Source organism: Neolamprologus multifasciatus, chromosome 16, assembly GCF_963576455.1.
Source record: "Neolamprologus multifasciatus chromosome 16, fNeoMul1.2, whole genome shotgun sequence".
Lineage (NCBI taxonomy): Eukaryota > Metazoa > Chordata > Actinopteri > Cichliformes > Cichlidae > Neolamprologus > Neolamprologus multifasciatus.
In genome coordinates, this window is record NC_140454.1 from 21,745,533 (window position 1) to 22,033,890 (window position 288,358).

A 288,358-nucleotide genomic window follows, 5' to 3' on the forward strand; every position below is an offset into this window, starting at 1 on the left:
TAGTATGTACATATGGCTCCTCACTGAGGCTCTTTCTTTATGGTTTTGCTTTTTAAAGGCAATATATCATATTTTATATATGAGTTTTTGAGACTGTGGATTTAAGCTGAAATAGCATTTTCAATCCCTCATGTAAACTAAGACCAAGTCTGGTAAGTCCGGAGCTCTGCAGAACTTCAGCAGGACTCTCCGCACCTTAAATGTAAAAGCGTTAGCTCTTTTCTCAAAAATGCCCTGGTTACACCATTAGAATCGTAGATAGCATTTATATTCTCAATTTCTTTTGGGGGTTGAAGTGCCTGGGATGGGATATCAACCTCCACTCACATCTTCCTTCAGGTGATCTCAATGGGTCACATAATGGGGTGAGGCAAGGTCTCACAATGGTGTCACCCAAAACCTCTGCTGATAATTACCCACGCCTTTTTTCACACCTTGGTGCAGATGTCGAGGCACATGATCAATAGTGGGTCAACAACCCTGTTAAGAAACAATTCACTAGGGGTTAAATATCTGGGACTCTCCACCATTTGTGTTGATGCATGCTCAATCATCCAGGTAAGGAAATCCCAGAAAGTTAATTCTGTTCTTCTGGATGTAGTGTTTTCAGTGGGAGAAAAGTTTTGCCACTCACCCAAGTGACTTCTTTAGTCTCAGAAGTCACAGACTGAAGAAGTTGCTGTAGCCCATCTGTTTCCAGGTCAAATGAGTTGTGCTTTTAGATATGCTCTTCTGCGTAGCTCGTTTGTATAAATGTTTTTTTTTGGTTACCTTTCTATCAGCTTGAAGCCATCTGGCCATTTCCCTCTGACATAACCAGGATTTTCACCCAGAGAACGCTTGCTCACTGGATATTTTCTCATTTCATCCCTGTAAACCCTGAAGATGGCTGTGCAGGAGACTCAGTACAGGAACAGGTGTACCTAATAAAGCGGTTGCTGAATGTATGAAGCATGAATTTACAGGACTATGCAGTAGTTTGCGCTATGTTCTTAGATTGTATAGATTTTCTGTTTGTTTTCCTATGCATATAATTTAATTAGTATTATTTTGCTTGTCTCCATTTCATCAGTTTTGATGACTCAGTCTTTAATGAGTGATGAAAAGTCTTTATTCATTCATCACAAAGTTGAAGTGCTTGACTGACAATTCATGTTCTGACAATTCATGTTCTGACAAATGTGAGAAAGGATTTGATTGTCTTTTGCAGAGGCGAGTCTGTGATATGAAAAATGCCTTAACCGTTTTCAGAACTGCATTAAGAGTGGTGAGAATTACTTCTCTGCTGTGACAACTGAGCCAAATCCATTAGGAAAAACTGGAGTCAAGATTAACATTAGTGACGTAATTTCCGTCAAATATGGCGGTCCGCTCAGTTGCCTTCTTTTAAAATGTGATCAGGCAGGACTGAAGACTCAAAAAGCCCAGAGACACCGACCACAAGGTCGCTCTGCATACAGCACTATTGACCGTTAACAGCGTTGCTTGTTTCACAGTAGCTGTTTTAATTTTCTTTCCAATTTCCGTTTTCCCTGCCAGCAAAGCTGTTCGGACTCAGTGGAACCATTAGCTAACAGCAAATAAGCTAACACAGTCCGTTCACAAAATTAGTTGACTGAATTCAGACGACTAAGTTTTTATGTTGTAGACAATGGGTTATTCTGATGTATTTAAAATATTTATTTACTTGCATTTTTTGATACAATGCTCTGTATTGTATACAGATATTATAATAAAGGATAGTCTTTTAAATAAAGACTTCTCTTGCTCAAGACCACTTAAAAAACTCATATAAATGAAATGTAAAGAAATGACAGGTGACTTGAGACTTTTGCAGTTATATAGTGAAACCAAACTGGGTACTAAAACTGGAAGTAGTCATGTGATGTGTAATGATGAGTGTACTAAAGCACTCACACACAGATCCCTTACAGCACAATATTTATTCAACAATATACATTAATTTCTCTCTACATTTCAGACTTATGTTCATTTTTTTTTATATTCATCTTGCTTCACCTTTGTACATTTATTTACAAGATTTAAAATAAGTCTTTCTCCATTTATATAACATCATTAGTACAGTGTAATCACATCATCCAGCAGCTTCCCTTGAAGCATTCATAATCGCTAATCTATTTAATACACCGACAGGCGTCTTTGAGCCACAGAGCAGCAAACTGACAGAAGGGCTCAACATGCACTCAGAGTCCAGGTGTCCATGGTCCTCTTAATTCACCCATGTAAGAGAGGTCGTTTGCTCTGTAGCACCGCGGCAGGGTGTATAAACAGAATCTGTGAATGGCGACACTGTTGAGGTCTTGCACCTTTAAAACTCATCTTAAATGCATGTGGCCCCTCCCACCCGACGAGGATCGGCCAAAGCCCGTCCACCAAAATAAAAAAATAAAAAGGAGAGGGTGGGGGAAATGTTGCATAGAATCAATTCTGATGTCAAGAACAGAAATTTTAGTGCTGCCATTTTTATTTTTTTTAATGTGGCTTTCTGATAATCTCCTGAGACCTTTCAGACCCCATTTTATATATATCTAGATATATATATTTTTGGTTTTAAAAAGAAAAAAATATAATAAATAGCTGTACCCTTTGTCTTTAACAAAAAAATAGCATTGTGTTGGATGTCACATCCAACACAATACTACTTTAAAAGAGACTAAAACCCTGCATTGAGTGTATTTGCACATAAATGGATGTCATTTCGATTACTATCTTGAGAGAGGTGGATGGATTAAAGTGCATTCTACTGTATGAAAACAAAGCCCACAGTTGTCACATGCAGGACAGGAAATGAACTTTATTGAAATAAAATATATTTTTTCCTTTATTGAAATTCAAATAGACTTAAGGATTTATAAGCTTATCTATGGCAGCTAAAATTTCCAGCCACAGTCAAACTTTAACGTTCATTTCCCACCCTGATCACATGCAAATAACACTGTGTACGCACACACTCCCACACACACACTCTCGGACATTTGTCACTCTGTGGCAGCGTGCAGCACCAAAGTGGCTGCTGGTACCCCTCAGGTGAGGGGGAGTCGTGTGAATGACAAGAACACGTTAACAGTTTAAAAACAAAAAAAAAACAACAACAGCCAAAAGGTGCCACTCGACTCACAGCAAAATACAGTAAATGGGAAAACACGGCTCGCCAAGAGCCACACAGCACGATGACAGCAGACAGGTGGACCAGGTGAGAGCGTGAACTGTAGCTACTCTCCTCTCTTCTTCATCCTCCACAGTCCAGTCCAGTTCAGTTCAGTTCAGGAGAAGGAGGAGGAAGAGGATGTGAGGCCAAAGAGCTGACTACTGAGGCTTTTTGGCCTGAAATGTGTAAGGCTAAAGCACACACAGGACTCACTCGGGACCAGGAGCAGCAGCTGTGAGGGTTTCAAGCACAGGAGCATGAGCGTGTGGGATTTTCACTGCACACCGAACTGACTTTTATAAATATATATATATATATATGCATATGTATATCTATTAATCATTCATTCTCTTTTTAAACAAGCACTTGAGCAAAACATGGAAATGCAGTACAACCGCTGACTACTACAGTACACAGACGCTTCATATACTGCTTTTATATGTGAACAGCTACACTAAGTGATGATTTTTTTTTTTTTTTTTTTAAATGGCAAATAAAGGTGAAGCTGCATCTAAGGGCACGTTGAACCATGTGTCTAGAGATCCCTTTTTTAAAAAAAAAATTATTTTAAAATAAGAACAGCAGACAGGAGAAAAAAAAAGAAGGCATTTTTAAATTTAAGACATCCAAAGGAGGGGAAACCGAAAGTCCTTAAGGAGAGGATGCGTATCGGCACATCTGGCAAAGACGAGGACAAAACTCGGGTTTGGCTCACCGGGCATTTCATGCCAAAGAAACAGCCGGCGCTTCGCAGGGCACTAAACATGCAGACAAGCACGCCGTGCTCAAATCCCTCAGCCCGGACAGGGGGTACTACAGAAGGCAAGCGAGCACTGCGCGCAGATGCAGCCGTTTCACAGCAGAGATCTAACTCCATGTATGTGATTCAAATTGCACTTCCAAAAAATAAAAAAAAATAAATAAAAATCAAAGCAGGGCATTTTAGGGACTTAAAATAATAACCCAAATGAGACTGATTGATATACGACAGGAAAAAAAAAAAGAAAAGCCTGACGGTTTTTGTTTTGCAGGTAAAAACTGCACATGATGGTACTCAACTGAAATGCAAGGCCAGGATATTCAGCCACACTTGTCACACGAACGCGCACAAATCTTTACAGTGTCGTCACAGCTGCAGTGTGAAACCATTTGCAATCCTCCCAATTGGTCATTAGTCTGATTTTGAACCATTCTGCATTCTGACTGGGAGACACGTGTCTGAGTGGCAGGTGAACACACAATGAGGTAGAACAAAATGTTTTATAAGCATCCAATCAGAGCACAAAAACAGGCGGTCAGCAGTGACTGGTATACACCTCCAGAGGGCAGCACTTCACCGGCTCAGACATGACGCCAACACACAAGCTTTAACACAGACCGACACGCGCACTAGCCAGTGCCCTTAGACGGAAGGATCCATTGAGCGGTTTGAACCGCAAATTTAACATACAGTCAGCAAAAGTGTGCACGGTTATTCAACAAGATTCAGATTCTAAACCAAACTGCAAGACAAAAGTCTTCCCGTAGCTGCACAGTATTTATTTCTCTAGATTTAACCATTTAAAATCTCGGGGAAGGACAAAGCCTCGCCACCCTTCCAATTTGGTTTTACAACAATCCTATTTGTTAGATTTTACAGATTAAATGAGAATTGTTTCTGTGACAAAATAAAGGTCATGGCCTTAACCCTAAAGAATCACTTGGGCCTGACAAACTACTGTCACACACACACACACACACAAAAAAGGAAACCCTTCTTTGGACTCTGATTTAAAACATTTAAAGATCTGTTATTCATAAAACTCTATGTCGAATTAAAACAAAAAACCCCAAAAAACAGCAATTAACGAGGAAGATAATCAGCAAGAACGATTGCACGTGAGCCCCGGGAATGAAGGAGAAGGAATGAAGAGACAGACCAACCGAATCCCCCACTCTTCTCCAAATGAGCGACGGTAAGTGTTATTGCTGATTCATTTTTGACTGATTCAGTCTGGAAAACGTAATAATCTGAAATGTCACGGATGACCTACAGCTAGCCTGAAATCCTTGCAGATCCCCTCTCGTCACAGCCTCCCTTTGAGGAGAGTTTCTATGTGGAATGCTCAGCTTGGCAGAGAGGAGGACGCAGTGACACGCTGGACTCTTACACTCGACCGTAGTTACAGCAGGAGCAGCCGGTCACGATTCACTACTTTTCACGTTGTTGTGCTGTCAGTGACTTCATCCACCCACGACGACAGCAGGTCTCAATTACAAATTTTAATGGATGTTTAACGGGGTGGAAACACAACTCTGGAGATCTCAAATGTGTTTCAATTTCTTACACACACACAGACAGACGCACAAGTAGAAAGACGTCATAGTCGAGCTGTAGAGAGTCGCGGAGAGAAACTGCATGAATCTGTGTGTGTTATGTAGGTATTCGTGCGTGTGAGTGTGCGCGCCATTCCCTGCACTGGACGTTAGACCTGTGATATGATCTGCATGTTGAAGCTGGGAGAGCGTGACTGCTTGGTAAGAGGTGCTCCAGGAGACAGCAGGGCCTGAGCCTCCTCCGGCCTGAGCAGGTGTTCCTCCTGCAAACTGATGGTGGAGTGCCGGTGAGAACCCCCAGCTAGAAGCCCTTCCCTCTCAGAGCCTCCTGCCTCCTCGTGTTCCTCGCCATCGCCTCCGTTCAGGTTGAAATTCGTGCAGTCAAAGGACTTGCTGGAGGAGGTGCTGCCAGTCCTCACTAGCATGGGGCCCGCGGGGAAGCTCAGGTGCTTCTTTATGGGGCTCAGCTGGATGGCGTCCAAGTTGATGCTCGCTGGAGGCGACTGCTGCCTCTGTTGATGCCTCCTCGTGGCGGCCTGAAGATCCGTAGACAACTCCGCCTGTTTGTCTGTCTCCCGCTCTTTCTCCCGCTCTCGCTCCTTGTCCCGAGACAGTCGCGCAGTAATGGCTTTCTTGATGCTGCTCGTGCTGCTGTTCAGGCTGCCACCCCTGGGCCCCACGCTGCCGCCAAGCTTGGTGCCGCTGGGCTGGCTGCTGTTCGACGCCCCAGAGGAGAAACCCTCGTCTGGGTCGTTGATATTGAAGGAGTCCTCCCCGCCGCTCATGCCATCGGCATCTGAATGTGACGATGAATGAACATAGACAGAAGAAAGCAAAACAAAAGCAAAGAGAAATGTGAGTAAAATCACAAAATGCTGAGCTGAGTATGACCTGACTGAGCAAAACCTTTACTCTCATTTTATAAAACCTTCCAAACACTTCATAACTGCAAAGTTTCATAATCTATAATCTTATGTGATCATAATCTATAATCACATGTCACAGAAGTTGCTGCTTTGGCTCGTTAACACAAAGCCGTGTCTTCTAATTCTTATTTACAGTGTTGTCAAATGGCTTGTAAAAATTTTAGCAGTAATAATGACTATGATTAGATGATTAGAAATACTCCAAAATAAATTAGCAGACTTAATTAGAGTCCCTTCTAAAAGTGCAACACTTTACGCTCGACAGACTGTGCTTCTTCATTATCTCAGTCATTAAGCACCAAACAGAGGTTCAGTTCAATAGACTGCATAATGACCCTAAGCTCTGATCCTCTGATGTAACACAGATTGACTGAAATCTGACCAGCTGTTTGTTTGGGCAAAGTGAGAGTTCAATACCCTGGCTCAAAGAGCTGAGTTTTTTTTAATCACAATATGCAATCATCAATAATCTATAGCCTAATAGGCACAATATTTGGATAAAGACCTAAAGATTAAATTTTTTTTAATCCATTTGTATCCTCACTTTGAAAGCTGAAAAGGAAAAAAGATGATAAAGTGTTAGAAAAAAAGCAAGTTATTGACATACAGGGTAAAGGCTGTTAAAAGAAGAGAGATGATCGGCTGTCTCTCTCTGTCATGCATCGTTGGGACAAGCAGACCCGGATGACAGGGAAACCACAGACAGCACCAGAAAAAGAAATGCAGAAAACTGAGAAGAAAAAGGTCTGGACTGACATGCACATAACATGAGGAGAAGACACATGCTCTCCTGCCCCATCCCTTGTCTCTCCTGCAGCTCTGGCCCAGCGGTCACGTGGTTGGCCGGCTGAGATGTGCCTGCCAATCTGTGGAAAGCGCTGATGCGAGTCCGTACACCTCGCCAGATCAATAGCCTTCCAGTTAGAGCTGACAGCCTGCGAGGCTAAATGAGCCAGTCTGCAAACCACCACAGGCCAACCCAGTCCCCCAAATGAAGAGTGGTATTGGTGATCTTTACCAACAAGGCTGCAGCCAGTGGTTTTTACATGTTTTAGCCTTTTGACTACACTTTGCTTATGTCTGCTCATGCAACAGATTTATATACTCGCTGCCGGTTCCCAGTCATTTCAATGCGCTGTGAAATTTAGCCAGAAATAACTGAAATAACATATTTTGTATTTCAGTTTTTAATGGGGAGCATTTTAAAAACTCTTCATGGTGCATTCAAGGTCAATCTGAGGAGCAGCATTTTAAAGTAAACCTGCAAAAAACATTGCTTCTGCAGAAATAGAAAATACACATAACCTGCAATATAGCTGAGAGGGTCAGTGTTAGCTTTGCAATTCAAAACAAAAATAAAGGGAGGAAGTGCTACTTAGCATACAAACTATCCATATTTTCCCTGTAAAGTTCAATGCTTTGTTTATGTTTAAAAGTTAAATCGTTGGTCACATTATTAATGAGGATGAACTTTGTGCTTTGCATAACAGAAATTTGGTGTTACAAGCTAAAACAGCACTTTTCAATCCGTAGGCGAATTTCATCTGCAGAAGTTAAACTCACTGCACATAAGCATCAGAGTTCGTATTATGTAAAATATAAACCAACATACAAAAGAAGTAAACTTTAACTATATAATGATCGTCACTAATGGAAGGTTTGTCCAGTAGAAGGCATTATGGGTAACTGTGTTTTTACATACCCGCAAGTTTGTTTATGGTAGGAAAACAGGTCCTTTTTCAAATATACACTGCTGTAGTCAAAATTCATCAGATTCCATACATAACAATAAATACACATAAGGAATTTCTTCCTAAGAGTCTTTGATGATCTTCAGCAGCTCATTCTCATATGTTCTGGTTACAATGCAGAACGTATGAGAAAGGATCGCTTTAGAACTAAAGAGGACAGACATTAAAGATTTCTAATAAAGACTGATATTTAAATTCATTTTCAGATTGTTTTTAAAACCACAAAGTTTCGAAATAAACTAAAGCTCCTGCATCAGTCGGGCTCTTTTAAAAATCTTACATCATCAGTTCAGAGTTTTTAAAACTGCTCCCACCTCAGATTTAGCAATATTAAAATAGCACATTTTATACTTTTACTTTGAAGTGACCCGAGCTGAATGAATAATTTCCTCTAAGGAACTCAAAACAAAAAAGAAAAATGGTTGCGGTGCAAAGAATATGCTATAAGAAGTTTAAACATGCAAAGGCACAAGCAACTTTCAATTTCAATGCAATGGAGAGGCAAACAAACAGGTTTCGACTTCCTGCAAGAGAATCGCAACTAACTGACTGCTTTTGAAATAATCCCATGTTTCTCTTTAATATGTGGCAGATTTCTATCTAACAAAATCATGATAAAGGATTCTTTCACAGCGGCGTTCAATGAAAACTCACTGGAAGAAGACGAGATGGCACTCAGACATACACTGACCACAAGCCAGGAAATGCGTCTGACGTTTCAAGATTTCAAAACGTTTATGAATGGAAATGGACACACATTTAAAGGATGCAAAATGGGCCTACAATCCCTGCTCGAATTAGTGGACTGACAGCATTCAATTTATAACTTCGCCTTTTTTTCTGATAAGCTAAAAGATCCGACGTTTCTTGTTTGAGCAGAAATCACTGAAGCTTGCTGTAGCGTGTGCATGCAGGGCTTGTTTTCACTCACTGAGCTGGGGAAAAGAAATGCAACATAACGGAACACAAACTTAGGACAGAGTAAAGCTGCTGGACTAATAAAAAATGAAAACACCACACACAAATCGGAGGTTCTCTTTCTGCAGGGAACGGTGGTAGCAGCAGATGGGTGCTGCTGGCCTCACAGACCCACAACTTAATGCTATCAAACACCTCAAGTGGTGAGTTCAGAAATAAGATGCCGGATACTCTGAGCCCGTTTTGTAAAACTGATGCATATTCCCTGTCAAAGCTGTAGAAAATATAAATCAATAAACCCAATTATCAAACAGGGAGAGTTTGGAAAGCGCAGAGTAGAAGGTCAAGCTGGACACTAAACATGCTCAGTGAGTGACAAGGGTGGCAGTTTAACGTTGAAGGCATGATGAGGGGAAGAAAGAGAGAACATGACATGACGACAGGCCCATGCAGAACGGCCACTAGCCAACCACACTTCCTTCAAACCCAGAATAGGCGACTCTTCCACTCTTAAATGAGGCAAAAACATAGCAAAGGTTTTGCATTAGACGGGTTGTTGGCTGAGGGTCTTATAAGACTGGATGAGTTAGTATACTCTGGGGAAGTGAAGAGGCAGCCACAATGGAAAGGGCAGAGTTAACCGCCTCAAGCCGAGAAGGGGTAGTAGGAGGAGGGTTGGGATGATACAGATCGAAGGGGGCACCTCCTCCTGAGACCCGCCCTGCTCTGAGCGTCCGCCCCCGTCCCCTACCCTCGAGAGTGATGGGGGGAATGATGCTGCTGCTGTGGTGGCTGTGTTGCCGCCCTCCTCTTTCCTCTTTAGCCGTGGGATCCCAGTGGGTGCGGTGGCGGTGTTGGTGCTGGGTGAGGCTAGGATTGACGATGAGGCTCAACTCTGCATCGGTTGAGTAGTCAAAACAATCTGGGAGTCAACAACACAGATGAGGAAATGTGTCGCTTTAGTAGCAGCAAGCTTCAATCAATTCGGGCCTCATCATAGCCAGAGCAGGCCTAACTACTGTCTCTAAATTCACGGGTAGATCACAAGATATGGAAAAAATAGGAACTACCCCATAAATACTTGGTAAAATGGAGACAGCAGAAACTACAAGGACCATGTCTCTCTTCATCTTAACCAGTGAAACAAAGCACGTAATAGACAGGACAAGCAAAAACAGTGAAAAGAAAACGAAAAAAAGAGCAATAAGGAGCAGTGAGTGGCACAAACACTGCAAACACAGACTATATGACCACAGTTGCATACAATAACTGACATGAAACACCATTTAGATGATGCTAATGGTGTAACTGAAGTACAGAGGAAACGGGTTTTCTTCTCACTGGAAAGGGGGGGGAAAAAAACACCAGAGAAGTCATTTTCTCACCAAATAGCTCCTTCTTGCGGGCTTTTATAGATCAGGGGAAAAAGTAATAACCTGTAAGATTACAGCTTAAATCATAACCATGCACTTGCTTAACTTTCTTCTTCAAACTATCCTCAAGTGCTACGGATAATTCATGAGGTTGATGAAAGGGCGAGGAAAGAAAAAAAAAGTAATCTACTCTGCGTCCAGATTTACTTCCTGCACTGCGGCCTGGCTCGCGGTCCTGTGTGCTGCAGCCAAGACGGCAGATTTTAAGTCTCACCCTCTCTCTTCCAGCGGTGGCGTCGTATAGAGGCGGTGGTGATGGCCGAGATTGATATACGGCTGATGGTGGGCGTCACCTCCACCTGCAGCACCTTGCGGCCCCGCGGTGCGTCTGGAGCGCTTTCCGGCAGCGAGTTTTTCATGGCGTTCCCCAGCTGAAGTCGACACATGCACAGGTACAGATCAATAAACAATTAAAGGAGCAAAGCCAGGAGGTATAACAAGATTTAAAGCCTGGTTATGGTTCGAATTTGAGGACAAACAGGTGATTTAAGAAGAAAAAAAAAAGGCAGATCAAAGCCATTATTTTACTTCATGGTTTTTATTTTGTCTTGGGATTTAATTATAGACAGGTGGGAGTTTACCGCTGTGCTGCAGGTCTTACCAGGAGAGGCTGGGAGTAAAGCTCCAGCTGGGCTCGGTACAGAATGTCCTCCAGAGCTTCTCGCCCCATCTCCCACTCTCCATTGTATCTGCAAATCACAACAAAAGACAGACACACACACACACACACACACACATACACATTCAACAATGTCATGCTGTGAGCCTATCTGAGTAAACTGGAATGTCTCACAAGGTGCCTTGACGTCTGAATCATATCCTCTAATCTATTATTAGTTATTTAGTAATGCCTGCAGCTGCAGCGAGGGCGTGGTGGATAACTTGGGCACGTATCTAAACAGAGGGATTACACTCTCAGTCTCGCTGTTGAAATGCGAGAAAATAGGCTGAATTTTTTTCCTTGCAGTGAAATTAAATATAAAGCATTTAGAAAAACAAACTTTATGTCACACATAAATGGTTTTCACAGTTACTAAATTGAATACTGGCACATTAATGGCTGCTAATTTGTGTAAAATTGTGTAAATGCAGGGATATAGAAACATATTATCAAATCCATCCATCTTCATCCGCTTTATCCGGGGCCGGGTCGAGGGGGCAGCAGCCTAAGCAAAGAGGCCCAGACCTCCCTCTCCCCAGCCACCTCCTCCAGCTCATCCGGGGGAACACCAAGGCGTTCCCAGGCCAGCCGAGAGATATAATCTCTCCAGCGTGTCCTGGGTCTGCCCCGGGGCCTCCTCCCGGTGGGACATGCCTGGAACACCTCACCCAGGAGGCGCCCAGGGGGCATCCTTACCAGATGCCCAAACCACCTCAACTGGCTCCTTTCGATGTGGAGCAGCAGCGGCTCTACTCTGAGCCCCTCCCGGATGGCCGAACTTCTCACCCTATCTCTAAGGGAGATGCCAGCCACCCTTCAGAGGAAGCTCATTTCCGCCGCTTGTATCCGCGATCTCGTCCTTTCGGTCACTACCCACAGCTCGTGGCCATAGGTGAGGGTAGGGACGTAGATCGACCGGTAAATTGAGAGCTTCGCTTTACACTCCGCTCCCTCTTCACCACGACGGACCGGCTGCAGCGTCTGCATTACTGCAGCTGCAGCCCCAATCCGTCTGTCGATCTCCGGCTCCCTTCTCCCATCACTCGCGAACAGGACCCCGAGATACTTGAACCTCCTCCACTTGGGCAGGACCTCATCCCCGACCCGGAGTGGGCACTCCACCCTTTTCCGGCTGAGAACCATGGCCTCAGATTTGGAGGTGCTGATCCTCATTCCCGCTGCTTCACACTCGGCTGCGAACCGCTCCAGTGCGAGCTGGAGGCCCTCACCCGATGAAGCCAACAGAACCACATCATCCGCAAAGATCAGAGATGAGATCCTGAGGCCACCAAAGGGGAAAGCCCTCCGCCACTTGGCTGCGCCTAGAAATCCTGTCCATAAAAATTATGAACAGAACCGGTGACAAAGGGCAGCCCTGGCGGAGCCCATCACCCACCGGGAACGAGTCCGACTTATTGCCGGCAATGCGAACCAAGCTCTTGCAACGGTTGTATAGGGATCGAATGGCCCGTAGCAATGGGCCAGACACCCCATACTCCCGCAACACCTCCCACAGGACACCCCGAGGGACACGGTCGAATGCCTTCTCCAAGTCCACAAAACACATGTAGACTGGTTGGGCAAACTCCCATGCACCCTCAAGTATCCTCGAGAGGATGAAGAGCTGGTCCAGTGTTCCCGCGACCAGGACGAAAACCGCATTGTTCCTCCTGCATCAGAGGTTCGAACTAGCGGATGAAACTCTCCTTTCCAGCACCCTGGCATAGACTTTCCCGGGGAGGCTGAGGAGTGTGATCCCCCTGTAGTTGGAACACACCCTCCGGTCCCCCTTCTTAAAGATGGGGACCACCACCCCGGTCTGCCAATCCACGGGTACTGCCCCTGATCTCCACGCAACATTGCAGAGGCGTGTCAGCCAGGACAGCCCTACAACGTCCAGAGCCTTCAGGAACTCGGGGCGGACCTCATCAACACCAGGGGCTCTGCCACCAAGGAGTTGTTTAACTGCCTCAGTGACCTCGCCCCCAGAAAATTGGCGGGTCATTCCCCTCATCCCCAGACTCTGCTTCCTCCTTGGAAGACGCGTCAGTGGGATTAAGGAGGTCCTCGAAGTATTCCTATTTATATATATATAAATTATCAAATTCAAACTGAAAATCAGCAAAGACTGATAAACGTGTATTTAACTTAGAACAGAAAATGTCCAATAAATACTGAATCTTATCTTTGCAGAGCAAGATACTGCAAGATACTACCTGGACTGATGACCATGAAAAAAAAGTACTATGGAAATAGTACTTTATTATTGTTTTTGCAATAATAAATTAGAATTGCAAAAACACCAGGAAGTGAATGGCTGAACTCTTTGATGTGGTCCTGCAAATGCAACAATCATGCAAGCAGGGACAAATGTTCTGGGCTTCCTTTTAGTCTTAAGATCAAAAGAAATGGGATGAATGGGCAGGTAAAACGGACTCTGTGATGTTCACGAGGCTGAAAATTGCTCTACAGTAGAATAAATTTCCAATCTGAACAACACAAGTGAATGCTGTTTCTGTTTGTGATTCTGATATCCCAGCGCATTTTGCTTCCTCTCTCGGGATTAGCGGCCATATTAACCTAAATCCCAGACTGTCCTCAGCTAGTGCCAAGTGTGAAGCTTGGATTCATGTTCATCTGGCCTTCACGTGAGTGAGCACTGAGGTGACCTATGGTAGGGATTACTAAAAAGGCTATTATTTTCTGTCATCTAAAATCACACTCACACACAGCCTTTTTTTTTTCTTTTTTTTTTGTGCATTGCCTGCTCCAACCTCCTGATTTCCGCTCTGTATCCTCACGGAGGTGATGAGGCAGAATGCATGCTCATCCTCTCCCAACCTCTCTGCTACACCACTACTGCAACAGTAGTGATTCCAGTCACCATCGTATCAGGATATCCATATCTGAGGACTTGCTGTCATCGAGGAGCTATAATCAGCTTTGCAATGACTGTCCTCATAGGGGATGAAATCACCTGCTTCCACAATGCACTGCTGATGTAATCGCTCTCTACAGTGGGTAGCTTCTGCCCTTGGTGGAGCACTAGCATATGCTGTGAGGAGAATTTCTGCAGCAGCTCATGGCAAACTAGAATCAAGAAGACCCTCATTAGCAATGTTCCAGTGGCAAAAACAACATTATGTTGTGTTGCCCACAACGAGCAGCTGGCTACAGCCACAATAAATACAGAATCTCTTTTCAGCTTCATTTACACCATTCGCTCTGGCCCGTGCAGCTTCAGACTGCTCTCAGAGCAGTAAGGTGGTTGCAGCTCAGGAGGTAGATCGGGTCAGCTACTAATCAGAAGTCGAGTGGTTTTTGTTGGAAAAGGTCATTTGGGAACAGACATATGGGTTTGTTTACTAGTCAGAGGGTTAGTAGTTTGATCCCAGACTCCTCCAGCATAAAGAAATGTCTTTGGGCAAGAAACTGGACCCCAAACTGGACCTGATGCATTGATCCTTCATGAAAGTCAACCAAAACCGATTCTGGCTGTAGCAGGTAGCTAAAAAGCTCTAAAGCCAGCTCAAGACTAAAAATAGAGCTGAAAATAAGTGATAATGTTCCTTTATAACAACAGCATGTGTATATTGCATATATAACAAGTGATGATGCATGAAACTTGTTTCTGCAGCCATGGAACTGCCAAAAAAACATAATATAATGAAATAAGCAAAAACCAAAACACTTTTCCTGCTTTAGAGACACGTACATGGCATGATACACTGCAGTCAGCATCTGCACCATGAACTCAGGGTCCAACAGCACTCGGTTGCAAGGTTCCCTCCAAAGCTTCTGCTGTTGCCGCGGGAAGCCGCATACACACAACCTGTGAATAGAGATTTTTACTGGTTAAACAACATCCCTTTAACCTCTGCGGAAAGCACACATCAGATAAGATGAGGCTAAATGGGAAGAACAACTAAAGGAAACATTAGACACTTCCTGAGGAAACACATCAAACACTGAGCGAGGGGAACAAAATCTTAACTTCTTGAGACTCATAGAAGGTTAGGCAAGGTCAGCCAGCAGGGCGCTCACGTCTTTACTGTGAGGCTAAACTGAAAGAGTGAGTGCTGTTCTCGTGCTCTGAAGTCTTCACAGTCACAGTTTGCCATCTGTCTAGACTAGACTGAGCTTGCTTCAGGCGTTGTCTGTCTGATCGGTCACAGTAGGCAGCGATTCATATCCTGAATCATCTACATGCTGCCGTGGAATAATCATCTGCGTCATATTGTAAATTCCACATTGATCCTTTCTCCTTAGGGCGTCTCAGTGTGTCCAAAATAGACAGATGGAGACAGGTATCCAGCAGTAAGGTTTTTGACTGGCCAAAAGCACAGTCAGTTCAACTCATTTCTAATAAAACTGCATTTATCAAATCCTCCTGCAAAGACGGCAGTCTGTACTGAGATATGGTTACACGGCCTATGAGGTGTTTTAATCCTAATTTCTGAAAAGCTGGTAATACAGAAAATGTGTCATTGCAGAGGCTGGTTATCACTTGGGTGGAGAAAATGCAAAACAAAAGAAGATACACGCGTTTTTGTTTTTCTTACCGTGAGCTCATCCTACAGACTGACTGATAGGAAGAAAGGGGCATGTAGACCACAGCAGAGTTGTAGCAGAGCATGAGGAAACACAGCACCTCAAACCTGCAACCAAAAAAAAAACCCACACTGTTAATGGAGTCTAATCAACTTAGTCAAAAAAAAAAGTTGGGAAAAAAGGAAATATCACTTTTAATCAATATCATACCTTTAAAGTATGACACTTTCACTGAGAACAATTATGCAGCGTGGTTCAAGCAATTTATCAACTCTATGAAGTGTTAAACAGTCTGCTTGCCTAAGCACTTTTGTGCATTGTCAGCCAGTGTGCCGCTTGTAGATGCATAGCCTTATATACTGCAGTAATCGCCCTTAAGCTTTCCACAGACGTCTTATCAATGATGCAGAATCAGTGACACTAAAGTTTTAAGTCATCTTGAACTCATAGTGGATAGCATACTTGTTGCTGCGGGTTCACCCAGTAAAGGGATTATTGTTAAAATATTTGGCAAACCTACGCAACTCAGAAGCTTTGACAGAGAGGGGCCAGGATTATACTAGCTTCTGGGCACAAGCATGGACAGTTGTGTACAAATAGTTTCTCCTGGAGGACACATGAGTAGATGGTCCATTTTAATGTAGAACAACATGGACACAAACAACTGTCAGACACAAAGCCTCGATTTACCCGGTGATGGCAAAATTTACAGGGGATCGGACCACCAACCTTTATAGGGGACCCGCTCTACCTCCTAAGCTACAGCGACCCCAAACAACAACACAGAAACTGTGAATTATTTAATACAAAAATTTCCATGACAATAACTCATCCGTGACCCTCTGTGTTGTGACTAAAGCTGTGATGGACTTGAGGCGACTGTTTGATAGTTGTTTAAAAAAAAAATAGAGAGAGAGAATAAAAAGTTGGTGGTACTCAAATGGAATCGATACAGAACTCTCCCTTTGTTATTATTAGCCTTCAGCTTCCATATAGCATACTTTATTTCCTTAAGTGCATATTGAGGGAGGACAATGAGGAGGCCCTTGAATCTAAGTGGCCTAACTGAGTCTGTGTGCAAGGTGGATGTAAATTGCTTGGTGCTAGATCATCAGTAGCACTGAGCTGGCACCTCTCGGGAGCTTTGAGCCTTCTTCTCATAAACACTATCTCACGCCCAACTCAACAAATGGATTTCCAGATAAGCTAAGAGGCTTGGTCCTGCTGAAAACCATTCAGTATATTTATGATGCTCTATGTTTATGGAAACCAGGGGGCCACCCTGCTCTGGAAAACACTAAAGATGATGAGTGTTATCTGTGCTTCCCCTAGATTATCTTCTATGGTGGTGTGACAAAATGTTAGCCCCCTTCCTTCCCCTGCCCAACCAAATTTACTCCAAGTGTGCATTGACAATTCAGTTAAGCTCAGAGTTCGCGATTCAACAATAAGAAAGAAACTGGCAAAACTGGATTCCATTTTTGCCAGTTTCTTGGCAAATGTCTGGCCATCTGTTCGGTTGTGCAGCAGGACAATGATCCAAAACGCATTAGCAAGTCCACCTCTATGGCTTAAGAAAAACAAAATGAAGACTTTGGAGTAGCCTAATCAAAGTCCTGACCTGAATCCGATTGAAATATTGTGGCATGACCTTAAAAAGGTAGTTTATATGAAAAATCAGGAAGGGGGCAAATACTTTTTCACACCACTGTATATGTCACGGGCATTTATGTATATCTGCTCATTCTATTGCTTCATTTCTATGCAAAGATCACCATAGCAGCATAAAGTATTTTAGAGCCAAAAAAGCTTTCAGACCTGCCAAGTCTGGCCAGAGGAGGCTGGGCGAGCATCAAGGCTTACGATCTGATCATCTTAAAAGGTTTTATAGATGGTGTACAATAAATAAAGTTTTTTTTTTTTTAATGAAAATAAATTAGTCAAAGTTTGATTCAGTATGGCGAGTTGCACCTTGAAAGACCTCTACCACTGCCACTACCCCAATTGAACAAACATAGATCTCAGTGTGTATAAACTACAGCTAAACATCTAATCTAAATCAGTACCTGTTCTGCGCAGTGAAGGTCTCTCTCTGAGGATGGAGGCCGCTGTACACCACTCTGATCAGGTCATGTTGACAGAGCGCTCCCTCTGTCAGTGCCATTGACCCCAGGCTAGAAGGCTATAAAGAAAAACAGTTCATTAAACATTTCCCAGCTGTGGTACCTTTATAGCATGACAGTAAATGATAAATGGCCCTTTTCTTTGTTTAAATGGAAAACTATAACGAGACTTTGCGAGGAAACGTGTTGAGAAAAATGGAAGAACCAGACTAGGTTTACATGTCACAATAACAAACTGTGGGGACTGTAGAGACAAAGTAATCCAGCTTGTTCATGGCCTGATGTTGTAATTTTTGTTGTTTTGTTTCATTCTCTTTATTTTTATTATACAAAAGAAAGTAAGTGTTCACAAAAATGACCAGAGTTAAATTTGTTCATGTATTAGTTCATACATATCATGACAGAGAGCATGACTACTGAACAGTCGGTAAAGCCAATGACTCCTTATTTGACCATTTCATTAAATACATACGTCTTATACTTAAATGGATCAAATCAACAAAACTCGTTAAAAAGAATTGTTTTTGAATTTTCTCTAGCTTAAAACTCTGAAGGGCACCAGAAATCCTGCAATATTGTAGGGAAAAAATTCTATAAACAGAGCACTTGTGCATTCATGATCTTGTCATCATACTGATCATAAGACAAGACAGCAGGATTTGCTGTGTAGTTTCGCTGACCAAAACCCAAAGCCTTCAACCTCAATTACACAACATGAATTAGCATGTCACGTGGCCTTAAGGATCGTTTTATATCCTCAGCAATGTGACTGCTATATGGTCTGACAATTTCAACTTCCTATTTTAATCCTTGCAGTGTTACAGATCGTTTCTGATATCTCTAGGTTACCATAAGCACCGAGGATAAACTGAATAATCAAGGTGTATTTCGCTGTCCAGCACTGTGTCATTCCAGAGACAAGCTAAGGTATTCAGGTTAACAAACAAAGTCATCTTAAATCTTCATGTTGAAATAAAAAGAGGAAGAGGTAACGACTGAGTGCGTGGCCTCTTTGGCTATGTCCAAGTGAGGATGTGTCACAAGGCCATTTTATTCTGATGGTGTGCAGACCAAAAGTCACCTCTAAATTGAATTGATATTCTGTCCTAGGTATCCTGTGTGACACTGAGCAGAGAAGGCGAGGCAGTGGCGCTGAGAAAAAACAAAAAGCGAGTGAGCGGAGTGTATGCTAATGCTGGAGGCCAAGGGATAAGGCCACGTGACGTGCAGAGCCGTACTACAGCTGAGGAAGCTTGTTGTGACTCACTCACACATACACACACACCCTCTCCTCCATCCTCCATGCTTTCTTCACTCTCTCAGCATGGAGGATAGAGCCTTTCAAGCTTATAATTACAGCAATAAATCGCCCTCAGCACATGCTACACACTCAAGTCTCATCAACACTCACACGCGCAACTCAGAGACAAGCACCTACTGAGGGCTGTCACTCTGTGCTATGAGCAGTAAAAAAGGCTCTAAAATCTGGCTATGAGCTGCCAGTAAACAGTCGGTATGTCCTTTAAAACCTCTTCGTAATGGAATTCCAGGTCAAAGCAACAGTCAATACTGTGTCTGTTGTAGCAGACAGGTCAGAGTTTGCACGAAGCCAGCGTGACCGTGACAGTGACTAAAAGAGACTCAAACACAAAATGAACGAAAGTTGAAATGCTCTCATTTTAAAATCAAAGAAATCGACAAGTGCATAGATTGTTAAATCTTTTCTTATTAGATTTTTGAAAGACACAGATCTGGCAGAGAGGGACTAACACATACAGACAGCTAATCCCTCAAGGTGATGTTAATGAAAAAAAAGACCTGCAGTGCTGGGATGTTGAGCTGCCACCTTCTAAATAGCCATTTAAGTCCTTCTGCGACTTGCAGAGCTGCAGTGAAGAAGAGAGGCTTACCTCATGATATATCGATGGTTTGGAGAGAGATGGAATAGTGAAGGAAAGGAGCTTGCTGTTGCCATCTTTGTCCACGATTTCCTGCAAACCGAAAGAAACAGAGAAGGTGTGTTACTGATGGAATGCAGGTTTGCATTTGACTATGAGGTGGGCCTGCTCTGTGGGACATCCACAACCTTTTTTTTTTTTTTTTTTTTTTTTTTTTTAAATCAGCTACAGAATTAGGTATATCAAATAAAATTTGAAAACCACTAAGAATAACCTTGTACACAGTTAGAAAAAGCTTGAGCTCTGTGGCATAGTGCAGTATCCTGCTGGAAGCAGCCATCAGAAGATGGGTACACTGTGGTCATAAAGAGATGGACAATGTCTGGAAAGCCAACAAGGTCCAAACTGTGCCAAAAATATCTTCCACTCTATTACACCAGCAGCAGCCTTAATACAAGACAGGTGGATCCCTGCTTTTTCAGAAATCAAGACTTATCAGACCTGGCAACATTTTTCCAGTCTTCTATTGTCCAGTTCTGGTGAATTGTGTGATCGCCATCTGTTTCAATGTTCAACATGTTGCATGTTCAGAGATGCTTCTCTGCATACCTTTCTTTTAATGAGTAGTTATTTGAGTTTGTGTTGCTTTCATGTCATTTTGAAGCAATCTACAATGCCGCTCACTGCATATGTCTGTGAAGGTTCTCAGTCATCCAAAGGAGCTTGGTCATCCAGGTCCAAGCTCCTTTGACCGCTTACTGCATAGTTTCTCTTCTTCTGAGCATGTAAACCCTAGAGATGGTTTACATGCTAGGGTTTACATGCTTACATCCCAGCTGTTTCTGCAATACTCAGACCAGCCGTATGACATCAAAAACGCCAAAAGTGTCACATTCAGAGTCACTTAAATCACATTGTTCCACATCCTGGAACAATGTGATTTAAGCAGGTCATCTTCATCATTTCTACATGCCCAAACGCTGCCATGTGATTGGCTGATTAGATATTTGTAAGCAACTGAACATGTGTACTTAAAGAAGAGGCTGATGAGTGTATATTAAGCTTGTAAATGTGATTTTTTTTTTTCCCTCTGTGGTGGTTAAGGTGCAAACATTTATCAGTACTGTTGTAGAACCGCCTATCACGCACGCGGTTAAGCCTGGTGTTCGTCTACTCTGCTGGTACACGCTATTGAGTGTGGCAGATTAAATGTCACTGCCAGAACCGGCGCCACTCAATTCCAATTTCACACTGCGATGGGTTACACAAAGATTAACACTTCCCTGAGAATGATGCCATTTCTACAAGTAATACCTGATTATCTGTGTTCCTGATATATATTAAAAAGAGGAAAAAATAAACATTTACAGATGTACATGAGAACATTTGTAAAAGTTTCTTATTTCCCAGATTTACCCTGAAATTCAATTATGAGCAGCTCAATAGGACTCAAGTGGCTATTACATGTGAGCATGACGGACACTGTTAACAGAATGAGTAAAGTTGAGACAACTTTTCTTGTTTCAGTTATATCTCTCTCCCCATCCCCCTTACACTAATCAAAGTGGTGAGCTTTTCTGTTTTTTCAGACAATCTTTCTTATCTGCACTTCTCCTTGAATTTGTTGTTGATTCATGTCTTGGTGTGCCCTTCACTGGGTAACAGTACATCTCTGAATATCTGCGGCGACTGCTGAAAGCAAGGCTGTTTATCAAGGAGAAGTCATCGCTGAAGACAGGCAAGATGTCAATGAGCATGAGCAGTATGTACCTGTGTGTGTGTGTGTGTGTGTGTGTGGACTGAGGGATGAATTATGCATGGATATACCCTTAGCTCTGCTGGCTGTCATGGAGCTCTTTCTATTGATATCTCAAGCTCTTAGCACATTTCCCCAGGGGTGTTTCCTGGTGATGCAATCTATCTGCGCTCGTCCCATTATCCAGGGTTTTCCCTGTAGGTCGTCTTTCAAGTCAACAGACGTTCAACCTTAACAATGTTTCACTTGTATTAGATCTAAACCACCTGTGATTTCCATTTAAAAAAAATGCACTTTCCCACATTCTTATCCATTTAAATGCATCTTAAGAATTGTAAAAGCTCAAAATATGTAATGCAACAACCTATATTCATCCATATAACCCTAAAGCAGTCTAGTCACACCTCACGAATTAACTTCTGCCAACGAGGTTATGGGTTAGGAGGATTACTTGAAACCTTAAGTCTGGATCAATCAACTTTTGACTACTGTGAGACAAAGTGTTGATGTTCTCACAACTACAAACTATTACAATCCAGATTCATGCATGGCGTGGTGGGGAAGCTTTGTAAGAGCAGTCGTCAAACTAGAACCAGGAGATACTCAAAACTGAGGGGGGAAAAAAAGCTCAGCAGCAAACAGAAGATACTGCTTATGTTTGCAGGGTAAGCAGTTGACAGATCATGTGAAGGGTTTAACAGTGTGAAACTGGACACTGCAGCCACCCTTGCTCCATATTTCAGAATGAGTCTGTCCCTGATTCTGAATTTTGACAGTCAAATCACATTTGGCCGTTCACTGTGAAGATTTGAATAGTCGTTGCTTGTTTGTTTTTTCTGTCGGGATACCACTTGGATTTGTTGAATTAATGATCCGGGGAGCATTTCAACATTTCGGTTTTTTAAAAAAGTCCTTTAAGGCTAAATTGTATTTAACTTTTAACAATTTGCAAATGAGCTTTACCAAATGAACCAAAACAAAAATATTAGCATTGCCTGCTAAAAAAAAAATAACTCAAATCTCTGTTCAAGTTACTTTACAGCTGATTGCAGGAACTCTACTGGTATGCACTGCAACACTTTATAGTGGACCTTGTTATCCACAAGGTCGCGTTTAAGGCTCAGCCAGTAACAAGACCATTGCTCTGCTACTGTCAGAGACTGTTTCAGAGCAGAGTCCCTGCACCTGACATCATACTTTATGAAGTAAATTCTCACAGTCAGTGTGTCTGTAACACCTCATGCTAAATTTTGCACATAATCCGTGTAAAGGGCATGCTCTATTGTCCAACACTAAGAAGCGAATGATACTTATTTGATAGGGTGTTTAAGTTCTTTTTTTTGTATAAGTTGGGTCATGCTACTGTAACCAGACCCAGAAAGGTGAACACCTACCAAGTTATAAATGCCCAGAAGCAGGGCCTCAATGCAGCCATTGCTCTGACGATCCCTGCTGGCAGTGATACGCAGATAAACCCACACCAGCTCGGGCAGGAACTGCAGGGTGAAGCGTCGCAAGCGGTCTTCGGAGCTCCGGTACAGCTCGAACAGCTGGTGGCACACAGGCTCCAAGAGCTGAATCACAGATGGAAACAAGAAAATGCAAATTAACAAATTAACACGAGGTCTGACACCTTACTGGAATTTACACCATGCTTGTTAGGCTCTCCCAATAAGGCAGTAAACAAAACTAAATATGGAAACTGAACTGTATTTTTCTGTATATAAAATGTTTAATCCATTTATATTTAACCCCAATATCATAAAAACCAATAAAAGCTGTCATTAATACCGTTAACACAAAACAAAAACAGTTTATAGAACATCTAAAATGGTCTTCTTTATTTTTGTTATAAGGGGGTGTATTTTTAAGCTGGTGGATGCTCATATTAAGCATAGCCAAAGTTTCATCAATGAGGTAGTTTCTTCCACTGGCTCCGTATAATGCTGATGAGAGACAGTATCCTTCTCCACCTGCTGTTCAAACCTTCTGTCTGCGAGGAACAGCCAGTAAGATAAAAGCTAGCTTCAAGGGAGGGTGGCTTTAAAGGAAGAGGAGCTAAAACAGCTCGTTTCAGAGAAAGAATGAACTGCTGGGATGCACCAATGCCTGGTATAAGATATAAAGACCTATGGAGTTAAAAATGAGCATAATAGGTCCACTTTAAGATAATTAAATTCATGGAAATGTATGTCTAAGTTAATATTAAAGAACAATAGGTTCAGGATGACTGCTATAAACTGCTATAAACTATTACCTCCCATTAGCCTCAGCAGCAGCCTTTTTAATAGCCTGCAGAAATGGACTCACACAGCTCTTGTTTCAAAACATGAACGAACGCCATTGTGAACGTAACACGACAGAATGGACAGATGGAGGGAGCGTCTTGCTTCCAGTTGATAGTGCGAGATGCAAGTAAGCAGAGGGGATAATTCACTACAACGAAAGCCTCGGCAGATGTAGTGTCAGGGGAGGCCAGCTGAGCCACAGCGTTTATACAGTCCAGGGGTCAGTGTGAGTGAATGCCCACACAGCACGACTGTGTAAGTGTGTTGTACATGGCTGACTGGGGAAAAAGGCGGCAAAGCACTAATGAACTTGGCAAGGCATTTGCCCTTCGTGTCCTCAGCTTGACAACAAAAAGCAACAGCAACAAAAAAAAACGTGCAAAATTCAAGCACACATTATACTCTCCCCTACTTTATCTCACACACACAGGCATGCATGCACTCCTCAATCACTTGTGTCATCATTAATGGGATTGTGCAGCCAGACTGACAGCACTAATGGAAGTTAGATCCCTAGTTGCTTGACACTCAAATTCGACCGTGAAATCGAGGTGAAAACGGGGCCAGAAAGAACTAGAGGCACCAAGTGTGTCATTAGAGCCAAATTAAAGTCCTCTTTCATTGAGTACCTCAGGCCTTTGCTTAGAAACTGTGTCATTAGGTCCCTTTAAAGTACAAAACACCGGTCTAGCTGTGCAGGTGCAAGAAACATCTGCTTAGTAAGAAAAAGATATTGAGGTGCTTGGGCACTGTGGTGACTGTCTTTTCCAGCCTTGGCTGCGGACACTTTAGTTTGTTAGGCAAAGCACTGCATGTGTGTGCATACAGGGAACACAGTGTACCGTCTTACAGGCAACGCAGACGGCACCGCCGTTGTGCCTTCCATCATACACAACAGCAGAGTCTGTTGTGGTGTGCATGTACGCCCTGCAGACACGGCTGTGTGTCAAGTTTTTTTGCTCAGTGCCAACAGAAACAACATCATGAGTCACAAGCAGCACATTTCCTTGAGCTAAAAACCATCCGTCTGCATGTGCGTGTCCTCCGTGTATTACCTCGTTGTTGGGGTCCTGGATGACTCTGTAGAGAGCTGGGACCAAGGACTTCTTTAGATGAAGGCTGCCGGCGTAGCTGGGGATGTGGGTTTCTGGTAAGGACTAAAGCAAGGAGACACAGAGGACTGTTGAGTGATGCAAACAACTTCTACGTCTAGCCACAAAACTAGAGAACAAGTAAAGATTGTGTGTAATTCTACATCCTGTATTCAATTGTTTCACAGCACACAGTGACTTAACTGTGTGTCAGCATGCTGTGACATGTAAGAAGTCCCTTGATTAAAAACGGAAGCATCAAAAAAAGACTTGAAAAGATTGACTTCCTCAGTCGATGAGCTTGACAATGTGGTAGGTGAAGTAAGAAAAGAAAACTTTTAGGAAAGCATAGCTTTTTGATAAAATAACTCTGAACCTAACAGATTGATGATGTCTGACATCCTCAGAACATCCTGGGGTGAAATCCTTCAAATGGTTAAGATCGTGTTTTGTAGATGACAGACGGCAGCTATAGCCTCTCAGCGTGAGAGTATGATCATTTTGAGGGCAGAACACAATGTGCCTGGTCTGCACCACCATGAGTCATACCATTCTATTCTCATCTTTCCTCCTTTCTCTAGTTTTCTGCTGTCTTTTTCCATTCCTCTTAATGTAATGCACAGTATTTCCTTCTTTTTAGCTTGTCATCACCTTTGCACTTTTCTGTTTTGCAAATGTGCTGAACAGACTTTTGCATCAGACTTATGATTGCTAAGGTGACAGAAACTTTGTGGCCGTGTCATAACGGTTTAATGCACTGTACAAACCACAGTGCTTAAAGGAACCCATTCCTTCTTCACAGAATGAGAAAGAAAAGTGACAAACACTTTTTAAAACTAGTCTGGAACACCAAGAGTGAAGCAACATTTATTATTAATTAATAAATTCACTACATCGAAAGCCTCGGCAGATGTTCAACTAACTACTTCAACTGGAACACTACAAATACCAACCCCCCCCCCCCCCCCCCCCCCCCCAAAAAAAATAAATAAATAAAGAAATAATTTGCATTGCCTATTAGCCAAACTGTCTTAACCCAAATTTTACTGAGTGGGGTCATTTGTGTATATTTTGCATGCCACTGTGATATTTTTAAAGCTATTTTTTTCATTACAAGAATATGAATGAAAAAAATAATGAGACGCTTGCTAGCCTGTTATTGTAGTCTTTAGCCTTTTAAGAAAAAGAAAAAAAATCAATTGTTGAGATAATATTAGCCTTTTGTCACTAATAGCTGACAATGCAGCTGAGCTTAAATCTATACTGGAAATGACAAGCAGCAGTGTGCAATACATTGAGAAACCGCAAACACAGAAAAACTATTGTTAGCGCTTCACAATTAATGAGTATGTGAAATTGTTTTCAGTATCTACTAGCATTTACAAGAACATGAGAACATGAGGCTGGAACAGCAACTCTTGCACTGTTCTTATATAAAAGCTAACTGATTACTGTAAGCTGAATAATCCCATAATTTATATGCATAAAAAAAAAAGGAAAATAAAAATGTATGTGAAAACATGATGAAGCAGATATAAGCAGCTACTTTGCTTGTGAGTTCAAAGAACAAACTATGCACAGTACATTTTGTGTAGTACAGAGAGGTTATGCTGATTAAACACAGCTGATGATAGGCCTGAGTTGACCTAAGCTAGCCACTGTTCTTGCTAGCATTCACTACATTTAATTAGAATTTACAAAGGACTGAAATGTTAACGAGATGACAGATGCACACAGTTTTTACTCTCAACACTCTTCGCCACAGCTGTTACACACACGGTACGCAGTTCCTCTCTCGAAAAAAAAGAGAGAGAAAAAAATAGCCTCCAGGAGTAGATTTCATAGTTATGACTCATGAATGAGAGTAGCACAATCGAGGGCCTTTACCTTGAATTCTGAGAGCCATTCTTCGACAACACTGCGTTCTGAGCCCAGCATCTTCCTCAGAGACACCCCCCCTTTGGCTGCCTGGTGGACAAATAGAGGCAGAGGAAGGTGGTGGGTACAGTAATGGGAAGGGAGAAAGGAAAACACATGAGGAGAATGAAGACAGCAATGTCAATTTTATTTACAAGGAACCTTTCATTACACATAACCTCAAGGTGCTTACTACAGAAGATAACAAAAAAATATGTAGTTTACAATGTCTTAAGGCAATAAACAACACAACAAAACTTCACAAAGATTTCAAATACAGAACAGGCAAATGTATGTACTCCACAGAAGTATGAAAATATCCAAGCTGTGACTAAGCCCAATAAAAACCAGGCTTAGTAAAAGCTGTGCTTGGTGCTTTTTGGGCTTCCTTATTAAACGTCCCATCTGTTTCTCGATAACAGCTAACATTTAGATTTAGATTTTTCAGTGATAATGAAGGTCAAAAACAAAAGCTCTTTCAGGCAACTCATGTCCGTATGTATTTAATAGGACATTTGTATTTTTCACTAGAAAATGAATGTCATTTTTTTCTGCGAGTGTTACCACATAACCAGCTTCTAACCAGGTTAAATCTTCAGTGTAACCTAAATCGGCCAGATAAAAAGAGAGCTACTTTAATGACACAGAACTCTTCATTTAAGCTCAACATAACTAACCAACTAGTTGTGTACTACACACTGGTTATTTCCTTTGGTGTCAGGTCAAAAGCTCTCTGGTGTGTGTGCCAACATTTGATTTTATATGCAGGAAAAACAAAAAACAAACTCTGTACAGTGCAAAGGCAGTACCCCAGAAACCATTTACCTTGGCCTGTGATTATAACCCAGCAACAGCAAAAAAAATCATTCTGAAAGACAACATTAAATCTCATGGGTTTTGAAATAAACAATCAAACATGAAACACAGTGATGCTAAGTGCACATCAGTTCCAGTTAACACAAGCGGCAACATATAAAATCAGCAGCATGCTGTTCTTATCCTCATCACAATGTTATGTAACAAGTCAGCTCAGAGCCAGTACCTGTCACTGCAAACATGAACCACCACAGGAATTCATTTGAGCTTTCACTCTACAATTCAAATCATAGATGACCGAGCTTATGCCTTCTTTTGTATATTTGTAACGTCACAGAGCAGAACGATATGGTGGTTAAAAATGGCGAGGGTTTTTAACATTTACAAACAGGACATTTTCTAGCTTGTAATTCATAAAGAGAAATGAGTAATGGGATAGCATCTTCGGCTTCAGCCACACAGTTATCCTTGGTTCTCTTCTCTATTTCCAGCAGCTAAAATTAACTTCAGCAAACTGTGCAAAGCCATTTCTCCTACAGAACTCACCCCATGGAAAATATATTCTCATTATTTATCCCGTGAAAAGATTTGCTATGAACGAGACGTGTGTCTCAGCAAGGGAGAGAAACTGTCTGTGTGCGCGCGTGTGTGCGTGCGTGCGCGCGCGTGCGTGTAGATTGGCTGAGTGAGAGGTGGTGAACAGTCACAGGCAGTGACAGTTTGGATACACACTGAAGGTGATGTTGCATGGACCCAGTGTGCCAAGCTGCCACAGTGACAGAAATAAACAATGCTTATGTAACAGCAGATGCACTCTGCAGCTTAAAATCAAGGCCATCCTCTCTCTTGATTTGACACCAATGCCCTTCACCAAAGACTACCAGATTAATTTACCATCACTAACCTTTAGGAAAGCTACTAAGGCTACGTTCACACTGCAGGTCTTAATGCTCAATTCCGATTTTTTTGATCAAATCCGATTTTTTGGTCTGCTTGTTCACACTACAAATAATCTGCAGATTATACAATACAAATAAAATGTTCACGTTTCTCCAACGCTGTCTCCCCACAGTTTCACTAACATCTACACGGGATGGCCAGGAAGCGTTCGCGATGTCTTATCGGGCACATCTCTGGCGCTGATAATTGGTGTCTGTCTTGTGTCAGTGACGTAAAAGACGAATTTAATGCGACATGACCATTGAAACAGTAGTCGCTTTCTAAAACATCAGATATGTATCAGATTCAGTACCACATACGAAAGTGACCCAGATCGGATTTGTGCCGTTCACACTGTCATAACATGATCGGATATGGGTCGCATAGGATCAAAAAAGTCTGATTTGATGCGCTTTCGCCTGCAGTGTGAACGTAGCCTAAGAAGAATTATTGCTTAACAAGAATGACAATTAGTCTGACTACTCTCACAACCCAAAGATACACTGTAACATTAAGTTAAAGATGCTGTGTTCTTTCATATCCACATCCACATCCACTTTAATGGCTCTTTAATTGTATTTTAGTAGAAAGACTTTTTTTTTTTTTTTTTAAACTAAAAACAAAATTCACATTGCTTATTAGGTCTTGTAAAACCTATTTACTGCCTGAGCTGTTGTCAGACTTTCTGCGAATATGACTTAACATTTAACATAACATCAGCTCGGTCCAGTGCTTTTTCTAGGAAAAACCTCTGAGTCTTCTTTAATGATCTTGTTACTTAAAGGACACTGAACCTTTCTAAAAACTCACTGACGTCTCCTTCCACCAACCTCTGGTGCTAGAGCGCTGTCTGTTTTGCCCTGGTGCCTTTTGAAAATGAACCCACATTTCTGTGGGAGTGAAAAACCGAAAGGTGCTCAGTGGAAATTGGCAAAATTTAAATGACGAGGAAAATCATGCTGGGAAGAATCTGTACTGCATCTGTGAATTATCTATTTCTCACAGCAGTCACTCCCAAAGCGACTTATGTCAGTGATTCTAGCTGTGGGGCCAGCAATTTTGCGGTGTTATGCCTCTTACTGGCACAAAAATGCAGATTCTATATTAAGCATTTGGGGGGGGGGGGGGGGGGGGGGGGTTTTACTTCACTCACGTACACTAAACAGTAAAATGATTTTCTCCCTTCCTAACAATATAGAGGTTTATTTATTTGTCAGGCATTCAGCATTTGCTTGGCTTTTCCCCAGTTAATTCGTGGTCAGTGAACTTGACCTCTGGAGTCTTTTACAGCATTTGAATCCAGATATCTTATACATTTCAGCCCATGCAATAGGTTTGTGCCTCAGTTTTGGTGAAGGTGTGGTTTCAGTATTTTTTATTTTTTTTGCTGTTGCTTACCACTAACTTGCTGATAGATACGTTTAAATGTGTCAAGTGGTCTAAATATGGTGACTTCTGGCCAACGTAAATATACCCAAAACACTAACACACTCCAACACAGTAACACATTAAGTGACACTATTGCCGTCTCCATTTATACACGTGTATGGTGCTGACCACACTCTCAATCGTTCGGTCTCCTGCTCCTGCCGTGTCACAAAAACGTGCCCCCACAGAATGCGACATGTGATAGCAGAGAGTGGCAAATAAACTCATTACAGCTGCATCTGGGTCAGTGTACTGAGATAACACTCTAAAATGTGCAAGTTAACAGAACTGAAAAAGTTCATAAAAAGAGAGATTATGCAGGCAGTTACGGCACACAGTACTCTTTAGATTCAACAGCTGCGTGTGGGCAAAATTGGAAATATGCATAAAAATGACTTTGTCAGACAACTAGATTTAGCATAAAAATGCTTTTATCTTGTAAGCCTGAAACATTGTAAGACTACATGTGCACAGTCCCACTGCTCACACTGACAGTAAGCCATACTGCTGTGAAACCCCTGTTTAATCTTATTCGTTAAACTTTAATCCTTACAGGCCAGAAAATGGGCACAAACTCTAAGGCCTGTTTGAATGTACATGCCTTTTTTTTTTTTTTTCTTAAATTTGGACCATTCTGCAAAGTTTAAATAAAATATAAGTAAAAGACAAAACTGTGTTCTTCCTGCCAACAGATACAGACACCAATAGCTGGATAAAATAAATCAAATGTGGAAAAGCTCTCACCTGCTCTTTTTTAAATCTACATTTTGATACCAAGCTCATCTTCATACTTTTACTTTCCTAATATAGTCACATTTTAATAGCCTCAAATGTGGCTTATTGCTGTGAAATAGAAAGAAAAACTGTTATATAGAACATATAGAACAGTGTGGACACTGATGAATCTCTAGGTCCTGAATTAGTTGTTGCTGGGTTGTTTTTTTTAAATACTTAAAATGTGAAGGTTCACAGAGGGTCTCAGGATCAATAGAGCTGCAGATGAGAACCACTGACACTAATCACAAGGTATAGGATGTTCCCCTTTAAAGTTTAGTAAATTAGGTACAAGGAACAACTTGTGCCAAAAGAAAATTTTCACAAGCTAATCAGGCAATTTAGAAACAAACTGCAAAGAGAGCACCAATTGATGGTTAAGTTTAACAAATGAAGAATGGGCAATTGATTTTCCCAAGGGCTCACATGTTTTGGAGGGTCGCACCAATTGGCTTATAAAGAAATAAAATGAAGACTTCACAGAATTGAGTATAGATTATTGGTGCAGTCTTCCACAGTAGTCTCAGTTTCTCACATGGCCCTTTGAGAAAAATTAAATAAGCGGGTCAGGTTAGATGCACAAGTGGATTTTCTATGGAATGACCTTGATAGCATTAATCAATGCTAAGAAAGCAAATGATCTGTAATCAGCTCTCCTTAATTCAAATGTTTTTATGCAATACTTAATTACTTCACTGCCTGTAACCTGTCTGTAACTTGTCCATAACCTGAGAGTTACAGATCATTCCCAATCATGTGACTTTTGTTGACAATAAACAATTTAAATAAAGTTTCGTCTGGCTACTTATTAATACAGATATCATTTGTTTGCACACCGGTCAAAGAGTTTCACAGCTTACAACATGTCTTCCTCCAACTGTACCTTTCAGTCTTTATTTTAAAAATGAACTGCAGACAGACGTGTAGAAGCAGAACATCCACATCCAGAGGCTAAACTTTAATGCACAAATCTCAGGGTGCTGCAGATAAGCTTGACAATGTTACAAAACAGGCTCAAAGGAGAAAGATATCTGATTTGCTGCAGGGCTGCAGGAGCTGAGCAGATGATGAGATGAACTGGTGGAATTTTGTGTGTGTGTCGCTTGTGTGTGAGCACACTTCTTAAAGCCGAGTCTGTGATTTGAAAGGCTCTCTTTTAGTCAGCTAGTTCGGCTCTTTATGAAAGGCTGACTCATTTGTTTCCTCCGGCTTGTCAAACCATCGCAGAGTCGCTGAGGCAAGCTTGTCAGTTACCATGGGAACAATAGTCAAGTCCTTTTCAGCCACTGGTAAAAATTCCCCAAACAATAACTCTTCATTTTTGCAAACATAATTTAGATTATATCGCTGTAAGTCAGAGGTTGGATACAACGCAACAAGATGTGTGCCAGCATTTGTTCTCCTTCGTATGTGTTTAGCACCGCAATGTTAAAATGGTTTTCAAAGAAAATAAGCAGAAAATGATCAAGAAACGAGCAATGAGCAAGACGGTCATGAATATCAACACTACAAACAATGTAAACAACATAATGCAGTATACATCTATGCCAAGGCTCGCAAAATTTCAAAATCTCTGGTAGCCCTTCGGGCAGGCATTCTTCGGTTTTTGGTAGCTCAAAATAAATTTAAGTAGCCCGAATAAAAAAGAAAGCTAATTTTTTATGTTTTGTTTCCATTACAATATTATACATTAAAGTATAATATTGTAATGGAAACAAAAATTAATCAAAAAAATTGTTAAAATACAAATCACAACAACTGTATAAAAATTACAATCATCAACTCAAATACTTGGTTCTAATTGAACAGAAATTTCTATGAACTTGTAAGAACTGTGTAGAACATGAATCAATCTGTGTCAGATCCTGAATCTGAAATTTCCACTGAAGTCACGGGTAAGAAGTAAGTGGAACCAAGATCTAGGCTATTTGCTTTTTGAAGTTTGCAAAGACTGCTAAATTTTGCCAATGGTAGTTCACTCTTTGCAATATAGCACGCTGTTCTAAACAGCGTTTTCAGGAGTTCTTGTTGTGCTTGGTTTATTTTTAGTATTTTTTTGCAATTGCTGTTTGTTCTGGGAAAGATACTGCAGACTGGGCAATAATGCATTTCTTGCATTTCTCATGGGTTCTGATGGGGTCTTTCTTAAAATTACTAGTTCCAGTAACAAAGGCGCTTGTCGACTCAGAAATCAAATCAAACTCACAACACACCTGGCAGAAAATCATGTTATTTAGCTCATCATATTCCAGCCACAGAAATTCTTTTGTCCATGAAACCAAAAACGCTGCGCTTTCTTTTTGCCTCATAGTCTGATTTGTCATAACTTTTCCGTTTTGTGGTAGGCTTTTCTTTGGCTGCCCCTTCTTCACCCTGACCTGTCTTATTTGGCTGAGCAGAACTAAAATACCAGCGTAAATCCTGCTGCTTTTACACACATACTTACATAACGGTCAGCGAACATTTGCGCACTCAACCAATCACATGTTTAAGCTTGCTGTGAGAGATTTCACTTGTCGCGTTTGAATAGTAAGCTAATGAGTGATAAGACGAAGTCAGAGGAATTGGTGCGCAATTAATCGTCACTCACCAGTCAGTGCTGCTGCTCTCTACACACCTTTCGCGCGATCGCAAAATGAAAGTGAAAGCAAAACACAAGCGCAAATTCAAATGCGATTTCAATATGTCACATATTGACAGTGGCTAATCGATGCCAATGACATAATTACTCAGCTACATTGGCGAAAGAATGCAAAAGCATAGACATATATTTTCCTTCCTATGATAGCCCGACGGGCAGGGCTGAGTTAGATTTTGGTAGCCCGACTGGAGAAATCCCTGCAAGCCCTGTATGCACTTACCTCAGTGTCCCAGAACTCAAATCTCCGCTGGGAGATGCAAATGGTTCTCCACAGTGTCACACATCTGTCACTCACTGAGGGTCACCTGCAACAACAAGAAAAGAAGAGACCCATCAATCACCATCACAGGAGAATCATCCTTAATACATTTAACTACAGTCGTACTGTTTAAAATTACTGTCGTCGATGATGGTGAACAGTGTCTATCCATAATTTTCCCAGCGATTTCATAAATGTGTTTGACCCATCTTTGCTGGCATTGGCTAGAGTTTAAAAAATGTAAACATTAGTGCTATCCTCATTAGAAACTGACATCCAAACAGACGATGCAGTGTAAGCAACATGCAAGTCAGTCAAGCAAGTAACTTGGGGTGACACAGAATAAATCAATGTAGGAATGGAAATTTCTGAAATGTTAGCAACATTTAAACAGCCCCATTTTTATCACTTGAATTTTTAGTTTAGTTGCTTTTGCTTAGAAACACCTGTGTATGGCTTTACAGATGTCACAATTCAATTCATCCATCCATTCGCTTCCGCTTATCCTTTCCAGGGTCGCGGGGAGTACTGGAGCCCATCCTAGCTGTCATAGGGCGAGAGGCAGGGTACACCCTGGACAGGTCGCCAGTCTGTCGCAGGGCTAACACATAGAAACACAGACAACCATTCGCACTCACATTCACTCACAGATTCACACCTATGGGCAATTTAGATTGACCAATTAACCTATCCCCACTAACTGCATGTCTTTGGACTGTGGGAGGAAGCCGGAATACCTGGAGAGAAGCCACGCAAACACGGGGAGAACATGCAAACTCCACACAGAAAGACCCCGGGCTTATGGTGGAATTGAACTCAGGACCTTCTTGCTGTGCAGCAACAATTCAATTCAATTTTATTTATATAGCGCCAAATCACAACAACAGTCGCCTCAAGGCGCTTTATATTGTAAGATGGACCCTACAATAATACATACAGAGAAAAACCCAACAATCAATATAACAGGAAAATATTCTGCAAATCACAAGCTCACAAGTCGAATACTCATATGCTCAATAATCTACCAGCCCAAATGATTATAAAACCTGGTACTAAAGGTTTGCAAAAATAAAATAACAGGGACAACCTTGCGGGGTTAATCTAATGGCCACTTGAGACTGGCTCCAAGAGAGAGACAATCCCCAAAGACTGTCATGTTAAGTTTAGAAAACTGAAAAGCATGTTTACAGCCTAGTACAAAGAGAGGCTTAGTCTCTATGGATAATAAACACCTTTACAACAACCTGACAGTGAGTGAATCTTTATTTTAAAACTCTTCTTGGATACTGGGGTCAGAGGCACGGCCACCTTGTCATAGGTGCACCCACAGAAGGAGCTGTAGCTATCTTTGTGCTGTTACAGCATTATGATCAAATTATATTACAAATAATAAGGCCTGCTGCCTTATATAAACTGTACAAGATGTTTTTGCTGAAGTTTTGAGGAGTTAAATCTTTGTATTTATTAATCTGCTGTCTAGCACTAATTAGGCTTTTGTTCAAAAAATGGTAACAGTTCCAAAATGGCCCACGGTGCTGACCAAAACACTAATGGCTTCAAAATACCTAATCCGTAACTACCTAGGGTCGCCTTGGTTACACCAGCCTTTATAATATCTATGGCAAAAAAAATAAGATGCAGTTAACAATTAATTTTAATTAACATGTCAATTGTTTTCCAGTGTATTGCCTGTTTGGTCTATGGCACGTCTGAAAACAAAAAAGCACATCCACGAGGAGTGACGTTAAACACCCATTTTGTCCAAAAAATGTCAGCAAACTAAGTCATCAACTTATCTTTTCTGCTCTAAAGATTGATGCTTTGTAGTAATTGCAAATAAACTCCAAAATGAGCAACAGCAAATGACTCAAGTGAGAACTATGCAGTCATGAAAATGGACAAAGCAGCTGACGATATGGAAAACAGGGGGGCAGTTGCTACAACAGTTCACTAAAAGACACACAGAAATTGTGAGAAACATTTCTACTATGGAGAGATGCATTACCAACAAGCAAAATCCTTTCTGTGTCATAATAGAAACCCGTGTGCATTTTTCTCTAGTACTTTTGAAGGTTATTTTGAGTCACGGCACAAGGAAATTTTCAAGCTCTTATTGTTGCATAGCAACAGTCAGCTGGCCAACTTGTTGTCCTCGCCTGCTAAAAATGCATCCTGAGGATCCACACCCATAACATTTCACTGCATTTGACAAAATAAATCATTGTTTAGTGACACGCAAAAAGGCCTCTGCAGATTCCTGAGAAGCAGAAAGAGCCACATCACCGAGCGACCCATTTGCTGTTAAGTATTTCGAACACAGCCTTGTGTTTATCTGACTGAGTCTTACATTAGCAATTCATCACTAAGAGCCAAGGCAGTCCCATCTGTCTGGGATGATGTGTGTACCCTCTCCACCTATTGTAAGCTCTAAAGAAGGTGTTTATTTTCCGTCACCAGATCGAGTATATTCATTCTGTATGACTCATCAAATCTGAGGGTAACAGCGGCTCCGGGTTGAGTGAATAGATCAAAGAGAGGGACAAGGACTGAATAATAGAATACAAACAAAATCTGTGACCTAAATAGATTACATGTACGAGGACAGAAACGTGTTATATAAAGATAAGGTTTGAAAGATTTTATCATTAGTTCTTTAGAAACAGAAGTTAGAATAGTTCCCATTAAATGTGATCACTGTGTCTTACTGACTCTATATTGTATAAAACGCAATATCTTCAACCCCAGGGTGGGTCTATAATAAATAGTTTTTTCATTAACATGAATGGACTTTATCAGGCCCTACCCAACACACAAGCTGCTCAGGAATATTTGAAGAACATGACATAATCCCAAGGCATTAATCTGGCCTCCAAACTTTAAAACTTTAAAACCAGCTGATTACAACAACACAAAATTAGCTGACACTTACTTGGGTGATTCCTCCCGTCTCCAACCATCTCATTCCCATATTTGCGTGTAAACTGTGCACTCCAGCCAGCCGTCACTGTTGGCTAAATATGTCATGCACCTAATGAGGTCTTGGCCAATGACAATAGGCAAACTTTCCTTGAAGGAATGCTCTTCCTCTATGCAAGACCTGCTCATTGTCCTGTGGCGGGGCTCACAAGGGATCAGTAGTGTGCCAACCCATCCTGTTTACAACACTTCCAATCTTGTGTCACAATTCCAGTGCTCAACACTCTGCTAAACAGTGCATACAGAGGGGGTCCTTAGGGACAAGTCAAGTGCTATACAAATACAGGCCATACAGCTAAAACAAAGCCAAATAACCAACCTATTAAACTACACTAAGTAATTTGTGCACTTAGTTCCAAGACAGACCAGTTAACACACAACACGCTCCACTGTAAATTTGCAATGAGGCAAATAAAAAGTTAACATTTTATTTGAACTTTTATTTGATCAAAAACTAAAAGCTCAGCTATTCAATGGAAAGTAAAAAAAAAGAAAAGAAGAAGTTAATTCAGGCATGGCTGACATTAAGTACTGGAGAGCAAAGCTGCCATGTGGAAATCTCCACTCTCATGTAACTAACAAACCCCCCAAACCCCAGTTTTAAGTTGTGCAGCCTTGTAATTCAACAACATACATTACCCCTATTACCCTAACTCAGAAGCTGCAAGGAGTCCTTCATCATTTTAGCATGTGGAAGGAGTCACAAGGGTTCACAGCAGTCGTCAGATTGCACAGTGCTACAGACACGAGGGCAGCTCCGAAAGGCTACACTAAGTTAAACGCTGATGCTTTGAAATTCACACTTATATGTGTTTTGGTAAAGATACCAAGTTAAGATTGATTGGGATGTAAAAAGTTTTGCAGTTTACTGTGTAATAGACTAGAGTACAGAATTTGTAGAAATGGTCTGAGGACTTTATTCTTTATATTTATAATAATCTTACTATAATGATCGTAGTGTGCATATGCATGTATATATGTCTGAATGCCTGTTCCTCAACTCCTAGACGTGTTAATCAGTCTGGTTTAAATAATTATTGTAGGGTCTTTAGCTTACAACATAAAGCACCTTGAGGAGACTATTGTTGTGATTTGGGACTATAAATACATATTTTTTCAATTGCTTTGAATTGGGTGAAACGTACTATATAAACTGCCTAGGGTACCAGGATAATCAGCATATAAACTAATTCCCCAAAGCTATATATAAAAACTCACATCCTTACAAATGATATACTTTAGATGACCTCAAAACAAATTGCAACATTACAACTACTTCATGTGTATGTTGTTGAAATTATGTGACATTTGTAAATACGTTTTTGCTAGCCATTTTTGTGATCTCACTATATACGCTGATATAATGAAGATAAAATGGTAACCTGGTGAAATAACATGCGTGTCCATATAACTAGCAAAAACCTGCTCTATTTAATAAAATTATTGCAAGAGTTTAGTCTCAACAGAAGAATATTTTATTAAAATCCTCACAGTATTAAGGTGAAAGAGTGATTTCATTCACATCACCTGTTACAACTTAGAAAGCAGAGTAGCCCAGTCATACAGACATACTCTGTGAAACCTGGGATCTCTCTGAGTCTAAGCACTGTGCCCATAGGCTAAGCTTTCAAATGAGAAAACCATCTTAAAATCTGTCAAGCTGGTAAAATCCAAAAACAACATAATCTTAAATGCTGGGTCAAGGCTGCTGTGTGTGCCATGAGCTGCCTCCTCTCCTGTACTGGCTGCATGGACGTACACGGCTAACAGATGCAACACTGAGATGTGTTCAACCCTAATGGACAAACACGTTTATGACATTAAGTAATGATATGTGTGCCATCTGTGTTTATCTTACTATCTTAATACGTAAACCCTTTAAACTTGAGTTTTACTGATGGGAAATATACTGTACAACCGATGATTGTGTCAGTAAAATAACAGGAGACACATGGGCGACAATACGTGACATGAAAAAAAAAACACACAACCTTAGGAACTTGACGCCTTATCAGCTGTGTGTACAATAGCCATCATTCACCACAGACAGATGAATCACACAGGTTTCCGTGACTGAGGGACTTATTAAACCAATGTCAACAAACGCAAGGTTAAAGCCACACAAGGTACAGAGAGCCACTCTTTGCACTCGGAGCAGGGGAGACAAGATCAGCACTCAAGAGCGTTACAGTTATTCTGCCCTGGTTATAATCAACAGCAGAAACAAACTATGCTTGTTTGTGTAAACAAAGATAAACTAATCAGCTTGGAGTTTTTGGCGACAATTTCAATTTTTTTCTAGCAAGTGATGGCAGCTTTGTTGTTTTTGCTGCTGAATGAATCCCTGCTGACGAGCGGTCATGAACAGACCCAATCAGACAGACTTTTTCAATAAGCATGCCGAGGAAAGAATTTTAAACTTTTTTGGAAATTTAAAAAAAATAAAATAAAATAATTCACAACCAAGTCAAGGTAGATGTGCTACAAATTTAGCTTTCACCACATGCAACAAACAAATGTTGGAAAGTGAGGGTTCAAAACAGACTTTAGAACCATCTGCAACAAAAAGGAGAAACAGAAATGTTTTCACAACAGATGCAAATGTTCGAGTAGCGATAGCCAGCAGGTTGAAAACTGGGTGCAGTACCTTTAAGTAGAACTTGCAAAGTCCTAACACTTTGACAAAAATGTAAGTCATGTTCTGCAGATACTGTGACAAGTGGTTTGTGGTCACACCGGTAGTTTCTTTCATCTACACCACCAGCATTTCAACTTAATATGAGCCAGCAGCTGCAATTAAAACTGATAAACACCCACAAAGTTCAGTAATTCAAATATTCAGTGTCCATTTTGAAAAGCGGATTTCAGTCACTATCCGGTCGTTAAGTGATGACGTGAATCCTACTTCCGGGCCTAAAGTAGTCTGCGTTTAATATGGCTTTTGTGTTGTTAACATGTTTAATGTTATGTATTTTCTTCTATTTAATGTCAAAAAGCTCCTAAAACAGTCAGTGATCACTGTTGACCTCCCTCGGCTTTTATTACCGCTAATCATTTATTTAAGCTCAGTTTTTAAAACCTTAGGATATAACTACAGCCCAACCCATGCAGCAGTCCATGAATGACTAACCTCGTATTGTGGATGGATTATCTCAGTTGTTCTCCTGGCTGAAGTTTGGTCCTTTTACAGCATTTTGCCATGCAATTACATTTGTTCCTGACCACCGAGAACACTCACGTTAACTTTTATCGAGTGGGAAAAAGGTTAGCTTGTTTACATTATGCTAACATAGCTGTGTCGCTAGCGGTCACGTAGCACATCATTATATACCAGCTAGCCAAACTTCAGTAACCCTACAAACATCACTGCGGTTTAGTTTTCTGTCTTCATTTATGTTGGAAGTGATAACAGAGCTGTACGTTTTAATTTGTTTCCAAAACCCCGCAGTCAGGACATGCTATATTGTATTTAGATAGAAGCTAGCGAGCTAACTTCCTGCTAATTTCTAACTCTGTTAAATGTCATAAATTCTGTTTTCATGGATGCCTGGATGTTAAACTCAATTATTACACCTGGTAGAGCAGAACACTGATCATTTTATTAAAGATGAAAGACTTTAGACAGTTTTTCAACTCTCTAATGCCATAGTGATCGTTTGATATATGGACCTGCAGCGGAGTTTAGGCCCAGACACGGCTAGTGACGTCAGACTTAACGACTGGATAACTTCATCAAGCAAAGCAGTGTTTCCCAACACCAACAGCCTTCCAAGTATTTTTGGTGAGTCATTAACATTTTGATTATGCCACCATCAACCTACAAGTGGGCAACTCCCCTTGCTCCAACTTTGGCAGCTATTTGGATTGCAGTTGGGTTTAAGCTGGCTCACTCCCACAATTATGGCAGACTTTGATATCAAGCAGCTGCTTCTCAGGATCTCATCTGAAAGTTAGACTTCAGCTATAGCTTGTTGAACTGCAGCTGGAGTTAATAGTCTTTATTCTGCTGTGGAGATCTGTGAGCCACAGGATCACGCTAGCCACAGCAGGTAGGGAACTCCTTTGGTACACTGAACCCATCAAGAGCGAAAGCAGAACAAAGATTATAATTCCCAGCTGTAGGCTAAGATGTTAGAGTCCATTTGGTGGACTCACTTAAGAGGCAGCTAATACTACTGCTCAATGATTTATCTGTCACAAAGAGAAGAAATTTCTAAATGGTATTAAATATAATAATAATTCGTTTTTAAAACGCCTTTGCTCATGCACATGCAAATGTATCTATGGGAAATATGGTAAAGGAGGTGAGCTCATGCTTACAGGCTGTTTGCCATTTTAATATTTGCACAGGTAAGTTATCAGGCAAGAGCAAATTGGGATTACTGTTTGCTTTCACTCTGTTGTAATCTAATCTAATCAAATTCTTGATACTCATGAAACGGTAGGTGTAATTGAGTTTTTTGCATTACCTACTTCACTTTATGACACTAAAACTTATTTCTCATGGCAAGGGTGCATTTCTTTTCGTCATATAAAAAAAAAAACACCTCTCCTCATCCTAGCGAAGTAAAACTTGATATGAAACATAATCAAAGTCAAGAACACGTGAACCAAAGCAATGTGAGAAATAGTGACACATCCCCCAAAAAATGGGGGACAAGAAAAAAATTCCCTAAACGGAGGCTGCACACATATGAGTATTTGTTTCAGCTTCTCTGCCCTAAATGAGCTGGGCCAGGTTTCAACAGTCCAACACTGGGGATGTTTCAAGGTCAGCTTAGCTCAGTCAGCCATGAATTATTGAACCTGAGCAAGCTGTCTCTCCCTGCACAGTTTGGCCTCCTTCTAACGCCATCCTTTTGCCCTAAAGTTTGCTCGCTATGACCATAACAAATGACATCATTACCAGCGACCGTTTAATGATCTCTGTTGTGTACATTTCCTTTGCTTTAAAAATCTGTTTAGCAAGAAAGTCAGAACCCAGAGTCAAATACAGTATGTTTCGACCATCAGTACAAACAGATATTCTCCAATCAACTCCAATTATACTCTAGTACCATTATATAGTTTTGTAAAGATAGTCTAGAGAGGCTTAATAGCTGGTTTAGACTAAACATTTACACACATCTCAGACAAAGCTGGTACAGGGAGTATTTTTTCCTCTGAGATAATTTTCCTTAAGATAGATGGACTGGATGGATACAATGATCTATAAGAACTGTTTTGCCTATTTTTAGGTCGTCAACGTACTACGTGTTTCAAGTTAGGCTATTTTTGTACTAATACTGTGCAAAGAGAATGATGAGTCACAACCTTGCCCATTAACATGCAGCAAAATTCAAATCACTGACGTTACCAGATGACTAAAATGTTCCTCATTGGTGCTCATTATTATCACAGACTTTATCCAGACATTTTCCCTTGGTAGGTGGATTAACTCTAATACCTGACTATGGTGGAGCAATCTGGTATAATCTCCCTGTGCCTATACCCACTGTAACTCCAGCCTGCCACTCACCTGCAGAGTAGGCTGTCCACTCAGGAATGGAATAAGTTTATTTATAGTTAAAAAAAAACAAAAAACAAAGCCCCTTTTCCCCAGTCTGCACAGAATGATAGCCACATACTGTTTGAAGAGAGAGAGGCAGACAGGTAAACACACGCCTCTGCGGGACACTAACTGACAAAAAGGACATTTTGGTGAGTAAAGGTCACTAACAAGCAGGCAACAATGACTAAAAGATCAATGTGCTCCTGTGCAAATCAATACCGCTACCCCTCGGACACGTGGACAGTCACAACTACCTACTTCTTTAACAGATGAAATATATATATAGCAGGCAGATATTAATAGAAAGAAAGAAAATACAGGTGTGAATAATAGGAGAGGTAGAGAAAGTGAAAAATTGGCTGCCATTTCTCCCTCATCCTCTCCCCTCATCTCTCATAGGCCAGGCAAAGGGGAACTGAGGCGTACGCACATCCTGGGCTAAAATTAGATCTGCTGCAGCTGCAGGGCCAGACGTGTTGGGATGGGCCTGTGCATCCAAGTCCACACACACACGCACGCACGCGTACACACACACACACACACACACACACGCGTACACACACACACACGCGTACACACACACACGCGTACACACACACACGCGTACACACACACACACACACGTACACACACGTACACACACACACACGTACACACACGTACACACACACACACGTACACACACACACGCGCGTACACACACACACACACGCGTACACACACACACACGCGTACACACACACACACACGCGTACACACACACACACACACGCGTACACACACACACACACACGCGTACACACACACACACGCACACACAGAGGTTCCACCAATTAGACAGGGTGAACCACAACACACAACAACACAGGTGACTGCCAACAGCATCCTGCCCCCATCCTGTGCTCATCAAACTGAGACACACAAATGCTTTCAATGCAAATGTTGTGTGTACACAAATCCAGACACAGGATAAACAGGTGCAGTCTGACAAGAGCAGGCTTCTCCATAGTGCCCGTTCAGTTTGGATTCTTTACAGTGAATAATCTACAGTGAGTTTGAGTGAACATCATTTTTACACAGCTATTGCCTCTTTTTAAGTAAATTCCACTATACTGTAGGGCCATTTCCTGTGAAGAAAGCGGAGTGGTACTGTTTATTTTATCATAAATAAAATATGTACCTTGAGGTGATATTCTTGAGATATTAGAAACTATTTTACTACACACAGAAACATGTATACAAGTGAGGAAATTACAGATATAGCAGAAACATCACCTGTTTAACAAAAATAAACAAATACTGATGGCCACCATTGCTATCCCACAGTGTCATAGTAGATGCACCTATAAATTTGAAAATCTTAGGTAATTTTCAGAAAAGTTGACCATGATCTTGACCTTGACTCCAAGGTCACTGATATTCAAACTTGTCCATGATTTTAGTACCTGCACCAAGGGCTGCACGATTAATCGTTGGAAAATCGCGATCTCGATTCATACTTATGTGCGATCTCATTTCCAAATGACGATTTAAAAAAAAAAAAAGGAAAAAAAAAAAAAAAAAAAAGACGACGACGATTGTACCGCATTTTGATCCGGGACGTAATCTGCATGAAAACGTAGAGCGCTCACTCTTCCTGCTCAACAAATGACAAGGGCGGAGCCTTATACCACGTGATACAGAAGCTGTGCCGTGTGATGCTAAAATTGGCAGGGAAAAAACAACGGAGAACACATCAGGGATGACAAGAAAGTGACAGGAGAAAATCCGTCCCGGTCCACCACCCAAACATCAATAACGGGAACCTTATACAGCGCTTCCCTATACACGTCGAACTTCCGCAGGCACAAAGAAATTACGGGGGCTATTACTTATCAACTGACCAAAGATATGGCTCCCATCAACACTGTGCAAAACGAGGGATTTAGAAAATGATCAACACCCTAGACAAACGCTACACAGTGCCGTCCCGCAACTATTTTCTATTGTTGCACTACCTGCTCTATACATGCAGTGTCGAGCAACTTTGGAGACGGAAATTCAAGCAGTACAACATTTTGCAGCAACCACAAAACGTGAGACATTTGTTGTTTTTATGTTTATTTATTGTTTTTATGTTCAGTCTCAACTGTTACGAAGTTGATGTGCAGTTAATAAGCGCAACAAATATTTATATTGGAAAAGAAAATTGTGAGAGAATCGTGATCTCAATTCTAAGCCAAAAAAAATCATGATTCTCATTTTATGCAAAATTGTGCAGCCCTATCTGCACCTATGGTATCAATTTGAAAGTCCTAAGTGACTTCCTTCTTCAGTTATCGAATTCACAAGATTTTCTCTAAATTTGACCTCTTACGTTGACCTTGACATCACTGAAATTTTTAGTAGATGCACCTAGGGTATCAGTTTTAAAAATCCACATCACCTTGTTCTTGAGTTATCGCATTCACAAATTCGGGTGTCTATGCTGTCTGCCCACCCACCCAGCCCACCTGCACTGGTGAGTTCCACTGTAACATCTAAGGAAAAGCATTCAGCACAAACCATCTTACTAGGCCCATGTTGGCATATAGCACATTGAAAAGAGTGTTGGGCCAAAGCTATGCAGCCTTGGTTATCATCTGCCCACAGATTACATTTTGCTCCATGCAACTTTGTCCTCATCCCTAAATGAAATTCAAGTTGACATGTCACTGTTTTGACACATTGCACATACAAGTGCAAAGGGTCCAAATGAGACTCCCAGGAAGTGATTTAAAAAAAAATGCAACCAAGTTCAGCCCATCTCTACCAAGAAGACTATCTTGAAGCCACTTCTAAATAAGCTCCACATCATATCTCCAAAAAAGATCTCAGATAAGGTTTGCAGGAAGCTCAAGTCCACCACTCACAGCTCGATCTTCACCACAACAGGATCCACAACACTGCAGACTGTCTTAATCTGTCAATCTCCCTCATGCATCTTCCCGTGATACTTGCGTCAGTACATCCAGGTCTTGTGAAAAAGACCCTAAAATAGTTGAGTTCCTCCACTTGAGGCCCACCCACTTCACACTCAGAAGCATACAGCTTCAATGCAAGCTATAGGTCATCATTCAATGATGTTAACAGAACCATATCATCTGCAAAAGAGAGTAGAGATCTTGATTGTACCAGGTCCTTGGGCTTTTGTGGGCTTTTGCCCAGTCAGTCTACATGTGTTTTATTGAACAGGAAAATGCATGTAAACCACATTCTGGGGTATCCTATTGGGAGGCATGGTCACATTACCAGTAATAACTCAGACATGTTCCTCAGCAGAGTTTGACTCCACCAGGGCTGCCTCTTTTAATATAATAATAATGGTTAAATGGCCAACCTATTATTATTTTTAACATTTAACTACAAAGAAGATCGATGTCTATTATCTATTAATGGATAGATATAACTTCAAAGCTACTTTGCAAAGCTGCTTAGGACTAGGCACCACTGTGCTCCAATGCATGAACACAAGCTACGTGTTAACATTACTCTGCACCACACAAATGCCTACTGTGCTGCATTACATTTACAAGTGTAAAACAGGAGCCAGGAGGTGGAGGAGAGTGCTTTTCTCAGTCACAAGTTCCCTGACATTTTAAATAAAGACACATGACCACTAATCCCACTACTGGCAGTGTTTTCACGGCGTGTGTGTGTGTTATACATTTAATGTCACTCTAGTGAAATAGAGGAAAGCGCTCTACTGCTGTTTAAGCCGCTCAGTCTTTTTAACAATGAGCAACTCTGAGCTTTCATGACATGCCAAGACCACTGGACTGCCCACAGGCTGAGACCGCAACCCGAGGATTTGGATCAGAGAACTTAGTCCCTGAACTTCCTTCCACCCCAGTCATACAGTATGATCGAGAACAATGTGGACCGCATTTTGGCTCCATTCATATCACTGCAGCAGACTCAAAGAAATTACATCAGCTGCGCATGGCACTGCTCTATGAAATCTGCAAGGGACTGTAGCCAAGTTAATAAGCATTAGCCTCAAAGATCTGGTCATTCTCTTGCTCAGTTACTTTAGGGCCTACACATCTTAAAACAATCAGAATAAGTAAACCAATTTTACTGCATTTCAGAGTTTCTCTAGATGTATATTTCATGGGCAAGGTTTATATAAACCCTCTAGAAAACATCACAAGCCTCCACATTCTTCCTTATCGTTTCCATCATATCACAACAACAAATAACTGCCAATAATTCAAAGGCTCCTGGAATCAAACAAGCTTTGGCATCTGCTCAACTTCAGACAGGCGCCGAGTCGTGACCGGCAAGCAAAGCAGGAGAGCGGAAAGCTGACCAAAGGGAAGGTAAAGCCCAGCAGAGAACAGGAACTTCTAAGAATATGATGGCCCAACATTAGTGGCCCTTGTCACCTCTCGGTCTCTACAACAGAGGAGGGGGAATTGGTCAATTCCGAAGCAGAAACGTTTGCAAGCTCCCCCTTCTTAAGGATTTGCTGATTTCTGCTTTACTGTTAACTGATGACTGCACCTGCAGTTTCTGCTTGCTGACAAAGTGTTATTTGTTTATGAGAAATGGAGCAACCAGACTAAACTGGAGATCACACTTAGTTGAATCAGTGCTAGAGCTAACACCACTAAGCCAGCTGTCTGCAGATGTAAGGATAATGCCTGATGTGAAGAAACAAACCCAGGGTGGTAAATTAGTGGGTGGAGGTTTCTGCTCTACTTGTGCTAAAACTTATTATTAAACTAGATGCCCCTCTATACGTAGTTAAATGTCTACCAATTTAAAGGTAGACATTATGGGCTCCAGAAAACCCCAACAGTTGATCAAATAATTAGGGATCCAAATATTCAACTGTTTGGATATTGTGTTTTTGTGTAAATATTATGTTTTCAACTTCTGGATTGGGTACATGACATCTCTCTCACCTCTCAGAAGGGATGATCACCTTCAGGTCACCTAACTGTTTCTAATTAGTGACTTTGTCATCATCTATTAGCGACCTGTCAAACCTATTTAGTAAAATCTTGCCACAAAAGTGCCTAGGAAAAAAATCTTTAGACAATATTGCTTTGCTACTCGCACTGCTATCCTGCTGGGTTCCCTCTCTCCACAGCTACAGCTGCACCCACATGGAGGCAGTGCATGTCATGTCATGAAAAAAGGTTAAGATGTATCCTATTGCTTCCAACTTTGACTCTCACTGATCATTCCATCCATCTTCTTCCACTTATCCAATTCAGGGTCATGGTAGAGCCTATCCCAGCTGTCACAGAGCAAGAAGCAGGCTACACCCTGGACAGCTCGCCAGTCTATTCAAGGGCTAACACGGAGACAAAACAACCCTTCACACTTGCAATCACACCTTTTGACAAGTCACAATCACCAATTAACCTAACATGCAGTCATATCTCTGGACTGTGGGAGGAAGCCGGAGTACTTTGAGAGAACCCACACAGGGAGAAGGAGAACATGCAAATTCACGTTAACTACTTTAATTCAGAGTCTAGCCATAACCTCACAGATGTGAAACCGAAATTCAAAAATTCCTCCACAATAATGAGATAGTTGCTGCAGGACAATGATATAACTGCAAAAAGACACAGGCACTGTGTCTTAACCTTGCTTTTATATATGACTATACCAAGACAACAACCAGTTGGCAACCAGTTGCGTCAAGTCCTCAATTGCAAAGAAACGTTGCAGATGAGTTATGCTCACTGGAGCAGACGGAGATCGACTGCAACGTGCAAGCAACCTGTCTGTTAAACCAGACAATTATAACATTTGCCAATCCATCTGTGAGTGATTGCAGTTAGTATGAGTTGGGCCAGGATTCTCTGTAGACAGGTTGCCTCCCACTAAGCGACCTTTGCAATTACCTTAAAAGCAATCGAGGTTGAAGGTGTTTCATGCTCAGTCTGTCAGAGATCAATTAGCTGCTGCAAGTACTTCGAATCGGTCACCAAATGTGCACAAGGAGGGGGTTGCGGTCTTATTTTAATTCTAGTGTGACTGAGCCATTAGCAACATTTCTACTTCTTCGGTTTGCCATTTAATGTCAATGTCAATTTTTAAAGTATGAAAAATACAACTTTCATTATGCACTAAAAGCCTTGTTTGTTTTCTCAATTTGCCATTAACAGTGTATAAGAGAGGTTTGAGCATGGTTGATAAATACCTGCCGGTAATTACCTATTTGCTGTGCCTGAGTATAGCGGCGGCTTAAAATTTAACTTGATCTAACGGCACAACTTTATCAACAGAGGTATGCAAACATAGCAGTCAGTGACAGAAATGCACTAAAGCAGGTGAAAGCTTGTGACACACTAGTATCAACCAGTCTTACTGTACAAAAGAACGAAGATAAAGCCTGTTATTGTCTCACATGGGAACAGACAACTTCCCTTGGGGGATAGTACAGTTAATCTTACACAATCAAAACATTCACACAGACTCGGCAAACAAAAAAGCAAATACTGCCAGCAAGCACCACCTAAATATAAACAGGGACGGCTTTAAATGTTTCTGCTTCAAGCACATGTAAACGTCTGTCACATCATATCAGACAGGTTTGACACAGGTGTTTAATAAAGAGCTGGTACAGTGATGTGTTCTCCTTTTGTATCATATTTGATGCAGTGTCCACAAGCACTGGTTATTAAATGTTCTGTGCAAACAGTATGTTTAACAGTTCCTATATATGTCAACTATATCTGTGTTTTAGAGGCTTTGGGTATTTTCCTCATACACTTTTGTACAACTGACAATTTAGAAGTGATGGCTGCTTTTTTAAGATGCAATTCATAAGTAAAACAACTACGGCCTCAATAACACAGGCTTAGAGACCAGTCTGTGAACCCCTAGGGAAAAATGTGTTCTCTGACTGAATCACATGTAATTTATGGCAGTCACTGGGTGAAATTGGTTGCAAAGGGGCATACAGTGTGGAGCCTAAAACATTTTTCTTAGTGACTCAGGGATGGGGGATACGTCACTGAATGGTCTCAATACCTGTGTGACTTAAGCATAAACAAGCATTAATGTGTCAGTAAGTCAATGAATGAATTGACAGAAAATGACTCAACAACCACCTTAATATGAAATTTATCATATTAGCAGATATTAGTGGCTATGATATTACACTGGATAGTAGGGCTGGGCGATATGGCCTAAAATTCATATCGCGATATAATTTGAAGCATGTGCGGTAACGATATATACTTTTCTTCTGTATAACGTATTTTCCACACTATAAAGCACACTTAAAATCCTTTAATTTTCTCAAAAATCGAGAGTGTGCCTAATGTATTAATTCTGGTTGTGCTTACTGACCTTGAACCGATTTTGGCGTGCAGAAATCTGTTAAAAAATGTTTTAGTACAACTTTGGTAAGCTGGATTGCTTGATGGATTGTCAGAGCATTACGGCTGCCGTAGTGAGGAGCTTCGCGGAGTAATCTGGGTCCAAAACTCCGTCCCCTTCAAGTCCCAAAGTCAAACGAACACTGAGAGTTAAAAACAGTCTAAATTCTTTCATCTTTAATAAAATCATCAGCGTTGCTGCTTTACCAGGTGTAACAATTAAGTTTAACATCCAGGCATCCATGAAAACAGAAGTTATTAAATTTAACGGAGTTAGAAGTTAACAGGAAGTTAGCTCGCTAGTTTCCACCTAAACATGACATACCATGTTCTGACTGAGAGATTTTTGAAACTAATTAAAACATACAGCTCTGCTACCACTTCCAAAATAATGAAGACAGAAAACTAAACAGCAGTGGCGTTTGTAGTGTTACTTAAGTTGGACTACCTGGTATATAATGTTGTGCTACGTGATTGCTAGCAACACAGCTATGTTAGCATAACATTAGCACAGTGATGAACGCCAACTTTTTTCCACTCGATAACGTGTTAACGTGAGGGATTCTGGTGGTCAGGGACAAATGCAATCGCATAGCAAGATGCTATACACGGGCAAAACTTCAGTCAGGAGAACAACTAAGATCATTCATCTGCAATACGAGGTTAGTTATTAATATACTGCAACATAGAGCAGCTGCGAGAGAATTCAACATTAAAGAATCAATGTTACGGAAGTGGAGGAAGCGCAGTTTTTGGCTTTCCCCATATTTCAAAAGTGCTTCATCTCTTTGCTATGACTCTCTGCATAATTAGCAGATGATAATTGTTGTAGCCACTGCGATGCTTTCGACCAAAACAGGCACAGCTTGATGACATCATCAACATGCGCTATCGCGATAGAGCGGTATAGTCAAAATCTCTATCGTTGGCCAAATTTATATCGTTTATATCGTATATCGTTTATATCGCCCACCCCTACTGGATAGCTCAGCATATTTAGATTTTTACATCAGACACCCTTCCTGATTTATGGCCTTTTCAAGTGATTCATATCTACTCCCACGACATAACCAGCGATCTTTTGCTTGTTAGGTGAGTGTGTAAACCCATACACAATGTATCCATTTAGATCAAATAAATAAAATGTATCTTTGGGTTTTGGATATTTGCTCACCTTCTGAATACACATTAAGATGTTCAAAACTACAGTTTGGCTTTCACGATACGACAAAAAGCTGTAATTATGCGACAATGTTTAACAGTGCAACGATATATGTTGGCTATATAAATGCTATTACTTTCTGCTTTATTTGTAACAAAAAAAAAAATACTATTTTGAACATTACAGCAACCATTAGGTTCATATAGATGAAAGTTTCTAACATATGTCAAGGAATGTTTTGCAGTGTTTTTAATCACATATTGTAAGATCTATTTAACACACATTTACAATATTCTCTTATATTTTAAACACTAAGTAAATAATCTGCAGGTAAAAAATATTGTTATAGCGATATATGCATTATGGTTAAATTCTGTGCTGATGCCAATGTTAACATTTTGTTAATTTTGTTGTTTCTGTGTAATTTATTTCCTCTTTTGTACAAAAGAAACAAAGAAGCCTTCATTAAGATTAACTGTAAAGTTAACATCAGTAACATTTAGGCATCACAAAACCGATGTGAAACACGTGGCCGTGATTATACATCAGTGGATCCCTACAAATACTGGTAGGAGTAGTTCAGCACAAACATCATGCTTCTCGGCCTCTCATGAACTCATGTTGGAGAGATTCACTGTACATCATGGAGACAGCCAACACACTGACAGAGCTCATACCTGGCAGCGCAGTGAATCAACCACCCCGCGGCTCTCTCTGCATGCCAACCACATATCCAGCTGACTCAAGACCGCACACAACATGATAAAACGGACTCTGTTGAAGACTTTAAAGTATGCGTAGAAACCAATTTAAATGTTAAATAATAGCCAACAAAAACAAAAAGGCTCTAATCTGAAATCCCCACATATTCAGAATCTACAGGGAGGAATTGTGAGGTTTCTTGTCTGCTTGTGGACTCATAGTGACAACAACAAACATGGTGATGCAGCTCTTCTCTGCTGGAAGGAAAGGAAGGGCAGGGGGCTGCCTGCCTGTGTGATCCTCTGGCGCTGTGGGTGAGTACAATGGAAAATAGTGCCCATTGCTAATCCATGGCAGGCTAATTACAGCTTTGATCCCCTAAGCGTGTGCATCACTGTTGGTGGGTGGGAAGGAGGCAACACACTACTGGGCTCAATACCGTTATGGCAAAACTTGTTTTGGCTCAAAGATGTCTCCATTTACTCACAAACGGTGCAGAGGTGGAACCAATGTGCTGTCAAATCTTATATACACTATATTAATACAAAGGTCATAAGAGTCCTTAAACCATCAGCCAATAGTTTTATGAGCATACAATCCTTCATCGAGCAAATCCACCAGCTTCACAATATGATCCAAAGTCACCGACAAGGTTACCATTTACTCCACTGAGCAGCACATGAAACCCAACTCCTGGAGACATGAGACACAGATTAAGTGGGTAACTGGAGTTTCTGTCTAAAATAGGCCGCAGCTCTGATGATAGCCTAGTCCCAAAACACATGGTGGTGGAAATACAGCAAGGGAGGAGGAGGACAGAGGAGGATGAAGGCTGAGGATGAGCAGCAGATAACTTGGAATTATCTAGAGCTTGAGCTCCACACCTTTGCTCATTATGCCATTAATGTAATGGTGGCTTATTAGCCTAGACCAATATCACTCCATGCAGTATCCTTTTAATTTACTGTTTGCTGTCTTGAGCCACAGCAAAATGTTAGTATGGAAGGAGGAATGTAAAAAGTAAGACACAAACATGCTTAGCTTTATGATCACTTTGAAAAACCTCCACCACCTCCGGTTCATAACCTGTGCTGTTTTAAAGGAGGTTTTTGTGGGTTTTCAAGTGGCTTGCATTAGTTATCCCACTATGAATCAGGATCCCCTTCCCCATCTCAATGATGGTCATTTGATGTGTATTAATAAAGCATATTTAAATGTTATTATTTAATGTCGGTGCAGTCACACTAATACTGCTCGGTTGACACTCAATTCCAAGGCACTTGGGTCAAAGCATACAAATAGACCTCAGCACCCAGTTTAGAAACTACTTATCTGGAGTGATACAAAGCTCAGTAAGTATTATTTTTGTTTGTTTGTTTTTCCTTTTCTTTTTTTTCTTTTTTTAAATCCAGCCTTACTTTAGTTTCAGTAATTTTTCCTCATGATCAGCTTATCAGTCATCTATTAAACAGCTTCAACAGCCCTAACCTCCATGAATGATGCTATAATCAATAAAGTTTGATTAACTTATTGACTGATTAATTGATTGAGCAGCAGAGGCATGCATTAGGTGAATTAGCACAGCATTGTTTAAGTTATTTGTTCATACTTAAGCCATTCCAGCATATAACTATAGGAATGCATCTATGACGGGACCTGAAATCACCTTGAAGCTACAGCAAGTTTAAGGTTATTATGGTATAAAAGCTTAAAACACACACATAAACAGACTGGCCATGCTAGCGTGTTTCTACACATGGGTTATTTATTCAGAAGCAACGAATCCGCCTAAAAAAAGTTATAAATGCAGTCGAGAGTTTTAAACCTGGGACTTCCTCTTGTTTGTTTTTTTTTTCCTTTGGTTTGTTTTTTATATCAATATCATAATAAAACCGTTTGTTAAAAAAATATGCTGCAACGTATTGTGCGATTCAACTACGTATAAATTTATGTTTGTATAAATTGCGGTGGATACGTGTAGTTGGTGGGGTAATGTCACAACACAATCACTGTTTAACCTTAAACACTGAGGACACCGTGCAGTCCTAACGGTCACGCAGCTATGTTAGCCAGGTAGTTAACTGCTAGCAAACGGTTGCTCCGACACTGCCACGAAGCCTGAACCTGTACGCCAACGTTAGCTACCTTAGCTCGGCTCAAATGCCGTTAGCACGCCTGTTACAGTCAGCAGCTGTTGGACATCCTCGTTTTTCCATCAGTCGTGACCAGGCCGGGGCTGCTGACTGCTGCCAGCCTGGCTCCAGCCCAGAGCAATCTGCTGTGTGGTCCTTTTCCTAAAAGACACCCCGCAGACGTTGAAGCCTCCTTGCCGCGGTTTTACATCCACATCAACACAACAACTGTGCTGTGATGTTCCAACTCAGCAGCAGCAGCAGCAGCCCCGGTCTGCGACTACCTGGAAAATCCTTCCTCTTGTAATAGTAAATTAAATACTCACTCAAACTGAAGCTGGTTATAGTGATGCTACACAGTGGCTCTTTTGGGGAACCAGGAACCGTGTTTGGTCAGAGCGGTCACCTAGGTCGTGTGTCTTCCCTTCTTCAAATGGTCCCTCGCTCCGCCAGCAGTACCTCCGTATGATCTCTCCACACTGCAATGATGGTGCTGAGGCACAGCGAGACACGATTGGCCAGGCTGAGCGGAACTCAGTGAGCTTTGGTAAGCAGAAATCTCCGGCGACCTGCAGGGGGAGTAGCAGTGGTGCGTTCAAGCCCGTTGGAAAAGTTACAATCAATAGTTTAACACGCTCATATTGCCACAGATAGCCGTTATTTATTTTTATTTTTTTATGTGTATGATTATCCCTTCAGAGTCTGAAACCCACCATAAGCCACTGAATCTGTTTAAGAAAGAAAAGATAAAAAGATTAAGATAAGACTTTAATATCCCGTTGTTACAGCAGTTAAAAAATTAAACCGAAAAAATATATGAGATGTGATATCTTAAATAGCTGAATGGTATGCAGCTCAGTAAAACAATACAGCATATATCTAGAGAAGGTAAGACTATTGTGAAATCAGAATAAATACAGCTTAATAAATGTAGTAAAACCAGCATAGCAAATACATAACTTAAACAAATATTCAGAGCTTTGCTGTTTAATTTTTAATGAAGAATAATTTAAATTACATTAAATTAACTTGAAATTGTTACAATTTAAACATAATGTTACCAGACAATGTATGAATAATAAAGGGACTTATTACAGCATATTTGCCTCTAACACAGATTTGCCTCTGTGCAACAGGGCAAGCATGACTGTTTTGTTCCACAGTATGAGGGTCTACCTACCCCTTGCTGCAACACTCAGTGGGTGAAAGGTGTTAGACAGGAAGCTGTTTCTAAAGAGTTTCTTTTTGCAGAGTTCAGTCAGGCTTCTGGTTGAACCTCGAGAGATTTTACAGACAGAGAAGCAGGATTATCATCCGTAGTGGTTCAGTGTTTAACGTGAGGCTCAAATCTCTCAGCACACAACTATCCCAGCATGACACAGCATGATACACACAACATCCAAAGAATGAACTAATGCCACTTTGTTGTGGAAAATGCAGTCATAGGCGTTCAAACGGGCAAAAATATTATTTGCTAAGGGAAAAAGTCAGGTTATTGCAAATTATGATCCAGTTAAGTGATACATTTATCTTTTTTCCAGCTTGTATGAGAAATTTATTTTCTCTCTGGTAAAAACAAAGAAACAAAGAAACAATAAAACAAAATTTAAAAAAAATCTATTGCAATGACAAATTCATATAGCACATTTAATTGTATGTAAAAATCAAAATGCTTAACATAGAAGCAAAAACATTTTACAGAGAGTTAAACACAGTTAAATTTAGGCCTGTGAGAAAAAACAAGGTTTTGATTAGACAGAGTTGTAACTGACCTCAGCACCACAGCTATGCCTGATTTAGACTTCCGCGGGAAATCTGCAACATAACTTACAATGTAACCTCGAAATGTCCTTTAACCCTTCGCAGCAACCTTCTAAATAACATGAGGTGCACCTCCCAAGACATGTAACCCTACGTTGGGGTCGATGCAGCCGACAACGAGTGAGTGGCGTGTGGAAGGTTGCAGCTGACAGGGGGTTTCGTCATAAGTTAGACTGTAAACTTTTCGCAGAAGTCAACCTTAACTGAAAACACCCTCACCGCATTTAGATCTAATTTTGTAACTGATGAACTAGGTTCTCTGTGAACCATATTCGTGTCTTGATTATTCCATATTTTTTCAGTGCTTTTTAAAAAATCTGCAGACAGTATATTTTCTTTAGTGGCAGATGTCGAAAATTTTTACATGTGTAGGCACGGTGGCACATACCTCTTCAGTGAAGTATGTAAACAAAAAAAGTACGTCAAAAAAAGAATATATATATATATATATATATATATATATATATATATATATATATATATATATATATATATATATATAACTATACTAAATGCGGTGAGGGTGTTTTCAGTTAAGGTTGACTTCTGCGAAAAGTTTACAGTCTAACTTATGACGAAACCCCCTGTCAGCTGCAACCTTCCACACGCCACTCACTCGTTGTCGGCTGCATCGACCCCAACGTAGGGTTACATGTCTTGGGAGGTGCACCTCATGTTATTTAGAAGGTTGCTGCGAAGGGTTAAAGGACATTTCGAGGTTACATTGTAAGTTATGATGCAGATTTCCCGCGGAAGTCTAAATCAGGCATAGTTTTGAAGTAGAAAATCTCACACCGTGCAAAGGTTTTGCAAGGTGCAAAACGTCCTACCCTAAGTAGATTTCTGCTGTCACAGAGTAATTCCAGCACAAATTTAAGTAGGTATGACGGTCTGCCACTTAACTTTGCCCATCACATTATGCTTGTAGCTCATAATTATAAAGCCAGGACGGTTTGGCACTTCATTTTACCCGTCAAAGTATGTTTCTAGCTCTTATTAACAAAGGTAGGATGATTTGGCACTTAATGTTAGCCGTTAAAGTATGTTTCTAGCTCTTATTAACAAAGGTAGGATGGTTCGCCAGTAAATTTTAGCTGTGAAAATATGCTTCTAGCTGAGATTAACAAAGGTAGGACGATTTACCACTAAATTTTAGCTGTTAGTATGCTTGTAGGTCACACTCACAAAGGTAAGATTGTTTGGCACTTAATTTTACCCGTCAGAGTATTTTTCTGGCTAATATTCACAAAAGTAGGACGGTTCGCTAATTAATTTCGTGTTGTGCGCATGCGCAGAAACAACGGGTAGGATGGTTTGTCAGGTAGGATGGATTCCCAGAACACCTCTCGTGCTTTCGCCATGACTTCATTTGTGGGTGTGGTCTGCTATTTTTCTTTGCTTTCGCTTTCCGTTCGTGCGTTGCGCAGTTTTTGTAAAAGGACAGAATCAGGAATTACATATATGGTATTGCTTGTTAAGCGGATCCTCGCTGGTTTCATATTACGTTGGGGAGTATTTGGTAAATCCCCTTCCTCGCGTTTTTAAGCGGTGCGTCATTTCTATACTTTTCCTTCTTCTGCTTTGCTACGTGTTTGTTGCAGGACTCTTTTCGGTAAGGTCTCTCTATAATTTAATAACTATCCATTAGCAATGGCTTATTATATTTTCACGACTTTTTGTGGATCTTAACATTGTGATTATTGTGACCCACAGGCCTCGACTATAATTCTTTTTTAAGGGCTCATCTCCTCTTAAAGTTTTACCAAAGTCCACATGGCTGTTCCGGATCAATTTCAGCTACTTGCTATAAATGAAATCGCGGAAGCTCTCAGCAGCAATGAACGCAGTAGGCTCTTCTATTTATGTGAAAGCTTGGACACGGACCACAGTGTGGCTTGTATGAAGGAGATGCTCAGATCAAAAGTGACGCAGCATCAAAACGCTCACCTGTTTCTGGCAGAGCTCATGTGGCGTTTGGGGCGTTTGGATATCCTAAGGAAGGTGTGTAAAGTCAACAGGGATGACTTGGAGAGGACCAGACAAATGGTCCCACGTTTTAGGTAAGACATCCTTTAAGATGAGCTGATGAATCGTAAAGATTTGAAGAATTTAAGTTAACAGTGTTTGTTCCACTTCCTGCAGAGTATTGATGACAGAACTAAGTGAGGAGCTGGACACTGAAGATTTGGACAGTATTAAATTCCTGTTAAGCTGCAAATTATCTCGTGAAAAGCTTGAGAAGACAAAGGTAAAAACAACAACAAAAACCCCTAAATGAATGAGACATGATTTTGTTTTCACTCATTTTCAAATTTATGTGGGTGGGAATTTATTACTAACAACATTAACATTGTAATTTTAATGTAATTTAAATTATTATTAACATGGTGCAGTCAATGATGGGACCCCCCCCCCCCCCCAAAAAAAAAGAAGTAATTAATTAATTTAAAAAAAACAAAATTTTAGACATTTTTGCCATTTCTTTTGTGTTACAGAGTTTTCTGGATATCATTGTTGAACTTGAAAAGCTGGATTCAGTCTCACCAGAAAGACTTGACGTCGTAGAGGACTGCTTGACAAACATTGGCAGGATCGATCTAGTCAAAAAACTGACCACTTACAAGAATTCAGGTTAGTCTGTGTTTCCCTTTTCGCTTTATATACTGAAGGGCTTAAAATAGCATCACCACGAGAAAGGTTTGTAACAGTTATGCAGTGAGAAATGGGAAACACTTCCCTACTAGTTACACAGAACTGGGTTAAGTTTTATGTTCCTCATCAGTATAGCATACCCGAAACTATCGATACTCACAATCACTCATAATTAATGCAAATATCTATTTCAGTATTTCAGAAACTGCTGATCTACTTGGATTTTCCCACGCCACCATCTCTAGGGTTTACAGAAAACGATACAAAAACAAGAACTTATCCAGTGGGCGAAAATGCCATGTTGATGTCAGAGGTCAGAGGACAAGGGTCAGACTGCTTCAAGCTGATAGGAAGGCAACAGTAACCCAAATAACTACTCGTTACAACCGAGGTACCCAGATGAGCTCTGAATGCGCAACATGTTGAAGCTTGAAGGAGATGGGCAACAGCAGCAGAACACCACACCAGGTTCACTTTCTGATGGTTCAGATGGTAGGGTCAAAATTTGGCTTAAATAATAAAAAAGCATGGATTTGGATCAATTGTGCTTTGCATTAATGGTTCGTGCTGTTGTTGTTGGTGGTGTAATGGTGTGGGAGATATTTTATTGGCACCACAGCCTTCCTGAGTATTGTTGCGGATCATGTCCATCCCTTTATGACCACAGTGTGCCCATCTTCTGATGGCTGCTTCCAACAGGATAACGCGCCACATGACAAAGCTCGCATCGTCTCATACTGGTTTCTTGAACACGACGATGAGTTCACTGCAATCAAATGGGCCCCACAGTCACCAGATCTCAGTCTGATAGAGCACCTCTGGGATGTGGTTGAACGGGAGATTTTCCACATTGATGTTTAGCAGCAAAGTGTGATGCTATCACGTTGTCATGGACCAAAATCTCTGAGGAATGTTTTTCCTTCACCTTGTTGAATCTATGCCAATGAGAAGAATGGAGGCAGTTCTGAAAGCAAAAAGGCATCGTATCCAGTATTAGCAAGATGTACCTAATGATGTGGCTGGTGAGTGTAGTAAGCAAAGAATAGGGAGTTTATTACATTTTCCATACTAAAAACTCAGTATTAAGGGTAAACACCTTTTTTTAGTTTGTGACGACCTGTTCTGAATGTAGCCTTCCTTTGGCCCTTGTTCACCTGGGACTGGCACCCTAGACTCAAAACTGGATAAACAGCTAAGAACATGAATGGATGGATGGACTTTTTATGTGACTGTGCTCTGTTATAATGTTCAACAACTTTGATGCAAAAGTTAAAAGATTATGATCATGAAAAAATGACATCCAAATGCATTTCAGTTTTATTTAACCCCTGCAACCACAACAGTAGGGTAGATTCAATTTTCAGTACTAATTTAATGCTGTTTATTTAATGTGTTGGCTTGTTTCAAATGTAATAGGACCATTTATCTTTAAACAGCGACAACAATAGAACAGCAAACACTGTTGAGACATTATGTATGTATATATGCCTGTCTTTTACAGCTGGGGCACCTGAACAGCAGCGAAATTTGTCTCTGCAGCAACCCCGTAGAATTTCTGTGAGTGAGACACTTTGCAGATGTTAGTTCACATTTCCCATAATGTTTTCTCCACTAAAACCATAAAAATATCTCCTCTTTCGTTTCCTCTACAGCATGTTACACAAGAGCGCCGCATTGGTAAGTCTAGCAAAATACCACAGATGTGTAGCCTAAGACTATATTTTTAATCAAAATACCTTTTCATCCCCATGAGACTGATATCTAGTCTCACAGGGGCTTTACAGCTGGAAACCCCCTGTTGGCCCTGGTGTTTACTTTCTTCTTCTGTTAACCATAACACTCTTTGTTTGCAGTAGGAGTGAGCCCACGATCAGGTGCTTGCCTGGAGCCAAGCTCCGAGGTGAGGATTCCCCTCCTTCTCTGAGTATTTTGATTATATTTTCAAGTGCTGAATGACTCAATTGCATTTATGACATTTCCCCACAATCTCATTTGAATTTCAGAGTCAGCCAGATTGCTATAAATTTAACACTAATCCCAGAGGACACTGTGTGATCATAGACTGCGTGGGTAATGATGGAGGTGAGACACAAAGCACTTTGTACTTTTCTACTTAAACAGAAGTACCAAAATCACAGTGTAGAAATACTTAATTAGAGGTATAGTCGTGTAATTATTATCCTGCTGGGGGAGAAAAATAAAAGGATGATGACCAGATGCTGTAGTAGGTTTTAAAGCTGATGCATCATTGTGTACGCTAGATAAACCTACAGTTATACGTTTATCTGGAGTTAGATGTATTATTGGGTAGTTTCCAAACAAGGGACCAGCCCCATCCTAGAAAAATTCTTAATGGGAGAAGAACAAGAAAACTATTGTGCTACTCAGATTTGTATTTCTTTGGGAATTTCTTTTACGTATGCAGCTTTTGTGAAAAGGGAAGCTCATTTTACTTATTTGTGGTTTATTAACAGTTGTCAAAATGTAGCTATTTTAGAAGGCAGAGGGAATTCAAAGGCTGTGAGCTTCTGAAAGAAAGAGCAGTGTGTTGTATTTTATAAGCTTAACGTGTGTGTTTTATTGTAGCAGTATAATTATAAAAAGTCTGTTATAACTACAGCTGAAACATAAATTTAGTGTAATTCAAAAACAAACAGTGTAGCACAGTAGCTCAAATTTAATTAAAAGTGCCTTACAGCTGCATATAACTGCGTAACAGGGGTAAAGGTACTGCTTGCATGTTGCAAGTTTTTGCTGTTAAAATGTGCATTTTAATCATTGTATTAAGATCATAAATGTTCACTTACCCTTTCAGTAGTTTTGGTTGCCACTGATCTGTGTTTTAAAAATGTAAAGCTACATTTGTCTTTTTAAATTATTGTCAAGGTGAATCTTAAATTCTCGTTTCATCTTTGCTCACTCCTTCAGAAAAATTGGAACAAACATTTAAGGCACTTCACTTCAGCGTGGATCTCCACCAGTATCTGAGTTCTGATGAGGTGTTTTCAGCTCTCGAAAGTATTCTCGATAATATGGAGAAACTCAGAAATGATAGCTTTGTGTGCTGCATCATTAGCCGTGGCACAGAAAGTCAACTTTTGGGCACAGATTTGACTGGCAATGGATTTTCTATCAACGAAGTCAGGCGTCTTTTCAATGCTAACAGATGCCCGTTGTTGGCGGGCAAGCCCAAACTTTTCTTCATCCAGAGATACAACGTATCTAAGTTGTCCCTGCGCCCCAGGGTGAACCCGGACGATGGGCACCTCGAGACAGATGGCTGTGATGGGGCTGTCACAGCAGCTATTCCTATGGATGCAGATGTGTTCTGGAGTCACTGCTGGACAGATGAGTGTCTGCTGGAAGAAGAGGAACATAGCTCTGTGTATGTGAAGGCTCTGACAAATGCTTTAAACAAAGCCCAAAACAGGTATAAACACTATTTAACTTTACCCCATCATCATAGAAGTTTTCTTATAAGTTTCTTATAAGCTAAACTGTTCTTTGTTTGTGCTCTTACAGGAAAATTAAGATTGATGATATTCAAATGGAGGTGAACAACGTCGTCTTTGAAAACAGCAGAAGTAATCCTCAAGCCAGCTACCACCTTGATGTAAAACACACCCTGAGGAGAGATCTGTACTTACAATAAAGAATTTATTTACTATTCATTTGCTAAACACCGTGAAGTATCTGGCACCAGTACTGGTGTTACAGATAGGCCTTAGAGTCACTGTGCCTCCTCAGCTGAATTGTGCTGATACCCTTATGTAACTATATGTTAAATTCAGTTAGTGTGGGGATGAAAAAGTTAAACAGCCACACTATTAATTAGTTAAGGCAGCTCAAACTCAAGTTAATTATTTGCTTAGCAGTAACTTAGTGCTTTTGCAGCACTGAGGAGGCCACCGACTTTGGAGCGGAGGCACCTGTTCAGGTCCTGCTTCCTTGTGATAAAAAAAATAGGACATTCATCAGCTTGCGCAGCTAAACTATACTTGTGGACTTCTTAATCTTTGAACGCAGGTGTCTCCATCCCAATGCCCCGGGTCCCCATAATCATGCACCTAGCCGTGAAGTCTGCCTTTACAAACATTTGTGAAAAAATGGGCCATTCTAAAGAGCTCACCAAGTGCAGTGCTGCAATATGATACCACTGCCAGTGAAAGTTCTTGGCTCCTAGATATTCAACAGTCATCTGTAAGTGGTACGATTGGAAATGAAATTTTTAGGGACCAAAGCAGCTAAGCCATGCAGCGGCAGATCGGCTAAAGTCGTAGAGTGCAGTCGGGCTGAGGTATATAGTGCGTTAGAGTCACTACCACGCTGTTGACTCATTAACTGCAGAGCTCATCGGGAATTAACGTCACAAACATAGCAGACATAGTTTGCTTTGAGTACACGATCAATTGCACATAAATGACAGCATGAAGGCTTCTCTGTCTTTTTATTTCTGTTTTTCACTTTGTTCTATTTCATTTTTTTTATGTACCAATGAGTCAAATGGCCCTCAATCAAGTTTGTTGCCCTTCCAGTTGTATACTACGGCTGACAGTGTCGGACACACAAGTATTGATGCAGCTCAGAACTTGGTCAAGAAGAACGTTTTTATTGCGTATATAGTGACACCTAATGGTCATATGTAGTCACGACATGTTATAGTTGGAGGTAAAAACTGAAAACTTTAAATGTGTATTTATTGTTATTATTAACTTTAATTTTCACACAGCGTGTTGGTGCATGTTCAATAATATATGTTGTGTTTCAACAGATTTATAATTTTAGCAGATAAATCAACTACAACAGTTCCCAACCTTAACTCCACAGGCAGCGACATTTTAAAACGTAAAGGTTTACCAAACAGGACACCCAGTTATCCGGACTGTGATGAAAGTTACAGTGCATTGGGGGAAAGCAAAAAAAAAGTAGGCTTAAATCTTAAAGATGACTTGCAATATTTATTTATACTCCACGCTGCACATTTGTAGCATTTTTTTTGTCTTGTTGAAAACAATCTGAACTAATTTGTACTTTAAATTATTATTTTTAAAATGTATGCAGAAACCTTGAAAACTTTGCTTAATGAAGGAAACACTATCATGCTTTTTTTAAGTACTTATATATATTTATGTATATGTAAATAGACATTCCCTCTAATTCATGTTATAATTTTGGAATTTAACCCACTACTGTAGTTTGTTTTTGTCACCATGTAAGTACATTACAGTTTTTTGTTTGTTTTAAAATATGTATCTATGTTAGTGTGCTGCAGTGCAATTGGAAGGATGCTAACATAGTTGATACAAAATTGAACATTTCATACAAAGATTTTTGTATGAATTGAAATGTTACATTTAACATCCATAAGCTATTTTTTGCCTTTAATAAAAGTTAGTTGTGTTGTATTTAATATTGCATCTGAAAAAATATGTTTGCATAGTCTATATGTGTTTTTTACTTTTATTTTTAACATTTTCTATCATATTATGACATGTTGTATTACAACAAGGTTAAAAGAAAAATTTAAATAATGATTGGTACAATGGTTAGATTTGAGCATCACTTGACGTTTTAGAAGTGCAACTCACCGAGGCCATGTAGTATTTTATTTCCCAAGAAAAGCAATGACATCACATGTTATGTAAATGTAAATGCCCATGCCTCCACTTTGAACAAAGAGTTTTGCAAATAAAATAGTCTACAAATCCAACCTTAAAGATCCCTCATAACGCTTTTTAAAAATTCTGCGCACAATTGCCATCAATGTGAAATTAACACGTAATTATTTCTCTTTGTGACATATGTTGACCTCTTTCTCACAGACACTGTGGTACTGTCCACTTTAGAAACCTGCTGGGAGCATCAAAGTTGGATCCACTGGTCTCAGTAGCGTTGACAGGCACTACTGCAAGAAAATCACAAACCATGTGCAGCTGCACCCTGCAGATTCTGTCTTCCAATATCAGTTATGCTACATGTAAAAAATGAAAGTATACATAAATGTAGTGAAATATGGCGTGGTTCTTTAAAGGCGAAGTACAGCAGTAGGAAGTGAAGCTCTGGAAGCAGGACTAGGTTTGGTGATGCTGACCTCTCCAGGCTTCCAGCCTTGAGTGCTGCCATATGAACTTTGTTTACTGGAATAGTATGAAAAACACTATGAAGCAATGATGAAATATTTTCTAGTTTAACAAACTATTTTTTTAAAAAATTAATTAAATATACTTTGAATGTCTATATGTGAATGTACAGAGGTATTTAAAGGTAAATGCACATATATGCACACAGGCACACAAAGAGAAAGACTACATACATAAATGTTGTAGTATAAATATAAAACACTGGAACACAGATTATTTAGTTAAGGCAGGTGTGTCTGTGAGTGTAATGGTGTCTGTGGCTGTGGTACAGGTATGTATAGGACAGGTGAATATATGTATATATGTATAACTGTATATCTTTGTTGTATGCATATGAATGTGCAGGCATGAATGCACCTGTATGCGTATAGGAGCCATTGGCTGGCCATTTAAAAATGAGAGGAATGTTGCTGTCATAAAAAAGGAAGGAGAGATAAAATCATATAAGGTTATACTTCTTCCTGCTTCCTTTAGAGCCTAAAATGTCAGTTGGTTATACACAGACGAATAATATACTGTGTGTTTTGTTTTATTAAATCTCCACATCTATCTATATGTTACCTTATAATGCTTTATATGCCTTATAATATAATGCTTCTATAGCTGAAAGCCCACTTGAACCGCCAGTGATTTATTTCAAGAATTCCACTCCAGCTTCCACTTTTAGCTCAGTGCATTTCTAAGTGTAACATTTACATTTCTTTCAGCAATTGAACTTTAATCTTTAAGCGCAGACACTTAAATCAAAACTTCAGGTCCCTTCAGCACGTGTTCCACCTCTTCACAAAGCTTCATCAAAATTAGCTGTTTTTTATGCATGAAAAGGAAAGACAACGTACGGAAATGAAACACTGTACAAAAGAAATCCAGTAAAGGACATAATGTGTGCCACGAAACCGCTGGGTGACAGCAGGAGGCAGGCGAGCACAAACTTGCACCGTGCAAGCGCACGAGTGGGGGCCTCGTGAACGCGCACGGTTGGGGCTGCTGTTGCTATGATGCAATGGCGACTGCGCCGTGGGAAGCGAGCGAGGAGTTGAATGAGTTCCCTCCACAGTTGAGGACAGGCAGCCGCCGACAGTGCCGAGGAGGGACAGACTAGAGGCTGGGAGACGCTGGCAAGGCCCTGTCCCAACACTCTACATGGAAACACGAATCCAGGTGTGTCTGCTAGCCCCGCAGCTAGCCGTGTCATGACGTTTGGAGACATTTCTCACACATCTGTGCGACGTAGCAGCCACACGGGAGAGGAGGCACCAACACCCTATTTGTTCTGAGCCTGAACCAAGTGAGGTGAGGAGGGGCTGTTGTTGTTTCATTGATAATCTTCTGGGCTTGGTCGCATTGTCCTCTCCTCACCGGGCACCAGTGGATCCGTTCGCCCTTCGTGCTGGACCACCATGGCTGAGAGGAGCTCCACCGGGCTGCTGACGATGATGTTAGAGCCCACGCCGGCTCTCGCTATGACCCTGCCTGCTGAGGTCCGGGAGAAGCTGGCGGAGCTGGAACTGGAGCTGTCGGAGGGTAAGTTGCCAACAACATGTACACAAACTAGCACAGCGAGTGGCCCGGAGCGCGCTTTACGCATTATCCACGCGTGTGACAGCAATCAGAACCACCGCCCTTTTTATCTGGGTTTTGTACTCGTGTTTGAAAATATGCCAGCATCACCAGAAAATACAATCCAAGGAATCTTGCATCAAACTGAACTTCTGCCTTAGTTTGGCTGGTGACTACTGCTCAGGGACGGGTCACATTAAACAGCGTTTTGTTTCCCTAATAATGAAGGCAGTGCCGAAGTTTTTAAATACCACACAGTTACGACTCCAAGTATTTGATCGGGTGGCTCTGTCCTAACAGATGCACCGACACACCCATGATACTGATATGTGAGAGCATAACACCAAAGGGTCTGAGGAAAGATTTGAAAAGGTGTAGAAAAAGTAAGTTACAGAGTCAGAGGCCTCACTTAACACCCTGACCCTAACAAGCTGGCCAATTTATTCAAATATGTGCCAATAAGTGTAATGAAGGGGAAAAGTAAGCATGTGGGTGATTTTGTTTTGTGGATATTGCTCCTTGTTCATTTGCTTGTTTGTTTTATTACTGTGCTTAAGTCGCACTTTGTAGGCGTGTCTTCTGTTTGACGCTATATTAGTTCTTAATTATAAACCCAAGCAAAGGAAAAGTTAGAACAAGCTAAAATCTCATTATTTGCTCAATTATTTTGGTTTTATGTTTTACTTTTAGGTGATTTTTTTTTAGGAATCTTTTTTGTTTTTTAATCTTTTAGACCAATCATGATGGTTTTCGTTCTTTGTTGGTTGCTTGCACATACTTATAAAAGTTAAGGTTTCTGCAGCACAGACTGTAACAGTTATAATAGTCTCCAATAAGATGGTAGTAATGTGTTTTTATTGGTGGTTATGTCCATAAAAATGTAATTTCACTACTAGTGAAGCGAGTTAAAGAAATTTTAAATGTTGCAGCTTGATATTTGTAAACAGCTCCTAAACTTCCTCATATTTGGTGATCATTACACAGAAGTATTGGCACGTAGCTCAGCACAGAGTAAATAAAGATGGGCTTATATTCATGTGCAGTGCTTTTGATGAAAAAGACTCTTGTTCTCACCAACAGTTTCCATTGTGTCCTGTTAATTCAATGAGACTCATTGTTGAACTCCACTTCTTTATTTCTCACGTGGCGAAATTAGCCGAGCTGCAGCAAAGTCTGACTAATTAATGACCTACTTCAAGTCTGATTAGATTTGGAATTTGACCCCAGGGTGGGACCTCTTTTCCCATCAACTCTAGAGAAGATGTTAACTCTACAAACTTGAAAAAAAAAAATAGCGTGAAGTAAAAGAAAACCCACTGATCAGAAAGTCAAATGTCAAAATCTGGACAAAGTCTTCTCTTCCTGTGTGTCGTGCAACAGCATCACGCCGGGTTCAGGAGTACACCCGAGGTGCATGCTTTGATAAGCACATTAACTGCGACCCAAACCCTCTAATGGGATAGACATGTTTTCAGGAGCAGCCACCAAACTAATCTATATCTGTCCAGTTTCCTCTTCCTGCTCGCCAAATGTCACATCCTGCCATGTTGAAGCTCTGATAGCTCTATCTCCTCTAGCTTCTCTTCCACTGATACACGCTGTTGTCTCTCCCGCTGCCCCCACCCGCTCGGTCTCACTTTCTCTCCTCACCTCTGTATTTTCTCTATTTTCTCTCACATCAAAGAAAAGGGAATGTCATTTATTTTCCCCTTCTCTCTGCATATCCCTGTGTGCTGCTGTGAACTTTTCACCTTGTGATGTTGCTCCTCAGTCACCTCCCCTCTTCCATCCTGGCCCAGGGCTCAGTAAATGACTCATTTTATGAGAAGTAGATGAGAACTTGAGAGTCGTACAGGTTTTCTATCCTGTTCATTGAGCTTTTCTCTCTGCGACTTCACATGAGGCACGTCTATGTCTGTTGGAGAGATGCATCTTGATGTTTTGTTTTGGTTTTTTTTTTTTACCATGCACGAGAGTGCCAACAGTTGTGTGTGTCTTTGTGAGGGAGAGGGAGCACTAGCATTGTATAATTCATGAAGCTGAATAGATGCGTCATGTATGTTTTCTTAAGCAGTTTGTCTGCAGCTAGCTGTTGGGATAGCATGAGATGATATTCCAGTGTCAGCAGCTTAGGCCTGCTGATGTGTGAAATAAACAATCTGTGCACTCTGATTGGGCTTATAATAAAAACTGTTTTCTCCAGAGATGCATTGTTTCTTGTATTTTCAAATCTTGTATTTGGATCACAGTGACTGTGTTCAGAAATGCTTGATTTCACTCTGCTGGTGTCCTCAGCCGATTTTGTTTTTCATGGAAAATGTCGCCTAAGTAACTCTTTCTCTGTCCCTTTAATATTGCGAATATGCAGCGTACTTCAGCGATGTTTCCTTATTCAAAAGGCCCATATATTTTAATAATTGGAAAATGCTCTGCAGTGCAGACTTGAGGCTTCTCCGCTGGAGCAGGATAAGTGAGCACACTGACTTACTTAAACTCTGAATAAAATGTGAAAGTGGTTTAAAGTCAGCAAAAGTGCGATTCTTAGCATTCCTCCATAAAATTTATGACTAAACCAGTGACATTCAAAGCTAAAAGCATCTCCAGCAATATAGCTACTGGTAGCCAGATCCATGCTGGTTGCTGCTATTTCTGCTCTTTCTCACATGTAGACCTCAGACAGATACACGGGAGTCACATCTGGATATTTTCCACAGTTGTTCTATCCCAAGTGTGGCAACAGCAGGAAATAGTCTGATCTTGACGTGTTTTTGAGGGAGCTTCCCAGTTAGAGTGCAGGGGAGGCACCATACACGGCGCCCTCACGCTTGCTGTCTATATAACAGAACGCTTACCCCCTCCTTTCTCATGTGGGCTCTTTTGCCTATCACAGAATTTGTTGCAGCGAGAGTTCAGCTAACGTGTTCTCTGATAAGTTCAGGCTTCGTTGCGTGTGTGAAAACGGCTCTACAGAGATAAGCGTGGTGTCATCAGACTTTCCAACTTTCATCCAACTTGCAGTACGAAGCTGATTGAGAAACTGTGTTTTGTTTTTGGCCTTCAGTCTTTATGTAGGCTGGCTTCGTGAGACACGTAGCTTTTTCAAAAGTGCTGCTTCTCCTCCCACCAAATTCTACACATCATTAAAACAGACCTGTGTTGTTTCTCCGCTGACCTGGATGCAGATCAGTGGCCAAGAGATGGGGCTGAAAGGAGGGCAAGAAGACGAATGATCCCCATTATCTCCTGCAGGGAGGAAAGAGGGAGAAAGACGTGTCTGCTGAGTAATTCATAGGCTCACTCCATCATTCCCTGCTTTTCTGCCCTCCTCCTCTCTTTGCTCTCTAAACCCTCTGATTACGAAGTCTTTTTTAGTCCAGTGCTTGCTGGTGTTTGCTGGGAAACTGCCAAACTCTTGGTTGGTCATTGTGCTTTCCTTGCCTGCTCCCTTTCAGTAAACATTTACAGACGTGCATGGCAAGTTTTGCTGGTAGTTTAAATGTCGTCTTGCTTCTTTTATAAGTGTTTAGACTCATTGAAACCTTTGTAGAAGTTTTGAGGTATTTGGAAGATCCAGCAGCACAAGTGTGGCTAATGCTTTCTGCAAACACAATTTAAAAAAAAGTCTGTTTATCACAGTTACGCAAGCCATGGTTTTCTTTTAATTTGTTCTACTTTTTACCTATATTGTAGTTTCAGTCGCTGTCCTGACCCAATTAGCCCTGAAGATCATTAATGATTAATGATTTATCCAGTCATTTAGATAAGAGGAAACTTTAGTCTCGCAGGTAAAGAGGTGATCAGGCACTACCCTGTCAAGTAGTAAAGAAGTAATGAGATGGTGACAATTAAGCTCACACTTGCCTGTCAACCTCTGGCACACGCAAAGGCTTGCTGGTGTAATGACGAGTCGTTTGCATCTAATCGCTGCTAATGGATAAAAACCTTTACTTTGTCACCATTCCCTCCCTCAAAATATACCTTAATGAAAGGCTGCCCAATTAATCAATTTCAATTTTGCCTCTCTACAGTCTCATTTTTACCTGACAATTCTGCCACTTGTGCTGCAGAGCGGGGATGCACTGCGTCAAAAACAAGCAGCAGTAAATTCTCCCTAAACAGTAATGGCAAGACCGCATTACAGCACTTGACAGAGTGGAAACGGCCAGAGAGGACAGAGACGAAACAAATGTGTCTGCGATGGAGAACAAAACGAGCCACAGAAAGTTGCTGTTGTGAGAGATTTTTCCAATTTCCCAGAGGATTGTAGCCGTCAAAAGCACACATTGTAACTACACTGAGATACACGTTCGAAGGAAACTAGCTGAGAGTTGGTCAGCTGGGACGGGCTCCAGCCTTCGTCTGCAACTCTCACTTGGATAAGTGGTTAAGGAAATGGACGGATGGATTACAGTTATGGCTTCTGGCATTTATGAAACGATAAAAATTATTTTCTGCATTTTTTTTTTTTTTTTTTTTTTTTGCAGCGGTTTCATCTTTCTCTAAACACCCCCTCAAACTATCTCCCCTACTGGCTGTGGTAGGTTTAATTTAGCTTGAGACAGGACGAGAAGTCCAGTAAGGAGCAAAATCGCAGTAACCGTGATCCCAATATGGAGCAAAATAATTGCGACGAGTATTTTTTTGTTGTTGCCATAATTGGGCAGCTCTACAGTAGCATACCATAAGGCGTCTGAATCGATTGTGGTCAAAAGCCTGGATACTTGGTGTGGAGAGTGAGTAGCTTTGGTGGCCAGCGCTTTTGTAAAACAGAACCTCTTTGGAAAGTATGAGTGTACAGGAAACCCCTGTGAGCTGGCTCTGAGGTTTTGTTAACGAAAGACCACTCACTGAGGGGTGAGCCCACTTAATTCTACTGAGTCACGGCTTACTGTGGTCACTTGTGGTCCTGCCGCCCGACTCATGAAGAAAGAAACATGGAGTTCAGCCTATTGTTGAGCAGAACCAAACATCAGATAAATATGGGATCACGCTATATGCTAAGAGCTTCGAGAACATGTAGGATTTGGGGCGATTAGAGGGCTTTGTACACGGTTCCCAGTTTGCTCTGTAATAGGATCCAAAGGAGAAAAATGTTGAGCTTCGGAGCAATCTAGCAGGTTGCGGTAGCTGCTCCAAAGTCCAGCTCGCGGATGGAGAGGCAGCTTTGCTTTAGCTGTGCCCCTGCCGTGGTGGAGCGTGGAATAAATATTTCACGGGTGTGCCTCAGAGCACAGCAGAGCTTTGGATTCTCCCGCTGCTCTTATGTACAGACCCCCCTGCTTATGCCAGTCTGTGTGCATGTTTGCTCTCGGTTTGTGTCTCTGAATGCTTTGTCGAGTTGGTCCTTTCCATTTATGGGATGCAAAACCGCATAGCTGTGTTTTTCATTTAAACCAGCAATGATGCACAGAAGCAGCTATTGTCATACCAGTCTGCTTTGTTCCTCTCTACTCTAGGTCCTTTTTTTTTTTTTTTTAAATACGTCTCAACATCCTGACTCTTGTCTTTTATGGGAGTTCTGAATATTTAATAGATGTAGTGTGTGAATGTAATATCTAAAATATGACCTTTTCCTCCACTTGTTTTTTCAGCTGTGGATGAGTGTACATTGTTACATTTTCAACAGCTCTGTAATCTTGGTGTCACTCTGTGTTAGAGTTACAGTGCTTTCAGTTTCTATAAGTGCAACTGATGTTTATTAATAACAGTCGGTACAATTTTAATACATGTTAATATTGTGACGTTTTACCATTTATTCTTTTAAATTCCCTGCTGTTTTGCATCTCCGTGGAAGGATTGTGACAGATTTTGTCTTAGATGGATTTTAAAGTTTGTTCTCAGATAACACACAAGTGCTTCTCTCTCTGTCTCTGAATGCATTCAGCAAATATCTCAGTGAGACATTTGATTCTGGTAATGGATTTAACCATAAAATGACACACACTTACTGGTGCTGTCTCAACAGTGTTTTATTGCTTGTGGTTGAAACTCATGGCAGAAAGTGCTGATTTTGGTCACGCTGTGAAACCCATCTTCTGTATGGCGCTCTCAACATACAGCAGCGTCCAATGCATGTTGTGATTAAGCTCAAATGACTGTAGACTTGTTTTAATTAAAATAAAACTAAATTGATAAGTGTTTTTTTTTTTGCAGTTTTATAGAAACGCTACGCTTAATCAGAGATTAAGTGCCCATCAGCAGCCGAAATGAGAAGCAAATGAGCCCATTTAGTTGTTGCAATGGCACATGGGCACAGTTAAGGCTCATGAAGGTTTAACTGTAGTGTGGCATGCATGTCTGCTTGCTATTGTTACAAAGAATTATGTAAGTGTACTTGTCATATTCAGCACTCTGGTATTATGAAGCAGTGACCTTCATTATGTCTGCAGTGCACTGGGGATTGTTTAACGTTTTGCATGCATAAGTTATGGGATGGACTAGCACCTATTTTAATCAAAAAATACTATTTTAAGTGTATTTGTAATCATATTTAATTGTATAGTTTTTTCTTTCCCTGTGACAGTGGCAATGAAAAGAATCGTCCTTTCTCCATTCATCCATTCATTTAGAAAGCTCGGATAGCTGACTGGAGGCATTACTAAGATGACTGATGAGCCTTGGTTCCACAAGGACTTTCTAGCATTTCTTGTGGGTATATATCAGATTACGAAGCCAAAAAAAGTTAATTAAAGAGCCAAATCATTGGACCTTTGCACTGGTCAAGGCTCATTAATTATTATAAAGTAGAGGCTGTGCTATACTTACATTGGTAAATGCTGGCAGCTCACCTGGCTGCTACTGCATGCGCTGCATACAGTATAATGTATGTTTCCCTGTGTTTTTATGTTAGCTTGAGTGTCCTGCTTTTGTGTTCTCTTGTATATTGCGTCTCTGTGCACTAAGATCATTGGGTTTTTTTTCTGTCTAATTCCACTACCTACATAGCTGTGTGCAATGGTGCCAGCTTCCAGCTATGACACCATCCTGCCTATAGCTTCCACTGAGCTCTGTAGTCGGCTTAGAAGCGCTGCTCACTGTTAAAATACGAAATAGATATAAAGGTGTGTTCTTTTTTTGCACCTTAAGTTCAGAATGGCTTCCTTTGTTTAATGTGTGGCAGATATTGTGTCTTTGGTGCTATCGGTGACTCAGTGTATGTGTCCTTGCTGCTGAAGAAATGGCATGTGCAATAGAAAGCATGGCAGTGCGGCAGGCACTGGTGCCAGGGAGATCTGCTGACCAAACAAGCCGCATGCCTTACTTCAAGGACACATTGCAATTTTCACGCTCTGTCCACTGGATTCTTCTGCCCCAAAAGGCTTTCGTTATGCCTCAATCAGCTTTCTGGTGTAAATTCTTTCCTGCCAGTTCACCTGTCTGTTTGTGGGTGTGCTTGATTCCTGCCAAAGGCACGGGCTTCACATTAGGGGTAGAAACCAGCTCAGGACAGAATGTGGGATAATCGCAGCGTGTTCTCATCGGGTGGCTTTTATCTCCCTTAATGCTGTAAATGAAACCTCCAAAAGATAATGAATTTTCCCTCCACAAGAACACAGTGTCCACAACACTTTTACTGCAGTGTTTTCAAAGTGCAAAGTGAATTGCTTGCAGAGTATTGAAGGGTGTGCAGGCGTGAGGTTAGTGAGCTGTGCCGAAAGCCTTCCCACTGTATAAAGTTATTCAGAGCCCAAGGTGAAATCATCAGTTCATCCACACAGCCTTTCATCACTCTTGCTGTTTTATTTGATCAGAATTCATCGTGCTTAATATTTGACTTCTGCATTTGCAGCTGAATATATTCACAACACGTTTCCAGACATCAGAGCTGTACTTACCCATGCACCCTTTCATGCATAGATGCATTGTGTAACATCGGCTGCTTCTGTTAAAATCTTCTGACACAGCGTCAACACCACTACATCTCATCCACTGAACTCATTAATGCCTAATAAGTAGAGTATTTCAGGTGATATTTTATTCACAGGATAATAAGGAGTGGAACTGTTTTGTGTGGAAGCACCTTTTTCTTTTGTGATTGTTTTAAGTCAGCCAGTGTTTAAAATTCCACGTTCAAGTAAAATGTGTGATGCTAATTCACTCCAGAGATGCGTCTGGTCAGCGCTGTCGGCACGTACCAGCTTCTTTTGAGTCTGTCTGGTCGGGAGCCTGCAGAGCTCAACCTACATAGCATGACGGCACCATGTGGCGTCTGCTGAACCCGGCCAGACGGCAATCAGACGTCAGTAACAGAAAAGAGGAAGGATGATAAGGACCGCATGTGCTGTTGAGAAAATGTCAAATTTGGATTCTGGGGCTGTTTGTTGCAGAGATTGATGCCCAATTAGATTGTGCTGATAATAGTTTGGGATGGATTACAAAAAAACCCCAACTTTGATGTTGGAATAAAAGCTAATGAGAGCTGTCTGAAAAGTCAAAAAACAAACTCTGATTTTTCTTTTCTCGCTGTTCAGTCAATGTCTAGACCCACTCAGGTGTGATACGCTGATCAAAGACAAACATGGCCCTTTGTAGCTGCATTGTGAGCCTTCCTGGTGAAAAACAAACATACAGAAAATGCCGGGAATGTGCTGTGACCTATCAACTTAACCATGAGGAGAGGGCTTAACAAATCCCCCAATCACTGCTGGAGGGCACAGCTGCATACAGCAAAAGAGAAGGCTAGCATAGCAGGTTGTCCCAGCCTTTTACAAGAACAAGGCTGGTTACCCCCTCGTCTTTTCCTAATTCCCTTAGGTGTCCCTGTGGAATATAAGAGGAAAGGAACAGACAAGAAACGAGCCAGCTTGTTTCTTTTTTATTGTTGGGGCTAAAGGCAAGCTTTTTTTTTTTTTTTTTTTAGGTGTAAAACTTAACTTGGCAGACTCGACTCACATACCAGAAAATGTGTTTTCAGCCTGTTCGCTCCGAACAGGCAGACAGTTTTAGGTGAGCTGTGCTTCTGTTTCTCTCCAGAGACTTCTCAGCACGTAACTTTAGCCAGAAAGAAAGCAGGGATGCAAAGCGAAGGCAAGTCAGGACTGCATTTAAAGCTCCTAAGGCATAACCGATAAAATATGGGGACTCCTTCTGCATTTGATAATTACCGACTAGTGTCTAAAAGCAAAAGGCTGTAAATCATCTCAATAAAATCCAAGTTATTAATTTTTTTATGAAACTTTCTTTTTTTTGGCTGAAAGTTGTAATTGCTGCATTTCATCACATGGTGTGTAATATCTGCTGCACAGACTCTTAAAAATAAAAACAAACAATACAATTACACTACGGCTGCTGTGGGACATGTTGTTTGAACTTAGAAGCCTGGTGCCGTTATCGAAGGTTTTATCCAACCATAGGATAAATAATTTAATGAGCACTTGTAGCGTTATAATGTCCACATTTTAATCTGTTGTTGTAGCATGTAAACAGGGACGGGTCTGAAGTTCATTCTTTTATGAGCAAGTGCATCCTTAGTTCACTTAAAGCACCTAAAGCAAATTTGGCATTGAAATAAAAGTTTCCCATCCAGTCAGACAGATTCTGTATTGTGACAGTGTGGGGGCACAGCTGAAGTGGCTGTCAAAATGTTAAAAATGTGAGGCAGATATTTGCCAAATGCTGATAACGCCTCTTCAGATAGGACAAGGAAAATCATGTGAGATTGTAATAAAAGCCCTGGGGCTACCCGAGTCTTTTGTAAAGGAAAACAAAGGCAAACTCAAGGTTTTCACAGGGCTTAGATGCTGTCAGCATCTTGGGGTTAAAATAATAGAAAATACATGTCAGTTTTTCTTTCTTTTTTTTCACATTTTAATTTTTTGTGCTTGTGGATAAATTCTGTTAATCTCACAAAGTAACATGTTTGAGATTTTCACAGTACTTTTTGTCCTGTCTCCCTCCACTCACCCTGAACTGCAGGAGGTTTCTTCCTGTTAAAAGGAGTTTTTCTTTGCCACTGTTGCCAAGTGGTTGCTCATAGGGGGATGTCTGATTGTTGGGGTTTTCTCTCTATTATTGTAGGATATTTACCTTGTAATTTAAAGCTCATTGAGGTGACTGTTGTTGTGATTTAGTAATATATGAATAAAATTGAACTGAAGATGTAAATATACATCAACGCAACCTTTGAACCATCAACCAAACAATTTGTTTTGAGACATGGACAGGTTTCTTCTGGGGTTGCCTGATTGTGTCTGACACCAGACAAGAACTTGCTTCTTCATGCTTTGGTGAATTGCAGGATCGGCCTTCTTAAGGACATATATGCATCTTTAATGTGAGTTTGGAGGCTGGAGCAAAGCCTGTGACTTCGTTGTCCTTCTGGAGCTGTACTGGGGATACACTAATGCCATTGGGAAGGGCGTTTCCATGGGGGTTTGTTTTTGGTTTGCCACATGTTTAACTGTGTCAACGTAATCTCTATATACCATTATTTTGTAACAGAATAGGTTTTTGTAAAAAAAAGAAAGAAGTAAAACCCCCCCAAAAACATCAAATTTGAACCTTAGAGAACCTCTAACAAGCTTACAAGTAGTTACAATAGTAACCCATCTACATTACAAGCGTTTAAGATCGACCATATTCCTCTTTCCATATGAACTGGTGACAGACACATGAGTCTGAACCAAAGGGAACATTTCTGGATTTATAAATCACAGGCCACTAAATACTCCCGTTCCCCACCCGCCCTTTGCTTTTTCTATTTCCTTTTTTTTAAATAAACCTTATATGCCTTTGAATTCCTGTTGTCTGTGGCTGCTGCTGCTGTGTGCATGATGAATGTTTTGGGCTTGGTATTGATATTTTTCTGGGCTCCTGCATGTGTCCAGGTTTTGAAGATTGGTGGAGCTTCACAGGTGGAATATTCCAGTGGAAGCTTTCCACAAGGTCCTTGCTGGAACACCTTTAGAAAAGATCTAGTGAACTCTAATAAACCCTATTTCACTGCCTGATAAAGGGTTGTGTGCCGAAACACACACACACACACAAGGTTAAACTTGACCATGCTGTGAGAATAAACTTTATTTGAAAAGCGAGTGCCTTGGAGTTCTTTGATGATTTAAGCTTGAAATATCAGTAGTTGTGAAATAGGCTACATTATTTATATGTTCTCTCTGTCTGCTAACGTTGTTGTTTACAGGATTTACTCCCTGCCAGAAAAAACTATGCATCATTTATCTCTTTTTGTTGTTGTTGACACTTACCTTATTGATGGTGTACAACTTGTTATACAAGTCGCCTGCTGTATGAGTTGAATGCACAGAGATATGTTAGATAGTGAGTGTCTATCACATAGCAATCGCACATTCATTAAATCGCTGATTGACAGCTCATTAAAGCCACCTCTTTGTGTATCTATGTGTGTGTCTGCATTTGTGCACACACAAAACATTCGATCTGATATGTCGCTCAAATACCTTTTTACATTGATTCGGCTTATCGTGCTCCACAAAAGCACTAGAAGGTGTTTAAAAAGGTAAGAGATTATCCAAGTTGTCTGACTGGTGCTGTAACGCTCTGCTCCCCACAAATAGACCTTTTTAAATCTGGTTTAACTTTCGGTTTTCAAACCTTATTGTCATCGCTTTGGTTATTTTGACCAGTAGAAATGAAAGCCGCAGCCACTAACATACAGCCTAAGTTATAAGAAGCTGAAAGGATAATGATTAGGTAATTACATAATAATAATAATAATAGTAATAACACTAATTGTGATTGTTGCGATGGGTTAAAAAGCAATAGGGACATCTTTCCTGCTGCTGAATTAACTGACACAACCATCTCCTGGAAGCCAAACACGTCTCAGAGAGAGTCCGAGACGATGAGAGTTTTAACTCCGCGTTTAAACCTCTAAATATCAGCTTCCTGTGTTAAACACACCTCAGCATTGAAATAACACAATAAAAGGTTGTTATAGTCAGGAACAAAAACCTCTCTCCTGCCTCTTGAAAACTTCTAAAGATGAGCCAGCAAACGGTTTCTTGATCAAAGGGAAGGTGCAGCATCTTACTAAGTCTATGTTTGGCATTGTATCAACTGGGCTTATCTATGTAGTAACTGTATGTCTTTGTAACTAAACATAACAGTAGTTTTCCTGTAAATTTGCTGGGCTTTTAAAGTTAAAAAAGTAAAATAAGTCCTAGCTGACTTATTTTATCAAAGGAGGTTGTGTGCAATCTCCATTCCTGAGTAATGATGTATGAATTTGGTCTCATTCTCTGCAAGTTCAAAGTCTAAACTAATCAGTGTGATACTTTCTCTGCCACTAACAGATGTTCTACTGATACTGCGCTCACAGTGGAGCGCGGGGTTGAGGTGTTTTACTCCGAAGAACCTTTCCAAGCTGATGAATACATTTAAATGAGCAGAACTCAGGAAACACTTTGTCCATACTGAGATCATATCAGTATAGGTGCCAATGTGCGGTGGTGTGGTGTCTGGCTGCTCTCATGAAATCAAACATTCGGTGTTTGGAGTTTTGGCGATTGCCGCCACGCCCTGGAAATATTGAATAACCTCTCCTCGGTGTTACGTGTGGAATCCCAGGCACTTTGGGGTGAACAATGGCACGGATACAACTTTAAGCTGACTCGTAATCTAATATAACACACACATATACACACACGTCATTACTCACAACATTCCTGACATAGAGGTCTCAGTCCTCAGCAGACTGTGGGTAATGCTCACGGCTGCCATCCTATAACAAGTTTGTGCGACTCGCCCCGCGATGACAGGTGAAGCTCAGTTGTTACATTTTGATTCTCATATGTCTGGTCACCATTAACGGCACTCCCTCTGCTTTGTCCGCTTTGACTGTTGGCCAAGAAACTAATTACACAACCCCATATAAGGCAACCCGATTCCCCTCTCTTTTACAGCTACAGTTTACTTGTCTATTATTGAAATTTTTTGCTGTGTGCTCTCAGATGCTGCACAGATGTCGTGCTTGCTAGACATTACACGTACTTACATCAGTACCTTTTACCCAATCAAGCTTTGTAACGAACATGTTGCTGCATTGCACAGTTTTTTTCTGTAGTTTTTTTTTTGTGTGCTTTAAAGCTGCTTAAATCCTTGTCTTAACTTCTCTAAGTCATAAGAATCAAACAGGTGTTGGATTAGCTATTTCACATCATTGGCTTTATTCTGTCTTCCATTAGCAAAGCGAATCTTAAGTCTCCGCTGCCAACAAGTGGCAGTATCTGCTGGCAGGCTCTGCTTGTATGTGAAGCCCCTGACGACACGCTTTGTCTGCAGCCTCCATTTGTGCGGTATGTGAGCGAGTAAGCCATATGACCTGAAAATCAGACAACTAACCCATGACAGAATTGCTGCTGCTGCTGCTTCCTTGTCCCCCCCTTGTTATCTAATTTGATAAGTCAAACTAAATTTGATTTTACTGCTGTGAGGCTGGGTCTATATTTAGCCAGCGGGACATTAAATCACACTACTCTTGCAACCAGGTGATTTTACTTGATGCAGAAAGACTATCTATAGTATTTATAGTCAATACGTGAACCTTTATTTAGTTTTCAGTATTTCTTTTAAAAAATTTGGTTTACTCTACTTAGTTTCCAGAGAGGGTCTTCTGGTTTCAACGTTTTGTTTCGGAACAAAGGGGGAATTTCTGGTGGTTATTACAGGGAAATTTTAAGAAGTTCAGAATAGGTATTACATTACAAACCCAGCATTTTCTTTGAAGGCAGCTGACTCAGTCATGTAGGCATCACTGTCTCTATAGTTTTACTTACATTTCACCAGTCTAGTTTTTATTTTTATCCCAGACTGGAAAACAACAACTTCTTCCAAACCTAGTTTTAGTTAACTCGAGACACATTTCTGCACAGCTGCCATCCAAACGGGGGGAATTTACACCACAAAGGTCTGCTTCAGTGGGAAGATGCCAACTATATCGCTGATGAATTATGCAGTTCCTGCTGGTTCTCAACTTGTGCACCTCCTCAAGTTATCCCTTTAACAGTTCTGCTTTTTTATTGTAAATATTTCAATGTGCTAGTTTTGCCCCTTTCTGTGTTGTGTACTGTAAGCAGTCATAGAAATTCAGTAATCGTCATACTGACCAAGCTACTGAAAATGTCTGAAAATGTGGAAGAAGTCACTGAGGGAAGATGATTTCTATTTAAAGGTGACCTTTAATTCCAGATATGCAGTTTGGTCTGGTTTTCTGACCATAAATCCACTCCATCCAAGTTGAATCTATAAAGAGAGTTGTATTTTCATGTCTGCGTTCAAACAGTCAACTGGAAAAAAAGAGAAGCGAGGAAAATCACAAGACCTGCATTTACATTTTCCCTATACAGAAAGGACCCAGTGAAAAAGTGCATTTGGTAGAGTATTGCATCTGAGCTGTAATATTAGTACTCTTAATAACAATGCATGCTCATACTAAACATGGCCAAAGTTTCAAATATTTAAGTCAGCATATATGAGGCACAAGTTCTAGCTTACAATTGCTCTAAACACTTGGTTTCTGACTTTTTTATAAAAAAAAACTTGTGGCTCTGTATGCTGTTAGTGAGGACGAACATCCTTAATATGTAGTCTGAGGCATTCGACTCCGGCTGTGACCACCGAAAATTCAGTTTACAATGGGCAGCCGATCAGAAGAAAGGAGAGAGTAAAGGGAGAGTAGCTGAAACTCCTTCTGTCAGGCTGTGGATGAACTGAGAGTCTGCACCAAGGCCCGTATAAGATAAATACGCATTATTTTGAACTGTCAGTCATACAAAGCTACTCTAATAGAGTCCAAGAATAAAAAATATACTTTTGGGCTACATAATGTAGCCCCATTAATCACTGCATGTACTGGTGCAGAAGTAAAAACATCATCAGTATTGGCTAGGTCTTTTTTTTTCTATTAAGCAAAGGATCTAAACTTTCAAAAAGAGAACTGGAGCATCTAAATCTACTCCATGGATCATCTCTTTGATCCTCTGTAAAGAATCGTGAAGTGTTCTCTACAGGCCCAGCAGGGTCCTCCTTAAGGCCTTGACCAACGACCTGTTGTCACTGATGCCGCATCAGGATGAGTGTTTTATCCCCTGCAGGTTACAGAAGATGAATGATAAAGGCTAACACAAAAATTCAGCTGAGCTACCATCAATCTGCAGTTTTCTGTGGGGTGAAAGGAACCGGCTGCAGGCTGGAGACCATGTGCTCTAGGATAGTCTGGCTTCACGGTCATACGGGACCCCTGCTCTGCTCTTTTTTCCCCCTCCTTATGTGTGTACAGATAAAAAAACACACAGGCACTCTTTCTCTTGTGTCATACAGTCTGTTGGTTGATTTAGGCGTGAGTCTGGCCCCCAGCTCACATGTGTATAAGTGCAAAAGCAGACCCTGTACTGGACGTCTTGTCTGGGTCTCTGTGGAACTGACCATTTATTCTGGTTCTTTGCCTATTTTTTTCTCTCATGTCAGGTCTGATGGAGAGCACTGGAGAGTGCTGTTCTCAGTGAAAAATGCTGTTACAAGACTTAGCCAGGAAAAGAGTTTGTTTTCGTCTTTGGAATTAGCTCCACTTGTTTTTGAAGTATCAACTCACAAGTTAAACCCCACCCATAGCAATCCAATACTGGTTCCACAAATAAGGAATATTTTGTCTGGTGTCACGGACTGGTATTTATTAATTGCATTTTTTGGGGATGTTTATTTTGAAACAATATGTTACAGAAGTTCAGGCATTCCTGTGGTGAGTTTGTGAATCTTTTGGCTTGATCCTGAAGATTGGCCAGTAATTCCAGAGGTTTGAATTGAACCTATTTACACACAACAGTTGGCACATGCGTGATAATCGTAAACGGTCTCTTTCTAAGAAGTATACACAAATATTTGTCTGTGTTTCTGTATGAAGCACCATGTAATGATTTTGGAGGGTCCCCAGTGAGGGAGAGGCTTCAGCATATTAGCAAATAGAGGCCGATTAACCTTCAGTGCTTTTAGTAGATGGTATCGGCTGGATAGTGTTACTGAGCAAAAGCCCCGTGAATGGTATCACTCCAGCTGACTCTCTGCTGTGCCTTATCTTTTGCATGTCCTGGATGAACGGCGAGCAGCCCAGCCTGCGCCTTTGAATTGTGGGCGTGTGAGGAATGTGTGGTCGGACAAAAAGGCATTGGAGGGCTTTGAGGCATTTTAGAACAACCATATTATTCAGTTATTTTTTTTATTTTTTTCATGCGGCCGTGAGAGGTTTAAGAGTACCTCGAGCAACTGGTGAAATAGACTCCAAGAAGTAGTCTGTTTGACAGACATGAACAAACAAGCCTCTTTGGTCGCTGCTATTCTGTTTGTTTATGTGATTTAATGCACATTATCCATCATGAATCACCGGGATTGTTTTCCTGCAAGATGTAAATTCTCAGCCTCTGAAGCTACACTTCAAGGCTCTGAGGAAACATGTTTGTCAGAGTGATTGTTTACATATGCTTCAGGAGATGTTGGGTTTCTTTGGGGCATATTGTAAGTCTGCTGTCAGTCTTTCCCTTTCTTCTCTCCCTCATGCATGCTTTAAAGAGCGCGAGGCTAACCTCGGCTCACCTCAGGCTGGAATCTTACCGTATTTTTCTTTTAGCCCTGGGTTTGTTTCCTTCTTTCTGCCTGTCAGATTCCTTGCTGAGAGGCTCACTAAAGGGTGTGACTGCTGAAAATAATGCCAAAGTTCCAGTAGAGAAGATATTGATTGAGGAGCCAGAGGATGGAGAAGCAAAGCGAAAGTCGGGATGAGGGAGTGGCTGATGGTGAGAGGGGAGACTAAAGAACTGATAGGTGGAAATAATGACCAGAAGAAAGATGAGCGTGTGAAGGCTGGAATGATAACAAAAGATATCTCCTGAACTTGGTGTGGGGAACGGGATGAAACGTGTAGAGAGATTTGTGATGTGTGTCCAGGAATAGATAAATTCAATTCACCTGTCCCGGGATTTTTCATACTATTTATGACAAAGTAGCCCTTTTAGTGATTTATTGATTTACAGCAATTGATCTTGAAAGGTAAGACTGTGAACATGTCTATAGATGTTCTCAAAATTTGTTAGGCCTTTTCCCAAATGATGCACACTGTTAAACACGGTCCATTTGGGTGCAGTTTACACTTTCGCCTTACGAGCAAAGGATCCCCGGTTCGATTCTGGGAGGAGACGCATTACTACTCGGATTGTGTCGGGAAGGGTGTCCGGAATAAACAAACTGTCAAATCAAAAAATGTGGTGCTACCCACTATGGCGAAACCTTGTGAATAAGTGATGTTTACTCTGTGAAATCCAAAATCTGATCAGCTTTTAAAGGAGCTCAGGAATCATTTTTAGGGGAGCCTCAGTCGGACATTTGTTCCTCTTCAGCAGTTCACTGAGATCACTGCTTATACCATGTAGAAGCATTTAAGTCAGGATTGACTGAAATCTGAGCGTCATTCTGTAACCTGCAATGATCCTACAGTCGTCCTACATTCTGCTCGTCTGAACCACATATCAACAACCAGCTAAATTAGCAGATATATTAATGCTGTTAATGTCATACCAGGGCTATCCTTATATGCAACATTGCATTAGAGTTCATTGATTTTAGAGCAGTGATTCCCAAATCGAGGGCCATGAGACCCTGATGAGCTGTGAAGCTGCAAAAAATAATTCAAGATAAACTTTTATTTTCAATTTTGTAAATCCGCTTAAAATTAGCTTGATTGCATATCTAATTCAGGGCTGTGGCTGGGCTGTAGGCTGTCCCAGCTGTGTTAGGGTGAGAGGCAGGGTGGGCAGGTGGCAAGTCTATCACAAAGCTAATACGGAGAGACAGACAATCATGCCTGCTAACATTTACATCTGTGGCCAATTTAGAATCACAGATGAATCTATTAAGCATGCTTTTGGACCTTTGTGCCCCGAGAAAACCCACACATGCACACGGAGAACATGCAAACTGCATACAGAATAATAAAAGTTATAAACACATTGGATCTTTGAAAGTTGAAAATCTTGCTGATATACAGAATAAAATGATAAAATGTTTTGTGGAAATCAAAATCATCCACCCTTAGAGGGCTGGATTCTGAATCACACCAAAAATTAAAGTGTTCAAGAGATTAAAAATTCTAGCTTGTCCTGAGCATTTTCTATGTTTCATACTGAATTCGACTACTAAAATCTCAGGAAAGAGATGAGCCAAACAACCTAAATGCAAAATCCTCAGAACATAAAACAATTCAGTGAAACCACAACTTTGTAGTTGAGGATGTACCGCAGTTTTTGTTGGACCACAGACGATTTTTAGATTTAAAAATGGGACGCAGTTACATGTTGGCTGCATTGCAGGATTAAAGTAGAGAGGATGGGAGGTGCTAAACTGGATGAATTATCCCAAAATAGATGCTCTTTTATCCGCACACAGTTTCCTATTTGTTCCCGGGAATTTGTATAAATCATGACATGCCAGTCTAAAATTATATGCCACTGTGTGACCAAACATTAAAGACAGAGGGTGTAGTGACTTTGGCTCCTGGCTTTCACAGTATCAATCACGTTTCTGGCATCTGTTGAATAAAAAAAAAAAAAAATAAACAACTCAACTTTAAACCAATGCCGCTTCTTTTTTTTCTCAAATAAGGAGGACGTGAATTAAATGAAAGACAAAGTTTTCCACATGCAGCACTAAGTTCTCACTGGTTTCTCCTGTGAGAAGATAACCCTGAATCCACTGCTTGTTATCACGCATCGTGCATTATGTATGACAGAGAAGTCTATGGGTTTCACCTGGCCTAGCCCTCAGGCTGAAGTATAGCAGCTGTGGGATAGTACTCTCCGTGGCTTGCTTTCAGTATTAGAGTGAGAAAGTAATGCTGAGAAGCTGGAATTCATCTAACTGTAAAATGATCAGACTGTAAAAAACAAACTGCACAGCTGAATAGCTGGGTTACCTCAGCCAGCAGGTGTTTGTGAGAGTTTGTTTGCACCTGGTCATAGAGGAAAGGATCATTTGACGATGACATCATTAAAAGGCTGTAACGTTAAACCTATTCTCTGCCCTTTTCGAGTATTAGCTCTGTAAAAAAGACAACAACAAAAAACAAAAGCATGTCTGCTTAGCTTGAATTCAGTCAGTGAGGAGACAGAGTGTACAGCGTTTTATATTTGAGGTCAATCAATAACAGAGGGATTGAGCCCAGTGTGGTAATTATATTGTAGTAATTAATCAGAGTTACACAAAAGATAGAGAAGAATAAAGGCTTGTGAAATTTTTCATGACTAAGCAAAGGCATTTAAAAAAATCCAGGTCACGGCACTGAAGGTAGATTTGAACAAGTAATAAAAAGTCTTCATTTTATTGGGCTAGCGCTATTAAAAGTAACAGGACTGTTTATTAGCTAGCTCTTTCTTTGGGATGTGATGGAAGGGTTAGTTTGACTGCTCAGTGTTTGACTTTTGTTATAAATGATTGTGTGTACAGTAGGGTGCTTGAGGGTGAGTTCTTTGAAATTTCTGCCTTTTAAATTTTTTGACATTTGCTCAATGCATCCGTGGAGACGCATCTGCCCCCGTGGTAGAAAATTGGGGTAAGAAATGTGCAGTTGCCACCAGATACACGCTGTAAAGCTGCAATCCTGCTGCGTCTCATTACATTGCTCTTGTTGGCTACTGAATTTAATGAGCCACCAGATCACAGGGGACTACTAAAACTCTGCACTTTCACTCTTATTCTCTGACCATTGGAGCAATTTGTGCTTCCTGCCTTCAGATAAGGTCTTCAAAAGTGGCTTTAACCCAACGCTGGGATTTGTGACTCAACTACCAAGCATCCCTATTCTTTTCTATCAAAAAAAGGCTGGTCTTCTTCCCCTGCTGACCTCAACCGTGTTGTGTGAGAGCTGCTTGCAGGTCATGCATGCGTGTACCAACATATATGGGTGCCTGCTCAGATGAATGTGAAAGTGGATGTGTCCTGCGGTTGCTGACTGGAATGTGTGATGCGTGTGCAAACAGAGCACAGTCACGGGTCAGCAAGTGCCTTACTCGGTCACACATTTCCTCCTTTCTCCCTCCCGCCACCCTGTTTCTCTCTACCTTTTGTGGAACTGGGCATCTTGCCTGGAGAGGGAGGTGGTGAGGTTAACAGCATCCTTCAAAGAATCACTGCACTCCCAGCCACATTATCCTTCAATGCGTATCGAGGCCCGGTAATTAGCTGATGAGTCAGTGTATGGATATTGCTTTTATAGCAGTGCTGAAATTGACTAGCCAAATAAAGATTGAAGTGGACCTATTATCCTCGTTTACACCTTCATACTTTTATTCTCAAAGTCTGCTAGTGTTGCTTTATAGTTTAGTGGTTTACAGATTCGCCTAACAAGCAAAAGATCCTCGGTTTGATCCCAGGGGGAGACTCTAATCCCTTTGGGATTGCGTCAGGAAGGGCATCTGGCATAAAGATTTGACAAATCAATCATGCAGAGCTACCTGCTGTGGCAACCACTTGTGAATAAGGGAGCAGCTGCTTCTTTTTCTCCTCTGCTAGAATAACTTTAACCCTGTAATGCCAAGTCTATCCTATTTGATGAGTTTTTCAGAGTTTTGAGGCATCACCATCATCAGTGTGATTTTTGTTTCCCACCAAAAACCTATATGTAATATTATAATAGTTTTTTAAGCAGTAAATTGCAAAAAAAAAGGATGCAGAAAATGTGGTGCAAATGGAAACTTAATATGCAAATTGATATTTATTTTATTTATTTTTTAAATTGTCAAAAGATTCAATAAATACACCAATCACCTCATGGCTTTGGCTTTACAGGGTTAAAATAATCCTGTTTTTAAAAATTATACACCAGCCTCAGTTCAGCCTCTGAAACAAAGTGTTGCAGCTCCTTTCCCATTAAGGCCAGCCTAACTTTTTTCTGATTGGCTGCCACTCACAAACAGGAGGTTCAAGTAGCAGATGGGTGGGGCCTCTATGCTCACAGCTAGAAACCATTTGTCTTTGATATCATAAAATCAGTAGAAAAAAATATCTGAAAGCAAGTATTTTGAGCTGGAGCTGTTTACTTAAAAGAATTACTCACACACACGAGGACTTCATTAATTGAAACCTTGGCTGGGTTTAATATGAGCATCCACTACTGTAGCAGCGTGCGTATATAAATATGACAGATCAAAATAAAAAAAGCATAATGGTTCGTATTTGAGGATGTTTTCACGTGTTCACATGTGAAGGCTTGAATTTTGACACTAACCAATGGTAATAAACTCAAAAATAAAGTGGTTATATCACTTAAACTTAGTGTGCAAGGTTTTATAACTAGCCATTTCACCTTTGTCTCTTCTATGCGTGCTCTTGTTTCCTGCGTATCTGTGCACTGGCAGCTGGCAAACACCAAAGAAAATGAGTTTAGGTGCATTTTTGTGTTTGCACAAAGATGTTTTTTTTAAATTTCCTGCTATATTGCAAGCAACTCATCTTTTCAGCGGTAATCACTTGTAAGAGCACAAGACCGCGGTTGTCAAATAGTGTTCAGTCAGCCAAAGTAACAGCCTTGAGGCCCAAACAAAACCAAACAAGTTTGATTTGCTAATTAAATTTCACCTCTCTGAAATGTTGGCTGTCTGTCGATGTGTGGGTGAGATGCATTATTAAACCTGCCATGCTCTGAAATTCGGCGGCTGTTTCGCTGGTACTGAAGAAGCGTTTGCTGCTAGTCCATTTTTCTTCGGATGCATTGGGGTTTTATTTGGATGGTCGGTAGTGCGGTACTAAATGTGGATGAGGGGTTTGCTGTGAGATGACCAGTGTAAACAGTGTTATCAGGAAGGCTGCAGGAGGAAGCGTCCATCAACAGCTGAGCGATCAAACCCCGTGCTTCGTCACGCTGGTATTTCCGATGGCTAGATCCTGTTCCTTTTGTCGGATATTAAAAAGGGTCGTGCACTGATGAGCATGTGTCTTTCTCCATGTGCACCTGTGTTTTTAATTACTTCTAAATCAATACTGAGAGCTATTTTCCAGTTACGGATTGCTTTTATTAAATGCAGCTCATCAAATCAAGCTCGACTTAATTTTCTGAATCAGTCTACCTCCAGACTTTACTGCACACTTGACGCTACCTTACTTTTGACCTCTTGAACCTGCCAGACAGTTTGGATTCAGATGTTCACTTTGTAGCCGGCTGTCTCTGTCCACATGCCGAGGTCATATGCAATGGTTTTTACCCTCAGTCAGGGGCCATAAGCTTCAAAAGAGCCTGTGCCCTGTGGCTGACCTTTAACACGTTGGTGCAGCCAATTATACTTAGGGGCTGGAAGCTGCTCTGGTAAGCTAAAGGCCATCATGGCCACTGATGAGCAGCTTTACAATGCCAACAAATTAACCAAAGGTCTTTGAGGTCACATCGGGCAGGCGGCCGGGCTTGACGACATCAGTTTGTGAAGCACGTGGTGTGTCAGTGTGTGCATGAGGCTGAAACTGAGAGAGAGAGAAACTTCTGGATTAATGTTATTGAATCCTGGTGGGAGAGATTAATAGAACAGCGGTTTCATTAGGATCAAGAGCATAAAGCTGAGTTACTGTATCCTCCGCTCGAGTGAGCGACAGCGATTGTATTATATGTAGTCTACTCTTATATGCCTCCTACAGTTTTTTCTTTTTGTTTTTTTTACATGAATCATATATCCTCGCCTAAAGAAAAGACAGTTTCCATTTTCTCACTTGTAGCTCGAGGAGGTTGAGAATTGGATGTTGGAAGATGAGACAAAACTACAAAATTCCCTTCAGGACACAATACAGAGCCTCATTCTTTGGTGCTCATATGAGAAAGATGTATATAAAAAAATAGAAATATGGAAGAATGAAAACACAAAAGAAGGAGAAAGAAAGGCAGGAGATGGAAATGAACAAAAGGAGAGAAACTGTCTTTTGTGCAAAGTTGTACATGGCAGATCTCCAGGCTGCTTTTACCCCGATGTCATGTAACACATCTCTGACCTCAGCTAGCATCTCATTCATACCGAATGGTATGGCAACCAGATGACTGATCTGCAAAACTATCCAGTGATGTAGTGCTTTTTTTGTGTGTGTGTGTGTGGAAACTTTCTCACCATACATGGTCACAGTGAATTATGTGTAGCCTGCAGATAATAAATTAAGGAGGAACAAAAACCTTTGAGTGCTTGTGTTTGTGTGTGTTTTATATCAGACACTTCCCTCCCCCAAAAGGTGGGGAAAAAAAGATTTCATTTGTCATCCTGAGGGAAGTCCAATGCACGGGGCCAGCTAAAACAGCACAGAGGCTCATGTGGAAATGTGGAGCTGCTGCCTTAAACTCTCCCCCCCAAAAGTACTTTTAGTGATGCTAAGTTGAAGACCAAATGGGCCAACAGCAAGTCTTTACTGCTTACTTGAGTCCATTTAGCAGCTCTAAAGTTCCCCACTCTCTCACCTTTACTTGGTCTCATTTAAACCACACACTAGAAAAAGTTTTGAAAAAATTAAAAGCACCAGATCGGTGGCAAAAATCGATATTTCGTAGATTGTGTCCGAGGTCTAAAATAAACGCTGCACTTGTGTTTTTTTCTGCACAGGTGTCTGATCAGATGTGTTTATTCTGAAACCCGAATGTCCGTTGGTGAACGCGTTGAAGCACCGTCTGTGTTTTGTGGTGTAAACAGGAGCATTGTCAGTGGCTGTTTCTTTGTTTGTGTGCATCTTGTGGGCTCTTGTAGTCAGCCATGTCTTTCTTTTGGCTGTGTTTGTAACAGAAGGAGTGTGTGTGTTGAGCTCATAGTGGTAGACTGGCCGTGACTTATGTCCCTGGTTTCCTTTTGGAAGTCTACGTAATGCTTACCTCAGTCTCTCTTGCTGTGTCTCCTGATAATGTGTTTTATCAAGTGCAGTGATGTTTTCATTTCCCATTTTTCTCTCATCATTTTATTTTCTTTACGTCTTTTACAGTTTTTTTTTGGTTTCCATACTAGAATCTCCTGTTTCTCGTCCTTGTGCTGCATTACACCCCAGACTCATTATTCCTGTCTTTGTCCACTCTCGTTGAGTAAGATTTTCCAAAAGCAAGTCCCTTTTTAAGCCTACGGCAGACAACTTGTCCATTTGTGCTTATAAGGAGATGATCCAATTAGCTTAGGCCACCTGAGAGAGATGTGTAGTTAATGTTTTATTGGAAAGGCCTTTCTCCTGACTCATCTCTGGAGTTTCATTTTTAGAGCCCATAGCAAATCTTCCTTACCCAAGTCGCCATTTGTATGGATCTCTGGAAAAATGTAGATTTTTTTTTTTTTTTATAGCGTTCAGTTGTGCTATAAAAATTTCTCTATATGAAATGTTGCTCATATAAAATGTTTAGTTCAACACATTAAATGGACTATTAAATGCAATCTACACGTGGTAGACCAAACACAGCACTACTGCTAGTGCACACTTGATATACTGGTTTTATTATTGGCCGATAAGTGCGTTTGCTTTTTACTGAACATGATGCAGAAAAGGTTCATGGCATAATTTTCAAATGATATCAACGATGTTGTCCACCTGCTATAGCATTAGCTGTGTGGGATGAATCGAAGATCTCTGAATGGAGAGATGGAGACGGCAGGTTATAACCACATGAGGGCACGTAATAATAGTTAACCTTATTCATATACAGTTATGGATGATTTAGCCTAACAGTCACATCATTTCCCTGATCATTTATGTCTTTTTAAAGCGCCTTTGGGAGGGAGGGGGTTGGGTGGGGATGTTAGAGATGTAGACGTGTGACTTACAACTTTTTGATTTTAGAGGTTTTGGATTCACGTGATTTGGGAGATGTTGGTGTTATTTATTTCCTTTTTTTGAGTGCACTGTCTTTAGTTTTAGGGTTTTTGGAACTTTATGATTGTACATCATTTATAGTTGATTGTGCGATAAAGACACAAAAGTTCTGTACTGTGCAAAAGTCTTGAGTCACTCCTCGTGTTTTAATATTTGATGTTTATGACCACCTTTATTCTTAAACTCGGCCTGAACTCTCTTAGGTATGCTTTGCTTTTACTTCTTTAAGTAGTCTTAAGAATAGTTCCACAGGCTTCCTGAAAGGCATTCAATGCTTTTCTCTGGATGTTTTCTTTGCTCTGTTTGATCTGATCTGCATGCCATGCTGACATATACAGAGTTTTCAGCTAATAGCTCTTTGGTAATCACCTTATTAGTGCAAAAATACAATTTTATGCCTCTAAAACTGTCATCTTTGTCGTATTTTGCAGATTTAACTAAAGAAATTGGGGAAAAAATTACCAGGCTGCTAGTAAACAGACTAGTAACTTGTTGTCTTGAGAAACACTGGTTCATCCCTTGATTTAGGTAACTACTTTACACTTGAATGATTCATGGGTCAGTGTTAAGCAACTTAACACACAAAGAAAACATTCCTGTGAAAAGGGGCAAGTACAAGGACAAGTCCAAAACAAACCCCAACTTTAAAAGACCTTCAGACCTAGAGACTGTTGCTCAAGACCACTGAAAAAATTACAAGAAAGTCAGGCTACTTGGAACCAAAATATAAAGAAATGAGTTTTTCACAGTGTTTGGGTATTCAACTACTCTTTTGCTGTTTTTATCCTTATTAACCAGCCTGCACAGTTGGAGTTTCAGATTGACAGATGAAATACTCAAACCTGTCAGCGAGGCTGTTAGACCGTGTCTTTAGTCAGAGAGCCCATGTTTCCATAAGTAATCCTTTCAGCACAATGGATCTGTGTTATCCATATCACTCATTAGACCTGGTCAGTGTGCAGGAGAAGAGATAATACCAGCTGAGTGCCAACAGTTCAGGTTTAATGGAGATCTGTGCGAGGTAAGCTGCAAGATATTTAGGTTAGGTCTGCATATCTCGAGAATCTGTAAGGATTAGGAATTAGGATTATCTATAGATATGTATGTGTTGAGGTATTTATTGAGGACGTGGCGTCGGTGCACAAGACTATATGTCTGCACAAATGCATACGTGTATTTGCATGAGCCTGCATGCATCTGTTTAAACAAATCTGTGTAAAAATAAAGTGATCTTTGTAGAGGGGCTTTTAAAGGAGCAAGCATTCAGCAGCAGATGGCTCTAAACTAACTCAGCTGGTCTCACTCTCAGAGCGGAGCTGTGAAGACTCCTAGACAAACAGAGCTTTTGCAGGTTCACAAAAACAAACACAACCCACTCTGATATCCCGAGTCAATGGATGGATGTTAGGTGAGGGGGTGGGCGTTGTAAAAATGGCTCACAGTACTCAAGTACTGTATAAAAAAGGGAAGTGGTTTGTGAGTCACACGTCTACATTAGGATCAGTGCAGGATGTGTTTTGGAAGAGAATCCGAGCTTGAAACAAAGGATTAAAACCTTGAGTGTGTGTGTTGTAGACATGGAGAAAGAATGGACCTGTGCGTTTTAACACAACCTCTCATTAGTGTGGAGGTCTGCGCAGATGTGACCAGTGGGGATGAACTGGGAGGATTACCCTCTTGCCTTAAAAAGCTTGGGTGACCTTGTGTTCACACAAATCTCAGACTTAAATATTTATGTTTTCTTTTAAAATTAAACTAAATTGGCTATTTTTTGCACTTTCTCCCACTCATCTTACATCTCATCCTCTTTAAGTGTTGCACACGGGATGCGCACATGAGTCTGTATAATTACCACTGCCTGTGTGTCTTTGCACTGCGTGTGTGGTCTTGCTGTCTCTGAGCCCCGAGTGTCACTGCTCCTCTTTATTGTTAATTTCATATGCTGGCTCTTTATTTCCCTGTTTTATTGAACTGCAGCCTGGTAAATAATGTGCAAACAGGCATGTCGGTTTAACCACTGTGTACATGTGCTTTAACACATTTGCTTACTTTTCCCACTGCGTGCAAGCGTGGCGTCATATGGAAAGACCTTTGTGAAGGCATTCATACTGTATTGTGTGTGTGTGTGTGGGAGGAAAAGAGAGACAGACAGAGATAGCCAGTGGGGCAGGTGTCAGGTGGACTGGCAGGTGGCAGCTGGAAAACTGGAGGATTTCCTCTTTAGTAACGGCTGATTAACTCCTACACCCTGCACCGTCAATTCACACAGACTATAGATTTCCAACCAGCTGCACAATTAACCTTGGGACTCCTTCTTTTTGCTTTTGGAAGTTAACAACTATGCTAAAATATTACAGGCCAAGTGCATTAAGATTGCATTTAAAATCAGGGTGTCAGCTTTGCTCACTGGGTTGAATGGGCGACCCATATGCCGCAAAGCTAATGCAGAGGCTTTCCTGTCGTCGCTCCAATGTCCTATCACAATAAAGGCTGAAAGCATTTATTTAAAAAATAATAATACTGAGGAAAAAAAAATATGAAGGTATAAAGACTCTGTTTAAAATTGGTTGAGTGATGTTGAGACAGAAATGTTGAAGATAAGCGAGCAAACGGTTATCTGTAAAGCTACAGTTAATTGTTCAGATGACTGTGACGTCTGTAAAATTTAAAGCTGGTATTTAAAATTGTCCTTGACGCAGAAAAACAAGTCAGAATATACATTTTTATTTTAGAGAATAGAGTGGAAGTTGATGGTAATGCTTCATCTCTAGCTGACTTCATGCGTCTGCTGTAATTGCTGTGTAGGCTTGGAAAGAAAGCGAGATAAACAAGGAAGAAAAGATCTTGAAAAAAAGCCCTACCCATTCCTGCGATTTCTCTGCATTTAGACATGGGGGTCATTTGTCAAGCAGCAGAGGCGAGGCTGACAGACAATAAAACTGTGAAGGAAAAAGAAGTAATCAGGGGTTTAAATAAGCTTTAAGAGAGAAACGAGGGGTGGAAAATGGCTTAGTTGTTTGTTTTCCATGTCAAACCTGTCAAAGGGGGATTGCCCCTGTTGGGAAAAGATGCCCACATCATTAAAGAACAGACGCATTCTCTACAACTTGCGCTCCATCTCTGTTGTGCCCTTCGCCTCCCTTTTTTACTAGCTAATTTTGATTGTCTGTCAAGCGTCAGCATGCAGGAGGTAGCAATTCAGGCACTAATGTGATGTTGTTTAGTTTCAGATTAGCTTCATCTCCTGGTGTGCACAAAAAGCTCCCTATCATTCTGTTCATCTTCCCTTTATCACTGCCTGTGTTTACCACATCACACATGCTTTCTCCCTTTCTTTTCTTCTCGCGTTGACCCCCAGTCAGTCAGGGTCACTTGACCTCCCGTCACCCCCACAGATTAGTTGCGTTTGTTCTTACACTCCATTAAACTTCCATGAACGCTTGAGAAGGCCAGGAAGTCAAGGGCCCAGCTGTGTTGTCTGTAGCCTCATCTTCAGATTGTCTTCGGCATTCTGCTTCAGGTTACAACTGCTTTTTGTTCTTAAAATCAGAACAGTGAGCCTAAATGTGGACACAATGGATAAAAAAATCGATGGAAAACTGCAACAGTGAGCCTGAGTCTTGTTGGTAAACTCACTTAATGCAGAAGCAAATTATGAGTGAGAGAGAAATCGGCAGAAAAAACAACACTGGAAAACAAAATCTTATCATTCTCCTGTATTTCTGGAGAACTCTCATAGATCGCGTTGCAGATATGATGCGTGTGTCAATAAAATTAAACGTAAAGTGCGTATCACTACAGTTTCAGACCCAGTGAGATCAGAAAACAGATGAAATTGACAGAGAGACGAACTCCGTGTTTTGCTTCTCCCTCTGTGTCCTCCGTTATTCTTATTGCTACTCTGAGATGTGACAGATCGTCAAACTCGCAGTGACATCTGACAGCGCAACACAACATTGCAGGTTTCCTCTTGCTACCTCTCACCACCTCTGTTTTTTTTCCTTTTTTTTTTTTTCTTCTTCTTTTCCTCTGAGAATTTACTATGCAGACAGACACACACTCTGGATCTGCTCTGCCAGCCTTGTGAAACAAGGGTCTGATTGGATGATGCCAGGCTGTCGTTCCTCTGCTCTCCTTAAATCAATCTTTCCAGCAGCTGCTCTCGCTCTAGCCTCCGTGCTCCTTTCCCTTGATGGCTTTTTATTTCTTTCTTTTCTGACCCGCCTGACCAGTTAAACAAGTTTGCTCGGGTGTTTGTAGCAGCACGCCGACCTTTCGCTTTCTCTCTATGCTTTACTGTACGTTACGGAGAAGGGTGATGGAGATTTGGTCATAAAATGTTGGTGCAAATTTACAAAACCAAACCTCCATGCAGCGAAGTGAACAGTGTATCTGTAAAAATATCACATCTGTATGAATCACTAGGTAGGAATGCAATAATCAGGTAAGGTTTCTTGCTGATTGTTGACAGATTTACAGATCCTTTAGACAAATTTACATTCCACTTCAAGCGCTCTAACATGCAGAGCATAAAAGGGAACTTGGACTATGATAAAAAGCATTCTTTAAAACCACAGTATAGAGTTCAGGATCTTGCCCAAGGACATGTTGACATGTTGAGTGTAGGGGCCAGACATTGAGCCTACCTGCTCTACCAGCTTGATCTTCAATTACCAGCTGGTGACCTTGTTTACCTTTTTTGCTTTTTTGGTGACTTTTTTCCTCTTTTGACGGTTTGAAGAAGTCACATGAGATCTGATTTGCCAAAAATTTAATTTGGGCCAGTTCCATAAAATCATGTGAAAAAGAAAGTAACCTCACTTTCAGCTTTCCATTGGGACCCAGATTCTGTGGCTGCAAAATGAGCCCAAGTCATCGTTCTTCCACCACCGTGCTTAACAGTTGGATGAGGTGTTTATGCTGTGTTTGGTTTTTACCAAATGCAGAACTGTGCATTATAGCCAACATCTCCACTTTGGTCTTGCCTGTTCAAAACACATTGTTCCAGAAAACATGTCCTTTGTTCAGACGCTACTTTGCAAACCGAAGTCATGCCACTATGTTGTGTTTTGGGAAAAAGGCCTTTTCCTCACAACCCTTTCAAACAAGCCACGCTTGTTCAGTCCATTTCTAATAGCACATCATGAACTTTTAGCATGCTTACTGGGGCCTGGAGAGTCTGAGATGAAGCTCTTGAGTTTTTTGACGTTTCTCTGAGCATTGCTCGGCACGACCTGGTGGCGAATTTGCTAAGACCATCCACTACTGTGTGGACTGCAACCATCTTGAAGTTTTCCACTTGTAAACTGTTTTTCTAACTATACAGTATATTGGACTTTTAAAATGGTTTGAAATTGCCTTGTAGCCCTTCCCAAATTCATGTGTGTCGCGTTTGCTTCTCTAATATCATTGTTGATGTTTTTCCACGTCGGCATTATGTTAACCACATCTGAATGCTCCAAATCTCAAGCTAGTGAATCTGTTTTTTGTGGCAGCAACACTTGCTGATAGTCAGATAATCAGGTGTACCTGATATGCAGCAGCTCACTGCTACTTACCCTCTTTTATTGTTTATATACAACTTAACACCTTTGTGGAGATGGGCTGACAGATGTAGTTAAAAGCAGCCCTGCGCAACCTGAAATTTGGCTTAAAGTCTGTTTAACTGAAGCCATTCATATCATAATCACTGCACTCCTGTTTCCCAACTACACATCCGCACACGCCTTCACATAGAAGGACCGTGTGACATCTTTAATGATCATTACTGACACTGATCTGTCAGTTCAAAACCGTTACTACAGACATTTATAACATTAAAGAAGAATCCTGAAAAGAAGTCAATCTGAGAATTTTGCAATTCACTCCAAAAAAGCCAGTCAGCAGCTGAAGTGGGAAACATATGACTCAATCATGTGTACACATACACAGTAGTTTTAAAACAGTTGCAGCTGTGTGGTGGCAAGCATATCTACTCACTAACATAGCAAACGTGTAGATAAGGGTCAGAGTTATTATAGATTTGAGTTTTGTAATTCAGTTTAGTTTCTGTTGTTTAAAAATGTCTTGTTTTAGTTCAGTTTTTAGTACTTTTAGTGTTAGTTTTAGTCTTCCAAGTATTATTCTATTTAGGGCATATCCCAGATATGAGAATTAACTAAATCAGTGTAGGTGGACTCACAGTCTTGTTGACATCCAAAGTCTCAATGAACATGTTCATCGAAGCCTCACCAGGCAAGTTGAGATAATACATTTGACCAAATTAACAAATACTATATTCACTCTGTATTTTTTTTATTTCATTTAAATTATCTTTTTTTCCAAAATGTTAATTTTTCCACACCTAGTTTTGGTTTTTGGTTAAGTTTGAGTCAACTGTAATCACCTGGGTAAGTTATTACTAGTTATTAGTTGTTGGTGACTGGTGTTTGGGCTTGCTGTATAATGAGAATAAGCATAGAAGTTCATTAGTGCTCTGCTGGGAGCAGCAAAGACTCGAACATGTCGGCAGTTTGTAATGAAGTCAAGTAGAAGTATAACTTAAGAGGGGGGAAAAGGCCTTTTTAAGCCTCTTTTGGAGAAAATCAGCAACATTATTTAACATTTTTTTACATATTTGACTGGTGAGTAGTGTTTTATATTGCACTCTCCTCATTTAATAACTGCCCAGATACCTGCTCGAGGATGTTGTTCAGATGGTTGCCCAGTGGGAAGATTTGTTTCTAGAAAGATTTTGCTGTGATGATTTCACACCAAACAAACCTTTAGTTGGAATTACCAAAAATTCGGGGTTATATACTTAACATGTAATCTGACGTATTTACTGTTGTGATGGATTCCTTTTTTCTCCGGTGTCAGTTATAAGGAGTAGATTAAGTGGAGGATGGATAAGTTATTTCAAGCCAAAAACAGAGCTCCATGTTGCCAAAGGCTATTGTGTAGGCGTGAATCAATAAAGAGTGGTAAATAGAGTTGGCTGACATGACACATGATGTAGCTGAGAGCCTACCACTTGTGATTTATTCCATTCCCCGATGAGTCATGAAACCGATCAGTTAATCGGCAAGGCTCAGGTGCCTAATCAGAAGAAATGTAATGGTTGGCACGTGAGTGTGCGCCTGTGCGCCTGCGGTAAATGACGTCTGTATATTAAGTATCTGGTATCAGCCCATCTGTTCATCTAGTGAATCAAACCACCTCCCATTTTCACTTAAAGCGCAGCCCCACAGTCTGCTGTTAAGTGTTTTCAAGTCCAGAAGGTTTGCACCGCGAGCTCCTTCCTGGTTACTTGCAAACACAGCAAGTGTTGTCCTTCCCTCCCAGAACCACATACTTTCCTCTCCACGCTGTGCTCGACACCAACAGGAAGGAAAAAAGGAAACAAAGAACCCACTTCCTGTACGTACAGCCAGCATTCTACACAATGGAGCAGGAAGCGCCTGGCAACTGTAAGGAGTGTGAAGGAAAGATAAAGTGCTCTCTCTATCCTATTGACTGCTCTTTCTTTGCCTGCTCCTCCTCTCGTTTCATTTTCCATCACTTCTTTTTATTTGCGCTTGGAGGCCATTAAACACATCCTATTTCTGTTTCATCCTATTACTATGATTCTCAAGCCAGCCTAGAACAAATCTACAGTTGTGCACTGTGGAGAACATTTGCAGACCAGTGTGCTGTTTTTTTTGTTAGTTTTTTGATAATTTAGTTTTCAGTGAAGGCTGAATACTTAAGAAATCCCTGCTACTTTCACCATGGTGACCTTTGCTTGAGACAGACTATGTTGGACAGCAGCGCGCCGTGGACTAGCGCTGCAGATGCTGGAAGCCTTTCTTTAAACAACCACAGCTGAGACACGTACTGGCTGCCAAACTCTAGAAAAATCAAAGAAAGAGGCATTAATGCAGATGGTCAACCAGCTGAATGCCAGAAAACACACTGAAGAATGAATGTTTTCAGTTTTTTCTCTATTTTGTTCTGTTATTTAACAGATCAAACATGGAGACAAACAAAAACAAATCCCCATCATGATTCATCATCTTTCTCTTTCCTTCAGCCGTCCACTCTGCATGATTGCAGCTCTCAGACTCTCCCTCGCCTTTGCTCTAGGGAGGCCGGTCTTTGCTCGGCTCGTAACTTCAAAGTCTGCGCCCCCTCCTGTTTTTCCTGTCGACCCTCTCTTCCTTTATTTGTATTCTCTCTCCCTTGTTTCCATTGTTCAATCAATATCTCCCCCTTTCCTGCTCCTTTTCTCTCCCTGTCTTCCTCCGTCTCTCACCACCTTATCTGTTTCTTGCTCCCTCCCTGCCTCCCTCTGTTTTTTTTTCTTCCTTTTCCTGACCCTCATCTCTCTTTGAGTGAATCCCACCAGTCCAGAGACATCAAAGGCACGTCTCCCCCTCTTTTACTCAGTCGGGCAGACAGGTTTCATGCCAAGGCCAGGTACCCTCAGGGGAGGATGCAGAACAGCGTGGAAACACACTGCACCATATCTAAGAGAGAGTGTGTGAAAAAGGTAAAGACCCATATAAGGATATATTTCATACTTGGTGGAATGTATGGAGTAATGGTAAAATGTGTATGAGTTATTGTTCGTCTACACCCCGAGACCAAAGAGAGAGCGTAAGAAGCTCTGCCCGAGCTCTAACAACAAGGCTATAATCTAGACCGACTAACCTTTCTTTTTCTCTGTTTCCATCTTCACAACTATTTTTAGAGGAGCTTCCTATTTTCCAGGAAATGCCATAAAAGCAGTAGTCAAAGTGCAAAATATGTACAAGTACTCAGAGAGTTGCCGTATGGCATCTGTTTTAATAGCTGCTGTGAACTCCATACCACATAATACCTCCATTCATTTAGGACTGTATAGCAGGCTTAACCAAGGACATGCCGCTATTATCAAATTTCCTGTTCTGCGACTCTCCTATCTGTCATCCTTCACTCATGTAAAAGCAAGGGACCATTTCAAAGTCAAAGTAGACTTCTCACAAAAGTGCTCTTTTGAAATAAAGCTTAAAATAAAGACCCGCCTGTAAACTGCTATCTGCATTCTCAGTTGCATACTGTTGCACTGAAGTTACTGCGCTGGCCCTTTTGTCTGTAGCGGGTTGGTTCACCGATGACTCATTCGGTGGTGAGGCCCCTGCTCGACACACACAAAGCACGCACACGCACAAATATGTATAGAGCCATTCTCACACATGCGCATCCAGAAAGGTGGGAGACCTGTACGCTCTTGTCCCTGTTCAGTCAGCGGTGACCTTCTGGATCGGGGTGGAAGGGACCCTCTGCAGATTAGTTAAGCATGGAGGGAGCCGTGCAGTTTCATTAGCATTGCAGATGCCTTTGAGTATAGGTCACGGGCCGGCATCGTGCTCACGGAGGTACAGTAAAGAGCAAGACATCTGTCACTCACCGTGCATCCCTCCCCTTCTCTCGTTCACAAACTCTCCCACCTCCTTAACTTCCATCTATCCACCCGGCCACCCTCTGCGCTGGCCCACATCTGTACTCTCAGCACTTCAGTTTCACATAAAGAGACACTGCTAGTTTCTAAGGGACGTGTTTAACTGCCTCTGCCGTCAGTAGCTACTCCTGTGTTCAAAGGTTTAACGCATTAGTGTTGATATCGATGTTTGGCTCATGCTCTCATTAGCAAAATGCAAGTATAAATAGCAAAGCACATCTAAATCAGCAATACAAGACTGAAAAACCTTTAATAGAATAGTGGCGCCTTTCCAATCCTGTGATATTTATTACTCCTGTTTTGTGTCAGATTGCAGGAATATGAAAGGAGTCAAATTATTTCATTGCATTTTTTTCTGTTTTTCTTTTTAACTAAATTTAAAAGGTTTTTTTTTTTTTTTTAAATTGAGCTTTATCTGCATAAACATTAATAAATGCAGACGCTTGTGCACCTTTTAACCTTTACCTGCAGCAGATTACCCATTCATTCATGCACTCAATCTTTCAAAATAGCAGAGATTATCATTTCAGCACAGCTGTAAACACGCTGATGATGGCTACTTCTTGTTAGGTCAAGAGCCCGCTGTTTTGTGTCCGAGTACCTCTTCGCTTGTGCTGCGGAGCTAAAGTGATTGTTTTTTTTTTTATAGCTTGGCCTTTGTTGAAGAGAGCTGATCACGCAGAGCTCAGCTTCATTAAGAGCTCACTCATTAGGAAACACGCAAGCGCTGTGATAGACGAGCGCAGGCTGAGTGCTGCCACTTCCCATGCAGTCACACATACACGCAACCGAATGCCAGGTTTCCTGACACAGCTCAGCCTTTCCGGCTTTATATGACGATATTGGGTGCTGTCTCCAAGTTGCTTGTACTTGGAGGCAATTTATCTCACACACTCATTACAGAACCCAGAGATGCCCCGGGCCATGGTGAAATTAGGCTGGTACAGTCAGGAATAGAGGTATAATGGGGTGTTATTCATGAGAGTTTTTACCCCTGAAAAATGATTCTCAGTTTTAAGTGATAAAACAGTTTTGATAGATCAACTCCATATCCAAGTGTAGCAAATAAGTAGCATCCTGGGACACACAAAAACCTTCCCAAAACAAAATTGAATCCACACATTTGGATGTCATGTGGAGTTTGTTTAATGACTTTCTAGGTGAAAGAGGACAGAAGAGGATGATCTGAAGAAAGTCTGAGAGGTGATGGCGTGGGAGCTGCGCATCCCTCTAGCACCCTCTGTTGGACGGATTAAACAAAAGCCCGTCGCTGTTAAAATGTGCTCTCGGGTTGGCACAGGAGCGCCACTGTATTCCCACTGCTACCCAATTGTGTGCAGATTCAGTTTGTCACAGCAAAATGGATGTGCCATGGTGATGTTGGTTTGATTGTCGCTTGGGGGCAGACAGTGTGAATATGTAAAAAGTGTGTGCTTAGAGAGTGCACACTGATGCACGTTTATGTCTGCCTGCATGTGCGGTAGTGGTTGTGGTTGCTGTGCCACTGACTAATGGACTCATTAGAACAGGAGCTCTGCACATGTGCTCCAGCTGGGCTCTCCTCAAGCTTCCTTTGCTCTCATTACCTCTTATTGTATATGTATGTGTGTGTGTGTGAGAGCAGTTGCAGACTGGTGACAAATTAAAGGAAAAATCTGAACCCTTGACCCCCCCAGAGTTAGGGATGCGGTGGCTTTGTTATGCTTTGGTCTGTATTTTGCAGGCAAGGTTTTGTTAACTTTCCGGGGACTAAATATCAATGCTGTGAGTGATCTCGCTTTGTTCTGTAATAAAACAATGTCCCCATCCACAGCATGTGTAGAGTCACTCAGTGGTTTAAAGGCTAGGAAGATGACATGAATGCCACGCTGTGACTCCTACAGATCACCGGACAATAACAGTAATTCTCAGACTCTGGTATTACGAATCTCAGAAGCTGAAAGAATGTTTCCCCCCTGCTTCTCAAACCTCTGAATTTCTAAAAATATAAAGGTTTCAAACTGAATGATGGCATCAGCAAACAGTGAGAGATCTTGAACTCTGTTGACTGTACTTGAGGTGCGTTCTTTTCATGTAATTTGTAAGCATGCAATGTGTGTGGTGGTGTTGGGGTTGACAGGTAGAGAGGGCGAGAGAATTCACTCATCAGAGATGCTAGAAACACTTGCAAACCTCCAAAAGGGATGGAGGATGGAGCCCAATATTACTAGATGGTGCAGTGAAGATTAATGAGGAAAGCAGGGAGAGAGAGTGTGTGGGAAGACACACAGCAAATGGCCTCAGGTCAGAGTTGAACCAAGGCCGCTGCATATGGGCACCTGCTCAACTTGTGAGCTAAACAGGTGCCTTTAGCCCAATATTATTGTTATGTGTAGTTAGGATGATGAGTGGTTAGGAAGTTGGCTTGAAAAGAAAATGAAAGCAAACTTCAACATAGCCTAAAGGCCCAACAACAACACAAACATGAACAGGAGCAGTCCACTCGACAAGGTTTTTATAGGAATGATGTGTCATTGTAGACCTCAGTCTGGTAGTCAGTGGGTGGAACCACTTTACCCTGAAAGGACCTACACAGATACATGTTGTGTGAATCGTAACTCTATCTACATTTGAACTATCAACAGTAAGAGGAGGTGTGAAACAGAGAGAGTGGTGGAAAATATTCTCACTCCGGGTGGCCTAAAGCTGTAGTGCACACAAATATAATTGGGCTATTCAACTTTTGAATTGTTGCTTCAGAAATGTAGTCACGCTACTCTTGATGCTGTACTCAACTTTGCAGGCTGTCGGTGTGTTTACTCCAATATGTGTTCTTCTCCTCCTGCAGCAGTAAATATCTTGTCTGAGGGCAACCAGATGTTCTAGCCGGTCCTGGTCTTGTTAACAGCAGCTGTGACAGTGTTGAGTCGTGGTGTTAAAAGGATTAAGTTTGGCCTTGAGAGCACTTTCACTGTCATGCTGAGCTGCTGGTAGGCAGCCGGAGGCAGTTCAGTTGTGTTGTGTTGTGGAGAGAGTAAAATTGCCAATTTGGTGCATTATAGATGAACAATCGCGTCCTTATACGGGCTGTAAAGTGAGTAAGGGAGCATATGGCAACAAAAGTTTTTTTAAGAGTGCTCTAGCTTGGTTTTCAATGGAAGACTTTTCCCAATTATATGTTCAGCATTGCTGCATAAGCTGCGGATGATGGGCACTGTTAACTTGACACAGACGGACATAAAAAATTAAGCAGGGTGAGAGAAAGGACAGAGGGAGAGGAAGTGAGTGTAAGGAGGAAGAAAAAGTTGTTTACTTGGTACCATATGACACAAGCTTTAATCCTTACTTTTAAAAACATGGAAAAATCCAGAAAAGTCTGAAAGGAAATTATTTTTCAGATTGATTTCTCATAATCGACTTAATTTTAAACACCCTTTTGCTTAATTTCTCTGTAGAGACATAACTGCAAAGTAAAATGTCAAAACAAACAAGGCGGTTTGTGAGCACAACATGAACAAAAAGACAAAGTCTGCAGAGCGTGAAGGAGGGGTTTTGATACTTTCTATATTTGTAGGTGTTGGAGCAGTGTGTTTGTGATATAGTGTGGACAGGAAATGGAAGGGGAGGAACAGATGGTGTTTGAGAAGGGGTGAGGCTTGGTCATCCTGTCCAGCGCCTGGGGTGATCATGCTGTTTGTGTATGTCAGACAGAAAGAGCAAATCTCTAAAAATCCTGTAGCTTACATATGACTAAAATAGTGATTTGACTCATCATTACATTTGCTTATTGAATAGTAGCAGTTGCTTGGGGTAGCTTGTAATTGTGAGGATCAGGATAGTGGAAAATCAAATTCCTTAACGCATGCATATACGCTGATCAGGCATAACATTATGACCAGTGACAGAGGAAGTGAATAACACTGATTATATCACCATCGCGACACCTGTTGATAGGGCTGTGCGATATGACCAAAATCTCATATCCCGATATAAGAATTCTATCGTCCCGATAACGATATAAATCACAAAAATGTAACATTTTCTGTAAATTCTGTGAATCTCGACTTGCAGGAAGTGTTTCCAGCTGCGCGTCATGTAGCTAGAGTCGAGTGTTATAACCGATGCATGAAACTATACATTTTTAGACATAAGTTGTAACGGCCGCCGTTTTCTTTGTGAGTATTTATTACATGGCGTGCTGCGGGGAAAAGCCTGTTCTAACGTTTGAGTCTAAGGTTTATTTTTTTAGCACCTGGCGGCTCTTTTTTACTTCTCATCCGTAAATAATCTGCTCTTTCACGTGATTCAGTTTATTTTGAAAAGTCTCAACAGGATCTTGAGCGTTATTGTGAAAGGTTTATGTGGAACATAAGCAAGCGGACACGCGATGCTGTTACCGTCGTTGTTGCTAACCACAACGCCATAGTGTGGTTATATAAAATATAAGAGAAAGCGAGAACTTTAAGAAATTTATATAGCCACTACAGTGACCATCAAAACGATGAAAAAATATTGCCGTAAAAAGTTTATTTTGCGACACCACAAAACAAACGATAGCGTAAAATGAAACTGAAACTTATATCGTCATTCAATATATATCATTATATTGAACAGCCCTACCTGTTGATGTTGGTGTGATATTGTAGGAAACAAGTGAACATGTTGTGCACAAGGTAAATGTGTTACAACAACATGCATTTGGAACAGGGTCATGCCAAGACTCGCTGATGCACATGAGGAGCAAAGGTTGACCCCTGTCAACAGATGAGCTACTGTAGCTCAAATTGCTGAAAAAGTTGATGCTGTTTGGCTGTTTGGTAGAATACAGAGTGAATCACACTTCTGCATCACGTGGATGGCCAGGTGTGTCAGGGGGAACACCTGACACCAGGATGCGTTAAGGCAGACCTTCCCAAAGTGTGGGGCCCATTGTGTGGCCCCCCGCAGAGCCATTGCAGGGGGGGCGCGGCATGAAAAGGGAAAAAACAAAACAACGCTTGGACACTGCTGGCATGGGGCGCCCACACAAACGCAAAGCAGGAGATGAAGCATCGCTGAATATGCTTCCAAACCAACTTTATTCTAAGCCAAAGACTAGAAAATATAGTGAAGCATATCTTCCTTTGGCTTCACCTGCACAAGTGCCGAGGTAGGTCTCCCCTGCAAAATTGGTTTTCCCTGCATTGGGAGCAAATCACGGACAAACAGGATCCCACATTCTTGATTTTTAGTTCACAAACACTTGTTGTAATGACTAACTACTCCTGACATTTTGGAGATGTTTGCTCTTTATACAGTAAAGTTACAGTGGGATACAAATAATATCAGGCTGATCCTGCCACGATTTGTTCCCTGGTTCAAATCACGGACAAACAGTATCCCACAGCTGTTTATGTTTTTAAACCCATTTTGCACAGAGAGGCATTTAAAAAAAAATAAAAATCTATTGATAGCAATGTTGAATATTATTACACAGGAAAAAAAACAACTACATGTAAAATAATTACACCGTGACGCCTCTGACTTTGTAAATGGAAGGACAGTAACTGCTTGTTTATATGTAAGTGTGTAAAACCTGAAGATAGAGACAAAATACTGTTAATCTGACTATCTGCCATTCTGCAATTCCTCTCATGTAAGCAATAACGTGCGCACGGCGTGACGTGAAAAAAAGCACATACCTTTGACGTTGCCTGACGAACTGTACGAATCTGTATTCCTCGTCCACACATAAACGCAAAAAATGAGTTTTAAAAAATCTCAGTTTTCGGTGATTCAAAATGCCGTTTACGTGTGGACGAAACAGCTGCGTTTTCAAAAGTGTGGACCTAGTGTAAAAGAGTTAGTAGTTTGTTTTCTTACTACCTGTAATTTATTGCAGATTACTTGTATTTGCTTAATTGTTTACTAAATGTTTGAGGTGTGAAATAAACCACAATTGAGCAAAATATGTGTGTGTGTGGTTGGAGGATGTGTTAGTGCGTGCGTGCGTGAGGGGGGGCGCGAACATTTTTCTGTAAAACAAAGGGGGGCCCAGCGAAAAAAGTTTGGGAACCACTGCGTTAAGGGAAGAAGGCAAGCCAGCAGAGGCAGCGTGATGCTTTGGGCATGTTCTGCTGGGAAACCTTGGATCCTGCCATCCACGTGTATGTTGCTTTGGCATGCACCAGCTAACTAAGCACTGTTGCAGATGATATACACCTTTTCTTTGAAATGGTATTCCCTGATGGCCCTGGCGTCTTTCAGCAGGATGATCCGCCCTGACACAAAAGAAAAAAGGTTCAGGAATGGTTTGAATGGCAATTTAGCATCTTTGGGATGTGTTAGACAAATAAGTGTGATCTATGGAGCCCCCACACCAAAATTCAAAGTACTTGTTGCTAACATCTTGGTGCAGCCACAACAGTACACCTTCGGGGGTCTGGCTGAGTCCATGTTTTGATGGTTCAGGACTCTTTTGGCAGCAGAAGGAAGGTCAACACAATATTAGACAATTTCTCATAATGATTGGTGTACAATGCATATTAGAAAAGAAGTGCAGAAACTTTATTTTTTCAGTCAAACAAAGTTAAACCAAACAGTGGAGTTGCTGTTATGAAAGTGCTCTAATATTTATAATTATAAATATTTGAGCACTTTCATCTTCACAGCTTCACTGTCAGAGTTATTACACCTGACATTATTACAGGCTACAGCTTGCTAGTTCATTAGGTCTTTGTTCTGCTACAAAAGCATCTTCCTTGTTCCCTGTATTTGCAGAATAGATTCACATTTATGTAAATTTGATGAACTGAAAAGAGGCATTTTATATATATGATGCCAAGAAAGTGCTTCTCTATATTTGCCTATTGAGTTCAGATATAACCTGTTTTTATCACCTCTGCAACGCTGGCTGCATGTGTTGTTTGCGAGTAGGCAGTGTTGTGCTGTTTATAGCTCACGGTGAATGGTGTTTCCATTTGTTTATTTACAGAATTATAACAGGATGCAAACAAAGAATAATAGCAACATTAGGGTTCGTGCTGTCAGCCAAAGCAAACAATTTAAAATCATCGCTCTGATCGCCGGAAAGTGGTTGTTTTTCTTTAGTATTTTTTGTTATTATGGATTCAACATATAATAGAGGAATCAGAGAAAAGGATCCACTAATAAATGAAGTGAAAATAATTTTTAGATGCTGCTCCGGTTATGAGATTAAAAATCAAACCAGGCCCACCCTTCCAGAAGAGGTGACCTCTGGATAACCGCGCTCCTTGCAAAACAGTGCTAACCACTGCGGCTGTATATTCATAATTATGTTTGGCTGTATTTGTTCCACATTATGTGTCCACCTGCTCGTTCTGTTGACCTGCATCGTTGCTGTGTTTATCCTCTCTCACCTGGACAGGCCTGCTGTGCTCTCTCTAAAGAGCTACAGATATATTTGGAAACATACCATTTCACATCTGTTGTGATGACAGGAAATAATGGGCCGATGGTATGTTTCTTTGTTGGACGGTAAACAGAGGCGCATACACAGTTTTGTGCAGCCACACACTGATGCTGGGCTTTCTACCAAGACCCTGTCATAAATCACAGGCGAGGAACAAAAGACCTTGCCGTGCGGCTTGTTAGACTTTGACCAGGGTTAGTTAGCTTTCGCCCTTACGTACCGGTGCACATCCAGCACTTCTGCAAACACCTTGCGCTGCGTCTCTGACACTGCAAAGTGTATCTGCGTGCACGCCGATTAATTGGATTGCCACGGTGCCCGTGTGTAGATGTTTTTTGTGCATTTGTGCAAACACGCCCAACGCTCTCCCACCCGGCAGTCCCTCGCTATCGCGAAAGTGTTTATGTATGTGTGTGTACATGCAAGGAGCTTAATGGCTAAGCTTGTGTCAAGCCTGTGAAACATGGGCATTCATATGGTAATAAGCAGGCAAAGAAGCACACAATAAATCTCATTTTATCCTATGAGAGGTGAGCCACAGAGCTGGGAGCTTAAGATGGGACACTATCAGACTCATATCTCAAACGCCAGTGATACAGGAGTTTCTCATCAAAGAGGCTGATGCTGCATTAATCTGCTTCTTCTAAAGAGGTGCGTAATACTATCAGAGAGAGGAAAAAGTTCTGTATTATAGTAGTAGTCTGCAACTGTGACTGTTTCTTAGGAACCCAAAACCTCTTGTGCAGAAATTCCAGTTCATTGCTTTTGAAAAACGGCTTGGGTTATTTAAAATGTGGGGCAGAGGGAATGCATGGTGCATGTGGGGCTGCAGGGTTTTCCCACTGGGAAACTTGACTTAGAGTTAGTGAAGACAGGTTGGTTCAGTCTCCAGTTAGTTAATTGCCACTATTTTTTGCTCTATTGTGCTCACCACAAGCAGCTCTGCTCTTTCCGTAATAACACCATCAAGTTGGATGTGTGGGCCGGATGACAGCAGCACACATGATTTCCTGCAGCATCGAGAGCCACCGCTGGCAGAGAGGATTTATAAGCATGTTACTGGAGAAGCGAGCCATCAGGGAGTGCAGAAAGGCTGGCACTTTGGAGCTAAACATGTGAAGTACAGGCTGTTAGTCCATCACAGTGGTGCTCGTTGACTGTGAAGACGTTCTTGTGTTTCAGGGCAAACGCTCTGTTTGGAGGCTCCCACACTGGTCACGCTTGTCACACAGATATCTCGCTCTACAAATCACACACTTCGAGTGGCGCGCATACTAAAACACAGGCAACATAAAAACACTTCCACAAAGAGACTGCATTTATTTATTTTAACACCCGAGCTCTGCAGAAACTGCATGATATATAATTACCATTGCTTTATTTTGACAGCTATAAAATTAAAGTTCCTTTGACTTGCTCTTGTCGGTGCTAAAACCTTTTAGCAGGCTTAAATTGAAAAGTAAATGTGAGCAGAAAATTGCAGTCTCAACAGGAATACACTGTAGACTTATTGATCACTTTCACCATCAGCACAGGTATTGTAGCAGCTTATTGAACTGTGTGTACAGTTGCGGTGGAAAGGACCGAAATAGACGCGTGTTTGCACATCGTGAAACTCTGGCTGAAAGCCAGAATAGCAGCACATCGCTCAGTTAGAGTGCAGCTCAGTCAAGCCTGCATGTCATGTGTCTTAATGGAGCTGAGATTAATATGTTTGGACTGCAGCCAGGGGATGCTTGCGAAGACCCTCACTGATACAAAGCAGTTCCTGACACTTTATGCTAACAGTACGAGCCTAAACCCCAAATCTTACTTTAAGTCTGAGACTAAATTGCAACTTTTAAAACGGCAAAAATGCCTCACTTCGTCATTCTGAAAATGTGCACACACACACTGAGGTGACCGGTTCACTCCGTCTTCCCCAGGGCTTCAGGCTTTTAATTTGACATAAACTAATCACCGCGCTGTGTCAGCTTTTACATTTTTGTGTGTTCGCATGTGTGCGCCGGCCTGACCCCTGCTCTGCTTTGGTATTCGCTCTGGAATTGACCTGCATCTGCTTCTTTGTGGGAGCTGGTGGAAGCGTTTTGCGTGTGTTCCTTTGATGCGTGCGCGTACAGTATCCGTGTTTATTTGTGACTGTTAATTATGCCCCCCCACCCCGCTGCCCTCCCTCTCTTGTCTGCTACCCCCAATCAGTGCACAGCTGCAGGGCCCCCCTGTGTAAGGCAGTGCTGCATCTAATGTCTTATTATTCACGCTGTCTGTCTGCTCACCAGCCGCACAGAGCCTGGGGGATGGAGGGGGATTTTAGGCTCTCAGTGTGTGTGCATGTGTGATGAGGGGGTTATGTATTAGCAAAGTGGTAATGGAGGGTTTGTTCGGTTTCCTAATTCGTTGGCACTACTTAATTAAAAGAGATACGACAGTGTGATTGAAGCTGTTGATGGATGGAAACCGAGAGACGCCCAGGCGGTTTAGGATCATGGTTATCTGCGTGCGTGTGCGCGCCTCTCTCAGCATGTGTGTCTAGTGAAAGGAAGAGGAAGTCATTACCTTTTAATCATGTCCTCTGTTATTCCTCCTTTTTCTTCTCTCTTCATCCTCCTTTCTGTCTTGAAACTCTCCCCAAATGCCCCCCTTTCCCGTTTTTCCAGCTGGCTCTCAGTTTCAAGCTCCTTGTCATCCTCAATCAACCCAGGTCTCTTTTCTGCAGCACTTATCCTTCTTCCTTCCAACCCTGACTGTCTTTAACCTTCCACAAGGATGCGTGCCACATGAATGATCTTACACTGTGCATTTGTGTCATTCAGCCTGTCTTGAGCTGTACAAAATAATAAATGTTCAATCGCATCTTCTTATTGCCTCAAGGTTGTTTTTTTTTTACTTCTTTTTTTGAAAGGTTTGACATTGGAGTGTGCAGCGGGAAGCCACATTGAGCATGCGAGTCAAAATAATTTGGTCTGTTATTGCTAAACTCTCGTCCAGTGTACAGTGCAATAAAAAAACTAGACTATACACAGTACTGTGCAAAAGTTGTGAGTCACCCATCATCTTTTTGTATTTTACTTCCAAGAAGCCAGACTTGCTTGCAATTGTTTTTTTTTTTTTTAAAGTAGTCTTGAGCAACGGTTCTCTGAGGGTTTTTCTGTGGACATTGGCTGCTTTTTCAGTCATTTTCAGTCCAGTTAATGCTGACCTATGAATCATTCATGTATAATAAAACATAAAGTCAAAGTAAAATTGATTTATATAGCACATTTAAAACAACAAATGTTGACCAAGGTGCTGTACAATTAAGATAATCAAAAGAAATAAAAGCAAACATGATAAAAGTTAAGAAAAAGAATGATAAAATTAGAAGATTTGAGTAAGAAGTAAGATAAATAAAAGTAATACAAACTCCGATCTCCTCTGTGCTTTAATCTGGACCTCGGGACAGCCAGGAGCAATTGATCCGCAGACCTCAGTGAGCTTGCAGGAGTGTACCAATTTAAAAGATCAGAAAAATAAAAGATCAAAAAATAAACAAGTACTAAAATCATAAGACACCTTTGTTCAAAATTAGTTATTTGCAGGTCGGACATCTGCCACCAAATTTAGGCACGTTGTTACAAAATCTCTCACTAAAGAAAGAATTTCAAAAATGTCAAAGATAACACGGTTTGGCAGGCATACGATAATATTTTTGCACAAATAAGGTGATTCCCAAAGAGCTACAGTGTTAGCTGAAATATCCGGTATATCTCAGCATGGTGTCTAGTATGTCCTTAAAAAGTTTGTTGAAACTGGACAAGTGGAGGACAAGAGCACAAGTGACAGGCCTAAAAACCGAACTACAGCCGACGAACAGTATCTGACAGTCTTGTCCTTAAGAAATAGGAAAAAATCCAACAAAGACCTGACAGATGCATCTGGCCCTTCAGTTGATCCCACCTACTGTTCTCCTCAACATCATTGAAGCAGTGTGGGATCATCTTGACAGGGAACTGAACAAAAGGCAGCCAACATCTAAAGAAGAGCTTTGGAAGTCCAACAGAAAGCGGTGCAAGAACAACCCTGGTCACCTCAACAAACCGGAGGCAGCACTTTGTGTCCCGTGTATCACAAACAGCCTCTAACTTTAGGTATAGCTTCATATTTATACAGATTCTACTAACCTAATCAGGGCTTTTCCCTAAATTAGAGGGATTATGGAGCGCAATTATGCATGTATCTGCAGTTTGTACTAAAGGCAATGACTATTCCTAGATGATTAATAATGTCTCTTAATCTTTTCTTCTCTTAAAATTTATCAAAAACTCCATTAACACAGCAGCGTGAATGTAAGTTACGTTCATTCGTGAGTGATCTGCCTACAAAAATTATTTCTCAACCACCTTTTGTCAAATAGGTGGTAAAATCCAGTCGACTAAATATATTATCATAAATACAAAAATTGCCATTAAATAGTTACTGTTTTCCTCAACAACAACTGAAATTACTAATTTGTGACCAAATTGTTCCTCAATCAACTTTCATAGTCAAATCAATCAATTAATTGACAATTTTTACATGTATAAATTCATAATAGTTTCATTAGGTTGAATTGCCTGTGATCATATTGTAGATGACCAACCTAAAATCTATGCAAAAAAACAGGTGAGATGATGTACTGTCTTTTATTGTGCAAGCGTGCGTGTGTGTGTGTGTGTGTGTGTGTTTACTAATCCAGGTTCATTAGTGTGTATTCTCTCAAGCAATAATGTGCTTAATTATATTCAGGTATTCATTTAAACTCGCTGCCATAGGGCGAATTGGTAACTAAATCCTACAACGAAGTACTAATGTGCGCACACAGAAGGCTGATAAGCCCGGTGGGACTGCTGTCTCCCCAAAAAAAAGAACTTTAGAATAAAACAGAATAAAAAGGGGACAGCTTTTTCCTCTGAATCAAAGGTAAACCTAATCCTACCCCAGCATAGCTTCTGTTTCCCTCGAAAAATAAGGCAGAATTGTCCAGGAAGCAATGTTTTTGGAAATTGCAGTCAAATTTCTACAAATGGAGACGGGGTGGTTGTGTATTTAAAGGCAGGCGTGATCTGGCTGTCCATGTGGATGCGTGTGGTTACATCCACCCTCTAACACTGCTCAGAAATCTAAGGCTATGGTTTCCTTCAGAGGCAGATAACCATTTTTGTGTACTGTAACGTGACCTGTATGGACGTGTTGTAACAGGCCAGCAAACCTTCGTTATAGTTGTACAGTGTGTGAGAGGCTGGTATGTGGGAAGGTGGGGGGCAGGGGTCTGCTTTTGACACCCTAATCCTGCAGCCTAACGTGGCTTTGTAGAGACCTTAGCTGGGAGGAGAAACAAGGGATGGAGGGAGAGAGAGCAAGAGGGGAAAAAAAAGGAGGGGTGTATCAGGGGCAGTGGAATGAAGAGGGGGTGTTGGGAGAGATGGGTTTTGAGAGAGGGCGAGAGGGAGGGGAGCGATATGAAGGCAGGATGAGGGTGATGGGGTTTGTTCATTCCTCCTGCTCTCACTATGAAAGGAAACAAAGGATGCTGAAGGGCCTGACTTATGACAGCAGGACTCTTTAAGAGTTTGCCTGGTAGCCCGTTTTAGCTGGTTAGCCTTGACTGCCTGAAATCTGCCGCTGGCCTCTTCTTCTGCTGCCCCTCCATCTCTCCATCTGTGCTGAAGACATCTCCTCGCTTCTCTGCATCTGGCTTCTGCATGTGAGTGAATCAGCCTCTCTTTCTGTGTGTGTGTGTGTGGTTTAGTTTAATACGGGTTGGCTGTGGTCTCTGTACACTTTATCCTTTTTATTTTACTTTTTCTCCTTGCTGCTTGCTTAGTGTTTTTGTCTTCTAGACGTCCTATTAAGCTAGACATGTGGTCGAGCCTGTGGCGCGCTGCTCTGTCTCCATATATCTGTCTTTCTCATCCTCGTTTTGTGTCTGTGCTCTGTTTTCTCAGCAATGACGGGAATGTTTTCTAAAAAAAAAAGAAAAAAACAGGAGACGATACTCATTTCAGCTCAGCTGATGACAGGAATAATGCCCCAAACAGGTCACTTTGGCTCCTCAAATGATCGGCTGCAAATATGCAGTGAGAAAGTGACGAGATTTAAACGTCTGTTTAGGGTAAAGCTTAATCCACGCGTGTAAAACTGACAGTTGTTTGCCAGAGAGCTAATGCTAAGTGACAGCTGGCCACATCTGCTTTTTGCTGGAATCATCACACGAGCCTAGAGAGCAAATGCCATCCTGCCTAAATATTTAGCTGTGGATTTCTGCGGCTGAAGGGCAGACGGCTTGATTGCTGGCTTGGCAGCTGCGTTGGCACATTGAGGGTCAGACTGGCACAGGAACTGACATTACGGATGGGTGGGGCCACCTACTTGGCTGGCGGTCACTTCAGAGAGGGTGGGAGGGTGGTGCAGACGCACAAGGGGTTTAATTATTCGACTGCTGGTTGGGGGGAAAATGGACACATTTGTACAGCATTAATCACCACAGCATATGTTTATCGATATGGTTAATAAAGCTTCCCCATGTTACATTTACTCAAATGGAAGACTTTTTCTTTTTGCCTTTTCTGGTATAATAAAATGAATATATTTGATTCATCAGTCAAAGCAAGCTATAGATAAAAGGCATTTTATCAAGAGGTTATGATGGACCTCTCAAATATTAGATGCTTTTTAAAACCAAATTTTTAAAATTGACCTTTAAACCAGGCTGAAATGTTGTATTTGTTTTTTCTTTTTTTTTATTGTTTCATTTTAATATGTGCTTATAAATGAAGTCAACGCACATTTTTCTAATGTTTTATGAATCAAACTATTAGCTGATTCATTAAGAACGGTATTAGGAAGCTAACTGAGGTAAGAAAAAACTCAAAACATCTCAATCTGAGAACCACAAACAACAGAATCAGACTCTATGTAGGTCGAGACATGTTATCATGTGCTTCTTTCCCTGGTAGACTCATAGCAAAGCAAGCACACAGTCTGCCATCTCCCCCCCCCCCCCCCCCACCACCACCACACACACACACACACACACACTCAGCGCTGCTCTCTTTCCTACTTAGTTTGTTTGTTCGAGGTTTTGCACATGAAAGTGATACCAAAGGACAGAGTTGAGAGCCTGAGTTGACACCTTGGATCTAAAAGAAAAGAAAAAGGATGGGTTTGGCCTTACAGATGTACCGTTACTCTTCACATTAAAGTAAATCAAAGTTTAATTATATATATCCCTGATTTGCTGGTGCTGGCTTGTAGTGGAATGTGCTGCGTTTCAGTATCTCTCCCACCTGATTGAAGAGCTCCATCTGGGGAGATGCAGGGCAATTCTCTAATGGGCCTCATTGGAGAAATGTCTCCAGTCAGTAGCTATCAGTCAATTATGCTCAATAGCCATCAGTCAATTATAGTCCATAACACATAGCAGAGAACAGCAGGCTCTTTCTCTGTCACTGTTCAGCATGTCACAAGATTGGCCATCTATCCTTTTTTTTTACTCCCCCCAAATTGGATTCAGGCCTGGGTGAGAGGAATGTTGACCGTAATAGCATCGGGTAATGTGCCAGGAAAAACAAAGCTTATGGCCTGAGATGAATGACATTTTGTCACTTCAGATGGATGAAAGTTAGCTTCACAAGACTAGCATTTATACTTTGAAAAAAAAGAAAAAGAAAAAATGGGGCAGAGATATCACTCTGTTGTTTTTATTTTTCTCCTCTGGGAAGCTGGAGACGTAATTTGAAATGAGAGAGTGTCTAGAGATAACAACATGACAGGGATGGTTAGTATGTGTGGACGGCGACCCCTCAGCGGTTGAGATAAAGGTGAAGAGGTGATGGTGGAGGGGTGAAGTGGGGAAAAAGAGAAGGTTTTCCAGCTGAGCCCCCTGTCTTTCTCATCCCTTCCTCTTATGTTTTATTTATTTATTTATTTATTTTTGGACACTGTCAAGTTCAGTTTTTGTCTCACCTCCCTGGTGCATTTTTGGAGTTGTAGTCTTTTCTTCACTGCTCAGTACACAGCACTGTTGTAAGTGCAGAAGGTCAAAGGGAGTGTTTGCCCTTTTGCTCTAAATATACTGCAAGTTACTGTGAATCCATTTTGGCTGTGCAGTGTAGCATAGATGTTACGTTACCCTCTGTTCATCTTTCCATCTGTCTCCGCCCCTCCACCTTACTATCCTCGCCCTCCTTTGTTATTCCCCAGGCAGCAGGCCACATATTGACCCTTGACCCCTCCCGTTTTCCTCTTATGGAGGCAGTCAAAGATCAGACAGAAAGGGGAAATGAAGTGTCTGTCTGAACGATGCACATATGTGCAAACATATGCAAACTCACACACACATACACACTTAGATTGGACATATTGTAATGCCTTGGTGCCTCAGTCTTTGTTTTGCTTTTTAGATTCGATTTAGGAGGTCACTGTCGCTCACTCAATACCTCCATATGTAATGACTATGCTGTTTGTTCCCAGATCAAAAGATTAGCTTCACTGAGACATAACTTGATGGATCGGGGTGTGCTAGGGCCTGCTTGGCCACGGAGGCTGAGAATTTGGAGCTGAGAATAGCCGTCCATTGTGTGCTTGTCAAGCTGGTTGGCTGCTGTGGTGTGCAAACTCCGACAGGCTGGCACACACGCAGACACGTACTGATGCACGCGCAGCACACAAACACACACAAACTGAGAACTTATCACCAGAAAGAGTCAGTGTCAGGTCAGCCGACTCGGCCCGTGGACAGCGCTGTATTGTTGCTGGCCTCTGTCTGTCCTGCACATTCAACACTGCAGGCATTCTGCGGTTACTGGTGACTCAGGACCAGCGCGCTGCGCGGCAACCAGCAGGACTGACAACACCTGCCCTCACACTGTCGCACTGTTGTGTTTAAGAGGTTTAAAGACCAACAAGCAAAGCGAGCCACACAAAGACTTTGTTAGAATAACCGCAACATTACTAAATACATTTCTAAAGTAGATGCACAGAAATGGGATGCACTGTGTGACCAGGCTGAAGTTAAACAATATTGACCTTTTCTGAGACTGTATTAAAGAGTCAAGATCCATGAATATTCCCTAAGGTAGAATCACACGAGAGGATGTTTAATCAAGTTTTTTTTTTACTCAGATAGCTTTATGGTGGACTACATCCTTTACACTTGACATCCAACCTCATGACCCCAACTGAGAGCCTATAGAAATGGATTTAAAGAGCACAGTGTGATATCTATTCAAGTGCCAAAACCCAGTGGAAGCTGATATGGAAATCTTCCTTTGACTTTTATGTTCATTACTAAAGGGTTAAAAGAAGAATATGTTGCACCAAGTGTCTGCTTGGCTGTACAAACAGCCTGGATGTCTGTCAGGCACATTTTCCCCAAAGCACCTCCTCTCTTACAGTTTTGTTGCCAGTTCTGTTTGTTTACATCCATCTTCAGAGGTGTTGGAGCTTGTTATAGAGGCTACATGGAAGCATAACTGTGCACTGATGGTTTGTGTTAGAAGAGAGAAGCTGTCAGTCAGTCAGCCCTCTCTGATTGAATCAATGCGCCTTTTGTCAACAAAAGTCTCCACCCCGTCAGCCTCCTCCTGGCCCACAGCAGTGCCTGTTATACAGAAACACAATGACATTTTACAACCACAGAACCACCCATGAGCCAGAAACACTCCGAACTCAGCGACCTACTTTGCTGTCTTTTGAACAGACCTCATGTGGACACTGATGCCTTGCAACATTTTTGGCCTTTTGGTGACACTGTCATTTAGTGGTGGGTTCATTTTTTCTAAGCTTTTAAGTCACCCTGAAAAGATGCTGTATGTGATTTGCAGCAAAAAAAGGCTGAAAAGACGTGGCTGGTAAAGAAATGTTTCAGATGGTCTGACCTTGGCAGAGCCCTGATCTGAAAATCATTCATTCAGTGTGGGATTACAAGTAGAGGGAGAAAACACTGAGATGGCCTAAATTAAAAGGACAGTAGCAAGTTTTTCATGCTTGCAAAGAAAAACCCATCAGTCACATTTAAAAATGTTGGAGAAGAGGTAGCCTCATCAAAGATTTTACTTTGATTCATGTTTTTGTGCTTTCATCACTTTGTGTGAAATTAATAGAAATAGGAAAACATATTCATGGCATTATACTTTTATTGCTTGTAACATTGCACAGTTGTATACGACGCATTAAGTAATAGCGTATACTGTACATTATTACTTAATGTAATACCTCGACCTTCTCTCTGTCTGTCTGCCTCCTTCTAACCTCATTTGCCTCTTTCTTCATTTATTATATTTAACTTCCAGGCATGGAAAAGCTTACGCATTGATACTCTTTTCAAATGTGACTACTAAATGACGCGCAGCCTCCGATCCTATTTAACATACCATGTGGAGACTGACTGAGGCGGGCTCGCGTAGTGCTGACAGCAGCATTTTTGACTTTTTGGGAAAATAATGAGGGGGGAAAAATTCCAGATGCACGAGTCAAATTATTTTTTAAATACCACTTCTTCAGCTGACACCACCATTGAGCTATTCAAAGGCAATTCTGCACATGAGCACTTATCAGCTGTTTTTTTTCTTTCTTTTTTAACTCTAGTGCACATGAACAATTAGGAGAGGGCTGGTCATTTGCAAACCCAACCTGCTTCTGGTGCTCTGTGGTGCCAGTGTAACCAGCCCAGCTGAGCTAATGACTCATCTCTCCCTCTCTTTTGCTCTCCCTCTCTCTGTTCCTCTGTCTCTGTCTGTACAGGGGACATCACTCAGAAGGGCTATGAGAAGAAAAGAGGCAAGCTGTTGGCACCGTACATCCCACAGATACAAGGTAAGGTACACAGGCCTGTGAGAAATTCTCTCTATTAGCATAGCAGTTAGCCCGGTGTCCCTACAGCAGCAAACAGAACAAGGAATGGGATTTTAAAAGTTAACAATACAGAGTACAGGATGAGCTTTACTTTTAGGATAAACCACTTTATAGTGGTGAGACGAGCAAAACAAATAATTTTAATGAGTGGATTATCACAATCTAGACTTTACTCAGATGGTTAGGGGGTTCCTGTGATCTCTGGTGGTCATGTGACCCTTGGCTCTGTTAGCCCTCTGTCATACTGATTTAAAAACAAGAGGAGGAAGACACAATGAAGAGTATCTGAATGTATTTTTCGATGCTGTTCCAGTAATGCAAATGCAGAGCTCTGCATTGTGTGATGATGCGTTGTTGTTTAGTCAGTGGCTGTTTTCTTAATTTCTTTATTTATTTTAGCCAGCTTGTGCATATTTGTGCTCACCAACCTGTGTCGGGTAGTAGGTGTTTGGAGAAGAGAGGCGGTGTGAAGTTCATCCGTGGTATTTGACTGGGCTGGGAGCTTCTTCTACTTTTTTGCATCCAGCGTGCTTCTTGCCCCTGATTATGCAGTCGTTTCTGTTCCTTCTGGCCGTCGAGGTGGTTTGCGGTGAATCCCAAAAAGGAGCTGCTGTCTGTATGCTTCATGCTTCTCCTCTATCTATCTAGGGTCCAAAGGAGTTTTTGGTTTGGCCTGATCCCTCGACACCAAGCCTAAGTGGAAACCAGTCTGGTGTGGGCTCCTCGCACAAGGGTTTCCACTGAAGTTAGTAGGGCTGTGTGTTGTCTTTGTGTCTTTCATGCTGTAGTTCATTTAGTCTTTTTTTTTTTTTTAAATAAGAGAAGTTATAGATACAGAGTAGAAATCAGATTGCTTATGAGTCAGTGATATTCTTTATATACAACAAATGCACCTATTGGGATGAATAGATGTGTTGTTATTTAGTACTGCTTCATTGAATCAGTGGTTAAGCCTTAGTAGCTGCACTGTTAAAGTGGTTAAGTAGACTATGTGTTTCTGCTGACCTCCATATACAATTTCATAAGCAGTTTTACTGCTTTATATTTCTCTGTTGTCATCACTTGTTCATATTTCACTGTTTGGGCTGCAAACTAACGCTGTCAGTGCTCGCTCCTCTGTGCAATAAAACTGGATAGCTTTCTTGTCTGTGTGTAAAAGAAGGTTTATTAGCATCAAATTAAGTTTCTAGAGAGAGCAGCCTTGAGTTAATTTCTTTTTTTCATTTTCAGTTTATGAATACAGCCATTCACTAAAGCACATTTGAGCCTTGGAAGCGATACACACGTGTCATCAACCACCATGCCGTAAGTAAGCGTCGGCATCAGACAGGTGGTAAAAATTCATCAGGGCCCACTGTGGACCAATAATGACATCTGCTGTGATGGAGCACGCCTCTTATTGGCTCAGTGTGGCGTGTGTCTGTAGTGTGTTCTGCCCAGCAACCGGGTCTGGTGTCCTGGCTTGTTTTATAGACCTGCTTCTTCTGGGAGGTGGGGGAAAGGCCGTCGTGTGACTGAGCTATCAGAGCGGCTATATGAGGGACCAGCATATATTAATGTGTGCGTGTATCCATGCTTAGTGTGGCTTTATGAGTCAGACACCATGCGATGCATGTCTTTAAATGTCCTCAGGCTTTATTTTGTCTGTGTAATGTTTGAAACTCATGTTGTTTTGTAGGTTTAGTTAGAGCGTGTGAATGTGGCTCAGCTTTGCAGCATGTCTGCTGTTGCTGTCTGAGAGTTGCTGACAGTGTGGAGCTCACTGATCCCCCACTAAGCTGCCGCTGAAAAGCCAGGACGGCCTGATAGCTGACTGGCTGGGTGTCTGATGGAGCAGCAAGCTAAATGCTGGTTCTAGCTGGCTGCATGTGGTGTGGCCTGTCCCCAACAACCTGTTTACTAAATGGTAGACTGACGAGGGAAGCCACTCTGCGTGGTTCATTGGATCAGGTTAAAAGAGACCACAGCACCAGAAAAGTGCCAAAACTGACGACAGTCTGGTACTCAAGGTTATTTTTTTTTGATAGAACTATTAATGTTGGGACTCATTTATCCATGTTTGGTTCTTCTTATGTCTCTCAGTTCAGTATTAAAGAACTGTTGAGTTCACTCTACCTGCTAGCCTTTTTAGCCTAAGCTACTTTTAAATGAACCTAAAATATATATTTGCATTGTATGATGTTATTTGAACCTTTGTTATTTTATTTTGAAATGATGAAAATGGTTAAACAGTTTCCATCGTCATGAGAGGAGGCTTGGTCTAACCAACTGTAACCAACTGGATTCAGATCCAGATGTGACTGGATGCATCTGTAGGCATAAAACGACGCTTAAATCAAACATATTAACATTAGTCTCCAGGTTGAATATAATAGCTTATTACAAACCTTGATATTTTCACATTTAAAAAACACAAGTTGTTGTACTATTATAATGCAGAGGAGTTGTCTTGCTGCTTTTTAATGATATGTCAGACCAGCCCTTGAGGTGGGGTGTGTAATTCCCTCAATGTTTATTTACATGAGTGTCCAGATTTTCAGTAAACTGTCTGTAAACATTATGATTATTAGCGTTGCTCCCAGCTTTTTCTGGTACTCTGTTCTTCTTGTTACCAAAAATAATAGGTGAATATGACATGTTTTGACATGTATGTTGTTAGGTAATCATGATTATAAAGTGGTTATCTGTCAAGAGGTGTATCTTGCTTCTAACTCTATGAGACCTGGGATAGGCTCCCCGACTTTGAACCAGATAGGTTGAAGGCGATAGATATGGATGGATGGATGACATGTCGGTGGATTGAATGAATGGATGGTACTTTTTGTTTTGTGCAGCTGTGCTGTCTGTAACCTTAGATTATTTGGCAGACATCTGATCCTAATTTATCTCATTCACAGAGACGGCTTGTTACTCACATAAAAACATTTGTGTATTTATTCAGTTCTGTATTTGCAGCTTTGATGGTTTAATGTGCAGTGTTCAGGTATCACAAACTGGATGTTTCTACTCAAATGCATTTCTAAAGTGAAAGTGAAAATTGGCAGGAATCAGTGGAAACATGGCACTAGTTTGAATTGTTTTGTTTCTGAATTTTCACCTTTTTTTGTCTTGTGATGGGGAAAATGTAGTTATAAACCCTTGCGTGTGGTGTTGATAGTAAAGTCTCTATCCCATTGTGCCTCCTGCTGTCCTTTAGTGCTGCTTAAAATAACATTTCAGTACAGTTACAGCGATGTTGCCTATGTATTTCTTTAATGTGCACATTTTATTATTGTTTCTGTGTGCACTTAAATTTTAAACAAGAAGAAAAATTACACAATTGGGGATTTTATGCAAATGGTTCCCTGGCAACATGTCCATTGCTCACCTCCCTGTCAAAAGGTTTGCTGGGTTCAAACTTTGGATTTGCTTTACATTTACATTTATCTCATTTGGACTCATTAAGTCCTCTGTACTCATCTGTTGTTTTTAAGTTTCCCGTATTTATTTTCCCTCTAACATGCTTCTAATACATCCCATTGAGAGCGTCAGAGGGAGAAGAGAAGCCAGTGGTAGGAAGATTACTAATGGAGTTTGTATTGTGACCTTCCTTCAGGCAGTAGTCATCGGTTTCCCCTCTGATGCTCACCACTACTTAGTTAATGAAGCTCAAATGAGGATTGCATAAGCCAAAGTGTGAATCACTGCCTGACAACCTCGTGCACAGTGAGGTTGCCTGGTTCGTGGGTTCGATAATTTTAGAACATTACAGTTAGAAGATGTTGTCTTTTTGACATTCATGGTGCTTAATCACCTCCTTTCTGTTACATCTGTGTAATTTGCATTTGCCTCCTTTGGAAAACTTGGAGGCAGCTGAGAAGCAGGGAGAGAAGTTGGTTTAATTAAAGTGAATACTTTCTCAATTCTAAACTACTGCACTCAAACAGAGCCGTCTAAGTAGGGATGACCATTAAGCTTGTGGAAACTTTATCTAGTCAAGCAGTGTTGTGTACCATTGGTCTATGTCCAAGACACATTTTGCATAGAGTTTGTTGGCACATGTCTCTGGCACATATTGGTACACTGTTAAAGAACATATATATTTTTTTGTTTCTGTTATAAACTATCTTCTCCCTGCCTTGTTTCTCTACAGGTGTAGATCCATCTCTGCAAATCGACAACAGGATCCAAGCCTCGTCCCAAGTTGCTCTTCAAGGTTCCAAATCCAACAAGTCTCGGGCTGCCAACACCCGGGATGAGCGCTTCAGATCTGGTAATCATGTTTCTGTACTGCCAAAAAGTTTTAAACGTCTTGTGTTTCTCTTTTATTCTGTAGCTAAGCCGAGTTAATGCGTTTCTTAGATCTGCACACAGAAGCCGTCCAAGCAGCTTTGGCAAAGTACAAAGAGAGGAAGATGCCCATGCCCTCCAAGAGACGATCTGTGCTAGTTCAGTCTTCTGTAGAGGCATGCACCCCGCCAGGTGAGACCCCTGCTCCTTTAAATCACCTGCATCCCAGTTGGTTCTGCGCGTTCTCACTGGGTTGTTTGTTTGATATGTTCCCATGAGCTGTCGAGTGTAGGATGCTGAAACTCCATTGTGTCCACTGATCAAAAATGATGATGTCAAGCATTTGCTGCTGGAAAGAAAATATGCGGTTTGCTGAATGTGTCCATTCTTCGCGACTATAAAAGACTCGGTTCTGACCGTTGTGTTCCCAGAGAGACCTTCCTACACGAGTGGCAGAATGAATGCATAACCAGATTTTGAGCATCATCTTGAAATGTCGACCTTTTGCCTGTTTGCATAACAGTTTGTATTGTGTGGGCAGTTCATTAGAATTTATGTGATTTCACAGCTTTCCAGCAGCTTCTTGTTTTCCCAAGAGTTTCAGGGCCAAAAGAGCCTTGTGCATGTGTTGTTGTCTTTCATTAAATAATCTGTAGAAGATTTTATAGAGGGCTTTTCAAACACTGCCGTGATTTTTATCAAGTGGGGGACCTTAAAGCTTCAAGTCTTGGATAAAATGAGAGGACACAGCGGTGGAGCAAGTAACCGGATTAAGAGCTCAGACACAGTGGTGTGAATAGAAGAAGGAGAGGGACATTTCATGGCTGTTTTGAGTTTCTCTGAGTGAACTATTGTACTTGAATTAGTCCCATACATGAGACTGATATATGTGTAATGTACATACAAGGTGATCTGATGATCTGCTGCTTTTGTAAAGATGACGGCAGCTATTGTTTCTACATTTTGTCTGGTTAGTCAGCAGAGAAGACAAGAACAGACAAGAAACATCAGATGAGCGTTATACCATGCAACACTGGCCGTCACCTGAACAGCTTCTGCACAGGCAGCCAAACACTTGTCAAACACTTACTTTAAGTATGAATGTGTGAGTGGATGTACAGACCAGTAGGTGCAGTATACGCAAAACTTTAGTAATGGCAATCAATCAGTCCGTTGGTTGTTTGTTCCACTGCTTTGCTTAAGTTGGAAAGACTACAACATAACATCATACCCCCCTCAAGAAGAATTGTAGTGACCCTGTAATAACTCTCACTTATCATCTAGTATCTGGATTAAATTTCAACGTGTCACGTTCTCTGGCTTCTGAACAAGAAACTGCCCAACAAAAGACATTCCCATCAGCCTGTGTTGTACAATATATCCAATAAATATCAGCATGTTGACATCATAATTGTGAACACGTTTGTACCCTGATGCTATCAACATTGAACTCAAAACCAACTGTGCACGAGTGCAACGCTTTGATTGCTAAGCTGGAATTATTGTACCTAGCCTTGTATGCTATGCTGTATCCTAGATCATAGCCTGATATGAGTGCAACAAGAAAGTCTTTTAATAAACAGGAAACAAGGCAGAAAGCAGTTGTCAGTTTGCTTACAATGCTAATGTGTCGCGTTAAAAAAGACACACAGGTGTACAAGGATAAATGCAACGAGTCTGATTAAACAGACTTTCCATCATGATCTTTCATTTGCCAATTAAAATTCATTTTCTATAGACATAAATCAGTGAAAATAAGCTCAGCCTTTTAACTGCTGAAGCTTCGTTAGTTTGCCTGTTTTTGTTCATTTGTACTTGAAGTCGATCTCAGCATATCTGCTACTCTCCCTGCTCACGGTTTGTCTCTTAAATATCTCTCCGGCTCAGTCTTCACTGCCTCTTCTGGTTTTTGACTACTTTGTGGTGAAAAATAGCACCCCTCTCCACCTTTTTTTTTGTATCCGTCCACCTCTCAATTTCTGCTTTGCATGTCTTCTTTAACCCTCTATTTCACTCTCCTGCAGGGTAACTGTGCCAAGGTTACCAAGATAGGGAGGCAGATTGGAGTGAGGAATAACAAACTGAATCATAAATGTGAGATAAACTGCACGAGTCCACCGGCTGTAGAGGCATTAAATTGGTTTGTTATAATCACACCTCCTTTAACCTTTTGCTAACAGCCTCTCCAAGACCAAGGAAAGTCGAAGCAGTACTTTCACAATGTCTCAATTTGTTGGACTTTACTTGAAACTGTGTACTGTGGGAGATTAGTGGGATTAATTACATGAAGGCTCATTAGCTTAGAGAACATCCATCAGGCACGTGCTGATCACACATGAAGTCATAGCCCCTTTTTTTCTAGACAGTTCTCTTTTTCTTTTTCTCCCCCTCTTCTCTCAGTGACTCGTTTTCCAGTTAATCAAAAGCACGATAAATTTTAGTGTAGCAGTTTTCTACGATTGCATGAGTTTTATTGTTTTCTTGGGGTTTAGTGAGTAGGTACGCTATTTTACATGGTCTGGGATGAATAATGGCAAAAGCTGGGAAGTTTCTTGGTGATTTTATAAACAGTTAGGACAATTTTTATCCAAAAAAGCATGATAGGGAACTGCACTTTCACTGAACTCTGTTCTCAGCAGAATTCATAATGCAAGACTAGTCTGCTGCTGGGTAACTTGGCAGATGAAGTGGAATATGTTCATTTTAAATGATCATTACATTACTTTGAAGCTGTTCCTGTTTGGACTATTTTTGAAAGACCAACTGCTCACAGTTGCCTCGAGGGAGAGAAAATAAAATCACCAGTGTCTGGTTTTGAGTTTGAGTCCAAGTGACATGAAAAAGGGAATTTATTATACTAACAGTTTGTTTGTATTGTGTGCAACTACCGTATGTAGTTATGTGTTACTGCAATTGTCTTGAGGTAGAAATTCAGCCTTAATTAATAGCTAGGCAATATGTAAGTGTGCTGACATGCTCAGAAGAAAGCTCCCATCTATTTTGTTTTTGATCATTCATATTTTTGATGACTGCAGCTCAGTATACCAGACACCTAATTTACTCTCCCTCCTTTTCATCATCATCTTCAAATATGCAACACTCAGTCTGTCCCTTGATACATGTGTTGCAGTTTTATACATATATATTGCACATGTAGTTGCAGTGTGGCTGCTTACAGGCAAATATTAAAAACATAGTAGTGAAGCCATGGGAGATTTAAAAACAAGCATCTCTCAGCCTAATTAACTTCCATCCCCATTAAAGTCATCCTACCCATCCCCTGGCTTATATATACTCTATCAGTATGTATAAGTAGAATAAAGTGTCATCTGCATATCATCTAAACCCTGCGCAAACCCTGTTCCAGGTTTTCCCATCTTGATTTTTTTTCCTGGTGACACTGTAGACAGCCCCATGTTCTTTGTCCTCTGTTATGACGCTGCCCTGTCTTGACCTGTCAAACACAGACACCTCCTCAGCGTCAGAAGACGAGGGCTCGCTGCGCCGACAGGGACGTCTGACCACCTCCACGCCCTACCAGGGCCACAGTCACCCAGCTGTTGAGCACTGGTTTAACCGTGTCATCCAGGGTTCGTCCACCTCATCCTCCGCGTCATCCACTTCATCCCACCCGGGAGGGAGATCCGTCACCACCACCAACACCACTGCCCACGCAGCCCTGAACGTCAATGCCGCAGCCACCGCTCTGGCAGACCTTATGGCACACACCCAGCTAGGTCAGTGACGCACGCACACAGTTTCAGATACTTTTAGCTGTTGCAGTGTTTAGTTGGTCAGTATTGCATTTCATGATTTATTTTGACCTCCTTCATTCCTTCATTCTAGATTGAGATGATGTGTTTAAGCCAAGCAAGAAAGCCATTATAAATGATTTTTCTGTTTCGATTGCATTTCAGTTCAGTTCAGTTCAAACAGGAATTTATAAATGGAGACCTGCCTTCTTAGCTGTCTGCGTTGAAATTCTTTGTTCTTTATGCAGATAGGTTTTATATATGTACATACAAACAATTTAGGGAGTCGAAGACTGAGTTTTATGCTTTTTCTATTATCCTCATTTTGTTAATTTCGGCAGAATATATGGTAGATACGATAACTGCTTCCCAGTCAGATTTGTCATCATATCAAAGGTGACATCTTAACCTGTATTATGTACCGCAGACTGTTTAATCGCAGATAGACAGCACTGTCCTACACATCGATTGCTTTCTGAGGCCTTATCTTCCTCTAGATACAAAAAAGCACTCGATGATGACAAGACAAAAGGGACCCAACGACTGAGTTTTAATTCCCGTCTTTCTAGTTAGCCATCCTCGTCTGCCATCTCACTGTCATTCGATCATGTGGAGAAGCTCTCAGCCACATATCTGTCAAAACCGCTTGTTCTATGTTGCCACGTGAGTGTCACAGGCTAGTTAATAAGATTTGGTGGATTTACCACCATTAGTCTCGCTGCAGCTGCAATGTAAGATGGTGTCTTGCTTACTTGTGTGCACGTTTGTATTTGTGCGTACGTGTGTGCTGGTAAGACGATATCCTATTAGGATGGAGCTGCCTGGTTTTATTTTTTTACTAGCTTGTTTCCCCTCAAGGCTGCTGTCATAAAGCAGCAGCAGCGACTTGTGCTGAATGAAGCTGTAAATAAATCTCCCATATTGCCTTGTTCCTCTGCCCCTCAGACACTGATTCTGTCATCCTCTTCAACAGGAGACACTAAAAAATACTATATGTAGTTGAAGGAACACCAGTTCTCAATGTGGAGTTTTTTAATTTAAATCTCTTTGAAAACCACTTCCATACATTTGCATAAGAAAAAAAATATGCACAAGTGCTCATCCCAAAAGTTGGAACCACTGACATCAGCTGTTATGAGCAGGGTTACTGCAATTGGCAGATGCTCCCCATAAATACTGTTTTCCATAATTTTCAGACCTTGGAAATTACCCAAAATTCTTTCTAGTAATGTGATCTGATAATTGGTTATGACACATGTCAAAAATATGGCTTGGCTCTGCAACAAGGTATCTGTTTTGGATCCAACTCCAATGTTAGACTGTAAACTCCAGTTCTCATGACACACTTAAAACAGAACAGCTCATCCTGTCACAGACGTTAATGGTAAATGGACCGCTTCCTATATACTCTTTCATTCACGCAAGCACCTTTTTCTATGTCTGAGTGCTTTCTATCTAACATTAAGAGAGCAACTTTGCTCTCTTAGTGTCTGGACATCAGTTGGTCTGTAACATAGTGTAAGACATCTTGGGTACAGACTTTTATGTGTGGTGTTGAGGGAAGGTGAAAGTTGATATACAGTCTCTGCTTCGGCTCAGAGAATACCAGGCAAATCATATTGTTTGCTAATCCATGACTTAGATCTTTATATAAGTTGCGAGCACCCACAGTTGGCCTTAAATTTGACCTTTTAACCCCCGACACCCCCACTCATCGCAGATAACCACTCAGCGCCCCCTGACGTGACGGGGCTGTCGGATCGCTCCTCGCATCACGCAGAGCGGCCCCATGTGGCCTCGGTGCGAGGTGTTTCCCGCGGCTTCAACCACCACACCAGCGTCATGGAGACCGCAGATGGTGAGTTTCCTGCCCACTCACACTCACACACACACATACACGCAAAGTCAACTTCTCCCCTGCTGTTTGTCCCTCTGTCTTCTCCTTAGTCAGTCTGCCAACGTGACTGGCAAAAGCTACTGACTGACCTGCTCATGTTGCCACGGTAACGGTGCACCTCTCCACCCCCCCACCCCACCCCACCCCTGAAAAATCCGTCACGTTCCTGCCGTAATGTTTGGTTCTGTTAACTAACAGAAACACTGAGACAGTAAAGATTTACACAGCATCATGCTCTCGCTTCTCTGCGGCAAACAAATATTTGAGTCATGACATAAAACAGATCATTAGGTGCTCGGTTTTGCGCTCAGTTTTTGCCATGTTGTTGGTGGATCTGTGCATAAAATAGCCTCCAAACATTATTCGTCATTCAAACTGTGCCTTTGCTTGTATGGCTTCAGTACTGCTACCAGCATGGGTCAGTGGGTGCTGCAGAGGATAGGTACATACAAATACAGTAAATACAGTATTAACAGGTCATGTTCCACCTCATTTTAAGGTAGGTTTAAAAAAAAAAAAGCACATTAATTACAGCCTGAGCTAAGAGGAAAAGAAGGGAGGTGGGTGAGGGAGTGTGGTTTTTATTCCATATAAAAACAAATTTGGTGTCCTAAAGAAGTTTTGGCTTTCTCTTATAGGAAAATTAGCAGAATTGGAGTAAAATGTAAGCAGGGTTTCATTTACCCAACCATAAAATATGTTTTGGTTTATCAAATTGCCGTAAGGGAGGACACACTCATTCCCTATAACTGCTGTGTGCTTACGCTTGTTATCACCCACCGTCTCCTTCAAACTTCTAACCCAACAAGTCCTTTTCCCTTTAGCATGACATCATTTAGCGGTCTATAAGAGGACCCATATATCTAAAAAGTTGTCAGTTCACCTTTAACTTGGCAGAGAGTCTCGCCGTTGGAAGAACCCTGAACACTTTCCTAAACCGCTGAGTTACAGGGAGAGGTTTTTCATAAATCCACTTACATATACATTTTCTAGTGTGATTCCATTTTAGGTGGCGTCCACAATAGTCTTTGAACTTTACAAAACTTTTTTTCCATTATCTTAACAGGTTATTGAGTTTAGAGTTGCGTTAGGGCTGGAGACGATCCAAGCTGTTATAGGGTGAAAGGCAGGGCACACCCCATATAGGTCGGTTTGTCACATGACTGGGCCTTTACTTTTAATGTGTGTTTAATATTGTGAAAGTATCCTTAGTTATGTAGGACCAGAACATGGACCACTCTAGAAACAATGCATATATTTCCCAGTCACCAATTTACATTTAAGGCATAATGGTTATATACCAGTATCTGTTTTCTTCATAATGTCAGGTGCTCTGTACTGCCTACATCATGTATTTTACTACTAAGAAACAGAGTGAATGACCTGAATGCCTATTTTCCAAACATCTCCATCATATATGACAGTGGTTTGTTTTTTTTTTTATATGAGTTGAGATTACTTGAGACCTATGAAAGAAAACCAGCATCTTGCTACAGATGACAATGAGGTTGACTGGTTCATTAAATCTGCTCCACTTTCTTTTTCTGAGTTCATCTTCATTCATTCAGTTTGTTAATAATCAGGCAGCCTGAAAACCGGAGGACACCTTGAGCAGAGAGCCTATAATCTCCCTGCCACCCGTGCTCTGGATTCTTAAATACTAAACAACCTAGCTGACACAAAAGCAGGAAGTAGTGGTTAAATCTATGGATCTAAACTGCAGGTTTTCCTATGCTGATTACTAAACATGGTGAAAGTGGTAAAACAACAGTGTGATTCCATTATAATCCCACTCTCACTTGCATGTGGCAGCTGTAGATTTCTCACACATTCACGCTCACGGCGGATTTAGACTTTTGCACGAATCTTTCTAGAGCCTATGGTGTGTGGTTTTTTTGTTGTTTTTTTAGATGCCAGCCAAAATGGAAACAAATAAAATGCTGGCACTCTTTTCCCTCCTTGGTCCCCACGCAAACATATTTGCCCTTCAGGTTTTTCCCACTTCTTCTTACATTCCCTCACACCAAGTCCAGTAGTTTGTGGAAACTCCTTCCAGCAATCTGCTGACATCTGTGAGTCCTTATAGTGAGGCAATGATTGTTATTCTCTCACTGATCAGACCAATCACATTAGTTGCGGGTTGCGTCAACACGATGCATAGTTACATCATCGGGGAGGTGCACCTCGGGTTACGGCGAAGGTTTTCAGAAGGGTTCTGTGGTGTTATGATTCGTTGCAGACATATAAATCCCCCATCATCCAGAAAGTTCACAGGAGCGCTTCATTGACATCCTGATGTGTCTCTCCTCTAGGATGTGAGTGGAGAGGTGAAGGATCCCTCACTGTAATTGATGGTATTTATAACTGCTCCTTCAGCTATATGGCAGCCTGCTGTATGTGCACTCTGCTGTATGTGCGTTTGTATTTGTGTGTCTTTGCATCTCTGCCTCTCACCTCCACTGTCAGGTTTACTGTGACACTTGTCCAAATCTTGTGTGTTATAAAAAAAATATGCACAGCTACAGTGAATTCAGTGATACAGTGTGCATGTGAGTGTGTTTGTGTTTGTATAGCTGAGTATGTTGCAAGTGCTCTACCGTTTATAGCATCTTCAGGCAACGTCTAACCTGAATGTCTTTAGAAAGTGAGTGCGTTTAAGCAGTGGTGTAACTCTTCGTTTGGCCTTGCGACTAATTACTATGTTGACATACTGTTTTCTTATCTCAAACTGAAAACAACTGTCAGTCTGTTTCTCACTTCAGTCTTTGACGGCTAGCCCGCAGCCACGCATTGACTTCTTTGATGGCAGCTGTCTAGGACTGCTGGCATTTTTTTTGACACATAGATGTGTGTAAAGAAAAAAACAAGTCACACAGTAGCTTTGGCTCCATCTGTACTTGGATACCGACACTGTGTGTGTTGGTGTTTTATGCACAAATTTTGCCAATACAAATTCAGTATTTTCGCGCTGTTTTCAGCTTACAAATTTCTTACAGAATTTTGTGCAGTACTGTGAAAAGTAAACCATTGCAACTTCCATAGGAATTAAAAGGGTAGGTAGCAGTTAATGTAATAACTCTATAAAAGCACAAGTTTTGGCAGTTTGCTGGTCTGGGGCATTCAGGTTTGTTAACATGGTGACAATGAACCAAGACAAGAAGCAGTGATCTTAAAGAAACAGCTCTTGCTGCCCATCAGTCTAGGAAGTGTTATACAGCATCCCAACACAAACACCTCAAACCATCTGTTAATGATCTGGGCTAATGAACCCGGGGACGTTGCAGTCATTAAGTTAGCCATGAACTCGTCTGTACATCAAGGTCATATCTGACCGATAAAGCTCTGCTGAAATTAGGTTATACAACAGGACTGTGTTACCAACCACAGCAGAAAACAGAATGGCTGAATCAGAGACAAGAACATACTCAAGGTGTTGCAATGACCCAGTCAAAGTCCAAACCTAAGCTGGCTGAAATGATGTTGCGAGACCTAAGAGAGCTGCGCATAAATGAATTGAGGCAAACCTCAATGAAATTAAAGAAATGTTATAAAGAAGAGCCAAAAATACCTTCAAAATGATGTGAGAGAATGATAAAGTCATACAGAAAATTATTACTTCAAGTTATTGCTGCTAAATGTGGTTCTACAAGCTGATGAGTCATGCTCCATACTTAGTTTTCACAGCACTGCACAGAGTCCTATGCAAACTTTCTTTTCCACATCGCTTTATCCTATCAAAAGACCAAGAGCAACAACAAGTTATTATTATGAACAGGTGTGTATTGTATCTGTAGCCTGATAAGGCTTATTTTTATCCCGCCGACCTCCGTTGTCATCCAGAAACGATGACAAATGCATCAAGTGAACCATGCTGTTGCAGTGGGTAACATGTTCCCTCATTATGAGTCACTGTGGGTTATTTTGAGCCAGTTTCACATACTGTACACCATCCTGCCTAAATCCATGAGATAGGAGATAGTCACTATAAACACACCTTTGCAAATATAAATGTTTGAATAGAAAATCCTAAAAGCTGCAGTGCCCAGCTGACACAGGAAATTTAATGTTTTTAAAAAACAGGACCGTGTTTTTATGATGCATTTTTATGTTTAAAGTGCTCAGCAAGACTGGGCCCCAGAGACAATTTTTGGCTGGGATTTGTTAACAATAGGAAAAATATGGACTAATACTAGCCCGATCCTATAACTCTGTTATTGTTTACTGTAAAGACGTGGTGTAACATTTTGTCCCACATTAAGGAAGAGCCAGAGATTACTACAGCAATTTATGGCTGTAAATGCATTCATTATAAGATCATGAACACATTAATTATCGTCATCATCAGACGGGTCCTGGTTGGTCCAGATATGAACGATCAAGCCTCATGATGAGGTGGGTGGGGGAGTTCAGAGCCAGGATGTTAGGGGCTGCTGTCTAATTGGTCCATCAGGTGCTGCACTGACCCCCGCATGGTCGATCCCTGGTACATCTGTCCCTGCATGAGGAGGCAGGGTCTGCCTGAGCTAGGCTTATTATAGTAAGATAAATCAGGCAAGCTGTGTGCAGCTGTGGCCTTTAGCTCCCGTGGCTGTCTGGGTTGTCGAACACAGCCGCCCCCCTTTTAAAGCTAACTGTATATTTATCGGGTAAAAATAATGTCTGATGATGTTTATAGACTGAACCTCACCTCAAACATGAGTCTAACGGCACAACGCAAGTTTCATTCGGAGTTTGTCTTGTTTTCTCTCCTTTTATGATCTGGCTCAGTTTTTATATTAAAAAACGATTTAAAGGTTAATTTTAAAGTGTAACATGCATGTCAGACGATTTATCTGTGTTCTGATTTAAGTCGGGGTTAGGTGATTTTAGCCTCTCACTGTCTATATTTTATAGCATGAAACAGGCACCTTTTGAGACACCTCATGAATCATTTTCTGCAGCGAGTACATCTTTGTTGCTAGGCAGCAGGCGAGGCAGCTCCTCGTTTCCTGATTTCCTTTTTTCTTAGCCTTTGAGGTCTCGCAGTGATTCCCGAGACTTCCTACTAAAACACTATGTCTTTAAGGTGACTGTACAGCGCAGGACCTCGTGCTCCACTGCTTTGTTGTCCTGCCACAGTGTGACTGACAGCTGGTTGTCCTCTGTGCCTCATTAGAAAAACACACTGACCTTGTCTCCTTTTCTTTCCTTATCTGTCCCTCCCTTATCCACCCCCGTCCTCCATCAATCTCTCAATCAATCTGTCTGCACATGCCCACGTCCCACCTGCGCCATCACAATTATCTCCACTTTTTCCCGTCTGTATTTCTCTACATGTTTTTTTTCTTGTCATGTTTATGTCTTCCCAACCTTTTTTTTTTGTCTTTTCATCTACATAAAACTCATTTTATAGGTGTTCCAGTCAACAGTCGCGTCTCCAACAAAATCCAGCAGCTGCTCAATACACTGAAGAGACCAAAGCGTCCACCGTTGCGCGAGTTCTTTGTTGACGACTTTGAGGAGCTTTTGGATGGTAAGCCCACCTGAATGTAATTACAGCGATTCTGCTGAATCAATAAATCTTCGTGAAGAGAAACTCTTTCACACTCCTACTCTTTCGAATGTGATGCTCACATTGCGTTGGTTTTCCAGCTCTAATAATAGTGATCTGTCTAATTCTTGTTGTGGCTGAGATAAGAATGTGACTGTGACCTTGCCAGGTCCCACAAGTAAACAACCAAGGCACGATTTTAGCTCAGTGGTGGTTATTTTGGCCCTGAAGACCACCAGGTGTTGAAAGGGAATTTTTCAGGGAAGTGCACACGGACTGGACCAGCCCTTCCTAACCATTTCCTTCATTCCAACCAAACCCATCGGTGGGTCTGGGTGGTACTCTGCCACTCTGAATAAACACTGAGTGAATGAAAATGCAGCAGGAATAGCAGTGCATCAGCAGGTAACTGTAAAGCTTCTCCTTGTGGTATGGCAAGCTTCAGTGTGAGCAGAAAAACACACTCAGAGGTAGGATCCAAACACTGATAAAGATGTTATATTTGGCAGAGATGTGGCTTACCTGCTTCTTTAAACAGGTCTGAACTCTACTGCTCAGAGAGTCTGAAGGTAAGAATAGAGATGAAGAGATGGAAGTCAAATCCAGAAGTCAATAGAGTACTTAAAGAAGGAGCGAGGCGAGACTGATTTCCAGTAAGCAGCAGCTTCGAGTTTCTCACAAGTAGGAATAATAGGCAGCTTAGACTCATGAGGACAGGACACAGCTCACTGTATATCCTCCAGCTTTTCCTTTTCCATCACACCTTCCTCATTGTCTTTTTTTTTCTCACACTCTTTTTTTCCTCCCCTGTACTCCTTACAAGTGTTGTTTAATTTACATATTTACCATTTCTTTGCAGACTAGCCGGTCTTCTTTATCAAGCAGCTCAGGAGCTTATATTACGTTCAATTCGAATCAAAGTCTTAAAGATGTCCAATTCATCTTCTTCATGTTTTCAGTCCAGCAGCCAGATCCCAACCAGCCAAAGCCAGAAGGCCAGCAGATGTGTCCCCTGGAAGGGGAGCCTCTCGGGGTGGTGACCAACTGGCCTCCCTCCTTGCCAGCAGCCCTACAAAGGTGGGGAACCACTCAGCCCAAGAGCCCCTGCCTGACAGCACTCGACAATGCTGGCAAGCCCGTCTACACACTCACCTATGGTAGGTGTTAGCCTGTGGATGTTGGCCCAGAAATGACAATTCAGATGGAAAAGAATAGCACCTCTTTTCATCCACTGTGTCTTTGAAAAACAGACATAATGTATTCTGCTTTTTAAATGTTGTTTTGCAGGTTAGATTAGTTAAATCAAAGGCACTCATTGCCAATGTGTGTTAACCTCTGCAGGTAAACTGTGGACCCGCAGTCAGAAACTGGCCTATACGCTTCTTAATAAGCTGAGCAGCAGAAATGAGCCTCTGCTCGTGCCTGGAGACAGAGTAAGTCATGATTGATATATTACAGTGTGTTCGGTGGCGATTAAATGTGTTACATATTTTGGCATTTCACTATTACAAATATTCAGCATGGAAATAATCACCAAATAAATTCAATGACGTGAGAAAATAAAATAAACCAAAACAAAACAGGGGGCTGAAAGTATTCCTACATTGGAACCTTTTGGGAAATATAGTTACTGCCTTTTCCTGCTAGATGAAAAAGTGACCAGCTCTCTGATTTGCGTTTACTTTTGTTGTTTTAGATCCACTTAAAAGCTTTAATATTCTATTTGAATTTGGAACATTAATATAGCAGAAAACTACTTTTTTTCCTATGAAATAATTAATGGAGTGCTTCCTTACTTCTTAGCAGAGAGGAAAGTCCCATTCCTCACATGTGTGTGTTAAGCCAAGTCTGTATCTGCATTATTACCTTGAAATCTTTGACTGGGAACGTAAAAGTGAAATGAGCGAGCCCAGTCTGACACAGTTCACTCCACTGACTCATAACTGTAAAGTTTAAAAACCGAATTTATGTGTAGACATTTAATTTCATCTCATTTTCAGGGTCTCTAAAGTTGTTTTGCAGCTCTCCTCTGCTCCTCTGCTTTCAGTTTCACCCTGAGCAGAGGAAAGCTGCAAAAACGGCTCGGCTTGGGTCTAGTTGACTTGCTTGGGTTAATCATTGTGGCTGGACTTTTTTTCTGGTCTAAAATAATCTAAAAAGATGGGGGAGGCTGGTTGAGATGCCTGTTTGTTTTGGTGCGAGATGGTGCATGTGTGATTTTTGTCTGATGCAAAAACAGCAGTTTCACGTTTAATGGGGGCTACAGCGAACAGAAAACAGACCCAAGCCAAGATAGAGTAACTGACTGTTGACTAGAACCAAGGATTTATTGAAAATATAAATATTATTGTTGTGAAGCTGGAGTTGTCAACTAACTCTCTGGTAGAAAGCAATGATTTCTTAAACTTTAAAGCCTTGCAGAAAGCAAGCGCTTTATTATTTGTATGACATGTTTAGTGTCACCGCCAGTCCACAATACTGTCTATTAAAACAGTAATGTTGGTGTATTGTAACCATGTCTTGAACACACCTGCAGGTTGCACTTGTTTTCCCCAACAATGATCCGGTGATGTTCATGGTGGCCTTCTACGGCTGTCTCCTGGCGGAGCTCGTACCTGTACCTATTGAAGTGCCGCTGACCAGAAAGGTAAAGCAATGAGGGTCTCCTGGGAATGTGTGAATTTTGATGTTTTACTGACCCCTACTGGACATCTGACCTCAAAGTGTTTACATGAGAGACGTACTTAAGTCAGATGCAGTTTTGATTCAGTGCTAATCTTCACTCTCTTTGACGTTCCTTATGCTAAATCACATCTTTGTAAATCTGATCTCTTAAATGTTTAAATGCGGAGTATTAGCTTATGATGTTTTGCGGTTCCCAGAGCATCCATCAGCTCAACCCGATCTAAATTTATCCATATTAGTTGCACAGCCTGAATATTAATGCCTGTTCGTGATTGCCCTTTATAAGCATGCTGTTGGCAGACGCTGTGCTGTAATTAATGAGATTTGAGTGAGGTGAAATGATGTGTTATTCTAGTCAAAATATTAGATCACAGGCCAACTGTTCTCAGGAGTCAGACGCTCATTTGCTCACTCTGTCAGCTCCTATCATTCCTCGTCCTCTCGTTGTGTCCCTCTCTTTATTCCTATTACCCTCCTCTTCTTTCTTTCCGTCTCTCCCCACCCATCTTGTGTCTCCCACCTTTTTTTTTTTTTTGCTTTTCTGAGCAGCGCACTTTGCACAGCACGAGTTTAGCTATAAGCTAATTTGCACAGCCAATCAAATAGCAGCGAGCGTGTGTCAGATCTCGGGTTTCATTCCTGCTACAGTCTGGCTTTGATGCACAGCAGTAGAGTTTTTAATAGTGACTGGCCGTCACTCCGCTTGCTCACCTGCTGCTGCTTTGATGCTGCTGTGATGCTCTGAGGTTTCTTCTTCTTCTTTGTTTTCTTCTTCTTCTTGTCATTGCCCTTGTTTTCACTCCATTAGCAATTCCCACATTCCCTCGGCGCATCCTTTCTCAAAGTTATTTTGAATTTTTCTGTTTTTAGTAGTTGATCGTTTTGACAGATACTCTCTTTGCTCCCCCAGGATGCGGGAAGTCAACAGATCGGCTTTCTGTTGGGCAGCTGCGGCGTCACGTTGGCACTGACCACTGACGCCTGTCAGAAAGGCCTGCCCAAAGCACAAACGGGGGAGGTTGCCACTTTCAAAGGTACGGCCTGTTTTGTTTTCATTGTGACTGTGTGTGCATAGTTTCATTTGGTTTGAGATGACTTCATGTCTCTGTCTCTGCAGGCTGGCCGCGGTTGCTGTGGTTTGTGACAGATGGAAAACATGTTGTGAAGCCTCCAAAAGACTGGCACCCTCCAATACGGGAAGCCAGTAACGACATTGCCTACATAGAAGTAAGTGGGGTTTAATCAAAGGATGTGACGCGATGGTTTTTACTGGATTTGTTTTTTACTTATTCAACTTATTAGGCAGTTTTTGTTTTTACCAGATCCTTTTTTGCTAATGAAACTGTTTTTTTCCCCTTTATGCTTCTTACATCTAGTATAAAACCAGCAAAGAAGGGAGCACCATGGGAATCACAGTGTCCCATTCAGCCATGCTGGCTCACTGTCATGCCCTCACGCAGGCCTGTGGCTACACTGAAGGTGAGGAGGAATCTTAATTTACTTTTTTGGTCATACTTTGTTTCTGCAATTTTTCCCTCCATCATTTATCACTTCTTCCGACATGGAGAAAGTTCAGTTGGTGCTGGCAGGAGAATTGCTCTGAGACCCTTTTAGGTGTAAATACAGTCTCATTTGATAAATGCAGCTGCTCAGTTGGTTGCGTTCCTTCCATCATACCTGGGTCAGGTCTGCTTAAAAAGAAAGAGAACATAAAGTAGCTCCTTTCTTCTAGTGTCCTACTTTTGTTCTGAGTAACTGCAAACAGCACCAGCAACCCCCAGAGACTCTCCGGATCTGTTTCTGTAACTTAATTTGGCTTACTCAAACCACTGCTGCTACAGTCAGAATTTACTCTTCATTACAGAAACTTATGTAACTGTGTTGTGCTCCTAACCTTGAAAAATCCTCCTTTTTTTATTTGTAGGTGAGACGATAACCAACGTCCTGGACTTCAAGAGAGAAGCAGGATTATGGCACGGTGTTCTCATTGTAAGTAGTCTCCAGACCTCTAGTAGAGCTAATGGGGCGGTTATATAATGAGAAATGGAGGAGATCTGAGCTCAGTTTGCAGATAAAAACTGAAACTTATCTAACCGGCTTCCCACTGAGGCCTTTATCAGTATGTAAATGCATTCAAACTAATGATGGGGGGAAAAAGCATCTTATCTAACCACTGAGGAGTTTCAAACCTGTGAAAAATAAAGCTGCTTCCATTGACACAGACATCCCAGCTTTGATTGACTGCTTTCAAACATGCCTGAGAATTCCCGGTGCCTTAGGTCATACGTGATTTGTTGTTACGTGTATAAACAGGCTTATTTTTGTACTCTTGGCAGATAAAATCATAACCTGCAGCGTGTTTACAGTGGCCTCATTTAGTTTTGATGCATTTCTGGCATATATTGGAGCTCATCTCAATGCTTACTGCTCTCCTGGCAGAGCGTCATGAATCGGATGCATGTGATCAGCATTCCCTACTCCCTGATGAAAGTCAACCCTCTGTCTTGGATAATGAAGGTTCACACATATAAAGGTAAGGGTCAGTCCATCTATTTAGGGTTAGTAAGGAATTTAGATCTTTTTTTGTTGCTGTTTAATTCGGAAAACGAGGACAGAGCACATTTTTCACAAGAAGCTACCTTAGGGAAGATACACTTGAGGTGTTTTATTGTTAAGAAGACCAGATTTTATTCCTGCTTGTTACTGTTTTGATTCTCAGTGCACGTTTGACACGAGTGGATGGATTAAAGAGATAATTTGTTGGACCTATTGATTTCTGGGGTTGTGTGCCCTGAATAAAATTGATCCACAGCTCTGCTCAATCATCTGTTGGCGACTGAGTCAGCTTGCGTCGCTCCTTGCTGGTTTTATGATCTTGTCAAACTGGACCACAGAGGTCATGATTGTGTCGGTCATTGTTTTTGTCTTTGTGTCCCCCGTGCAGCTCGGGTAGCAGTGGTGAAGTCGAGGGACATGCACTGGTCTCTGCTGGCCCAGAGAGACCAGAGAGACATCAGCCTGAGCTCACTGCGAATGCTTATCGTTGCTGACGGAGCTAACCCATGTGAGTCCATCTGCAGAGGCTCATTTAATAAAACAACACCCTGGAGTCCCAAGAAATTATTATTGATTTGCTTTGTTTGTCTGCCTGGTGCTCTGTGTGTGTGTGTGTGTGTGTGTGTGTGTGTGTGCACGTGTGTGTTACCCCAGGGTCGATATCCTCCTGCGATGCCTTCCTCAACGTGTTTCAGTCACGTGGGCTGCGACCTGAGGTGATCTGTCCATGTGCCAGCTCTTCAGAAGCAATGACTGTCGCCATCCGCAGGTGCGCTTCCATTACTGCACCTGACGAGAACAAAAGCAGCCTCTTTGCCTTTCTGTGCTGCTGTTATGTCACACCATGCTTGCAACATCAGCTGGTTCCTGCAGGGAGGAAGGGAGATTTGTTCTGTTGATCACAGCGCAGACTGTAGAGTCTCACAGCTTTCTGCTGATTGTGAAGCTCAGTTTTGGAGGAGGATTATGATGCCAGACGGATTGGGAGGGAAGAAAATGCTTCAAGTAGAAAAGCTGGCACTATTTTTAGTGAGAGAAATGCAAATTTAAATATATGCAAGAGTTAAGAAATGTAATGGAGCCACAGAGTCATTAAATTTCTCCAGAACCAGTTCATATCTTCTTTTTAAGTGTTAGTACTGCTGTCACTGTACTACACCAGTAGATGGCTCAGTCTGACTGCCGTAAGCAGAAAAGGAAGAATTTAAGTGATAGTATGGCTTAAGTAATAGCATGACTGTGTGTTCTGCAGACCTCCAGAAATGGGGGTTCCTCCTCCCGGGAAGGCGGTGCTGTCCATGGGTGGGCTGAGTCACGGGGTGATCCGTGTGGACACTGAGGAGAAACTCTCTGTTCTTACAGTGCAGGATGTGGGACAGGTCATGCCTGGAGGTACAGTATACCATGCACATTATTAACATTTTACTGATGTTAATGACTAAAATACTGATTCTGAAGAAGGTTGAGAAAAAGGAGATTTTCAAGAATTTTAAAAAAAAAAAGTGTACATACTGACACTGAAATATCTAACCATATAAAAGTGTTTGTAGCAAAATATTCACCTTAAAAGCCTCTTTTAAAACAACATTTTAAAGGCATCACCAATAAATCACTACATCCAACTTAAATGAAATTATTTACCAAATTTACCAATTACCAAATTTTACTGTTTGAACTTTTTGAAGTGTTTCATAGAAGTTTTTGAAAAGCTTAATGCAAACCGGGATCTTTGAATCGATTTAAATATTGACCTTATGACTCATTCTTCCTTGTGCCCATCCTTCTGTGTCCATTTTGCATTTCCAGCCTTGGTCTGTGTGGTGCGAGCCGAGGGAATACCTTATCTCTGTCAGACAGACGAGGTCGGAGAGATCTGCGTGAGCTCAGGCAGCACCGGTGTCGCTTACTACGGCCTCCCAGGCATGACCAAGAACATCTTTGAGGTTGGTGTTTCGTTATTTCTGTAAGTGGTCAGGTGTGACAAAGGATTCAGCGCTTTTCTCCTAATCTTATTATTCGTGAGTGTCACTTCATATGTGCAGTGTAATAGCACCACATTTCTAAAAATCTTCTTAATTGGTAGCACTAAAATTAAATGATGGCGCTATGATTTCCAAAGTCATCATCTGATTGGACTTCTATTAATTGAAGGCAGTATCTGTTTGTTTTGATATTTGGTTTTAATAGTGTTGTATCTTCTTGCAGACTGTCCCTGTAACACTGTCTGGGATCCCGATCAGTGGCCGACCTTTCACTAGAACCTCACTGCTGGGCTTTGTAGGGCCAGTAAGTTCCTCTTTAGATTTCCTTTTAACCTTCCTTTGATTTAATGTCAGTCTTACAGCTTTGTGATATCTCTGTCTTACACAGGTACATTTTAACTGTCCTTTCAGATCTCATAGCACTACCGTGACAGTTCTGGCAGCAAAAAAATAAAAATAATGATAATGGGTTTTTCTGCTTAATAGAACAGATATTAATATCTGTCAGAAATAATCAGCATGAAGCGCTACATGTGATATTGTCAGTTTTACCATCTTGTTGCCTCTACTCTGGTTTGTGATTTTCTAAATTACTCAGGAAGACTCTCAATGGTTTGTTAGTGGTTGTTAACAGCGAGTTTAGTAACAAATATGCAAATGTTTTACTAACTAAACTAACTACTTGCAACATTAGATTGCCCAGTTAAAGGGTCCATCCAGTCAATGCGCAAAGACCAGTCATCTCTGTAATTGTTGCAGGTATTTGTTCGTATTTTAATTTAATGTGCTCACAGAATTGAAGAAAACGGTCTCTGAGGCTATGGCATTTGATTTTAGTCTAAAATATTAATTTTTCTTTTAGGATATTTCACTAAACTCCCTGTTTCTGAATTGGATTATTCAGCAGTTTCAAAAGAAAGAAAGAAACGGGAGTCTCTTTATTTTGAAGGATTGCTTTTGTGTTTATAGACTTTCAAACCAGTGAAAGATGGAGCTGACCTGAGTTTATTTAATTTGTTAAAATCATGGAGATGATCATACCAGTGTAATTATCACTTGACAAATGGTGATGTTTTTTTAATTTCCGAGTTTAAAGCATAATTGTTTTCCCTTTGAGGACTTGACAGCTCCTGGATGAAGAGTTTGATGATAGTTTATAAGACGTCTGTAAACCTTTTGAGGCATTCAGATTTCTTTGCACCAGGAGCTCATGTGTTGTGTGGATCACCACATGAACTTTTGTGACTCTTTCCAGGACTGCCTTGTGTTTGTTGTGGGAAAGATGGATGGACTGATGGTCGTCAGTGGGCGGAGACATAACGCTGATGACGTAGTTGCCACAGCGCTGGCCGTGGAGCCCATGAAGTTTGTGTACAGGGGAAGGTAAAGGAGGAAGCGGCATGGAAATTATGAAACTTTGCACTTCTTGTTGAGCAGGACAGCCAGTTTGTGACGGTGTTGCTTTGCTCCCCAGGATCGCAGTGTTTTCTGTGTCTGTACTGCACGACGAGAGGATCGTCGTAGTGGCAGAACAGAGGCCAGACGCCTCAGAGGAAGACAGCTTCCAGTGGATGAGCCGTGTCCTCCAGGTCCTCAATATTTTTTGTTTTGATTTGGTATTTTTTGAATTTACATGTTTATAAAATAATAAATGAATCTCAAACTTTACCAAAAAAAACTATGTGTTTTCAGGCCATAGACAGCATCCATCAGGTTGGGGTGTACTGCCTGGCTCTGGTACCTGCTAACACGCTTCCTAAGGCTCCCCTCGGCGGCATCCATATATCTGAGACCAAGCAGCGCTTCCTGGAGGGTGCTTTACACCCCTGCAATGTCCTTATGTGCCCTCACACATGCGTCACTAACCTGCCCAAGCCGAGACAGAAACAGCCAGGTAGACCACAAGACACCTCAGACTCTGAGATCAAAAACACAACAATAATTATTCCAATATGTTTGCCATAAAATGATTTTTTGGTGCTAACTTCACTGAGATGTATGATGATGATGCTTTGGTTGTGCTGGACAGAGGTTGGTCCTGCTTCTATGATAGTGGGCAACTTGGTGGCAGGCAAGAGGATAGCACAAGCCTGCGGGAGAGACTTGGGACAGCTAGAGGACAATGACCAGGCACGTAAGGTAGATAGTCATCCTCATTTCATCCATGCCACACCTCTGCTCACACACTGCAGACACAGGTAAGGATCCATACCTGAGGGAGAAATCTGAGTCTAGATTTATGTGCTCTTCAGTTGGTTGGACAACCTCAGTCAGGAAATTGAACAGCACGGATGTTACAAAGACATGATATAAGGAACTTGGCCATTTGCCTGCCAAAACTTGTTCTGAATTACATCTTAAGTGGGCCTTATTTTTCTGGTCCAAGACTTATTTTTCTCGATGTTTTCAACACTACGTTTGTACAGTGAAGTACATGCAACTGAGAGATGGCCTTCCCTTCTGCAAAAAACACAGGCATCACATAACTCAGATTGTTTTCCCATCATGCTTTACACCTTTTTGCCTTTTAATCATCATCTGCACATGTGCCCCTTACATGTTTCTTATTCATGTGCAAAAACAGCCTTGTCCCATTATGCAACAATATTTAACACCATTTATTAAGTGAGACAAGATATTTCTGTGTGACACTTTGATATCTTTGTAGTTAATCTTGTGTTTTCTTCCTTTAGTTCCTCTACATTCAGGATGTGCTACAGTGGAGAGCTCAGGCCACTCCAGACCATCCTCTGTTTCTGGTTCTCAATGCTAAGGTAGTGTCTATACTGGGGTTTGACTTAAGAAAGGTAGTAACACTGATGTGTTATTACAGTAAATGTCCTTGAAATTCAGTTTAAAACCTTTTTACAAAAAAAGATTGTTGTCTCGGGGTTATCAGTTACCCTGATTCAATTTAATTAAGTGAGTCATGAGTAAAGATACTTCATTAAAGTGATGCAAAACTCCTACAACTCAAGTTTTCATAAGAGGAAAGAAAAAAGTTGTAATGCAACGGTGAACGTTAGCTTGTTAGACATTTGTGGACTGATAAATCTTGATGATGGTGAATTAAATAAAGAGAACGGTGCAGATAAATGTTACTCTTGTGCTTTCTCGTCAGGGCACAGTGTCCAGCTCAGCTTCCTGTCTGCAGCTGCACAAGCGAGCAGAGCGAGTGGCAGCAGCTCTGATGGGACGCCTGAACACTGGAGACCACGTAGCACTCGTCTATCCGCCAGGTAAAAAAAACATCCGCTGCCCTGTGCTTCTTGACCTTATAAAACATCCTCACTCCATTGGTTTTAAGAGAAAAAATATATATAAACAAACATTATGTGCAGGAATTGACCTGATTGCCACTTTCTACGGCTGCCTGTACGCTGGCTGTGTGCCGGTCACCGTCAGACCGCCACATCCACAGAACCTGGCCACCACTCTGCCTACTGTCAAAATGATCGTTGAGGTAACACAGAGGCTGTTTGGGGACACATCAAGTGCTTATGGCAGTCAATGTGGATTGTATGCATTAAAAAATACATTAAAGTCAGTGATCTTCAGATGTATTTGTGCTCTGTTAGCAACGCCTTACTGTCTAATAGAAAACTGTGAACAGCAACACAACATATGTAGTAAGATTCTACTATCTGTGGTAAAGGTCAGCAAGTCAGTGTGCATCCTGACAACCCAAGCAATAACGAAGCTGCTGAAATCCAAAGAAGCTGCTGCTGCTGTGGACATCAAGAGCTGGCCCACCGTGCTGGACACTGGTAATTTATGTACACACACTCAAACGCTTAATATCAATTTCTGCAGTGAACATTCTCCTAATTCGCTCGTTCTTCGTCCTACAGATGATCTCCCCAGGAAGAAGAGCCCCCAGATGTACAAGCCCCCAACCCCAGAGATGCTGGCCTACCTGGACTTCAGTGTGTCCACGACAGGCATCCTGGCAGGGGTCAAAGTATGTTGTAGGAACTGTCTGGTTCAGTAGATTCACATGTTGCCATCATATTGCCTCTTTTTGTTCCTGTTAATGCACACCCTGAAATGGAGGGGTAGGATGTTCAAAAGTTTCAGAGCTGGAACTGAGAACGCTTATGAAGTTCTAGGTGGGATCTTGGGACTACGAAGAGCTGTTGGTCCAGTGACCTAAGCAAATGACCTGAGACGACCACCATGTGAGAGTGATGGGGATAATCTGAGGCTAGCCCATTAAGGCACTCGTGAATAAGATTTTGCAATTAATCCTGTTGCAAACAAATATCCAGTGTATCATTATCAGAAAAGGTGGCAAATGCTTATCTTTAGAGATATATATCAGGAGACTAATTTCCCCCTTTAAAACCTCTTTTTCCAGGATGTTAGTACCTATCAGACATGTAACTAACAACAGCAATCTACTCAAGAGGAAATAAAAAGCACATTTGATCTTTTGAAGGGTATATAAAGAAAGTAAGGTTTGAAGTCCTTGATTTTAAGCACTTTGCTTGCATTCAGTGTCAGGTCGCAGGACATTTTAACATTAGCTGTACCTCTTGTTCACACTTAATTTGGAAAAACTGGATTCAGATACTTGCCTATAAATGAAATGAACTACAAAAAAACCCCTATGAAGTCCTATTTGACAGATTTGCAAGTCTAATTAAAAAGAGGGGCAGCACGGTGGCACGGTGGTTAGCACTGTTGCCGCACAGCAAGAAGGTCCTGAGTTCAATTCCACCATCAGGCCGGGGTCTTTCTGTGTGGAGTTTGCATGTTCTCCCCGTGTTTGCGTGGGTTCCCTCCTCCCACCGTCCAAAGACATGCAGCTTGTGGGCATAGGTTAATTGGATAGTCCAAATTGCCACTAGGTGTGAATGTGCGAGTGAATGACAGTGCGAATGGTTGTCTGTCCCTGTATGTTGGCCCTGCGACAGACTGGCGACCTGTCCAGGGTGTACCCCGCCTCTCGCCCTATGACAGCTGGGATAGGCTCCAGCGCCCCCCGCGACCCTGAAAAGGATAAGCGGAAGCGAATGGATGGATGGATTAAAAAGAGTAACAAACGGCATGTTCGACTGGGTGAACTTCAGCACATTCTGGAGTTATGATTGATTTTATAGGACAACAGTAAAGGCTTAAAAGGCTCTTAGTCTGCTGTGAAGTAATGAATCCCTGAATGTTACTGCAGCACCCAGTCTCTGTGCTTCATTCTTTTCTTTTTTTATGTCATATTGTCTCTTCTAGATGTCTCATGCTGCCACCAGTGCCTTGTGTCGCTCCATTAAGCTGCAGTGTGAGCTCTACCCATCCCGGCAGATCGCCATCTGTCTGGACCCGTACTGCGGCCTGGGCTTTGCTCTCTGGTGCCTGTGCAGGTAGGGGCTCTCAACAAACGACCACCAGTAACATTTGAAAATCTGGACACAGATTATTATCTTTTCTTTCTGTGGATTCCTGTTCACTCTCTCGCCTGCATCTTCTTGTTTCAGTGTGTACTCGGGCCATCAGTCGATCCTGGTTCCACCGCTGGAGTTGGAGAGCAACGCATCTCTGTGGCTTGCAGCCGTCAGCCAGTACAAAGTGCGCGTCACGTTCTGCTCGTACTCAGTCATGGAGATGTGCACCAAAGGACTGGGTTCACAGACAGAAGCACTGCGGGTCAGTTTGTCTCTTCAGCTGTTGAACAGTGTCACTGAGGGGAAACAACAAACCACAGCGTTTTTCTTGCACAAAATTGAAGTGATTCTCTTCAAATAGTCCTTTTCCCTGCGGTGCTGTTGCACCAGCACCATAATTATCAAGACAAAGTGAGGGTACTCAATGGTGAAGCACTTCACTGCTCCGTGTCTGCCTGTGATTACTGTCTGCAGCACTTAAGACTGGTCTGTCTGTGGTCTAATAGATGCCTAATAAAAATAATTATTAATATTAGAACACAGAAACTATTTTTCTCCTTTTTTCTGCAAAGCCCAAAATAATCTTTTCACTCTCAAGTTCGTAGGTTTTGCTGATGCTGATCTTCTTTTCCCCCATATCCAGCTGAGAAATGTGAACCTGTCCTGTGTGCGTACCTGCATGGTGGTAGCAGAGGAAAGGCCCCGCATAGCCCTCACTCAGTCCTTCTCGAAGATCTTCAAAGACCTGGGGCTTTCACCGAGAGCTGTGAGCACCACCTTCGGCTGCAGGGTGAACGTAGCGATCTGTTTGCAGGTAGGCCCACTGGACAAGGAACATTAGAAGCGAAAGGGGGAGGGCTGGGAAAAGTCCAGAATGAATGAATGTCAGTGTTTTTAGAGCCAAAGCAGGCCATGAATCTGGGCAAAGATTCAGCCAGATGTTAATGAAATTCTTGTGCGGTGTCGGTTTGACAGCACTTCATAAAAGCCTGAATGTTAGTGAAACTTGGAAAGTTTGTGAATGCTTGCATTAGCTGAGAAGAATAAAAGACAACAAGGAGCGTGCAAAGGGTTTATCGATGTATTTATTGATGTATCGATGTAAAGAAACTGAAAAGGTTAATTAGAATTCATCATAAATCCATCAAAAATTAAGATTCGATTAGAAAACTGCTACACAGTCCAGTTGTTTTGTGTCTCTGCAGACAGCTTTGTTTATTTTATCTCTAACCGATGGATTTCATTTCCTCGTTTATTTAACTGGCTGGTTATTTTTTCTAGCTCGTTATTTTTCCTGCAGTGCAGCTCTGTACACACAAGCCAAAACATTTTAATTGGAAAAAATGGGGCATTTAAAACTTTTTATTAAATTAAACTATTTTATTAGATAATTAGAGGGTGAAATACAAGGCCTTGATTTACCAGCTCACTGCATGTTAAGGAAGAGTTTAGAAAGTGCAATGGTTCATCTTACATTTAGTTCCAGTAAATAAAAACAGTGAAATAAGTCATGTTTTGACTTTGGCTTTTGTCAGTTTTTGGTCTTGTTCTTTTATTTTATAGTTTTATTGTTTTTTTCAGTCCCTGATGATTTATGTGTGTGTCTGAGTGTGTATGAGAGTTGTCCACGTATCTGAATACATACACATATATCTCTTTATTTATCTGTCCTGCCCTGTCCTGTCAGCCCAACAGGTTAGGGAAACTGGCTGAGCAGGTACTGTGTGATAAGAGTGGCTGTTTGCTCTGCTGCTTGGTCTGTCTGTTCCTGTGTGTTCACGTTTGTCATTTATTTTGCATGAAGTTTTGTCATGCTTAGCCACAGTTCACTATTTTTTTCAGCACTTAGCTCATTTTTTTCCTCTTCCCGATGAGCTTCAGCTTCTGTATTGCTACTTATTTCAGCCGAGTCCTGCTTCTATCAGCTGGCTCCTGATCGTTGCTCTACAGCAGGTTTAGATATACATGATCCACACATTATACAATGAGCTGGCTGCATGAACTCTGCTGCGACTCAGTAAATTAGGGTATAATCAGTAGAGTTTATGTCATACTTTCATACTTCAATCCACAATATTATACAAACTAACAGGGCATAATTGTTTGTGTGTCTTTTTATTCAGTTTTTAGGATATATAAATGTTTCTCAGCTTTTTGAACATATTTAAAATTTACCATATTTTGTTTTTATCTTGTTTTCAGTATATAGACTAATGAATTACTTATGTATGTTCTGAGGAACCTTTATGTTACTCACAGGTGGTCGTTCAGGTAGACGTGCTCTGCTTAGTAAATTGAATCCTGCTTTCTGTGTTTGGCTGTGACTCACAGACCTCAGTGCAGCGACTCATTGCTGGCTTGTGCTCTGGCTGTAGACTGGCAAAGCGAGTGATGGAAAACATAATTTGTTGTGACCAGTCTCACAGCAGTAATGATGACAAATCCCACACAAAGGGATCTATATCTGACAGCTGTAATCAGCACTTGAAAAATGAATCACTTAGAATTCAGCTGCACGGAAGTACTTTGATTTTTAATCAAAACAAATGATGTTTAGACTTTGTTGAGTCATTTTTTATAAGCATTATTATTTAGAATTTAAATAAATGTTCCAGGTTTTCCCACAGAGCAGGTGATGGAGGTATTTGTGTTTACATGGCCAAGGTTTTGCCTAACTATCGCAGTCTGGCTGGTTGGCTTCTGGCTGCCCCTTGCTTTGTCAGCAGTAGTTTCATAATCAGCTTCCAAACCCCACTCCACTTAAGCAACATGCAGCGTTAATGCCACAGCTGTAGCACGTACGTTATTGACTCATATCTGGATCTGCTTGTTTCTTTCTTTTTTTTCCCAGGGTACAGCTGGACCAGATCCCACCACAGTTTATGTGGACATGAGAGCACTACGACACGATAGGTGGGACCACTGTGACAGTCTGCATTCATATACATTTAAAACATGACCCGACTTTGAACTAATTAGTACTCAAAGTTTTTTTCTTTCCTTTATTTACGTGTCATATTTACAAAAACAGTTGATATGACGTTGCTCACTTTGTCTTTTCAGGGTTCGCCTGGTTGAGAGAGGGTCACCGCACAGCCTGCCACTGATGGAGTCTGGAAAGGTACGGCCTAATTTAAAACTAAGAACTGAAACACAGCAACATCATGTGTAACGCTGCTGCTTCCAGGGCTTTTTTTGTTAATTTGAGTCCTGGCTGTCTGCTGCTGTAGATCCTTCCTGGCGTAAAAGTCATCATTGCAAACACGGAGACTAAAGGACCCTTGGGAGACTCCCATCTAGGAGAGGTGAGTTGGTTTTTAAGAGAGCAGAGCAGTCAGTCAGTCTTCTGTGTGCTTAAAGGGAACCTGTTGTGCTTGTTTCCATCTCCAGATTTGGATTTGGATGATTCACAGTTTAAAATAATCCATATTTATCTTATACTAGACCTCGGTGAAGTCCCTCAGTCCATCCACTCTCCAAGGCAACCTCTAGACAATAAGAAAAACCACTTATTATTCAGTCCCCTTTAAAGCAGGTTACAGTCGCTTTCTGCAATAACCTAAAAACATCTTAGAGTTAAGGTGTTTTGTTTTTTTATTTTTAGCAGCAGAATTCATTCAGCACAGTAGAAGCAAATGTCTATTTACATATCAATGCGGCTTTTTAAAACATCTTGCTGAAATTTGTGTAAAAGCTACACAAAGTGACCTTTTAGGCTGGACAGCAGTTCAATGTTAATGTGATTAATTTACTTAGCTTTTGGTTTTTTTTGGAACAAGTTTGCAGGGGGTACTTTCAGCTTCTCCCTTATTTCAAGAGGTCACCACAACAAATAGATCTGTATGTTGATTTGGCACCGATTTTATACTTGATACCTTTTAATGGGATCAGCATGAGGAATACGCAGCTTGTGACTCATCATATTGGGTTTGTAGCGCCTCAGAACTTTGACCAGAAGAAAGAGCAAAGTGTGTGCTTCTGAATGTAACAGTCACCAATTGTAACTAATCTGTGTATCAGATCTGGGTGAGCAGTCCCCACAATGCCACAGGATACTACACAGTTTATGGGGAGGAGGCGCTGCATGCTGACCACTTCAACACCAAGCTGAGCTTCGGGGACACTCAGACAGTCTGGGCAAGGACCGGCTACCTGGGCTTCCTGCGGCGCACTGAGCTGACCGATGCCAGCGGAGGTGAGTGACCAATGCTTAGTCTAACTTAAAGTCTGCAATCTTTCCACGGAAAGCTAGTTTAAGTATTTTCTAGTATCAAAACGTAAACTGAACAGTCTGACTGTGGGTGTTTGTGTGTCTCAGAGCGTCATGACGCCCTCTATGTGGTGGGCTCTCTTGATGAGACTCTGGAGCTGAGGGGGATGAGGTATCACCCAATTGACATCGAGACCTCTGTTATCCGTTCTCACAAGAGCATAGCTGAATGGTGAGAAACCTACAACACCTTTAGTCGCTAGTTGTCAACGAAGAAATATGAATTCTACATGACTTCTCTGTATTTACTTTCATCCACCATCCTCCTCCTCCTCTCTCCAGTGCGGTGTTCACATGGACCAACCTGCTCGTGGTGGTTGTAGAACTGGAGGGATCTGAGCAGGAGGCCCTCGACCTGGTGGCCCTGGTCACCAATGTGGTCCTGGAAGAGCACTACCTCATCGTAGGGGTGGTGGTGGTGGTAGACCCCGGCGTCATCCCCATCAACTCCAGAGGGGAGAAACAACGCATGCACCTCAGAGATGGATTCCTGGCTGACCAGCTGGATCCGATATATGTGGCTTACAACATGTGAGGAGCTAATTGTGGCAGGGTTGACCCCCACTACCCTATGTGGCTTTATGACACTACAGGCGACAGCAGGACAAGCATCTACAGGGGCTTGTAGCAGTTGCAGGCTCGATCTCTGGATGGCTTCGGTTGTGCAAAAGCGATCTGCCCGCTTATTTTTTTTCTACTCGTGCAGGAAAAATGTGAAAGAAACATGGATGCAAAACTTGGACACAAACCTCAAGCCTGTTTCTCTCAATTTCTGGTCTCAGCAAATAACTTTTTAAAGGGCATTCTTGTGTTATTGAAGTGAGTTTTGTATGTATGACAAAACCTCATCTAAACCCAGGACACCTGAGAGCGGCAGAGCAGGTGGTTACGGTATGATACAGCGGTGTGCCATTGACATAATTTATTTTGTCAATTTCAAAAATGTTGAATGTTAATTGTGTTTGCCAAACACTTGTGCCATAGAACTGATGCCAGTACCCAAACCCTGACTCGAACGACCTCCGACACGTTTCATGTTCAGCCTCCTGCACCATTACTGGTCCGATGCTTTTCACGGGATTTGCCACTACGCCTGTAGGAGCAGCTGCACCCTGAAATGAACCCCAGATTTTTATTCTGCAGCTCAGTACAGATCAAGTTATCGCAACAACAAAGAAGCACACAGCAGCGGCATCCGAGGAGAAGGAGGAGCAGTTCGTGTTATTTTTTCGCTCATTTGTGCTTTAGTTTGTAGTGCCAGTAGCTTCCACATAATGCTGTGGTAACTCAGTCTCATCGTTTTCTAATTCTGAAATGTGTAACAGATTTTTGTAAACAAAAATGCAATATGAGTGATGTGAAAGATGAATGACTGCATACAGTAAGTGCCGATCAGTCGAAGAATAACGTGCTAAGCGATAAAAGCCTTAAGTATTTTTTTCAGACGTCTGTTCCAGTCCCAGCTGGAGTTTATCAGCTGTGGGATATGGAGGGGGGGAGGGGGGGGGGTAAATATGCAGATGGAGGTTAGAAATAGCAAATTTCGCTCTTATCGTACCCAAAGGTTTGCATCTTTTTGGCTAAGATAAATATACTTGATCCTAACATCAGCCATTACAAACACACACTCATTCATTCCATAAATATTTTAATGTGCGTCCCTGTCAGCTGTGTCGAGTGTGTGTTTTATAGCAAAAGACTGGAAGAAGTGGGTGTGGCTTTTGTTGCAGAATGTCAGACTCATTTTGAGTGACTGAAAGTTGTTGGGTTACATTTGTCATTAAGGCAAGTGTCTAATATGCTCATAACACCCTGATCTTCCATCGTATCACATCAACATTCTTGCTTCTTTTTTCTATGTGCACAACCCTTCAGAAACAGGCATCAGCCTGCTGTAAGTATGTACAGATTTTGTGTAAATTATTGATTGAAGGATTAGACAACAGGAAGCAGAACACAAAGACTAAATCTGGTATATATGTGAACTTCTCCCTTACAAACAGAAGGTTATTTGCAAAGGATTTTCATGTGGAAACACTGGAAGGAGATGTGAAAATCCTTGTAGACATTTTTATGGTATGAAACAACAGCAGGAATGGCCACTTCCAGGATGAGGTGAAGTAGACGCCAAGCACAAACAGTACACAGTGATGCTCTGGTGACGGCGGAGATGTCACAGCCTTTACAGCAAAACGTTGTTAACATATTGAAAGATGCATTTGTCTGATATATGGTTAGTTGTCATTATTTTCATAACATGATTTCATAATGAATAAAAGAAGTTCTTTTAACTTGAAGCCTTTCTCTTCATTGGTTACTGAACGTCTGATCAGTTGTTCATAAAAAGTAAACCTTACACAGCTTTTAGGAGTGATGTTAAACAGTGAAGCACTTGTTACTGTTTCTAACCGATCTGTCCAATACATAAAGGAACCTATTAGGCTTTTCCTTATTTTATCATAGTGTTACAGTGTTGGATAAAATAAATATGGCTAAGGTTTTCCACAGTGAGTGGCTTTTCTGTTATTGATCAGATCTTTGGTGCATGACTCTCTAGATGCATTTTTTATATCACATTGACATTTAAGGGTAAATATTGTTTCTAACCATCCACATGCATGTCCAGAGACATGACCAGACTTGGAAACACTTAAAGAGGGAGGACTCAAGTTTCAAGAATTTGGTCTGTTTAACAAATCAGATAATAAAGTCCCGATTACATGGGAGGAGAAATGATTAAATACATCATTTAAGGTCCTCTTCAGATCTTTCTGCTAGCAAAAATTTAAAAAAAAAAAGGAAAACAAAACAAAAATTCCCCAATTGCAATGTGGATTTAAGTTTAAAGATTTTAAGTTTTTCAGAAGACAAAACTGGATACAAGTAAAAATCAGTATGCAGTAGTTATACTGTCTCTCAGCAAATAGTCATAACTTTAAAACACCAAAACTGCATATTTGCATTTACATTACAAGCATACAGCGAGTATATTGATCCAAGGCAGGTTTTTAACAAACAGTAAGAAATTCACTGAGTGACTGTTTTGATCTCAGAGAGTAGTCAACTGTGTCAACAAGACTTACAAAGAACATCTGATATTTTCATTTTTATAACACAGAATATATCGATATCACCAATAAGCAGCTTTAAATGACAAGAATCCAAAATAAAGTAATTTAGTGCTTACAATTTTCTTCAGTGTGTTTACATATACATGCACACCATAACATAATAATAAGTACTGAGTATGAGAAGTGAGACAAATAAGTAAAATAAAAAAAGTTTTCTTTTTTCTTTGTGATGTTAAATAATATTTCAGTTTTACACTTTACATTACATTACTTTTAACATGTAGAAAACCAGTTACACTGACTAATGCCTTGTCTGTCTTGAGTCCTTAATTCACATATGCTTCTATTTTATTAAGGAGCTCAGATGCCTTGTTCAGTGCCAGCATTTCATTCTCTGATCTGAATCGTCCGTTCGGTATGTGGGGATATGGATGGCAGTTGGGATATTGAGTCCTTTTGTGATCCACCCCGAGTGTCTGCAGGTTTTTCACAATCTCAGGCAGATCTCTCAGTTGGAGGCTGTAGCGGGAAACTTGTGCAGCAGTGGCTGAAATTGAGCTGCTGTTGGGGTGTTGTCCATTTCTTTTATAGCATGCTGCTATGAGAGACTTTTCCACTGCTTGATGGACCTTAAACAGACACCACTCTGTGCTCCCTCCACCAGTGTCTTTGTGAGCTGCATTGAGATCGCAGCGAGCCTGTCTACACCAGCGCTTGGCCTCTTCTCTGTCTGGCCTTGGGACATTTTCATTGTGGGTCCAGAAGTTGTAGGAATGGAAACCTCTATAGCCTCTAGAGAACCTCTCTCGACTATTTCTGTGATACCTGGCCTCCTGATTCCACTGTTCATAGAAGCCTCTGAAATTTGTGTTTCTGCTTGAAAAGGTCGAGCCTGCAGCTTTGCCTTTGCTAAGCTCATCAATTTGATTCTGTAAATATTTGAATGCCTCATTGGCGAGAGACTGGCAATCCGGATTTTTGTCAGGGTGCCACCTGAGGTACAGTCTCTTGATGGCTTTGTGCCTCTCCTCCTCACGAAGCCTCCAGATCTCTGCTAGACGTTTATCAATTTCCCTTTTAGCTTCCTCAACAGATGCTGGTAAAGAATTTGTTGATGATTCAGAAGAATTTGGCACAGCTCCTGCCAGTGGTTCCAGCTCCATGCAAGTGTTTTTTTCTGGTTTTAGCGTCTTCTTCTGTGGTCCTGGCTCCATGCATTTCCTCCTTTCTGTTTTTACCTTCTTTTCTCGTTTAAACTGAAACAGATCAACACAGCTGACTTCAATGGGCTCATCTTCTTCTACTTCTACTTTGTATCTCCATGAATATCGTCCATTGTGACCAGGCAGTTCTTCAACAATAACTGCATAAATGTACTTGTCATCAATGCCGTAGCCAACATATTCCCCCTCTTCAAAGTTGTTGAGGACATTCATGTCCAAACAATCATGCCATTCTTCTGGGATCTCTGTCCCAGGGGCTGCTGGACTAAAAGAGGAACTTTCAGTTTCAGCACTGTCACGGATCTGATTTTTAGCCAAAGTTTTCCGAACATCTTGCAGATCATCACACATGAGGAGTTGTCCCAGCACTGGAAGGTGAACCAATGCAATTCTGTTTCCTAAAAGAGCATTAATCTCCTTTGTCAGTGTCATGATGACTTCATTTATTACCTTGAGAGCCATGTCATCATTGTGCTTTAAGTAAAAGGTGCACCCTTGTTGCCCTCGTTCCACAGATACATCTGTTTCTTCATCAGTTTTGGGAAGTGGCTGTTTATCGATCCAGAGAGCTGTTTCCAAAGTTTTGCAGCACAGAATTTGTATACTGCCAAAAGTCTGCTCACACATTTTAGAAGCATCTTCTTGTGTTATTTTGCCTTGAAAATGATCTCTAATAAGACAAATTAATCCATATTTAAAGGTTCCTGAGGAGAGATGTTTATCAAACCATCCACTAAATTCACAGCCAGTCCCAAGTTCACAAAGCTGCATCTTTGATTCCACAACTCTTTCCTCTGTGAACTCAGACAGCATCTTTGGCTGAAACTTCTGAGGCAGCAGTTGCAACAGCTGATGATGCATGTATTTGTCGTTGCCCAAATGACATTCACTGAGTTTCTCAAGCAGCAGGAACTTGTTCTCCAGCGCTTCTTCCAACCTTTTGGTCTCAAACACTGTGTCGTTGTAGCAGAGTGTGGATGATGGGTATAATTTACCATCTACTGCAGGAAGATACAGAGTCTCAACATTTTCAAGAAGCTTCTGGTTTCCCTGAGCACTGATTAACTTAAATAACTGCTCAACAGCTCGTTTCACAGTTCTCAGCTGGTTCAAATGTAGTTTTTGTTTATCACAGGAATCAGCGTAAACTGCTGCCAAAACATTACAATATTGCTCTGCAGTAGCTTTGTTCTTCACACCAATTTTCTGAAAGAACGGTGCATACATTGCATCTTCTGGAGTAATCTTGTACAGATATGGTCTGAAGTCCAGATCGTAGGAGAGCGACAGACACACGTCATCAGGCCTCATAAGTTTTGTGTCTTTTTCAACCAACACAACAGGAAGACCAGCCAGCTGGTTTCCTTCAAATCTGTTTGCTTGCAGGTAAGTGTACGAAATTCTGAACACTTTAGCTCGTGTTTTGATCAGCTGGTCAGTTTCACATGGTGACTGACAGATGTTTCTTATGTTACTGGCTACACAGTTTGGAGGTGGTTCTTCATGAGCTCCTGCGTTAATTAGCATTTGAAGACTTTGTGACATAATTGGCAGGTCTATAATTGGCATTGAGGTCCAAATCATATCTTGATGCTCTGGATTTTTGTTAATTAAAGAGCCTCTAATTTTCACCATAATTCCTTCAGCTGCAAATGGTTGGTGGTAGATGGACAGTTCTTTTCGAATATTAACTGGAAAAATGAATTTGATGTCAGCAATGCTTTCCAGCAACCTTTCATTGTTGTCTTTGGCATCATATGCTTTATTCAAGGCTTCCCTGAAAAGTAATGATGATTTTAGTTTCAGGTCTTCAATTTTTCCTTTTCCTTTTGCTTCTGATTCCAGCTGGTACGCAAAACTTTTTATCTCATCGTTTGACACAACATGCTTCATTCCAAGTTTTCTGACCAGCTGTTTTGCTTTTTTTGTTGTGTAGTCATTTCCTTCACAAAGCTCAGTCCAAAATTTGTCAGGTACAAATTTCTCCTGGGGCAACATTCGTTTGTACAGCTCCACACTTTCATCAAAGTAGTATGATGCAGGCTCCAGTCTACCTTGAGAACTGCGAATCAGTTTCACTGTCTTCAGTGAGGAGATGATAGTTTTCTTGTCCTCTGAAGAGTAATGTAGTGACAGCAACAGCTTGAGGCTGTGAAGAATCTGTGTCTCTTTGAGTTGGTGTACAGCAGGCAGAATGAACTTCATGAAATACTGCAAATCATCAAGGACCTGAATGTTGACTGTTTCTGACAGCATGTAGTTCTCGGAGTTGAACTTGAGAAAAATGTTGTTGCTGTTAGGTAGGTTGAGCAAATCTGGAAACATGACTGAATATTCGATGTTGAGAACATAAACCTTTTTAGGTCCGTCAATCCTCACTCGTTCACCATGTGTTGTTTCAAATATTGGTAAGGATTTGAGTTTCCTGACATACTCTTGATTGTCTTTGGACTTGGATAATCCCGATTGCAGGAACATCTGAAACTCCTTCATATCATCATTTGAAAGCTGGGAAAACTCTGGATGATTACTATTGTAGACTTGATCCAACACTGAGCTTTGATCATCTACATCGAGAAGCTCATGCTGTAGACATGAACGTACCTCTCGGTCCATCTCAAAAAAGAATACACGATCAAACCTCATAAAACCAAGTTTGAAGAGGATGCCTGATATGTCTTTGTGTTTTTCTGAGGCAAACACAACACTTGAAATGTGTTTCATTGTTTGCAGGAAGTGCTTGTCGTTCAACCTTGGACACAGAACAGGTAAAATGTAGCAGTCACTGAAGAGTTTCCTCACTTCACTTAGTGTCAGACTTTGTTCATCAACTCTATATGTTGATGATTTCATTTCACTTGTTATGAACCTCCAAAGTGATTTCAGCCACTTTATCATTTCGTCATTTGGGACATGAAGACCAGTGTGTGGATCAACTTCACAGTTCTTAAGAAGATGCTGAATTAATGGTTTCAGATATTTTTCCGAGCAGGTCAATGTCATTTTTTGGATGAGTTTTAAACTTTGAAGAAGTTTAATGTGGTCTTTGTTTGTTTGATAGTCTGCAAATTTGTTCTCGTAGTGAAAGAAGAGATCTTCATATTCTGATATCCACTTGAGTGGCTGGGAGTTGAAAACTGTCAATACTTTATCTTTTGTGAGAAGAAGCGGAAGCTGTTCGAGCAAACTGGCATTGTCCTGGGTGACCTTTTCTGAGGAGAAATCTTTTAAACAAAAACTCAAGAGCTCCGAACATCTTTTCTCATCTTTGATCAAAGTGGCACTTATGGGTAAAGGCAAATCCTCATCTGTTTGGGTTGGATCATTGAGAGGCTTTGCTCGTAGGAAAGTCTGCACAGTGGAGGGACTGACTGCTTTCACTTCAACCCCAGCAGATCTGAAACTTGTCCAAATCCTCTGCATGTTTGTGGAATAAGGAACCAGCTTCATTCCAAGATCTTCCAAAATGTTGTTCAGCTTGAAATTTCCTGAGGTTGTCAGATAAGGTGACTCAGTAGAGTCTGTTTCGCTGACATTACACCAGTCAAATGAGAATTCTTTAAGTTTTGTATCTGCAATTTTCAGTGTTGAGCTCTTCATCACGGGGATTACATCAAGGCCTTTTTCTTTCAGTGATCTGTATACTCCATGTATCATTTCATGCCAGTCTGGGCAAACATCCTTGGACACAGTTGGCCAAAAACACAAGTATTCTGTACTGAAACATGAGTCAACAAATGCAAGGGAGACTTTCTTGACTGCAATGCTGCACCTGATGTAATGCAGGAGATCTGCATAAAGTGGTGCAATGACGTTCTGTTTCAAGATCTCATTCCAGTCTGATTTCTTACTCTTCCCATCTTCTTTCCAAAGGCTTCTCCTGGCAGAATCAACCTCAAAGTTTCCATTGACATGTACTGGCAGTCCAGTTTTCCCTGGCAACGGAAGTGAACAAAAGGCTTCTCCTTTAAAATCCACGATGCTGGATCCTTTTGTGTTCACACGTGCAGCTAATGATGCTTGGGGAAGTTTGTCTGATAGTTTTAATTCACAGCTGTCTTTGAAGGAGCCAAATTGTTCTGCAACAATCCACTTACTTTGTCCTTTATCTGAGGTGGAAATCACAGTTTCATAGAAAGTCTTTTGTGTTGCTAATTTGTCTGATTGCAGTACATTTTGTAGATGTTTTACAAAAGCATCTTTCTCTTCCCGACTTTTCTGTGGCAGATTTTTTTCAACCTCAAAGATGGTTTTAAGTCCTCTTGAATCTTCACTGATTTCATGGACTTTGATTTTGCAGATGTTTTTCAGAAAGAGAATTAGTCCTTCAGGATCTTCAGACAGAGCAGAGCACAGTTCTTTCATGTCGTAGTCAGTGACTCCTTGCTGTGATATTTTGGAGGTTTTTGCATTTGTACCCATCTTCAGAGGTAATCTGAACATGGTGCCGTCTTTAAGAGAAAATTTGTCTGGAAGAAAGGATTTGTAGACATCTACGTACATTTCTTTGAAAGTGTCAGCTAGTTTATAGCCAATGCCATATCGTTGGTTATTTGAGTGATTTTCAATGTATTTTTGATTGGGGTCAGAAATGCAAAGTACTTCATCTCCTGTAAGGATCGAAGGGCAGTCAGTCAGATGGTAAACAGAGTTGAATCCAACTCCGTACTTCCCTATCTTCCCTGGGGTGCTGTGCTTTCCTCCCTCTCCCAGCTGTTGAATTCCCTTAATGTCAGCATCAGAAAACACTTTGTTGTTGAACACACAAAGTGCTGGACCCTGGAGATTGTTCCATTTCTTCCCAAATGTTTTTTCTTTTCCATGTTGTCTTTTGTCCCAGATGAAATGAATTTCTGTTGCTTCTGCATCATCAGCATTTTGAATGAGCTCTTTAAGGATATCCTTTTTTGATGGATAGGCTGAAATTATGTTTTTAATACGAACAGTCAGCTGTTCCTGCTGTTCAAAGTCAAAAGCAAATGGTGACATGTCATCAACTATGTGGTTTTCCAGAGAATGATGCCTTGTTGTTTTGATTCCAAGGTGGCGAGCCATAGCTCGTGGGATATTCTCGTGACACAATGTGACACCTGAAGTGAGTGGCATCCATGGGCTGTCATTGTAAAATAGCTCACTAGCAAACTGCAAAACTCCATGCTCATTGGGTATCAAACAGTCATCTGTGATTTTTACTCTGACCTCAAATATCCCTTTGTTTAAAATTGTGCAGACAACTGAGAGATCACTCTTTGGTAGGGGCTTGTTTCCATGTTGAGCTTGTAATTCCTGCAACACAGTTAGAAACTGAGTGATCGTGAATTGTTTTTCAACACCTATACATGTCCAGAGGTTCCTGAAACTTGTGAAGACAGCTGGAAGTACGTGGAGATAGGGCTTTGCTTCAAATTGCCCGTTCTCAGCTACACGATCAACATTCACAAATGTATCACCAATGAGGATGAATGGAAATGAACTCGCTTGTTGTGAAATGTAAGTGGCATTTCCAGAGTCACAGATCCACTGATCCAGACACTTATAGCACTCAAATGTTATTTTGTAAAGCATGGATCTGTCAATGGAGTGTGCTTGTTTGGTTCCTTCATGCAGCTGCTGGAGCACCACCTCTGGCTTCGGAGTGCTGTTCACGCCCAAGATCTTTAGGACTGGATCACTGTGGTGTATTTTCAAATTACTATTATCCAGCACTGGTTGTGTCATGTTAACGAGAAGGGAGCATTTGTCACTAAAAACATCAGTGGGCCTTTTAAGTGTTACATTTCCTTCCATTTTTGCATCAACAGGGGAATATGCTGGAAGAAATCCAGTTGTCCTCAGTGTTTTCCAGTGGTGAGACTCTATATCATAAATGTGATGCTTCATCAGTTCAAAAAGGCACTTCAAGTGGACAAATGCTTTCTTTTTGTCAATGCTCCAGGTTTTATTAATTGTGCCTGCTTTCTCTGTGATATCTTCCAATGGGAGATGGTCATTTGCCATACCGAGTTCCAACAAACGCTGAATCCTTTTTGGAGATCTGAAGTAATTTTCGGATCCATCAAGCAAGCGTCCCTCTTTTGGTTCAAAAAGACAGGCCACTTTCCCTGTAGGATTCACAAGTTTCCTGACATGTTGGAGCTGTCCACCCTTTGTGGGTATGCATGGATAGCAGAGCAGCAGATTGTCAATTTCTTTGATGTGAAGGTCAATAGCATGCAGCACAAGGGTATCTCTACTCTTTGACTCCATTGTAGTTAGGTTACTGAACACTGCTTCTCTGTAGAACTTCTCCCAGTTCCAGGTCCTGTTTTGTAAAACCTTTTCAAGGCCAGCCTGTTTGAAGCGATTTCTCAGCCACAGTGGAAGAGGAACAACATGGTTGGGTCCTTTTACATATTTCTGGCAAACTTGAACTGCAAGGTCACCAATCTTTTCATCATTTTCAATGCTCTCATGAAGAAAGATAACATTGTTCATTGAGAGCCATTGTTCTCCATCACTAAAGAGCTCTGGACCAACAGAGTCATCAACAATGGTTGAGTAAAGTGCATCCACTAAAGGCTTGAAAGTTTCAGTCACTTTCTCTCTATCAGGCCAAAAGGTGTGATAACAGTAACTCACCAGCTGCTTATTTTCTGACATTTTCTTTAGTGCCTTGAGTACAGTAACATATGCTGTCACTACTGGATCCTGAAGGAGAGCTTTGTTCCAGTCATTTTTCACTCCAGTTTCCCACAGACCTTTTCGGTTGCTTGTCACAGCAAATGTGCCATTTACATTGACAGGAAGACCTGTGTGAATGGGAAGAGGGAGGAAGCAAAAGGCCTGTCCAACAAGATCTGTTTGTAATGTGGTGAATTTTCCAGTTTCTGGATCATTTTGCAAGGGCACAGCAACCCCTCCAATGGGCAAAGAGAAACTGGCCTGCTTGTTTTTGTGAATGGCCATTTTAAAGGACTCATCTGTCCCAAAGCAGTTGTACAGGAGCCAGAGCTGAACTTCATTTTCATTAGACTGCTGACTGGATATTTGGATAATTCTGACTGTGCAAGATTCAATTAGTCCTTTGCATTTACCATCAAGTTTCATCAGTGATTTCTCAGCATGACGTTGCTTGGACACACTGGTGTCATCAGGAATTTCCATTGCACTCACAGTAGTTTTGGACACAGAGAAGATGGTCTCTATTTCATTTTCTCTTGGTGGAGTTGATCCATTGTGTGGGATATTTTGGAGGGATAATGTAATGATGTTCTTTAAAAAGAGCAGATGGGTTTGTGAATTCTTAGAAAAGAGATGTTGAAAATCAAGGATATTGGGTTTTTGATACACATTTGTGCTTATTTCTGATTTGACAGCTTCTTCACTTCGGAAAGGTAGTTTGATCAGAGTGCCTGGATATGGTTCAGGAGGACTTTTTCGGGCGAAATTACAGTCAAAAATGTTTTCATATGATCCAAACTGACCAGGAAAACAATGAAAGAGTTGTTGTTGAGAGAGATCCAGCTTGATTCCAGGATTTGATTTATGTTTGATATGCTTTGAGAGATGAGTAACATTTGGATCCAGTATGAGGAGAGTGTTGCCACTAAGGATGGAGGGGACATCTGTCACATGATACACAGTGTTGAATCCAAGTCCAAACTTTCCAATTTTTTCCACTTTGTTTTCCTTCGAGGCTGAGCCAACTCTGACAATATTTTTCCAATCCTCTGCTGTGAACTGCTCATTATTAAAAGCCCAAAGACAAGGTCCCTGACAAAGAGCCATGTCAGGGTCAATCAGGCTTTCGGGGGCATCTCTGTGTACTCTGAAATCCACCAAGAACTTGCAAACATCTGCCCCAGCATCCTCTGCATTCTGGATGAGCTCTTTGAAGATGTCACTGTCTTCATCGTACTCTTTAAGAATGTTTTTTATCCTCATTGTTATTGGTTCAGATTGTCCACACTGCTCTATTCCTATCTCCTCTGGATCAAGGATGTGGGTACTGAGAAAACGAATTTCCAGCCATTCAGCTGCTGCTTTTGGGATTTCCTCATGTATGACATAAATTTCCTCTTCTCTGCAGTTTAGTTCTTTTAGTCCATTTTTGCTTACATCACAGAAAAGAGCTGTTGATCGTGGTTTAAGGTTAAATCTTCCTCCCCCAGCAATGACTGGCACTGGAATGTCATCCTCAACTGTCTTCTTCTCTTTCCAGAGCCAGTTGAGAATTTCTATTGACACTTTGACCTCTGAGGAACTTGCAAATGGCGGTTGTCTTACTTCGATTGTTTCCTGGATGGAGTACAGAATGCCCAAAATGTCCTCATTTGAAAGTACTGTTCTCAGGCCAAACCTCTGGAACAATGTTCTGTATAACAAAAATTCACTTGGCACCTTCCCAATGTAAGAACTCAGATCTAGATTATTTGGGTATTCAAGAACCAGATCCTGGGGTGCAACAAACTGGTTGTGAGTCCATAGCCAGCATGTCTCATTGTCCATCATTGTAACAAATACAGAGACATTGTCTTGCATGTGTTTGTAAATGCTGTGCAGCTGTCTTTTGAAGTCTACATCTGTGTCAGGATTAACCATTTCCAGAGCTTTTGATTCCAAGACTGATAGATTCTCAATCACCTTTTCAGGTGGTGGTAGGTCTTTAAGACCAAGTCTGTTGCTAACTCTGTCACTGAGCTTCCCTGTTAGTGGCATTACATGTCCAACAATGTCCTTATACACAGAATGTCTTATTTCATTTGGGCAAAACAAACAATACTTCTGAGATTTATCACTGAAATTTTGGTCAGTTCCAGGTTGTTCACATGGGATCCATTTTAACATTTTGAGGCAATGAAGTTGTCTGTGAGAAAACTTTGACAGTAAATCATTACTTTCCACCATTTCCAACAGAACCTGAGCTCTTCCCAGAGCCTCAGTTTGTGAGTTCACACACAGTTTGTCAGTCAGGGTGGCAGCATGTAGCAAATGTTCAGGTGAGACATCCATCTCTTTATTCAGTAATCCGATTTCTGTTAAGCTTTGCAGCATCTGCAGTGAATGAGTGTATGAAGGCGGTGGAAAGAAGTCTGACTCAAAGATGACTTTAAAAGTCTGAATTCTTGGATCAAAAAAGTCAGATGCCTTTTTCAGCTGTCCATTCACCTCAATGAAGCTCAAGTCCTTACAGCTGCATTTCAGGGATTCGTTTTGTGAGAAAAGCACCTTACCATGCTGTAAGATCCAAGTCATTGTTTTGTTAGTGTTGACACTGCTGCAAGCGCCTTTCCTTATGCTGTCAACAAGAACATTGGCTGCTTCGGCGGTGTCCAAGAGATGAACTTTGAGCAGCTGTAACAGTCTGCGGTCAGTCTCAGTAGAACACTGGATTATGGAATCAGGCATGGGGAGCTCTGTTGGCACTGTTAGGCCTGAGATCAGAAGCACGGCTTGTTTCGATTGAGCTGCAACACTGAATCCTTTCATGGTTTGAAACAAAGGCAACTTCAAGAGAAAATCTTTCTCTGTTTTTGAGAGAGAATCCAGATAAGACAGATAGTCTTTCAGTTCTTCTCGTGCTGTGTGAGAGGCAGATGTGAGTTCTGTGATAAGATGCTGGAAATCTAAATTCATCAGGACCTTCAAAACACTCCTTGGAGATGGGCACAGCACGTACGAGTCAAGGTCTACATGTCTGAGCCACTCATTTCCTCTCACCACTGTGCCACCAACTTTGTTCACCAGCTGAGCTATTTGGTCTGGCAAATTCAGCTGTTTACTTTTCTGAAAGATCAGAGTTGTGTTCTGCTGTAGTTTTGCTACTGATACAGTCTGACTGCCAGACAGAGGACTAACTGGTATTAGAGGTATGTCAGTGAAAGGACTTAACTCATTAAAATGACTGTTGAGAAAGCTCCAGAATTCTTGAAACCAGTCTGAAGGTGGATGCTGACTGTTGTTGTTGTCCCATGTAACAAGGTTTTTCCCTTTCTGCTTCCAGTCTGGTGGCAAATATCGTCTTGCATATTCAGCCATCTGGGATACATCAATTTTGGTGACCTTGAAGAAATCTGAAGAGCAGATTAAAAAGATTTTTTCTTTTTTTAAAGTTACGAATAAATGTGTGTTCTAAAATGTGTAGCTGTGTACAAATGACTCTGCATTGTTTAAAATTACTTTCACTTACTTCTTCTGGCCAGTTCTTTCAGATGGGCACTGCAGGCTGGTGTCAGATCATGTGGGATGAAGAAGGGTTTACAGAATGGCAGCAAGACTCTATAAAAAGTGCAATAGATTCTGTCAATCAAACTGTTAGGAATTCATTCAGTATAGAAACATTCCTGAACCTTCCAAATATTCAGTTACAATCAATATGTGAATAACACATAAAAATGGCAACATTAGTCATAATAAATATAACATTTATTTTAAATATCGATACATGTATGGAAACCCTACCTTGGACATTCATGGCTGTCAATCAAAGCAGTGTCTTCCTCTTTGTATGTGAAAGATCTGAAAGAGCCATCACTGAGTGGAAGGAGGTGAAGACCCTCAAGTTCTTTGTATTGTTCATCACCTAAAATGTACTCCAAAAGACTGAGTTTGTCGTCTTTGGTGATGTTATCCACACCGGTCCTGTGGAGAATGGCCCTGAGGAATGTTGGTGTCACATGTTTTAGGGTAGTAGGGTTTGGGTAGGCCTCATTTATAGCCTTTGCAACACTAGCTGGTAAAGTGACAAGATTTTCTCCACATGACACTAAAGCCCTTTTAATGGCAGACAATATGTTGGTGCTTGTTGGGCCATTGCAGGGAAAAACAGCTTCTGATGGAGAGACAAACTGTCTTTCATCTTTAGCAATAGAGAGGATGGCCATGTTCTGTCTGAATAAGTGATGAAAAACATCCAGAGTGAGAGCATGCCATTTTTCTTTGTGTTGTATCTGAGTGAGATCTGGCCACAGATTGTACACAGAGGAAACAGGGAGGATAGATTTTTGGGCAAGTTTAATGGCATCTTGAATGATCTTGATGTATGCTTGTGGAAACACCTTCTTCATCAGCATTTCATTCCACAAAGCATGCTCATCATGTCTCTGGTCTTCCTCTTGCCATTTGATGTGTCTTCTATTGTCTGTGAGGCCGAAGCATGCATTGACATAAACTGGGAGTCCTGTCTTATTGGATTCATTGTTTGGAAGGGGGAGAAAGCAGCTCAGTCTGCTCTGGCTACAGTCTCTCTTCTCACCACAGGGGAATGCCAGGTCAACTTGAGGTAAAAAGCTCAACTTCTTTGTAAGCAAATCAAGATCTTCTGCAATGCCCTCTTTCATGGTGCATGTTGTCAGAAGCCACTTTGTCTCTTTTTGGTCTTCTGAACTCACAGTTATAACTTTGAACCTTGTTAGACCCTCAGTGACTGACTCCTCTTCTGGCTCCAAAACACCATCTGTGGGGACTGAGGATTTCACTTCAAGTCTGGTGTTAACAGCTCCATCTTCACTAATATGTAACAAGGACACAGAGGTGACATTTTTCAAGAAGAGGAGGCTCAAATCTGCATCTGCAATGAAGCTATCAAAAAGCTCAACCACTTTATCTGAGTCATACAGATTATCAGAAATTTCTGATGCTTCATTGCGTAAAGGAAATCTAAAAATTGTCCCACTGAAGTGCTGATCCTCCATGACAACTGTTGACCATTCTTGTCCGCATAAAAGCAAAATTATATCTCTAAATGGTTGAAACTGATCACGCATATTCAGCAGAACTTCTTGGTCTTCAGCATCATCCAAAGACCACCGAAACCCTCTACTTCTCTCTCCAAATATTTTTTCTTGGGGATCCATCATGCCAAGGTGGCCTGAACTGAATATACTTGGCACATCTGTGGACAAAGTAAAGATATGTTACTGCTAACTGTTTATCTTTTCAAAAATTACTACTCATATCTGTTATCTAACAACACATAGTTTCACCTGTTATGTGGTAAACAGAGTTGAAGCCGATTCCAAATCTTCCCACTCTGTTTGGGTCGTCACGCTTGACACTCCTTCCAGGTCTCTGAATTCCTTTCCAGTCTTCATCAGTGAATCCGGCATTGTTGTAGGCATAGAGAGCCGGACCTTCGTAAAAACATAACAAACTCAAAGCTTATGCTTTCAGCATTTATGTGTTAGTGACACATTCTCTGGAATCTCTATCCCAATGTGCAATGAATGAGATTTTTCCAGAAAGGAAATCAGAAGACAGGAGACACTTTCTCAGTTGCTATGCAAATGGATTTTCTATAGAACACTTTGAGTGTAACTGTAACTAGAGACAATATCAACAGTGACTATCCTAAATCTTCTCGCTTGATCTGCATATTATAATCAAGCTGAAAGCTCCATTGTCGAAAAATAAAGCCAGTTTTAAAAACTGCAGTGCTGTGAATGAACAGTTGAGGCTGCTCCAAAAGCAAAATGCTCAACAACCTTGTGCAAGTTTAAACTGTGTTAAGGGTTAGGGCTGCATGATCATACATATAAAACTATTTGGCTGTTTAATTAAGTGAGTACATTTGGTTTTCACTTGGTTTTTACACCCTCACTAGTCAACATTAATTATCATAGTAAATTACAGTGTCAGTAGCTTGTTAACAAGTAGTTTTTACTTTGCAAGGCTCTGCCTTTCAGACCAATATGGAATTAAGTGAGTGTGGGAATTTGGTAGGAAGCAAGAGCTATATTATTTAATGATGCTGTAAATGCACATTGGTTATTCATGTTTTATATGACCAATGCTTTTAAGTGAAGCACATTAACAGTGATAACGTTGGTCTCTGAAAGCACAAATATGCAAGAAAGCACAGAAAATATAGACTAAGAAAATGTAATCTGTCCTGTTATGCACCACCTGAGACATGAAAGAATATAAGCAACCTAAGACCCACTATTACTACTATTAAAAAGTTATACAATAGAAAATAAATAAATAAATAAAATGAGAACATTTTTTACTTGTTTTTCCAATCAGATGTTGTTGGAAGTGTAGTTTTTCCAGGGTCTCGGATAGCTTGAATTAACAATGATGGTGCAGCCAAAATTCAACAGCTTAGGATTCACAACTGTAGTCCCAGCATGTGACATCACATATTTTATGTCGTCTACAATTGGAATCCAGTTTTACAGGGCTTACTAAAAACAGCCACCTAGGAAATGTTTGATAATGTGGAAAAATATGGGGAAAAAACATCCACACACTATACTTTGGGAGAAATTACACACTGAAACAAGCAGAACCTGCTACTTTTAGCTGCTCCTTTAGTCACAAGGGATTGCCACAGTGAGTAGCTCCACTTTTCAATGTGACCCCCAAAGGAAGCAGAATGTTAAATAAAAACAAACCAAAAAATCCCCAGCAAACCTGGACAGACATTCTTAACTGGAGATGTATTGGCTCTATTTATTGCTTTTAATGTAAATAAATAATAGTTTTTGTGAAATATATTTCTGTTATTCAGTGAATACCTTGGTATGTCTCCAGTTCTTCAGTCCAAAGGCTTTCAGTTCCATAACTTCGCTCATCATGGATGAAAACCACTTCTGTGGCTCGAGCATCATCTGCATTTTGAATCAGCTCCTGTTGACAAATAAAAACAACCTTGAGCAGAAAATGGCAGTACAACGCTGCCACTGACACAGTTCTGCACAGAAAGCTGGTAAATCTTTCTCACATCAAGTATGTCTACAGAGGAAAAACAAAAAAGGGTCCGTTTCAGTCTAACTCAGACTCATATGATGTAGTCATTCTTGTTCTTTAGCATACAATGGCAAAAATGTTTTAAGCTTCAAAAATGGTCAATAATTGTGTAAATTTAACTCTGTGGTAAAACTGATAAATTGTACTGCATTATATTTTTAATATTTTGTCTGGCTTAGTGGTATAAACAGAGCACCTAATAAAATGCCAGCTCAGTATGGTCGAATGCAAAACAGCAAAAATTTGCATGTCCTTATAATTTGCAAGCAGCACAAATTCTGGGAGATTTCAGTGAATTACAACCATATTTTAGTTACACCTCCACCAACCAGTGAAGTTTACATCCATGTTTCCATTTTGCCAATTAAATGGAGCTTTTTCTAATCTGAGCTGATGGTCTAAGGACAGAGTCAGTACATATTATGATGCTCCTTGTTTTATATTTTGGATTTGTCACAATGTTATGTAGAAATAAATTACACTTTCAATCAATTTAGAAATAATTGTTGTTCTTGTTCTTCTGTGTGCACACAATTAATGTGTAGGTTTACTTTTAAATGTTTTTAATGGATGAAAGGTCCATACTGCAGGCAGGCGAGTTCAGCAGCTGGACTCTTCTACTATGAAAACATGCTATTGTACTAGATGCTGTACGCAGTTTAGGATGAACTTTCTGAAATATTCAAGGCCTGCCCTGCAAAAGAAATTACCTCATTGAGAACATTTTGCTCTAAAACCTTTCAGCATTGATGGTGCCTTTAGAGATATGCAAGCTGTGAATTCCATAGGCACTAATGCACCCCCATACCATCAGAGATGCATAGTGATGATAATATGCCATATGGGCCCTCTTCTATTCACTCTGGCAGATGATCCATCCATCCATCCATCTTCTTTTGCTTATCTGGGTCCAGACCTCTCTCTCTCCAGCCACCTCCTCCAGCTTGACCTGGGGGACACCAAGGCATTCCCAGGCCAGCCAAGAGATGTAATCTCTACAGCATGTCCTGGCCTGGGGCTTCCTCCCGGTGGGACATGCCCAGGACACCTCACCCATGAGGCGCCCAGGAGGCATCCTTGTCAAATGCCTGAACCACCTCAACTGGCTCCTTTTCGATGTGGAGGAGCAGCGGCTCTACTCTGAGCCCCTCCCGGATGGCTGAACCTCTCACCCTATCTCTTAGGAAGAGGCCAGCCACCCTTTGGAGGAAGCTCATTTCAGCTGCTTGTAGCCGCGATCTTGGATCACTACCCACAGCTCGTGACCATAGGTCAGGGTAGAGACGTAGATCAACCGGTAAATTGAGAGCTTGCTTTTACACTCAGCTTTCTCTTCACCATGACGGACTGGTACAGCATCCGCATCACTGCAGCCGCAGCACCAATCCGTCTGTCGATCTCCAGCTCCCTTCTCCCATTACTTGCGAACAAGACCCGGAGATACTTAAACTCCTCCACTTGGGGCAGGAACTCATCCCTATCCTGGAGTGGGCACTCTACCCTGTTCTGGCTGAGAACCATGACCTCAGATTTGGACGTGTTGATTCTCATTCCCACTGCTTCACACTTGCCTGCGAGCTGGAGGCCATCACTCAAAGAAGCCAACTGAACCACATCATCTGCAAAAAGCAGAGATGAGATTCTGAGACCACCCAAGTGAAAGCCTTACGCCACTTGGCTGGGCCTAGAACTTCGGTCCATAAAAATTATGAACAGAATCGGTGACAAAGGGCAGCCCTGGCAGAGCCCATCACCCTCCGGGAGCAACTCCAACTTATTGCCGGCTATGCGGAACAAGCTCTTGCAGCAGTTGTATACCCGTCTATGTTTGTAAAAAATAAATACAATTTTGATTTTTTTTCTGGACTACAGAATATGTTTTCACTTTTCTTCAATCCATTTTAAACAAGCTTTAGCTCTTAGAAGATTGTGGCCTTTCTGAATTGTATTGACATTTGGCTTTTTCTTTGCAAGCTACAGCTTTAACCCACATTTGTGGATGGCACTGTGACCTGTGTTCACAAACAGTGATTTGTGGAGTTAATGCAGTGGTTTCCATGAGAGAATCATGCCTGTTTTGCAGTGCTGCCTGAGGGCATGAAAATCCTGTGTGGCTGTGGTACTGACTTTTGACCTTATCTCTTGCACACAGAGATTTCTCCAGATTATCTGAATCTGATTATCTATATACAATAGATGATGAAATAATCCAAATCTGCACAATTTTGCATTGAGGAATATTATTCTGACACTATGTCTACAACTTGTAGACATATTCTTTTTTTTACAGATTGGTGAACCTCTGCCCCTTCACTTGTCTCTGTCCAATCACGTTACTGACTTTTTACCAGTTAACCTCATTAAATGTTGCCCCATCCCAACTTATTCAACCATGTTGATCTCACCAAATCCAAAATGAGACAATTTTTTTTCATGAAATAATAAAATGTCTCAGTTTAAATTTTTACTTTGTTTTCAGTTGTTCCATTGTGAATCATTTTTATGTTCGTGAGAACTGCAAAATGTAGTAAATCTCATAAACCCATTGCTTTCTATTGTCCTTTACATTTTATTATTGTTATTATTATTTGCACAGCATCCCATTATTATCTAAAGTAACTGTTGTGTGTTTTTGTTACAACATTACACCGACCTTCAAAATTTGTCCACCATCTGGATATCGCCGTAGAATATCTTTCAGACAGTCAATGAAGGGTGGTGCTGTGGCCCCGAAGGAAGTCCTAAACAAAATAATAGCATTAAACAGAAAGAAACTAGAGTCTGAAGGCAAATTAAAACCATGTTGGTCCTGCTGATGCAATGTTAGTGACTGGAAACTGACTAGTAGTTAGTAATGATATCAATAGAGAATCTGATCTTTAAGCAGAATCAAAAATGGCATTAGTACCCAAATCCTATTAATATAATGTCTACTCAAGATGTAGGAGAACAGTTACTGCCTCCTACTGTATACAGTATATTAAAAAGAAAGCAATTCACCAGACTTTCTTCTTTGCCTTTGGATTCACCATGCCAGAACAGGTTCCTGTAAGAAATTCAGAAAATTGTGACATGTGTTACAGCAGTGCAAACTTACTGTCACGCTTTTAGTTTTAAGGTTTTACATATCTGGATGTAATTAAAAAAAAACCACATGAACTAAGGGGCTTAATGGGTTTTAAAAATAGGTCAATAAAACCTCAGATGAACATCTAAACGTGAAATATCACACCGTGTCATTATTTATTTAACAAAAATGAAATCAATATGCAGAAGCAGTGCATAAAAAACTCAAATACACACACACTGCTTCTGCAGTACTTACTGAAGTAGGTAAGTTTGGCCATAAGGAACAGAGCAACATTTGTGGGAAGCCAAACGCAGCATTGTTGTAGAAAGTGGATTAGGATGAATTATTTCTGTTTCAAGTATTGCATGCTTTTGTTTGCTTATTCTTTTTAATGTGTGATGTAGACCACACCCATGTGGGAAAGGAGACTGTACTCCGCTAGATCAGATGACTGAGATATTTGTGTGATGATAGCAAAGGTTTAACATTAGTAATATTTAGAAACACATGCAAACCTTTTGCTTAGTTTACAAATTACGTTTATAGTGCTCTCTTTAAACCTCAGAAAATATAAATGTGAAACAAATCTTTGAACTATGAGTCATTCAAGGTTTTATTTCTTTTGTTCTGATCATTTTGCTGAGTAACAGTGTATTGCACAAGGAAACGATCAATAATTCAAGTGTTTAAGTAACTTAGCCTGAATCTAGATGATCTTATGATTTAGCTACTTCACCCACCTCTCAAACAGACTAAACAGCTACAGTACCAGGGCTGTGGTTGATGATGCACACTGAAATTGTGCTTGTGAGCTCTCTTTGTTCACTTTGTTGCTCCCAAAGCATTTGTACTTTGGAATTAAACAACAACAAAGCAGCAAATACAATTAAACACAGGTCTAAATAAGATCATCTGTATATAATTTGACAAAAATGTATAATTTTTTTTTAAACTTAGTAAATTAACAAATAAAGATTTTCTCTATTATGTGATCACAGTGTTTAAAATAGCAAAAACACTTTTTTGTTATTAATTAGCTAGTAGCCTACCTAAATACGCCAATAAAACAAATAAATACAATCACAGTACCTCAGTCATGCTAGTGCAGGGTCCTATCAGTGCCAGGGAAAGTAGTGATGCTGCATCAGTCTGCTGTATATAAAGGCTGCTGATGTCCAATCACAGCAACTAACGTCTTTTTTTCTCCTCCGAGTTCCGTCATCTCGTTAGAAACGAAACTGACTGAAACAGAAGCAGCAGCTCCAAGACTGAATTTCCTCTGATGTCCTGGAAGAAACGAAACTTTCGGAGGAAAGTTGCCCCGCATCCCGCATCATCCAGCTGCCTCCTAGCTAGATGATGATGATGCAGGAAATCAGAGGAAATGCGACTTACAGCCCTCAGCTGTTATTTCACTCTGTTCATCCTTTCTAAGAAATGTACTTGAAGACAGGTATATACAGTAAAATCCCCACATGAACAATCTTTGCATCCTCAAATGTACAATACAATAGTTGGTTGGCTGCAAAGTAAGCTAGTACACCTGCTTGTATGTTTTCATGTCTCTTATGGTGGCCTGTTTGACCCATAAAGGGCGTAATTGGATGAGTCAGTGCAATCATAATTGATATAAAATAGCAAAAAACTATTGATGAAAAAGGAAACATGACTTATTGTTTATTTAAAACAGTAATAAACCTGTAGGTTAGTAAGCAGGGGAGGCATGGTTAAAAAAGAGTGCCAGTCTCTCCAAAAACCAGCATAACTGTGTAAAAAATAAAGATTATGTCATGTTTCTCTGTCAGATGCTGTCATCATCTGTAGGACAGTGAAAACCCCTCCCCTGCTGCTGTGGGTTCAGATGGCACCATGCTGGATAACACAGTGATCAAGTAGAGCAGCAGTCTGCTCAGACTGTTGGTGTAGTTTTAGTCTTTCCTGACTCTGACCTTGATTCTGATGACATTCCAGTTGCTCCTAAACAGCAGAATAAAACAGACAGTTCTTACAAATGTCCATCCAGGTCCATGCCTTTAAACTTAAAGACTTATTTCTTTCATTTATTTATTTTTGAAAATCATGTCTGTACTTTAATGAGTTGAGTCACTGTAAGAAAAGCTAATATGAGAATGTCCTTTCAGCTCCTTGTACAACTTGATGACAGACTCTGGTTCAGATACCTTTTGGACATTTACTGCCACGTCATACTAGGTCAAGTACACTTGATCTCTCTCTCTCTCTCTCTCTCTCTCTCTCTCTCTCACACACACACACACACACACACACACACAGACAGTGTATTTCTTTAATATCATAATATCATCATTCCAGCTTTTGATTAGAACATTTCTGGGCCATTTGCGGTCCAGAGTCCTGGCGGTATACTCATCCTTCATCTGAAAATATAAGACAGATGGCAGGAAAGTCCCCCCCCCCCCCCCCCCCCAAAATAAATAAAAAAAAAAAAAAAAATCCCCATTCAGTTCACATTGAAAATGTATTGTTGGAAAGTGCCCAGTGGATTTTTGTTCATACAGTGAAGTTAGGAGTAAAATGCAGTCTTTCAGGTTAATTTAAGTGGTATAAGTATTGCATTAATTGTTTACAAATTCACAATATGCAAATAAAATCTTTAATCGAAAACCATCTCTACCATCAACTGTTAAAGGTGTTTCTGGGTCTCCATAATGCTCCAGATAACATTGGAGCATTATGGAGGCATCATTACAGTAAATTAACTGTATAAAAAGTGAACCATATGAGGACGATTCTGACATGAGTGATGAAACAATAAGTGTAAGGACACATGAAGTATATCAAACTATTCATCGGTTATCCGATAGTAAAGCTTGTGTTTGGATCACATTACTGCAGAACAATTAAAACATGCTAGTTTAAGGCTAGCTCCTCTTCTAGCACTCTGTTTCACTGGGTTTATAATTCATGGCATACTACCAGACTCAATGATGTGTATTTTTCTGAAGGACAAAGCTGGAAAGTGAGTTGTCTGGATAATTATGGTGCTAGAAAGAATCTTCTTTGATAGAGTTAGTGTGTCTTTTCCCTGGATAATCAGTTTGACTTCAAACCAAAGCACGGTACTGACATGTGTATGAAGGGGTCAAGTGGCTATCTTGTCATTCCAACCATGTGCAGTGGTACGGTACACAGTGAAACAAGACAATGTTCCTGCAAGACCATGGTGCTACATATGACATATAACAGACAATCAACACAGGACTGCATAATATGCTGTGCGCAAAATTGCAAAAAACAAAACAAAGACAACATCAGACAGAACAGAGCGATACAGACACAAGACAGTACAGGCACAACAGTGCAATAGAAATGTGCAAAAGACAGCATTGTGCAAAAAGTCACTTGGTGTATGAAGGTGTCTCTGTGTGTATGAGATTGTGCAGATAAGTGCTTGGTAGTGACGTGTATGAAGGTGTGTGTGTGTGTGTCAGTCCAGTCTCTGAGTGTTCAGGAGTCCAATGGCTTGGGGGAAGAAACTGTTTCGCAGTCTGGCAGTGAGGGCCAGTACCTCTTGCTAGAATGGCAGCAGGGAGAAGAGCGTGTGTGAGGGCATGTGTTGGGTCCTCCACAATGCTGGTGGCTTTGCGGCTGCAGCGGGTGCAATAAAAAGTCTGTGATGGAGGCAAGAGAGGCTCCAATGATCTTCTGAGCTGTTCTCACTATCTGTTGTGAGGTATCAGACAGGGTGGGATTTTGTCTCCAATTTTATTTAATTTATATGTTGATGATTTGCCCATATAGCTGAGAACCTGTAACACTGGATGTATGTTAGGTAAAACATTGATAACTCATCTTACATGTGCAGATGACCTGGTTGTTTTTAGTTGAAGTAGTGCTGGATTACAGCAGCGTCTTAATATCCGTACTGAATATGGTGTGCTATATGATATAAACTACAATACTATCTTGATATGTAGAACCAAGCAGGATAAACAGCTAAATTTCCCTGTGTTTAAACTGTCTGACGATACTCTTGAGGTTCATAAAAAGGTGAAATACCTCGATCACTTTATTACTGATTAAATGAATGATGATGACATATACAGACAATGCTGTAAGCTCTATGTGTTCTTCTGTTCAGTTCCAGTTAAAGTGGCTTTGTTTAAAAAGTATTGCACACCACTATATACTGCCCCCTTGTGGTCATCTTACAAGCAATGTAGCATGCAGAAGCTGCATGTTGCATATAATGATGCAATGAGAATCCTTGTAGGATACCTAGAACTCCTAAAAAAAATTAATGTTATGTCTTTTAGAGAACGACTGGATGGCTCTAGTAACAGTATAATTTTAGCACTCAGAAATCTGACAGTGAGTGGTTCCCGTTTTTCATCTAGTCGGAGGAAGCACTGGTTGAAGTGTTTGTGTTTTTATTGATTTCTTTTAAGTAATTGTGTATTTTATATATATAATTGTTTTATATCTTTATAACTTTTTATTAAGGCTTATAAAGTTTTGCAGCTTTTATGCAAAGACATGTTTGATATAATGACACTTGAAAACTATTGTTCATATGCTCTTTGTGATCACATTTGCTATTCTCTGCTCAGATCCCAATCCCTGACAGTGTGCCTGATGTAAAAGGAAATCTGTCAAAACATATGGACTTACTGCATGTCCTCTCAAACATAGAATTGGACCTCTGGGGGCGCAATCCTCACAATTTATACAAGATAAAAGAAGGGGTAAATCTTTGCTGTAACATTCAGTGAAATCAAATCATAAACACACACACTGTCATTATTTAGTAAGTACACTTTATTTCTCAAAAGTCTTGGGTACATGATTATTAAAAAGAGACAGTAAAATTCCAAAAGTAACTATAGAAGTATTATAAAGACTGGGAATCAGTTTACAAAGGTGTTTGAAATATGAGATTGCTGTTTCATCATTTCATTTTATAAGTAAAATTGAATAAAAATTGAAAAAGTTTCCATTAAAATCGTTTGTATTTTTATTTCCAGAACAAAACTACTACATTATAACCCCTCAAACGCCAAATACTGCATTAAATATTTTGTTTCATCTGAATGCTAAAAAAATCTTTGCAAAAAACAAACTTATTGGAAATTCATACGGTATTGTTTTGGTCCTCAGTATCATAAATCATTTAAATTTAACAATACATACTTGGGTCACAGTAGTAGAACTTGCTTAAAACATAGGAAAGTAAATATTTCTAAATGCATATAAAAACACTACTGAGTAAATAGCACTGACACAAATAAGAAACATTTTTTCTTTAATATTTTCTGTGATTATTACTCTGAAAAATTAGACAACTTGAAATTATTTTGGTTGTGATGCTAAATAATATTTCAGCTTTAGATTGTAGATATCATCCTTTTAACATGTCAAAACACAGTCACACTAATTGATAGTCCATCTGTCTTAAATCCTTAATTCACATATGCTTCTATTTTATTAAGGAGCTCAGATGCCTTGTTCAGTGCCAGCATTTCATTCTCTGATCTGAATCGTCCGTTCGGTATGTGGGGATATGGATGGCAGTTGGGATATTGAGTCCTTTTGTGATCCACCCCGAGTGTCTGCAGGTTTTTCACAATCTCAGGCAGATCTCTCAGTTGGAGGCTGTAGCGGGAAACTTGTGCAGCAGTGGCTGAAATTGAGCTGCTGTTGGGGTGTTGTCCATTTCTTTTATAGCATGCTGCTATGAGAGACTTTTCCACTGCTTGATGGACCTTAAACAGACACCACTCTGTGCTCCCTCCACCAGTGTCTTTGTGAGCTGCATTGAGATCGCAGCGAGCCTGTCTACACCAGCGCTTGGCCTCTTCTCTGTCTGGCCTTGGGACATTTTCATTGTGGGTCCAGAAGTTGTAGGAATGGAAACCTCTATAGCCTCTAGAGAACCTCTCTCGACTATTTCTGTGATACCTGGCCTCCTGATTCCACTGTTCATAGAAGCCTCTGAAATTTGTGTTTCTGCTTGAAAAGGTCGAGCCTGCAGCTTTGGGTTTGCTACGCTCATCAATTTGATTCTGTAAATATTTGAATGCCTCATTGGCGAGAGACTGGCAATCCGGATTTTTGTCAGGGTGCCACCTGAGGTACAGTCTCTTGATGGCTTTGTGCCTCTCCTCCGCAGGAAGCCTCCAGATCTCTGCCAAACATTTATCAATTTCCCTTTTAGCTTCCTCAACAGAGGCTGGTAAAGAATTTGTTGATGATTCAGAAGAATGTGGCACAGCTGTCAGTGGTTCCAGCTCCATGCAAGTGTTTTTTTCTGGTTTTAGCGTCTTCTTCTGTGGTCCTGGCTCCATGCATTTCCTCCTTTCTGTTTTTACCTTCTTTTCTCGTTTAAACTGAAACAGATCAACACAGCTGACTTCAATGGGCTCATCTTCTCCTACTTCTATTTTGTATCTCCATGAATATCGTCCATTGTGACCAGGCAGTTCTTCATCAATAACTGCATAAATGTACTTGTCATCAATGCTGTAGCCAACATATTCCCCCTCTTCAAAGTTGTTGAGGACATTCATGTCCAAACAATCATGCCATTCTTCTGGAACCTCTGTCCCAGGGGCTGCTGGACTAAAAGAGGAACTTTCAGTTTCAGCACTGTCACGGATCTGATTTTTAGCCAATGTTTTCCGAACATCTTGCAGATCATCACACATGAGGAGTTGTCCCAGCACTGGAAGGTGAACCGATGCAATTCTGTTTCCTAAAAGAACATTAATCTCTTTTGTCAATGTTGTAATGACTTCATTTATTACCTTGGGAGCCATGTCATCATTGTGCTTTAAGTAAAAGGTGCACCCTTGTTGCCCTCGTTCCACAGATACATCAGTTTCTTCATCAGTTTTGGGAAGTGGCTGTTTATTGAGCCAGAGTGTTGTTTTCAACATTTTGCAGCAGATAATCTGTATACTGCCAAATGTCTGCTCACATATGTTAGAAGCATCTTCTTGTGTTATTTTGCCTTGCAACTGCTCTCTAATAAGACAAATGAATCCATATTTAAAGGCTCCTGAGGAGAGATGTTTAGCAAACCATCCACTAAATTCACAGCCAGTCCCAAGTTCACAAAGCTGCATCTTTGATTCCACAACTCTTTCCTCTGTGAACTCAGACAGCATCTTTGGCTGAAACTTCTGAGGCAGCAGTTGCAACAGCTGATGATGCATGTATTTGTCGTTGCCCAAATGACATTCACTGAGTTTCTCAAGCAGCAGGAACTTGCTCTCCAGCGCTTCTTCCAACCTTTTGGTCTCAAACACTGTGTCGTTGTAGCAGAGTGTGGATGATGGGTATAATTTACCATCTACTGCAGGAAGATACAGAGTCTCAACATTTTCAAGAAGCTTCTGGTTTCCCTGAGTTCTGATTAACTTAAATAACTGCTCAACAGCTCGTTTCACAGTTCTCAGCTGGTTTGAATGTAGTTTTTGTTTATCACAGGAATCAGCGTAAACTGCTGCCAAAACATTACAATATTGCTCTGCAGTAGCTTTGTTCTTCACACCAATTTTCTGAAAGAACGGTGCATACATTGCATCTTCTGGAGTAATCTTGTACAGATATGGTCTGAAGTCCAGATCATAGGAGAGCGACAGACACACGTCATCAGGCCTCATAAGTTTTGTGTCTTTTTCAACCAACACAACAGGAAGACCAGCCAGCTGGTTTCCTTCAAATCTATTTGCTTGCAGGTAAGCGTATGAAATTCTGAACACTTTAGCTCGTGTTTTGATCAGCTGGTCAGTTTTACATGGTGACTGACAGATGTTTCTTATGTTACTGGTTACACAGTTTGGAGGTGGTTCTTCATGAGCTCCTGCATTTTTTATCATCTGCATAAGTTTCTGTGTTGTATAAACTGGTAGGTCTATAATTGGCATTGAGGTCCAAATCAAATCTTGATGCTCTGGATTTTTCTCAATCAAAGAGCCTCTAATTTTCACCATAGTTCCTTCAGCAGCAAATGGTTGGTGGTAGATGGACAGTTCTTTTCGAATCATAACTGGAAAAATGAATTTGATGTTGGCAATCCTCTCCAAAAAATGTTGCTCTTTAATTTTGATGTTGCATGCTTTATCCAAGGCTTCCCTGAAAAGTAATGATGATTTCAGTTTTAGGTCTTTGAGTCTTCTGTTAACTTTTGCTTCTGATTCCAGCTGGTACGCAAAATGTATTATCTCGTCCGCTGACACAACATGCTTCATTCCAAGTTCTCTGACCAACTCTTTTGCTTTTTCTGTTGTGTAGTCATCTCCTTCACACAGTTCAGTCCAAAATCTCTCAGGAACAAATTTCTCCTCGGGCAACATTCGTTTGTACAACTCCACACTTTCATCAAAGTAGTATGATGCAGGCTCCAGTCTACCTTGAGAACTGCGAATCAGTTTCACTGTCTTCAGTGAGGAGATGATAGTTTCCCTTTCCTTCAAAGAGTAACGTAGTGACAGCAACAGCTTGAGGCTGTGAAGAATCTGTGTCTCTGTGAGTTGGTGCACAACAGGTAGAATGAACTTCATGAAATACTCCAAATCATTCAGGACCTGAATGTTGAGTGTTTGTGTCAGTGTGTAGTTCTCAGAGTTGTGTTTCAGAAAAATGCTGCTGTTTGTAGGTAGGTTGAACAAATCTGGAAATATGACTCTATATTTGATGTTAAGGATGAAAACCTTCTTAGGTGCATCAATCCTCACTCGTTCACCATGTATTGTTTCAAATATTGGTAAGGATTTGAGTTTTCTCACATACTCTTGGCTGACTTTGGATTTGGATAATCCCGATTGCAGGAACATCTGAAACTCCTTCATATCATCATTTGAAAGGTGGGAAAACTCTGAGCGATTAATGTTGTAGACTTGATCCAACACTGAGCTTTCATCATCTACATCAAGAAGTTCATCTTGTAGACATGAATATATCCATCGATCCATCTCAGAGAAGAAAACATGATCAAACCTCATAAAACCAAGTTTGAAGAGGATGCCTGATATGTCTTTGTGTTTCTGTGAGGCAAACACAACACTTGACATGTGTTTCATTGTTTGCAGGAAGTGCTTGTTGTTCAACCTTGGACACACAACTGGTAAAATGTAGCAGTCACTGAAGAGTTTCCTCACATCACTTAGTGTCAGGCTTTGTTCATCAACTCTAGAGGTTGGTAGTTTAATTTCACTTGTTATGAACATCCAAAGTGATTTCAGCCACTCCAACATTGTTTCGTTTGGGACATGAAGACCACTGAGTGGATCAACATAGCAGTTCTCAAGAAGATGCTGAACAAATGGTTTCAAAGCTCTTGCTGCACATGGCAATGTTAACGTTTTGAGAAAGTTAAAAGTTTGTAGAAGACGAATGTGCTGAATGTTTGAGTGATAATCTGCAAATTTTTCCTCAAAGCCAAAGAAGAGATTTGCATATCTTGATATCAACTTGGGTGACTGGGAGTTGAAAACTGTCAATACTTTATCTCTTCTGAGAAGAAGTGGAAGCCCATCAAGTAAATTTGAATTGTCCTGGGTGACCTTTTGTGAGGAGAAATCTTTTAAACAAAAACTCAAGAGCTCTGAACATCTTGTTTCATCTTTGATCAAAGTAGCACTTATGGGTAAAGGCAAATCTTCATCTGTTTGGGTTGGATCATTGAGAGGCTTTGCTCGTAAGAAAGTCCGCACAGTGGAGGGACTGACCTCTTTCACTTCAACCCCAGCAGATCTGAAACTTGTCCAAATCCTCTGCATGTTTGTGGAATAAGGAACCAGCTTCATTCCAAGATCTTCCAAGATGGGCATCAGCTTGTAGTTTGTCAGGTTTGTCAGATAAGGGTCCTCAAGTGAGTCTGTTTCACTGACATTACACCAGTCAAAAGAGTATTCTTTAAGTTTTTTATCTGCAATTTTCCGTGTTGAGCTCTTCATCACGGGGATTACATCAAGGCCTTTTTCTTTCAGTGATCTGTATACTCCATGTATCATTTCATGCCAGTCTGGGCAAACATCCTTGGACACAGTTGGCCAAAAACACAAGTATTCTGTACTGAAACATGAGTCAACAAATGTAAGGGAGACTTTCTTAGCTGCAATGCTGCGCCTGATGTAATGCAGGAGATCTGCATAAAGTGGTGCAATGACGTTCTGTTTCAAAATCTCATTCCAGTCTGATTTCTTACTCTTCCCATCTTCTTTCCAAAGGCTTCTCCTGGCAGAATCAACCTCAAAGTTCCCATTTACATGTACTGGCAATCCAGTTTTCCCTGGCAAAGGAAGTGAACAAAAGGCTTCTCCTTTAAAATCCATAATGCTGGATCCCTTTGTGTTCACACGTGCAGCTAATGATGCTTGGGGAAGTTTGTCTGATAGTTTCAAGAGAAAATTGTATTTGAAGGAGCCAAATTGTTCTGCAACAATCCACTTACTTTGTCTTTTATCTGAGGTGGAAATCACAGTTTCATAGAAAATCTTGTGCGGTGTTGCTGTTTTGTCTGATTGCAGTGCATTTTGTAGATGTTTCACAAAAGCATCTTTTTCTTCCCAACTTTTCTGTAGCAGATTTTTTTCAACCTCAAAGATGGTTTTAAGTCCTCTTGAATCTTCACTGATTTCATGGACTTTGATTTTGCAGATGTTTTTCAGAAAGAGAATTAGTCCTTCAGGATCTTCAGACAGAGCAGAGCACAGTTCTTTCATGTCGTAGTCAGTGACTCCTTGCTGTGATATTTTGGAGGTTTTTGCATTTGTACCCATCTTCAGAGGTAATCTGAACATGGTGCCGTCTTTAAGAGAAAATTTGTCTGGAAGAAAGGATTTGTAGACATCTACGTACATTTCTTTGAAAGTGTCAGCTAGTTTATAGCCAATGCCATATCGTGGTTTATTTGAATGATTTTCAATGTATTTTTGATTGGGGTCAGAAATGCAAAGTACTTCATCTCCTGTAAGGATGGAAGGACAGTCAGTCAGATGGTAAACAGAGTTGAATCCAACTCCGTACTTCCCTATCTTCCCTGGGGTGTTGTGCTTTCCTCCCTCTCCCAGCTGTTGAATTCCCTTAATGTCAGCATCAGAAAACACTTTGTTGTTGAATACACAAAGTGCTGGACCCTGGAGATTGTTCCATTTCTTCCCAAATGTTTTTACGTTCCCATGTTGTCTTTTGTCCCAGATGAAGTGAATTTCTGTTGCTTCTGCATCATCAGCATTTTGAATGAGCTCTTTAAGGATATCCTTCTTTGATGGATAGGCTGAAATTATGTTTTTAATACGAACAGTCAGCTGTTCCTGCTGTTCAAAGTCAAAAGCAAATGGTGACATGTCATCAACTATGTGGTTTTCCAGAGAATGATGCCTTGTTGTTTTGATTCCAAGGTGGCGAGCCATAGCTCGTGGGATATTCTCGTGACACAATGTGACACCTGAAGTGAGTGGTATCCATGGGCTGTCATTGTAAAACAGCTCACTAGCAAACTGCAAAACTCCATGCTCATTGGGTATCAAACAGTCATCCGTGATTTTTACTTTGGCTTCAAATATCCCTTTGTTTAAAATTGTGAAGACAACTGAGAGATCACTCTTTGGTAGGGGCTTGTTTCCATGTTGAGCTTTTAATTCTTCCAACACAGTTAGCAACTGAATGTTTGTGAAACGTTTTGCAACACCTATACATGTCCAGAGGTTCCTGAAACTTGTGAAGGCAGCTGGAAGTACGTGGAGATAGGGCTTTGCTTCAAATTGCCCGTTCTCAGCTACACGATCAACATTCACAAATGTATCACCAATGAGGATGAATGGAAATGAATTTGCCCAGTGTGGCATGCAAGTGTTTCCAAAATGAGAGATCCACTGATCCAGAAACTTATAGCACTCAGATGCTATTTTGTAAAGCATGGATCTGTCACTAGAGTGGGCTTGTTTGCTTGTTTGGTGCAACTGCATAAGAACTATTTCTGGTTTTGGAGTGCTGTGAACTCCTAAAATCAGTAGAACTGGATCTGTGTTGTGTATGTTTAGATTAGGATGATCCAACACTGGTTGTGTCATGTTAACGAGAAGGGAGCATTTGTCACTAAAAACATCAGTGGGCCTTTTAAGTGTTACATTTCCTTCCATTTTTGCATCACCAGGGGAATATGCTGGAAGAAATGCAGTTGTCCTCAGTGTTTTCCAGTGGTGAGACTCTATATCATAAATGTGATTCTTCATCAGTTCAAAAAGGCACTTCAAGTGGACAAATGCTTTCTTTTTGTCAATGCTCCAGGTTTTATTAATTGTGCCTGCTTTCTCTGTGATATCTTCCAATGGGAGATGGTCATTTACCATACCGAGTTCCAACAAACGCTGAATCCTTTTTGGAGATCTGAAGTCATTTTCAGATCCATCAAGCAAGCGTCCCTCTTTTGGTTCAAAAAGACAGGCCACTTTCCCTGTAGGATTCACAAGTTTCCTGACATGTTGGAGCTGTCCACCCTTTGTGGGTATGCATGGATAGCAGAGCAGCAGATTGTCAATTTCTTTGATATGAAGGTCAATAGCATGCAGCACAAGGGTATCTCTACTCTTCGAGTCCATTGTAGTTAGGTTACTGAACACTGCTTCTCTGTAGAACTTCTCCCAGTTCCAGGTCCTGTTTTGTAAAACCTTTTCAAGGCCAGCCTGTTCAAAAGTATTTCTCAGCCAAAGTGGAAGAGGAACAACATGATTGGGTCCTTTGGCATATTTCTGGCAAACTTGAACTGCAAGGTCACCAATCTTTTCATCATTTCCAATGCTCTCATGAAGAAATATGGCAATGTCCATTGAGAACCATTGTTCTCCATCACTAAAGAGCTCTGGACCAAAAGAGTCATCAACAATGGTTGAGTAAAGTGCATCCACTAAAGGCTTGAAAGGTTCAGTCACTTGCTCCCTATCAGGCCAAAAGGTGTGATAACAGTAATTCACCAGCTGCTTATTTTCTGACATTTTCTTTAGTGCCTTGAGTACAGTAACATATGCTGTCACTACTGGATCCTGAAGGAGAGCTTTGTTCCAGTCATTTTTCACTCCAGTTTCCCAAAGACCTTTTCGGTTGCTTGTCACAGCAAATGTGCCATTTACATTGACAGGAAGACCTGTGTGAATGGGAAGAGGGAGGAAGCAAAAGGCCTGTCCAACAAGATCTGTTTGTAATGTGGTGAATTTTCCAGTTTCTGGATGATTTTGCAAGGGCACAGCAATCCCTCCAATGGGCAAAGAGAAACTGGCCTGCTTGTTTTTGTGAATGGCCATTTTAAAGGACTCGTCTGTCCCAAAGCAGTTGTACAGGAGCCAGAGCTGAACTTCATTTTCATTAGACTGCTGACTGGATATTTGGATAATTCTGACTGTGCAAGATTCAATTAGTCCTTTGCATTTACCATCATGTTTCATCAGTGATTTCTCAACATGATGTTGCTTGGACACACTGGTGTCATCAGGAATTTCCATTGCACTCACAGTAGTTTTGGACACAGAGAAGATGGTCTCTATTTCATTTTCTCTTGGTGGAGTTGATCCATTGTGTGGGATATTTTGGAGGGATAATGTAATGATGTTCTTTAAAAAGAGCAGATGGGTTTGTGAATTCTTAGAAAAGAGATGTTGAAAATCCAAGATATTGGGTTTTTGATACACATTTGTGCTTATTTCTGATTTGACAGCTTCTTCTTCACTTCGGAAAGGTAGTTTGATCAGAGTGCCTGGATAGGGTTCAGGAGGACTTTTTCGGGTGAAATTACAGTCAAAAATGTTTTCATATGATCCAAACTGACCAGGAAAACAATGAAAGAGTCGCTGTTGAGAGAGATCCAGCTTGATTCCAGGATTTGATTTATGTTTGATATGCTTTGTGAGATGAGTAACATTTGGATCAAGTATGAGAAGAGTGTTGCCACTAAGGATGGAGGGGATATCTGTCACATGATACACAGTGTTGAATCCAAGTCCAAACTTTCCAATTTTTTCCACTTTGTTTTCCTTCGAGGCTGAGCCAACTCTGACAATATTTTTCCAATCCTCTGCTGTGAACTGCTCATTATTAAAAGCCCAAAGACAAGGTCCCTGACAAAGAGCCATGTCAGGGTCAATCAGGCTTTCGGGGGCATCTCTGTGTACTCTGAAATCCACCAAGAACTTGCAAACATCTGCCCCAGCATCCTCTGCATTCTGGATGAGCTCTTTGAAGATGTCACTGTCTTCATCGTACTCTTTAAGAATGTTTTTTATCCTCATTGTTATTGGTTCAGATTGTCCACACTGCTCTATTCCTATCTCCTCTGGATCAAGGATGTGGGTACTGAGAAAACGAATTTCCAGCCATTCAGCTGCTGCTTTTGGGATTTCCTCATGTATGACATAAATTTCCTCTTCTCTGCAGTTTAGTTCTTTTAGTCCATTTTTGCTTACATCACAGAAAAGAGCTGTTGATCGTGGTTTAAGGGTAAATTTTCCTCCCCCAGCACTGACTGGCACTGGGATGTCATCCTGAACTGTCTTCTTCTCTTTCCAGAGCCAGTTGAGAATTTCTATTGACACTTTGACCTCTGAGGAACTTGCAATCGGCTGTTGTCTTGCTTCAACATTTTGCTGGATGGAGTACAGAATGCCCAAAATGTCCTCATTTGAAAGTACTGTTCTCAGGCCAAACCTCTGGATCAATGTTCTATACAGCAAAAATTCACTTGGCACCTTCCCAATGTAAGAACTCAGATCTAGATTATTTGGGTATTCAAGAACCAGATCCTGGGGTGCAACAAACTGGTTGTGAGTCCATAGCCAGCATGTCTCATTGTCCATCATTGTAACAAATACAGAGACATTGTCTTGCATGTGTTTGTAAATGCTGTGCAGCTGTCTTTTGAAGTCTACATCTGTGTCAGGATTAACCATTTGCAGAGCTTTTGATTTCAAGACTGACAGATTCTCAATCACCTTTTCAGGTGGTGGTAGGTCTTTAAGACCAAGTCTGTTGCTAACTCTGTCACTGAGCTTCCCTGTTAGTGGCATTACATGTCCAACAATGTCCTTATACACAGAATGTCTTATTTCATTTGGGCAAAACAAACAATACTTCTGAGATTTATCACTGAATTTTTGGTCACTTCCAAGTTGTTCACATGGGATCCATTTTAACATTTTGAGGCAATGAAGTTGTTTGTGAGAAAACTTTGACAGTAAATCATTACTTTCCACCATTTCCAGGAGAACCTGAGCTCTTCCCAGAGCCTTAGTTTGTGAGTTCACACACAGTTTGTCAGTCAGGGTGGCAGCATGTAGCAAATGTTCAGGTGAGACATCCATCTCTTTATTCAGTAATCCGATTTCTGTTAAGCTTTCCAGCATCTGCAGTGAATGAGTGTATGAAGGCGGTGGAAAGAAGTCTGACTCAAAGATGACTTTAAAAGTCTGAATTCTTGGATCAAAAAAGTCAGATGCCTTTTTCAGCTGTCCATTCACCTCAATGAAGCTCAAGTCCTTACAGCTGCATTTCAGGGATTCGTTTTGTGAGAAAAGCACCTTACCATGCTGTAAGATCCAAGTCATTGTTTTGTTAGTGTTGTCACTGCTGCAAGCGCCTTTCCTTATGCTGTCAACAAGAACATTGGCTGCTTCGGCGGTGTCCAAGAGATGAACTTTGAGCAGCTGTAACAGTCTGCGGTCAGTCTCAGTAGAACACTGGATTATGGAATCAGGCATGGGGAGCTCTGTTGGCACTGTTAGGCCTGAGATCAGAAGCACAGCTTGTTTCGATTGAGCTGCAACACTGAATCCTTTCATGGTTTGAAACAAAGGCAACTTCAAGAGAAAATCTTTCTCTGTTTTTGAGAGAGAATCCAGATAAGACAGATAGTCTTTCAGTTCTTCTCGTGCTGTGTGAGAGGCAGATGTGAGTTCTGTGATAAGATGCTGGAAATCTAAATTCATCAGGACCTTCAAAACACTCCTTGGAGATGGGCACAGCACGTACGAGTCAAGGTCTTCATGCCTGAGCCACTCATTTCCTCTCACCACTGTGCCCCCAACTTTGTTCACCAGCTGAGTTATTTGGTCTGGCAAATTCAGCTGTTTACTTTTCTGAAAGATCAGAGTTGTGTTCTGCTGTAATTTTGCTACTGATACAGTCTGACTGCCAGACAGAGGACTAACTGGTATTAGAGGTATGTCAGTGAAAGGACTTAACTCATTAAAATGACTGTTGAGAAACCTCCAGAATTCTTGAAACCAGTCTGAAGGTGGATGCTGACTGTTGTTGTTGTCCCATGTAACAAGGTTTTTCCCTGTCTGCTTCCAGTTTTGTGGCAAATACCTTCTTGTATATTCAGCTACACGGGATGCATCAACATTGATGATCTTGAAGAAATCTAAAGAACAGATCATAAAAATAAAGAGAGATTTTAAGAGCTGTGCTGTTTAAAAATGCGTGTATGGTAGGTACAAATGACTTTCAGGTCTCTGCATACTACTTTGACCTACTTCTTCTGGCCAGTTTTTTCAGATGGGCACTGCAGGCTGGAGTCAGATCATTTGGGATGAAGAGGTGCTTACAGAAGGGCAACAAGAGTCTGCACAAAAGATAATTTTGTTAATTCAATTTAACAAAAACAAAAGTAGTGATATCTGTTGATCAAACTGTTAGGAGTCGTGTAATGGAGGCGTGGTCTTTTGCTCCACTGCAGGGGAGGGATGGTGCAGCAAGCTCGAGGACTAGTGCCAAGTAGCCTGGCAGGGCAGCTGCATTCCAACTAGAAAAAGCTCCCCTTTTTCAGTGACCCTGGGACTGGGAACTGGAAAGTTTGCTGGCCGTTGTCAGAAATGTAAAAACGAAACTGTTCACTGTAAATTAAACTCTTCACAAGCACCCTGTGAATCAAACTTAAAGTAATGTCAGTACTTCCAAGTTTTAAACTCTACATGGTCGTTCTCTCTCCTGCATTCCATACTATTCATTGTTGATCTAGGAATGTCTGTTGCTGCCACGGACATCGCACATGCTTACATCATTGTCATGAGACACTCTCACAAACAAAATTACAGCGGTTTAGTAATGCAGTAATGCAGGGTGTTTACGGGAAAATTACATTTTTTGCAATAGTACTCCTTAAATTACTTACTACAGACTACAGTAATGCGTTACTTGTAACGTTTTACTGCGCATCTCTGCTCACGAGTCATGACTTGGGATTATAATTTCATTCAATATATGAATATTCTTTGAAATCTTATAAGCCCAGTGGATCTGTCCACCTTTTTTGGTGAACATAGTCGAACAGTAAATCAGGTCTTTTTGGATGTCTAATTACCAAAATTTCTGCTGCAATTAAAATGTCACACTATTCAGCTTATGTATAATTTATTTTGGTTTTATCAGACGTACCGATAAGTGCTAGTTTTGCCCTAAATGTAACAAAACAATGGAAAAACTTGCCACTCAAAATAATAAAAAAAATGACAACTTCAGTTATACTTTATGTAACATTTATTTTAAATATTGATAGATGTATGAAAATCCTACCTTGGAAATTCATGGCTGTCAATCAAAGCAGTGTCTTCCTCTTTGTATGTGAAAGATCTGAAAGAGCCATCACTGAGTGGAAGGAGGTGAAGACCCTCAAGTTCTTTGTATTGTTCATCACCTAAAATGTACTCCAAAAGACTGAGTTTGTCGTCTTTGGTGATGTTATCCACACCGGTCCTGTGGAGAATAGCCCTGAGGAATGCTGGAGTCACATGTTTTAGGGTAGTAGGGTTTGGGTAGACCTCATTTATGGCCCTTGCAACACTAGCTGGTAAAGTGACAAGATTTTCTCCACATGACACTAAAGCCCTTTTAATGGCAGACAATATGTTGGTGCTTGTTGGGCCATTGCAGGGGAAAACAGCTTCTGATGGAGAGACAAACTGTCTTTCATCTTTAGCAAGAGAGAGGATGGCCATGTTTTGTCTGAATAAGTGATGAAAAACATCCAGAGTGAGAGCATGCCATTTTTCTTTGTGTTGTATCTGAGTGAGATCTGGCCACAGATTGTACACAGAGGAAACAGGGAGGATAGATTTTTGGGCAAGTTTAATGGCATCTTGAATGATCTTGATGTATGCTTGTGGAAACACCTTCTTCATCAGCATTTCATTCCACAAAGCATGTTCATCGTGTCTCTGGTCTTCCTCTTGCCATTTGATGTGTCTTCTATTGTCTGTGAGGCCGAAGCATGCATTGACATAAACTGGGAGTCCTGTCTTATTGGATTCATTGTTTGGAAGGGGGAGAAAGCAGCTCAGTCTGCTCTGGCTACAGTCTCTCTTCTCACCACAGGGGAATGCCAGGTCAACTTGAGGTAAAAAGCTCAACTTCTTTGTAAGCAAATCAAGATCTTCTGCAACGCCCTCTTTCATGGTGCATGTTGTCAGAAGCCACTTTGTCTCTTTTTGGTCTTCTGAACTCACAGTTATAACTTTGAAGCTTGTTAGACCCTCAGTGACTGACTCCTCTTCTGGCTCCAAAACACCATCTGTGGGGACTGAGGATTTCACTTCAAGTCTGGTGTTAACAGCTCCATCTTCACTAATATGTAACAAGGACACGGAGGTGACATTTTTCAAGAAGAGGAGGCTCAAATCTGCATCTGCAATGAAGCTATCAAAAAGCTCAACCACTTTATCTGAGTCATACAGATTATCAGAAATGTCTGATGCTTCATTGCGTAAAGGAAATCTAAAAATTGTCCCATTGAAGTGCTGATCCTCCATGACAACTTTTGACCATCCATGTTCACACACATGTGAGACTATATCTCTAAATGGTTGAAACTGATCACGCATATTCAGCAGAACTTCTTGGTCTTCAGCATCATCCAAAGACCACCAAAACCCTCCATTTCTCTCTCCAAATACTTTTTCTTGGGGATCCATCATGCCAAGATGCCCTGAACTGAATATACTTGGAACATCTATGAACAAAGTAAAGATATGCTACTGTCAATTGTTTATTTAAAAAAAACATTACTCTTATCAAGTGCGATAACTATACGTAGTTTTACCTGTTATGTGGTAAACAGAGTTGAAACCGATTCCAAACCTCCCGACTTTGTTCGGGTCGTCACGCTTGACACTCCTTCCAGCCATCTGAATTCCTCCCCAGTCGTCCTCAGTGAATGCGGCATTGTTGTAGGCATAGAGAGCAGGACCTTCGTAAAAATAAAACATTCTCATGGCTTGGTGATAATACATAAAAAAAGAAAGACTGAAAAAAAGAGTGACACCCCCCCCCCCCCCCCCCATTTTTGTTCTTTTTAACATTTTTTCATGTAAAAGTAAAAGAAACGTTAGAAACATATGTTTTAGAGAAAAGGTTTTTTATTTATTGTTAATCAATAAATACCTTGATATTTTCCCAGTTCTTCAGTCCAAAGGCTTTCAGTCCCATAGCTTCGCTCATCATGGATGAAAACCACTTTTGTGGCTTGAGCATCATCTGCATTTTGAATCAGTTCCTGATTGACCAACAAAACCAACTATTAACAGAAGACAGCCAATGGAAGCTAGTAGGGCTGCAAAAATTCATCAAGTAATTTAATTCTAAAAAACATTCTCGACACAAATTCTTCTATGCTGTGTTTAACGCACGGCTCTGTAGCGCGCTCATTTGCCATACAACGTAAATGTTAGCTTTTCAAAAACACTGATAATAGCAGCAGTGATGTTGATGCTGGCACAGTTTAATGTGGAGCCAGAGTCTGTTTACACAGAGCAAAGAGTCAGAGCCATTATTGAGAACGGTGAGGTCAGGATAAGTGAAAGAAAACGCTTTTCTAGCATCCAAAACAGCAGGGCTGTTCCTGTAATTACCATTACAACCTTTACTGGAAAAAAAGCTCCTGGGAGTTTAGTCTGACACCAGACTGGTAAAATCATCAATTAATTTCATAAAAGCGATACCTTCAGCAAACAGGGGTGAGGCTAAAGGGGGAGATGGGGTGTACCTGACCTGAGGGTTTTTAAACTTACCTTTTAATAATGTCAGAAAATCTTCCAACAAGACAGAGTAAAGATACATTTTTATTCCTTAGTTTAGTTTGTGATTGAGATTTTTATATATCTTTTGCATTTAAGAAACTGTTTTCTTTAAAAGCTAAAATTTCAATATAGATTTTATTTTATTTTATTTATTTATGTAAATATTATTGTATGCAGTTAAACTTTAAAACATTGCAGTATGTAAAATGGAAACCAATGCACTGCTGGTTCTTTCTCTTTTGATTATTTATTGTTGCTCATTAATAAGACAAAAGTATTTCTTATCAATTACTCAAATAATCAGTTGAATAATCGATAGATTACTTGATCCCTAAAATAATTGATAGCCGCACCCCTACAAGCAATTTTGCCTTACTTTAGCAGGAAAAGGTGATGTGAACAATGGTTTTGTTCCAAGAAGTGTCCCATCTTTCCTGTGAACCAGCATACCAAACCCTGAAAGTGACTCGTTTAAATGGGATCTAGCCCTGCTTTAATTAGCCATTTAGGTTTCCTACTGTAACATCAAAATGTGTACAATGAAAAGATCCGTCTCAGTTTCTACTGTTAACATTTATTTGCTTCATCTATTTGCACATTGTTAATCAACTTTTTAATTATAATTCTTTGCTCGCCAACATAAAATGAAAAACAAAAATCTTTTAAGCTTTATGACATAATTATTATTTGTGTCAGTTTAACTCAGCGGAAATACTGAAAACTAAACAGTTGCGGTTTAAAGTTTACATACTCTCATTATGGTCGTGAATGCCATGGTAATTTGGGACTTTCCTGATTTCTTTGAACTGTTCTTTTTCCTCGGTGGAATGATTGTACAGCATATATTTTGAATTATTTAAAAAAAAAAGAATTGGATGCACAAGGTTGAATTTATTTTAGATTTTCTCTAATCCACAGAAGGCCAAAATATAATATATAATACAGTAACTTAAATCTTTTAAGTGCTACTGAAGGTTCTACAGTGTCTTTTACAATGCCAAGGCCTATTAAATTCTTATCATCATTATTAAATCATGACTGACTACAACTGAAAGTTTACAGGATTTACATTTATTTCTTACAGACCTTGGTCTGTAAGAAGACCCAAAGACCCATTTTTGCCTCGCCCTGGACTTAAAGGGTGCTAACCAAGAAAAAAGCACCTGCTCCAAAATTGGCACCTTCTGCTCAACTAAAATTTACAGCTTCCCACAAGGACAAGCCGAATACATTCAGGAGAAAAGTTTTATAGTCAGACGAAAACAAAGATTCTGGTATTTGGCCACAATGAAAAGCAGTGAAGCTGAGTCTTTCAAACCTAAGAACAGTGTGCCAGTTTGTCAAGCATGATGTCAATAGCATCATGCTTTGGGGCTGTTTTGCTGTGGTACTGGTACATTACACGAAGGGGATGGAATATTGAAAACTGATTACTTTAAAAATTCTTCAACTTTACATCCAATCAACAGTCAGACAGTTAAAATTTAAACACAATTGAGTGTTCTAACATGACAATGATCCTAAATGCACATCAAAACCGGTTTTGAGATGGATAAAGAAGGCTAACTTAATATATATCTTTGACCCTTGGTGGATTAGGGAAAATCCAAAATAAATCCAAACTTGTGCATACAATTCTTAGTTTTCAAAGAAAAATTTATCCTGACATTCATGCCCCTGTGTATGTAAACTTCTGAACACAACTGTATACTATTAGTGTTAAATTGTACTGTATTATATTTTCACATTTTCTTCCAACATTACAGCACACAAAAAAGGCAACTCAGTATGCAGAAGAACCCTAATGTACATGGTGCCTATGTGGTGCAAAACCTCAGAAAAAACAGAATTATAGTAATGCTTGCAGTCAGTTTGCAGTTTACATCCATGTGTCCAATAATCCACTAATTTGATCCCTATCCAAGTCAAGCGTCTAAGATAGAGAATATTGTTTGCGGTACAGATCTTGAAGCTCAAAAAACATGTGCTCACGTTTGACCTGTAAAGCTGATTCCACACACAAGTTTATAGCTATGATAGCCAAAAGAGTTTTAAATATATTTGTTACTACAAAGAAACTGCATCCAAGCAGCAAAAAAATCAAATAGTCACACAATACTCACAAGGTACACATCCAGGATTAGTGTTGCAGTATTGAACAATGGTCGGAATTTTTTTTTTTTTTTTAAATATTATGTTACTGTAAACCAGAAATTTGACCCTTTGGATATAAAATATCATCATTTCCTAAAACGTATCCATTTGTGTGAAATTTGGTCAAAATAAGTTTATGACTTCTTCACACTATGAAAGTTGGACAGAACCACGGTGACATTAGTCATTGAAGTCTGTTATGAGGCCACAATCAGTGTTTTTTTGCTGTCATTATCTTGTTATTTTTTGGAGACCGGGTGCACAATGGTGTATCTTACTATGAAAATAGTATTTTTTAATAACAAGGAGTTAGCCCGTTAGCACAGACTAGATAACCCTCATTTGTGACAGTTTAAATGATCACATAATGATTTATTTAAAAATTATTTACAAAATGGACTTAATGTTTTTTATCAGCATGGTACAAAATGAGTAACTGAGACAATTTAATCATTAGGAAAGCATTTACTGATCAGAGCCAAGGGACAGTTTTGAAACCGGATTTCTAAAGGACTGAAAATCCTTTTGCAACCCCATGAAGTACTTTAAGAAGTAACTGATGAAATGGGCTTTTGGCAAAACATTACACCAACCTTCAAAATCTGTCCACCATCTGGATATCGACGTAGAATATCTTTCAAGTAGTCAATGAAGGGCGGTGCCGTGGCCCCGAAAGAAGTCCTATAAAAAAGCAACAGTATCAGCAGAGAAATTAAAAAGCACCGAGTTTGAATTTAATTTAAACCAAAGTGAGTCCTCCTGATACACTGATTATAGGAAAGAGCTAATATTAAACAAGCTTGTGTATTTTACTTGTATTCTTAGCCATAAAGTTCTCAACTTTCAATCAGATAACAGCTTGTGATGAAATCAGAAGATACTTTATGGGACAATAAATTATTATTATAAGCAGTGTTGGGTAAGTTACTTTAAAATAGTAACTTAGTTACATTACTAGTTACTTCTATCAAAAGTAACTCAGTTACTTCAAGTTACTCGTTACTTTCAAAGCAACTAGTTACTAGGGAAAGTAACTTTGGTTTTACTCAGAATTCTCTTGTTAATGTGTTGCTTCCATAACTTTGCCAGTCTTCTAGCTTGCTTACTTGCCATAAGTGCACTGTGCCACCTACCAATAGAAAGGAAAAGATAATGTGCATATTTCCACGAGAGAATGCCATGATTCTAGCCTACGTCACAGTGTCATGTGCGCCTTTTACATCCAACACAACAACTGCAGTCGTGGTGCTTTGATTGTACTCAGAACTCGGAAATTCTGCCTTCTGAATAGGAAGATGTAGGTAACACCACACTGCAGATGAGCTGCATACAGAGCTGGACTGGGACAGAAAATTGGCCCGGGCATTTTGACTAGAGACTGGCCCGCCATTATAGGAAAAATCATAAAGCCTTTGAATGAAAACAAACGCTGTTGTGACAATGATGTTCACTGTTTTGATGGTATATATGCACCAATCTATCAATCGTTTGTTGTAAGATTCAGATAATTATTTTTTAAAAGCCAGACATTTTAAATGAGAATAAGAAAGAAAAGTATTTCCTTGTGCCCCCCTCTCCCTGTTAATGCCCTACCTGGCCCCCCTGGCAAACCTTTGCTAGACCCGCCCCTGCACAGTTACCAGCTGTCAGCTACTTAGAAAAGGATCCTGGGGTTATTTGTCTCTCAGAAACAGTTCATAACTTCCCTTCAACTCATTCATGTCACCTAAAAGGTAAACCTGTTTCTCCATCACCTGTTCAGCTCTGATGATTCAGTAAGGACATCTCCTGGTTTCATCTTCATGTTTCCGTCTCACCAGATAAACAAACCGATATTATGACCAGCAGCTTTTTTGCAGCTGTGGCTCCAGCAAACATCAGCTGATACTAGAAATTAATATTAAATAAATTCTAACAACGGCTGCTCAAGCTTAAACGTGCTGCTGTTGTTTAGCGCGACATCGGCTGGTTTCCTCTTTCTGGCGCAAAGTGGGCGATAAACAAACAAGAGAGCCGATCAGCTGATCATTGATCAGTTTTCATGAAGTAGAAACAGGAGAGGGAGGGGAATGAAAGAAGAAGAGGCAGCTGTGCAGCAAAGACACAGAATAACTCCAGCTTTGTGTCTTTTTCATTGTAGCTGAATTACGGGACAAACTGTTCCTTTTCACCTCAATAAGAAACGCGTAATATTTTCTCTGAATACCAGACGGGACGGTTGGCAACTCTAATAACTTATGAACAAAATAAAGTTCAACATCATTAACTTCATAGCACCCACCCAGCTGTATAGAAATTCCGTCATGCTAGCTAGTACGCAGTATGGAAAAAGTCAGAATAACGAAAATAAACTCCACCTAAACTTGGTTTATATCTGACCCAGATAGACTGCAGGTCATAACTTCTTACCTGAAGTTCAGTTCACACTTGGACCGGTGTTGTGCCAAAAAGTGATTGTCTGCCAAAAACTGATTTCCGGTATTTGCCAAAAACTGATTGCTTGTATTTAAACTGCTATAAGTAACTTGTTGGGCTATAATATATGAAACATATGTCAAATGCATCGCTTGTGGATGACATAAAGTCATCTTGAGCCACAAACAACATTCGTGTAACAAGGTAGAAGCCGCAATCAGTTTTTGGCAGCGACTTTTATATAACCTTTATTTATGCAGTTAAAAAAAATCTCATTAACATTAAAAATGTCTTTTGTAAGAGTAAGTTGGCCAAGAGGAGAAGAAATGGCAGCAAATATTACAATAGTTCTGTAAAAATATTTTAAGTGGGGATAAAGGACCGGATTGGTTATAATGTAAGTACAATAACACAGAGTTGTAAAGATACTTGAAAAACTGATATTTTTTTAAATTCTCTATATAACCCCTTTGTAAACCCTGTTCACCGAAGTCTATTTACGAACATACGTAAAGATATTACACAGAAAAAATACACAGAAACATTGGAAATCAGTTTTTGGCAGACAATCACTTTTTGGCACAACACCAGCGGCCGCCTCGGGTCTCTTTTCCTTCTGCGTCCCCTTTCTCTCATCCACCTGCTGCCTCCACCACTTGCTAATGTTACAGAATCTGTGAAAGCTCCGCGATAGCCACCACACGAAGTAACGACCCTATCTAAATCCCAGTAACGACTAACGCGTTCCTGATTTTGGCATAATAACTAGTTACCGTGCTCGTTACCACAATAATAACGTAATTACTGTAACGCGTTACTTAATAACGCGTTACACTGAAAAAAAGGCCCTGGCCATCTCTTGGATTTATGTAAGCATCTTGCATGTATTTAACACAATTGCCTCATGTTTTAAAGATAAATGTAACTGTATAGTGTAAAAACTACATGATATGCAGAAAGGGTGTATTAAATTGTTCATATCATGTTCAGGTGAAGTAAGTCAATAAGATAGCAACATTAAATCTCGTGAAACCACGCGTGATTTCATCTCGCGGGCTTTGGATCGTGGTTCAAAAAAGGCATCCATCTCAGTCAAGTCGAGCAGCCAACTCTACGTTTTTGGTATGTCTTGATTTTTTGAATTAATATTTACCATATTTCAGCCAAATGTAGTTAAACGTCTAGAGTGTCGCCATGTAACATGCTAAAAAAGAGCTGTTAGCTTATTTGCTGTTTTATCTGTTGTCAAAGAATTGGCGCTTTTTCATTTGAATTTGTCTTTGGCACAAGAGCCGTAATATCACATTAAACCTAATTATGAGGCACTCATAACATAATTTGGTTTTCTGTGTGAATAGATTTGCCAACTGACTCTTCAGTTACATTGTGTATGTACTGCACTGTGGTGTTAGTGAGATTTTGGACATTGAACAGCTTTAGCTAATATCATTAGCGGCATTATGCTAGCTTACATCCCTACCCCTCCTGCCCTCACCTGCTGTCCTTTTGTTTTTGGTTTTTTTTTGCTGCACATTGAGAGACGACCTCTATTCTGCATTTCACCAGGAGTCAGCTGATGGATTGTGGGTTCAAGGTGTTATGGTAAGAAAGTATATTCTATTTTCGCTTAAGGTTTCTGTAACTTAATTATAATAGGTTTTTTATAATTATTAGGTGCATGCATACTCAAATAGACCACCCTATTAATACAACTGAGAAATCCAAAATCTGCCATAGGTTTAACTTATACCTGTATGTATTGTCAGAAAGGTGATTACTGGACTCACATTAATGCACACTTGAACTAAAATGAGGTTGTAACTTGTGGGTTGTTGGGTTGCAAATCAGAAACAAACATCTTTGGATTTTTTTTAATCCCATAAGATCTGGAAACACAGTTTTTATTCAACAAAACATTACTGATTAACCAAGCACAGTGCCTGCTGTTATTTCAAAAATAATTTTATGTCATTTCAGATAAAATGCAGCATACCAGTGCATCCCAAACATGCCTTTACAGTCAAGGTTTCTGACGGAGCTGAGTTTCTCTCTGACAGTCTGCTGAAAGTGTTTGCAAAGTGATCGGGGGAACAGGGCACAAAGCTAAAGGATGTAGCTGCCATGATGACAGTAAGAACTTTAAAATTCTTTAACTACAAAGTGTATATGTATTGCATTAGGTCAGTAAAATAATTTTATGCTGCATCCATTGAAACAGTCAACTATTACCTGTGAGTACAGATTCCACTGAAAGGATGCCATAATTTGTCATGCATTTACTGAGAAAAATTTATCTTTTTTTAAAAATATATGTTCTAGAAACTATATATCCATAAAGTTGATGTCGAACAGGAATTTTTGATATTGCTTTGTAGATGCTGGTGTTGCATGTTGGCTGGTTTAAAAAGTCAAGAGTTTTTGTCTGGGATCATTTTCTTCTGTGCTACTGAAAAGTTCACAAATCTCTGTTTTCTTTGTTATAATACTTTAGGATGACATTAATGCTCAAAGGGAGTCCCTCATCAAAGTGCTCCGCGTCTGTGTGAAAGACAATTGCAACATCTTGGTGCAGGAGTTCATGGTGAGTGTTTTATGAGTAGATTGTGGCTTTGCAACATTTAAAAATGCATTTAGTTATCCATTTGATCCTCATTGGACTGGTTAGGACCAGTAGTCCTCTTTAATAATTTGAAGTTCACATCAGGCCTGGTAGCGAACTCGGCCGCCGGCCCTTGAGGCCCCACCCCCACCCCTGTATTAGGGGTCACATCAGTGTGAAAAAACTTTAAATTTGTCATTCTAGTGAACAAAGGAAAATCCCACCAATATTTACATTAGCTTTTGTTTGAAAAAAAAAAAAAAAGACCAACTGACCAACAGCTAACCAAATTGTGGGGCTGAAAGTCTAAATTCTAATATCTTCTGAGTGACATAACCTGGATTTCTGATGGGCTGGTGTCTTTCTAACAAAAACTAATGTAAAGCATTTGAAATTATTATGTTTTTCACTCTCTCTTAGAAACTCTGTTAGACCATGAAAGGCAGCATGGCAGGCCACTCTTTGGCTATAGCTATTTACTATGTTGCTTTCATTGGTTTAAATTACTCTAACATTAGAACTGGTAGATTCAAAAGAGATGAGTTTAAAAAGGAATCTTAAAAAAATGTTTTGTGTTTAACCAGGACTTGACTGAGGCCACTGCACAGATTGAGAAAACCACAATGAACATCTGTCTCCAGAGGATGCGCCAGGCAATGACTTTTCTGATGTTGGCATCATCATCGAGGGTATAGTAGTTCTTCAAGATCTGGATAACGTGACCTTTGCAGTAGCCATGCTTTTTGGACCTTTTTTATTCCTTCAATATGAGTTACCCATCACAGCTCTGCTACACTTTTGAGGTGATTCAAAGGGTGGTAATGGAGTTGGATGCAACTCAGCTCTCAAGAAAAGCTTACAACTAAGACAAAACTGCTCCTGCAAGGAAAGCTCACTGTTATGCATGCGAGGTGATCAGCTCTAGGTGAGAGGACATTTAAATCTCACACTTGTTCTGCTGCATTTTTGAAGCTCAATTCCAGGAACAGATCGCAGGGTTCATTGTTATATACTCTGCAACTGCCATGAGGACGAGCCGGTTTTTTTGTTGTTGTTTGTTTTTCCTTTTGCTCTGTACAAGTTCTCTGTTTGTCTGTTTGGCAGCATTTTTAAATTTCTCTTTGTATTTTTTCTTTCTTTTACTAGTGAAGAGATGTAGTGTAAACAGTTATACAGTCTAAATATCCCATATGGGTCGTGTGAAATGGTATTTTCATTTTCATTCAGTTGAAGTAAAGAAAGTTGAATATTTCTAAGTGTGCTGTTTTGAACCAAGATGTCACAGTATGATCAGTGCTGTAATTTTTGACAGTCACTGTATCAATGTTATTTTTGAGTCTCTTGAATAAAGTTTTTGACCTGCAATTGCTAATTTCTTTAGTTATTGGGGTAAAATGGGTAATGTTAATAGGAAGGTGTTTGCCAATTCAGTAACCTAATTTAATGTTAATGGAAACTAACATTACCTCAAATTGTTTAGTTATAATTGTTGTTTAACTGAATCTTGACGTCAGAGGCCTTAAATAGAATGTTTTGTATTGTCCTGTAACATTTTTCAAAAGAAACAGTCTAATTTCTTTGCTGTGATTGATTCCAGAGAACACGGAAGAACTGACATTATTTAACTGTTGATTTATATAGATTCAGTGGAGGAGTAATGTCAGTTTAATTCTTTACCTACTGTCAATGCAGTGAAATTGGATATTTTGTTTTGAAAGGTTACTGGTGGATGCCAGCAACCATCTTGGAAGAGAACAATACAATCTGTTATAAGGCCTCCATTTGAAAATTGTGTTTTTGATACTAGAATATAATAGCAAAATGTAATTTGAAGATAACATGTAGTATTTAAGTGACCAAGTAGTATTGGGTAAAAGTTATTGAATAGTGTTGGGATAAAGTGAAAAAATTGTGAAGGATTAAAATATTCCAAGAGCTCAAATTACTTCATCAAAACATGTTTAAGTCACATTTTATCAACACAAATTGCACAGGTTTATTGAACATGAATAAATTGTGTTAATTTAACTCAATTGTTTAAGTTGCTGCCAAAGCAAAACATCTGTGTGCAACAAATGTCCACCATTGAATTAAGTAAATCCAACAACATATTTTTTTCAGTGTAGTCCCAACACTGATTATAAGGTACTTGATGTATTTTGGATGATAAAACATTGAATACAAACTTTGCATTCAGTATGTAATTTTAGGGAACTGGTTACAAATTTTTGAACTCATTCATGGAGATGACTGAAGATGTGCACTCAAAGACTAATAAAAACATTTCATATAGTGATTCAAATAATTACACACTGAGCAGTAATTCAATTCAATAAATAATTTGACCTACAAGTAAAATGAGAAAATAACATTAGCGCCAAAAATCATATTAATATGTATCAGCACTTCCTACAGTACTATGGAGCCACATATTTTTTGCATACAGTACTTCCTACAGAAATACTGTTCTGTAGGAAGTGCATAAAAGTATTTCCTATTGTTTTATATACAGTAGGAAGAACTGTATACATAACATTAAAGTAAAATCAAAGCAACTCACCGAGCTTTATTCTTTGCTTTCAGACTCATTGTTCCAGGGTTGGTTCCTGTAAGAAATTCAGGGTATTTTGTGAGCAGAACAAAGTCATATAACATATCCTCCTGAGAACCAGCCTATTTGTTTATGTCCTCTGTAATAGACATTTGTTTTTTGGTCTATATCTTTTGACTTATTTGAGTTATCCCACTAAATCCTGATGTACTAAATAGAGGACATGCAATGCTATGCAAACTAAACTATGAAGAGCCACACTTTGTACATATTTGTACATCCTTTAAGGAGTACATTATACTAAGTAGGTAACTGCAATACCAATGATATTAAAAAATAAAATCATAGTACCTCGCTCATGAAAGTAAGTGGTCCCATCTGGTTCAGTTAAAGTAACGATCCTACATCAGTCTGCTTTATATAAAGGCTGCTGATGGCCAATCACAGCGTGGCACGTGGACTTCTGCTCAGGTTTTGTCCCAGTTTCGCCCTTATTCTGTTAGAAACGAAAACAAAAGAAACAAAAACAAAAACAGCCCCATTCTTCAAATGTTCTGAGTGAAACGAAACTTTCAGAGCATCTCGTGAAATTCATTCAGTGCTTCCCAGTGAGGACAGTTGTCCCGCCGCTCGCTAGATGATGCTGCAGCCCGTTTTCTGATAAAAACGGGCTGCAGCATCATCTCAAAGGAAAACGATAAAATGTAGACGACAGTGTTCCGCCGTTATTTAACTCTGGTTAATATGGTGTTTTTACAGCGTTCGCACGAAAAGTACTTACATTCAAGCACATTGCTTAGGAAGGATGAGAACGGTATGTGAAAAATGTTGTTTGTGTGCTGCTTGCGTCCTCAAATATCTTCCGCATTGTTTAAAACCAACCACGGCCTACAATAGTTGGTAGGCTGCTAAGTAAGCTAGTGCACATACTTGTTATATTCTCACAGGTCTTGTTGTCGCCTATTTGGCTGACAAGGAGCGCTAATGCGATCATAACCTATACAATATGCCCCAAAACCGATGAAGGATATGCGGCTTATATTTCACCTGAAACAGCGATAAAACAGATTGGTCAGTAAGCAGGGGGGCATCGATTAAACAGTGCGTTTCCCCCCACAAAAATTAACAATAATTATGTCATGTTTGTCTTTCAGATGCTCCCATCATCTGTAGGACAGTGAAAACCCCTCCCCTGCTGCTGTGGGCGTAGATGGCACCATGCTGGATAACACCGGTGATCAAGTGGAGCAGCAGTCTGGGCGCTGCTCAGACTGTGGGTGCAGTTTCAATCTTTCACATCCTGACTCTGAGCCTGATTCCGATGACACTCCAGCCGATCCTAAACAGCAGGATAAAACAGACAGTTCTTCCAAATGCCCATCCTGCCAGGCAGGCAGCAGCCCCCAGAATGGACGCCGGCCACACCGGCGCATCCGCCTGGACCCTCACAGCTGCAGCCTGTGCTCCAAAACCTTCATCTCTTCCGCTCACCTGACCCTTCACCTTGCTTCTCACAATAAGGAAAGGAAGTTCAAATGTAACACCTGTGGCAAGTTCTTCCATCAGTCCTCCCACCTAATGGCACACAAGATAATCCACAGCGGAGACAGGCCGTTTAAATGCCCAGATTGCGGTAAGACTTTTGGGCGCGCTTCACACCTGAAGACCCACCGTCGACTCCACACAGGCGAAAAACCTTTTAAATGCACTTACTGTGACAAGTCCTTCACCCAGAAGGCTGGGCTCCTGGCACACGTTCGTCTGCACACCGGGGAGAGACCATACAAGTGCGAGCAGTGTGGCGAGGGCTTTCGCTCTTTGTCACTGCTGCTCTCTCACAAGGCTCAAGAGGCTTCCGGACAGGCCAAGTCACTGTCTCCACCACCGCTCAGCCAGCCTCAGAAAACACAAACCAACAGCGAAGATCTGAAATGCGGCGTCTGCTGTCGCACTTTTGTCAGGTCATCTTATATCAGACTGCACATTCGCCTCAACAAAGGACAGCGACCTTATCACTGCAAAGTGTGCAACAAGACGTTTGTCAAACTGGAAACATTTGTGAACCACTGTGACAAACACCTGAGACAGAAAAAGGATAAAAATAAGGGGGCGGAAGACAAAGTTGTCAAACCTCCCCTGTTTGTTCCGCTCTCCAGGCCTTCTTCTCCCGAGTCCTTACCTGCTCAGCAGCTATCCCAGGAGGTCAACACACGCTCCAGAGCAAAAGCAAAGATTAAAACAGAGCCATAGCCAGAAGGAGAGCGTCAGCTGAGACAGAGATGGTGGCAGAAGTGTAATGTTGGTGTTTTAAAAGGTTAAATGTTTACAGGTGATGGTAAGAAAGGGACAAACACCAGATTGATAGTTGAAACAGTTCCAATTTTTATTTAATTTATATCAATGTGAGTTCACTAATTGTTATTTTAAGATGGTGATTTCCATTGTGAGCAGTTATCTTTAAGCACTATAATATTTTTATTGAGGTATCTTTTAGGCTAATGTTTGTAACATTTCAGAGGCGTACATTGTTCTTATCTTACAATGTTAAAATGAAAAAAAGGTCATATCTTAAACCATTGTAATTTATGGTTTTTGTTAATCTGTTCTTCTAAATGCATAAAAGCCTAGTGGCATGTATGTACAACCAATAAAAAATGTAAGTTAAATGCTTATTGTAAAACAATATGCCATTTGATGAAAAGTAACCTAGTGTGACTCAACCTTGTCTTTTTTTTGCACCTCAGTAAACAAAAAAAAATAACTGATGTTCCAGCTGTGCGACACAGCGCTGCTTTATGTAAAGTACTTTTGTCCTTCAATAAAAAGGAGCAGTAAATGTGCTCTTAGGGTAGTGTGATTGCAGCAATCAGGCTCATCACTATGATAGCAGGCATTCCTCTGGCACATTCATTGCAACATGTGAGCAACACACCAGTCCGCTTCAGCAGCAGTCTCACAGCCGAACAGTTTAATTTTATTAGACTGTTTTTCTATTTTAGATCTCCACCGGTGATGAGCGAATATGTGTCACCTCCACATGGGGAAACTCTTTGTTCCAGCCTAAGGACAGAGGGGAGGGGGAAACAGCACGTGAACAACTTTATGGGCAGGGTTAAGTTAGGAGATTGTGCAACAACAATGCAAAAGACAAACAAAAAACCTTTCCAAAGAACACTCATATAAAAAGTAATAAAGAAACCTTCCAATTCCTTATAATCAATACATATCTCAGATAAAGTGCATATAGTAAATGAAGATGTTTGCCTGGGAGTTGTCTGGATTGTCTGTGCTCCCTTTAATGGTCCAGTGCAGGGTAACGGTCATGTGGCGCCTCCAGACAGGATTTCTCTGGAGGACAATGGTTCCACTGATCGAGTCTCCTGCGCATACACTTACTGGCCTGTCTAGCATGAACAATGTCTGCTTCCAGTGTGTTGGCCTGTAGGGAAAAGGGACTAGTTAGTATGAAATCATATTTAACTAATTACGCATCAGATTTTTTGTGCTTTTCATGTTTTCACCCAGAGTTGGGGCCGGTGTTTAGCTCCACAGTTGCGCCTCCTGCCTCCAGGCTCTCGAAGCAAACAGTGAACCAGGCGGTGAATCCATGGAAAACTGCAGACTTCTCCACACAAAAATGAAACTCACCCTTCATTTCCTGAGAAACGAAACAGTCAAGCATTAGTAACAAAATCCAAGTTGGCTCATTTACAACCGTCTCATAAAAAAATTAAATAAAAAATGACCTCAAGGTCTCCCACTTGTAAAGTGTACATGTCGAGGGAGATGACATCACAAGGAGCAGCGAGGCAGTCACATGGTTCAATGATGTGGCTGAACTTGGGCTTGGTGAAGAACTCCTGCTGTGCCAAAGGCCTCCAGAAACACAAAAGTATTTAGCACAAGGGTAAAATGAATTATCAGTGTACTCGGAAATTATTCTAACCTTATATATTTCTAGCCAATATGTGATGAACTCTGATATATAAAAATGTTAAATGCAGGAGCATCTTAACCTCCAAGTGCATTGTATTTAGTCAGCTAAACAAAATATTATTGTATATACTGATGAAAAAAAAACAAGTCCCCAGATGAAAAGGATTCACGTTAGAGTTCAATTGCAACATTAAAGATAAGTCAGTTATCCCTATTTCTGTATTATATTTCTATATAAGTAAACCTTATTTACTTGTTACAGAAAGTTGTGGTAAAAAGCCTGGCTACTGGTAACTGGAATTTACATGCATAAAACTGATGATGCCAAATTTTGTGTTATTATTTCAAAATTACAACTTACAAGATAATAACCTGAAAATCTGACATATCACTTTTCAGTAATGGACACAAGCTTTCATAGTTTGGTCCTAATACTGCCAGGGTTTTGTTTTTTTTACACTAGTGGAACTGTAGCAATGGGAACACACATTAAAAGAGTGATCACTTACATTTTGGGGCTATTTATCACCAACCCATCAATATTCAATCAATAAAAGTAATTTCACTTTGTACTGGTGACAAACTACAGCAATTCCTACATTTAATTCATTGTGCAGCGGGACAGAACAAGAGCTGAAACTGACTCTTCATTTCTTGAGAAGTTTAAAGTTCTAGAGCTCTAAAGTGCAGCTGACATGGTAGAAACAGCAACACAGACAGCTCACTGAGCAGTAATACAGAAATATATTTATTGTACTGCTCTGTGTGCTTGTGATGATCAAATCACCAGAGTAGAGTTTTTGAAGAAATAATCTCATATTATTTGCAGCTCCAGTGCTGCATTTTGCTCTCATCGTTTTATAATCTTTACATATTGAGGTTAGATGCTCTTATATTGTTGATATTGTCCTTGATTGCACCATGTTGTCCACAGCTGATTTTGTGTGGAAGAAGAATGATGTGTAAAACACTTTTTGTGTGAACGTGCACAGAGCCTAAAGCATCATGAAGCCTGTTATCTCAGACTGGGGTTTTAGTTTCTATCAAGCCAGCTAAATCAAGAAAGCCTGGATGTGTTGAACTTGCTTTGCAGTATAAGTGTTTAAGGCAATGTATGAACTGGCACAAGGCTGTCTCCTCAGATATGAATCAGAGAGGATTCATTCAAAGCTGGCCATCTAGTGGTAAAACAGATTTTAACACAAGCACATAAAGTAAGAAATCAGCCATTACTGGACTTAATAAAAAACATTATATCTATCTATCTATCTATCTATACACACACACACACACACACACACACACACACACACACACACACACACACACACACACACACACACCTGTAAGTGACAGGACATTCCTCACTGTCAACTGTGAACTAATGGCTCTTACTGAAGAGGAGTGAAGTCGAGGCCGTATGGCCGCTCCCAGAAGGCCATTTTCTCGGCATAATAGCTGTCGGCCTGACATGGCACAAAGGTGAGGGCCGCAGAGGAGGGCCACATCGTGCCACCATCTCTAAGCCAGCGGTCCCTGGCCAGCAGAACTGACTCCACCATGAACTCAAACTAGAGCGTGGGGAAATGGCAAAAAAAGAAGAAGAAAGAAGCAATGTGGTATAGTAAAATCTGAACGTGGGTAAGAGCAGAAAAGGATGTCCCACAACAATGTATTTTTTCTTTTAAAGTAGCAGGACAGGAAGTGTTATAATTACCAGAAGGCAGTTACCCATCCACTCAGAAACCAGGACGTCCACCTGCTCAGGCAGCTCGATCTCCTCAGCCCGCCCCTGAAGCACCGTGACCACCTCATCATAGCCGTTTTGCTTCACCAGCTGTCTGGTGTACTCTGTCATTGAGCTCGCCTCCACAGCATACACCTACAACACAACAGATAATCTCCTTCTGTGCACTCTATACATCATGCTGTTTCCTCAATGCAGCAACACTCTTTGTCCAGCAGATGGAAGTAGAAGTACACCAAAATCACCTAACTGGTGATTTTGCTCCTCTAAGTAACCACATTTATGTGAAAGATTTTACTTTTGGACCCTTAGATTCTAATTTGTTTTTGTAATTTGGCAGGAAACTTAAACTTAACTCACAATATATGCAGATTTTTCCTCATTATTTAAAAATGAATGCAATCTCATTTCATTTCAATCTGATTTCATTTCTCCTTATAACACAAAATCCAAGATTCAACATTACCATTGAGGGGCGTGCCAACTGAGCGCAGAACAGACTGATGATGCCAGTCCCACAGCCGAGGTCCATTACCCTCTTGCTGCCGAGAGAAGCACTGTTGTTGAGAATAACCTGCCGGTATGCCTCAGTGCGGCTCTTGTCTGACAGCATCTCCAGGTGAAGCCTCTGTGTCGTGAAACATGACTAAATGAAACACAGTGCCTAAAAAATGTATGTACAGCAAACTGACAGGTAGCCACTGGCCGTTTATTAAATGCTCAAATGTTAGACATTTTTTAAAACTATAATAAAATACTGATCAAAGCAGTGATCAGTCGCATAACTGTGCCCCTGTTAAACCTAACTCTTTACAATGAAAAGGGGCTTCATGAAATAAAACGTTAATTTCTAAATGGCAATATGAAATAAAATCAGACATATTTAAACAAGAGTTTTTGATAATTAATCCACTGATAAATAAACGACTCCAAATGGGATCCAAATAAATTCCCAAAACACAGCAGGGTCTAGTTACATGCTCCCCCCCCCTTGTTTATCAGGGGTAATGCATTCAAGAAAAGGCTTACATGTGTATATTTGGAAATCAGGGTCTAAACAGCAATCTTTTATCTATTCTGAGCATGGTTTCCCAGCATCTCAGGAGTAAATATATCACTGGAAACTCTGAATCACGCATCACTGAGGACCATCATCTTAAACCAGCACAGCTACATTGCAGGGTAGTGTCGACAAAAGACGATGCTTACTTAAAGTCTTAGTCGTTGCATGCTGGTGATTACCTATAGTTACAATGTAAGACGCATGGCTGCTTAACGCGCTGGGAAACAGTTTATACTCGCATATTGTGATTCAAATCATCATTATCGTCAAGTTCATGATAATAATCTGGACATATGCAAAGCGATACACTTCATTAAAATTTCCAACCAGCGTTCCATAATTGCCAAAGTATTCTTCATCTTGCCACGGATCTTCTATTGAGGGGTCCTCCTCCTCCTCCCCTGCAGTATCCTGGCTCATGTAGCTGGCAGGGACATAACCTATGACCCCCTGCAGCTCTGCCCACCACCACTCTGAGGAGGGCTTGGCGTGCACGAGCAGTCTGTCCCCTCTGCTGAAACTAAGCTGTGAGACCAAAAAAAAGTCACGGTTATTGCTGATATCCCCACCTCCCATTTTAAGGCTAGGATCTCGGAGGTCTGCGGGTCTCTCTGACCTGATCGGTGCTACTTCCAGTGAAATCTGACCGGGCAACGTACTCCTCACAGGACGCCTCATCCTCATCCTCCTTCTCCGTCTGCATATTTTCTTTTGACACTTTCGCTGGTTGTTTTTCTCTAACAAACAAGCCAAACCATTTCACGTGCAGAGCAACTAAAAAAAAACTACAAAATCCCCCCACTGTGTGTTTAGAGTGAATCGAGCGGCGAAACTACTTTCAGCTACAGCGCGCACCGCAGACACTTCCTGTTTCGACGTAAGGTTGCGTTATCAAGCCTTCACGTGCTGTCGGAAGTTTCGAAACTGTAAGCTCATCTCAAACGAAATAACACGACATTTAACCCTATCAGAAAACGTTTACTGCATTGTGCACCAAATATTATTAAGCTTCATTATGAGATACGTTGGTCTTCATATTCGGTTTGTTTCACAGTTGCATTTTCGTCTTTCTTCTGGTGTCATATTCACTTCTATTTCCAAATGGCCTCTATGTTAATATCATGTTAAGTAACTGGCTGACTTCAAGCTTGTCTAAAGCGACCCTTCACTGAAAGTTTCCTGAAAGACCAAAGAACAGAATTTCACAATTTCATAATTTACCTTGACAAAAATGTTTGACTTAAAAGAAAATGACTTGAGGGTATAAAAAAAATGTATTTTTGATCTGCACGCTTTTCCTGTTGCCTCAAATTTAAACGTTAGGTTCTTGATTAAAAATAACCTTGAACCATTCATGCAAATACATTAAAAAGAAATTTGCAAGAAGATAAAACAGATTTAATATACTGCTGGACATCTCAAAGAATTTTAGATATCCTTCCATCCACTTTCTCAAAAACTTAGATCATAAAAGCTATAAAAAGGGCAAGAAGCATCCCAGACAAGTCACCAGTTTATCCATACCTCTATATCAGACTTTACAAATTTTTTTTGCCTTATTTATTCCTTTTTTGAATGAGAGTTTTTTTTTTAAAGCATTCTAGTGCACTTTCTGCAGAGATTCAAGCAAAATCATTGTTGTCTTGTGTGTCTGCAATGAAATATTAAGATATATTATACAGTTAAAAATAAAATAATGTAAAAACCAAAATATAACAAAAATATTTATTAACAAATTATACAAATTAATAACACACACGCACACACACAGAAATAATATATAAAAAAAAAAACATAAGTTTGAAGCTCAAACAGTTCACAACTTAAATTCCTAAAACACATCCACTGATTCCAGCGAGGAAGAAGGTACATTTTAAACATAGGCCACTTCAAACTAACCAGTTCATGTCAAGAATCCACAAAAGAAAAGCCATGGCATGAAGTTTGAGGTCTAGTTGAGTTTGTATGGGAATAACATGTTTCTCCCTTAACTCTGTAAATCGATAGACTTTGTAGTATTCAGTCCTCCTGAGTGTTTTAGTTTGATGTTCAACATGATGATCAAAAATGTAGAACTGTTTTCAGAAGCATATCACATTCTTGGTAAAAAAAAAAAAAAAAAAGTCTCAGCTGTCTTTTGTCTTTGCCTTGAGAAAGGGCTTATGGAGGACGTCAAAGAGTCGTCTTGCCTGTAAACACAAAATGTCAACATGTTAAGTCATCAAACTCTTCATCTATGCTGTGTATATTTATACTCAGCACATGTGTTTTCCTCACTTTTTGTGGTCCAAGGCCTGGGCAGACAACCAAATCTTCCTTAGAGGCACTGACGATTCCTTCTACAGACTGAAGAATACATCATGTCTGTTTATCGATTGGATCATATCCACTGACAACATGACTGAACTACAATTACACACTCGCAGTTGTTCATGAACCAATCCAGTTGCACATCTCCCTTTAGGCTTTGCAGACTCTTGTGGTATATATAGTGAGTCTTTAAAGAAATTTAATAAACATGATTAATTAATACTTGAAGTGAAAACTGAAAAATGAGGCACTCACAGAGAACGCAGACAGCAAAGTAATGGCATCAGTTTTGTTGATAGACTTCACAGTTGTCAGGCAATCTGTAACCTTGAAGTAAGCAGAGATCCAATCAGCAATTTCTGTGTTCATGGTGTTAAAGCTACTACAAGATTTTGGCAAATACTGTACATTCCCATGTTACTATATCTTCCACGACATTTCTATAATGTCTATTTCTTTTATTAAATGGGCACAAGTAGGCAAAAAGACAAAAAAAAAGCACCAAGAGCTCACATAGAAAACTGTGACTCTACACACACCTTTGACAGGTAGTCTTTTTCGACTTGCTCCTTCAGCATGTCAGCTGGCTTCTTTTCATACGACTTATACGTTTCCAGGTAGCGGCCTGCCTCTTCTGGACTGGCAGTTTAAAATGAAAATGACAGAAAACAACAAAACACGTTTAAAAAGACAAGAAGTGTTTGACTTTGTCTCTGAGCTATAGTTTTTAGATGTTGGAGCCAGAATCACACTGATTATTTATTTTATATATGTCTTGTAGCAAGCTGCTTACCTCCAAGCCAAGATGAGAGTGCAGTCAGCCATGATGCACATGCGAGCCAGCTCTTTCAACGCATGATGAGGATCTTTCTGTAGTTGAAGAGATGTTAGGGTTAAAACAAAATACAACAACAATTCATTCTTAAAAACTTCATGAAGTCACATTAGGGCTTTAGATGTGCTACAAATTGAGATGTAACATTTTTTAATTTTGACCCAAATCTGAGTCTTCTTACACAGTATCTATTATTTGGCAGCTCTGAGATCTTTATTTTCCTACACACAGTGCCAAAAATAGTCTCCAGCTGCACCTCTTCACACTTCATTTACACCACTGCTAGCGAAACTAATTCAGCTGAGGCAAGATACACTTCACAAATGAGTAGATCTGCATTGATCACTTACATTAAGCTGCTAAAGGAGACCTGTAATGTCCTGAAAAGATTGTTCTGTCTTGTTAAATATAAAACTTTTGGATGTTTACATTTTTGTCAGCAATTCATAAGGCCAGCTGACGTTACCGACCTGACAGCTGTTATCGTTAGATAATCCACAGTTTCATAGAGGTAATTTGTTTCCCTGTTTCTGCTGTTCACTCGCTTAAAAGCCTCCAATTTTGTTTCTAGTATTACCCAGATGTCCCAAAGCGGCAAAAATGACCCTGGAGACACGAACACTTGCAGAACTATCACAAATTTACTTTTGAGTTCTGTGCCAGATGTTTACACAGTATTTAACAAAGGTGAGTATAATCCTTTGAAACAGTGTTTAAATGATAAATGATGTATATTATATCACCTTATGGTACTTGCATTCTCCTGAGCTGACATTTAGAGTAGTGATTCTTATGAAAAGTAACACTCTTTGCTGGACTTTCTCAATTTTGGACCTGTGGGTTTTGTCTGATCTGCATGTCTGCCTCATGGTTCCACATAGAAAAGAACTGTCAGGGGAACTGAATAATCTTAACATGAAGCTCCACTATGATGGAAAAAACATAAAGAAAGATTGATTTCCACCTAAAAATCAGTGGAAGCACAGCTGCTGCAGCAGTAATCAGGAGGTACAAAATAAGCCATAGTGCCGCTCATCAGAGCTGCAATGGCTGTCCTCCTAAAATGATGCCACCAAGAGTGCACTGCTTGCACAATCCAGCTCTGAGAAACAGTTGGGTAAGTGCTTAAGACTTGGCACAGGGGTTATAAATGGAAATCAGAGTTTTTGTGACAGCTGTGAAGGACAATGCATAACATTAAGCTCAGTGGATGGCGTCCAAGAAAAAGAACTTGCTTGTTCTTCAGTACAAAACTGTAATATTAAACTTAGAGGAGAAAAAAAAGGACATGGGAAAAAAAAAAACCCACAACAAACCGATGAATATTGGGAGCACGTTCTTTGGGCAGTTGAGAACAATATAAATATGTTCAGTTCAAATGGGATCAAACATGTTTGATGAGGTGTGGATATATTGGTGCAAAAGGTGCTGGGGAGATGACCTTTATAGTTTGCACTATGAATGTCTGTGAATGTACCAAAATACTGTCTGACACAATGACTCCTAATCTCCAGAAGCCGGCAGAAGAGGGATATTCCAGCATAATAATGATCCAAGGCACACTGCCCACATCACAATAGAGTTTCTAAAGTAGATGGAAAAAACACTATGACCTGCCCTTTTCAGGTCAGGCCAAGTATGCTGCCTGACTTGAATCCAAACGAACACATTTGAACCAGTTTAAAGAGAAAGGATAGAGCAATACAAACCATCCACCTCATAAGAAAAAGAAAAAGTATACTCAATGAGGAGGAGGACTGAGTCTGTCGTGAAAAATAAAGATGGACAAAGTATTAAAGTATAAAAAGATCTAAACTGCAGTAGTTGCACTGATTCTGCTTTTATTATAGTCGATCTAAACAGGATCTAAAATGAGTTACTTTAAGATCAAATTCTGTTCAGCTTAGATGTAATCCAGTTACAAGAAAATGACACAATTTTAAAACCAAGTGATACTGCACAGGTGTGTACCCACGTCTGCTGTCTGTGTGCAAATCTTCTGAATGTAATACCATACAGCTGTGCAAAATGCAGTCATTATATTTCACAGATGTGTAGTGCACAACAAAAGAAAATGAAGCTTGAGCGTAAATTAATTTGCATCACCGCTGTTTTGATCCTGTCACAAGATGGCTTCTAGTTGCTTGGAGGAAGTGTAAAAGATTTAGATGAAAACAAAGAGAATAAGAAGATGGTATCAGTCTTGAAATCCTGTAGCAGGAAACTTTGTACAGCCTCCTCCTTTCCTGATATGTACAAACTGAAGCTATTCAGATATAGATTTGACAAGAGTAATGTTCAGCTTCTGAGGTACTGAATGATTAAAAAAGATGCAGGAACTGCATTTGAAATAGAAAAAAAGTGCCTTAATGCATTATTTATGTGACTACAGTTTCAAATCACTTTGACACATTTCTCACATCAGGAACACCATTCTCACCGCTCTTCTCAAATTAATGACACGCTTCCCCACCAACCTTAGCATTTCCCATTGCGTCTGTAGAAACTGCTGTTGTTTCTGCACATACACTCCTTTACATTCCTCTTTTAGAATCTGAACACTTAACATTAGGCTCACATTTTTGCAGTCAGTAAGGTTTTGATAAAAGTAGAACAATAAACACATTAAGACAATTGAGAAAAACTCTAAACTGGACTGTATATCATAAGCATGTGCTATTTTTACTTTATTAGAGGAAATGACACCTTAGAATAGCTGCTGCAGCCATTCAAAGATCTTAATTTGATTAGATTTGACAATGATTGACACAGAGCATCCCCTAATGGTTTGATAAATAGTAATAATCTCAAAGTTACCACAAATAAGTCAGGCCACTGAATGTTGAGAATACTTTAAATAATCAGTATCAAGGTTAATGCTAAAGAGCATCTTTACTTACCACGTCTACTTGAACCAGTAGCACTCGTAGCGTGAATGTGTGTCCAAGCTGTTTCAGACGGTCATGGATATAGTTTGGGTTGAGATTGTGATACCTCAGACTTTATGTCGAGTCAAAAAACAAACAAACAGAAAGAACATAAACCAACATCAAAGGAAAGCAAAATACACAAGAAAGCAAAGGAAAAAAGCATATTTTTTTCAACAAATATAAGCATAGAAACCTTTTTTTTTTTATAACAACATGATATTACACTAACAGAAAAAAAGTAAAACAAAAATGTTCCAGTGTGTGTGCAGTGACAACAACTTTTTCTTGCTCACATAAACAGAGTTTGTGAAGCACAAAAACCCACCTGAGGAAGAGAGCACAGGTTGTCTGTCCCAAGACATAATCTGGCACAACATCTCCAAACTCCCATGGGACACTCCTAACAAACTTCAGAATTGGGTTTCCTCTCTGTGGTGTTAGAAATAAGTTTTTTGTTTGTTTTTTTAAATATAAGTGTCTTTTCAACATTGACTGCAATATATGCTCATAATAGAGTTGACACACTCCTCATTAAAAGCATTAACCCCATGTTGTAAAGGATGAACTAAGAGAGATAGAAAGAGTTGAGTGTAGAAGGTAAATTGCTACACACTTACAGAACACAGTATCAGACAAGAAAGGTTACTTGACCTTGAGTGTATAATAACAGGGTGCTATAGCCAACAGGAAATATAGACTTCATTGTGTCAATTAAAGCTGACTTCAACATGAAAATAAAACATCCCTGGTAACAACTGTATGGTAGGGAGCAGTTTTCTCACAAGATTCCTGACTAGAGGTTAATGACCGTTGCCATGCGGAAGAACCCTGAGGAGAACAAATCAGGGGGCGACAAGTCTAAACCATCGCATCTCCCCATCAATAGCCAATCACAATTATTTCCTGTTTTCATGTGTCTAATATATACTTTGAATTATGAATTGTACTTCACTTCTCGGTGTGCAGACTACTTGACACTGAGGAGTCCACAGCTGTGCAAGCCAAATCTGGGACACTAATAGGAATGCATGAAAGGAGGCTACGGTTTTCTGTAAACCATACACCTGTTGGATCAAAGCAATATAGTCTTAATACATACCTGTCGAGGACTGACAATAATGCTGTTCCCAGATCCTACTGGTTTAGGACCGAAGCTGGTGCCCGGTTCTGACCTTTGGCCGCTTCCCTCTGTTTGACCGGTGGTAGCCTCCTGTGCCTCTTCACTCATTTTGACATGGGGCCCTTTAGCCAAGTCCTGCACTGTTTTACATTTTTCTGTGCTGGAGGACACTGTAGATGGCTCACTTTGCCTCACACAGGTAACTTCAGCATTATCGCTCCTGGGCAACTTGGAGGCAGCATCTCTACGTGAAGCAGCAGCCGCATTGCTTTTACTCTGGACGATGTATTCTGCGTAGGAGACCGCCTGGGTCACTGACTGAGCAGGCTTTGTGGTAGCTGAAGCTGAAGTGCTTTGTCCAACTTTGGAAGCGAGTTGAAACTGTGGCTTTGGCTGAAACGCAATCACAATGATCAATCAACAATCAACTCTCCGAGAACCGATAATTTAACTATGAATTAAATCATATAAAACCACCATTCACGAGTCTGGAAATCCACCTGACGAAAACCTTTTATAGATACGTTTTTATAGCTCATTTTTAAACGAATCTTACGTTAAAAAATTAAATTGTATGCTTGAAGACTCGTTTGCTAGCAAGCCTGCTACGTAACCGTGAACTTTTTTTTTTTTTTTTTAGCAAAATACAGACCGGTGTTCTTTCTTTAGTGAAAGCAGAATCGTCCAGGTTGATGTTAAATCTCTTCTTCATGTCTGTTGACAGCTGGAGAATTCTCAAGTAAAAACATTAAGTTGAACTTGCAAGAACTCCCTTTATGACACACAATGCAAGGTTGCAATGGCACTTCCGGGCCAATCCTATCAGAATAAAAGCACAAGCACATAGCCTTTTCAGTTCCTTCTGTCACAGGATAAAAACAAGCGTTATTACGCGATAATTATGCACTAAACTAGACTGCTGGCATGACATGCAAGTAAGTTAAAACACCTTTATCAACACGACCTTAATTTGTCTTGATATTTCCGAATAATTAGTGCACGTTCACACAGACCCGCAACTGATTTGAAGGTTTTTTAACATTACTTTTTAAGGACATTTTTAATGCGTGTCATTCCTCATTAGTGGGATTAGGCGTCCCACTTAATCATTCGTTCCTCATGTCAAAACATTGCCCCTAATTTTGTTTGGCTCTGATTTTCAAAGTGAATACATGTCAGAAACGTGTCTGTGATAAACCACCTATGCATCCCTGTTGAAATCCAAAGACGATTCAAAGAGAGAACGGTGGCTTAAATATACGTTTTAACAGTTTTTTTGCCCCTAAATTGAATGGATACAAGAGTCTATGAAGACTATTTATTAAAAATCTTAAAAATAAATCTAGCCTTCTATTCATACCAAATTCTGGAAAAATTATGAAAAACACTTCAGGCCGAAAATATTTCTAAACAAATATCAGCAGAAGTGCATCAAAACCAAAATCCAAGTTTGTTGAGTAAATAGCGTTCAAAAGAGTAGCTTAAACTACATGCCTAAACTATGTGTACAGTGGACTAAATTTCCACACCACCACTTATGTACACGATATGGCTATAGAGGGGTTTTTGCATTGTATGCTAAAGTAATTAATAAATAGGAAAACACCGAGAACATGTCAAGTTTTAATGCATTTGGCTGCGTTTGGAGTTGCCTAGGAGACAGTGACGCCGCCATTCAAACCCGCGGAGCATGGCATGTTGGGATACCTTCCCCATCATGGCGGGGCATCTAGTTGGCTAACGACTACGGTTAGCATATTCAGTGACTTCTTAGCTTCGGGCAATTTGCATTCATTTGGCATACTCTACGCGGGAAGCGCAGCCATCCAACATTAACCCAGTAAGTTTGCGTCACTGAAAGGGCTGTATGATGAACGAACGAACTAATCTGTTTTGTTGAAAGAAGTAGCAGCCAAGTGATTAGCAAACTAGCTAACGAGCATGCTATGGCTAGCGGTAATGTCCTCGCTGGAGAGCAAGCGGGCAATGAGCCGACATTGAGGCCGAGGTGTGCAGGCAGTATAGTTGTCTTTTACTGCTTTTGTGTTGCCTAGCTGGTAAGCGTTTAGGTTAAAGGGAATAATAGTTTGACAAACATCGGAATTATTGTTCTTTAAAAGTAAGCTAACGTTAACTAGCAGCAACCAGCTGCAGTCATCTGTGAATGAATGTTACCATTAGCCGCGCAGGCCCGACAGCGGCTTATCTAACGTGTTAACGAACTGTCGCAGTTTGAAACTTTGTGTCCCTTGCTTTCGCCATTCATTTAGCTTTTGGTCTGCGAGTACAGGAGGGTTGTATTTCGCAGTTAATCAAAACTGTAGTATAATCTATCTGTTGCTGAAAGGCCAGCTAAACTAGCTCAAGGTAACTGAATCCAAAAATAATGTGTTCTCTGGCGTTAGCCTTAGCTTTAATAGAGAAACGTAACGTCCACTAAACGTTAGCTATTTAACACCGTGTGCATCTTAGCGTAGTATCGTCTTTGTTTTCGTTGAAGTAACCAGTTCTGAATTTATCCTTAAGTGAAGCCTTTACGTCCCGAAAGTGGCGTTATTAATAATGTTTGTGAACATTGGTGCTTTTCGCAGGCTATGTATCCATGCTGGCAAGGAATACTGATGGCTTTGTTAAAGCTTTAGCGTTACAAAACCACTTCGTCCGTGAATAATGTGCAGAGTTTAATGGAAAGAAAAAACCGAATTAAAATCCTCAAATAAGCAATTGGGACCTGATTGTAAAAGATTTATAGAACCGTTTTTCAGATGTTACTTAAGATGTCCGTTGATCTTAGATTTTGGCTAACGAAGCATTATTGCTTAAAACTACGTGGCCAAGTTACACTGTTGAATACTTTTGAAATATGTTTACCTTCACAATTCAGATTCACCTTTGTTTGGTAGACAGCAAGGGTAAACTACCTGATTCTGGTTATTATGTGCTAAATGGGTTATGATATTGGCTTATAGTAGACATATTACTGGAAGTGCTAGAAAACCACTTTCTTCAGTAGCGGAATAAAAGAGCGATGTTTTGTTCTTTGGACATGTAAATATTAAAGGATACTCTAAAATATCAACATAGATAATTTATCAACATTTATCAACATAGATAAATCCGTGTTATCTATGTTGATTTTTCTGGTTGATATTTCATTGTTTATTTCCAGAGTAATCTTGAAGAGTGTTAATTGATATTTTTACAGAAATATGCCAGTTTTAATATGGAAGTTGCTGCTCAAGACAAGGGACTTAAGTGTTAATCGTTAGTCTTTTTAAAAATTAGAGAAATGTAGGAAGTTTGATGGTCTGCTGTTGTTTCACGGTAAAACTTGTGGTTAAATAGAGGCCAAGCTATTCTCTTTTTCTTTCAGAATATTGTCTGATTTTGATGTACTGGTTTATCCTTTTTCATAGATGAGCGACTTTAGTTTCATTTGTTTTGGTAAAATCAAAATCAGTATTTATCGCACCATGGCTATATTATTTGTGAGGGAGCATTAAGTTGGCTTGCCATTGGGACTGGTTAGAGTACACTGTGTCTGATTTTCTTTCTTTCTTTTGTTTTAGAAAAACAGAGCGGCTTTAATCACAGCCCTACTGATTACTTTGGGGCAGTTTTTGTACCTTTGGATAACTGCAGGGGCAAATAAAACACAAGTGTAGTAAAAAAAATTTTTCTTCAGACTCATGTTAGGCATTAAGAATATTTCTCCCACGACATTTAAAACCAATTAGATCGGGCTGTTTTTTTTTTATTAGATACGTGAATACCTATTAAATGGTATTTAGTCATCAACAGTGGTTGACTCATAACAACCAATGATTACTGTTTTGCTCCAAATCAGAGGAAATTTTTCATCCTTACATGTAGTTTCAGGAAATATTAGCAGTTTCAGTAGCGTTACCAAAATGTATGCTAAAGTATGGTGAATCTATACTTCTGTTGACATCCATTTGTTGCTCAAGTTAAATTACCTTTTTCTCTCCCTAGAGTTGAGAGAGGGAACAGCACACCAGTGACATTGAAAGAATCTTTTACAAGATCAGCACAACAGCATAATGGAGTGTGCAGTGGACATCCCCTCGGGTAAGCGATGCACAAGCCCCAAAGAGGTCCGAATCTGTTCAGATTTGACCCATTTTGTTGAAGTTTGTTTTTGCCCCACAGATTTCAGTGTTAAAGTGTCAGTCTGTGCCTCAGTAAATTTATGTGAAATGAATAAAATATAACTTATATTTATTGTTACCTCTAATTTATGTGAGATTTAAAATAAATTTACAAAAAAATATCAAGTTGCTTTTAATTTCTGTAAAGCTCCATGCTGAACTGGTCTCACTGCATGATTGAGGATGCCTTTTAGTCTTCTTTTTTTGGATGGATAAACCACAGTATTTGTGCTAGTTTCTCTCCTCTGGTCTTCGTTTCACCTTGTGTTTTTCTGTTTCACCATATGCTCCTCTCTTTGTGTAAAGCCCATTTCTTCCCTTTGCACATAGCAAGCCCATTGACATGAAGATAACTAAATGATTTATTAGTCTGTTTACAGTTAATTAGTTATTTTTCCCAACAAATAATGATCTGTTCAGAACGAGAGTGACTCACTGAAAACACTGCTTGTTATTAGGCATGGACACAAATACGATCATTATTGAATATTTGAATAGTGATTAAATTATTAAAATACAAAAAAAAAAATGTAATGGTTTACATGACTGTTTTGTCTGAAAATATTGTTCTTTTGCAATGCTGTGTAAGATGTAATGTCCTATTAGTGCCAGGTGGTGGTAGTATTGATCCGAGCTGTTTGCCTATCACTAATAAACAATAAGCAGGCATCTGATTGGTAAAAATGTGTTTACATTGTACAAACAGGAAAATGTAGAACCAAACGCCACTGCAGCTGCCAAAAAGTCGTCTTTTATCTTGGGTAAAATAATTACTAATAATTAGATCTAGTATTCTCTCAAACAGGTAAAGCTACTATCTAGGTATGCACTGTAATTTGATAGTTGTTTGGGTGGGCTGTGATCTCCAAAGAACAGTCAAGTAGTTGCCAGTGAAAACTAAATTGTGAATGAGATGTCAATCGTTGTATTCCAACTGTATGGGAAACACAACCTTAAAGCCTGTTGGGAATGATGTAGTTGTTTGGGCTCAGGTTTTGCTGCCTGCTGTTCTGTCAGTATCATTGATCAGCTGCTCATCCCATCTACTAGATGCTTGAAACTGGCTGAAGAAGGTTATTAAAACAGACTGAACATTCAGAGTATCTCATGCTTCATTATGTTTGACCAGCGCTCTTGAACACCATCTGGCATCCCCCAGAACCATATACAGAGTTGGTTACAGTTATCCCTCTCTCTAGATGGTTCTGGTTTCCTCTTGAACTGTTTTCACCCAGTGTTGAGTTTGACATTGAACAGGATATTCAAGATGCCAGCTCCGTGGACACAAAGTCCAGTTTGGAGCACAAATGGAGAACAAATGTTTTGTTACAAAAGTGTTCGAATTACACAGGTAATTGTTGAGTGAATTCACAGAGAGTGTGTGGCCATCACCCTTCCTACTGGGTGCTCTTGCCTTTAAAAAACAAATCAAAAAACAACTATACATGAAAAGTGGTAAATTACCCAACATGGTTCTCTGGGTATTGTCAGTAATTTATGTGTGCAGATGTCTTTTTTCTAGCAGAGCTGAATATTTGTCATTGTTCATAGAAATCCTTGTTCAAATGAATCCAGACAGAAAAGTGTGATGCTGGTTAGAGCAGGGTGATATGACCGAAAATATTTATCACGGTATACATTTGAAAATTAGCGATAACGATGTAACTGACAATATAATTGACACTAGACAAAATACTTTACAACTCCACAACTTTATTAGTGCAAAAAAAAAAAAATCAATGTATTTTCACTTAAACAAGCAGCTGTTTGTTATGTGGATTTAAGTTATATAAAAATTTAACAGTGCAAATGCAAATTCCTTGCTGACAGTTTAACCAAAAGGCATTTCCAGTGGAAATTGGCCGACATATCCTCAGCATAACTGTGTAGAATATCCACAAAACTTAAAAAGAGGTTATACACACACAATACGGTAATATTATGTTGACGCACAGTACGTATCACTCTGCGCTACCAAAAATAGTGCTTTGTTATGTATCTGATGGACAAAAGCTAAACCACTGAAGTTGCAGCATTTTTACAAACCAATTCTGGTTCCGTTTCATTCAACGATCCGCTTCTGCCCTTCTCATTCTCCATCGCCATGTGCGTATGAAAACAAAGGCACTGCTCATGCGCGTTTTACCCATATTCTATTGCAATATTTCATTTTCTTATCGTTGCCCGACATTATACCGGTATTACCGTGAACGGTATGATATGGCCCAGCCCTAATACTGGTGCTAACCAATATCTGTAAACTGTCTCATAACAGTTTGCACACAACATTACACTATAAACTAGATGAACCGTACAGAACTAAATGGTATCTGCTTGCTGTAGATTTTTCATTTTCTGTTTGTCAAAGACTTGTGTAATTTGAAATGTTGGATTCCCTGTGCAGGTGAGGGGGAGGCACCTGAGAAAGATGACATGAATGCCAAGGAAGAGCTTGAGCCTTCCCACAAGAAAAACAAGAAACACAGAAAACACAAGAGCAAGAAGAAGAAGAGGCGGAGGAAGGGCGAGAAGGAGAGTAGTTCAGAATCTGGTGCCGAGTCTGATGTTGAGCCTCCACCTCCACCGAGACCTGTCAGGACCACCAGAGCCAGGTTGGAAAAATTTAAAATTCTAAACTAAATATGAGACTTGATAAGTTGGCACAGTAAAAATTGTACATTACTTAATATTTAGGATTTTTTTTCTTGCATACAAAAGCAATTGGTTAACAAAAGTTTAATTTTCCAAAACAAAACAATCAGTTTTGTTTTTCAGAAGTGCTTAGATTTCTATAGATGACTCTTTGCCGTTACTGTACATGGACTGATTCATGCTTACTCTTGTGCCTTGAAGGCCTACATTTGAACGGGGAAAATCTTGTATTCAAACCATTGGAAATTATTTGCAATCTTAAATTTTAAGATGTGATTGTTCATTATGTAAGTCATTATTGTAGATAAATGTAATCTGACTAAAACAACACATAGATGTTGCATTTTTCTGTTTTCTTTTTAATGTAAGTAGAAATAAGTGAAATTGTAAACCACTAAAATAAGATAAAAGTTGAAGTTGTTTTAAAAAATGTCCTATATTAAATAGGAAGCTTTTCTAAGAAAAGTCACAAGGTGCCTTTTTTGTTGGGCACAGACTGCATGAATTATAAATATTTTTGATGGATCTGTTCTCTTTTGATGAGCAGTTTGAGAGGAATCACAACATTTAATAAGGTACCTCAACAACCAATGATCTGTGTCCTCTCTAAACCTTGGTGCAGAACAGACACGTGCACATTATCTGAATTTTCTAAAGGTCTATATCTACATGTTGTTATCTTTCTTTTGTTGGTACCATTCATTCAATTGAAATTGCATGAATATAACACTGTCTGCATCTCTTTTAAAACACTCATGACAAATCAATTTTGTCTAAATGAGCCCATGGTTGCAATTAGGCTGACCTCCACTTCAAAGCCAGTTAACAGATCTATACATCTGAGCATAAAAGTAGCAGATTTTGCCTTTGACTAAAGACTTAATGAATTCTGAATCAACCCAGTGTGCTATTTCAATAAATTTTCACTCTGTCTGTGGAACCTTTTTTGATAGATTAGCTGAATTTTTTGTTTCATTTGTGTTAATTTTTTTTAACAGATTAACAAGGAAAATCTCTTTAACTTAGTTTTTGTTGTATTTTTAGTGCCAGACTGGCAGCAGCTGCAGGAGTTGGAGACCAAGGAATCAAGGAAGAAAGCAAAAAGGATCCAATTACAGGTAGGAGAAAGTCAGACATGGCTATAATTGATGATTGCTTAAAAAGCAATGGTTTAATGTCAACTCTTTTTTTGTCTTCTTTTTATTTCTAAATTGTGATTTTCTTCAGATCGTGTTGATATAGAGGGAGAGACAAAATCCAAAAAACAAAAAAGGCATGCAGCTAAAAAGAAGAAAAAAAAGAGAAAGAAAGATGAAAAGCAGGAAAGGAAATCCCCATCTCGCTCCCCTTCTGAAAGCAGCTCTGCCTCAGGTTCAGACTCTGAAGGTGAAGGAGGCAAAGCATCTGGTGGTGGTAAATACTCTCCAGCTGTGGCATCTGACCTGAAAGAACCAGTATCCAGACTGGTTCCAAAAGGCAAACGAGGGGAGGAGAAACCCCTTCCCATCATTGAGCAGAAATCTGAATTGCTTGGGGTCAAAAAGGAAGAGACATCAGATATCGATGTGCCCACAACTGAGGCGCAGGACAGTAACATTAATGAATTGGAGGAGAAGCCTATGAGATCACCCTCTGTAGACCAGGAAGAGGCAGTCCAGATGGCAACAGTTAAAACAGAGTGCATTCAGGGAGATGGTACATTCAGCCATGCCCAGGAATTGCCTGACATAATCCCAAAACAGGAAGGTGCTGCTCAAAGAGATGACCCAGTACTGAAAGATCAGACAAATTCAATTCAAAGGGCCAAAGTCACAGAGGATGAATTGCGTAATTCTCCTTCACCTTCCAGAACCCTAGAAATAAAGAAGTCTGACTCAGGCCCAAGTCGGTCACCATCACGTAGTCCCAGCAGGCAGGAGTCTCAGACAACATCATTAGTGAAAGAACGGTCAAGAACCCATTCCAGGTCAACCTCAAAGGGAAAACGATCTGCAAGTCCTATAAAGCACGCCCGTTCTCGGTCCCGCTCCGAGACCCCTAAATCCCAGACGAAGTCACTGTCTCCCCCCCGCAAGTCTCCAAAAAGAGTAAGCCGTCGGTCCCGATCTACTTCTCACTCTGTCACCCCTAAAAAGAAAGTGTCAAAGTCTCCAAGGAAGTCCAGGTCTCCGAAACGGCGGAGGGGTTCCCTATCTGTTTCCCCAAAGCGTCGTCATCCTTCTCCGTCTCCAAAAAGAAAGATATCACGGTCCCCTAAACGTGACAGGCGGAGGTCACCATCTCTGTCTCGGTCTCCTAGGAGAAGTCGAAGGTCAAAGTCCCGTTCCCGTGGAGGCACGCGGCACTCCAGGACCCGCTCACCTCGCCGTGGGGGTGGAGTTGGCAGACGTTCGCTGTCACGTTCAATCACTAGACCCCGACGCTCCCACTCTAGATCCAGACGTCCCTTTGGCCGCTCCAGATCACGGTCACCAGCAAGACGTACTGGAGGGAGACGCTCCAGGAGTCGATCCTTGTCTCGGCGCAAGCGATCACCACTCCCCAGATCCCGTCGTTCAAGATCTCGGTCGGTTCGCAGGAGCAGACGAACTCGGTCACGTTCTATTGTAGTGCTTAAGCGCAGTCGTCGCTCCAGATCCAGGAGTCCCCGCAAACGAACAAAATCCAGGACCCCTCCCTCCAGACGGCGGTCTAAATCCCGATCTCCAGTCAGAAGGCGCTCTCGTTCCCCTGCTAAGAGAAACCGTTCACCACCACGGTCTAGTAGACGCTCTAGGTCTCGCTCATTGACTCGAAGACACCGGTTAAAGTCACATTCACCACCGCCTAGCAAAAGGAGGTCCAAAACTCCTAGAAAGAGTGGAAGAAGATCAAAGTCTAAATCTGAGTCTGCCGACTGCAGGTCTAGGTCTGAGTCAAGTGATGGGCTTTCTGACAGCTCATCTCCAGCCAGATCCACATCTCCTTCCCCAGTTAAACAGAAGAAGCCCCCCTTGCTTAAGGTTGCTGGGGAAAATGGAGGACTTGCAGCTACAGAAGGTGAGACCTTTTCCCTTCAAAATAGATATATAAGTGTCCCAATTCATATATTGCCCCTACTTATCATTAGATTCAAGTAATTCATTTAATTGATTGATTGGTTTAGTTTATGCAAATGTGCATATCTTCATATGATATGTCATTGACGTTGCAGGTGCTTGGAAGCCGGTACTCCCAGCAACATCTTCCAGCTCTGAAATTGGGAATTCTTCAGAAAAGTTGCCTGATGAGCTTGTTAATCAGACAAGTTCAGATTCTCCTCAAAAAGTGGGAGATGCTTCCAGGTCCAGGTCTGTTTCTCAAGAGCCTGCCACTGGCACGGATGGGTCAGATTGTTCGGAAGGCTCAGATGAGGAAGAGGAATCTCCAGTTAAAACGGGATCCAAAAGCCAGAGAAGCTCCTCACGTTCAGCATCTCCAGAAGTACAGAAAAAGCAGCTTTCCCCATCTCCCTCACCTGCGGAGCACCGAAAACTTTCTCGTTCAACTTCATCACCTCGGCGTTCAGCATCAAAGTCTACATCCAGAAGAAAACTGTCCAGGTTTGTTTTGTGGTATTACATGATACCAAAATAATAAAAGAGAGAAATCTCTCCCTGTGGCTTGTTCTGTAGTTGTTAAACTGTTGGACTGTGTACAGATATTAAATGTGAGTACAATGTACGGTTATCAGTCTTATCATTTACCTTCCCTTAGGTCCAAGTCTCCAGTGAAGAAAAGAGAATCTGTTTCTCCATCAGAGAGGAAGAAGCGGCGGTCCAAATCTCGGAGCCCTGCCCGTCGTCGGAGATCAAGGTCACGGTCTGCCACGCGACGCAAGCGCTCACCGTCCAAGTCACGAACCAAAACGCGCCGGTCCAAATCCCGTTCTCCAACCCGCAGGAGGCGATCTCGTTCACACTCACCAAATCCCAGAGGAAGGAGGAAGTCCACAGAAAGGAGTAAGCGCTCTAAGAGTCGCTCCACAGTCCGCAGAAAAAGGTCCAGATCAGGAGACAGAAGCAGGCGATCCAGATCTCGTTCACCGGATCGTAGACGCAGGTCAAGGTCGAGGGGTCGAGGGAGGCGCCCAGTATTTCGCAGTCGATCCTTTGACAGACGAGACAGGTGGAAGAGGGAACCTAGCCACTCTCCAGTTCTCATCCTCCGCAAACAACGTCGCTCAGGGTCCCGGACACGACGCAGCACCAGCAAGACTCCTCCACGGCTGACTGATCTGGGTAAGACATTTTGATGTTATATTTCTAAACATTTATGCAACATTTTTATAGGGGTGCAACAATACTCGTATCGATATTGAACCGTTCGATACAGTGCTTTTGGTACGCATATGTATCGAACAATACAAAATTTTTAAATTTATTTTATCAACTTTTCTTCTGACGGTGCTGTCTGTGTTGAGCGCTCAGTGGATCTGCGCTCGACAGTGCAGCCTAGGCAGAGTAGTCGAACGCAGATTCACTGAGCGCAGGGCAAGCTAGCAAGACAGAAGTTAAGCTCTCCTTGCAACATGGCAAATTGAACCTCCCCCACCCTCATTCAGATCTGGCGTTTGGAACTGTTTTGGTTTCCATGTGACGTATAAACCTGAAGGTAAGCGCGTTATGGACAAAAGTAAAACAGTATGTTGGCTGTGCCACGCAATACTCAATTACATTGCTGGGAACTAGTGCGTTAGCGCAGTTAGCTCGTTAACGTGTTGACCCCGTCCAGCCCCACACACGGGGCGATCCGCGGTAACTCGTTAACGGAGATTTGCCGCGTTATGGCGTTAACGACATTTTAACGAGATTAACGCTGACAGCACTAGTGGGAACAGAACGAATATGACTGCACATTTACGCCGACATCATCCTAGTGCAAAGACAAGTGGAAGCAGACAAAAACAAGCACACATGCTACAAACTTTACCCGAGTCATTTAGACAGCTGTTAGCACATGATTCTCCTTATGGGGACCTGATATGTTTAATATGCTGCTGAGAATATAGCCCAGAAGACGCATATAGTATAGCTTTTATTTTGGAAAGAGACATTTCTCTGTAATAAACTCTCTTTTCCAAAGATGAGTGATTTCTCGATCAGATTAATTTTTTTATTACTTTGTTGTTTCAGCAACATTAAATTTAAAAACTGTACTTTTGAGTTAAAATATATATTTATAATTTTAATAAATGATAAATTAAAAAAGCATGAACATTTTTTGTATCGAAAAAATATCGAACCGTGACACCAAAGTATCGAACCGAACCGAACCGTGAATTTTGTGTATCGTTGCACCCCTACATGTTTACATGATTTTTCTTTTTGTGCTCCACATATGCAAGAGGTTTTGTTTCTTAATTCCATTTTTTTTATCTAAGCTTCCTTTGCCCTAATGTGTTACCCCTCATTCTGTCAATCTTTTACCCTCCTTTCCTCAGATAAGGATCAGTTGCTCGAGATAGCCAAGGCTAATGCTGCTGCCATGTGTGCCAAGGCCGGGGTTCCAATTCCTGAGAGTCTTCGACCAAAAGCCATCCTTCAGCTCCCTCTGCCTACTCCATCTCCTTCCCCCATCTCCTTACCTTTACCTTTGCCCCTTCCAATGGGCATGGGAATGCCGAACATGCCGAATATGCCCAACATGGGTCCAATGGGGTTACCAAATATTCCGGGAATACCCAGCATGTCAAATATCACTATGAGTGCTGCTGTGGCAAGTATGACAGCAGCTACTATGACCGCTGCCTTGACCAACATGGGTGCCCTGGCGGCCATGCCTCCCCTTGCTCCACTTCCTACAATAACTAACAAGCCTCCCCCGTGCCTTGTCCCACCAACACCATCTCTTAACCTGGACCACATCGAGGAAGCCAAGAGGAAAGTCACTCAGCAGGCTAACATACATACCATCAAAGAGCTTACTGAGGTAAACGTGTGGTTTTGCTTCAGATTTTGATTGACGTTGCTGTTTTTCTGAAATCATGTGGAACAGAAAATATTGTAGTGCAGTGTTTTGTTTTGTTTTTGTTTTTATTTATTTATTTATTTATTTATTTATTTTTAAATCGTTCAAGGCTTTAGTACATTTATCTTTTTATTTGAGTAGGTTTATGTCTATTGAAAGAATAATGTGTTGGATATAGCCATCTAAAACAAATCACAGTAAGTGCAAATTGAAAGCAGTTAGAATATTAAATATTTGACATAGTGACATAATGTTTTTCAAGGTTCAGTTATATTGAGGTGAAGTTGTTTGTCACCATGCAAAGAACACAATGGAATTTCTTTCGCTTGTGCTTTCTACTTTTGAACCCCATAATATTTCTGTAATGGTTCATATATGTAAAGTATGGACCATTCTTTACCTGATGTTTTTTGTTTTGTTTTTTTTGTAGAAGTGTAAGATGATAGCAAATAGCAAGGAGGAGATGGCCACTGCTAAACCACATGTCTCCGATGATGAAAGCTAAACACCCCAACCCTCAAGGTAAAAGTCTGTCTTTATTTCATTTCTATATCAGTCTGTACCTTTGTCTTTATTAGGACTGCCACAAACGATTGTTTTGATAGTCGCCTAGTCACCGATTATTTTTGCGATTAGTCGACTGATCAGATCACGCATCTGTACAGCTTATTGCACCAGCATGCATCTGCTCTTATATAACTATCATTAGCTTACAGCTTTAAGTGTTTAAGGTATGTGCTAACTAAAAATAAAGACAAGATGATAGACGATTTATTACATTTTAATGAAGTTTGCAGATTGTTTCGGTGGAGTTTAATAAACTCAGCCATCTGCTCCTTGCTATCTAAAATATAACAGGACATCGGAGTATACTCTCGAGCATCTCACACTTTTGATTGTCTACGTAATCGTGACTAGTCGACTAATCGTGGCAGCCCTAGTCTCTATATTAATTTTATAAATTATACATTATTCTCCTGTAGGTTCCTCATTCTGCTATGTGCTGCAACACCTTTCAGCAGCTTAATCATCATCTTCATCAAATAAACTTTTTTTAATTAAATTTTTATATAATTGAATGACACAAAGTTATAGCCCATCAAATGCTACAAATGTGAAGTGTCCGTGTTGTACATTCAGAAAGGTGTAGCATTCATTATTTTCTAAGGAATGACTTGTAAACTCTTTGAAATTACAAACATTTTAAAAGCGATTATGAATAATGTGTCTGATTTTTATCTGACTCTTTGCTGTGATTAGTGTGGGCTGTTTGTTTGTCCATAATTGTGACAAAGTCAGGCCTCATTTACAAGTAATCACTTTAAAATCTTGGCAATTCCAAAGAGTTCACAAGTTCTTTGTTTTAACTACATTACTAAATCACTAAAGCCAACTGTGCAATTTCAGCTTTAAAAATTGCACATTTACTATTATAGCTGCTCATCTGACAGTTAAAAAAATGAATTTTACTTTTGTTCTTGTAAATGACACTATTTGTGTTTCCCATAGCAACGGAGACCTCTAAATATGTTATTTTTGTTCATGCAAATATTTAACACTAGGTCATACATTAGCCTGCATGCCTTTCCAGGCATGCAGCTTTTAGTCTATAGCTGGTGGACAACAACGTGTGCACTGCCAAAACGCCTTGAGTGCAGCGCTCCCCCTCTAATTTTAGTACTAATTTAGAACACAAGCACGTCAACATCAGTAGAGCTATTATAGTTTAAGCTCACAGGGTATACCGACCTGAGAACAGTTCATACCAAACCAAATAATTCAGAAAAAATAAATGCACATTACAGCCCTGTTTTTGTGCATAGATGGTGATTATTTAATCAGTTTTGTGATTTGTGTCGATTAATCAAACTAGACAAAATACCATACATTTATATTTTCCTCTGCCTTTGTCTCTATACAGCCTATACAGCCTCTTCCCTCGAAGGACTGAAGGAAAACATTTTTTTGTCTTTTCCCCCCCAAAAGGACTTTTCTCTCTGTTAGACAGATGACTTGGTTGAGTGGAGGAGCACTATAGTTGTCATACACAACATAGGAGTACTGGCCACTGCCCACTGCCCACTCTGCTCCCCGGTTTGTTGGAGTGAGATACAACCAGACTTCCACCTGTGATGCCACTGAGAAAACTGGGGACTCTGGGGCGTGCAACGGTTGGACGACTGTACTGTGTGTGTGCGCGTGTGTGTTTGTACATAGTGACTTACACCACCAACACCTCGGTGTTTCTGCTTATGCAAGCAGTCACTGTTGTAAAGACTGAAGAGGAAACAAACCAAACTAGTGGCGCAAGTGTTTTTGTAAACTGCCTCCAAGTTTCTCTACATTTGTTTTACCTTCATGCTTTCTTAAGAATTGTGTTCAGTGGAGACTGTTTCCTTGTTCTGCTGTATTTTTCCGTCGGTTATCTCTAGTCCCCGATTTTATAAATAAATAATGCATATTAAGGTAGAGATAGTAGATCCTCACGTGTTTTAATAAGCTTGGATCTCCAGGGTGAGAGAGTAACCACAGGTTCTTTTGAAGGAAAGAGTCATTTCAATATATAGGTTGCCAAAAAAAAAAAAGAGTGCTTGAATTGTGGCAATGAAAAAAGAATTTCATTTCACTAAACATGACTAATTCAGTTTGTACTGCCCTGGGTGTGAGTCTCTCTCCCCCCCCCCCCCACCCGTTTTTATAGCACCAAGCTGATCTTTGATTCTGTCCTGGTCTTTCATTTGGGCTTTGTTGGGATGTTTTGAACTTCGGAACATGTTTTGCTTCAAATTTTGAAAGGGGAGTTTATTTTTCCATCAGTATGGCAACAAGTGCCATTTGTCAGGCATGTCAAGCAGTGCAGATTGATGGGCTGTCTTAGAGGTACTTAAGACAAGTGGTGAATATCCTATATTTAGATCACAGGCAGAAACGGTTGAGAAGGTTTCCTGATGAGAAAAAAGAGGGGTGCATATTTATAGAGTTCATCAGTACAGGTTTATCAGGTTTTTAGTTTACACATTTAAATGTCAGTTGTTTGTGTTTTTGGGCCTTTTTTTTTAAAAGAGGCAGACATGGCATGTCAGTACCAAGAAAGGTATGGTTGTATTGTACTGAGCTGGGGTTAGCATGGTTAATACTGTAGAATGAGTTGACGATGCTCTGTTTTTGTGTATTTGACAATCAGGTTATTTCTCTCAATATGCTTGTTTTGAAGAAAGAACTGTAGCTGCTTGAAATGTACACGTCTTGTACTCAGGTGGCAAATACGAGTGAATTGATATCAAGAAAAGTGTATCGTGCAAACATGAAACGCCCAACAAACCCTTTTGATTTAATTTCATCACATTTAATATTTGCTTTCCATGTAAATGCTATTACATTATCCTGTATTATGTGGGCCAGGAAAACATGTTTCATAGAATTAATTTGTCCCTAACTGAAGAACAAAGACAAACTTGGTGCTCTTGGGAAAACTGACAGGGACGAGCTTCTTCTTCTTTTTTTTTTGCTGGTTTTACAAAAATCTTGCACTCATAATTCATTTGTTTTCATTAGAGGGAGGAATATTTCTGAATCCATCTGGCTTTGTCTTCCTCCCATGCCCAGGGCTGTTTAACTGTAGGACGGAATCTGAAAGTTTTAACAAGACTTATTCGGTTGACTTGATCCCTGAGGTAGCTATTTTAATGAAAGAAAAAAACAAGGTGATGCATTTTAGGATTTTTTTTTCCTTTTTTGGTCATTTGAATATTACATCGCTTGCTTTGTACATAAATGTGTTGATGATTATTAAAAACCTCAATGATATGTACTTCTGATCTCCTGTGCTTTGTTGACTTTAGTCATTTTTATGTGGATCTTAATTTCTGGAGAAATTTCCAGTGACATCATCATCATTACAAAACATTATTTTGAATATTACAAGAATTAGCTTAGCTTCCCATAGAGGGTGCGTGCATTTTCAGCTGCAAGCTGTGCTGTACATTGCAATAAATTTTTTTAAAAAAAGTCATCCACAGTTTAGTGTTTGTGTGATGAAATTTTCCGTTGTGATTTTAAAGGTGTGTGGCGATACACTGGCATGATGGGTGATTTGAAGTGGATTTAACACATCTTGTTCATACTAGTACTACTATTTGGCAAAGCGATGTGAACACTTGGATGCATAAGTAGATGACATTGTTTAAAGAAATAGATTTTGTGTTTTGTATTGCATGGTAAGAACCACCCTTAATGAATTAAATTCTCCAAACTCTGAAACAATGCACTGCTCAATATTCCATCAAATGTCTCTTGGTTCTGTCTAGTGGAGTCAAAGACTTCTCTCTAAATTTACCAGTTTGCGGGGGCGTTTTTAAATATATATTTTTTAAGGGAACAGCATGGTTTAAATGATCTCTACTGAATTTGTAGAGTCATATTAAATTGTGGTGGCGGTGTACTTGTGTGGGGGATGTTTTCTTGGTACCCTTTTTAGCCCTTTCGTATAAACTGAGCATAATTTAAACATCACAGAATCAGAATGTGTGTTACTGATAAAGTATCTGTACACATACAAGGAAGAGGGCTCCGGTTATTTCTTTGGTCTCAGTGTACTACATAATAAACAACAGCAACTAAGTGTTGTTGCTGACCATGTCCATCCCTCTGTGACCAGAGTGCACCCATTTTTGGTGGAAACATATTGAAAATAATAACACCTTCCTAAAATGTGGGCATGACACTTTTTAAAGAAAAATGCAATTACATTAAAGTGATAGTATTCAAGAGAAATTGCCAAGTTATATGAAAAGAAATATCAAATTTATATGGTGTGAAGCCGGTGCTGACACATCAGTGCTGTGTTGATGGCAGAAACCTCCATAACAGGCTACGCTACGTCCAGATGAACAGAATCAACTTTCTGGGATTTCCTTACCCTGATGATTGAGCATGGTTTAAGGCACTCCATAATATGCATACGTAGGATACGTAGCGATGGAGCTCAACTGTACAGTCTATACAAGTTATTGATTTGGAAGAGTGTTTGTTGGTGTGTGAGCAGTTTGTATTTTCTCTGTTTAAAATATAAGATAATGATAGATAGAGATAATGATAATGTTTGAACTGGGCTTGTGCTACTATATCCTCAATGCTTAGATAATTAAAATGCCCTTTCAGAAAATGATTTAGGGCAGAAAAAAGCAGTAATTATAAATCTCTCCTATAAGTGGTGCACTTTCTCTTTATTTCCACTGTACTTTCATAGTGGAAGTTTTGACACTTAAATCAAGAAACATGAAGTCTGTGAAATCACGCACTCTGTGATTTGCAACAAATGCCCTTAAAACACTAATGTGAATCCCTAAATATTGTGTAGGAACAGTAGTAACAGAAGTATGTTTGGGAAGTGACACTTGAAATATTATTTTTAGTATGCAAGCCTTTTGTGTTACTCAGAACGAGCTACGCAGGAGAGCCTTCATGGAGATAGTTTGAAAGCCTTTAATCTGTGGATTTTCTTGGTGAATTAAATAAAAAGCTTAACACTCCATAGTGAGAGTTTCTACCTAAGTCTTTATCTGCAACCTGGTCATGGATTAAAGGCTTTGGACTGACAGTGGATCGTTTTCATTTATTTCATCTTCAGTCTCTCACGAGTGAAGTGACTTTTTTATTTGTTGGTTTGCTGTCAAAAGTTATCCGATTTTTCTCTTTGAATTTTAAGCTTGATAACACATTTGTTTCTCGGCATTGCCTTAAAATCTCCCATTGAGATGGACATTCAAAGCCCTGTCGAATCAATACACGGGCCATTAAAAAATGGTGTCATATTGAAGGGAAAGCCTGAACCTTTGACCCTAGAGTGAGGAAATCCAGTGGCTCTGTTTTTGCTGTGGAGGGAATCTCTCTGGCATTTTTAGGTCCACTTGTCCTCTTGCACAGAATCAATACAAGTTGCTCTGAGTGACCTTTATTCTTTGTTCAAACATTTCGGTCTTATTTCTTCTTACTGCTGGACAGAAATGCATTGGGCTGAAATTTATGTGAACAAGCTCTGACCTCTACAGTCACCAGGTATCAAATCAAATCATCATTTCTGGATTGCTTGGACCTGTTATTGGAATTCTCTTTACCACCATCATCAAATCACCAAATGAGGAAAAATCCTTCGGAAGAATACTGTCACATCCCTCCATAACAATGACACAGACTTGTATAGACTGGAGGTTCTTTGGCAGTTTGTGATGACCTGACACCTTACAAAGACATGTTATGTTGCTTTTCCCTTTAATTTGTTACCTGCCTGCATTTCGTCATTTACAGTATGATGTAACACTTTGTAAGTATCTGCACACCCACGTGAACGACTTGTGCCTGTATGTCTGAAACCTTAATTGGGCAAGCTTACATAAAAAAGATATCGAGGAATATTGCGGGATTTTTCTAAACACAAATGAAAGACACAATGAAAATTCCATTAATCCTACATGTATTCATTCTCATTGCTAATTTAATTGAATTATTTTTAAGTTCTGTAACACTAGATTTGAAAAAATGACTGTATAGTCACTGACCCCTTTATTAGGTACACATTGATAGAGCTTGGTTTGATTTCCTTTTATGTTCAGAGCTGTCTCAGTTCTTCATAGCATAGATTCAACAAGGTGCTGGAAACATTCTCCAGAGTTTTTTCTCCACATTGACATAATACCATCACAGAGTTACTGTAGATTTGTCTACACATCCCTGATGAGAATCCCCTTTTCCACCATGTTCCAAAGGTGCTCTACTGGATTCAGAACTGGTGACTGTGGAGGCCACAGATAACTTACTGTCATGTTCAAGAAAACAGTTCTCGAACTGTTTGAGCTTTTGCACATGATACAATTTCCTGTTGATAGAAGCCATCAAATGGGTATGCTGTAGTCATAAAGGGACAGGCATGCCTTATACGTCAGGCAACATTACTCAGGTAAGCTGTGGAATTTAAACAATATTCAGTTGGTACTAAGTATCCCTAGATGTGCCAAGAAAAAATCCCCCTCATCATTACACCATCAAATTGGTGTCAATACAAGACATGACGGATCCGTCCTTTCATGTTGTTTGTGCTGAATTCTAACCCTACCATCCAAATGTTGCAGCAGAAACCGAGACTCGTCAGATGAGACAACGTCGATTTTGGTAAGTCTATGTGAATTGTGGCCTCAGGTTTCTGTTATTAGCTGACAGAATTCACATCCAGCGTGGTCTTCTGCTGCATGTCTGATTCAAGATTTGATGTATTGTTTGTTCAGAAGATGCTCTTCTGCATACTTTGATTGTAATAATTCTTTTTTGAGTTACTGTCATCTTTCTATGAGCTGCTCTCCTCTAACTTTTGGCGTGAAAAAGGTATTTACACTCAGAAAAGTGCTGCTTACTGGATATAAAACTGGATATTTTCTCTGTTTCAGAGTGTTCTCTGTAATCCAATATGTAGCAAAATCCCTGCAGATCATAAACACTTATACCAGCCTGTCTGGCAACAACCATGCCACATTCAAATTGACATTAATTACTTTTCTTCCTCATTCTGATGCTCAGTTTGAACTTTGGTATCTTTATGAGTTGCTACTTTGTGATTGGCTGATTAAGTATTTGCATTTATAAGCATATGCACTGGTGTTTCTAATAAAGTGGCACGTGTCTCAATTTTAAGGCAAAAATAACACGTAAAAAAAGTATTGCATTAAAAGAAGACGTGCACCCCACCCTGTTTCTGGTCCCCCGTTTTAGATTTTTGCATAGTTTTGAAAACAAAAAAAAAACAAAACAAAAAACCCCACAAGGACTACCTTACTTAGAAATGCAAAGGTAGTATTTCAATTCCACCTTTAGATTCCAATGTCATTTTCTTAATTACTATGTGTGGGCTGGGGTTTGTAATCTCAGTTAACTGCAATCTCCAAAAGAACAACTTTGTCTAAATAGTCTGGTCCAATTATAGTCATTTAATTTGTGGACTGTAATTACATTAATCAGTCAGTGTCTTCATGTGTGCTTGTTTACTAACACAACAGTCGCGTCTGCATGTATATGAATGTGGGTTGCATTCAGAGTAGCTAGTGAGTCATTGGATTTTGCAGATCAATGGCCGCCGGTCGATGGATGGCTGAGTGCTTTGCTACGACCACCCATTCCAAGCACCCTACCCATTTTGTTAGGCAGCCAGGAAAGGAGGTCGCATACACAAATTTCTACGCTCCAACCCTTGCTTTCAATTTTCAGAACACGCTTTTCTCCTACAATGCTGCTTCACACTGTAGCCATAGACACAAGCCGGTGCGCACAAACACACTGGATAAGCTGATGAATTCAGCCCGTGGTGAAGTTCTGGATAAGAGTGGAAGTTGTTTCACTATAGTGTGAGGCAGACTAACGAAGACAACAGAGACAGCCAAGACAAAAAGGAGAAAAGAGGATTTGAGAGAAATGAGAGGCTCGACGAGATAAAAGCTGACGAGAGCGAAGAGAAAAGAGGCGAAAAACTGAGAACAAAAGAGGAAAATATGATGCCTGTTCTTTTCTTTTTTCTGAGAGGGATTTGGAGTACTGTCTGCAGAAGCAAGTGAGCTGCGTCTGGAACTGTCCGGGTCCATGTACTGGTCAGACGAGTAAAACAAAGGCTGTGACTTTGACTGTACTTGTCGCTTCGTTGTACTGTCAAAACTGTGTGTGCACATTTTTGTTGAAATGTGTTTGCGACTGTCCTCAAAAGGACAGACTTCACCCAACACTGTACTAAAGAGCTCGGCAGCAACAATAAAAAATGAAAATGTACGCCTGCATGACTGAAGTCGCACGTGTTGCGTCCATGTGTGAATATTTCATGAGGGCACTGGAAAGGAGCAACTATTGATTTTAATTTATGGATGAGGTTTAAACTAATTCAATTATTCATGTGGAAAAATGCAATACCAAAATATCATTTTTCATTTTATCATCCTATATTCGCGTCAAATTAAAATATGCATATGCGTTAACATATTTTTATTTTTATTTTGAACTACTATAATTATTTAAAAGTTAGTGAAGCATTCAAGGTAATCATATTTATTCAGCAACTGTAGCTGGAAAACATTATTTTATATGCATGTGTGATTGTGTTTGCACGCCCACCTACACATGCTCATGTGTATTTACATTTAGACAATTGAGATGAGAAACAAGTGCTTGAGGTATTTTCAACATCTGAAATCCTCTCAGTTTAAGATGCACCGCGTCATTTGCAGCAGACTTACATGTTTAAGTTGGTTAACAAACCTCTTATTTGGAAGAAATCCTGTTGAAATACCTGTGAAAAGAAGGAATATTTAGGTATCAAGTCACACAGTTGCCCTAAAATGTCAAGTTCAAATCATGTACATGTAGTGTGTATGTTGGTTCAAAACTCCAGGACCAACAAACAGCAGCAACACTGTGAAAATGGAATTTAAAAGAGGACATATGCAAATTAGTTAAACCCCGTATTTCATTTTAAAAACATTGCAGCGACAACATATTAAATATTAAAACTGAGAAGTGTTGTCTTTTGGGGGAAAAAGCTATGCTCACTGAATTTTTATACACACAGCACAGTTGACAAAGGATACAAAACAGCTGCAAAAGAGTGTGAAAGTTGTGTAATGATGCAAAGTAGAAGGTAAGTAATGTGATTGACTAATTAAAAAGGTATCACAGAGTTTTTAAATGTGGTATCTAGTCATCAAATTTAATGAGTTTAGAAGAGATGCTGGCTACTGTCTATAACATTAGATGAATGCTACCTGAATGTAGCATGTTTCAGTAATGAGCACTGGGACAGCATAGTGTCATTTGTTCGTACGTATCTGTCTGGATGCATTGATGTAAGGTCCTGGTGATTCATCTCTATAGGAAGAGAGCATGGGGTTTGTATACATGAGACATCATAGAATCTGTGTGCTTTCAAGGCTGTGCTTTTCTGCGTTCAACAAACAAGGTTGCGTTGCGTGCATGTATGTGTGCATGTGTCCTCTTCGCCTCTCTGCCTGTGTGTGTGAGACAGCCGCAGGAATGTGTATATTAGTTCCAGCCCATTGCTTGAGAGTGAGAGCAGAGGCAGCACTGTGTGTACGTGTGTGTGTGCGCACACACGTTTTTTTTGTCACAGGAATGTGGTGATGATGATGTTGTCCACAAAAGATCAAGGTAGATCAAGGCTATGTGTGCTTATGTCTGTGAGCGTGTGTGTGTTTGCTGCAGGGAATGAAAGATTCTCTTGTGTCTACAGAGATTAACATTGCATGTGTTCAAGCATCAAAGGTGAGGCTCGGTGTGAAAGGGTCAGTGGGAACACATATATATTCATCTGTTGGTCAGACACTTAGGGTGTGCATGTGTGAATGTCATATCTACCAAAGGTTACAACCCAGTTACAAACCTCACTGTCAAGATGAGTGCGTTAGAGAGCCGTGGACGTTCCGGTCTATCGCCCATGCTGGGCGTCACAGTGAGAACATTAAGATAGTGATACAGGCACAAAACAATGTAAGGTCGAGCTACAAGGAGGCAGAGTGGAGCCGTTGTGTTTCATTTTCGCTTGTACTAAAGAAAGATCTAGTTCATCACTCATGCTTGACATGCACAACAAAAGCACCGAGGAATAGTGGTGCTGTTTTGTGTGCGAGTATGACTTTTCATCAGTAGAAACAGCCTCCACAGTAAACTTAAGAGTAGCTATTGGTGTTTTCTTATGTGTGTAGGTGTGCGTGTGTGTGTGTGTTTGTGTACTTTACCTGCATGTGTTTCCTTCCTAGAGAATTCACTGTTACATTTACACTGGAAACAGGCAGGTAATCTATTCAGTGTGACCATGTTTACTCATGCACGAAGAACATTCAGGGGGCTCAGATGTCTTATGCAGTAGCACTCACTGCAGCAAGCTTATCAAGGAGAACGAAGATGACCACATGTGTTGACAGGATGTATTATCGCCCACTTCTGAAGGCTGTTGAGGGTATTTTTATACTACAAGTCTATGGTTTGTCCTTCCAGATAAGGCTAGCACAGCTCTTCATCTGCAGTCTAAAAGAAGGAGAAGGATGCATGGATGCAAGGTTACTAAAATTAGAAAGGAGAGATTAAATTAAGGGAGACTAATCTCAGAGGCCTTTGGGTCATTATGCCCTTTGAAACCTTACCAAGTAGAGTGACCTGCTTTGGGGGCTACTGACTGTACTCACAATTACCTAAGGTGAAACATAAAAGCTGAAATTACTATTATTACAATATCTATCTATCTGCACTATTTTTTAACGAAATATATATATATGTATAGTTCCTTAAAAATAGTGCACAGTGTGTAAAAGAGTACTCTTCCCTGTGTGATTTTAAATATCCAGGTTTGACATTCTGCCCAACCACAGCTGGCAGATAAAATATGTATACTTGCCACAGGGCTGTGAAATACTCACATTAGTTGAGTGGTCCCCCTGACTTACCTAGAGATCAAAAGTCGAAACCTGGATAAAGTAATGTAATCCTCAATAATAAACGGAATCCTTTTGGCTTTGTTATTCCGTCATAGAAGTCTTCTTTTTTTATTACACTGATTGAATCCCCACCCAACAAATTTTTTAAGCATTCATTTAAAAAAAAAATGCCTTAGTACTGATCAGGTCAGCCACTAATCAGAAGGTCGGTGGTTTGATCCCAGGCTGCCTCCTGGCTGCATGACAAATATCCTTGGGCAAGATACTAACCCCATGTTTGCCTACTGGTGGTGGTCAGAGGGCCCGGTGGCGCCACTGTCCGGCAGCCTCGCCTGTCAGTGCGCCCCAGGCCAGCTGTGGCTACAATGTAGCTTGCCATCGCCAGTGTGTGAATGAATGGGTGGATGACTGAATGTAGTGTGAAGCGCTTTGGGGTCCTTAGGCACTAGAAAAGCGCTATACAAATGCAGGCCATTTACCATTTATTTGCTACATCATATCATCCTTTCATCCATCATTTCATTTAGTCACTTCACATTGAACAGCATTGTGTCGCATTGCATTGTCGCATGTCGTATTATTTTGTGTGTTTTGGTGAGACCTTGCTGGGTGAAATCGGTCACAATGTGGGTGTTGCACTGAATACCTCCTTGCGATTGCTACCGTCCCTAGTAGATTGCTGCAGTCATCCATAGTTTGCATGGAAGACACAGAATTTTGTCTCCAAACACTTGCTAACTGGTGGTGGTCAGAGGGCCCGGTGGCGCCACTGTCCGGCAGCCTCGCCTGTCAGTGCGCCCCAGGGCAGCTGTGGCTACAATGTAGCTTGCCATTGCCAGTGTGTGAATGGGTGGATGACTGAATGTAGTGTGAAGCGCTTTGGGGTCCTTAGGGACTAGAAAAGGGACTAACACCAAGTGGTAATGAAGCTTGAAAAAAATAAACTGGAAACAGAGACTGTATACCTATGTGGTGAAAGCTGTGCGATACTGCGATACTCAAAAGGTGGAGCTTTTATTTTGACGGGGAATCGCCTCCCTTCCGGTCTGAGTCACACTCTTCGCAGTTTCCGAACTACTTAGTGAGCAGTTGGCGATTGTTTGCAGACAAGTGGGCAGAAACGTATACTTCTTAGTAACCAATTTTACATAATATCTGCAGGGCAGCCATGTGCAGCTGGTCAGGCAATGCTCATTTTGCCAGGCAGTCTCTAGCCAATCTTAAGACCTAAGCCTAAAGACAAAGCAGGCAGAGCATCACTGAATCCTCCTGTAGGAATACATTTTACTGAAGGTATTTTGCTGTCATATACCACAAAAAACAATGATAATTATATTGACTAACTAATAAACTCTTACTCTGACCAATCATAATAGTTCTTTTTCTTACAAATAGTCTACATCAGCAGTCCCCAACGTTTTTTGCGCCACGGACCGGTTTATGCCCGACAATATTTTCATGGACCGGCCTTTAAGGTGTCGCGGATAAATACAACAAAATAAAACTAGTACCGGTACCGAAAAAAAGAAATTTTATTCATAACACACGTGAAAAGACCCAGGAAAACCGAAAAACAAAATAACGCTGAAAACCGATAAAAACCCTGAAAACTATACATTTCACACCTGAGCCTCAACTCTTGCGGCCCGGTACCAAACAACTCACGGACCGGTACCGGTCCGAGGCCCGGGGGTTGGGGACTGCTGGTCTACATCTATTTGAGTATGACTTTTTAAATTGTTTTCTTAATTGGTGATTGTAAATTGGCTGTAGGTGTGAGTGTGATAGGGTTAGTCTCCAGCTTATCCAACTGGATAAGTGGACGAAGATGGATGGATGGATGGATGGATTTAATAGGACCTGAATGACTCTTTGATTTGCAGGTAGAGAACTCACATCTCAATACCCCCTAACAATCCAAAACGCCACGTGGTTCTCGTTTGCTGTAATTTCTCAGATAGCACTTACTTTAACCATACATTTAGTCTAATAAAATGCATTATAAGAATATATCTGGTGGCAAAAGGATGTGAAACATTTTCCATCCCAAGTCAAATTTTTTCTTCAATGCCCCCCTCTCGCCATTTTTTTTCAAAGACATAACACTTTGAACATTTTATTCATGAAAAGTGTTAAATGCTGACTCACTTTCACCAACAACGACAAACGTTTTCACTCTGCTGCCGTCCCGGGACTTTTACCTTTGACTGTACTTGTACACATTTTTATACATGACAGCTCTTTTAAAGTTAACTCACTGTTCCCTGACATAGCAAAGCAGCCAAGAAATGTATGTTTTTGCCCGCTGCTGCATGCATTAATTATGGCTTCCATGCAAAATAAATTAGATCTGCAACTTCACTGAGTGGCCAAGGAGTTCAGAGCTCACATGGCTCAGCTTCCTGTTCCTCCTTAACTAAATGGAGTCTACCCAGTCTGAGGGGGGAAAAAATTGGCAATTTATGACATTACGCCCCTTATTTTTGTTGCTTTGGTAAGTGGATATTACATTCCTTATCTTTGGGGTGTTGCTAAGACATGGCTACCATTTAATTTGAAATGAATTACGTGGAATAAGCAGCTTTGTAATTGTATTCTGTTTTAATAAAGGAGAACAGCTATTATGTTAATTTTCATGGCCATTAAATCACGTTTTTACCATGCAACTGTTTCCTGCAACATTGTGCTGTATTACAGAGGACAGGAAGCGTGTCATTATTAGATGTGTCATTATTTTTGTCATTCTTCTGTTTTCCTGCAGGACATTTTTGACTTTGAGGATACAAGGGCTTGCCTGTTAGCCTGTCTCCTGTTGTCTCCTACTGTTTCCCATTTTTGAATGCTTGTATGACAACACTGACTTGTGTTTGTTTTTCCTAGATGAAAACTTTACTTTTTCACCCCAGTTTCTTTCATAGTCATTTGCCAGAAAACATTAATTAATATGCATCAGGGTTGAGGTTCCTGGAGTAGATGGGTTATTAAAATGTAATAGGATGTTTGGATCCAACGCTGTTATTTTTATTGGGTGAAAACTTGTAGGACAGTAGAGACTTATTGCTGATAGGACGTCACAGGAAACCTTTCTATATTTTATCATATTCATGTATTATATAGTAAAAAAAAACATAATTTACCCAAGTTATACATCTAAATATAATGCTACCTCTAATGTGGCAAATACAGGACTGCATTTTTTGACAGCAGAGTTTGCCCACAAGTAGAAATGTTTAGTCCCAGGCTTTTAATTTGGGAGCTCTTATCTGTATCTGTGAAAAGAGTACTTTTACTTTAGTGGTTGCTATCGACCTTCTTAGCCCCTAAAGTGTTGATCTTATTAGCCAGCTGACAAACAATCTATGCCAAATGGACTCAGACTTCAGATGGGTGCAGCACGTACAGTACCTGTGGGAAACCTTTTAAGTTTTGTTATTTTACTTTTATTTGCTGTGTCCTTTCCGTGTCCTTTTCTGCATCTCCTCTTTCTTTGAGGGCACTTGTGCCTTAGTGGATTTATACACGCTGAAGTATTTGCCATCCCCCTCTCTCTCTGTCTCTTGTATTTCACTCTCTCTGTCTCTCAGTCCATTAGTTCAGGTCAATTTAAAGAGGCTTAATTGGCATGAATTTGGGTGATGTATTATTGCTAAAATACATTATGTTGATTCATTCCTTTCTGCTTGCCTATTGTTTCTGCACTAACTCTCCTGTTCTTTCAGACTTAGAACTCCCACTTGCCCTTCTCTTCCACCAATATGATGGCCTTTAACTTCTTACTCACTTACATTACCTTGCATTGTTAGTTCAGTATATATATATATCGGTAATTCACATCCATTCCCTCCTAGATTGCCCTTTAAGCATATGCCAGTGCATTTGTCACCATAGCCTGTTTGCTTTTTGCTCTTTTTCGACTCTAACCTGCACCTCGACCATTGTCTACCCACTTCTTTTTGTTTGCATGCCTGGTTTGTTACAAAATAAAAGTTTTTTCTTTGTCCTCACCTTTTTTTTTTTTTTTTTTTTTTTTAGGTCTATTGACTCTAACAAGCTTGAGAACTAGACGTCATAATGAAACCTGACCACTGCATCAGTTATTCCTTCGATTCTTGAACCTCTTATTTTGCAGAAAACCCTTAATGGCCCTGATCAAGGGGTGACCGAGTGGTTGACCTTCCAGTGCATTGCTTTTGGCAAGCAGAGCTGGTGCTGCAGGATGAACCATGATAACAACCGAATCACAAAGGCATAACCACAAATGACATATATTTCAGAGCTAAAATATTCTATCTCAAATTCAGACCACAAGTATACTTTATTTTATGATTTCACTTTTGTGAGTCTACAAAAAGCTTGTGACAAAGAAGGTGCGACTTTATGATTTACTTTCATCTAATTTTTTTTTCCTTTTACGTTATGCCTGCACTTTAAGCACTGACTATAGCAGTGGGCTTTACTGAATCATCTATAAACAAATAAAACCCATCCATGACCCGCTTTTGTACTGAGATATTAAATGATATCAATCAATCATGCCAGCTTACTCTTGGTAAGACTAATCATTCCTCTCAAGACTGTTTTTCCTCGTTACGTTGTTCGAGCTATGTGACATAAATGGGCATATTGATACAAAGTGACATGAATATTTTCATGGAGTAATGTAGTCTTAGAAACTCAGCTTCTCTCTTCTGCTTTAGACTGAGAGGATTATCCAGCAGGGGCTTAGTTTTAGCCCCTCATAGGACTGGAGGAATATACAATAACAGTTGATTAATCTTTAAATTATAGCCATTTCAGCTCATTCGTTCTTTTATTTATTTATTTTTAAAATGATCTATTTCTGGGAGCAGGATGGCTTCTTTGCAGTTATCAGCCTGTTTAGGGATGTTTCTCACAAATTGAAACGCAGCCTCACGAGTCATAGTTCGCTTGGGTCTGTAGAGCTCAATTAAAGAAAATAAGGGAATGGAGAGAGTAAAAAAACTCAATTACATGGTGAAAATCCAACCTTACTGTAGTTTTGCAGATAAATTTGTACTCTATGTGCATTTCATGCAAACTTTGTTTTACCGTAATGCCTCATCATTTACCTAAGCAGCTGCTTTAGTGGCTAAAAGTGATGGAATATATTTTAAATGTTGAATCTTTGGAATTAGTATTTCAATAAACATGTTCTGCATTACTATGAAACCTGTTGAGCTCCACTTAGTGCATTTTCTTTTTAATTTTTTAATTTTCTTCGACTAAAAATATATGTACTTCAGGAGTACAGGCTACATGAATGAGCCTTTTACCTCCGCAATTCCACACAGAAAACTTACAAGAGTGCAGAAAGCGACTTTGCAAGCTTGTAGTACATGCACATACATATTGCATATTTTAAACCTGGTTACTTAGTATCCTTGTGCTCATTTGCATTTGTGTGTCTGCATGTGAGAGTACATTGTGTGATGTTTTCCCGAATATATATGTGCGTGTGTCACCCTCAGTGGGAGTACACACACACGCACACACACACACACACACACACACACACAACAGCAACATCAATCATTTTAATTCCTCTGTCTTGAAAGGCTCTGAAAAAACAAACAAACCTATTGTTCATCATCATTCTAGAAGAGCAGTTCTCTGTTTTGTGAAGATTTCTTTTTTTTTGTTGCATAATTTTAACAATGCGCAAACATAGATACGGAACCTTTATTGTTTCATTTTATGTAACATTGCCATGAAATGTGGCAGTGATTGAGATGATGGCAGGTACCAATCAGAGAAGCAGCACACTATTGTGAACGGCCTCGTTGAAGGGAAGTCTTTTTCTCAACGAGAATCAAAATTCTGACAGTAATTTTGTTGGAACACTGCTTAAGTAAACACAGCAGGAGGTGTGTTGCCGCTGCATAAATTCATACTGATGTGACAAATTGGATTTGATACACAGTTTTCTGCACAGGGAGTTTAAACAGAAGCTCATGCACAACCCCGACAACAGCTGACAGAGAGAAAGAGAGAATGATGTTTGAGTCTAGCAACAGGATTTCACCGACACTTCAGAAGTCTCTTTTGCCCAGCAGTGCCTGCAGGTCACACGATTGAACAGCTGCCGTATCAATTCAGTGGGCAGTGCAGTGGCTATTTGTGGCTCACCAGCACCTTCAGCAATAAATTACGTGACACAAGCACACAGCCGTGAACACATCCCTCTCACGCCACGCGCACTCCTCAATCCAGTGTTGTTGTTGGACGGAATGGAGCTTTACCTCATGCGCTCATGTGATTCACAAATATTTCGAAACAGAGAAGCTCCAGCCCCTGAGCAGTGAGACTTTCTTATTCCATTTGATGTGAAATGACAACAGGAACCCCCTTTAGGCTGCGATACGTGGACATCAATTTCAGGCATGGTGATTTTACAAATTCAGTACTTGCTATATGCTGAGATAAAAACAAAATGATTATCATAAGGTATAAATATCACAACAAATATATAAGTTGCAGGTGTAGCTATAATATGACATTTAACTTAAGAAGATGTACACATTAGAACTTTCAGTATTTTGGGTAAAAGGTTCATTATCATTGTTAATCATCAGTGTGATTTTTTTCCCCCTTAAAACCTGTGAACAAAAATTCAGACCACCAAACCAAACACCAGTCCAACAGTCAATTTAATCAGCAAATCAATCAGCAAATCAATCAATCAATCAACTGATTATTGCTTCCCAGTTTTGGAAAACCACTCAAGATAACCCAGTGTGAGAATTTGACCTGAAAGGGACACGACACATGATTATGACATTAAGGATGCTGAAATATTGCTGTTTTTCTAGAAAAATAAATCCATTAGTACTGCAGACTTCATGCTGGATTTATGTGCACCCTCGTGTTTGGGGTCAATCAATATTAAGTCCTCAGCTGTGTAAAATCCTCATCCCATAAAGTCTGTTCTCAGGAGACTCAAAAGTGCGAACTTAAGAGATTGATACAAAGTTTCCTCTCTGTAACATTGTATCATTTTCTCTGTCTGAATCGCTCTCACCCCTTCTAATTGCTTCTAACAGTTTTCACACTGTCAGCCTCGTCCATTACCTCTCCTCCTGTTTTCTCTTTTTCCCTCTTCTTCCCTTAGCTGCCACAGTTTCTCCTTTGTTTCCTAATCATCTTCATTCTCCTGCGTTGTCATCACGCCTCCCCTTTTTTCCTTTAATCCTTGTTTCTGTCTCATTCACCCCTACATTGCTTGCCCTTTCACCCCATGTCTTCATTTGAAATGTGACTGCCTTTACTTCCCACTCTCGTCCTCTCCTCCTACTTTGAGGCTGGGAGATATTTCAGTAATAATTGCCTCTGTGTGCAGTCTCAGAATGCCTCGAGAGTGCCAGCCATTGTTACGTGCATGCTCATGCAACTTGCAGGATTCCAGCACCGCTACCAAATAGGGCCGTGCTGCACGTAAAACTAGGTACTGGATAAATAAAGCATGAAAACACACACAAAAAAAGAAATGTGGAAATGATTAAAAAAAAGTCCACATTAATATGAAGTTTATCACATAAAGGCCTACCAGTTGGATCTTTTATTTTACTGGGGACAGCAGTTTCTGCATGGATTGCGAGTAATTAATGAGTGATTACTTTCTGTTTTGTTATCAGTAAGAGTACTCATAGGTGTCACTCAGTACAAAGTTGTGAATTCATTCTAGCAGCTAACAAAGAGAGCTAAGGAGGGTGAGTCTTCAGCCAATCTAAAGAAATGGTTAAGAGGCCATAACTTGAGCCAAGAGCAAATTAGACACCCTTTAGTCTAACTTTCATTACACACTTTTCTATAACAGTTACAACCAATTTAATGTTATCGTAACTTATGAGACATTTACAGTTATCGTAACTGCTGAACATTTAAAATGACCCAAAATCAAAGTTTTTAAATACCTATGACTTTTTTAGTGGATTGTTATGTGAGATCTATCAACATTCACTGGCTGTTCTGCTGGTTACGCCTGTGTAACTGCTTGTTAACATGTGTGCATGTTCAAGACGACCTGCTGAAGTTCAAACCGAGCATCAGAATGGGGAAGAAAGGTGATTTAAGTTCCTTGGAGCGCAGCATGGTTGTTGGTGCCAGACAGGCTGTTCTGAGTATTATAGAAACTGCTGATCTACTGGGATTTTCTCACACAACCATCTCTAGGGTTTACAGAGAATGGTCTGAAAAAGAGAAATTGTTCAGTGAGCGGCATTTCTTTGGATCAATATGCTCTGTCAATGACAGCGGTCATAGGAGAATGCCCGGACGGCTTCAAGATGACAGGAAGGTAAAAGGTAGGGTCAGAATTTGGTTCAGGTTGTTGGTGGTGTAATGGTGTGGAGGATGTTTTCTTAGCACACCTTGGGACCTGTTGTACGAACTGAGCATCATTTGAGTGTTTAAATTTTAAACACTCAAGCCTACTCGAGTATTGTTGCTTAGCAAGCTCAATAAACACCAGATCTCAAATCCAACAGAACACTTTTGGGATGTGGTGGAAGAAGAGATTTTCATGGATTTAATTTGATGGATGTGTGGACTACAAATCTGCAGCAACTGTGTGATACCATCGTGTCAATATGGACCAAAATCTCTGAGGAATGTACAGCAGCTCGTCTAATTTGAAGTCGAGCTGACCCATACTAGCAAAGTGTTTCTAATGAAGTGGCCGGTGAGTGGGTGAGTGCATGTATGAAATGACTGCTGCCATTTGTTGCCTTTTCTTATGGGATGTATGTTTGTGGATATCTTCTTTCTGTTTAGTTTACTCAAGTGTATGAGTGATTAAATTAAAAAAAACAAACAAACAAAAACTATCTGCATTTGTAGGATATATTACTTCTTCTACAATGGACACTTAGATCATTTGCCATTTACAGTGTTCAGGACTTTTCTCTATTCCCTTTCACCTTTATCGCTATGGTTTTAAGCTGTTACATAATACTGCACAATATTTTCCATCACAGTATTCATATTCCCATGCCGCTCCACCCATTTCATTACTTCAGATAATATGTGAAACGTTGCTCAAGGCTAGATGCCAATTAAGTAAAAAAGTGAAGTAAAAAGTTCCTTATCTTATAGCCTGTTAGCCTGTATCTTCCAGACTCTGTGTGCTTCCATATGTTGTCACTAAAGCCACAAATTCAACAGAAGCTCAGAAGTTTGGGCTTGGTTTTGTTTTTTATTGGCCCTTCTTTTAATATATGTTTGCATGTCCTTTATTTTCTTTGGAGCACTTTGTGACAAAGCACTTTGTGACAAGTGCTTTATAAATAAATTGAACTTGATTTGACTGCTCAGCCATATAATATGATGGCAGAGATGAAAAATACTCCTACAGTGCCACTACATCAGTGAACCATGGTCAAGGAAATGGGCATGAGGAGAGAAGCTCTCAGACACCATTATGCAGGTTGACTGAAATACAATTTGAACATTTAATGAGATAAATTGAGATCTCATGTCAAGACGGTACATACGAAATGCAGCTCGGAAAGTGGTGGAGCGCTTCTTTTTATCCCATCTGTGTTGTCTGAACAAGATAAAACAATAACTCCCCCCATTTGTGCGCTGTATTTTTGTTGTGTCTGGTTACATTTTTGTACGCAGGCAGAAATAAGAAAAGATTTTCTCTGATGGCAGTAATAAGCTGCTTATACTGAACACAGACTTTACTGTAGTTTAAATGAAACAATTTTTACGAGACAAGCAACAGGTTTAGGTATTTCAAGAAAATGCAGCTGTGAGTTCTGGAGCTCAGACGCTCATTTATTTCTCATTATTTTTCAGACCCAGTGTAGCACAAGCTGAAATAACAAACACAAGAGACACAGTGCCAGTAACTTGTTAACTTTTAAAGAAAAGCATCCTATGAGGAAACATCACTAACTGCTATGGGAGGCTTGTGAGCGCAGACCAAAAAGCTGTGCAGCTCGTTGGTGTGATGAGCGGAGCCCAAAAGACACGAAAAGACAATACCAAGCTCAAACACAGCCAGCTCACTCCTCTACTATCTTTCAAGTGATAGAGTAATACAGTAACTCTGCTGCTTCACCGTCAGACTACAGAGACTGCTAAACTCCTCCTTCACACTTTTAAAAAGATTTAAGTAATTTATTTATTATACAAGTTTGTGTTATGCAGTGATAATTAAGACTATCTTTAATGTTAAATCAGTGTTCCAATAAGAAACAAGCTGAGAAAGTTGTGACTCAAGGGTTTGTTGGGTATAACACATGCAGTATGTTCCATAAAACTATAGCTAATAGTAAAACATCTCACTAGAAAGCTATACTAAATAACAGCACCTATAGTAGTTCTAATAAAGCAAGGAATTATATGTGTATATGTAAATTAATTTACTTGTGATGTTGTGTATGGGGATTATAGGGAGCAATAAAAGATTTAAGGGTTAGTAGTGTGTCAAAGAGACAGAAAAAGTGTTTAAGGCATCAATGAATATTTTAAGAGAGAGTGGGAGCTGTGGGAAGGATGTACAAGCTGAAAGAGAGTTGGTCTGCTGAGAGACGGAGAGATAATTTAATAGACGGGCAGAGCAAATGTGTTGGAGGGGAGATAAAAAAGCTGGAGGGATGGGAGATGAATGAATGGTGGACTAATCTGGACTAAGCAATGGAGAGAAGAAGCGACATTAATTTAATAAGATAGATGAATGAGCAAATAGATGTATTGTGCAATGTTAAAAAAGACCCTAAACTTGGACTGGCTTTGTGACAATAAAAAATAAAATATAAATGAGAGTAAATGTAGGCATAGACTCAAAAAAGGTTTCGACTCATGAGGTCAGAAACCCGTACTATAGAGCTGGATTTGAGGTTAGTGTGGTAACTCGATGTGCTCTCATTCCAGAGCATCAAATGTGGCTGGTATCAGACCCAATACACACAAGGCATCTCTTTGAAGCATCTTCTGTGGCCTTATTAGATGTGAAGGAAATGAAGAAGTTTGCATTTTCAGACGAAAGGAAGGCGGTGATGGAGTAAGTCATCGGTTTGTCAACTAGGAGCTGATTACAGTTTATTTGCAAATCTGAAGGTCTGTGTTTTACAATTTCCTTTTTCCTTGTTCTTTTTTCTGTTTTTGTTTCCTTTGGTTGGTTAGGTTTAGGCAATAAAAACTATGCAATATTTTCCTGAAACTGAGACTGATGAAATCATCAAAGCTCTGTACATGTTGACCTTAAAGGCCTGACCTATTATTGTTAATCATCTCTAGGGCCGCAGTAGAAAGAATAAGCTGTAATACATCCAACCAACACATTTAATTAGTTCCATTTTTAGCACAAACGCAGCCACAAAGAGGCAGAAAATACACTAAATTTATGATTTGTCAGCTGCTCTGGTTTCATCTGATTACAAGCTTGACACCTTCAGCAAAAATTAGACATGGAGCATCACAGAGGTAAGGCAAAAACAGACCTTTTAATGAAAGCTGTGACACAGTGGACTTGTTATCTCCGCAGTGATTTGTCTTACATGTTGAACAGTATTATCCTTCTTTGAATCAGAGTTGGGTATACCTCAGGATTAATTCTGAAGTGCAGTTTTATTTTCACTAGCCCACTTGTCAAAATGACACTCTGCTCCACTGCAATGCTGATGATGGTGCGCTGTATTTGTTAGGAGCGTGTCAGGCTACATTTCACTGTGTGTTATACTTGTATAACTATGCATGTGACAAATAAAGAACCTTGAACCTTGAACCTAGATGTAAGTCTTGCTTTAAATGAGAGTTGTAACCAGAGAATAAGCTGGACCACCACCAACGAGAGATGAATTGAACTCCACTTTTCTACATCCACATTACTTACTGTTAACAGCACACTTCCTGCTTTCAGCTGTAATGACTAAAAAAGACTGTCTTTTAAAGATAAAGATAAACGTGGTACTCTTTACAGGAGTGTTGCATTCATACACAGCAGAATCGAACATGGTGTTTCCTGTGTTTCTACAGTCTGCACAAGTCCTGTTAGTATGTTTAGCTATTAAAGTTTAGCTATTAAAAAAGCAGCTTCAAAGTATATACAGTCTCTCTTAGCAAAGAAAGTAAAAGTATTAATTTAACAACAAATTTTAATCCTGCACTTCTTGTTAGACTTCAGTATTTATCACCATTTTCCCACACACTAGGAGGCAGCTTTCACCTGCCACTTTACTGCCAGTTTTGCCATTTTGTGCGTTTCAGCTTTTCACTGTGCCCATTAAGATTAATAGTGGTAAGCATTTAGGTTCTTAACATGCATCATGCATGATTGGCATTGAATTGAGAAAGTGCTTTAAAGCAGTAGGAAACACCGACACAATTTTCCAGTACAGCACTTGTAATCTTGGCAAGAAGCAAATTGCAGGCAAATATATTCCATCCTTTTTGAAGTTCTTTATCTACTTTTTGTACCAATCGACCAATCGAGGCAGATACAGAGCTGTCTTGATATATCTCATGCGTCTGATGTGTTTTGAAAGGTGGTGGGAAATACATCAATACTTCCATATGGATATACCACATAACACATTTAAGCAATAACACTAATCTCATGCTCGGTGATTTCTATGAATTGTTTCACAACGTGTTAGTCAAAGATATGAGTAAAACTTGTGAGAGGCAACTTAGGAAATACATGATTATTAATGAGGAGTTCCTAAATATATATGAAGTAGATGAGTAGACAAGGAACAAAAGGAATTGTATGAATGAGGTTTTGAAACGGGGATCATTACAGGAGTAATACTACAGAGAAGAAGAGATCATTAAAAAGAAGCTTTGGTTGACAGCACACAGTGCTTGCGCATTAGAGTGGTAAGTAAGGAAACATAGGAGATAAACTCCTCCTTACGTAACTGAGAATGTTAATGCAAGACTATTATTGCAGAACTCCTCATCACACAACAGGTCCATGCCCTGCAGAAGAGACAGATGTTAGGCATGTGAAGGAAGATTATTTACCCACCAGTGTTATTGCAAACTACTCCAAAAATACATATTTTCTGTGATTTGAAAAGTTTCTGTTTTTGGTTTGGTTAGGTTTTGTAACAAATCTTAAATATGGTCTCTTTGCTTGCGCTGTAATATCCACTTCAAAACAAACTTAGATGTCTGTTTTGATCCTTTATTTATGACTTCTTCTATCATCTTTTTCAAGGTTGATTCCATGCAAACTCTCCCAAATCATCCTGTTTACTTCATGTGTGCAAATATATTTTAGTGTAATTTAAAACAGAGAACCGAGTATATTTCCACAACTTTCAAATGAAATGATAAAAACTCACAGAATAAATATGACATAAATTAATCTAATTCAATTACAGAAACAAAACAATGTTTAATGTTATGATTAAATTGTGAAAAAGTTGAATCAAACACGCCTTAAATACTATTATTTGTAAGGGACCATGCACAATTTTAAACACTTGGTACCATCTGATGCATTTTACCACAGTCTGCGTGAGACTAATTTCTATCTGCAGTCCCCTGACAGGTCATAATTAAAACTTCCACAAAGTGACAAAACAATAACAAGCTAACTATAAAAATGAGACAAAACATACAACATTTATAAAATACAAATTACACACCTAAATTACAAAAAACACACACATGAAACAAATATATGTCCAATACCACACAAAATTAATAGAATGCAGAATCATTCTATTAATTTTAATATAATTATATATAGACATGGTGCATGTTAAGAACTAATGACTCTGTCAATCGAGCCACATGTTAGATATGAGACATATGCAACACCCCATTACGTCAGATTAAGATCTGCAGCTCAGACTGTATTAGAGAAGAAGCATACTGTGATTGCTAATTGTGTACATCCTTCTTTTTGGTTCACTAACTGCATTGCAAAGTGAACTGCTGCAGTCAAGAGCACTTACGTAAACTTCTCACCTGCATTACGTGGGATAAGTTAGTTATTTTTGTTTTGCTAACTTCTCTAAGCTACCTTGCCAACCTTAGGCATCTGTAAAACTCATAATATTTTCCCTCCAGGGTCAGTTCTTTATATGAGCTGTTTATAAATTTAATTTTAAGACAGTGCTCAAACACACAAAATCAGGCAGTTGAGTACTAGAGAAAGCTCATAATGATACAAAAAACAGCCAATAATTGGATAGACTGCTGTATAATTTTTTAGCTAACCAGTACTTTGTCATTCCTTGAAGTATGAGAACCCGATCTGATGGTGTTGGTTTTTAATAAATAATCACAGGACACTCACAGAATTAAAAGGAAAGTGGCATATACAGTACATTAGTAATGACATATATTGTTGACAGTGTGGAGTAGTCATTACATAGCCTCAAAAATATGAAACACTCAGAAATAAAATACATTTTGGTTTAATCCTCTCTGTTCACCAAAAAGACTGAGCTGAACTATACACATTTGTTAAAATTAATTTCAATGAACTTCAAAACTTTAGAGCCAATGTAGTAATTTTTAATTTTTAAGAGGCACTTACAAATGTAATTTATTTTAGGGCCCGTGCAGCCATTTTGTCCCAGAACTTTGTGTATCTGTTATAAAAACGCAACCAGTGCCATTTTTCATGCATGTCATGCATCTAGTTCGTGCATTCATTATTTCTATACTGGACTTTTGCAATTCATTATTATCAGGCTGTCCCCAAAACTCCCCGAATAGCCTTCAGTTGATCTAAAATGCTGACCCAAGAGTACAGACAGGGACTACAGATCTAATAGTACCATGGCGCCATACTAATGGGCTGGTTGTGGTTCTTATGGTATTTAAAAGTAGAATGGGAGACAGAGCCTTCAGCTTTCAGGCCCCTCATCTGTGTTGAATTTGGGAGACAGACACTCTGTATTTGTATGATTTGGCTAAAACTGCAAAAGTTTTAGGCTGCTGGAAACTTCCGATGATGCACTGTGTTTCTTCTTCACTCACCTTTTCTTTACTCTCTATGTGTTTATACATCACTCTGCATTCAATCATTCATTATTATTAAACTCTGGCTCTCTTCCACAGTGTGTCTTTTGTCCTGTCTTCTCTGTGGGGGGACACTCCCACTAGGTTTAAATCTGGGACTCTCCACCATTTGACCTTAGAACTGAAGAAGCTTCTCGGATGAGAGGTGAAACGTCTTCAAGCAACTTAAAGAAGTCCAGACGCTTTTCTTTGCAAGCTCCTTTGACTCTGATTGCTTGAGTTTTCTCTATATTATTGCAGGGTCTTTACCTTACAATGTTAAGCTCCTCTTGGTGAATGTTGTTGTAATTTGGCGCTATATAAATAAAACTGAATTGAATTTTGAAAGTTTATCATACATAAACTGAAGAGGCTGCATATTATTACTATGACTTAAATGTAAGTAATATTGGCTGTATTTTATTTATCTGTTGCATTAAATTTAAAAGAGTCAGTGGGAATATTTAGGACTGGTTCAAAAACATCAGTGTTGTGGCTGTTTTTTAATAGAAATTTCACCAAAGTGCCTTCCATCCATAAAGCCCACAGTTGTTAACCTGACCTTACAGTTTTGGCTGTTACTTAGCAAATTCTTCTTCTTATTATTCATCAATAATATCATTTATTCATTTATTTTAAAGAAATTTCAAACAGTAGTTTAGGGTTTATGGGTTAAGAAACATACAGAACATTTCACCTTTAAAACATATTTATTTATTTGCCTTGGGTCTGAGACAATGAACACTATAAAGATACAGATGTAATAGAATATAAATTTAAGTAACATAACAGGTATAAAGACTGAGATGTTACACGAATATATTTCATTTTGCATAATGGCAGGAAGTGTTGATATAATTTCTGTCTTTACATACAGTCTATGGAACGCTCATTTCCCCGAGACAGTTTACTTTCCCCGGTGCTAATCTGAGTCTACAGAAAGCCTCACGCATTTTAGGAAAACTAATCAGTCACGTAGTGTACACGCTCTGACTGACAAATGAAATCACTGTGAGAAAAAGTGGTAGTATAAAATAAAATGGAAAAATGCATGTATAGATGTAAAAACTAAAGGAATTAAAATAAATGTATTGGGTAGACAATCAAATTTCCGTAAACACAAGAATAAAATAACTTTTCATAACATGAAATATTGCTTACTTTTGTTAAATTTTGAACCCTTCTGACCTCAGTACCAGTTGCTCTATAGTCTTACTTAATAGGCTGCCAGTTTTAGAGTCGTTCCTGGGATTTTATGGATAGCTTCTATGGATCGTCCTAGTCTAACCTCTAGCTCATCTCTAACCTTTTAAGCCGAAATGACTCTCGGCACAGTTTTAAATATAGGTTTTTTTTTGGATAAGTCTGAGTTAAAAGAGAATAAGTGACAAGGCTTTTTCTTATTGGAACTATAGCTTTGTAAAGCTTATGTCAGTATCCATCCACCCAGCAATTTTCTTAACCGCTTATCCATCTTAGGCTTGCGGGGGGAGGTGGGGGGGGAGCCTGGAGAAGAAAAGCAGAGCAAGCAGGGGAAGATAAAGATGAAGAAAGGACCCTGGACAGGTCTCCACTTATGTCAGGATCATTCTTCTAAGTCACTTATCAAAATCTGCTCAAATTAACATGCACAAGCTTGTTTTTGCCTTATTGGATATGTAAACAGCATGTTTCTGAAAGGGGACAAGGGAAAGGGAGGGTGGAGGGAGGGGTTAAGTGAGTAGAGGGCGACACAGAGAAATAAGCAAACAAGTGCACAGGCAGACAGAGAGGTAGATAGGCAGACAAAGAGATGGATGGGTGGATGGAAGCTTGATGAGGAGAGGAATAGAAAGTCCTGAATGCTGTTGCGGCAGGCTGTGCTGACGTGAGGAGTGTTCCCAAACACAGTTAGTAGCGACTGCAGACCAACTGCATTACCACACACACACACACACACACACACACACACACACACACACACACACACACACACACACACACACACACACACACACACACACACCTGACACGCAGTGCCTGAGGGAGAAAGCTGCTTGCAGGCATAGCTAAATAGAATGGGGACAGACTCTCCTGTTCTGGTCCTGAGGAGGTTACTGTGCAGCTACTCCAGTAAATTTGTAAATTTGTCAAGGTGTGATTGTGGCCATGCAAGAGTATGCGGTTGAGTCGGAATTAATGCTTTTTGTGTGTTTCTAGGCTTTGAGGGACTTTCCACAGGTGTGTATGTGTGTATTTATGCACTTTTTGTGTAATGGTGTGCACCTCTCTGTATGTGTGTGAGTGTGTGTTTGTGTGTGTGTGTTCCCATGAACAGGTCGGTCCTCTCCTCTCCTGTCCTGTCCTCTCCTCCACCCCCTTCTTCTTTCCATGTCTGCGCTTCCTCGCGGAGCTAGGTGCGTATCATTGGATCAGTAGCTGTTGGCTGCCACACTGTCCAATCGCATCTAGGAAGAGAAAATAGAGAGAAAGAGGGGGAGAGAGAGAGGGGGGAAAGCGAGGAAGCGAGGGGGAGATGGGGGAGGAGAAAGAAAGGAAGAGAGGGAGAGAAGGAGATTGATCACTTGAACGTCCTGGGCCCTGTATTCCTCGGAGAAACATTAAAATTTCTACTATAGCTCCAAACAAATCTTTTTTCTTCTTCTTCTTCTTCCCACCTTTCTCAGGCGGAAGGCTTGCAGGTTGGTTTTTTTTGTTTTGTTTCTTTTTTGGGTTATTCCCACCCCGGAGACGTGCCACCACCACCACCATCACCAGCAGCAGTAGCAGCAGCAGCAGAGGAATATCTCCCAATATCCCATCCCGGGCACGTCGGATAAGCTGCAGCAGCGAAAGCACGCGGCAAATATTGCGGTGGAAGGGAAAGGAGAGCAGGTCCATGGGATTTCACACCTCTCACCCAGCCTGGGTACGGTATATCCTACATTTTTGTCATTTGAGGATTTTTTCCCTTCTACTGCAGCGGGGATGCAGGTTGAGGCTTTGCATTTGAGTGTGTGTGTGAGTGTGTGTGTGTGAGTGAGCGTGTTTTGCCGTAGTCAGCTTCAGAGCCGATAGAGATTTAGACAGGGAATTCTACCTCACAGGCAAGCATTTTTCCACACTTATTTGTTTTTTATTCTTTTTCGTCGCACACGCTTTCCCTCTCGTTCGTTATAATAAGAAAGCAGCCTAGCTTTTATCTGTTCTTTCTATATGAAAATACACAAGGGGAGGGTGGCAGGCGGGTTTGCCTTGATAAATGGAGCGTTATTCATCAGCGTGTGTGTGATCACCACTGGAATGTTAACTAGCACCTTGGACAGCCGACACCAATACAATCTAACATAAGAGGAGCGACAGCGCGCTGATCCTTTTACACTCTAATATCTTTGCAGCTTACAGTGGGTCGGTGTGTGTGTGTGTGTGCGCGCGCGCGCGGATGTGTGTGTGTGATTATACAGAGAATTGATGTTTCTCTCTCTTTGTGCGCGTATGTGGACGCGTGTGTTAATATTCTGCCCTCAGGCCCTCGGAGGGAGAGAGAGAGAGAGTGAGAGAGAGAGAAAGCAGTGTCGGCTGGGAAGCAGCTGTGAGTGTGTGTGTGTGAGTGTGTGTGTGAGAGTGTGTGCGCTTGAGATGGAGAGGGGAAAAGACTGAGCATGTAAGGTGACAAAGAAAGTGTGTGTGAGACATTTAAAAAAAGGTGTATTGCACGCATCTTAGGTGGTGGGATAGAGAGCAAAGTATGCGTGTGCGTGGTCGTGCGCGCGTCACAGGCTTCCTACCTTATGCTACATGCAGGTCAGGAGCCCTACGGTGTATTCGGGGTTTAATTAAGCGTGTGACGTGACACCCTCCCATCCCCCCATCGGGGTCCTGCGATCTGTGAAACAGTGTGTAGTGAGGATGTGACACAGCAGCCCTGACAGTCTGACACCGAGTTAAGCTGAGCGGACAACATCTCGTTTGCCCTATCTATCACTCCCATATCTATTTTTATCATGAAAAGAAAGCAAGGTGCACAAGCCGGCCTTGTGATGTCATATGTGTGTCTCCTGTGTGTTTGTGTGTGTGTGTGACATTTTATTTATTATTTTTTTGTTGCCCTGTGATTATTCTAATCAGGACTAATTAAATCCATTCTTTCTCTTTTTTCCCTCCTCCGCTTTTCTCTGCCTCTCTTTCTCTTATCCAGGCGGCAGTTTGGGCTTGTTATGGGGGTGACCCGAAGGAGAAAGTGACAGCGGGACAGTGATGCCACTGTTTACATAACAGGAGAGACTTGCACACACATACATGCACAAACATATACACACAGACATGCAAGCAGGCTCAAATTGCCAGTCCAAGACATACACACTCACTTAAACAGTTCCACACATGCATACACTCTGAGACGGCGTATTGAACGGAGTCACTGACTGAGTCACTGCACACTCAGAGGAACAGAATCACTGACTCACACACAGGAACACACACAGACAGACACATACACAAGGGGAAAAGGTTGTTTGCAGGAGCCAGGGCTGTGTTGTGTGTGCTATGGGTCAAGCTGAGCAGCAGCTGTGTGTGAGTGTTGGATACCTCTGAAGGGTCAAAGCAGCCGGAACCCTCTGCCTCCCCCAGTTCCTCCCCTTACCCCTCCTATCCCTCCTCTTCCAGCTATCCCCAAAACACATCATCATGTCCGAGCTGAGGACCAGCAGACTTTTATCTCCCCCTTCATCCTCCTCCTTCCACCTCAGGTTTCTATCCCTCCTCCTCTCCCTCTGCCTTTCCCTTTCTCTCTATCCAACCTCCTTATTGGCACAACAGACTGTGCCGGTCATTTCTACGGCACAGGGCCGTATCCGTGGCATCTTGACCCCGCTGCCCTCAGACCTCCTTGGGCCTGTCATTCAGTACCTTGGAGTACCCTACGCCAGGCCTCCAACGGGGGATCGGCGCTTCCAGCCGCCTGAGCCGCCCTTACCTTGGCCAGGAATACGAAACGTGACGCAGTTTGCTCCTGTGTGCCCACAGTCATTGGATGAGAGGAGCATACTGGGAGACATGATGCCATCCTGGCTCACTGCTAACTTGGATATAGCAGCGACGTACCTCACTCACCAGAGCGAGGACTGTCTCTACCTCAATATCTATGTGCCAACTGAGGAAGGTGAGTGAACCTAGTGGTGTGCAATGAAATCTGGGGGCAGGGAAGGAAAACAAGCGTGCAGGATTGGGATTAGGATTACATGGTTAGGTTCATTTTGCTCTACACTGGCTAAGAGGATGATACCTGATTGTGGGAATACTTTGGGCATGACAAATGATTAAATCACGAGTGTCCTGTCAGAGCACAGACATAACCTTGAAAAACAAATAAATCTTTTTTTTTAAACTATGCCTTGCTCCCTCAACCCCCTCTGCACACTGCTGGTTGAACCAACACTTAATATGCAGACACCTGCGTCAGTCGCCATGGGGTTTACGCCTTTACTTGTGGAGGAAAGTGGGAAGGACACAGACTCACTCATGCATACATATTGGTTCATACACATGCATGTGACCCTACGCACACGCATACACACATACACACGCCATGGCATTGAACGCTCCCGTCACTTCAATTTATACCCACCAACTGAAAAATGAAGGCAGGGGAGCAAATAAACCCGAAGAGTGATCAAAGGCTGAGATACATAAAAATGGACACATGGACATTCACACACACACAGCCACAGATGCACACACAAACAGAATAAAGGTGAAGATGGTGGATGGAGCTGTGCAAAAAGTTATGCAAAAAAAAAAAATTTGATGCCATGTGATGCTAATATCTATCTATCTATCTATCTATCTATCTATCTATCTATCTATCTATCTATCTATCTATCTATCTATCTATCTATCTATCTATCTATCTATCTATCTATCTATCTATCTATCTATCTATCTATCTATCTATCTATCTATCTATCTATCTTAACCCATCTCTATCTTTCTCTTGCCCAGACATCCATGAGGAGGGGCAGAGGCCAGTGATGGTCTACGTCCACGGTGGCTCCTACACAGAAGGCACCGGTAACATGATGGATGGCAGTGTGCTTGCAAGCTATGGCAATGTCATCGTCATAACTCTCAACTACCGCCTAGGAGTATTAGGTAAAAATTATCTACATTTCATACCCATCCTGTCTCCAGTATGTATACAATTTGGCTGTATTAGGTGTATATGCTCATGGTTTATTTTTGTATTGCCTTTATTTTTAAGTTTAAGTCTCCCAAATCCAAGCAGCTACAAGCAGGTTTTTAGTGAATTGCTTCTAAAATGGCTGAATTTGAGCTTCAAAACTGTGCTCCACCCTTCGAGAGAGAACAATAGCAGAGCAATTACTGCCAAGGTGCTCTGGGTATCACTGCAGTGTCATACACCTACTGTATGGTAATTTCCATTATGAAGCAGTAGTCTAAAGGGTGATAGATGGATAATAATTTGAAATGCGTTGTCCACATCTCAGTGGCACTTATTTAATCTGGGAATTTAGTCTTTTCCAGAAAAATTAAATTGCATAGGAAGAGATGGATATTTTACCCCATGATAGAAGCAGATGAAGGTGGGAATGCATAAATCAAAAGGTCCACCGATGGCAGTGGTCACCGCAGGGGTGAGATTTATCAGAATGATCTTACACCAGGAAAAAAAATGCATTAGTTTGGAGAAAACTGTATTTTACATTGTTGCTTTACACTAATTCAGTTTTAGTTTTCCCGTGGGTTATTGTATTGTTTATTAGATATTATGAGCTATAATTGAGAGTTCAGGGTTGATGCAGTGTGTACTTTGTAAATGAATTTTTTACATGTAATATTTCTGCTTTTTCTCATTATGTGGGAACTTTCTTTTATAAGATACAACAGTTTCGTTTAAAAAAAAAAATTCAGTTTTTAAGTCTCAACACAGAAGTCAAATCTAGAGTATACTTACCATCTGGAATGTTTAATCCTTCAACGAGCTATAAAATGTGAAAACCATTAGTGAGCTGTTTTTACCCAGAGCGCCCTTTCCGTTTATTTTTTAAAATTTTTTCTTTAAGTGGAAACGTGTTGAGTATGAGGGTCCCTGGTGGAAAAAAAAAACCCTGAAGCCCCCCCTCAAATCTGATCCTTTTTACCTCCATGAGTCTCTGACTCATTGCTCTCTGAACAGCAAAAATCTGATTCCCTGTGGTTTTTCTAATTTTAGGCAGCTATGCAAAGCTCACAGGTTGGATAATCAGAATGTCTTAAAATCCTGGTATTAAGCCTTCTTGTGGTTGTAATTATTAAAATTACAAAGAGCTGAGTAGGGCCACAGGAGGGTTAAAAATAAATGCGAGGCCTCATTTACTGTATTACACTAAGGGCATGAACATTTAGTTGTTTGTGTGAGGCCCGTATATTGATTCAATCAATATACAGGCAACACATCCCACTGACTGGGTAAAAGCATTCTAATAAGAAGGTGCCCACTATTTAGCAGTGAGAGTGATGAAAATATGAAAATAATATGTAAGTTAGAAACATGTGGATACTGTATCTTTTCTACTTTAATGCCTGATTTAGCTTATACAGCTAAAAAAAAATGACATCCCTTATTATAATCTGCATGATTATGTAAATTAGTAATAGAAAAACTAGACTGGTGTTTTGTATTAATTAATATGTGGCTTTTAATTAAATTTTATCGGTTTATATATCTTTTACTTGCACATGCAAATCATTTTCAGGCTGTTTGAGAGACATTTCTCTCCCAAAAGTAAGGACACATCTGGGTTCCTCCTTAATTAGGCAGAGAATGTTTTTTGAAAATTGGTTTTGAATACATGCTAAAAGGTTAATACGTTTTTAAATCCTAATTTCCAAGGCTTTCATTAGACATTGATTTTATAAGATGGAATAAATCTGCATGTGGTTAGTGGGTGAGAAGAAATTCCATTTAATTCTGACCTTGGGAAAAATATAGCAGCTACTGCTGTAATCATCATTCAGAGCCAAATAAAGACCATCCTACATGCTTCTTTGTGTCTTCACTCCATCCCCTGTGTTTACACCACCTGCGCCTTCTCCATCATCATCACCATCACCATCAAGCTACATCTCGAGTACATCTTCTTCCTTCTCCTCGTCATTGTCACCATAAGTTGGATGCATGAGGTGAGCCCATTTATTAAAAGCGATGTACAATTATGCACACGAGCATAAATGAAATAAATAAACGATTGACTCAAATTTTCTTTTCCAGAATATGAAGGCACATTATACAGTTTATAATAATCACAGAGCTCTTCTAAACGGATGTCTTTCTTTACAGTGTCTTTCTTTTTGCTTCAGAGAAATTTCTGACAAATGCACATAAGTGGTGAAATGTATTTTAGCATTGCTTTTCTTGCTCATTATACTCTTATGTGCTTGAGGTTCACAGAAATGAGCTTTTGCAGTAATGAGATAGAGGAGTGAGCCGTTAGGATCCTCGTGTTTAGTTAACATCAGTAGTAAAGGGAATAAGGGATCGCTGCAGTTGTAACTGCATGCACATGTAGATTTATGCGTTTATGTCCGTGTGTAATTGATATTTCCTGACATGAATATGGATGTAACTTGTTGATTTGATTCAGTTTGAGGAATTGCAGGAGAGCTACATCACTTTTCATGAATTTTCAACTTCAATGCATCATAAAAACAACTTGTGAATAGTTAACAGTATGAATGTCGTAATCTCGTGCCCAACTTTGTGTTTTCTTTTGAGTTTCTTTTTGTTATAGTGAGATAAAGATGCACCACTTCTGAACAGGAGTGTTTTCCTTCTCTCTCTGCCTACCTATAGGATTCCTTAGTACAGGTGACCAGGCAGCAAAAGGGAACTACGGCTTGCTTGACCAGATCCAGGCCCTGCGCTGGGTGAAGGAAAATATCGCAGCCTTTGGCGGGGATCCAAACAGGGTCACGGTGTTTGGATCAGGGGCTGGAGCATCCTGCGTGAGCCTCCTCACCTTGTCGCACTACTCGGAGGGTGAGCGAGAATCAAAGATAAAAAGTGTATTGATGTACTGTGTTTTATTCAGTTCAATCTTTAAAGATGGGTGACAAATGAAAAGAAAAATCAACTGTCAAGCCACAACATGCCATCAGTGCAACTTTAGGGTAGTGGTGGACTATCAAGGTTTCCCCCTTTTTTGGTCTTTTGATGATGGCGGTTAAGAGCCCTGGTTAGCATGTCAATCCAGAATTTCCCATAGGTGTTTTCATTGGAGTCGACATCCAAAAACTCTGAAGACCACAATGTATGACTTAAGTCATTTCATACTTAAATCATTAAGTGAGTCCACTATCCCTATGGGTGGAGGCACTGTCATCCTGGGAGAGAGCATGGCGATCAAGACAAAAAAATAAATAAATGCCTCATTGTAGGATAAAGGTGATCAGTCAGAATAACAATGTATTGATTTGCAGTGACCCACCTCCAAGAATCTCCAAGGGGAGAACCAAATCATGGCAGAAAAAATGCCCCCTCCATCCCCCACCAGTCACTTGACCTCCTCGCCATAGATTTCAAGAATTCAGCGATCATTATCACCCATCTGTATGTTAAACTTTTTTTTCATTTAAAAATATATAAAGAGAATGGACAGATTGTGATGGCGGTTGGTAGGTAGGTGGCTGCTTTGTAAGCTCTGACATTTACCATTATGAATCTTTTCAAGGTCTCCAGTGAACCGTTGCAGCTTTCATTTAGTGGTCTTAATGCCTGAAAAAGCCTTTGAATTCTGTGAATAATACAGCCTGCCCGTGACTCATATAGCCTAGGGCTGTTATTATTTTTAACTTTTAACATTTAACTCTTACTTCAACTTAGTATGCCAGATATAACCTGTCATACTTTAAATCAGAATAATGCAGATCTTCGATGCCAATTTTTTACCCTTGCCGTGGGAATGATTGCTTCTGGATCTATTTATGTGTGAAAATGTGTTGTGCAACCTTCCGGTGTGCATTCAAGTGGCTGTGCATCCATGCACACGTGTGGGTGCATGTGCACCCATATATATGTGCCTCAGTGTATACAGGCTACATCTACACCCAGATTTGTATTTACAGTATGTTTGTGTGTTCATGTGTATCAGACCTGTTCCACAGAGCCATCATCCAGAGCGGCAGTGCTTTAGCCAGCTGGGCTGTCAACTACCAGCCAAGCAAGTATGCCCGGCAGCTCGGTGAAAGAGTGGGCTGCGGCATCGATGACAGCACGCAACTGGTTGCCTGCCTCCAGGGCCGGAGTTACCGTGAACTTGTGGAGCAGAACATAACACCAGCCAAATATCATACAGCTTTTGCCCCGGTGATTGATGGTGATGTTATACCTGATGACCCCCAGATTCTGATGGAGCAGGGAGAGTTTCTGAACTACGACGTGATGCTGGGGGTTAATCAGGGCGAGGGTGTGAAGTTTGTGGAGGGCATAGTGGACTCAGAGGACGGTGTCAGTGCTGAGGACTTTGACTTCGCAGTGTCAGACTTTGTGGATAGTTTGTATGGATACCCAGAGGGCCGAGACACATTGAGAGAAAGCATAAGGTGAGTTGCATTTCTGAATATACTTAAAAAATGAGTAATAGGTGAGGGGATAATAATGTGACATTCCAAATAATATAATAGATTTCTTTTAGAAAGTTAGATGAGATCATTGATACGAAGCTAATAAATGTGACCCTGCAGTCAGAAGTGTGTCAGCTAGCTGTGCTGTAATAGTGTGAACAGCTTGATGTTCTGTCCTAAAGAAACAGACTCCAGCATGTCTAAACTTTATGAAAAAATATCTGTCATGGCTGTGACCAGGGATGGAAGAAGCACTTTACAACAGTACTTAGTAAAAATCATAGACAGTTTAATGTCACCCATTGGTTTTGATCTTCACATTTTAAAGTATCAGTGTTAGTGTTTTCCCCAGCACCATGTTGTTTTCTTGGAGCCAGAAGTTAGCTTATATGGATGGAAAAGTGGAGTGCTAATTCATTAGCTAATACTAGCTAAGCTGCATTCATAAACTGTTCCGGTGCAACACATAGACACACATATCAGCTAATTAGCGCTAGGTAACGTACAAATAACACAGTGACAATTTTACTCACCAAAACTGAAGGAGAAATGTCTTGGATGGCTGCAAAAGAAGGTACAATATTAATTGTATCCATTTAATCCATTAAAAATGCTCCACAGGGCCCCAATAGCACATAGAAGATAAAGTGAAGGTGAGGCCTAGCAGACACCAGTTAGCGCCATCTGCCTATGATGGGTTAGTCAATCAATGTGGTTATGCCCATAATTCAATTACCCAGTGGTTAAGAGGAGGGAAACTATCCGCAGAGCCCAAAATTGTTTTTGATCCATGCTGTGAATATGCTTTTTGATGCTGCAAAGTTGGACATTTTACCACTATGAAGATTGACTTTCTTTTGCAGCCAGCCTAAAGTGGCACCTGGAGGAATTGCAGTTGGCTTCATTTTTCAGCTCTGGAGGTTGCTCCTTTGAAAAAAGAAAAAAGAAAAAAGAAAAGTATCCCTTCCCTTAAAGAGATTTTATGCTAAAATAAAAAGAGTTTCCTTCAAATGTAGTCACTATAATGTGAGTAAAATTAACATGGCAACTGTCAATAGAGTATTTTGCAGGCGGTGGCCTTTGCAGAATTTAGAAGAAAATAGAACCGAACAACCAGAGTGGGTGTCCTCAGACTCTGTGTAGCAATATTAAGCTACATAAATCAAATAATCAGCCTCAGCTGATGAGGCATCAGTACAGCCGACAACACTGAAATCTCTAAACAATATAAGCTAATTACACACAGCAGCTGCAGCCCACTAACACACATAGATTACATAGGAACTAACTGTGGTGCTCACAGTTAGTTTGTTGTAGTTCCTTCCTGACTCTGATTCTGCTCCAGGTTCAGCTTTTCTGTTTTTCACTTCTCAGTTTAATCTGCCTCTAAGCCTTCAGACACTGAGCTGAATGAGACTTTTGAAGTTACAACATTTGTGCAATAAGTTATGGGGCTTTCAGACACAAAATGACATCGCCTGTCCCATGGGATCCCTGTATGATCATTACATCCCCTTTACATTATTTAAATTTTTTTTAATAGATCTGCAGTTATAGGTTAAAGCAGATTACAAACCTGAGGTATTTTTACATTTATTGCCTACTGACAATGAACTTGCTGACATGCCTACCTGTTTTAAAGATAACTCTTTACTCCTCGGCCTTAAAGCAAACCTGTTTCTGACAATTCAGGAAATTACAAAAAATCAGTCTCAGCTTTTCTTCTATTTTGCCTTCTTTGCCTGGCTGGATGTTTCATTTCAAGTGGCCATACTGGGATATTTGTTATAGTAGTCAAAATTTAGATTATCTGAACGTGCAAACTATCAACATTCAAACCCAACCCCTTTGTTCCTGAGTGAGAGAAAGAGAGAGAGAGAAATGGGGAGAGCAGCTGTGGCCAAGCAGGCTAGAAAGTGGATGATGAGGAGAGCAGTGCGAGCAAGAAAAACATTATTTTCTGATCGTTACATGGCGGTCGCGTTCTGAAGCACAAATAAGCACACCCACACTGTCGTCCTGTCTACTGTTGCCTCAGTCCCACTGTTGGTCAAACAGACACACAGACCTGCGGCTCTAAAGACATCCATGACACAGACAGAAATCAGAGGAGAGAGATGGCCTGTGTTCCAATATTCTTACTACCCTGCTGCTTATTATATAAGATAAAGATTTAGTATGTCACAATACAGTATGTCCAAAACAGTATGCCAAAATGACAAGGATGTCCCACAGCATCCAGTCACTATTTGAAGCATGCAAACCAACATGCTTTTCTGGCTATTATGACTCACAATCCTCTGTGTGGTAGAAGATATGAGCCGTGCATCACAAGACGGATGATTTAAGCAACCTTCCAAATCGCATATTTTTTTCTTAAATTTTTGCCTCACAGACTTCACACTATATTAAAGTACTATGTCCAAATCTAAGGCATACTTCATACTAGGAGACATAGCTTGTAAGGGCGGCTGCAGCCTTGAACACAACAGAATAATAAGAATACACAAGCAGGCCACGGGTCTGAGAAAACCAACCGTCCACATGCGGGTCATAGGTGATGAAGGGATAGCAAAGCCCCCCCCCCCCACACAAGTGTTTTAGCATTGAACCCGAAACAGCGTGAACAAGCAGTGCAACAACTATATTCACGGAGAACATGTGTGCTTCACAGTAAACAAGCTGGTTTTTATGTCAGCTGCAGCTTCTTGTTCCGTTCTCACGTGTTTATTATCCCTATTTCATGTGACATTTGTTTTGACTCTGCAGCATATACCAATGTAGCCAAAGTATGGACTCATAAAAAACTAGTGGCACTGTGATGAGAATAAATGTAATTTGCTACTTCCTCCCTTCACACTGACAGTGTCTTGCCTCCAGGCAGTGATTCCTAGAATAAAGGAAACCAGCAGGAGACTTAGTGGAAAAAGATACAGCATATTAGTGAGTTTTAGAGGTGTTGGTTAGCAATTATTTTAACACGGACAAAATGAGTTGTTTTCTCCAAATGCTACTTCTACTGCTTCCTTAATCACAAAGGGGTCACTACAGTGGGTTGCTCTGCATAATTTATTTGGCAGATTTTTTATACTGGATGACTTTCCTGACACATCCCCCAAGGGATTTGAGTCTCCTCCTGGGACTGAGCTGGGGATCATTTGCTTGTTAGGCAAATGTGTAAACCACTACACTGTAGTATCTGCATGCTAAGCTAAGTTAACTGATCCCTCATTGTAGCTTCAAATATATCAAACTGACATGCAAGTGGGAACAATCTTCTGGTCAAAGGCATGGCAAAAAGCATAGTTAGCAAAATCTAAAAGCCATAGACAACTGTAGACATAGTGTGGTGTCTTAAAATTGAAGCAGTGCAGAGGGACCTTAAACCTGAATTCTTTATGATGCGCTGCATAGGCTGACTGCTTTGGTTGCAAAAAGAGCTGACCATAGTTTTCAGTGATGAGTTTATGGTCTCTAGTTTTGCACGAGGTATTATTTAGGTATTGTTTCATGCAATTTACTGTTAATTTTATACATTATGAGTTAGCTATGTAGTGTAAAACAAATAATGCTTGCATGCTTTAGGGCTGGTTTACTTTGTGACTGTTGAATCACTACTGTATAAGCATGCAGATCCATCTCTTCCTCTCGACATCTGGATTCAAGGTGCAAGACCTTTATTGTCATTGTGCAAGGACAACAGAATTTGAATCTTTGGCATATAAATATCCATTCGCTGTGAAATCTTGTTGCTCTGTAATGCATATAATAGATTTGCTGAAAGATGAGATGATCGATTGACTAAATTTCAAATGTATTTATGATTTAAGGTTCATGTACACAGACTGGGCGGATCGGGACAATGCAGAAACCCGCCGGAAGACACTAGTGGCGCTTTTTACAGACCATCAGTGGGTGGCACCAGCAATAGCAACAGCTGATCTCCACGCTCAGTATGGGTCTCCTACCTACTTCTACTCATTTTACCACCACTGCCAGAGTGATGCCACGCCACCTTGGGCCGACTCTGCCCACGGTGATGAGGTGAGATCAGAGTACACGAGCAGTATCTGTTGCATGGGAAGAGTTATTAAGCACTAGGCTCAAGAAATGAGACTAAATATCAAAGAGGATAGAAGAAAGACTTCGCAAAGGACGGTGACTAATCCGAGTAATTAACTCTAAAGCAAATTAGACAAAATGACTTATTTCTCAAAGAATCTGGAAATATTTATACAATGAATGAGGAGCTTTGGGGTTGTTACTGCTTCACATTGATCTGTTCAAAATACTTGATTAAGGAATTCGTTAGAGCATTAAATATCAGAAATGTTCATGAAATAACTTGTGCTACAGGCCTTTTAGGTGGTTAGGTAGTTATATGCTGTGTATGTGTATTTTTTCCTGACTATTTATATGAAACAGCTCTTTGTTCATGCATGTGATGACTGAATTATGATGGTAACAATATGGCCATAACAGGACACAAAATTCACATTTTAGTCTAATTTCGACTACAGAGTCATTGTTGGTTGTGTATTTGTTTGTGCACACCAACAACAAAATTTATTTTTCAAAATAATGAAATAAATGTAAAATGCATAATTGGCTATAATTCACAAGGTTTTCAAATGTTGTGCAATATCAGTAAGAAAGTACATAAAAAATGTCCACTAAGACAAGTGAAATACATTTACAATTAACTTAAATTACCCATTAAAGCCAGCAGTGCAATTTCAGTAATGTTGCCCATCTCACTTTTTGTCACTCCACATGTGATTGAACATTGTAACGTAGCTAAGACCCTTTTAATAAATAATTGAAGCTGGGCTCTGCTGCCAGTGCATATGGGTGCACAGGCGATGATATACATAAATGCCTGTTCTTTGTTTGTCCCACCCCTGGCACTGATAGGCTAATCGTAAGTGCTTTCCTTGGCTCAAGTATGTAATAGCTGAAGGGTGAAAGCGATATGCTGGTGTAGAGCTCTACTGTAGTCCTCTGTTAGTCAACATAAGATAACATAACATGAAAAAGCATAAAAAATATTGCACTATCCCTGCTACAAAGTAAGACCACAAACAAAACATGTAATATGAAAATGATTAGATACCAGAGTATGGAAAATATGATCAAATTAAATGTACAGGATCTGACTCAGTAGTGCTTCAGTCATGCTTATGGTTGAAGTCCAGAGAACAAATGTATTGACTCTAACATCAATATGTGTGTATATGTGTAGGTGCCTTATGTGTTCGGCGTGCCCATGGTGGGACCCACCGATCTGTTCAACTGTAACTTCTCCAAAAACGATGTGATGCTGAGTGCGGTCGTTATGACCTACTGGACCAACTTTGCCAAGACTGGGTGAGTTAATAAAATGTCCACTGCAATGTGAGATGTTGTTCTGTTGGAAAATCCCGCGGAGAATTAAGCAAACAGAAGCAAAAGTCCATAAAAAAGACAAAAGACAGAGGATGGCTTCAGCGTCATTCAGTCTTTTCAAACGGAGAAACCCGTTTCTAATTTCTGCTATTAATACATAATCCCCTCCCACATGTGTAAAATGTCTCATGACTGAGAATGAAAGCCAAGACACTTAATCACATTTTACAAGTGCAAAAGAAAATACACAGCTGTCAAAGTCAAAGATCAGTCGTTCCTTATCCTTTTTTTAATTGACTATGCAAAGACAAGGTTTTGGCAACGCAAAGTGTTGTTTCTGTAAGTGTGGACATTTCAGTCTTGATTTTACTGGAATAAATCTTCTGCAGGCTTGAAATAGGACAGCCAAGTTTCAAGTCTATAATGTTATCAAGATAAACAGCCTCGCCACTTTGCAGCGCTTGATATCCTTTCCATGTGCTTAATTTTTGGACAGATTAATAATAAAGATTAACACAGGCACCGAGCTATCTGTCAATGTTTACACACAGAGAGTTCAGTCAAAGAGGGAACAAAGAGGACAATGTAAAAGTTTTGATTGTTAGCATTGAGTTGTAAGCATTGGCATGAGTTTATTGAAAACAGGCAGGAGTAATAAGCTTAATCGCTCAGCTTCTTTATTAAATTACGCAATATTTAACATAGCAAATAATAGCACGAGAACCACATTTCTCCAGAAAAATTTGACTGCAATTGTCGTAGAAGTTGAATTTTAATGTAGCATTAGATGAAAACATCGCACTTTTAGAGCAACAGAAATAATGAGCTCACAGGCAAAGGATATGTTATTGTAATGCCTTTTCCTTCAAGAGCTCTCTGATGTCTGACGAGAAGACGGCGCTGTAGACACAATAATGAAAGCAGCACCGCAGACTAATTTTGGCAAAGTGGGCATACAGGTTGTCTGTCATGTCAATGTCTTGACAGGCATTTCTTCTGGGACCTTGGCAGAAATAGTTAAAGAGCTCCTGCTCTTGAAAAAAAGTCCTTGAGGACAGCCAAGGTGATGTCCTAAAAGAGGAATCAATTGATTAATTTGCTGTTGCTTGACAAATGTCTTCTCTTCTCTTCTCTTCTCTTCTCTTCTCTTCTCTTCTCTTCTCTTCTCTTCTCTTCTCTTCTCTTCTCTTCTCTTCTCTTCTCTTCTCTTCTCTTCTCTTCTCTGACGCAATGAGAAATATAGTTTATTCAGTATGTTGAATTAAAACTAAGTAGCAAAGAACAATCCAAATTATTAAAGCAGACTGAAGTGGTCTGCCCATAGCTTTGAAAAATATTGCTGCCACAGAAAAAGCCTGCATTAAAACTTTACAAACCTGACAATCCACACTGATAAGAGTGCCTTTTATCTTTCCATGCTGACATTATATACAAGATAAAAGTAATTGTTGAAGATGGACCTTCTTTCTGCAGTGCTTGAAGTGAGTAATTACCAGTAATTAATCCAATTGAGGCTCAATCCACTGAGACCTCTTCAGATTAACAGAAACATCTGTGGTCTAAACCTTGATCTAAATCACCGCAGAGCCTCGCTGTTTCACAGCGTAAAGAACCAGGACAGTGCGCTCACATAATTTGACTGTGGCATGAAATAAAGATATCTTTAATGTGAATGCATTAAGGCAGTCACATTGCATTAAGTTAGCTGTTTCTAGCCCATAGTCTGTATTGTCATTACCGTCGCAGCAAGCCGCAGCGCAAAATCACCAAGTAGGCATGTGAAGATTTCAGTATACACTTCAATTATCAAAGGGGAACTTTCTCTGAAGAAAGATTTCTCTCGGCTCTGAGTGCCTCAGATGGTGATGGAACTCTGCGACAGCTCAATTTAACGGGGGAGATGTGATGCTCCCTGATGTATATTTTGCACGCCTCTGTGTGGGCGTATAAATCCTCAGCTTGTGTGCATTTGTGTGTCGGTAGGTCCTTAAGCTAGCAGCCTTTTTTGTGCTGTTCATAAGGTGTTGATTGACAAGGGAGCACATAGCACGTAACTGGCAAGTCTGTGAAGATGCGCTGCCGTTTGACTCCCAACATTTTAGCTGCTGACACAAATAAGTCGGTAAATCGACAAATAAATGCCTGTCGGCATGTGTCAGAGAAGTGATTTTTCAAGCTATTTCCACTGTACCCCGCACACATTCATCTCTAATGTAGATATCTGACAGGTTTGCACGCAGTTCAAACTGCAGGAGTTTGAACTGTGCATTAACAGGAATGTTCTGTAAGAGGCATATAAACTGCACAAAAATCAATGAACTAAAACGAAACCACCTCGCAGCTATGTTTACAGGAAAATAAATCTTGTTTTGCGTTGTAGCAAATATTTTTTGCCTCTGGTTTGTCTTATGTCACTTTAATATTGATTAGAAAGTCTGATGAAACTGTTGTGCCAACCCGATATCCTCGGAGGATGATTGCCAGCACAGAAGGAGCTGAGAACTCCCTGACATTTGAGAAGCAAGGGAAAAAAAGTCATTGATATTTACACGTCAAATGAATATCTGAGCCCCACGTGGTGCGACATGAGATCATTTGCTAAATGTGTTTAATTTCTTTGTTTCTTTTAGTATTATTTTCTTTAAGGTTACAGTTATTTGTTAGCAACAAATAAATCCTTCTCTCACATTTTTCAGTGATCCAAACCAGCCAGTTCCTCAAGATACCAAGTTTATCCACACAAAGCCTAATCGCTTCGAGGAAGTGGCTTGGTCTAAATACACCCCCAAGGAGCAGCTGTATCTCCACATTGGCCTCAAGCCCCGTGTCAGAGACCACTACCGTGCTACCAAAATCTCCTTCTGGCTCCAGCTGGTCCCACACTTGCATCATGTCAACGAGCTCCTCCAGTCGGTGTCGTCTTTCACTCACAGTCCCTCTCCACAGGATGACACCCCTTACTCTTACACTAAGCGTCTATCCAAAGGTTGGCCTCCTAGCAGTACACGCCACCCGGGTTCCCCAGGAGGTACTCCACAACCACCCGAGCCCGCGTTAGGACAAGGTGGAGAAGAAAATGGGGTCCGTGTCCCTAATGAGGACTACTCCACTGAGCTCTCAGTGACTATTGCAGTAGGAGCGTCACTGTTGTTTCTTAACATACTTGCATTTGCGGCTCTTCTTTACAAAAAAGACAAAAGGCGTCTGGAGCATCGTAGGCCACGTCCGCTTCCCCCACCGAGGAGAGACATCACGCCAGCAGACGTCGCAGCCCACCTACAGGGGGAGGGACTGATGTCATTACAGGTAAGTTACAGTGTGGGTGGCTGCACATGCTTTGCACATGTGATGAAGTCTAGATTGCGGTGAGTCATGGTGTGCTTGTGTAGCCACAGAAATCCGCTTCAAAGATCTTTGTTTAGCTTGGCGGTTTGTCTGTTTGTTTGTTTGTTTGTCACCAAGATTAGCTGTAATTCTGTAGCAAAAGCTATAGAATTACATCAACCTTCTTGGAGAGGTGGAGCATGGGCAAAGCAAGACCCCATCCCATTTTTGTGTGCACAATCAGAGCGCTTTCTTTGAATCCTGCAAAATTGGGGATCGGGCTTGGCAGAGGTCTGTGCTCCCTGAGTGCCCTTTCAGATTCAAGCTATATGGAAAATAATCACGCTCATTGTCAGCGAGTCAGTTGAGGTTTTGTGTGACGGCGTAATTAAACTCTTGTCAGTGTAGGAGCTGCCAGTAGAGCACTCTTGCAAAACACAGCCCGTCATCAGCAGACATTATCAGTGTGAGGATCCGTGTGTATCTGTGAGTGTTGTTGCATGTGCAGGTGTTAGCTGTGTACAATTGCCTGAATTGCTTTCATTTGCCTCGAGTTCATTCAATATCTGGCCTCTTTGGAGCATTGTTAGCCGCTTGTCGCTTTTAAATCTCACACAGCGAGTGCTAAATGTTACATATGTTTTATAGCTGACAAATCTTAATTGGCAATTGAACTACAGTAATCAAGTTCAGCACAACAGCTGCCAGATTTATGTTTTAAGTCCGTATTTTCAATGCTGTGTTTCTTTAAATATAAAAATCTAACTTTTTATTAGAACGTATTCTTATTCACGCTTGGGTTTTACATTATTCTGGCTAAGAAAAACATATGATTGTAGAACAGGAGGCAAAACTTGGACTGTTGAGGAAGGCCGCACCAATATGCTTATTTATAAAGAAATAAAGTTAACTGACCAAAACTAAGTTCAACTTATTTGTGTGGCCCTCTGTAAAGGTCCCAGTTTTCCTTGGGAAAATTAATTACCCACCGCTGATGTAGAGTAATACCTAAAAATCCGTCAAATAAAGCCAGGAGGGGTTTATATGACAAATAGCATGAGGTAGATAGAATTTGATTTGATTTGATTTATGGATCAGCTGGCTCTGAATCAGGTACAATGAAATCCCAGTTTACCAAGACATTTGACTCTTTAAAGGCGATCTCACTAATGTGAATGTCTCACATCGGTGTGCAGGTGCATCTAGGATTTTTAAAAATGGGGTGGCATAGGGGGACCCGAGTACCAGTCTGGGGCTCTGGAATGGAATATCAGAAAATTGGGCCAATAATCAGTGTTATATTGATTTTAATTGCAGACAGACCTCTTGCTTCCATAAACATGCATTAAGAGACATGCTTGCCCTGTAACAATATAGTGGCTTCACTGAAGCACAAGATTCAATCACAGGGTAATGGAGCTGACAAAAGGCGGTCTGGTTAGAGCCTTAAATATGTTTTATTCAATTGAGTTGTAGAACAATGACTCATACATCGTTGCACCATTTCAAGGTAAAGGAGTTAGAGAATGGTCAGAAATGGACCCACAGCAACTATGAGACATATTTCAAAACTTATTTTTTTAATATATGCAATTAACACACAAGCTTTCAGTTAATATTATTTTATTATTTATCATGTTTTTTGCTCTTGTTCCCCCATAATTTCCTTCCACGATTGACAGAGGACATAACTAACAACACTAAGACGCAGAGTGCCTGCCAATCTTTCCCATTCATCATGACTTTCATACAGTGCAAATTACTTTAGTATATATGAAAGATCACATGCAAATACCTCTAAGCCCATCTGACACATTTTGTTTTAAGCATTTTTTAAAATCAGGTTCCTGATTAGAAATTATAGTAAAATTTCAATTGAGATTGAATTAAATGCCTTATTTTCAAAAACTCTAGTCAGTTCTTGGGTTTTCAACAAATTCAATTGTCTTCTGCAGCCAAACCCCTGTTGTCCATCTGTGCTGGTTTTGCAGAATCCTTTTTGTACAAGATGTAGGAAAGGCTTGCAAAATCACTAAAGATTCAACTGGAAACAAATGATTCAAAATGAATAACTGAACAATAGCCACACAGTACAACAAAAATAATCAATAAATAATAAATAGAAGAGATTACACAACCACTATGCCCTGTGCTGTTGTTATAATAAATAAAAATAAAAACAGAATTATGATATATCAAATAAATAAATAACTCTAAAACCAGTGAATACTTGTCGTGTCGAGCAAGCTAAGCCTCCATGGCACGGTGTTGCCCTCAGGCAACAAACCACACTTTTGCTTATTAAACCGTCCCTTTAACCATTTAAAGTCTGAACCATGAAATAATTGCCAGAAAATTCTTTTTTTTTAAACAAATGGAGAGTTGGAACTATTAGACAAATTTGTTTAAAAAAATGAATTTAATAATAATTTCTGTTTTTTCATTTGTGTCATATTTGCTGCATCAGGCTTAAAATTGTATTGTGTCATTTTTTAAGTTATTCAGGGGGAAAAATCACACTGATGATGTAGAAGTCTCAACAATGAATAAAATACCTTTTTTCAAATATGATACACAGGCATTAATTGGTCAATTTAAGGGTTTATTCTTATTTTTCTATTTTTATTTAATAACACATGTCACAAATGTGCGACACAGTGCCCAGACTACCGTCCTTTATATGTTGATATCGCTACATTCAAAAAGTATGTTCCTATGCCTGAACATGTGAAGAAATATATTTGGGTGTTTAAATGCAGATTTTGATTTGATTTATTTATCAAAATAGCTCTTTGTTTGTTTGTTTGCTGACCCAGACCAACATTAATAATGCAAAATTTAATAGCATTACTGCTCAAAAAGACTTGAAGGATTATGTTGTCATTTACTACCCATCCTTTGAATCACATGTGTATATTTGATATATCAAAGTTCTCAAAAAGTAGGGTTAAATATAATATTTTCTCCAAAAAATAAAAAACCATGCCATGTCTAAAATATCAAGTAGTGCCTGAAAGAGGCAAACAACATCATGATAATAGTCTGACCACATTGATAAATGGAACTTGACCTGATTAAATGTCAGATGCTCTTATTCACATCTTCTTGTTGGTGGTGCTGTGAACATGGAGGCTTTTCCCGGCAAAGGAAAGCGGTGCTTATTTTGGAGGAGGCTCAGTGTCTGGTTTAGCCAGGTTTGAAGTGAAAGTATGATAATAGAAGGCCTATTATCATATGCTACCCACTGAGAGCTTTCACTTGATATCGCTTTCTCATTTTAGATTGAGGTGGCATTTAGAGGCTTGTGCATTCATTATATATTTATATAAACCAGTGATATTTTATGCTGGTCTTGCATAGCACTTGCTAAATGGTATTTAAAGGGAAGAAAATTGCCCACTGAAGTAGGTATAACGATTAATTGTTTATTTTACTGAACTGTGGCTTTATACATAATTGTGCTGATGTTGGCCATGTGGGGATTTGGTGTTTTTCTCAGATTTATTTCACTGTGAATTCAATATTTTTTTCGGTTTTTGGACTGTTTGCTGGGCAAAACATGAAATCCAAACCCATTAAACTAGTTTCTCATGTTATCTTTTATTCAGGAGTAATGATAAATTAATTACTTGATTAAATACCCGGTAGATTAATTTATCATAGAAACAATACTCAGTTGCTGCCCTAGATGTGGTTATTTAATAATGAATTTGTTTTTTACCCTTTTTTCTCTCTCTCCACTTGACCTCATTGTTTTCTCTCGTCCAACTTTCCAAACCTGTAGGTGAAGCAGCTGGAGTGTGACGCTGCCTCAGCAGATGAACGGAACAACGCTCACCATCATCACACCCTGGATACTCTAGATGCGCTGGATGGGATGGACACCCAGGACATCTACAGCACACTGGACACTGTGCGCCTCACCTGCCCACCTGATTACACCCTCACGTTGCGCCGCTCACCCGACGATGTCCCCCTCATGACCTCTCTGACCCCGGGATCGCTGCCCGTGACCCCGGGGTCTCACCCCGTTACTCCTGCGACGCCAATGACCCCAATGACGCCTGGATCGGTGGCCGGGATGAGGATGGGGCATCCTCACCAGGGATACACACACCATAGCCCATATAGTAATACACACTTGCCACACACACACATCTCCACGCACACACACTCCACCACGCGTGTATAACCGCAGCAAGATACCGCAGCACATAGATACAACACACACCCATACTTAAACACACACACACACACACACACACTGAACAAAAGACTTAAATACCTCTACTAATTACCCTGCAGGATTGTTACAGAAGGAATGACAGAGAGACATTTTTCAGTAACAGGATGTAAAGACAAACAGCTGTGTGTTGCATGTCTGGGAAACTGAAACCTAAAACTGGATCAGACGAGATACTCATTTGCTCATAACCCGATGAGCCAGGACAGCCATCAAATGTCTGAAAACCTGCTTTGGATTTTAAATCTGCTTTTTCTACAACTGAGGAGGAGGATGAGGAGCACTGTGGCAAAGGGGTCAGTTACTTTACATCTCTTACTGCACCTGAGCTGCGCAGTGCAAACCGTGCTGAGGCTGAAGAGAGCAGATGTAGATGCAGAACTGAGTTATGAAGTACCACACACACAGACTGCTGATGTCAACTTGAACAACCTGTGAAATGTGAATGTAGCATTTTTTTTCCATTAAAAGATCAAAGGCCCTATCTGCCAAGGATCAAACTAAGCTGAGGAGAAAAATAACAAATTTCAGCGAGAGATGGATGTAAAAAAAAAACAAAAAAGGAAAAAGCAGAGAAAGAGGAAGAGGGGGATTGAAAAGACAACATAAGCTGAAGGAAAAAGTTTGCGCGATGGTGGGAAAGAGATTAAGATTTCATTGAGAGGGATTTAACAGCTGTGAGAGTGAGGAAGACAAAGGGAGATAGAGTGATATGAAGAAGAAAAACACACACACAGAAATGGAAAGTGTGCCAAGAGAAAGAAATTAGCTTCAGAAGAAGAAGGGGCCTCTGAAGTGTTGCCAGACTTACTGAAGAATCACTCTAACCAGCTATGTGTTAAACTCTTGTAAATAGAATGGAAAGATACAGATGATATATTATGATTTACAGCATTTACCTGCTCTTGCATTAAAACATGACTTATTTAACCACATTATTGCTTTCATTTCAGATATTACTATATTATTGTATAGATGTCCTAAAGCAAGGCTGGTTGTCTTTCTATCTCAACCCACTGTAATATGTACACAGTACCTTTATTTACAGACTATATTTGCTATGCACAGTCATTTGAGTAATTCTTAACAATGTGAGCATTTAGGTACTTGTTTAGTTGTTGAAATATAGGACATTTTTCACTCCATCCTGTCTTTTTTTGATCATTGGGAAGATGAGCTAGTACTGTGTAGATAATGCAATATTGGTTTGATGATTGAGCACCAGCCAAAAACCACAAACCCTTTGAACCTTTCCTGCTCTCCTTCCCTTCGCATTCCTAAAATTCTTCGTCAAGGCCTTACCCGTATTACCTAAAAAACCAAAATGTAATCTGAAGATTTACAGACAGATGGTGATTGTTCAGGAGTTCAAAAATCACCGCATGTCTCCCCAAACATTCAAAGAACAAAAGGCTTAAATACCTCTACTAATAACCCTGCGGGGTTGTTACAGAAGGCATGAGGGAAAGATTTTTTTTTGGGACACATGCTGTCGAAAATCACAGCATGTCCCTCAAAATTCAAGGATTCGTTCTGTTGTTTTTTTCAAGCCCCACTGTTTTACGAACCCACGACTGAATTGCACCCATTAAAATATAAAAGCCGCCATCACGCCTGCCAACCCCTCCTAAATAAAATAAAGAAGTCTTGTTGCTTAGACTCTCTTGACGCTGTCACCCACAGTTCGTAGAGAAATGTGGCGGCGTCACCAACGATTTATCGGTAGTAAGCCCGATGTTTGGCTTACTACCTGCCACCATGGTGCCAATTGTTTGCCAGATTTGATAAATGAGGTGGAGTCTGGGTGAAGCAGAAGAGGGGACAATCACATTTGCTTTGTGTTACAGTGTGAGGCAAACATGCTGCTTTTTACGCCTTAACATCCTCTTAATGGAGCAATATTTTTTCCAAATTTCTATCAAGAGACACCGGGAAAGCAGTTAAATTAATTATCACCCCCCCCCCCCCTCCCACCCAGACTACATCATGTGGAAATAATGGCTGATTTTAGCGTGAGTACTTGGTGCTTTGGTCATCATAATAAGATATGAAGCATTTATGAAGTCATAGTCTTATCTGGTTGCTACTGTGAAGCTAAAAACTGTTTTTTCTTTGCTCCAACTAAAAACCCCGATTCCAGGAACTTCACCAAAAGCCATAACGATGGCGCTGAGAAGCTCCCATTTTACTCCCTTTTATTTCTGCCTTCCTTGTCCTGATCTGTGTCCTATCCAACCCCTTCCTTCCCCCCTCCCAGCCTCATTCGTGCAGCTACATTGCAGCTTTGACAGCGAGGCCTATTTAACCTCCTCTCATCCTAAGTAACTTCTTCATGAGAGATTTTAGTTACCTGTCAACAGAATACATGAAAAATGAAAGCTGAAAAAAAAAATTGTGGATGGTAAGCAAAGACCTTTTACAAAGAGATATAAAAATAACATTTAACAAATGTTTGATTGACTGAATATTTTTTTCATATATGGGTTTACTGACTCAGCGGATGGCTGGATTGTGTCAAGCATAAAACATTTCTGCTGCATTTTTGAAAAATAAAAATATCAGTATTTTACAATTATGAGCATTTTAAATGCCTTGTATGTCTTCATTTTTAAAACAATGCTTTCAGAGAAATTAGAGTGAAATAGGAGGATTCCAGTAATGTCATCTCTGTTTTGATTAGATAAAGTGGTTGCTTTCCGTTGGATATTATGGGCGATATGCTGTATTGCTTTTACATCGGAAGTCTGATGTCAGAGGTGGGAGTGACTTCATTCCAGAGTTGACTGCTTTCCAGTATTGGTAGCTTTGAATGCAAGGGAAATCCGCATTTGTTTTGCTCCCTAGACATGTGATGCTGTTCATCCATCACTAGCAATACACAACACAATGCTTATTTTTCTGTGCTTAATACAGCTGTGCAGGGCATTTACAGATAGCGTGTGGACGGTTCTCTACGTGTGGCTTATTTAGCCATTAAGAAATACACAACAGAGGTAGTACACATTACAAGTGTTATAGTCTTAATGCTGTTTACACTCACTGCTGCCATGTTGGATTGTACTGTCAAGATTGGTGGGGCTTTCCAAGCGGGAAATCCAACTTCAAGGAGTGCTCCAGCTGAAAATTTGGACTCAGACTTGAGATTTCCTACTTCCCACTTGAAACTAAATACATGTCAGCGCCCGTATTAGTCATAGCAGTAAATAAATATGATATGTCATTTATTATTTTAAGCCAGTTTTAAGTGTGGGAAATGCTGTGGAAGAATGGAGTCTTACAGAAACAGCTACTAATAGGAGACTAGCTTATCTCAGCTTAGTTTAGCATAAAGAGTAGGAGTCTGCTACCTTCCCTGAAGTTCCCCATTACTGGTGCATATCTGATTTGTGCCTAAATAAGAATGTATGGCTTCAGGGTCTAGTTATGTGTCTCTTTCTTGGCTGGGAACAGTGACTTCCTGGAGCCTCTGCTTAGGACTTGCTCGGCCAAGAAATGGTTTCAGCCAAATTATTTTCAGCTCCTGGTAAAACTACAGCTTGCTGTTATCCCACTTAGTTTTTGTAAGAAAAAAGAAGAAAATTATGTGTGGTAGAGTTTATAAATCTAAAGTATCTTGATACTAATCTATATGCTAAGCTACATATCTGTGTGAGAACGAATGAGACCGTGCTATACATTGTCCTGAAGGAATACAGGGTGTTTCCCAAAACGTGGAACTATTCCATTAGGTTTCAAAGCCATGTAAAAAGAATCATATATTGATTATGTTTAGCTTTACTCTATAGTGCATATATGACGCAATTACTGAAGCCACCACTGCAGCAAGGAGACATTACTGTAAATCATCATGGACTAACAGCCCCTGCCAGCTGGCCACAGAGACCCTGTAAGATGTGAAAGAACCAAATTCATGGCTGACTTCCAAACCAGATTGATGTCTCCTACATTGTGTCCCTGCTCTAATCCCATTAACTAGATATAACTGCGGTTAATTTGATTTATGGAAGGCAACACACCAGAAAGCATTAGTTCAAGTCATGACCAGGTTGTTTTTCTTTTTTTAAATTTTGGTTTGACGTCAACATGTGCATGAACGAGCCCTGAGAAGCTGCTGCAAACTGCACCGTCAGTTTGACAGTTTGGGAGAGGGGTGCTTTTTAATGAATCAAAAGCCATTTGGACACTGAAACGCTTCCTTCGTAACGTCTTTAATCTTGGCTTTCACTTCAGTGGTTCCAACTGGATTAATGTCATTTCATCAGAAATTTTTGAACAAGTGCACTCAGGCTTTATGCGTGCTAATGTGTAGAGATGGTGAGGCTTTGATTATTTTTTCAGTTACCTGGCTGAATTTATATCTAACAGTGAGATCTGCCTGAATGTAACTAACTCTATGAGGCTTACTGCTTTAAATTTGTCCCTTTAATGCTGTTGTTTTTTATTCAAATGCCGTTCTTCAGCATGTTACAGTTCGCTGTCCTATGTGTGATATGTTGTGAGCATCGTGTTTCCATATGGAGAATATGTGTCATTTAGTAGACATATTCTTAATTGGGTGTTTTATCCACTTGCTTTAACGGAGACTGCACTAAGGAGTTGTTTAACTAAGACTATGGGTCTACAGAAGTGCAAGCAGCTCTGTGTGCATTTATGCCCAACGAGGCTTTGAGTTAAATACTGACATCAGCATGCTAACATGCTAATTGGCTCTAACACAAAGTGCTGCTGAAGCAGAAGGACAGCATAAGTTAATTTTGCATCTATTTAGTCATAAGTCAAAGGACCACCAAGCTCATTAACCTTCCTCAGAGAAACATGAATGTACAATATTTTATAGTAGTTCATTCAAAAGTTGCTTTCTGGCTGGACCAAAGTAGTAAAGCAACACCGATTTTTTTGTATCGTTTGATCATATAGTTTATGTCAGACTTCTAATTTGGCCCGTATCTGTTGAGATTCTAAAAACACAAGAGTGTCACTACTATCTCCTCCTTTGTTTCTTTCTTGGAAAATTAAAAGGATGAATAAAAAAAGAGGGAGGAGAAATGAAGATAAGACTGAAAAAGCTGTTGAGCTAGAAAATATTAAAAGAGGAGCATAAGTGGAGGATGCAAGACGAATGATAATGGGACATATGGGAGGGAAAGTGAAGGAGGTAATGGAAAGAGAGATTAAATAAAGGATGCATAGAAGGAGGAGAGGAGAACTGATAAGGGTAACTCATTAAGGAATGGAACATAGCCTGCCTGGTTGTTTATTGGCGTGAAGGTTCGCAGTACTTAATCACTCCTGCCAGAAAGCATGCACCCAGCATGCACACTTAACCACACACACTCCTGCATGCAAGCTCACACATTTTTGCATGTTTCCAAAATACCGATGCATACACCATGCGCATGTTCACGCATGCATGCCTCTACACTTGCACACACACTACTGCATGCCTGATGGCAACTTGAGTCACTGAATCATTTTCTCTGTGGTCTTTATCACTCTCTCTCACTATCGCTTTATCTCTTCACGGTTCCCCATGCCTCCCTCTAATCCTTCTCTCCTTCTCTCTCTTCTTTTTACTTCGTACTTCTTGTCTTCATCTCCCCCTTCTTACTTCCTGTCTCCTGTTGGTCTTCTCGCTTCCACAGTCCCCCCTTTCCCCATTCCTTCATCACCCTCCTCCCCCTGTCTGGATGTGTTCCCTCTTATCTACAACCTTGAAATGATCTTCAAAGAGTTATTGCAGCCGAGCATGTGAGGTCACAGCGTCTCCAGTCTCTGGTCTTCTCATTTGCCCGCTGCTCGTCTTTCGTTCCACTCCTCTCTCCTCTCCACTGCACTTCACTACACTTATTTTTTTTTTTTGCCTCTCCTTCTTCCATCTAATCTGCCCTCCTCCTCCACTCTCTCCCCAAGCATCATTCTCCTTTTTTTTCATCTCACACTCCATTTCTCTCCTCCGCTGCTACCATCTATCTCTACCTCATCTGGTCTCATCGCCTCTCATCTGATCTTCGCTTCATCTCTGCCTCCCTTTGACTCTTCTCTCTCTCTCTTTCTTTTCTTTTTGCCCAACTTGTGCACTTTCCTCCTTATGTTATTCATCCCTGCTTTCACTCTCGCTGTGTCTCCTCTAAAATACTGTTGAAAAAGAGGTCAGACGGGGTTCCTTTGTTGTGCGTTTCCATGCGTGTTTTTGCACGTGTCTGGGTTTTTGAGTTTGGTTGTGTGTTGTGAGGATGTTATACGCCTAACTCTCTTTCAAGCAGCCGAGAGCCCCGCAGTGTGTTCACTCTCTAATTAATTAAGCGTAGGATGCTTTAGTCTGAATATTGCTCATCTTGCTTTTTCTCTTTTGACTGGCTCTCACCTCTTTCTCACCATTATGGCACCATCTACCTACCTGTTTGGACATCTTCTCCTCACCTCTCTCTCTGTCTTTTGTTTCTCAATTCTTTGCCTTACATTTTCCATTTTGTCTGTCGTTTCCCCCTGATATGCTCTGTTAGACTGTCTCTGCGGGTGAACTGCTACATGATTCAGTTTTCTCTGATGCCCACTGCTTTTCATAAAGGAGGGTAAACAACAGCAGTAACTCACTTGGTCCAGCTGAGGTCAGCATTGTTCCTGATAATTAAGAGAAAACATAAGCGAGAGCTTATTGCAATGTTTCATTTTTTAAAAACCTGCAAAACTTCAAATAATTTATTTTTTATAAAGCAGTCACATCTGCTAATATAGACCTAAACCAGTGTTAAAGTCAGATACAAAATACATATATAGATATATTTGCCAGTAACACCAGGGTATATAACAAAAACAGCAAAAAAAAAAACAAAAAACATTCCTGCTCCCTGCATGTGTGCCATTTCCAGGCAGTCCTGCTGCTTGACATGATTGTTTGTGAGTGTGTGTATTTATGCATGTGTTTACCATTCACTTGGTCCATCCCTGTCTGATCTGTGTACTCTGCTGTCAGGCAGACACAGAGAGAAAGATAAAATAGAGAGAAAATGTGTGTTATTGTTGGCCTGTGATGCCTGTCAGACAGGAAGGAAGCTCGGCTCTTCAGAATTGACTTTCCTTACTGCAAAAGCTCTTACCAAAAACACACACTAACACACTGAAGGGCACTGCAGTTTCAATCACATGAAAGGAATTATGCTGACTTACATGCATATCCATATCAGTGCATATCGATATTAGGACTTGTTTGAGAGTTGCAAAAATGATGCACTAATCATGTTAATGTCCTTACAAAATGAGTAATACACAATTGCAAATGCAGCTGTGTTTGTTAGGATTTTGCATTGACTTTCATTCCTTGTGGAAAATCAACCCAAGCTTTAAGCTAACCTCAGCTCACACCAAAACCTTAACCCTTTGCAGGGCCCCAGACATTTTATCTTTCTTCATTAGCACTGAGCTTTGGTCTCTCTCTCTCTCTCTCTCTCTCTCTCTCTCTCTCTCTCTCTCTCTCTCTCTCTCTCACACACACACACACACACACACACACACACACACACACACACACACACACACACACACACACACACACACACACACAGGGGTGTGAACTCTCTGTGATCCTTAGAGGATAAAATCTGGCCATCTCACACCCTGCAACCTTGGTAGCTGCAGGCAAAGAAAACTAAAGTCATTTCGAGTTATTCTCAAATTCCTTACAAGTTCTTGTGCTTTATGCCCCAATGTCCCCTCAAATAGCTTAGAAGTTAGGCTAATTGGTATTGCAATGTGACCCTCAGTGTCACACTGAAACCCACTGTGCTGTGAGTTTCTCTGGCTGCTTGTGTTGTTTAAGACTGGAGTGCATCTTCGTGTTCCCACTGGGCCTCATTTAATAATTTTTTCTGCATGTTTGCCACATTAAAATGAGCTGAGCAACTGAGTGTGATAAATTAATGCAGAAAATATCTCATTGTTATTGCTCATGTTATACGTTATTGCTTATTCTGTTTTATCCTGCCATATTTTGCTGCTTCGGCCATATGATTTGTGACTAGTTCTATCCAAGACTCCTACTCTGTTTTTAATTAATTTTTTTTAACAGCAGCCTGCTGTGGTATCTGGCACCGAGATAGCAACAGATCCTTTAAGTCCTATAAGTTGCAAGGTGAGGGCTCGATGGTTTAGAGTTGCTTGTCCAGCACATCCCACAGCTGTTTGATTGGTTTGAGATCTGGCCAATTTGTTGTCCAAGTTAACACCTCAAAATCATTGTTCTGCTCCTCAACTTTTTTTTTTGTGACAGAGCACATTATCCAGCTGAAAGAGGCCACAGCAATCACAGAACGCTGCTTCCATAAAATGGTGTAGATGGTCTGCAGCAATGCTTAGGTAGGTGGTACATGTCAAAGTAACATCCACACGGATGGCAGGAACCAAGGTTTACCAGCAGAACATTGCGCAAAGCATCACAGCACCACTGTCAGCTTACCTTTTTCCCATAGTGCATTGTGGTGCAAGTTTTCCCTGTATAAGTGACCCACCCCGTTATCCACATGATGTAAAAGAAAATGTGTTTCATCAGACCAGACCGGTTTCTTCCATTGTTCTGGAATCCAGTTCTGATTCTCACATGCACATTGTTGGCTTTTAGCAGTGAAAAATTATCAGCACGGACATCCTGAGACAATGCAGCCACATATGCGACCAACTGTGATGCACTGTGTATTCTGACACTTTTTTTTTTTTTTACCAGAACCAGCATGGAATATTTAAGCAATTTGAGCTACAGTAACTCATATGTTGGATCAGACCACATGGCCCAGCCTTCACTCCCCACAATGCGCCTAGGTTGCCAATGACCCTGTCGCTGGTTCACCACTGTTTCTTTCTTGGAGCATTTTTGATTAATAATGACCACAGCAGACTGGGAACACCTGACAAGAGCTGCAGTTTTGGAGATCCTCATACCCAGTCATCTAGCCATGACAATCTGGCGTTTTGTTCAACTTTCTCAAATACTTACACTTGCTTGTTTTTCATGCTTCTAACAACTCAACTTTGAGGGCAACATGTTCTCTTGTTCCCAAATAGCAGGTGCCAAGAGATGATCAGCAACAGAATAGGAAGATACTGAAATGCTACTGTGCAAGCTATTCCAGCAGAAGGGTTTACATGAAGACAAAGTGGGACTTATGGATAGTTCATCCAAGGTCTAAATTAATGGTTAAACAGTAGCTCAGTGTCCCAACATCTGGGACCATGAACAGCCACAAGTAGTAGTAACCTCTCTGGAGAAGGCGATTAGAGGCCACGATAAAGGTAACACAGAGGGAAGTTAGCCAACTGTTCGATCTGCAGAAAGAAGTGATGAAAAAGGGATTCCTAAGAAGTACAGCAAGATGCTCATACGTTAGACCTTAGAAACTGCCAAGCAAAAACTCACAGTCTTTTCTAGCTGCTTGAAGAGGTATAACATAGAGATAGAACCCAGGAGGATAAACCAGTTGTACTATACTGAACCATCCAAGGTGTATTCTCAGTGCCAGGGGAACCATATAAGAACACCCCACCCAGGCTAAAGCTGGAGCAATACTGGAAGACCATATGGAAAAAGGACATAACCCATAACATGTGGCTGTTGGAGCTAAGAGCTGACCACTGTAACCTACCTGAACAGGATCCAGTAACCATCATAGTAACAGACATCCAAAACAGAATCTCCAGCATGGAGAGTTGGACATCACCAGGCCTTGACATGATGAAGAAGCTAACTGCAGTTTATGAGCATCTGGCAACACAAATGAATCAGCTTCTAATGGATGAGACACACCCAGAGTGACTGGACAGTCGTAATCCCTAAGAATCTCCAGATGGGAGCAGTTCCATGCAACTACTGGCCAATATCCGGCCTCAGCACTACAGGGAAGAGGTCAGGAATAGGCACAAACACCAGAGGGGCAAAACACTACTGGTAGATCAGCAGAGCAATCACTCAAGACTGCAAGACCAGACTGACCAACCTGTGCACTGCCTGGATTACAAGAAAGAGTCAGACTCAGTGCCTTATTAATGAATCCTGGAATGCCTGGAAATGTACAACTGTACATCCTGAGACTGAATGCTAAGTTGAAGGAAGGAGGCCTAGTGAGTATCAGAACCACAGGCAGATAGAAG

The 288,358-nt window shown here is 40.5% G+C and overlaps 10 protein-coding genes and 1 long non-coding RNA gene across 31 annotated transcripts; 6 read left to right on the forward strand and 5 right to left on the reverse strand.

The window, feature by feature from the left end:
• Positions 1 to 2,480: 2,480 nt before the first annotated feature.
• LOC146500810 (hyccin 2) lies at positions 2,481 to 54,120 on the reverse strand. 6 transcript variants are annotated; one of them, XM_085135686.1, is made up of 14 exons: positions 53,869 to 54,120; positions 33,617 to 33,701; positions 26,769 to 26,849; positions 24,846 to 24,947; positions 22,897 to 23,076; positions 19,759 to 19,839; positions 17,792 to 17,907; positions 15,737 to 15,832; positions 14,890 to 15,006; positions 11,115 to 11,202; positions 10,728 to 10,884; positions 10,466 to 10,486; positions 9,832 to 10,002; positions 2,481 to 6,281 (listed from the first exon to the last, which is right to left on the reverse strand). In XM_085135686.1, the coding sequence occupies exons 3-14, from the start codon at positions 26,817 to 26,819 to the stop codon at positions 5,635 to 5,637; spliced, it is 1,827 nt and encodes a 608-aa protein (XP_084991812.1). In that variant the 5' UTR covers positions 26,820 to 26,849; positions 33,617 to 33,701; positions 53,869 to 54,120; the 3' UTR covers positions 2,481 to 5,634. The 6 variants fall into 6 exon arrangements, with proteins under 6 accessions (XP_084991812.1, XP_084991814.1, XP_084991813.1 ...); XM_085135688.1 differs by lacking the exon at positions 53,869 to 54,120 and adding an exon at positions 53,556 to 53,852; XM_085135687.1 differs by lacking the exon at positions 53,869 to 54,120 and adding an exon at positions 36,585 to 40,159.
• Positions 54,121 to 56,623: 2,503 nt separating this feature from the next.
• LOC146500811 (CASP8 and FADD-like apoptosis regulator) lies at positions 56,624 to 63,725 on the forward strand. 2 transcript variants are annotated; one of them, XM_085136523.1, is made up of 10 exons: positions 56,624 to 56,975; positions 57,077 to 57,423; positions 57,506 to 57,611; positions 57,859 to 57,994; positions 59,517 to 59,572; positions 59,668 to 59,692; positions 59,872 to 59,915; positions 60,019 to 60,097; positions 60,944 to 61,445; positions 61,538 to 63,725. In XM_085136523.1, exons 2-10 carry the CDS (start codon positions 57,137 to 57,139, stop codon positions 61,665 to 61,667), a joined length of 1,365 nt encoding a protein of 454 aa, XP_084992649.1. In that variant the 5' UTR covers positions 56,624 to 56,975; positions 57,077 to 57,136; the 3' UTR covers positions 61,668 to 63,725. The 2 variants fall into 2 exon arrangements, with proteins under 2 accessions (XP_084992649.1, XP_084992648.1); XM_085136522.1 differs by having other exon boundaries at positions 56,631 to 56,975; positions 59,869 to 59,915.
• A 1,390-nt stretch (positions 63,726 to 65,115) lies between these two features.
• Positions 65,116 to 152,899, forward strand: LOC146500812 (disco-interacting protein 2 homolog A-like). 10 transcript variants are annotated; one of them, XM_085136507.1, is made up of 40 exons: positions 65,116 to 65,679; positions 118,173 to 118,244; positions 122,416 to 122,535; positions 122,625 to 122,744; positions 126,020 to 126,289; positions 128,025 to 128,162; positions 130,514 to 130,555; positions 133,594 to 133,713; positions 134,691 to 134,888; positions 135,073 to 135,164; positions 136,268 to 136,378; positions 137,327 to 137,450; positions 137,534 to 137,643; positions 137,793 to 137,895; positions 138,341 to 138,405; positions 138,856 to 138,949; positions 139,361 to 139,480; positions 139,627 to 139,741; positions 140,225 to 140,364; positions 140,779 to 140,915; positions 141,178 to 141,258; positions 142,210 to 142,337; positions 142,429 to 142,543; positions 142,647 to 142,848; positions 142,984 to 143,093; positions 143,648 to 143,728; positions 144,076 to 144,193; positions 144,296 to 144,417; positions 144,610 to 144,721; positions 144,806 to 144,915; positions 146,181 to 146,311; positions 146,426 to 146,594; positions 146,976 to 147,146; positions 148,020 to 148,049; positions 149,184 to 149,245; positions 149,396 to 149,453; positions 149,563 to 149,637; positions 150,353 to 150,527; positions 150,651 to 150,774; positions 150,885 to 152,899. In XM_085136507.1, exons 1-40 carry the CDS (start codon positions 65,556 to 65,558, stop codon positions 151,135 to 151,137), a joined length of 4,842 nt encoding a protein of 1,613 aa, XP_084992633.1. In that variant the 5' UTR covers positions 65,116 to 65,555; the 3' UTR covers positions 151,138 to 152,899. The 10 variants fall into 10 exon arrangements, with proteins under 10 accessions (XP_084992633.1, XP_084992634.1, XP_084992635.1 ...); XM_085136508.1 differs by having other exon boundaries at positions 142,984 to 143,084; XM_085136509.1 differs by lacking the exon at positions 148,020 to 148,049 and having other exon boundaries at positions 65,117 to 65,679.
• Positions 151,286 to 171,971, reverse strand: LOC146500813 (sacsin-like). The gene is made up of 7 exons (XM_085134593.1): positions 171,950 to 171,971; positions 171,278 to 171,465; positions 168,393 to 168,504; positions 166,860 to 167,006; positions 165,337 to 166,768; positions 165,065 to 165,153; positions 151,286 to 164,948 (listed from the first exon to the last, which is right to left on the reverse strand). The coding sequence occupies exons 1-7, from the start codon at positions 171,969 to 171,971 to the stop codon at positions 154,000 to 154,002; spliced, it is 12,939 nt and encodes a 4,312-aa protein (XP_084990719.1). The 3' UTR covers positions 151,286 to 153,999.
• Positions 171,972 to 176,535: 4,564 nt separating this feature from the next.
• On the reverse strand, positions 176,536 to 202,040 carry LOC146500814 (sacsin-like). Its single transcript, XM_085136506.1, has 8 exons — positions 201,807 to 202,040; positions 201,465 to 201,510; positions 194,484 to 194,571; positions 191,102 to 191,213; positions 190,761 to 190,907; positions 189,239 to 190,670; positions 188,200 to 188,288; positions 176,536 to 188,087 (listed from the first exon to the last, which is right to left on the reverse strand). Exons 2-8 carry the CDS (start codon positions 201,491 to 201,493, stop codon positions 177,133 to 177,135), a joined length of 12,852 nt encoding a protein of 4,283 aa, XP_084992632.1. The 5' UTR covers positions 201,494 to 201,510; positions 201,807 to 202,040; the 3' UTR covers positions 176,536 to 177,132.
• LOC146500815 (uncharacterized) lies at positions 197,129 to 198,776 on the forward strand. The gene is made up of 3 exons (XR_014869980.1): positions 197,129 to 197,427; positions 197,844 to 197,907; positions 198,283 to 198,776. It is a non-coding gene; the product is annotated as an uncharacterized LOC146500815 (long non-coding RNA).
• A 73-nt stretch (positions 202,041 to 202,113) lies between the features above and the next one.
• Positions 202,114 to 204,160, forward strand: LOC146500816 (uncharacterized). Of its 2 annotated transcripts, none has more exons than XM_085136526.1 (2): positions 202,114 to 202,269; positions 202,610 to 204,160. In XM_085136526.1, exon 2 carries the CDS (start codon positions 202,674 to 202,676, stop codon positions 203,703 to 203,705), a length of 1,032 nt encoding a protein of 343 aa, XP_084992652.1. In that variant the 5' UTR covers positions 202,114 to 202,269; positions 202,610 to 202,673; the 3' UTR covers positions 203,706 to 204,160. The 2 variants fall into 2 exon arrangements, with proteins under 2 accessions (XP_084992652.1, XP_084992653.1); XM_085136527.1 differs by having other exon boundaries at positions 202,138 to 202,526.
• Positions 202,922 to 208,950, reverse strand: prmt2 (protein arginine methyltransferase 2). The gene is made up of 9 exons (XM_085136524.1): positions 208,818 to 208,950; positions 208,529 to 208,726; positions 207,605 to 207,766; positions 207,109 to 207,273; positions 206,787 to 206,962; positions 205,202 to 205,331; positions 204,977 to 205,113; positions 204,720 to 204,894; positions 202,922 to 204,515 (listed from the first exon to the last, which is right to left on the reverse strand). The coding sequence occupies exons 1-9, from the start codon at positions 208,902 to 208,904 to the stop codon at positions 204,483 to 204,485; spliced, it is 1,263 nt and encodes a 420-aa protein (XP_084992650.1). The 5' UTR covers positions 208,905 to 208,950; the 3' UTR covers positions 202,922 to 204,482.
• Positions 208,904 to 216,228, reverse strand: ercc1 (excision repair cross-complementation group 1). Its single transcript, XM_085136525.1, has 9 exons — positions 216,049 to 216,228; positions 215,376 to 215,789; positions 214,602 to 214,705; positions 214,247 to 214,346; positions 211,305 to 211,381; positions 211,051 to 211,150; positions 210,767 to 210,838; positions 210,479 to 210,547; positions 208,904 to 210,390 (listed from the first exon to the last, which is right to left on the reverse strand). Exons 1-9 carry the CDS (start codon positions 216,106 to 216,108, stop codon positions 210,328 to 210,330), a joined length of 1,059 nt encoding a protein of 352 aa, XP_084992651.1. The 5' UTR covers positions 216,109 to 216,228; the 3' UTR covers positions 208,904 to 210,327.
• Positions 216,229 to 217,061: 833 nt separating this feature from the next.
• sona (SON DNA and RNA binding protein a) lies at positions 217,062 to 233,276 on the forward strand. Of its 5 annotated transcripts, none has more exons than XM_085136517.1 (10): positions 217,062 to 217,236; positions 219,390 to 219,485; positions 221,970 to 222,177; positions 223,262 to 223,335; positions 223,445 to 225,256; positions 225,411 to 225,798; positions 225,953 to 226,476; positions 227,679 to 228,166; positions 228,636 to 228,727; positions 230,127 to 233,276. In XM_085136517.1, the coding sequence occupies exons 2-9, from the start codon at positions 219,458 to 219,460 to the stop codon at positions 228,708 to 228,710; spliced, it is 3,597 nt and encodes a 1,198-aa protein (XP_084992643.1). In that variant the 5' UTR covers positions 217,062 to 217,236; positions 219,390 to 219,457; the 3' UTR covers positions 228,711 to 228,727; positions 230,127 to 233,276. The 5 variants fall into 5 exon arrangements, with proteins under 5 accessions (XP_084992643.1, XP_084992646.1, XP_084992647.1 ...); XM_085136520.1 differs by having other exon boundaries at positions 230,192 to 233,276; XM_085136521.1 differs by having other exon boundaries at positions 230,210 to 233,276.
• A 23,077-nt stretch (positions 233,277 to 256,353) lies between these two features.
• Positions 256,354 to 285,783, forward strand: LOC146500820 (neuroligin-4, X-linked-like). Its single transcript, XM_085135893.1, has 9 exons — positions 256,354 to 257,578; positions 258,848 to 259,810; positions 260,650 to 260,799; positions 263,501 to 263,686; positions 264,798 to 265,248; positions 269,100 to 269,313; positions 270,512 to 270,636; positions 273,351 to 273,960; positions 277,763 to 285,783. The coding sequence occupies exons 2-9, from the start codon at positions 259,336 to 259,338 to the stop codon at positions 278,168 to 278,170; spliced, it is 2,619 nt and encodes an 872-aa protein (XP_084992019.1). The 5' UTR covers positions 256,354 to 257,578; positions 258,848 to 259,335; the 3' UTR covers positions 278,171 to 285,783.
• Positions 285,784 to 288,358: the final 2,575 nt, after the last annotated feature.

Coding starts and splice junctions, on each gene's coding strand:
- LOC146500810 (XM_085135686.1), bottom strand. CDS start 26,819: ATGCTGGGCTCAGAACGCAGTGTTGTCGAAGAATGGCTCTCAGAATTC. Junction 24,948..26,768: donor AATGGCTCTCAGAATTCAAG/GTAAAGGCCCTC, acceptor TCCTTGCTTTAG/TCCTTACCAGAAACCCACAT. Junction 10,885..11,114: donor TTTACTCCCAGCCTCTCCTG/GTAAGACCTGCA, acceptor TGTCGACTTCAG/CTGGGGAACGCCATGAAAAA.
- LOC146500816 (XM_085136526.1), top strand. CDS start 202,674: ATGCTGGATAACACCGGTGATCAAGTGGAGCAGCAGTCTGGGCGCTGC.
- prmt2 (XM_085136524.1), bottom strand. CDS start 208,904: ATGCAGACGGAGAAGGAGGATGAGGATGAGGCGTCCTGTGAGGAGTAC. Junction 208,727..208,817: donor CTGGAAGTAGCACCGATCAG/GTCAGAGAGACC, acceptor TTGGTCTCACAG/CTTAGTTTCAGCAGAGGGGA. Junction 204,516..204,719: donor ACAATCCAGACAACTCCCAG/GCAAACATCTTC, acceptor CTCTGTCCTTAG/GCTGGAACAAAGAGTTTCCC.
- ercc1 (XM_085136525.1), bottom strand. CDS start 216,108: ATGAAGAAGAGATTTAACATCAACCTGGACGATTCTGCTTTCACTAAA. Junction 211,151..211,304: donor ACTCTCATCTTGGCTTGGAG/GTAAGCAGCTTG, acceptor TTAAACTGCCAG/TCCAGAAGAGGCAGGCCGCT. Junction 210,548..210,766: donor CTTTGCTGTCTGCGTTCTCT/GTGAGTGCCTCA, acceptor TGTATTCTTCAG/TCTGTAGAAGGAATCGTCAG.
- LOC146500820 (XM_085135893.1), top strand. CDS start 259,336: ATGTCCGAGCTGAGGACCAGCAGACTTTTATCTCCCCCTTCATCCTCC. Junction 259,811..260,649: donor CTATGTGCCAACTGAGGAAG/GTGAGTGAACCT, acceptor TCTCTTGCCCAG/ACATCCATGAGGAGGGGCAG. Junction 273,961..277,762: donor AGGGACTGATGTCATTACAG/GTAAGTTACAGT, acceptor CCAAACCTGTAG/GTGAAGCAGCTGGAGTGTGA.
- LOC146500812 (XM_085136507.1), top strand. CDS start 65,556: ATGGCTGAGAGGAGCTCCACCGGGCTGCTGACGATGATGTTAGAGCCC. Junction 138,406..138,855: donor TATGGCACGGTGTTCTCATT/GTAAGTAGTCTC, acceptor CTCTCCTGGCAG/AGCGTCATGAATCGGATGCA. Junction 150,775..150,884: donor CACAAGAGCATAGCTGAATG/GTGAGAAACCTA, acceptor TCCTCTCTCCAG/TGCGGTGTTCACATGGACCA.
- LOC146500813 (XM_085134593.1), bottom strand. CDS start 171,971: ATGGCCAAACTTACCTACTTCA. Junction 168,505..171,277: donor ATGGTGGACAAATTTTGAAG/GTCGGTGTAATG, acceptor ATTTGTCAACAG/GAGCTGATTCAAAATGCAGA. Junction 164,949..165,064: donor GAAAGAACTGGCCAGAAGAA/GTAAGTGAAAGT, acceptor TCTGCTCTTCAG/ATTTCTTCAAGGTCACCAAA.
- sona (XM_085136517.1), top strand. CDS start 219,458: ATGGAGTGTGCAGTGGACATCCCCTCGG. Junction 225,799..225,952: donor TCCAGAAGAAAACTGTCCAG/GTTTGTTTTGTG, acceptor ACCTTCCCTTAG/GTCCAAGTCTCCAGTGAAGA. Junction 226,477..227,678: donor TCCACGGCTGACTGATCTGG/GTAAGACATTTT, acceptor TCCTTTCCTCAG/ATAAGGATCAGTTGCTCGAG.
- LOC146500814 (XM_085136506.1), bottom strand. CDS start 201,493: ATGAGTCTGAAAGCAAAGAATAAAGCTCG. Junction 190,908..191,101: donor AGAACTGGGAAAATATCAAG/GTATTTATTGAT, acceptor ATTTTTACGAAG/GTCCTGCTCTCTATGCCTAC. Junction 190,671..190,760: donor CTCTGTTTACCACATAACAG/GTAAAACTACGT, acceptor CTTTGTTCATAG/ATGTTCCAAGTATATTCAGT.
- LOC146500811 (XM_085136522.1), top strand. CDS start 57,137: ATGGCTGTTCCGGATCAATTTCAGCTACTTGCTATAAATGAAATCGCG. Junction 57,612..57,858: donor AAAAGCTTGAGAAGACAAAG/GTAAAAACAACA, acceptor TTTGTGTTACAG/AGTTTTCTGGATATCATTGT. Junction 59,573..59,667: donor AGCAACCCCGTAGAATTTCT/GTGAGTGAGACA, acceptor TTTCCTCTACAG/CATGTTACACAAGAGCGCCG.